At 46.8% G+C, this 288358-nt stretch overlaps 3 protein-coding genes and 3 long non-coding RNA genes across 12 annotated transcripts; 3 read left to right on the top strand and 3 right to left on the bottom strand.

Moving 5' to 3' along the window:
- The first annotated feature begins 29810 nt into the window (after positions 1–29810).
- LOC138433840 (uncharacterized) lies at positions 29811–36010 on the top strand. The gene is made up of 3 exons (XR_011254487.1): positions 29811–29907; positions 33274–34399; positions 35089–36010. It is a non-coding gene; the product is annotated as an uncharacterized lncRNA (long non-coding RNA).
- A 31608-nt stretch (positions 36011–67618) lies between these two features.
- Positions 67619–67831, top strand: SMIM42 (small integral membrane protein 42). Its single transcript, XM_069583819.1, has one exon. It carries the CDS (start codon positions 67619–67621, stop codon positions 67829–67831), a length of 213 nt encoding a protein of 70 aa, XP_069439920.1.
- Positions 67832–85092: 17261 nt separating this feature from the next.
- On the bottom strand, positions 85093–93030 carry LOC138433837 (uncharacterized). The gene is made up of 3 exons (XR_011254486.1): positions 92883–93030; positions 92149–92299; positions 85093–85355 (listed from the first exon to the last, which is right to left on the bottom strand). It is a non-coding gene; the product is annotated as an uncharacterized lncRNA (long non-coding RNA).
- A 2817-nt stretch (positions 93031–95847) lies between these two features.
- KIRREL1 (kirre like nephrin family adhesion molecule 1) lies at positions 95848–198061 on the bottom strand. 4 transcript variants are annotated; one of them, XM_069577104.1, is made up of 15 exons: positions 197626–198061; positions 116073–116222; positions 114145–114294; positions 108682–108839; positions 106755–106905; positions 105649–105754; positions 105341–105489; positions 105052–105179; positions 104059–104185; positions 103863–103963; positions 102057–102255; positions 100438–100545; positions 100166–100305; positions 99528–99605; positions 95848–99264 (listed from the first exon to the last, which is right to left on the bottom strand). In XM_069577104.1, the coding sequence occupies exons 1-15, from the start codon at positions 197675–197677 to the stop codon at positions 98788–98790; spliced, it is 2274 nt and encodes a 757-aa protein (XP_069433205.1). In that variant the 5' UTR covers positions 197678–198061; the 3' UTR covers positions 95848–98787. The 4 variants fall into 4 exon arrangements, with proteins under 4 accessions (XP_069433205.1, XP_069433194.1, XP_069433214.1 ...); XM_069577093.1 differs by having other exon boundaries at positions 104059–104233; positions 197626–198040; XM_069577113.1 differs by lacking the exon at positions 114145–114294 and having other exon boundaries at positions 104059–104233; positions 197626–198040.
- LOC138433834 (uncharacterized) lies at positions 197820–201552 on the top strand. Its single transcript, XR_011254481.1, has 3 exons — positions 197820–198197; positions 198520–198729; positions 200678–201552. It is a non-coding gene; the product is annotated as an uncharacterized lncRNA (long non-coding RNA).
- Positions 201553–256966: 55414 nt separating this feature from the next.
- On the bottom strand, positions 256967–274601 carry LOC138433802 (Fc receptor-like protein 2). 4 transcript variants are annotated; one of them, XM_069577063.1, is made up of 9 exons: positions 274423–274548; positions 272962–272982; positions 268465–268725; positions 267958–268239; positions 265855–266142; positions 265138–265416; positions 260323–260623; positions 258706–259077; positions 256967–258320 (listed from the first exon to the last, which is right to left on the bottom strand). In XM_069577063.1, the coding sequence occupies exons 1-7, from the start codon at positions 274451–274453 to the stop codon at positions 260385–260387; spliced, it is 1401 nt and encodes a 466-aa protein (XP_069433164.1). In that variant the 5' UTR covers positions 274454–274548; the 3' UTR covers positions 256967–258320; positions 258706–259077; positions 260323–260384. The 4 variants fall into 4 exon arrangements, with proteins under 4 accessions (XP_069433164.1, XP_069433182.1, XP_069433160.1 ...); XM_069577081.1 differs by having other exon boundaries at positions 258706–258795; XM_069577059.1 differs by lacking the exon at positions 256967–258320 and having other exon boundaries at positions 258523–259077; positions 274423–274601.
- Between the last annotated feature and the right edge of the window lie 13757 nt (positions 274602–288358).

The following is a 288358-nucleotide window of genomic DNA, read 5'->3' as shown; positions in this document are numbered from 1 at the left end:
GAATTTGATCACCATATTTGATTGGGAATCCTTGGGTGGTCAAGTGGCCCCTTTCTTTCCAAACAGCTCCATATCCATGTAGCACCAGACAGGCATACTTGGAGCTCGAGTCAGGGCTATGAGCTCAGCTAATTGGGCTGAAGTACTTTGTGGCAGAGGCTTAACCTCTATGGTCTCAAAATTGGAGACTACTGCATACCCGACTCTTCTTTTTCCATCTAAGACAAAGTTGCTTCCATCGGTGTACCAGATTTCCCCAGGATTGGTCAGAGGATCTTCCGACAATCTCTCTCAGGTTTTGTCCAGTGGTCCAATGTTTCTAGACAAGAGTGAAAGGGGAGAGAGCCCTCGGGGATAGGCAGGAGGGTGGCTGGGTTAAGAACCTCACAGGGGGATAGAGTGAGGCCTGGATTTTCCATCAGCATTACTTGATATCTGAGGCATCCATAAATGGCCTTTTCCATTTAGGAGTTGTTTTACTTGGTGCCTGGTAAAAATAGTTAGTTTGCCCCTGAAAGAGAGTTTTAAAGCTGATCTTCTATCATGACTGCAATAGCTGCAAGATTTCAAAGGCGGGGGGGTGGGGGCAGCCTTGGGTAGTTGGATCGAGCCTCTTGGATAAGTAAGCTACAGGCTGGGGCTCAGATCCCAACCTTTGAGTTAACACTCCCAATGCTATTCCCTCTCTTTCATGGACACAAAGTTGGAATGCTTTTTCTGGGTCTGGCAACCTCAAGGCAGGTGCCTGAGTTAAGGTTTTTTTTAGTGTAGGCTCTGCCTTCTTTTGAGGAGTTCCCCACATCAGTGGGATTGAATCATCCTGTCCCTTTAAGCTTTCATATAAGGGCTGGGCAATTAGACCATAGTTGAGTATCCAGATTCTACAATACCCAGTTAGCCCCAGGAAAGCTTGCAATTGTTTTCGAGTCATGGGGGAGGGCAACTGGAGGATTCCTTGTACACGATCAGAGGACAGCCTCCTGGACCAGTGTGTAATCTGAACTCCCAGGTAAGTGACCTTTGTCTCAACCATCTGTGCCTTAGCATGGGAGACTTTATATTCCCTTTCTCCCAAAAAGTTTAGAACCTGAATTGCATGTTTTTTGGCATTTTCCTCATCTGGAGAGCAGATTAGTAGGTCATCTATGTATTGTAATATTTTCCCATTAGGTCCCAGGTCCAGATATAGGAGATTCCGGCTAAGGGCCTGTCCAAACGGTGGGGGCTATCTCTGAACCCCTGAGGTAATACTGTACAAGTCATCTGTTAGTGTTTTTCTCTTGGGGCCTCCCACTCAAAAGCAAAAAGATATTGGGATTCTTTAGCCAGTGGTATGCAAAACAATGCATCTTGGAGATCCAGGACTGTAAACTTGGCACTGGGTGGGATTTCTCCCAAGAATACATAGGGATTGGGTACTGTAGAATGGAGGGGGACTACAGCTTCATTTATGATCTGGAGATCTTGAACCATTTGCCAGGTTCTGTCCTTTTTCTTTACTGAGAGGATTGGGATGTTACTTGGCAAATTAGTGGGGACCAATAGCCCACAAGCAAGGAATTTATTTATTAAAGGCTATAGTCCCTCCTGAGCCTCTCTTTTGAGGTGATATTGTTTCCGGTTGGGAAACCAAGTGGGATCTCGGAGGACAATAATGACCGGTTCAGCTTGGTGGGCTTGTCCAGGAATTCCCTGGTCCCACACCTGGGGGGTTAATTTTGTCCTCCCATAGTTTTGGGTTTCTCTCTATTGGAGAAGGTGTAATGGGTTCTTCAGTAGTAACCAGGAGCTGTAGGGCTCTAGGGGCTGAAAAGCTTCCCATCACTAGGGTGGTCCCCAGTTTAGTGAGTATGTCTCTTCCCATTAAGAGAGTAGGACACTTAGGGACCACCAGAAACTGGTGGGAAAATATTTGTCCATCCCAGCAACAAAGAAGTGCCTGGGTGAATCTTTTAATAGTTGTTTTTCCTGTAACACCCAAAACGGTACAGGTTTGGGAGGAGAAGGTTCCAGAGTAGGAGATCAAGACAGAGTAGGTAGTCAACCAAGAAATTCTCAGACCCTACATGCCACATCCAGTTGCACCCTTGGCTCCAGCCCCATGATGATTATCTGTGACAGGCGGGCTGGCTGGAGTGGACTGCCTCAGTTCTCTTGAACCATTATGAAGGAAGGCTTGGCACTTGACCTTGAGGCTCTTGGGTCCCAAGAGCAGAGTGCCACCCAGTGTCCCAGTTGATGGCATTTGTAGCAAACCCTTTTAGGAGATGTGTCATGGTTTGCACACTCTGTGGCCCAAAGCCTCGCCTGTCTACAGTAAGCATTTGCCTCGTGCCTTGTCCTTCAAGGAATCGGGGTGTGCCATAGGGCTTCCCTGGAGGGCAGTCAGCATCTGGGCGTGCCTTGTCTCTTTCCTTCTCTCCCTCTCCTGGGCCTTGGCCTCCTTCTCCCGTTCTCTGTTATAAAAGGTACTGATGGCTGTCTGGATCATCTCATCTAAAGAGGCAGCAGGGTCCTGCTGCTGTAGCTGTTGTAACTTAATTCTGATATCTGATGCACACTGGGACAGGAATTTGCCCTTTAAAATCACCTGCCCCTTGTAAGAGTCTAAGTCCAGATTGGTAAACTTTTGGAGGGCCTCTTTTAGCCTTTCCAGAAAGGCAATGGGGTTTTCACTGGGCTCCTGAGTTACTGTTGAGACTGGGGACAGTCACACAAGTAATAGGCTTCCTTCTGTTTCCATGGGTGGACTTCCGTAGGGGTGAGGGACTTTCTGAAGCTTATCCTACCCAGTACTGTTGCAACCTGAGAGCCAGGCATCCCCAGGTCAGGGTGCAGATCCCCAGGCAGGCTGAGGCATTACAGCCTCCTAGAGATCGGATCCCCAGGCAGGTCGAGGCATGATGGCCTCCTGGGACCCCTGGGACTGGTGGATCCCCAAGCAGGATGAGGCATGACAACTTTTCAAGGACCAGATCCCTAGGCATGTCAAGGCAGGTTGACCTCCTGGGACCCCCGGACTGGAGTTGAGTGTCCCCAAGATCTCCAGTGTGACCAGTGCTGGGTAGGATTAAGGGATTGGATATTTCCCTCCCAAGGCCTGCTATTTTCTGGTTGTCCCTCCAGAAGATTGTAGAGGCAACATTGTGGGCCCGGATGGAGCTGAGGAAATGAGCATGAAATGGTAGGGAAGGAGGCAGAGCACAACCTTTGAAAGAATGACATAGCACAAGCGCATAACATAAACAATTAAAATCAGTTGGGTCCAACATGACAAGTCAAATTCAAGCAAACCTTAATCCCCAATCTATAAGCCAACAGACACACCCAGAGGTGGCAAAACAGCTCTAAGGCACTGTCAAAAGGCAGAGGAGTGGGTGGTTTCCCAATGGCTTGGATGATCCACCCACTCATTAGCATATTAATTCACCCCACTGGCAAAAACCTAGCCAGGCCACATTCCATGGCCAGAGCCCACACCCTAAAGAGTGGCTTCTCTCTGAATCCTAACAAATCTACCTCTTACCACTTTGTCTCTCAATGAATTTTTGCAATGAGACATCAGGGCCCGAGCTTCATTAGGTCCTGAAGCCAGGCATCCTGGGTTTTGGCCAGGCTCAAGTCCTGGGAGAAAGCTGAAGGACAGGAGGAAAAAGCAGTGGGGAAAACGTGCCAAGGAATCCCCTTCATAGCCTGCTGGAAAACCTGCTAAATTCCTGACCTGTGCTCACAGTTTTCATTGGCATGATCCTTGGCACAGAGAAGAGTAAGGACAGAAGAACCCCCACCAGCTTGGGTAACAGCTACTGGGGCCCAGCAGACAGTGCCTTTGGGACATACCAAAGAGTAGCCTTTCCAGGGTCCCTCAGTTGAACCCACTGCCACCCGCCTGTTCATGGCGGGTTCAAGGAAACAAGAAACGAGAGATTGTAAAGGAATTAAGATTTTGTTAGGCATGTCCCTCCAGCCATAGGAGTGAGGACCTCCTACCTTAATCGGAGGTCTTCTGCAATCGGAGGCTGAGCTGCATGAGCTTTATTCTGAGTTTGTTTTTCACTGTCCTGGTTTCCAGCACTATAGGCCTCATCACTTCCCTTGTGCTGGGTTTTCTTTGCATTCTGCTTCTACCTTGGGAGCTTTCGCTGAGTTGGATTCCTGCTGTGCTTGGCCTCCTTGCGGGGCCATGCCGAAGTTGTTTCAGCCAGGTTAAATCTGAGTCATGGCACCGTAGATGCCAGTCGTGTGTATGCTCTTCAGTTCTGTCTCATCACAACAAAGATTTGAAGTGATGGACATTAAAGACCTTGGCGCGTCACAGCTCTTGGGTCTTGGACAAACCGTGTTATAGCTATTAGACAAATCAATATTACAACTCTATTTAGAAGATAACAGGAGAATCCATCCTCGAAGCATGACGGCAGTTCAGTTCAGTCGCTCAGTCGTGTCCCACTCTTTGAAACCCCATGAATTGCAGCACACCAGGCCTCCCTGTCCATCACCAGCTCCCGGAGTTCACTCAGACTCGCGTCCATTGAGTCAGTGATGCCATCCAGCCATCTCATCCTCTGTCGTCCCCTTCTCCTCCTGCCCCCAATCCCTCCCAGCATCAAAGTCTTTTCCAATGAGTCAACACTTCACATGAGGTGGCCAAAGTGCTGGAGTTTCAGCTTTAGCATCATTCCTTCCAAAGAAATCCCAGGGCTGATCTCCTTCAGAATGGAAAGATTGGATCTCCTTGCAGTCCAAGGGACTCTCAAGAGTCTTCTCCAACACCACAGTTCAAAAGCATCAATTCTTCGGCGCTCAGCCTTCTTCACAGTCCAACTCTCACATCCATACATGACTACTCGAAAAACCATAGCCTTAACTAGACGGACCTTTGTTGGCAAAGTAATGTCTCTGCTTTTGAATATGCTATCTAGTTGCTCATAACATTTCTTCCAAGGAGTAAGCGTCTTTTAATTTCATGGCTGCAGTCACAATCTGCAGTGATTTTGGAGCCCCCAAAAATAAAGTCTGACACTGTTTCCACTGTTTCCTCGTCTATTTCCCATGAAGTGATGGGACCAGATGCATGATCTTAGTTTTCTGAATGTTGAGCTTTAAGCCAACTTTTTCACTCTCCTCTTTCACTTTCGTCAAGAGGCTTTTTAATTCCTCTTCACTTTCTGCCATAAGAGTGGTGTCATCCGCATATCTGAGGTTATTGATATTTCTCCCAGCAATCTTTATTCCAGCTTGTGTTTCTTCCAGTCCAGTGTTTCTCATGATGTACTCTGCATAGAAGTTAAATAAGCAAGGTGACAATATACAGCCTTGACGTACTCCTTTTCCTATTTGGAACCAGTCTGTTGTTCCATGTCCAGTTCTAACTGTTGCTTCCTGACCTGCATAAAGATTTCTCAAGAAGCAGGTCAGGTGGTCTGGTATTCCCATCTCTTTCAGAATTTTCCATAGTTTCTTGTGATCCACACAGTCAAAGGCTTTGGCATAGTCAATAAAGCAGAAATAAATGTTTTTCTGGAACTCTCTTGCTTTTTCCATGATCCAGTGGATGTTGGCAATTTGATCTCTAGTTCCTCTGCCTTTTCTAAAACCAGCTTGAACATCTGGAAGTTCACGGTTCATGCATTGCTGAAGCTTCGCTGGGAGAATTTTGAGCATTACTTTGCTAGCGTGTGAGATGAGTGTAATTGTGCCGTAGTTTGAGCATTCTTTTGCATTGCCTTTCTTTGGAATTGGAATGAAAACTGACCTTTTTCAGTCCTGTGGCCACTGCTGAGTTTTCCACATTTGCTGGCATATTGAGTGCAGCACTGTCACAGCATCATCTTTCAGGATTTGAAATAGCTCTACTGGAATCCCATCACCTCCACTAGCTTTGTTCATAGTGATGCTTTCTAAGGCCCACTTGACTTCACATTCCAGGATGTCTGGCTCTAGGTGAGTGATCACACCATTGTGATTATCTGGGTCGTGAAGATCTTTTTTGTACAGTTCTTCTGTGTATTCTTGCCATCTCTTCATAATATCTTTTGCTTCTGTTAGGTCCATACCATTTCTGTCCTTTATCGAACCCATCTTTGCATGAAATGTTCCCTTGGTATCACTAATTTTCTTGAAGAGATCTCGAGTATTTCCCATTCTGTTGTTTTCCTCTATTTCTTTGTATTGATCACTGAAGAAGGCTTTCTTATCTCTTCTTGCTATTCTTTGGAACTCTGCATTCAGATGCTTATATCTTTCCTTTCCTCCTTGGCTTTTCACCTCTCTTCTTTTCACAGCTATTTGTAAGGCTTCCCCAGACAGCCATTTTGCTTTTTTGCATTTCTTTTCCATGGGGATGGTCTTGATCCCTGTCTCCTATACAATATCATGATCCTCATTCCATAGTTCATCAGGCACTCTATCTATCAGATCTAGGCCCTTCAATCTATTTCTCACTTCCACTGTATAATCATAAGGGATTTGATTTAGGTCATATCTGAATGGTCTAGAAGTTTTCCCTGCTTTCTTCAATTTCAGTCTGAATTTGGCAATAAGGAGTTCATGATCTGAGCCACAGTCAGCTCCTGGTCTTGTTTTTGCTGACTGTATAGAGCTTCTCCATCTTTGGCTGCAGAGAATATAATCAATCTGATTTCGGTGTTGACCATCTGGTGATGTCCATGTGTAGAGTCTTCTCTTGTGTCATTGGAAGAGGGTGTTTGCTATGACCAGTGCATTTTCTTGGCAAAACTCTATTAGTCTTTGCCCTGCTTCATTTCGCATTCCCAGGCCAAATTTGCCTGTTACTCCAAGTGTTTCTTGACTTCCTACTTTTGCATTCCAGTCCCCTATAATGAAAAGGACACCTTTTTTGGGTGTTAGTTCTAAAAGGTCTTGTAGGTCTTCATAGAACCGTTCAACTTCAGCTTCTTCAGCGTTACTGGTTGGGGCATAGACTTGGATTACCATTATATTGAATGGTTTGCCTTGGAAATGAACAGAGATCATTCTATCATTTTTGAGATTACAGCCAAGTACTGCATTTCGGACTCTTCTGTTGCCCATGATGGCTACTCCATTTCTTCTGAGGGATTCCTGCCTGCAGTAGTAGATATAATGGTCATCTGAGTTAAACTCACCCATTCCAGTCCATTTCAGTTCGCTGATTCCTAGAATGTCAATGTTCACTCTTGCCATCTCTTGTTTGACCACTTCCAATTTGCCTTGATTCATGGACCTGACATTCCAAGTTCCTATGCAATATTGCTCTTTACAGCATCGGACCTTGCTTCGATCACCAGTCACATCCACAGCTGGGTATTGTTTTTGCTTTGGCTCCATCCCTTCATTCTTTCTGGAGTTATTTCTCCACTGATCTCCAGTAGCATATTGGGCACCTACTGACCTGCAAAGTACCTCTTTCAGTATCCTATCATTTTGCCTTTTCATACTGTTCATGGGGTTTTCAAGGCAAAAATACTGAAGTGGTTTGCCACTCCCTTCTCCAGTGGACCGCATTCTGTCAGACCTCTCCACCATGACCCGCCCATCTTGGGTTGCCCAGCCACCATGGTTTAGTTTCATTGAGTTAGACAAGGCTGTGGTCCTAGTGTGATTAGATTGACTAGTTTTCTGTATGGTTTCAGTGAGTCTGCCCTCTGATGCCCTCTTACAACACCTACCATCTTCCTTGGGTTTCTCTTACCTTGGGCGTGTGGTATCTCTTCACAGCTGCTCCAGCAAAGCACAGCCGCTTCTTCTTACCTTGGATGAGGGGTATCTCCTCCCGCCGCCCTTCCTGACCTTCAGCTTGGGATGGCTCCTCCAGGCCCTCCTGCGCCTGCACAGCCATCACTCCTTGTACGTGGGGTTGCTCCTCCCGGTCGTCGCCCTGGCCTCGGCCACTGCCCCTGACCTCGGATGCGGGGTACCTCCATGCCAACCCAAAGACATGAAAAGAAGAGAGTGGAGGAGCATGCCAGCATGTGGGAGAGAGAAAGAGAAAGAGCACAGGCACGCAGGGGACAGAGAGAGAGAAAGTACTTTGGCTCCTCCTTTAAATGTTTTTTCCTCCCCCTAGGCCTCCCCTATGCAAATTGGGCTTAGCCAGCAGTGCTGTTTGTTCTACCTGAGGTCCTCAATCCGGTCCTCGGACCTTCCTTTGACCTTCCTTTGTTCTATTTTCATGGGCTTTTCCCTTCCTTGTCTTTTAGCCACCGCCATTTTTGACTCCTGTTTCCTATTCTAACTACCTAACAGCAGCAGCAGCAACATTCCCATTCTGCCAACATTAACGTTTCCATCTTCCCTCACTCTGCCATAGTAAGAGCCCTAGAGAGAACAGACTTCTGCTCCTGCTTCTGCTGGCATCTTGGAGCTAGCCTTTCCCAGCCTATCTTATGATGCTTAATGTTGCCAAAAAACTGTTTTCAATAAAGTGGGAAATTTATTTCTGTTATTTGAAGTAAGAGGACAAGTGATTAAACTGGAATACAAAATTGTCTAAATAGTGGATAGAAGCCTAGAGGGGAGGGAAGCTATGAAGCTGGAAGTAAAAGGAAAAATGGTTATATACGAATCATGGAACAATATCCAACTTTGCATTCTTGAAATTTCCAATCTCCCTTTTAGAATTGTCACAGTTCTATTTAGTTTATTTGTATCTTAAAATTTGCAAGTGCTATCATCCTTTCAGAAATAAATACAAGAACTGTTTTTATCAACAACAACAAAAGAAAAGCAGCATGGCATTAAGTACTTAGGGTTGGAAATAAATATATTTTTTCAAAAGTCAGTTGAGTCAGATAGATTTTAGCTATTCCAGGTTTCATGGCTTTCCTCTGGGAAGAGACTCATGGAATCATGGAAGAACCTTTTGGGGGCAAGATTTATGCTCACATACTAGAGATCAGAAAACCACAACATAGCGAGGTGGTGATTTACTCAGGTCTTCAAAATCAGTCCATGGTAGGGAGAAGTCAGCCATAGTAACTTTCATGTTGCCCAGGAACTGGCTGCAATCCACGCACCTAGATTAGTCATCTCTCTGATTTCTAGAGTGTTTCTGGCTCCCAAGAGCTTTCTATATTCGATAATACACTTGAACAACAGAAATGGTATCGACCTAACAGAAGCAGAAGATATTAAGAAGAGGTGGCAAGAATAAACAGAAGAACTGTACAAAAAAGATCTTCACGACCCAGATAATCACAATGGTGTGATCACTCACCTAGAGCCAGACATCCTGGAATCTGAAGTCAAGTGGGCCTTAGAAAGGATCACATGAACAAAGCTAGTGGAGGTGATGGGATTCCAGTAGAGCTATTTCAAATCCTGAAAGATGATGCTGTGACAGTGCTGCACTCAATATGCCAGCAAATGTGGAAAACTCAGCAGTGGCCACAGGACTGGAAAATGTCAGTTTTCATTCCAATCCCAAAGAAAGGCAATGCCAAAGAATGCTCAAACTATGGCACAATTGCACTCATCTCACACACTAGTAAAGCTATGCTCAAAATCCTCCCAGCCAGGCTTCAGCAATGCATGAACCGTGAACTTCCAGATGTTCAAGCTGGTTTTAGAAAAGGAACCAGAGATCAACTTGCCAACATCCACTGGATCATGGAAAAAGCAAGAGAGTTCCAGAAAAAATATCTGTTTCTGCTTTATTGACTATGCCAAAGTCTTTGACTGTGTGGATCACAATAAACTGTGGAAAATTCTGAAAGAGATGGGAATACCAGACCACTTGACCTGCCTCTTGAGAAACCTATATGCAGGTCAGGAAGCAACAGTTAGAACTGGACATGGAACAACAGACTGGTTCCAAATAGGAAAAGGAGTACGTCAAGGCTGTATATTGTCACCTTGCTTATTTAATTTACATGCAGAGTACATCATGAGAAACGCTGGGCAGGAAGAGCACAAGCTGGAATCAAGATTGCCAGGATATTTATATGATATATATATTGATATTTCTATCAATAACCTCAGATATGCAGCTGACACCACCCTTATGGCAAAAAAAGTGAAGAGGAACTAAAAAGCCTCTTGACGAAAGTGAAAGAGGAGAGTGAAAAAAGTTGGCTTAAAGCTCAACATTCAGAAAACTAAAATTGTGGCATCCAGTCCCATCACTTCATGGGAAATAGATGGGGAAACAGTGGAAGCAATGAGAGACTTTATTTTGCGGGGCTCCAAAATCACTGCAGATGGTGATTGCCGCCATGAAATTAAAAGACACTTACTCCTTGGAAGGAAAGTTATGACCAACTAGATAGCATATTCAAAAGCAGAGACATTACTTTGCCAACAAAGGTCCGTCTAGTTAAGGCTATGGTTTTTCGAGTAGTCATGTATGGATGTGAGAGTTGGACTGTGAAGAAAGCTGAGCGCTGAAGAATTGATGCTTTTGAACTGTGGTGTTGGAGAAGACTCTTGAGAGTCCCTTGGACTACAAGGAGATCCAACCAGTCCATTCTGAAGGAGATCAGCCCTGGGATTTCTTTGGAGGGAATGATGCTAAAGCTGAAACTCCAGTACTTTGGCCACCTCATGTGAAGAGTTGACTCATTGGAAAAGACTCTGATGCTGGGAGGGATTGGGGACAGGAGGAGAAGGGGACGACAGGGGATGAGATGGCTGGATGGCACCACTGACACAATAGACATGAGTTTGGATGAACTCCAGGAGTTGGTGATGGACAGGGAGGCCTGGTGTGCTGCAGCTCATGGGGTCGCAAAGAGTCGGACACGGCTGAGCAACTGAACTGAACTGAACTGAACTGAACTGAACTGAACTGAACTGAAAGAGCTTTTATGTATACCATTTTGTTTCATCCGGATAATAACTGTGAGAAATAGGGATCATTATTCTTATTTTGTAAATGAAGAAACCAGGTCAAAGAGGGAATCATGCGATCCACAACAATGATTCAGAATCTGCCCTAGAACTCAGTCCTCTAACTCCTGTTTCTTTGCTTTCTGAGGTTGCGTGTCCTACTCTAAGGATGTGGTTAAGTGATATGATGGATATGGTTTCTGCTAACCTTGAGAGTCTGTGATCCGAGGTCATCACAGCTAGAGAATGGAATAGGGATTTCTTGGATGGAAGTGAGGTTGGCCTAGAATTCAAAAATTAAAGATGATTTGACTGAAAATAGTCACAAATATAATGGGTTATGGACTAAGTAATCAGAAGCCAAAGTATCATGAAGGCTCTGTGAGATCCCTCTTTCACCTCCCCACCCCAACTCTCTTCCCAGTGAGATATATAATGGAAACTTTCTGTTTGCTCTTGATTTTACCACACTGTTTGCTTCAAGGTCACCTCTCTCTCTCTGATGTATCCTGATTGGTTCTGATCAGCACATGTTGATTTCCTTAGTTCTCTTTTTACCCCTGGAAGTACTTTTTGATTCTCTTTTTACTCTTAGCATTACTGTTCAGTAGGCTGGCGTGGTTCAAGTTTCTGAATAAAATTTCCCCACTGATCTTAATAGTACTTTCATTTACTCTTACTGATTTATCTGAATCATATGCACATATTACAACCTGAAACTAGCTCATTTATTTTGCTTATTTATTTTCAGGAACTGTTTCCCCTGTCTTTCTCAGTACTGTATCCCCACTGGGTACACCACAGACTAGAACACTGTAGATACTCAATAAATATTTGTTAAGTTAAAAAAAAAAATGTCAAGCACATTTTCTAGGTCTGCAGCTATTCTAAGTACTTTACAGTCATTGTCTTACTTAATCCTGGTATCCGCAAGATATCTTACTGGTTTCATTCACCTAGAATAGTCCCTGGGACAGTTTTTAAGCACTCAAGTATTTTTCCAAAAAAAAATGAAGGTAAGTAGTATTAACCCACATTTTATTTCTGTGGGAAAAATGAAGCACAGAGATTTCAAAGAACTTCTCATCAGCTTGTAAATATTGACTGTAGGAGTCTAACTTAAGTGTCTTCCCAAATGTCATGTTCCTTGCACTCATACTACCCCCAGGGTACTGTCATGTTCCTCACATTACCCCCAGGGATCATCTGAGTATGTTGGGGGTGGGAGAGTGGTTAAGGTGGAAAAGGTAATTTAGAGTGAGGGAGAGCCAGGAGCTTCAGGACTAAAGATACTTGGAAAACCTGCTCTCAAGACAGAATCAACCTAAAGTATATGTAGATAGAGTATTGCTGATTGAAGAAAAATGCACAACCTAACAGTTACATGTTTTATGGACTTTACTGAGAACTATAGCTCAGGAGACAGTCTCTCAAATAGCTCTGAGGAACTGCTTGGAAGAGGTAAGAAGTCAGGATATATATGAATTCTGCTCAAAAATAATTAATCAAACATCAAAGATAACTGCTAATCACAAAAAAAACAGACATCTAGTCAGTGATTTTAGTGCTTTCCCATGTGTGGGAAAATGCAAGAATCTAGACACACTGAAATTATTCATTAGCTATGCATCTTAACTATGTAGGGCCAGTATTGTTTTCTTTCATCCTGAATTCCCCTGAGGGTGCACCACTGGGGGATGGGGGGGGGTGGTCTGCAATAATCCATGGCTTAATGGCAGCAATATTATTGTTTATTGGAAAAGCAGACAACATTTTTTTGTTGCAGTTGAGGGTGATTGTGCACTATGTGTAGCTGAAAGACAGAGATGCAGGGATAGAGAATATTGTGAGGGAGGATGGAATGGAATATGAGAATGAAACTGCATCATCCATTACATAATATTCAAGCTAACATAGCAGCAGTGTATCCAGCAAGCATCACTAGAGAAGGCAGAAGCCTTGGGAGTTTCAGACACTGAATATACTCTATTTTCAGCAGAGAAGAATTGTGCACTATATGCTCTGGTCATGTAGCAGAGTCAAAGACTCTAAAAATTAGATTCAAAGATTTCCATACCAGGTGTGTAAATCGACAGCGCATGGATACTGTGCATAGTATCCTACTTGCACAGTAAATGGAAATAAGCATTATGTATATCAGACAGCAATTCAGAGCTAGGTCTGACCTAGCAGTTCCTCTCTGAGTGCCTATATAAATGAATGCCTGTGATCTCAGAAAGGCAGCAGTGAGCACTGACTTGAAACAAGATCTTAGTCCTCTGCCCAGGAATTAGACCTGAGCAGCCTGGGTGAAAATCAGAACTTCTAACTGCTAGTCTACCAGGGATGGAGGCTAGAAGCAGAGTTCCCCTGGTTCTTGCCCATTCAATTCACTGAAAAAATGAATTTCTCAAGAAGACAAAAACTGTAAAAACAGGTTCGTAGTTTATTATTAGAGGCACAGTACAACAAGTGGAAGAGCACACAGAGAAGCAATTTAAGACAGAAGCCAAGGCAGAGACACACAGCTGGAGAGAAAGGGTATGCAGTGTCTCCCTTGTCTCAAGGATGGGAAATAAGTCACTTATTGATCTTTTACTCAACAGGGTTTAGCCCCTCTCTATCTCTGCCATGCTGTTTGTTATCTTTAAGTGTCCACAGAAGACAATGCCCAGTTCCTGTTGTTATTTTCATCCCAAAGTGGGAACAGGAGGTTGATTGTAAATATCTAGCCTAGAGACCATTTGCCTCCTTACTCAAGAAATGTAAATAGGAGACTAGATGTGAATGCCAAGACTGGAGCTCATCTACCTCCTGCCTCACCTGGGTATACCACGAGACATGATCATAGCAGTGTTATTTGTAATGATCCCAAACTGAAAATGTGTTTGTTTAACAACTCAAGTGCATTTATACTTCTTTACATAGACCATAGCCCGCCAGGCTCCTCTGTCCATGAGATTCTCCAGGCAAGAATACTGGAGTCGGTTGCCATTTCCTTCTCCAAGGGATCTTCCCAACCATGGAATCGAACCTGGGTCTCCTGTTTGGCAGGCGGATTCTTTACCACTGCACCACCTGGGAAGCCCTTTGTAATGACCCCAAACTGAAAATGTGTTAATAACGCAGAGTGGTTGTACTTCTTTAGATGGAACCTTTAGACTTTTCTTTATTTTGGAATAATCTTTTTGATGGATCCTTCTCCATTATCTTTGCTGTTTTCTTCTAGACTTACAATTGGCTACGTGTTGGAGTTTCTTATTCTCACCTCTGTCATCTCTATGGCTCATTTTTATACTTTCCTCCTTTCTAATTTCTCTTAGAGCATTTTGGGTAATTTCTTTAGAGCTACCTTCTATTTCACTAAGTTTACTTTCAATCATCTCTGTTCTGCTATTTAATTTGTACATTGAATTATAAATAGTGGAGACTAATTTCTCAGTTCTCAGAGATTACTTTATTTATTTTAATCCTGTTCTTTTTATTGTGCTGTCCTATTTTTATTATAGTTTCTGTTCCTTCTTTTAGCTTATTAAACATTTTGATCAGACTTATTTTATTATCTTTCACATTATTTTATTATCTTTAATTACTGGGATGTAAGTTTTCTTTTATGTCTACTGATTCTTTTATTAATGCGATTTGTATTTATTGTGTCTTCATTGCCATGGAGGTTTTTTTTTTTTTAATTAATGTTTTATATGTTTTTCTCCACAGAAGTCCCATCTGACCTAGATTAGGGGAAAAATCCATATAGAACTATTTTGTATTTGCTCTGTCAAGGTCCCAGGAATGTTAATGGTCCCAGATCAGTTCTTGTGTTAATTCTTAGCACGTACTTCACACTCCATGCAGACAAGAAAATATCAAGGCCTCAAACCAGTGCGTATCACAAGCTTGGGGTTTTAATTACTCCAGGATTTTTTTTTATTATACCCACAGACCTAGTAAGTTTTTTCATCACTTCTCAGGACCAGTGGGCAGGGTTTTCTTGCCCATTAGTCATAAACTTTTCATCTGTTAAAGGATAGAGCTTTATTCAGGGGACCTCTTTTGTAGAGCCCCACCTCCCACTGGTCCAAAAGCAAAGTGTTTGATCCCCATATGAACAAGAGAAATGCAGCCCCCAGCACCTAGGAATAACAGTTCAGTTCAGTGGCTCAGTCGTGTCCGACTCTTTGCGACCCCATGAGCTGCAGCACACCAGGCCTCCCTATCCAACACCAATTCCGGGAGCCCACCCAAACTCATGTCCATTGACTCGGTAATGCCATCCAACCATCTCACCCTCTGTCGTCCCCTTCTCCTCCTGCCCTCAATCTTTCCCAGCATCAGGGTCTTTTCAAATGAGTCAGCTCTCCAAATCAGGTGGCCACAGTATTGGAGTTTCAGCTTTAGCATCAGTCCTTCCAATTAACAACCAGGACTGATCTCCTTTAGGATGGACTGGTTGGACCTCCTTGCAGTCCAAGGGACTCTCAAGAGTCTTCTCCAACACCACAGTTCAAAAGCATCAATTCTTTGGCACTCAGCTTTATTTATAGTCCAACTCTCACATCCATACATGACCACTGGAAAAACCATAGCCTTGACTAGATGGACCTTTTTTGGCAAAGTAATGTCTCTGCTTTTGAATATGCTATCTAAGTTGGTCATAACTTTCCTTCCAAGGAGTAAGCATCTTTTAATTTCATGGCTTCAGTCACCATCTGCAGTGATTTTGGAGCCCAAAGAAATAAAGTCTGACACTGTTTCCACTGTTTCCCCATCTATTTGCCATGATCAGGACATAAATGAGCTGCCACTCTGTCACTTCACTCTTCTATTATGGACTTAGCATTTCTCTTTGTTACAACCAGGCTTAAGCTTGACTGCATAGTCTATAATCTTTAGGTTACATTTCACTCAGCATTTAAAGTTTTTGACGTATGTATTGAGATGAGTGAGCAGTCTCTATTACCTTACTCTGCCTTGTTACCAGAAATGGCCCACTATGATGTTTGATATTCCTCTGAGCACCCTGACAGGAGAGGAGTTTTTACAATTGCATCTTGTCCAGAAGAGGTCATTCAAAATGGGAAGGGTCTGAAATTATCAAAATGAAAAACAATCTAGGGGACTGTGGGTCTCCAGCCAATGTTTAAAGCTCTGTCATAAGAACACGGAAATTCACTCAGTTCTCAGTGGCTTTGGGGGTGGCATTAGGTCCAGTGTGTGAAAGTTACCAGAAGAAAAAATTTAGATCAATGCAAGAATGAGCAAAGTTCATAGCTGTTAAAATTATCCAATAAGGATAGTCTGATTTTGAACTTGCTTTTGCCATAATTTACAGTCTGCATTTCATTTTTGCTGGAGGACTGAAAACTGTATATTAATATATTAAGAATAGTCTGAGTTTTTTGTTTTGTTTGTTTTGTTTTAATAAACTCTGCCAATAAAGATGTTAATACTGGACTTTCCTGGCCATCTGCCAAATACACTGAATATGTTGAAGATATTTTGAGCCTTTTGTTTTTCAGTCTCTCAGGCATGTCCAACTCTTTGTGACCCCATGGGCTGCAGCACACCAGGCTTCCCTGTCTTTCACCATCTCCCAGAGGTTGCTCAAACTCATGTCCATTGAGTCAGTGATACTATCCAACCATCTTGCCCTCTGTCACCTCCTTCTCCTGCTTTCAATCTTTCCCAGCATCAGGATCTTTTCCAGTGAGTCAGTTCTTCACATCAAGTGGCCAAAGTATTGGAACTTCATCTTCAGCATTCATCCTTCCCATGACTACTCAGGGTTCCTTTAGAATTGACTGGTTGGATCTCCTTGCAGTCCAAGGGACTCTCAAGAGTCTTCTCCAACACCATAGTTCAAAAGCATCAATTCTTTTGGCACTCAGCCTTCTTTATGGTCCAACTCTCACATCCATTAGGCTTCCCTTGTGGCTCAGCTGGTAAAGAATCTGCCTGCAATGAGGGAGACCTGGGTTCAGTCCCTGGGTTAGGAAGATCCCCACTAGAGATGGGTAGAGAAAATCTACCCACTCCAGTATTCTGGCCTGGAGAATTCCACGGACTGTACAGTCCATGGGGTCACAAAGAGTCAAACACGACTGAGCAACTTTCACTCACATCCATACGTGACTACTGGAAAAAAACATAGCTTTGACTAGGCGGACCTTAGTCAGCAAAGTAATGTCTCTTCTTTTTAATAAGCTGTCTAGGTTGCTCATAGCTTTTCTTCCAAGGAGCTTTTAATTTCATGGCTGCAGTCACCACCTGCAGTGATTTTGGAGCCCCTCAAAATAAAGTCTGTTGCCATTTCCATTGTTTCCCCATATATTTGCCATGAAGTGATGGGACTGGATGCTATGATCTTCGTTTTTTGAATGTTGAGTTTTAAGCCAGCTTTTTCACTCTCCTCTGGCACCTTCATCGAGAGGCTCTTTAGTTCCTCTTCTATTTCTGCCATAAAGATAGTGTCATCTGCATATCTGAGGTTATTGATATTTCTCCTGGCAATCTTGATTCCAATTTGTGCTTCATCCAGCCCAGCATTTCACATGATGTACTCTGAATGGAAGTTAAATAAGTAAGGTGACAATATGCAGACAGCCTTAAAGTATTCCTTTCCCAATTTGGAATCAGTCCATTGTTCCATGCCCCATTCTATCTGTTGCTTTTTGACCTGCATACAGGTTTCTCAGGAGGCAGGTAAGATGGTCTGGTATTCCCATCTCTTTAAGAATTTTCCAGTTTTTTTTTATCCACACAGTCAAAGGACTTAGCATAGTCAATGAAGAAGAAGCATTCATGGGATTCTCCAGGCAAAAATACTGAAGTGGGTAATCATTTCCTTCTCCAGGAGATCTTCCCGACCTAGGGATTGAACCTGAATCTCTGGCATTGCTGACAGATTCTTTACTGTCTGAGCCACTGGGGAACACTTTTGTGAGCATGGAGTCTTGTAATTATAAGGTCCTTTGGTTTTGTGACAAAATTCTAATCCTGTGACCTCAATTTTCATTGTCTGTGATTCAATTAGCCTGGATATCTAAGCTTATAGCTTAGACATATTAAGAAGTCATTAACCACCAGTAAAACTGAACAAGGCTCATAAAGTACCAGAAGATATCCTAAAACATGCTATTGACCAGAGAGCTATTAATATGTCTTTTGTTACCCAAACGTTATTGACTGGAGACATACAAATACGTTTTTAGAGAGTGATGCAATTAACATCACCATGAGAAGTTGTTAGAGCTTAAAATTGATTGCGGGTTCATTAAGAAATTTATGGTTGTCTTTATCACTCACATTTTGTTCCATTAAGCTTTTGTTTCAATCTTGTGCATATTATAAACACAAAATTTTTAAAAATGATGCATCGTGAAATTTTGAGTGAAGAATTTTTCAGGGAATATTATTCAGATACTTTTTTTGATCATTTGAGAGACATATATACTAGTGTCTCAGAAGGTGATAGTTTTTCAGAATATAGTTCTGATTCAGACAAATTAATATTAGACCAACAAAAAGACAAAAAAAGAAAAACCTTAGTGATAAATTCTGATGCAGAAAGTGAAAATGGAATGCTGCTGGACAATGCTGCTTGCTTCTATAAGAGTGGATTGAAGAAAATATTTCACAAAAATTAGATGACTTTACAGATATGTCAGGTGAAACTATTGAATGTAATAACCTGCAAAGTGCTTTAGGGAAAGTGACATGTCAACCAAGGTTCAAAGCAATGAGGGAAACGAATTTAGGGAAGTGAAATAACAGAATTAATTTTTGGCTGGACAATGTAAATATCCATAAATTCCAGACACTAGTTTCTGCAACAATCCACTGGTCAATAATGAGTTAATGGCTGCTTTCTCACAGTTCTCGACTTTGACTTCAAAGGAGCACCTACTCTTTTCTAATGGTCCCTCGGTTCAGTTCAGTTCAGGTACTCAATCGTGTCCGACTCTTTGCCACCCCATCGACTGCAGCACACCAGGCCTCCCTGTCCATCACCAATTCCCGGAGTCTACCCAAACTCATGTCCATCAAGTCGGTGATGCCATCCAGCCATCTCATCCTCTGTCATCCCCTTCTCCTCCTGCCCCCAATCCCTCGCAGCATCAGGGTCTTTTCAAATGAGTCAACTCTTCACAAGAGGTGGCCAAAGTATTGGAGTTTCAGCTTCAGCATCATTCCTTACAATGAACACCTAGGACTGACCTCCTTTAGTATGGACTGGTTGAACCTCCTTGCAGTCCAAGGCACTCTCAAGAGTCTTCTCCAACACCACAGTTCAAAAGCATCAATTATTTAGCGCTCAGCTTTCTTCACAGTCCAATTCTCACATCCATACATGACTACTGGAAAAACCATAGCCTTGACTAGATGGACCTTTGTTGGCAAAGTAATGTTTTTGCTTTTAAATATGCTATCTAGCTTGGTCATAACTTTTCTTCCAAGGAGTAAGCATCTTTTAATTTCATGGCTGCAGTCACCATAAGCAGTGATTTTGGAGCCCAAAAAAATAAAGTCTGAAGTGTTTCCACTGTTTCCCCATCTATTTCCCATGAAGTGATGGGACCAGATGCCATGATCCCTTGGTGACTCACAATTCACAAAGCAGATGCCTTTGAAAAGTAAGCATGATGTAACAGACACATAGCTACAAGTGACACGTGTTATTTCTTTTAACATATGTTGCCAATATCTCTTGAATCTTTCATTATTCTCATTTCCTTCTCGCCTACCCCATCTCTCTCCCTCTCCCATCTTTCCCCCTCTTCTCTCTTCCTGGCTGCTGTACAGCTTCACCCACACACAGCAGAATCATCTCCTTCCTCCTTCCTATCCTACTTCTTCTCCCTTCCTCTTTCCTATCCATCATTTCCTCCCCCCACCCCCCTTGTACTTCAGCTCCTGAGACAATTATTCTCCCACATTGCAAATGCAAACATGCCTGTAATGTTCTAGGGATTCAGAGCACTACCCAGGAGCATTTTTTAAAATGCTTTTTGTGCTTTTCCCACTACTGCTCTGGCCATACCCACTTTGATCAGTTTCTTTTTTATTCACAGTGTAGGCTTAAGGGAAGGTGACAAGTCAACCAAAGTTCAAGGCAATGAGTGAAACTAATTTAGGGAAGTGAAGTATCCTCTTCCTAATGCTTTAATTGCAAATATTTCTTGAGCAGTTTCTACACACCATCACTACAGTAAACATTTTACGTTGTTTTTTTTTTTTTTCTCTTTTGAATCTCACAACAGCCTGATATATTAGTTACTCTTTTTAATCACCTTGTACAGGTAGAAGTGCAGAGTAACTTGCTAAAAGTTATGCAGTTTGAGATGGCATAGATGGGATTTGAGCCCAGTAGTTCTTAACTACTCAAGAATTCAATCTTGACCAGAGATGGGGGAAGTGGCAAAGGGTCTTAATCCTTTGTCTTATCCACTGCTATGCTTGAAGTGGTTTGGTATATTCAAAGTAAGGCCAGATATCCCTGCATTCAATAATGTGCTTTTCAGCCCACTTTGTGTAATGACACTAAGAGAAATTAGGCAGCAAGATCTGATTAGTTTTCCCTATATCACCTTATGGCAGAAAGTGAAGAGGAACTAAAAACCTCATGATGAAAGTGAAAGAGGAGAATGAAAAAGTTGGCTTAAAGCTCAACATTCAGAAAACAAAGATCATGGAATCCGGTCCCATCACTTCATGAGAAATAGATGGGGAAACAGTGGAAATAGTGTCAGACTTTATTTTGGGGGGCTCCAAAATCACTGCAGATGGTGATTGCAGCCATGAAATTAAAAGATGCTTACTCCTTGGAAAAAAGTTATGACCAACCTAGATAGCATATTCAAAAGCAGAGACATTACTTTGTTGACTAAGGTCCATCTAGTCAAGGCTATGGTTTTTCCTGTGGTCATGTATGGATGTGAGAATTGGACTGTGAAGAAGGTTGAGCGCTGAAGATTTAATGCTTTTGAACTGTGGTGTTGGAGAAGACTCGAGAGTCCCTTGGACTACAAGGAGATCCAACCAGTCCATTCTGAAGGAGATCAGCCCTGGGATTTCTTTGGAGGGAATGATACTAAAGCTGAAACTCCAGTACTTTGGCCACCTCATGTGAAGAGTTGACTCATTGGAAAAGACTCTGATGCTGGGAGGGATTGGGGGCAGGAGGAGAAGGGGATGACAGAGGAGGAGATGGCTGGATGGCATCACTGACATGATGGACATGAGTCTGAGTGAACTCCGGGAGTTGGTGATGGACAGGGAGGCCTGGCGTGCTGATTCATGGGGTCACAAAGAGTCAGACACGACTGAGAGCCTGAACTGAACTGAACTGATATCACCTTTGGGCTTCCCTGGAAGCTCAACTCATAAAGAATTCACCTGCAATGCAGGAGACCTGGGTTCAATCCCTGGGTTTGGAAGATTCCCTGGAGGAGGGCATGGTAACTCACTCCATTATTCTTGCCTGGAGAATCCTCATTGACAGAGGAGCCTGGCAGGCTACAGTCTAGCAGGGTGGCAAAGAGTCGGACACCACTGAGCCACTAAGCACAGCACATATCACTTTTAAAAACAGAAACACAGAGAACTAAGAAAGTCTAAAAAGAAGAGTTAAAATCCAACTTCTCCATTTTATGGGAAAGTCATTTAACATCTCTAAATCTCAGGTTCCTCATTTATGAAGTGAATATTTTATGTGAGTTTATGTTGGAGATTAGATAAAGTGTCTACATTTCTGGCACATAGTAGATACTTGGTATATTTTAGTTGAATCTTAATCCAATTTCTTCTAGTAACAAACTCCCTTCCTCAACATGGGCAGACCCATTCCAGGTATTTCCAAATCATCCACCAATTCTAATGTTTAATTCAGAAATGCCTCTCACCACCACCTCTCATCCCCTCAATCTCAGTTAACTGGCAGTTGCTTTTCCTGTAGACCCTTGTGGGTGTGCCCTTTTTATGGCTCTCATCACACAAACACTGTCTACCTAGCAGGCTCCCAAACTAGTCTTGTGAATTCAAGTCTTCTCTTTCAAAACTGCCAAGTGTGAACTTAACACATTTTTCTTTTTGTTTTAGAATAAAGTATTTAGGTTTTAGGTTTAAAGCAAAACTGAGAGAAAGGTACAGCGATTTCCCATAACCTACTGCCCCGCATATATGCATAGCCATTATCAACATCCCCCATAAGAGTGATCCATTTCTTACAACTGATGAAACTACATCGACACATGATTATCACTCAAAGTCCATAGTTTACCTTGGGGGTTATTCCTGTTGTTACACATTCTATGGATTTGTACAAACATATAGAAACATAAATACATCATTATGTTATTGTACAGAGTATTTTCTAAAACTCTTCTGTGCTTCTGCCTATTCCTCCCTCTCCCCACTTCCAACCTCTAGTAATCACTGATCTTTTTACTGCCTGCTTAGTTTTGCCTTTTCTAGAATGTCACATGGTTGAAATCACACAGCATGTAACCTTTTCAAGGCTTCCTTCACTTAGTAATGTGCATTTAAGCCAAGTCTTTTCATAGCTTGATAATCCATTTCTTTTTAGCGGTATATAATATTCTGCCATTAGGATATACCACAGTTTACATATCCATTCACCTACTGAAGGACATCTTTATTGTTTTCAAGCTGTGGCAATTACAAATAAAGCTGCTATAATGATCTGTGTGCAGGGTTTTGTATGGGCATATGTTTTTAACTCCTTTGGGTAAATTCCAAGGAGCACAGCTGCTGGATCATAAGGTAAGAGTATGTCTAATTTTGGAAGGAACTGCCAAACTGTCCTCCAAAGTGGCTATACCATTTTGCATTCCCACCAGCAATGAACGAGGATATCTACTGTTCCCTACACTTGCCAGCACCTGGTATTATCAGTGTTCCAGATTTTGGCCATTCTATTGGGTATGTAGACATATTTTGTTTTCAGTGGTAATATGAAAGGAGTTGCTTGGATGAGTCCATTGCTATCACATGCTTCTCACCCAGTCTGCAAGAATTCAGAAGGCAAATATTTGTTTGCTCTTCCCAGATTTCCTCTAAAACAGTGTTTTGCAAGCCAGAATGAAAAGTTCATTAAATCCTATGAAATTAATTGAGTCACTGCAAGTATTTCTGTTTTAGTGAAATAGACTAGACTGGGGTGTATATATACAGAAACTATCAGAGTGAATCAAAAATAGCAAAAGCAAATCTTATCTTATGAAATAATTGTATGTACTAGGACAAGATGGAAAACTTTTTTTTAGTGAGAATCCCAGGCAAAAGTTTGAAAGTCATCTGCAGAAAAGCCTAGGTGTCAAGAGAAGGGACCATAATGGAGTAATGGAGCTTTCCTGGTGGGTCAGTGGTAAAGAATCTGCTTGCCTATGCAGGTGGTGTGGGTTTGATCCCTAGGTTGGGAAGATCCCCTAGAGAAGGAAATGGCAACCCACACTAGTACTCTTGTCTGAGAAATCCCATGGATAGATCTTATTATATATAAACTACAATTGTTAGTATTTGGCGGCAGTTTCTACATGCCAGGATTATACTAAGTTCTTTATATTAAGTTTTTTCATATGGATCCTTACAACAGTCCTATAAATTGGGCTTTGTCCCTTTTGCTTAATTGTCCCATTGCTACCAGTTTGCCACATACCTATACTTTGTTATAAAAGAATAAAATTAAAAAGCATAGAAGTCATGACTGTAAGACCTTTGTAAGATTCTGGATTCTTTGTAACTTTCCCATAGGTTCTTGTAGTGAACAAGAATAAACTCATGAAAATAAAAAACTAGAAGGCTCACTGTTCTTCTTTTTTGGAGTAGAAAGAAAAGGAGAAATTGCATTAATCTTACCCATTTGGGTAGCCGGACTTCCTGGGGAAAATGGTCATGGGATATACTAGTATATATGGTATATATCTAATACTAATCAGAGACAACTCCTCAGCGCAAGAAAAGTAGGCTGGATGGCTGCACCGAGGGGCTATTAAAGGAAGGAATACATCAGCCTGTTCCCCATCCTGAGAAAAAACTCTGAGGATTCTAGAAAGTCTCTTGTGACTCTCTATATTGACTCATATAATGACTCATTTCTATTTAAAGTAACACTGCCTCCTTCAGTGTCCTTTTCCTTTCCCAAATTACTTGAAAAATACCTCAACCTTACTCTGCTCACTGTTGTGGCAACCTGGATAGTAGCAGAGTTTGGAGGAGAATGGATACAAGTACATGTACGCTGAGCCCCTTCCCGGTTCACCTGAAATTATCACAACATTGTTAATCGGCTATATCCCAATACTGGAGTAGGCAATGACACCCCATTCCAGTATCCTTGCCTAGAAAATTCCATGAGCAGAGGAGCTTGTGGGCTACAGTCCATGGGGCTGCAGAGTCAGACACAACTGAGCAACTGAGCAAACATACCCTAAAACAAAATAAAAACCTTTTTAAAAAAATATCCGAAGCTTGGCTGGGATTCTTCTTGGTCTTAAACTTTAATCACTTGCGTCCCAATTTTTCTTAGTATCCCTCTTCAGAGACTGAAAAGTTATAATCTTACATGCAAATCCCGCTTCCCTTCTCTCCCTGGCTCTGCCATTCCCTGATCTGTTTAAGCAGGGTTTGCCCAAGACTAGAACTATGTTTATTATTTGGCTTTCAAGTTGTGGTATTCCTTATGATTCTTGGTACTGTTTCAGCTGCAGCAGCATAAAATCAAGCATTTTCAGAAAGTCAGCTATAATGAATCTGAAATCTGTTCATTTCCCTTTTATGTGGCTGGTCATTTTAAATATGATAACCAGTGAACCTCTGCATTCCTCCAACGCAAAAATTTTATGATTGTATAGATTATGGCTATAATCTTGTCTGTGTGTAATTAGCTTTGGGAGAATTTTTTTAATGTAGAGTTTTCTGTTCTTCAATTTTTATTAGTAGAACTTCAAATATCATTTTTGGGATGTCTGGTATTAGCAATAGTTTGCACTATTTTTTCCTAATTTTACCAATTTTATATTTGTCCACTGACAAATATACTGACAAGTTTGTCCACTGACAAATTTTACCACTTTTATATTTGTCCACTGACAAATATACTGACTCCCCCCCACCTTGACATCCTAACTCACCCTCAGAGCTCTCATTTTAACTCCCTCCTGTTCCTCACCATTTTTTTAAGCTCTCCACCATAGAATCCCCAACAACAATCAGACAAGCCCTCATCTAACCTAGATAGCCTTGCCTACTCTTGACCCTACAATTGTTTTCACTGAACACCTCTCTCCTCATTAGAAATTAAGCTCCATGAAGGCGTTATTTTTTTAATCTGTTTTTTTTTTCCACTGCTCTATATCCCAACATTCAAAACAGCATCTGGAATTTTGATTTGAAAAATTAGATGAAGGACTTCCCTAGTGGTCCAGCGGTTATAACTCTGTGTGTACTCTGTAGAGGGCATGGGTTATAAAACTTAGTTAGGGAACTAAGATTCCACATCCCACATGGTGTGGCCAAACAAGAAAATTAATTGAATGGAATTACTAGTTGGTATTTAAAAACAAGTGCACCTCATTGACCAAAATGTATATCCCCGGAAAATTTAGTAAAAAATGAGTTAAAGAATATCGAATGTTAGTTTCACACTGTCTCATGTTGCTATTATGAATTTCAGATTGATCTTGAGTTGCAAGGTTTCACTTTTGCTTTAGATTATGCTGCTTTATAGTTTCTCTACCAAGCTGCTAATGGTCTTGAAGCAAACATTCATATTTAGAGAATAAAATGTGTAAAAGAACTTAGTGGTTTATTCACTATAGGAAAAGTGGAGAATTATCACCTAATATAATTGTTTGGTAACAACCTGATATTTTAAGCTTTCTAATGTCTGGTTAAACTTATGAGAAGTTAAAATGATCATAACAAAGGAAGTCAACACTCCCATTCAAAGCACATTTGCAAATTAGATATATGGGCAAAATATGTAGAAAAAATCACCTTTTTTGCTTTTTTCAAAGCTACATATAAATATTAAAAACCAGATTTGCATTATACATGTAGATTGTAAAAATGGAGGCACATATTCCATATTAAAAAGAGCATTAAGCCTGTGTTTTAAAATTTCTGGTTACCAACAAAAAAGCTGCAGTAGATTTATAACACAGTCTATAAGAAGCTATGACAAGGTAAAAAAAAAAAAAATTATTGTCTAATTCAGGTCATGAGCCACAGGAGGACGTTAGCAGTGTGTCTGTTGTCTGGTTGTTTAGCTTTATTGTGCTACAAACTGTGAGGAGATGAGACAACCATGATGCTTAAGAGAACCTAGAAGACCACACTGGAAACCCTTGTCTTATTAGTACAAGTTGATGTGTCCAATGTACAGTGAGTCCAAAAAAACCTAAACTTTGGAGTTTAGAGAAGAGAAAGGTTTATTTCAGGGCCGTGCAAGGAGATGGGTGGCTCATCCTCTAAAAAGCCGCAAGCTCCCCTAACCGTTTTGGTAAAGCATATTTAAAACCCAGGTGAGGGAGGGAAGTTGCAGGGTATGTGATCAGCTCAAACACAATTCTTTGACTGGCTGAAGGTGAGGTAACAGGATGATGTCACAGGGGCTAACATTATCAGTCAGAAGTACTAGGAGGCCTGGGCCTGTGTGTTCGTGGTCATCAAGTAGTTAACATCTTCCATTTGTTGGGGTATGGGAGTCACATCTGTAAAACAATTCAAGAAATGTGCATCAAATAAAGTTATCTAGTTACTTCAGAGAAGAGCTAAAGCACAGGCTGTGGGGGAAGGCCTGTCCTGGGAAGGCCCCATAGGGTCCTGCTCGGTTACAATCTCAACACCAAGTCTAACTTGTTCTGGCTGTGTCAACTTGGACAAGGCTCTTCACTTCCTTGAATCCCAATTTCCTCATCTAAAAAGTGAGGACAATTAATATCTCCTCACAAAGTTGTGATGTTTCTTTGGTTTGACCATAATGTTGCATGTATTTGGCTCATTATCATCAGCTAGACGAAAGTACATAACATGCCCACAGCCAAGTTTCTGCTTCTTGCACCTCCCCAGACTCATCCTATGCCAGTTTTCTCATCTTAATCAATGTCACTTTGGTTATTATATTTAAAAAAAACAAACTTTGGAATCACCATTTGACATCCTTCTTTTTTCCAGCCCATCAGGAATACCATCAATTTAACCTTTAAATATATATCCAACATCCCACCACTTCTCATCACCACCACTACAACTACTCTGGTTCTTTTTTACAGAGACTGTTGCAGTAGTCTCTTCATTGGTCTCTCTCTGCCTCAATTTTGCAACCTATACTTCTTAATTTAGCCAGAAAGAAGCTTTTAAAGAATGTCAAATCACAGTGCTTATCTGCTCAGAACTATCCAATGGCTCTGTTTTCACTCAGAGTAGAATCCAGAGCCTGAACCCTACTAGGGCCTGAAGGATCTAGCCCCCTGCCATATTTCTCTCGCTCAATTTCTTTTCTTTTTTTTTTCCCCCCCTTAGTTTATGCATTGGGTTTAAAACAAAATTTTTTTTTTTTTACTTATTTGGCTGCATTAGGTCCTAGTTGTAGCATGTGAGATCAATTCCCTGACTAGGGATCAAACCTGGGCTCCCTACATTGGAAGCACAAAGTCTCAGCCATTGGACCACCCTTGCTCAACTTCCTGCCTCTTTTCTCCTCACTCACTTGGCAATAGTCACACTTGGGCCTCTTTGTTGTTCCACAAAACCACCAAATTCTCACTTCAGGACGTTTTGCACTGTGTTTCTCACTGCCTGGAATGCTCATCCCCTTGTTAGAACACCGAACGCACTGGAGTAAAAATGAAATTTAATTGACTTTATTCAATGGTTCATGAATCATGCAGCATCCCATCTAAAAAGCAGAAAGGTACTCCAAGGAGTTGTACAAAATGGAAGGTTTTCTACAGACAGAAAAAAAGGGAGGATAATGAAATTATTGGCAAAAGAAAAAACTGCTCCAGGTCAGGTCATCCTCTTTTGCGGGGAGGGGAAGTCAGGAGTTTTTTATGCAGATTACTTCATGTTGACTTACAGAAAAATGCACATGAGAATTGTGAGTTTCAGTTTTATTCAAGATCTTACTAAGGATGATAACCAAAAGCTAGGGAGACAGTATCTCAGTGGCTCTGAAGAAATTGCTCCCAAAAGGTAGGAGTTCAGCTCAGTTCAGTTGCTCAGTCGTATCCGACTCTTTGCGACTCCATGAATTGCAGCACACCAGGCCTCCCTGTTCATCACCAACTCCCGGAGTCTACCCAAACTCATGTCCATCAAGTCGGTGATGCCATCCAGCCATCTCATCCTCTGTCGTCCCCTTCTCCTCCTGCTCCCCAATCCCTCCCAGCATCAGAGTCTTTTCCAATAAGTCAACTCTTCACATGAGGTGGCCAAAGTACTGAAGTTTCAGCTTCAGCATCATTCCTTCCAAAGAAATCCCAGGGCTGATCTCCTTTAGAATGGACTGGTTGGATCTCCTTGCAGTCCAAGGGACTCTCAAGAGTCTTCTCGAACACCACAGTTCAAAAGCATCAATTCTTCGGTGCTCAGCCTTCTTCACAGTCCAACTCTCACATCCATGCATGACCACAAGAAAAACCATAGCCTTGACTAGATAGACCTTAGTCGGCAAAGAAATGTCTCTGCTTTTGAATTTGCTCTCTAGGTTGGTCATAACTTTTCTTCCAAGGAGTAAGCGTCTTTTAATTTCATGGCTGCAGTCACCATCTGCAGTGATTTTGGAGCCCAGGAAAAAGGTAGGAGAGGAGACAGTATATACATGTATATATGATTTTTGACTGGGCTTCCCAGGTCCCTCAAGTGGTAAAGAATCTGCTGGCCAATGAAGGAGACATGAGTTAGATTTCTGGGTTAGGAAGACCCTGGAAGTGGACATAGCAACTCACTCCAGTATTCTTGCCTGGGAAATCCCATGGACAGAGGAGTCTGATGGGCTACAGTCCATAGGGTTACAAAAAAGTGGGACACAACTTAGTGCACATACACACACACACACACACACACATGGTTTTTGACTAGAGAATATGTGTAGTCAGTCAAGCATCTTGGTAACAGACAAAATCTAGGCACAAAGACAAGCTATCCAAAGTTAATAATTCTAATAATTTTTCTATATATGTGTCAATAAAAATTCAATTATCAGGTTAAGAAGAAAAGAGGGAATCTTATTCAAGCCAAACTGAGGATCATAGCCTGGAAGACAGATGCTCAGAAGTTCTGAGGAACTGTTTCACCCATTAGAAGTCAAAGGCATGGTCATATACATTTTTGTGCACCAAAATGACACTCAGATATTTTACATAATATATACAGTCCAGGTAAGTGCATACAGAGCAAGCAGTAAGTCACTTCAACCCCCTACAGAGTTGGGAAATAATGTTATTCTTTTAAGTGCTTACATCGCTAGCATCATAGAGGGAAAAAATGATCTTTGCTGTTGAGCAGGCACTCTCATCTTGGAAGAGGTCTGGTTAATGTGTAAGGCAGATGCTCAGTGCACTTTAGAGAGGAAGGCAGAAGACACAAACACACACGGAGAGAATTTTATGTTTGAATTTTCTTGCTCTGTCTTAAAACACAGATTTTATTTCATCATACTGGAAAATGCAAGAATCTCGGTTCATTAAGTGCCAGGCTGCCATGGTACAGGAACTGTCGAGAGTAGCTACCCTGCGTCCAAGGTCAGGGGCGATGGCTGGGAGGAGACACCCCGCGTCCGAGGTCAGGGGCAGCCAGGAGAAGCCACGTCGCACCCTGATGAACCTCAGTGACCCTGAGGAACTACCCGGAGCCCGAGGCCAGGGGCAGCAGCTGGGAGGAACCACCCACGCCTGAGGCCAGGGCCAGCGGCGGGGAGGAGCATCCCGAAGAGCAGTGGCTGCGCAGGCGCAGGAGGGCCTAGAGGAGCTATCCCATGTTGAAGGTCAGGAACGGCGGGGGTAAGAGCAGCGGCTATGCTTTGCTGGAGCAGCCATGAAGAGATACCCCATGCCCAAGGTAAGAGAAACCCAAGTAAGATGGTAGGTGTTACAAGAGGGCATCAGAGGGCAGACACACTGAAACCATACTCACAGAAATCTAGTCAATCTAATCACACTAGGACCACAGCCTTGTCTAACTCAATGAAACCAAGCCATGCCTGCGGGGCAACCCAAGACAGGTGGGTCATGGTGGAGAGGTCTGACAGAGCCTGGTCCACTGGAGAAGGGAATGGCAAGCCACTTCAGTATTCTTGCCTTGAGAACCCCATGAACAGTATGAAAAGGCAAAATGATAGGATACCAAAAGAGGAACTCCCCAGGTCATTAGGTGCCCAATATGCTACTGGAGATCAGTGGAGAAATAACTCCAGAAAGAATGAAGGGATGGAGCCAAAGCAAAAGCAATAGGAATGATGCTGGAGCTGAAACTCCAGTACTTTGGCCACCTCATGAGAAGAGTTGACTCACTGGAAAAGACTCTGATGCTGGGAGGGATTGGGGGCAGGAGGAGAAGGGGATGACCAAGGATGAGATGGCTGGATGGCATCATGGACTCGATGGACGTGAGTCTGAGTGAACTCTGGGAGATGGTGATGAACAGGGAGGCCTGGCGTGCTGTGATTCATGGGGTCGCAAAGAGTCGGACACGACTGAGCGACTGAACTGAACTAAACTGAGCTGAAGGAGGTTGCTTGTCCAAAGCACAGAGGACCTCATCCTGTTATTGTCTTCATTTCCTTTCAAAGGAAAGAGGAAATTAAGTCACTGCACTGTTGGTCAGTGACTTAACAGGGTTACAACTAAATCCTTATAGAATTGGTGGTGAGCAACATTCTTTGCTATTCTTTGTTCATACTCACTAGTACTGATCAGGAAATTTCAGGTTGTATTTAAAGGTAGCATTCCTGGTAGAGGTTGAAGCTGCAATTAAGTCTTGGTTTGCTATCATGAGAACCAAGGACTTCATTTGAGGTCTGCTGTTTCTTTAACATGCCAGATATCAGCATTATTAACATCACATTACATGAAGCGCCATCTCCTTCCTGCCGCTCCTCCTCCCTGTAGGTTTTTCTCCCTACACTGCTTTATTTTTCTTCATAATATGTATAATTACCTGATGCCATGTTATAGATTTACTTACTCAGCTGTTCATTGTCTGCCACTCGGCAAAAGAATGTAAGCAAGCAACCTGAGCTCATGAAATGTCCTAATTTCACTCTCGTTCACCTAGCATGCAGAATATTACAAAGCATGTCTCAAGCAGTCAATAAAATATTTGTTGAATAAACTTATTGAATGAAATGTTAGATTTTTTTCCCTTGATCAGTCATAAATAATAGTTGAAGGTTGAAAATAAAGGCTTTCACTTTGTGAAATGTGAAATAAGATAGAGCCACTTATGTGAAGGGTTTTTAAAATGTAGCCAGGAGGTCATTAAGGTGGTGAACGTTATGCACATTCTCAGCAGGTAGGAGGAACTATAAACCATTGAACTGAGCCAAACCACAAATACTCCAAGGATTCTGCAAGAACACCTGCAACTTGTCACACAAATGAAATTTTACCTCCCTATAGTGATAATCTTGGCAATCAATCAAGTTTAGACAAGACTAACTTTTGCCTCCAACTCTTGTAAGGCAAACTTTCCTTCTCTGCCTTCAAAAACCTCTGGCTTTTATTCCTCAGCAGGACACTGTTTGGGTTGCTATCTGAGTCTATGTGTTCTGAATTGCAATTCTTTGTTCCCAAATAAATGTTCTCTGCTTGATTATTGCCCCCATCTTTATTTAGGTTCACAACTTTAATTAAGTGTGAAAAATTAACAAACAGATGCTTCAGTTAAATAGAGTCAGGAAACCAGAAGGGGAAGCTCTCAAGCCCCGCAAGGATAACAAGAATCCAACACAAAGAGGAAAGATCCCTCTTTTTCCTGGCAAGGACTCAGCCAATGAAAAGCCATTGACACTTTGTTTACTTTGGCTCTCCCAACTTTCTGTTCCCTCTATAAAAGCATTCTCTTTTCCTGTCTGCTCATGGGCTACAGACTCCAAACTGCAATTCTCTGCTGATCCCAAATAAACCCATTTCACCCGAGAAATATCTGGCAGTCTACTCATTCACATGCGTGCACACATAGTTGTGTCCAGCTGTTTGCAGCCCCATGAACTGTAGCCTGCCAGGCTCCTCTGTCCACGGGATTTCCAGGTAAGAATATTGGAGTGGATTGCCATTTCCTTCACCAAGGGATATTCCCGACCCAGGGATTGAATCCACATTTCTTGCATTGGCAAGTAGATTCTTTACCACTGAGCCACCTGCAATTCCCTCTAACTCCAGGTAATTAGTATCAGAACTGAACTGAATTATGGGCCACCTTGCTGGTAACAGAGCTGGAGATGTTGGAAAAACATCATGTATTTGATCAATATGAGAGAAAAACCACACACATACATTGTAATATAATGTATTATTGAATGCAAGAAATGCATGGTCATGAGGGTACATAAATCTGAGGGATTTAGGTATAGTTTCCAGACCTAGCCAGTGGTTCTTGGAAGATATCTATGTCCTAATCCCAAGAATGTGTGATTATATTAGGTTACATGGCAAAGAGGAATTAAAGTTGCAGATAAAATTAAAGTTGCTAATCAGTTTAGTTCAGTTTGGGCTCCTCTGTCCAGGCAAGAGTACTGGAGTGGGTTGCCATACCCTCTCCAGGGGATCTTCCCAACCCAGGGATCTAACCTAAAGCCTCTTATGTCTCCTGCATCGGCAAGTGGATTCTTTACCACTAACACCACCTAGGAAACCCTCTGAAGTCTAAAAGGTGTCATCTGATGGATGCTGTGGTAGATCTACTTTAGAGAATGAGTTAATAATATCTCATATTAAAGCCTCACTTCAGCCAAGCCTTTAGAAAACTTATGGTTGTAGAACATCTAGATTTGCTTATTATGTCCTTCAAAGCATGATGCGTGCTTTATGATACTTCTCTTAAAAAGAAAGTGAAGTTGCTCAGTCGTGTCCAACTCTTTGCAACCCTGTGGACTGTAGCCTACCAGGCTCCTCTCTCCATGGGCTTCTCCAGGTAAGAATACTGGAGTGGGTTGCGATTTCCTTCTCCAGTGGATCTTCCTAACCCAGGGATCAAACCTGGGTCTCCCACATTGCAGGCAGAGGCTTTAACCTCTGAGCTACCAGGGAAGCTCAAAATGGTTAATGAGACCTGAAGATAAACACTTGAACGTGAACAGGATAATTGAAAGTTAACCAGACAATCATTTTAGTTTTCTTCCTTTGTTCTGAATGCTTCAGAAGAGAAATGCTGGATTTTCCTAATAAGCAATATTTGAGACATGTTATTCTTTAATTTTTTTCTCAGGACTAGTTTCAAAGCATACTGAAACAGTATGACAAAGATCAATAAATGCTGCACAGCATCCAAACTGTAAAAATTCAGCAACAGGAAGATAGTGAACAATAATGAAAGTGAAAGAGGAGAGTGAAAAAGTTGGCTTAAAGCTCAACATTCAGAAAACAAAGATCATGGAATCCGGTCCCATCACTTCATGAGAAATAGATGGGGAAACAGTGGAAACAGTGTCAGACTTTCTTTTGGGGGGCTCCAAAATCACTGCAGATGGTGATTGCAGCCATGAAATTAAAAGATGCTTACTCCTTGGAAGAAAAGTTACGACCAACCTAGATAGCATGTTCAAAAGCAGAGACATTACTTTGCTGACTAAGGTCCATGTAGTCAAGGCTATGGTTTTTCATGTGGTCATGTATGGATGTGAGAGTTGGACTGTGAAGAAGGCTGAGCGCCGAAGAATTGATGCTTTTGAACTGTGGTGTTGGAGAAGACTCGAGAGTCCCTTGGACTGCAGGGAGATCCAACCAGTCCATTCTGAAGGAGATCAGCCCTGGGATTTCTTTGGAAGGAATGATGCTGAAGCTGAAACTCCAGTACTTTGGCCACCTCATGCGAAGAGTTGACTCATTGGAAAAGACTTTGATGCTGGGAGGGATTGGGGGCAGTAGGAGAAAGGGACGACAGAGGATGAGATGGCTGGATGGCATCACGGACTCGATGGACATGAGTCTGAGTGAACTCCGGGAGATGGTGATGAACAGGGAGGTCTGGTATGCTGTGATTCATGGGGTCGCAGAGTCGGACACAACTGAGCGACTGAACTGAACTGAACTGAACTGAAAGGCTTCTCAACAAGAAAAAAGTGTCAGTAATTTCCCCTAAGATGTTTCTTGTCCAGAAGAAACATTCTCAGAGGAATAGGTGTGAATATGCAGTGAGTTTGGGCATCCCAGGTGGCGCTAGTGGTAAAGCGCTCTCCTGCCAAAGCTGGATTCGCTGGAGGAGGGCATGGCAACCCACTCCAATATTCTTGCCTGGAGAATTCCATGGACGGAGCAACCTGACAGGCTACAGTCCCCGGGGTCACAAGGAGTCGGACACAATTAAAGCAATGCAGGCTGCACTCATACATGAGGTGAGCTTGGGAAGAACCTCATTTGGCATGCTATCCTTATAGAATGTACTGGAAGAGAAATCCCGTGTGTGTGTGTGTGTGTGTGTGTGTGTGTGTGTGTGCAAGCACGCACCCAGTATGGCAGTGCTTCCTTCAGAGCTTTCATTTCATCCAGCACTAGAGATCTCATTAGTGAAAAAGCCTATAAATGTACTGAGTTTGAGAAAAAGTGTAGCCGCATTCCACCTTGGTAAGTAGGAGAGACCTGTACTGTAAAAACAGACAGTTTTCATCTGAATCTCAGATCTCATTGTGTATCAGAGAACAAGGTTTTTGTGGGTTGTTTTTTTTTTTTTCTTTTCTTTCAGGGAGAAGGCAACCTGGCAGAAACACTAAAAAAAAGTACTGAAGAGAGAAAACACTTTCTTAGGCCACTGAGAAGGATAATTGCAAATTCTCTGCTGATGTCAGCTAGTTTGCCAAAAAAAAGGAGCGGGGGGCAGTTTGACCCAGGACTCTAGGTGTTGGTTCTGTTTGAGCCAAAGAAATTGGTCAACCATGGAAATCCTTCTGTCAGTATCTCCTCCCTCACACACCCTTACCACTGTTACTCACTCAGCTTCCACTACTTGGCCAAAACATTAGCCTTGTAACGTTTTCAGAGTTACACTCTCCTTTTTTTCTTTTCTTTCTTTTGGCCATGCTCATAGCTTGTGGGACCAGGGATCGATCCTCGACAGTGGAAGCATGGAGTCTTAACCACCAGACCACCAGGAAAGTCCCACACTCTCCATTACATGTTCTCATATCTGCGTGGACTATATTTGTGATTGCAGTACCATAACTGCCACTTGCTTCAACCTCCAGTTCTTTCTCCAAACTCTTTTGATCAGCTGGGCTTCCCTGGTGAATCAGATGGTAAAGAATCTATCTGCAATGCAGGAGACCTGGATTCCATCCCTGGGTAGGGAGGATCCCTTGGAGAAGGGAATGGCTATCCACTCCAGTATTTTTTTTTCGATTTCTTTCCTTTATTGTGGATGGCTTGTTAAACAACTTGACTTTTTACCAACAAGCAATAACTATTGAAACTTGACTGCAAACCCTAGGTATAATGCACATTTTCATAAGTAAAGATTGCTATTTACAATATTTGCCTTGCTACTATGTGCTAATGTTGTGGAATCAGAGGTGGCAGAAAGTATTAGAAAATGATAGCGTTTTTGTGTTCATCTTCAACTTTTTAAGATAAAGTAACTGAAATGCCAATACTTTGGCCACCTGATGCGAAGAGCTGACTCATTTGAAAAGACCCCGACGCTGGGAAAGATTGAGGACAGGAGGAGAAGGGGACGACAGAGGACGAAATGGCTGGATGGCATCACTGATTCAACAGACATGAGTCTGGGTAAACTCCAGGAGTTGGTGATGGACAGGGAGGCCCGGCGTGCTGCAGTCCCCAGGGTCACAAAGAGTCGGACATGACCGAGCGACCGAACTGAACTGAACTGAACTGAAAGTTAGTTTTCAGAGATTATGAAGTTAGCTCAACTGAAATGTTAAGTAGCTGGAAGGCAGCTGCAAACGTTACATTCATGTCTTGCTTTCTTTTGTACATAAAAATGAGAAAAAGATGAATAGTGAGCCATTTGATACCATTTACTATGCTTTTCACCACTAGACTAATAATTCTTCCAATTTTAACAGAAGTTATGTTGTGCATGACAGTAGTTGTCTTGCTTAGAAGAAATGTGCCAATTATTGAGCTGTTGAAAACGTGAGCATTGCAGTAGTGTGACATTTGCTTTGATGTTAGTAGGTTTTACTTTTCATGAAAGTGTTATTCATCACCAGAAAGATGGAAAAACATCATATACTTACAGGTGGGAAGTTTATTGGTGCATAATTGAACTTGTGATGCTCTTCTTTCAAGTCAGCTGTTAACAATGGTGTATCTTGGTGTTGAGGAAGGCATGACAACCCACTCCAGAATTCTTGCCTGGAGAATTCCATGAACAGAGGAGCCTGGTGGACTACAGTCCATGGGGTGACAATTGGACACAACTGAGTGACTAACATGTTTGATCAGCTCCTTTGTTCTCTTGTCTTGGATTCAGGAGCTAGAATTCAGATTCTTTATCACTATGTATAATGTTCCTCTCTATGCATTTCATTTTCACTTGAAAGTGAAAGGATTGGATTAGTTAAAGTTGAAGTCACCTCTCACAGTTTTGTAACTGGGGTTAAGCCTTGCTGACTCCCTCCTACTGGGAATTCTCTGAGGTTACACACTATCTTCCCAGGTAACTGATAAATCTAATTGAAGAAAGGGTTCCTGGGAAAAGACACTCTACAGTAGAAGGGAAAGCAAGAACAACTTTACTACAAATGGGAGATTCTGCTTCTTGAATTGTTGTTGTTCAGTCTCTCAGTCATGTCTGACTCTTTGGGACCCCATGGACTCAAATATGGCAGGCCTCCCTGTCCTTCACCATCTCCCAAAGCTTGCTGAAACTCATATCCATTGAGTTAACAATGCTATCCAATCATCTCATCCTCTGCTGCTCCTTTCTCCTCTTACCTTCAGTCTTTCCCAGCATCAGGGTCTTTTTCCAGTCAGTCGGCTCTTCACATCAAATGGCCAAAGTATCGGAGCTTCAGCTTCAGCATCAGTCCTTCCAATGAATATTCAGGGTTGACTTCCTTTAGGATTGACTGGTTTGATCACTGTGCTTTTGAAAGGTTGTTGCTGGCCCACAAAAAGACATTAGGATTCTTGGCCTCCAGAAGAGAAGAATTCAATCCAGGGCTAGAGACGAGGCTTGATCATTCAGAGCTTTTGTGCAATAGAGTTTTGTTAAAGTATAAAAGGGACAGAGAAAGCTTCTGACGTAGACATCAGAAGGGGGCAGAAAGAGTACCCCCCTGCTAGTGTTAGCAATGGAGTTATACACCTTTTAATTAGTTATTACAATGAATCAAAAGAATGTCTCAATTCTGAAAATTTTATCAAACCTACTCCCACAATTTACATTTTAGGATAACAAGATTAGAATTTAACAATAGATAGATCCTCCAGACTCACTCCCATAATATACATTCTAAGATATCAGAATTAGTCAGAAGGTTTGCAGGAAGGAGAAACTGTCCTCCAGCCGGATACATTGTTGTTGTATAATCCCTAGTACAGAATTTAAACTGAGTTGTGTAATTGACTGAGACAAAGGCATGCAGAGGGAAAAAAAAACCTTTGTCCTTTTAAATAATCACTAACCTTAAAATAATGAGGTTATCTTGGATTATCCAGGTGGGCCCAGTGTAATCACAAGGATGCTTAAAAGGAAGAGGAAGGCAGGAAACAGACAGGCGGCAGCACAAGGACACAGCCACCACTGTGGGCTCCGGGGCTGGAAGGAGTGGCCGTGAGCCAAGGCACGGAGATGGCCTCTAGATGCTGAAAAGGGAACCCGCCCTCTAGAAAGAACACGACCCTGCTGACAGCTTCCTGCAGTCTACCCAGTGAGACTCGTTTCAGACTTCTGACCTCTCAATCTACACGTTGATACAATGTGGTATTTTGAGCCACTCAGTCTGTGCCTACCTTCAACAAGGGCTTATATTGTCTATTCCTATAACTTATAACCCTTTAAAGTCATGCTGCTGCTGCTGCTGCTAAGTCACTTCAGTCATGCCCAACTCTGTGCCACCCCACAGACGGCAGCCCACCAGACTCCTCTGTCCCTGGGATTCTCCAGGCAAGTATACTGGAGTGGGTTACCATTTCCTTCCCCAATGCATGAAAGCAAAGAGTGAAAGTGAAGTCACTCAGTCATGTCTGACTCTTAGCGACCCCATGGACTGGTGGTCCGGTGGTTAAGACTCCATGCTTCCACTGTAGAGGATCGATCCCTGGTCCCACAAGCTATGGACATGGCCAAAAGAAAGAAAAGAAGAAAAGGAGGGTGTAAATGTGAAAAAGTGACAAGGCTGATGTTTTGGCCAAGTAGTGGAAGTTGAGTGAGTAACAGTGGTAAGGGTGTGTGGGGAGGAGATACTGACAGAAGGATTTCCATGGTTGACCAATTTCTTTAGCTCAAACAGAACCAACACCTAGAGTCCTGGGTCAAACTGCCCCCCACTCCTTTTTTTTTTTTTTTTGGCAAATTAGCTGACATCAGCAGAGAATTTGCTATTATCCTTCTCAATGGCCTAAGAAACTGTTTTCTCTCTTCAGTACTTTTTTTTAGTGTTTCTGCCAGGTTGCCTTCTCCCTGAAAGATTGCCAAAAAAAACACTTGTTCTCTGATACACAATGAGATCTGAGATTCAGATGAAAACTGTCTCTGTTTTTACAGTACAGGTCTCTCCTACTTATCAAGGTGGAATGCGGCTACACTTTCTCTTTGTGACCCCATGGACTGCAGCACCCCAGGCTTCCCCGTCTATCACCAACTCCCATAGCTTGCTCAAACTCATGTCCATTGAGTCGGTGATGCCATCCAACCATCTTATCCTCTGTCATCTCCTTCTCCTCCTGCCTTCAATCTTTCCCAGCATCAGGGTCTTTTCTAATTAGTCGGCTGTTCATATCAGGTGGCCAATGTATTGAAGCTTGAGCTTCAGCATCAGTCCTTCCAGTGAATATGCAGGGTTGATTTCCTTTAGGATTGACTGGTTTGATCTCCATGCTGTCCAAGGGACTCTCAAGAGTCTTCTCCAATACCACAGTTCAAAGGCATCAATTCTACAGCCCTCAGCCTTTTTTATTGTCCAGCTCTCACATCCGTACATGACTATTGAAAAAAACCTCACTTTGACTATATGGACCTTTGCAGGCAACGTCCTGAACCACTTACACTGCCCCTTTTCCCACTGCAAAACTCCAACTTTCTCTAGATCTGCACTGTTCAATATGGTGGATTATCTCCAGGTGACTACTGGGATATGAAATATGACCAGCTGAACTGAGATGTGTTGTAAGTATAAAATAAATATGAGACTTCAAAAATGTAAATATACAAAATAAGATAAAAATCTCCCTCCAATTTTTAAAATATTGATTGCACACTGAAATTTTCATATTTTGGATACATTGAGTTAAATATACTAAAATTAATTGTACCTGGTTCTTTTTACCTTTCAAATATGACTATTAGAAACTTCAATTCCATGCGTGGCTTCCTCTTCATTTTCATTAGACAGTGCTGTTCTGAACCCATTCTAACGTGTAAATTTGCAATTAATCACACTGTGTGAATCCTCACTTCCCCTCAGACCTGATATAATAATGCATTTCTTTGTTGTCTATTATGGGCCTGATTTTTGGCTTGGTTCGCCCTCCCATTAACCATGCAATGATGGGCACAGAAAACCTAACCATAGGCAAGAATACTGCTTCAAGGACATTGTTCTCAGCTTACTCAGATTTGTTTACTCGTAGTACGGTCTCACAATTCAGGCAACCCTGTTCTACCAGTTTCAGTTGGTATTTAGAGAGTCAATTCCTAGGCAGGTTGATAAGAAGTCCAGCGGTCCCCACGGAGAGAGGGACAATAAAAAAGGCTGTGGGCCATAGAATTGATGCCTTCGAACTGTAGTGTTGGAGAAGACTCTTGAGAGTCCCTTGGACAGCATGGAGATCAAACCAGTCAATCCTAAAGGAAATCAACCCTGAATATTCATTGGAAGGACTGATGCTGAAGCTGAAGCTCTGATACTTTGGCCACCTGGTGTGAATAGCTGACTAATTAGAAAAGACCCTGATGCTGGGAAAGATTGAAGGCAGGAGTAGAAAGGGATGACAGAGGATGAGATGGTTGGATGGTATCACCAACTCAATGGACATGAGTTTGAGCAAACTCCAGGAGATGGTGAAGGACAGGGAAGTCTGGCATGTTGCAGTCCATGAGGTTGCAAAGAGCTGGACACAACTGAGCGACTGAAAAACAAAAGTGAAGGTGTTGAAGGTCTATTTTAATGCACTATCAAACTATGAGGCTTGAGTTGGGTGCATGACTTTAAAGAGGCTATAAGTTATAGGAATAGACAATATGAGCCCATGTTGAAGGTAGGCACAGATTGAGTGGCTCAAAATACCACATTGTATCAACATGTAGATTGAGAGGTCAGAAGTCTGAAACGAGTCTCACTGGGTAGACTGCAGGAAGCTGTCAGCAGGGTCGTGTTCTTTCTAGAAGGCGGGTTCCCTTTTCAGCATCTAGAGGCCATCTCCATGCCTTGGCTCACAGCCACTCGTTCCGGCCCTGGAGCCCGCAGTGGTGGCTGTGTCCTTGTGCTGCAGTCTGTCTGTTTCCTGCCTTCCTCTTCCTTTTAAGCATTCTTGTGATTATACTGGGCCCACCTGGATAATCCAAGATAACCTCATTATTTTAAGGTTAGTGATTATTTAACTTATAGGTAGAGCACATCATGCAAAATGATGAAGCACAAGCTGGAATCAAGATTGCCAGAAGAAATATCAATAACCTCAGATATATCAACTATACAGATGGCAGAAAGCAAAGAGGAACTAGAGAGCCTCTTGAGAAGGTGCCAGAGGAGAGTGAAAAAGCTGGCTTAAAACTCAACATTCAGAAAACTAAGATCATGGCATCCAGTCCCATCACTTCATTGAAACTAGATGGGGAAACAATAGAAACAGTGACAGACTTTGAGGGCTCCAAAATCACTGCAGATGGTGACTGCAGCCATGAAATTAAAAGATGCTTGCTCCTTGGAAGAAAAGCTATGGCAAACCTAAGCAGCATATTAAAAAGTAGAGACAGTGGTTTGCCAACAAAGGTCCATCTAGTCAAGGTTATGGTTTTTCCAGTAGTCATGTATGGATATGAGAGTTGGACCATAAAGAAGGCTGAGTGCCAAAGAATTGATGCTTTTGACCTGTGGTGTTGGAGAAGAGTCTTGAGAGTCCCTTGGACAGCAAGGAGATCAAACCAGTCAATCCTAAAGGAAATCAACCCTGAATATTCATTGGAAGGACTGATCCTGAAGCTGAAGCGCCAATACTTCAGCCACTTGAAGAGCTGAATCACTGGGAAAAGACTCTGATCCCAGGAAAGATCGAGGGCAGGAGAATGGCATCACCGACTTAATGGACATAAGTTTGAGCAAGCTCTGGGAGATGGTGAAGGACAGGGAGGCCTGCCATATTGCAGTCCATGGGGTCCCAAAGAGTCAGACATAACTGAGAGACTGAACAGCAATCAAGAAGCACCATCTCCCATTTGTATAATTGTTCTTGCTTTCCCTTCTACTGTAGAGTGTCTTTTCCCGGGAACCCTTTCTTCAATTAGATTTATCAGTCACCTGGGAAGATAGTGTGTAACCTCAGGGATTTCCCAGTAGAAGGGAGTCAGTAAGGCTTAACCCCAGTTACAAAACAGTGAGAGGTGACTTCAACTTTAACTAATCCAACCCTTTCACTTTCAAGTGAAAATGAAACGCATAGAGAGGAACAGTATACATAGTGATAAAGAATCTAAATTCTAGCTCCTGAATCCAAGACAAGAGAATAAAGAAGCTGATCAAAAGTGTTAGTCACTAAATTGTGTCCAACTCTTTGTGATAGCAGGACTGTAGCCCACCAGGCTCCTCTGTCCATGGAATTCTCCAGACAAGAATACTGGAGCAGGTAGCCAGTCCCTTCTCCAAGGGATCCTCCCTACCCAGGGATGGAATCCAGGTCTCCTGCACTGCAGATGGATTCTCTACCATCTGACTCACCAGGGAAGCCCAGCTGATCAAAAGTGAAAGTCGCTCAGTCATGTCCGACTCTTTGCAACCTCATGGACTATACAGTCCATGGAATTATCCAGGCCAGAATACCGGAGCGGGTATCCTTTCCCTTTCCCAGGGGTTCTTCCCAACCCAGGGATCAAACCCAGGTCTCCCACATTGCAGGCAGATTCTTTACCAGCTGAGCCACAAAGGAAGCCCAAGACTACTGGAGCATAAAGAGATGGGTAGAAGGACTAGAGGCTGAAGCAAGTGGCGGTCATGGTACTGCAATCACAAATATAGTCCACACAGATATGAGAACACAGAAAGGAGAGCATGGGATTTTCCTGGTGGTCCAGTGTGGTTAAGACTCCATGCTTCCACTGCAGGGGATCAATCCCTCGTCCCACATGCTATGGACATTGCCAAAAGAAACAGAGGAGAGTGTAACTCTGAAAAAGTGATAGGCCTGATGTTGGGCCAAGTAATGGAACAGTGGTAACAGTGGCCAGGGTATGTGGACAGGAGATACTGAGGGATCTCCATGGCTGACCAATTTATTCAACTCAAATAGAACCTAAAGTCCTGGTTCAAACTGACCCCACCCCATTTTTTCCGTAGACTAACTGACATCAGCAGACAATTTGCAATTATCCTTCTCAGTGGCCCAAGAAAGTATTTTTCTCTCTTCAGTACTTTTTTCAGTATTTCTGCCAGGATGTCTTCTCCCTGAAAGATGGCAGGGAAAAAAAAAAAAAAGGTGTTCTCTGATAGACAATGAGATCTGAGACTCAAATGAAAACTGTCTCTGTTTTTACAGTACAGGCAAGTCTCTGCAGTACTCACTGAGGGTGTGATGTACTGAAACATTTTCTCAAACTCAGTACATTTATAGACTTTTTCACTAGTGAGAACTCTAGTGCTGGATGAAATGAAAGCTCTGAAGGAAGCACTGCCACCTTGCGTGCACATACACCCACACACACATACATATATATGGGATTTCTCCTCGAGTACATTCTCTAAGGACAGCATGCCAACTGAAGCTCTTCTCAAACTCACCACATGCGTGCATGCATGCTAAGTCACTTCAGTTGTGACCCTATGGACTGTAGCTTGTCAGGCTCCTCTGTCCATGGGATTCTCCAGGCAAGAATACTGGAGGGATTGCCATGCCTTCCTCCAGGGGATCTTCCTGACCCAGGGATCAAACTCACATCTCTTACATCCCTGCTTTGGCAGGAGGGTTCTTTACCACTAGACCCCAAGTGAAGTGAGTGAAAATCACTCAGTCATGCCCAGCTCTTTGTGACCCCATGGACTGTAGCCCACCAGGCTCCTCTGTCCATAGAATTCTCCAGGCCAGAATACTAGAGTAGGTTGTCAGGCCCTCCTCCAAGGAATCTTCTCAATCCAGGGATTGAATTCAGGTCTTCCAAATTGCAGTTGGATTCTTTACCATCTGAGCCACCAGGGAAGCCTTGGGAAGCCCAAACTCCCTGCATATTCACACCTATTCCCCTGAGAAAGTTTCTTCAGGACAAAAATAAATTAGGGGAAATTACTGACACATTTTTGTTGGTGAGAAGACTTATCGTTCACTATCCTCCTGTTGCTTAATTTTTTTCCAGTTTGGATGCTGTGCGTCATTTATTGTCTTTTCTCATACTGTTTCAGTACACTTGGATACCCTGGAAATATTCTACAACTACATGTCTGAAAAAAAAATTAAAAATAACATGCCTAAAATATTGGTTATTAGGAGAATATTCTACAACTACATGTCTGAAAAAAAAATTAAAAATAACATGCCTAAAATATTGGTTATTAGGAGAATATAATATTTCTCTTCTGAAGAATTCAGAATAAAGAAAGAAAACCAAAATGATATCTGGTCAACTTTCCTTTATATATATATATGCAAGAACGTTTTATTTTAACCCCAAGTGAGTGAATTTTTTGGAATCAAATAGTTACATGTCATCTGGTAGATATAGTTGCAATTATCTACAGACTGTCCAAGATCAACCTTCTCAACCATCTTTAAATGACAGTAAACTGTGTACCAAATTAAAAAGAGTAATACATAAATTTATGCTTACAAACATGTTTGCACATATCCCAGGGTCAAATGCATTTACCAGGAAGAACTACATGATGTTCAAGGTCATTCTAATGATTCATTTTTGTATTAGACTGCTAGGGCTGCAATAACAAAATACCACATATTGGGTGGCTTAAACAAATGACATTTATTTTCTTACTATTCTGGAGTCTAGAAGTCAAGCAAGATCAAGGTGCTGACAGGATGGGTTTCTAGAGAGACCTCTCATCCTGGCTTGCAGATGGCTGCCTTCTTGCTGTGTCCTTGAGTAGCCTTTTCTCTGTGTGTGTGCCTCTCTATGTCACTTCCTCTTCTAAAGAGAACATCAGTTATATTCGATTAAGACCCAACACTTAACAAACTCACTTAACCAAAATTACCTTTTTAAAAGCCCTTTCTCAAAACAAAGTCCCACATATGAATTGGATGGGTTGGGGGAGGGGTACAAAAATTCAGTTCCTGTGCTTTGGGGGAGGTAAAAGAAATACAGATGAATTTAGACCTCATTTCAAGTCTCATTGTATTTCTGGAGAATATTGCTAAAAAGATGTGAAGGATCTGCTATTTAATCCCTGAATGTAGGAGTGGTGGTGGGTTTAGGAGTATTGTTTTGGAGAAAAGGAGAACTCACCAAGATACAGGGAAAGTGAAATTCACTCAGTCATGTCTGACACTTTGAGACCCCATGGACTATACAGTCCATGGAATTCTCCAGGCCAGAATACTGGAGTGGGTAACTGTTCCCTTCTGCAGGGGATCTTCCCAACCCAAAGATCGAACCAGGGTCCCCTGCATTATAGGCAGATTCTTTACCAGCTGAGTCACCAGGGAAGCCCAAGAATACTGGAGTAGATAGCCTACCCTTTCTCTAGTGGATCTTCCCAACTCAGGAATCGAACTGGGGTCTCCTGCATTGCAGGAGGATTCTTTACCAGCTGAGTTACCAGGGAATCCCCTGAGAGTAAATCAGGGTCTGCTCTAGAGATAATATGAAATATTGCCAAGATTTTTATTTACTTTCTTAGGTTAGCTCAAGGGAACTTTATATGATATACATGAGAATCTTAATTATTGAATCCTATAGATTATACAAGGTTTACTAGGAAGACAAGTCATTACAACATGGAAATACTCACTAAAAACTAACCAGTTGAAGCATTAGTAAACACTCAAGGCTCACTTTCTATTTAATTATTGTTGTTCAGTCATCAAGTCATGTCCAACTCTTTGCCACCCATGGACTGCAACACTCCGGGCTTCCCTGTCTTTCACTATCTCTGGGAGTTTGCTCCCGGAGCTGGCTCATACAGGCTCTCAGAAATGGTGGACATGTGCCTTTCCAACTCCACATTCAGTGACATCACATTTGGTCACTTGGAATAGACCACAGTGGAGAATCTATATGAAGCAACTGGGAAACACTATAAACCAGATCTCTTTGTTTTTCTGACAAATGGTTGTTCAAGATTTACCAGCAAATCATTGAACTGATTCATGGCCTTTGAATCAATATCACTGCTGAGTCATTTGTTGTCTGTTGTTCAAAATAAAAATTCAATGCAAACAAAAGGCAGCATGAAACTCAATATCCTGCAAAGGATGTTAGATTTTATGACATTGCTGAAAGTGGTGCTGTGCTAATATCCATGGCATACACATCTGTTGTTGTTTAGTCACTAAGTTGTGTCTGACTCTTCTGCAACGCTATGGACTGTAGCCTGCCAGACTCCTCCATCCATGGGATTTCCTAGGTAAGAACACTAGAGTGAGTTGCCATTTCCTGCTCCATGGACAACTTTCAATTATCCATTATCACTGTCTACTTTTAACTGTTAAACTTCAGCTTCCGTTAACCATTTCTTTTTAAGAGAAAAAGCACACATCATGCTTTGAAGGACATAGTAAGCAGATTCTAGAAGTTCTACAACCACAAGTTTTTAAAAGCTTGGTTGAAGTCAGACTTTAATATGAGATATTATTAACTCATTCTCTAAAGCATATCTACCAGGTCATCCATCAAATGACACATTTTGGACTTTTGAGGGCTTCTCTGGTGGCTCAGATGGTAAAGAATCCATCTGCAATGCAGGAGACCTGGGTTCAACCCCTGGGTTGGATTGAACCCCTGGAGAAGGGCATGTCAACCGACTCCAGTATTCCTGCCTGGACAATCCCATGGACAGAGGAGCCTGGCAGGCTATAGTCACAAAGAGCTGGACACCACTGAGTGATTAAGCACAGACTTCTGAAGGGCTTCCCAGGTGGTGCTAGTGGTAAATAATCCACTTGCGAATGCAGGAGACATAAGAGATGTAGATTCAATCCCTGGGTCAGGAAGATCCCCTGGAGAGGGTATGGCAACCCACCCCAGTACTCTTGAGGAGAGTGGCAGAGGAGCCTGGCAGCCTATGGTCCATAGGATCACCAAGAGTCAGACATGACTGAAGTGATTCGGCACACAGACTTCTCAAATCTTTTTCTCACATTTTTTTTTCCTTTTGGGGTGTGAGGGGAGGGTGGCATACGAAATTACTTTATTTGAAGGAATGGTACTAAGGAAAGAAATTAAGTAGGTATAACCCAAACACAGATGCACTGCCTTGATGACCAGGGAAGTCATCCCTGTGACTACGGGAAGTCAGCATAAGGCTAAGCTCTCATTATCACGGTTTCCCAGTATGTGCTTGTCAAAGATACTCTGCCATGCCAGACTCAGGGGACCCCCGTCTTGCACAGGTTGGTTGCATGGTCACTCAGTTCTTTGTTGGATTTCACCTGCTCATTCAGGTAATGAGTCCCAATGAAGTCACACAAATGGGGGTCATTTCTGTCAGTGGCCAGTTTGTGCAGTTCCAGTAGTGACTGATTCACACTTTTTTCCAAATGTAGCACACATTTCATTGCATTCTGCCCATCCTCCCAGTCATCAAGGTCTAGTTCTTTAATATCCTAAGGGAAGATTCGGCCACTTTACTGGTTCTTCAGCTTCATTCATTTCTCAGCATGTTCCCTCTCATCACAAGATTGGTGAAGAAAGTACTTCAAAAAGTTCTTCAAAGCCATATCATCACAGTCAAAATAGTATGACATAGACATAGCAGGCAAACAGCTCCAGTGGGGTAGTTGATGGCATCCTCCGAGTCCTGGCAGTAGTCCAGGCAGCATCTGCAAGAGGATGCAGTCATCCTGGCAAGTGGCTGAGAGGTGGAGGTGGGGGCCTAGGGTGGGTAGAGAGCTCTGGTGGGTGGTGGTGAGGGCTGACTCTGAGCAGCTGGCCAAGGCAAGGGACGACCACCAAGCTCTGTCCAAGCACTATTGAAGCAGGAAATTGTGGCGATTCTCCAAGAAGATTGCCTCTCTCATGGTTTTTGGAAACAAGTAAATGACAAAGTAAATGACTAAGTTAAAGTTGCCATGCTCAGTCACTCAGTCGTGTCTGACTCTGGGGCCGCATGGATTGTAGCCCATCAGGCTCGTTTGTCCACGGAGTTTCGCAGGCAAGAATACTGGAGTGGGTTGCCATTTCCTTCTCTAAAAGTTTCCTTCAGTTCAGTTCAGTTCAGTTGCTCAGTCATAGCAGACTCTTTGCAACCCCATGGACTGCAGCACTCCAGGTCTCCCTGTCCATCACCAACCCCCAGAGCTTACTCAAACTCATGCCCATCGAGTCAATGATGCCATCCAACCATCTCATCCTCTGTCGTCCCCTTCTCCTCCCGCCTTCAATCTTTCCAGCATCAGGGTCTTTTCCAATGAGTTCTTCAAATCAGGTGGCCAAAGTATTGGAGTTTCAGCTTCAGCATCAGTCCTTTCAATGAATAAGCAGGACTGATTTCCTTTAGGATGGACTGGTTGGATCTCTTTGCTGTCCAAGGGACTCGCAAGAGTCTTCTCCAACACCACAGTTCAAAAGCATCAATTCTTTGGTGCTCAGTTTTCTTCACAGTCCAACTCTCACATCCATACATGACTACTGGAAAAAACCATAGCTTTGACTTGATGGACATTTGTTGGGAAAGTAATGTCTCTGCTTTTTGATATACTGTCTAGGTTGGTCATAACTTTTCTTCCAAGGAGTAAGCATCTTTTAATTTCATGGCTGCAGTCACCATCTGCAGTCATTTTGGAGCCCAAAGAAATAGTCCATCACTGTTTCCATTGTTTCCCCACCTATTTGCCAGGAAGTGATGGGACTAGATGTCATGATCTTAGTTTTCTGAATGTTGAGTTTTAAGCCAACTTTTTCACTCTCCTCTTTCACATTCATCAAGAGGCTCTTTAGTTCTTCACTGCTTTCTGCCATAAGCGTGGTATCATCTGCATATTTGAGGTTATTGATATTTCTCCCAGCAATCTTGATTCCAACTTGTGCTTTATCCAGCTCAGCATTTCTCATGATGTACTCAGGATATAAGTTAAATAAACAGGGTGACAATATGCAGCCTTGACATACTCCTTTACCGATTTGGAACCAGTCTGTTGTTCCATGTCCAGTTGTAACTGTTACTTCTTGACCTGCATACAGATTTCTCAGGAGGCAGGTCAGGTTTCCATACTATGAATCAAAATAAAAACCACCTTAAAGTTTAAGAGGTTAATTTAATTAACCATTCTCAAAGTTAGTTTGTTTTGTGGGTTTTAAACTGGAAATGCATAAAACGCAAGTATAAGTCATTTAAAAGTTAATTGTTTTCAGTGTTGTTTTGCTTAACAAATCTATTCTTCTTTCCTACTGTCACCACCTAACCTTAAGTAGATATACACTATCCACTTTAAACTCTTTAATAGAGCAAGACTGAGTGGGATATCACACATTAATATTCTCCTTCTTTGTCTCTCCTTCTCTCTCTCAGATACACAGAGATACAATCATTCATCACTCACTCAGCTCAGGTCTACTGTCCTTATAGCCAAGAGTCAGCATCTCAAACCTGTAGAAACAAGAGATGGGCAGAGAATGTAAAGAAATATACAGAGTGAGAACCAAGTTGAGTGCACTGAGCATGGATGGTATCAGAGGCTGGGGATATAAAGGCAAGTACAATTAGATTTTACTGAAAAGGAAATGGGCTCAATGAGTCATATGACTGGCCCAAAGACAGTTGGCCAACAAGAGGCAGAGCTGGAATTCAAATGCCTGGACTCTTAAAAGCAGACAGCCCTTCAAATGACCACCTTCAAAGGACAATCTAGTAGGTAAAAAAGATTGATCAATACTGAAATGTGTTTTGTTTTGAGGAAAGGAGTCGGGTAGAGAGGAGGAAACTCACCTATCCTGGATAGGAGAGAAGAGTTGCTAAAGCTTCTTGGAAGATGGCTGGTTCCTCTAAGTTGTGGAAGACCAGTAACTATAGTAAGGTAAGAATTAAGGGAAAGGGCATTCTGGGCAAAGAGAACAACACAGAGAAAAATCAAATAGGGAACTGCAAATTTCACATTTCTGAGTCATACGTTCAGGAAGAGTACTGAGGAAGATAAAAGATATTGAGGTAGGGTACTTCCCTGGTGGTCCAGTGGTTAAGATTCTGTGCTCCCAATGCAGGGAGCCCAGCTTCAATTCCTCATCAAGGAACTAGATCCCATATTTCATAGCTAAAGGTCCTGCATGCTACGACTAAGACCTGATGCAGCCAAATAAATAAACAATTTAAAAGAAAAAAATGATGCTGAGGTAAAAAGGAGTCAGAGTAGGAAGAAGGGAGAAGGGGATGTCTGGAATGCCAACTGAGGAATTGCCAATTGAAGGGTTTTAAGTGGGAGACATTGTGAGATATGTAGTTGATGACAGGCACACTGGTGGAAATGAACTGGATGCCCTGGAAAAGAAGTGAGACTGCCAGCTAGGAGGTCAGATAGAAGTAAAGCAATAGCTCCTTTTGTGTGATCCCTGATTGGTCAAGTTCATCCTACACAAGGACACAGTGGGAATCTGTCACAGAAATAATAGAGCAGCACAGAGGCCAGTTCAAAACTATGATATAAAGGACAAATGCTTCTACATACCAAATACACCACAGCTGACCCTGGCTCTTTAGACTTAAGACTTTTTTGCTCAGCTACAATTTAATGAAAGATCCTTAGATTATTCTATAGTCTTTCTACACTGCAGATTGTTCAACATTAAGGACTATATCTTATTTGTATCTGCAGATCCCTCATTATTCACTGTACACACAGTGACTTACACATAAGTGCTCTGTTCATACTTTTTTAAAAATCCCTTCATTTAAGACATACAGATGGCTAACAAATGAGCACTTTCTATACACCGTGTTTTAGGGACTAAGGAAACAGATTAGAACCATACTCTCATGGAGCTTACCTTCTAGTTTGAGAAATAGACAGTAAACAAATACATATTTTCAAGAAGTGATACTACTTAACATAGGGATAGAGTGATAAAGGCTCTAATTTTTCTTATAAAGGCTCTAGTTTAGATAAGGTGATAAGAGAAGGTCTCTCTGATGAGATGAATATTTGAGTAAAGCCCATAACAAAAGTACCTGAAACAAAGTATTCCAGGCAGGAGAGTGTACAGGGTGTTTATGAAACAGCAAGAAAGCCAGGGTAGCTACAGCAGAAGGACCATAAGGACAAGGGTAAGGTGATGAGATTAGAGAGGTGACTGGGGATCAAATCATGTAGGGACTTGGATATGAATTTCTTTAGGTATAATCAAAGATGAAATTTCACTTCTTCATGGTGAGTCCCATTCTCAAGAAACACAAAAGAAGTAGGATTAGTTGTAGAAAATCTTAGAGGTAAATCTACTGCTCAAGGGCACTGCAAAACATTCTTAAACTAAGTAAGCATGATTATTAGATTATTTATTACTTGGAAATCTATCCACTACCACCCTATACTAAGAATCTTATTGCCTCCAATAAGACCATTTAGAATAGACTGGCGGGGGGGGGGGGGTAGATTTCTGAAATAATGGTTCAAATATATCTTCCAAAAAGGTAATATTCCTGTTCTAGCCAAGGTAATATTCCTGTTCTATCCTAGTCAATTCACTAAGGTATGCTTTCTTTAAAAAAGACCAAGGCTTATCTTCTCCAGTCATGCAGGGTTCTACTTCTCATCACACATCAAGGGTCATTCCTGACTACTGTTTCCATGAGATTAACCTTCCAAACCTCAGATTCCTCCAATCACTCAACAGGTAGCATAAGAATTACATCAATTGTGAATTACATTCCATGATTCTGGCACAAGGGGTATAAAAGATCTGCAATTGATTCTACTACAAGCAGTGTGTATAAATGCTGAGATTGCCCTGGAATGAGATGGCAATTAATAGATATTTCTCACACAAAGATGAAGGTCAGGCATTCTGTGTTACTAAATCCCCTATGAGCATGACTTTCCCTGCAACACTTTCTGCTGTCAAAGTGGCAAAACAGCAAAATACAAAAGAAACAGCTTGGGTCAGAACAAGGGGAGAAGGGAGTTTGAGAATGGAAAGAGCCTGGAACAGAAGGAGATGTGAAAAGAGAAAGTACTTTGGAATGAACTGATGGAGGGAGGAGAATGAAAAAAGAAACACACAGGAAGGTAGGACACACACTAATATCATTCTGCACTGTTGTTTATTTGTGTGTCTCTGCCCTCCTGGATTGGATCCCCCAGGATCTAGGTGGTTTCTGGCGGTGCATTCCCATCATGGACCCCACTGAGCCCTGCTCACACTCAGCACTAAATTGTTTGTGGAGGTATGAGAATGAAAGGATTGCTCTCTCTTCCCCCTCTTTCACCACATATCTTCCTGACTTCTATAAAACCTAGTTCTGCTATTTATTCTTTCGTTTCATTCAGGTGTGTGTGTGTGTGTGTGTGTTGTTTTTTTTTCCATTTCCCTCTCTGTCCTGTAAGTCAACCCAAGTGGGCGCCCTCTGTCCTATTATCAAAATGTGGCAGCCAGAGCCCAACTGATAGGACCAAAGGGGAACCGTCTATGACCAAGGCTGCCCGCCAGACTTAGGCAGAGACTACACAGAAATGGCATCAGAAAAAAGGCAATTGCAATGATCATAAGAGAAACACAAAAGTGAGCTGCAAGGCTGCTGAAGGCGAAGGCTCAGATCTTTTCGTGCTTACAAACATTTGCTGTGACAGCCTTTTATTGGAGCCGTTGACATGCCTCATGGGTTAAGGGCAGAGTGTTAAGAGAGGTTCTGTCTAGGACAGAAACAAGAAAAGGTACTCACGGGAGAAAGAAGGACAGAGAAGAATTCCAGGGCCTGGATGTGCGGGAGATAGACGAGAAGAGGAACTCAAGACCAGCTTGGAATTGTAAGGGATAATTTGTAGGTGACTGGGGCTTATAAAGTAGCCTCAAGTATGGGATGAAGTGAAGGCCCCTGAAGGCGAGACAGAGTGAGGCCTCACCCGAAAGAGAAATAGCAGAACGAAGACACACCCCTGCAGCTACTCCACACCTGATGCCCCAGTGCAAGGCGCTTCGCTGACCAGCTTGGACTCACTAGCTTCCAAGATTCCTCGCCGCAAGCTGGACCGCGGAGCCCTGAACTACAATACCCATAGTGCCCCAGGCACAGGCCGAGTGAACCGCCCTCTTCTGATCCCACTAGCCAATGGGTTTCGCCATCTTCCTCCGCCCCTGGAAATACCAAGGGGAGTCAGCGCTTCCGGTCCCGTGTTCTCTTTGGCCCTCGGGGAATCCAAAGATGTAATGCTTACGGAGAAGCCGTAAGGCAGTGGTCGTGGGTGTAATGACGGGATCGTCCATGGCATGGGTTCCGCTAACAGAACATGGGCTGTTTAGGCTAACGGATAGCACCAAACCTCTGCTTTCAGGCCCCTTCCCCACCTCTTCCGGGCGGACCTCAGACCTTCAACACATGCGCACTGTCCTTCCTCCGCCCCTGCGATGGGGCGGGCCTAGGCCCTTCAGCACATGCGCACTTTACATTCTCTGGGACTGGCCTCGGACTTGCAACACTAGTACCCCTAGACAAACACCTGACAGGCTGTCTGGTGTCTCTGGTTGTTTCCGTTGCTATGCTCAGGACATTGTATTTGGGTAATGCTGTTTTTTTGTTGTAGTTTTAACTTTCTCTTGTTTAACATCGGGAAGCAGCAATGAAGTGTTATTGAAAAATCCCTAAAGCTGGATTTGAAATATGCACTTTGTAATGCACCAGCTTTGGGGTGTTGGGCAGGTCATTTATTTGCGCTGCTGGCAGGGCTGTATGCAAACTACTGGTGCCCACAGCCCTCCCAGGTCCCGTAGGACTGTAGTTTCCGGGCCACTGTAAACTTATAAGAGCAGTGCACCAGAAAACGAAATGACCGAGCTGAGCATTGGTGGAGCATCGTCGAATGCACTGAAAGAAAGGACTGGAAATGGGACGGCATTTGGGGGGCCAGCTGGAAGGAGAAATGGGGAAAGAAAAGTTTTGTTGGGTTTTCCCCTCTACCAGCAGTTGCTGATAATTCTCTATTTACGTATCATCCCATCTGACTTTTCTCCATCCCTACTGTCATTCACAGATCAAGATCATCTCTTGCTTAAATTCTGTCTCCAGTCCCCACCCCAACCCCTGTTGAACAATTCTAAACTGCAAACATGATTATTAAAATGTGTCATGACTTCTCTTTGCCCCTAAAATTAAGTGCCAACACAGTTCAGTTCAGTCGCTCAGTCGTGTCCGACTCTTTGCAACCCCATGAATTGCAGCAGGCCAGGCATCCCTGTCCATCACCAACTCCCAGAGTTCACTCAAACTCACATCCATCGGTGATGCCATCCAGCCATCTCATCCTCAGTCGTCCCCTTCTCCTCCTGCTCCCAATCCCTCCTAGCATCAGAGTCTTTTCCAATGAGTCAACTCTTCGCATGAGGTGGCCAAAGTATTGGAGTTTCAGCTTTAGCATCATTCCTTCCAAAGAACACCCAGGACTGATCTCCTTTAGGATGGACTGGTTGGATCTCCTTGTAGTCCAAGGGACTCTCAAGAGTCTTCTCCAACACCACTGTTCAAAAGCATCAATTCTTTGGTGCCCAGCTTTCTTCACAGTCCAATTTTCACATCCTTACATGACTACTGGAAAAACCATAGCCTTGACTAGATGGACCTTAGTTGGCAAAGTAATGTCTCTGCTTTTGAATCTGCTATCTAGGTTGGTCATAACTTTTCTTCCAAGGAGTAAGTGTCTTTAAATTTTATGGCTGCAATCACCATCTGCAGTGATTTTGGAGTCCAAAAAAATAAAGTCTGACACTGTTTCCACTGTTTCCCCATCTATTTCCCATGAAGTGATGGGACCAGATGCCATGATCTTAGTTTTCTGAATGTTGAGCTTTAAGTCAACTTTTTCGCTCTCCACTTTCACTTTCATCAAGAGGCTTTTTAGTTCCTCTTCACTTTCTGCCATAAGGGTGGTGTCATCTGCATATCTGAGGTTATTGATATTTCTCCCAGCAATCTTGATTCCAGCTTGTGCTTCTTCCAACCCAGGGTTTAAGAAGGCTCTTATTGTCTGGTCTCTTCCTTCTCCACCAGTCTTCTCTCACTCTTTGTTCGAATCACCTTCAAATACTTTTAACACAGGAGGCTGCTTCTTACCACATGGCCTTTTTATGTGTGGAAACAATGTAATAAACATTCTGAACTCTGCTGTACACAGTCCTGGCTTGGTTTCAAGCAGCGCCTTCCACCATTCTCTGTCAACTCTCCCTTTTCCTCTCTGAAAGATTCTGTAGCATTCTGTTTGTTTAGTTATTAGAAGTCCAGCCTAGTGTAATGAGTCCACTTTAAAGCTTCAGTCTCACATCAAGTTTACATAGCTTTCTTACCCTCAGCCCCAGCCAACCTTCAGCATGGAATGCCATTTGGGGAATTGGTACATCCTGTCCTTTAACAGAACTCTCTCTTTTGCTAACTAAAGCTATTTGATGTGTTGCAACCTGGAGGAAGGACTGGGGAGGGCCTAGGAGGAAGGGCAAAATGTCATTTTCCCTAACTGGGAAAGTCATGGTAATCATCTGTTTGTTGTTTGACTCTCAGGCTAAAGCTGACTGTGGATAACTTCCATTTAGAAGATGCCCAAATGCTAATGCTTATGGGCACATGAATTAGTTTCCTGGGAGCGCTCCCCATTGCACAGCCCCTGATGGGAAATCTGCTCCAGTCCAACTGCCTCCCATAAGGCCTCAGGTCCTGCCTTTGGCTGTATAATTAAGCTCCCCTGCTACTAGTCTTCTTGGGAGGAGGACCAGCAAGATGGCTCAAGCTCCATTGACTTTTCACACTGTTCTTTGGACTTACAGGAAATTCATACATCCTGCTAAACCACATTGTACAAGTGACAGCTCTTTTCCAGTCCACCCTCATTCTTTACTCCAGTGATCACAGAGAACAGATCAGCAAGCCCATCAGCAGATATCCAACCAGGGACTGAGATGCAGTCTCTCCTTGCCAAGCCACCAATTTCTAAGAGACCCCTCACTCTAAGGAGGTGAGGACAAAATGCACAGCACTTGATCCTCTGACTGGTGATGGACACGTGACTCCATCAATCCCTTTCCCCTTCCACCTCCACACCATCTTCCATTTATTTCCTGGGGAGGTAGAGGATGGGGTACTGGGGATATGGCAGAACTGACTTGCCACCGCTTGATGGTACCTTTTACTTTTGTGGCAAAACTGACAATTCCAGGGTATTGAATGAGTCTTGCTTAACATCCTAAAACAAAACAAAAACTGTCTCCTTTGCCCAGAATACTTGCCACATACTTCAACACCTTCTCTTTTTTTTCCCCCTTTATCTGTGATTAGCTCCTTCTCATCTTTTACTATCAATGTATCAATGTAACTATCATCACAAGAAGAAATCCTAACATTGCCAAGCCTAAGGCAGCACACTGATCTATCACCTCCAAAGGTCCTCTTGCCTCCTTCATCATAACATTTACATTATGTTCTAAATGACTCTCAACAGTACATCTTCCCCATGAGCCCAGGCACCACAACAGCTGGGACAGTGTCAGTTTTGTTCATCTTCGTGTCATCGCCACTCACACACAGAAAGCACTAAATACATAAACAAAGGATTCCCAGGCTTTGGGGAAGAGTCTGTGTGGTTTGAAAGAGCCTAGGGTTGTGGGACTTTCCTGGTGGTCCAGTGATTTAAAAAAAAAAAAAATGTGTGCTCAGTCGTGTCCTACCCTTTGGGACCCCATGGACTGTAGCCCACCAGGCCTTCTGTCCAAGGAATTTTCCAGGCAAGAATACTGGAGTGGGATGCCATTTCCCTCTCCATGCCCCATGGTTAAGAAGCCATCTTCCAATGTGGGGGATGCGATTCTATCCCTGGTCAGGGAACTAGGATCCCACATGCCAGAAAGCAGCTAAGCCCTCATTGAGCCCACACTCTCTGGAACTCAAGCTACACAACAAGAGAAGCCACCACAATGAGAAGCCCACACACCACAATGAAGATCCAGTGCAGCCAAAATAACAAGTTTTAAAAATATAAAAGAAAGAGCCCAGGTCCCGCTACAATGCCTCTGTCCCTGCTGCTTCTACCTCCCTGAAAGCTGCTGTGCTCTACGCCTACTTTGTATATCAAGTTGTGTTGCTGGAACATCTCTGAAACACCTAAAGTGCTGTATTAAAATCTGCACTTTCATAAATTAGTTTTATTCGATCGACCAGCTATATAAGCATCAGCAAAGTTTGTAAAAGAGGAAATTGTGAAGTAGTCAAGGGTGGAGTGTTAACCTACACTTTTGACTCCATTCCTTACATGCCCAGAATTCCCTTCGCAGTTGTTTAGAAGTTTGAGTCTGCCCAGTAGGCGCTCCCTTCCCACTATTTATCTGTGGTGGAAAGAAACGATGGCTTCTCCTATGACTACACTATAGTCTCTGGGTGCAACATTCCTTCATACAAAACATTTTTAACTGACCTAGAAGAGCTGAGGGAGCTTTAAGGTGTGTCCTACTAGGGCCCTTCAGACTACTGGCAACAGGATGAAGGATAAACAAATTCTCAAAATAAGCATATACCTATGCTAGGACCCTAGAGTTCTCAAGAGGCTGAGCCATTCCTTCCCTCTCCCCTTTCCCTTCCTGTCCATGCCCCTGCAATGGAGCAGAAAGGAAAAGTTGTGCCACAAGCCTATGAGAAAATGCCCCTTGGCTTTCAGAACCCTGACATGAAATATGATCTCATTTTTTAGGAAGTCAGTTCCAGACAAAAGATCCTCTTACTGTCCCACGCCCTGAATTGCCTACTCTCTCTTTTAAAATGGGGGCAGCATTTTGCCTGAAGCACCAAGTTCGTGGATTAACTAAAACATGAATTTATCCAGAATATCACATTCACCCCTTTATCCAACAAATATATGTGGAGCAGTATTTATATGCTTGTTTCTGGGTATACTACAGTAAAGACACAATTCCTGCTTTCAAGTTACAATCTAGTGAGGAGAAAACCAATTTCAGCACTAAGAACTATGATAGAGTTTTGCCTGGAGGTGGTGGAAGTCAGGGAAAGCTGCCCAATAGAAATAACACTGGTTTAGCCTTAAAGTAGAAATTAACCAAACAGGAAAAGGGAGGGAAGCGATGCAGGATACACACCAAGTACAGAGGCCGAGAAATAACATAAGAAAACCTGTGCTAAGCACTGTTGGACACCACCCTAAGTGTTCAACAAGTATTACCTCATTAGATTGTCACAACAACTCTTTGAAATAGATAGTAGGCCCACTTGATAGATGAAGGAGTTAAAGTATAAGCTACAGATGAGGCATGAAAAGGTGAAGTAAATATACTGAACAAGATCACAGTTTACTTAATAAGTGATGCAACCTCATGGATGACAGCCTGCCAGGTTCCTCTTGCCCTTTCCAGGCAAGAATACTGGAGTGGGTTGCCATTTCCTCCTCCAGAGGATCTTCCCGACCCAGGGATTGAACCTACATCTCTTGCACCTCCTGCATTGGCGGGCAGATTCTTTACCATTGTGTCATCTGGGAAGCCAATAAGTGATGAAGCCAAGACACAAACCAGGAAGTTTGAGTCCAGAACTGCTACCCTCTACCACCTTCTTACCTGGTATTTGGGTTTGACGAGTTGTCTTTCATAAACGGGTATCAGATTCATGGCAAAGCATACTTGAAAAATAAACTAGGTAGATAGGCAGGGAAGGGACTTCTCAGGTGGCTCTAGTGGTAAAAAAAAAAAAAAAAAAATCTCCCTGTAAATGCAGGAGATGCAGGAGACCTGGGTTCAGTCCCTGGGTTAGGAAGATTCCCTGGAGAAGGAAATGGCAACCCACTCCAATATTCTTGCCTGGGAAATCTTATGGACAGAGGAGACTGGTGGGCTACAGTCCATAAAGTTGCAAAGAGTTTGACATGACTGAGCACACACACCTACACAGGCAGGAAAAGACAACATGAATGAAGGGTTTATATACCACACTTAAGACTTTATCTTAAAGGTAACAGGGATCCAAATGATGGATTTCGAGGAGTAAAGTGGTCTGACTTATTTATATTTATTACTCTGTTAACATGGAGTAGGATAAGTTATAAGGGAATAAGAGTACTAGAAGTGAGAACATTGTAAATCAACTATGCTTCACTTTAAAAAAGAAGAAGCTCTTGCAGTGATGCAGGAAAGAATGAATAAGGACTAGGAAATAAAAGTTTGAACTAAGGTAGTAGCAATGACTATAAAGAGGAGTGAATGTGATTCTGAAGTGGAACTGACAGTATATTGATAATAAGTGCAGAAAGTCAGGGAGAAAGAGCATTCTCTCATTATCCCCAGATTTCTTATTTTATTTCAGAGACTAAGTATAGAGGAGAAGCAGGCTTGAAAGAAAAAATATTTAAAATGAATTTGGATATGAGAGTTTGAGATGTTTGTGTTACCGTTGAACAGTCAACTAAGCAAGACAATGAGCAGTTACATTTAGGAGTGTGAAGCAAGGAATGAGATCTGAGTAAAGACACAAATTGGAGAACCCTGGCATACAGGTTGTCACTGAAACTATGAGAATAGATGAGAACACTCAAAGAGGATTTCAGAAGATAACAAAGCTGAGGGTGAACCCTGAGGAAATACCAAGCATACACAAAGGTAATTGGATGCAAAGAGACTAAGGAGGAGCCAAAGTAGGAGGAAGACTGTGTAGGCATCTACCCAAACTGGGGCTTCCATGGAGGCTCAGATGGTAACAAATTTGCCTGCAATGTGGTTCAGGTCAGTTCAGTTGCTCAGTCGTGTCCGACTCTTTGCAACCCCATGAGTCACAGCACACCAGGCCTCCCTGTCCATCACCAACTCCCGGAGTTCACTCAGACTCACGTCCATCGAGTCAGTGATGCCATCCAGCCATCTCCTCCTCTGTCGTCCCCTTCTCCTCCTGCCCCCAATCCCTCCCAGCGTCAGAGTCTTTTCCAGTGAGTCAACTCTTCGCATGAGGTGGCCAAAGTACTGGAATTTCAACTTCAGCATCATTCCCTCCAAAGAAATCCCAGGGCTGATCTCCTTCAGAATGGACTGGTTGGATCTCCTTGCAGTCCAAGGGACTCTGAAGAGTCTTCTCCAACACCACAGTTCAAAACATCAATTCTTCGGTTCTCAGCTTTCTTCACAGTCCAACTCTCACATCCATACATGACTACTGGAAAAACCATAGCCTTGACTAGATGGACCTTTGTTGGCAAAGTAATGTCTCTGCTTTTAAATATGCTATCTAGGTTGGTCATAACTTTTCTTCCAAGGAGTAAGCTCAAAGTATTATTACTGATAATAATATTTAAATGTATCTGCTGAAGAGGTAGAGCCATCAGAAAGACATTACAAACATAGGAGAGGGAGAGAGACTCAGAGAGGGAGAGAGAGAAAGCAAGAACCCCTAGTCTTAAAAGGTTGTATCCAGAGCACAGATAGAGGAAGGAACGTTGTGGGTCCTGGATGTTAAGTGAATAATGACAAAAAATTTTAATATATCATTCAATTCATATTTGTTTTTCTCCTTTATTCCTTTAAGTGTGCCTACACCAGTGAAGGACCATTGTTTTGTCACTGCTTCAGCCTGACAAGCCCCCCGCCACATGCGGTCACATAAGCTCCCCAAAATTTCACTTCTGACTGATCACTGTTTCTCCCAGAGCTCCTGGCTTAGCCTCTTTTGCAAAATGGATGCTCAATAAATATTTGGGAATGAGAAAATAAATGAACTAATGAAAAAAGAAGTTAACAAATTTAAAGGATGGGAGAATATTTAGGGTGATCAACATGGTTGATAAGGCTTCACAACTCCCAACAATGAAGACTTCTGCACAAAGGCCTGAAAGGAGTGACTTAAAGAACAGAAAGGGAGAAATCCCACATGCCACAACTAAGACCCAGTGCAGCCAAATAAATCAAAATAAACACTAAAAAAAAAAACTTAAAAAAAAAAGAACAGAATAGGAAGTGTTGCAGGTGGAAAGGATTCTTCAGAGGTAGAAAAGAATATGGGAGTGCAAGGTGACATGTTGGGATCAAGTTTCCCTCCTTAAATACTGGCTGAGCTGATTGAGCAGATAATCAGGAGAGGATATTACAAGCCCCAAGAATGAGTTAGCACCGATACAAGATAAACTAAGAATTGCCCTAGGATTCTAAAAGATGTAATAACAGCACTACAATAGAAAGAGACTTGGAATTAAAAAAAAAGAAACACTATGTTGGGGTTTTGCTTTGTTTTTGTTTTTTTAGTTTAAATGCCTGGTTCTAGAATTAATTTCTGCATGACCTTGAGCAAATTACACAATCTCTTTGCGCTTCAGTTGCTTGAGAGAATGAAGCCAGCTGATACAGGTAAAGCACTTAGCCCAGAAGCTACGTAAAGAAATAATACAATAAATTATTGCTATTACTGTCTCTTAGAGTTATTGTTTTAAATAAAATAACACATCAAAGCACCAAGGATAGTGTCTTAACGGAGGCTCAGTGAACTTTAATTTCCTCTCTTTCATATTAGAAATTTAAACCAAATGCTCTGCATAAAAATTTAAACTAAATGCTCTCTGTTAACAGGGCAGGAGAGGCTCTGGAAGCTGGGAAGCTCTTGAGATTCTGTTACCATCATCTAGGTGAGAAGATTCCTATAGTAGTCAGGGGTGTCCAGAGAAACAGAACCAACAGGAGTGTGTGTGTGTGTGTGTGTGAGTGCGTGTGCTATAGGAATTGGATCGCTAGATGACCGAAGCCAAGAAGTCTGATGATCTTCCATCTGCAAGCTGGACGGGTTTCATCCAGGGAAGCTGCCTGTTTCATCCAGCCCAAGTCCAAAGACCCAAGAACTAGAAGCACTGATGTCCACAGACAGGTGAAGATTGATGCCCCAACTTAAACTGAGTAAATTCTCTCTTCCTTCACCCTTTTGTTCTTTCCAGACCCTCAGTGGATTGGATGCGTCCATCTGCACTGGTGAAGGCAATCTTCTTTATTTAGTCTACCCGGTTCAAATCTTAATCTTTTCTGGAAACACCCTCACAGACTTCCTCAGAAAAAATTGTTTATTTTTATCTAGGCATCCTAAGAGGCTTCCCTGATAGCTCAGTTGGTAAAGAATCTGCCTGCAATGCAGGAAACCCCGGTTTGATTCCTGGGTCGGGAAGATTCCCTGGAGAAGGGATAGGTTACCCACTCCAGTATTCATGGGCTTCCAGGATGGCTCAGCTGATAAAAAATCCACCCACAATTCGAGAGACCTGGATTTGATCCCTGAGTTGGGAAGATCACCTGGAGAAGGGAAAGGCTACCCACTCCAGTATTCTAGCCTGGAAAATTCCAGTCCATGGGGTCACAAAGAGTCGGACACAACTGTGTGACTTCCAGTTTCAGGCATCCTAAAGAATCCTCCAGCCAACTGCAAGTGCTGCAGGGGACACAGTTTGACCCCTGGGTTGGGAAGATCCCTTGGAATAGAAAATGGCAACTTGTTCCAGTATTCTTGTCTGATAAATTCCATGGACAGAGGCCTGGTGAGCTACAGTCCACGGGGTCGCCAAGAGTTAAACATGCCTGAGCCACTGAGCATGCACACACACATACAGGCATCCCTTAGCCTAGTCAAGCTGACACAGAAAATTCACCATCACAGCTCAGGACCTCCAGCATTCATGGAAGACACATGTGTTAGGATCTAAGTGGTCAACGCATAATGCTTCCCTTTTCCCCACCTGTGTACATAGCAGGCCTCTCTTCTCCACCCAAGTTCTGTACCAGTGGAGATAGAAAAATGAGGCAGATGGCAACGCTCACCTTTAAAACAGATAAAGACCATGCTGGAAGATATGGCTTAGGTGTGCAGCCACCGTGGGCTTCCTAACATGAAGTTGGGTTTTTTTATTTGTGCTACATGGTTTTTCGGATCTCAGTTCCCTGGGCAACATCATTGAAAACACGGAGTTCTAACCATCAGGCCTCCAGGAAACTCCCTTTATTAAAAAATTAGATGACTCACCACCCCATCATAATTATCCATGGAAAACTATAGATTTCTGACTTGTGGGGGTGTGCCTCTCTAAAATTATGGAAAGAAGCAGATCCAGGTGGCTGTTCCCTGCACCTGCGAGAAAGGGAGTGAAAGCTGAGTAGAGAGATGCCAGGAGTGTCAGTAAAAGGCTTCTTTCCTAGGAGAGAAAACATCAGGAATGTGGAGAAAACATTCCCCCAATACCATACTCTGCTTCTTTTTTCTCCTTAGGCTTCCACACATCACCATTCACGTCATCAGATGGTGGCCCAGCCAGTCTTCCTCAACACTATAGTGGGTGACACAATGGAATTTCCCATGGAGATCCTGGAAGGAGCTCAAACTGGCTGGCCTTTGTGACTCATTTCCGGGCTCTACCTCTCCAGAAATACATGAAGGACAATTCAACCTGCTTATCTTTGGCTGTCGGTTCAGAGAATGATGAATTGATCGGTCATTTCCTACAAGTCAGCAACATAACTGGGGAACATAAAAGAAACTGCCAAGTCCAGAGCTTCGCCAAAGACTCCTCAGCTCCTCATTTAAAGTGAGTTAGTGTCAGCAATCAAACCACAACCCCAATAAAGCATCAGCCTAGAGAAGGAGCAAAGGGCATAAAAGATAAGAGACGGAGAAATCTAGTCTGACTGGGGAGATAAGACCAATATACCTGAATCAAGGAAGGATAACAGACATAGGCAAGAATGCTAATGGATATAGAATTTCTTTCAGGAGGGATGACAATAGTCTCAAATTAAATTGTGATAATGTTTGAAGAATCCCATGAATCTACAAAAATATAAAATTGAACTATATGTTTATTTTTTTTGGCTGTGCCACACGACTTATGGGATCTCAGTTCCCCAACCAGGGATTGAACCTGGGCCACAGCAGTGAAATCCCAGAATCCTAACCACTAGGCCACCAGGGAACACCCCTGAACTATATACTTTAAATGGGTAAATTGTATGGTATGTGAATTATACATCAATAAAGACGATTAATTTCTTTTTAAAAAGACACAGACCACTAGCTGTATTGGACCAGGAGAAGAGAGACCAGAATTCCAGTCCTTTACTTATTGTGCCAATAACTGTGTGACCTTGTTTATAGTTGCTCAATTGCCCAGTCCTGTCCAACTCTTTGCAGCCCCATAGACTATTTCCTCTGGAGCTACTGAAAGGAGTTCAAACTGTCTGGCCTCCAGGCTCCTCTGCCCATGGAATTTTCCAGGCAAGAACACTGGAGTGGGTGTTGTTTTCTACTCCAGGATATCTTTCTGACCCAAGGATCCAACCCGCTGTCTTGCATCTCCTACATTTGCAGGCAGATTCTGTGTGACTTTGGTCACTTTCTTTTCTCCTGCCTCATTTTCCTCACCTGTTAGATGAAAGCATTGGAGTAGATGACCTGTAAGGTTCCTGTCTTAGTTTCCTGGAGTTGTAACAAATGACCACAAACTTAAAACAACAGAAAGTTATTCTCTCACAGTTCGGGAGGCTATAAGGCTGAAATCAAGGTATTGTCAATACCATGCTCCCTCCAAAGGCTCTAGGTGAGATCACATACCTTGTCTTTTCTGGGTTGGTTCTTAGGCTTGTGTCTGCATCTTTCTCTGCTCTGTCTTTCCACTTGGATAATCCAGTATAAACTCCTCTCAATATCCTTAATTAAATCAGATCTTTTGCCATATACAGTAGCATTCACGTGTTCCAAGTGATTGACATAGATATCTTGGAAGGGAGGTAATTCATATATAGATCTTTGCAAGTTTATAGGAGAGTTGAGAGAACGAACTTGAGAAAATTTGAACTGCTTTACATTCTCTAAACACCTCTTTCCTCACTTCCCTTCCTTCCTAGTTTGTATTTAAAATAACTTCCATCTGCATGGAATTTTATGGTTTGAAAAGTTATTATGCATTTGTCAGCTCATTGCAATCTCATAAAAACCTGTAGATTTGTTATTATCACTATAATTTCATTTCCAATGAGAAAATGGAGGGTGAGAAAAATTAAGTGATCTAACCAAGGTCACGACGCTGGAAGGTGCTAGGGTTGGACTCCGGCCTTTGTCTTTGCCCTCCACATCCTTTGGTTCCCATTCTACCATCACTTGCCTGAATCTTGGTATAGCATCAAAAGGTTCTAGACCAGGATAGGGTAGATGCACTTGGAGTAAATTCAGTTCTCCCTATTCTTCCTGCTAAGCACAGCTGGAAATCCTGGACACTTCATATAAAATCAACATAGGAAGATCTGAAAGGTGGGAAGAAGGCAGACTGGCGAGGGCTCTTGGAACCCAAAGATTGACATAACAAGAGCTCCTGGGTTTTCTTGCCTCGTATATATCCTGGACTGGATGCTAGAAAACCTAGAAATGTCAACAGGCACAGTCAAAATGAAGTCCGAAGCAAAGCCTGCTTGCCAAAGGACAAGAAAAAATGCAATTCAGCAAGACAGAAAACCTTTGGACAATCACTGCCTTACTCCAGCCAAACACCATGGAAAAAAATCATGGTCCCACCTCCAACCCTATAGGGACGTGGAGACCCTAGGCTCCAACCATAATGAGGTACCCTTCCCCACACCCCATCCATCATCAGAGCAGTTTAAGAGGAGAGTGGGGAGCCTGAGCTTTCATTCCTGCCCAGAGGTAGTGAGCTCCCCCTCCGGAGGTAATAAGACACCCTTCACCTTCTATGCCAGAGTGTCAGAGGAAGCCGCCTGGCAAGTGTGAAATCCCACGTCCACCCTGCAATAAGGAGTGACCTCTCCCCTCTCCCCTGGGTGAACAAACGGGCCTGAGTGGAGAATGTGGACATTCATTCCTGCCCGGTGTTTGTAAAGTGATGACCCTTACCCACAACTAGCATGATGTCAGAGGAACCCTGCTAAAACAGAAGATTTAAACACAAGTCGGAGTCTCATTACACCGCAAATGTCGAGCAGGCAATCGAGATCATAAATCACACCAAGAACCAAGAAAATCTCATCTTAAATTTTAAAAGACAATTGGCAGAAGCCCAAACCAAGATGATACTGAAATAATCCGACAAGGATTTTGAAGAATCACAAAAATGTCTCAACAAACAATTTTAAAATAGAAAATCTCAGTGAAATAACTGAAGATATAAAGAAGAACCAAATGGAGATTTTAGAACTAGAAAATATAATTACCAAAATTAAAAACTCAATGGATAAGCTCAACAACAGAATGGAAGGGAAGGAGGAAAAGAATCAGTGAACAATGAACTTGAAGATCGAACAATATAAATGACCTAAGTTGAGTCAATTATCCAAAAGGAGTAATTTGGGTGAAAATAATACTTTCCTTCTCCTCTTGTGTTTTCTAAATTACGTTTGAAAATTAAAGTGAAAAGTATCAGTTCAGTTAAGTTCAGTCGCTCAGCCGTGTCCGATTTTTTGCAATGCCATGAATTGCACGCCAGGCCTCCCTGTCCATCAGCAACTCCCAGAGCTCACTCAAACTCACGTCCATCGAGTCGGTGATGCCATCCAGCCATGTCATCCTCAGTCGTCCCCTTTTCCTCCTGCCCCCAATCCCTCCCAGCATCAGAGTCTTTTCCAATGAGTCAACTCTTCACATGAGGTGGCCAAAGTACTGGAGTTTCAGCTTGAGCATCATTCCTTCCAAAGAACACCCAGGGCAGATCTCCTTTAGAATGGACTGGTTGGATCTCCTTGCAGTCCAAGGGACTCTCAGGAGTCTTCTCCAATACCACAGTTCAAAAGCATAAATTCTTCAGTGCTCAGCCTTCTTCACAGTCCAACTCTCACATCCATACATGACTGCTGGAAAAACCATCACCTTGACTAGATGGACCTTTGTTGGAAAAGTAATGTCTCTGCTTTTCAGTATGCTATCTATGTTGGTCATAACTTTTCTTCCAAGGAGTAAACATCTTTTAATTTCTTGGCTGCAGTCACCATCCGCAGTGATTTTGGAGCCCAAAAAAATAAAGCCTGACACTGTTTCCACTGTTTCCCCATCTATTTCCCATGAAGTGATGGGATCAGACGCCATGATCTTCGTTACTATCTAAATGTTAATTTCAAAGAATGTAGAAGAAATATTTAATAAAATTATATTGTAAATGGAGGTGGTAAAGGGACTTAAAGGGAGGTGAGTTTTCTACACTTATCTCCAACTGACAATGTGAACACCAATGGATCTCCATGACGATGGAATCATTCCATACCTTGATTTAAGGGTTGAAACTACCTGCATGATAAAATACCTATTCATATACTATATGCACACATTTGTTTCTAAGTCCATTTACTGGTTTTGATTTTGTACTATAGTTACACAAGATTAGCCACTGGGGGACCCTGGGGAACACTGGGTGAAATAAACATGGAACCTCTCTATATTATCTTTGTAAATCCCTATATATCTAAAATAATTTCCAAACGAAAAATTTTTTAATGAAAGAGGATTGAAGGGGAAACTTCACAGGCACTTAGGGAGTTCCCATTTCACTCTGGAGGTCAGATATGAAGGAAGGTGGTGCCCAGAGGACGGAGTGTTCTGGACAGGAACCTTCAGTCAGACCCTCACCTTATCCTCAGGTGACATCACAAAGCCTCAGAAGCCCCACCTACCACTCAGAAGTCTTGCCAGTTGAACTACATATCAGGCCTGTGTTTGCTTTGGAAGCAGTTGTTCAATCTAGCTGAGCAAACTGATCTGCCTGTTCAGTTACATTGGAAGGAAAATGGCCCCATGTGAGCAACAAGTTCAACCATTTGACACTCGTTCCTAAGCTCTTACAGAGGGCAAGACCAATTCTCCTCGTGTTTTCTTGGTTGTGTGGGCAGTCTGCTTCTACCACATATCTCAGCTGTCTTTGAGAAACCTATGTCTTCCCCACAGCTTCCAGCCTTCTTATGGGACAAGCATACACTGACCACTACCATATCTGATCCTGCTTCCCTGGTCAAAGTCCTCTTCTTCTTTGCACTCTTGATGACTCTGGTCACTCTACTTATCCTAGTCTGGAAGGTAACTAAAGACAAAGGCAACAAGAGCAGAGAACCAGACCAAAGAAAGGAGGCGACACTGCTGGCGTGAAGACCTATGATTCTTGGTGGAGACTCCATTGAGGTGAAGACCTGGAGACCAAGAGGTGGACCACTTAGGAGCTGTCTTAATGGTAGAGCATGGGAAAGAACTGCTTCGGGCACTCCATCCCCCCTGCCAGATGCTCCCCTTGGCCTCCTCCTCTATGACCACTTCCGCTATAATTCACATGCATTCTGCTGCTCTTTGTCTTCTCCAACTCCTGAATTTAAATGTCTTCTCTCCGTGGATCTTTCCAGACTGAAATTATAAATGGCTTTTGATCTTTGCATTAACAAATGAAAGGGAAAAACACATGGAGGATAAAAAATCACTTACAAAGCCCAGATTTTTAAAATTGGATATATGTTGACTCTGGATATTGAAATTATTGGAAACTCATAGCATCTCAAACTCTACAATAAAACCATAGTGGAAGCTCAGTTCCAGAAGATCCTTGAAAGGGTCACCTACTCTGAATTCTAGGTAAAACTCCCCTCCTCCTCACGTAATTCTGGGAATAAACAGTATTTCCTCTCAGAAAACAATTTGAAGTACCAAGTACTTTTTCTCTTTTCTTCCCCATCCTCCAACTTTGTGGGCTGGCAAATTTTTAAAATAGCATATTCTAAAACCCTAATTTTGTTTGATTTTTAAGAATCTTTTCTGAATTTGGAACACATTAACTTTCTTTTCAAATGAAATCTAAATTAAAGCCACAATGTTTTGAAAATCCATACCCTCAGAAAATTAGGCTTGAGTACACAACACCCGCTATCTGGGTTGTGTACTTTGGGTCTCAACCCATGGTCATTCATTCCCTTTCACTTTAACCCATAGAAATGAAGAAGCTTGCTCACTCGTTGCTGGGGAGAGGCCCCTATGCTATCAGACCCAAGAGGAGCCCACATGCGCCTCCCTCACACCTTGCTTCCTCCAGTGCCTGGCAGTGGTGGTGCGTGTTTTGAGGGCTGACCAGCTTCAGCAGAGTCTGATTACAGGTGGCCCGCAAGAGGACTCAAGGCCTCATGGCCAAGGAAGCCCTATCCCTCTCCCCTCTGGTAGAGCGGACCCTATATAGAGGCGGCTAACCTTCCCTTCAAGACGACTGTCACACTTTTTCTCAGTCCACCTTGCCTGCTTGGGAAGTAGGTTGGGGGCGGGGGGTGAGGTAGGATGGAGTGGAGTGGGAAATGAGGTGCGTGGGGTTCTTACGCACCTCTTTTTGGGGAAGGGACGGTCCGCGAAAGGTCAGTCATGCCTCAGAGTTGGCAGAAAGAGCCTCACCACTCCTCACTGCCGCCAGATCTTTCTCCTATCCCACAATGCCTTTATCCATCCAGCAGAGGGTTACTAAGCTCTTGATGTGTATCCGGCTCCGGACCTGGGAGCTCAGGATAGGAGAGCCTCCACAGCAGTGCCGGATGGATGTTAACCAACGACTCACAGGGATGAACGCTTCATTATCAACTGAGAACAGTGCTCGGAAGAGAATGTGGCTTTGTGAGAGCGGGTATCAAAGGAAATTGTCGTTGCCTGGAGGAACGTTTACCTGAGGAAGTCACTCCCAGCTGAGCTAAGACCTGAGGAGCGAGCGGAAGTTAGACTCTGACGGGTGTGGGCGGAGGGGCACGGCCTTCTAGACGGAGGTCAGCGCGTGCAAAAGCCTGTATCAGCAGGCCTGTTGTAAGAACGGGCCAGAAAGACGGTGATTCTGGAGCACGGACACGGAACCTTATGGAGCTGGAGAAGTTTGTGGGACGGGATCTCACCACACCCCTGTGGGCAAAACTAGTCAGGATGATGGTGAGGGGGATGGCTCAGTCCCCTCAAGTTCCTTGAACTAACAGCGCTGTGCCTAATTACGAGACTCCTGGGCCAGGTCACTCCATGCTTCCCGGAGACTAGAAGTCACCCTCCTCCCATTTTCTTCTGCCCTCCAGGATCTTCTCCCCAAACTTCTCATTCACCCAAATCTCTTCCTCTTTATGCCGCTCAGTCGTGTCCGACCCTCAGCGACCCCATGGACTGCAGCCTTCCAGGCTCCGTCCATGGGATTTTCCAGGCGAGAGTTCTGGAGTGGGGTGCCACTGCCTTCTCCCCGAATTTGAATACGTGCAGACAAATCAATCGGACTGCATTGTGAGCTTATGGCCACCTGATGGCAGCAGAGAGTCAGCAAACCTGGCCCCTGTGGCAACCCCCTCCTAAGCTGGGGGAGCCTCTCTCCTTCACCCTATGAGAGCTGGAAAGTTAGTCCCTAAGAGACGATAATCAGGTTATTTACGATAATGGGAACCTCTTATCCAGATCTTCTGGGCTAGAAATTTCATAATTTTTTAGCATCAATTATGTGCTGGCTCTTAGCAGTATCTCTCTTCTGCTTAACTACACTATGAAAAGGACATTACGCCCACAGGTGGGAAGTTGAGTAAGGCTCAACTCCTAAACAGGCTAACTCTCTATCCAATGTCTCACAGCAGGGCCAGATTATCTTTCCTCTCCCTGCTGCCTCCTGCATTCATTGAGGATTAAGACATCTCCTGCTCAGAGGCATCTCTTCTTTTCCCTATCAGAAGTCTCTTTGCTCCACATTGCCACTAGCATGAGTTGATATCGTGCCCTGCATCTTCCTCTGTTGTCACCTCCTCTGGCTTCTCCCCAGCACCTTCAGAGAGGTCCGTCTGCAACTCCAGGTCCTGCACTTATAGCGATGAAGTCAACAAATACCAACCACCATAGTGCATACACCATAGCGTAGGAGGTGGTGTTGTTCTGTAGCTCAGTCATGTCCAACTCTTGACAACCCCATGGACTGCAGCATGCCAGGTTTCCCTATCATTCACTGTCTCCCAGAATTTGCTGAAACTCATGTCTATTGTCAATGATGCCATCCAACCATCTCAATTCTCTGTCACCCCCTTCTCCTCCTGCCCTCAGTCTTTCCTGGTGGGTAATAGGAACCAGAGGGGAAAGGTAGTGGAGAAAGATAAGACATTGCTCCCTTCTGCAGGGAGTTTCTGAGCCAGTTAGGACTGAGGGCTTTCTCAGTCACAGTGCCAGGCGGGTTCTGAGAAAGGCCAGGGATGGGGTACTAATGGAAAGCTTTAAGCATTCTGAAGCCTGGGGAACCCCTGTGGGCTAAATCAATCAGAGGTGAGGGGCTCCCTGAAGCAGGGGAATTGTTAAGAAAATATATGGCTTGGATTTAGGATTGGGAAGGAGCATGTGATAGACATAAGGGACAGTGTGTCAACCAAACAATGCATGAAGGGAAGCAATGGGAAATCAGGTCTAGAATAGAGTACCAGTCAGTGGGAAAGGGCCTTGAATGCCAGATGAGAGTGCTGGATTTCAACTAAGGGGGACCCAGTGAAGATTTTTGACAAGGGAAGTGGCAAGTGAAATAAACATTAAACAAGATTACTCTGACATAGTCAATGCGTCAGGCAAATGAGAGGAGAAACTGAATGGGAAGACCAGTAAAAATGCCAGCTGAGTAACAAAACTTTATGAAATTTCTGGTAATTTCCTGTTTTTGTGACTTTGCTCATTCTATTCCTTCCACTCGAAATGTCCTTTTGTAAACCTTTCTCTGCTCAATAGCTTTTAAGGGAGAGTGGAATCCAGAGAGGTACATCCTAGGACTTGGTCTAAAAGCAGGCAGTAGAGATGTGTCAGGGGCTAAAACAGATGATGCTACTAGCTGTTTCCTTGGAAAAGTTTAAACTCTGGGAGCTGTCTTTCCAGGAGGATGTGCAGGTCGGAGTAGAACCCGCCCCCCCGCCCCGCCCCCACCCTCCCACCCCCCCCGCACTGCTCTTTCTCCAGTCCGTTAGGTGCGCTGTTTCAGCCGACTGAAGCTCAAACACTGCGGATTCCCTAAACAAGCTACAGCCTGGGAATCAGCTGCCACCGTCTGGACTGCACCATGAAGTGTCAGCGTCAGAAGGGCCTTAGGCCATCCAGAACCCCACTCTCATTTTACAGAAGAGGCCCCTGATGCCCAGAGGGGAAGTGAGGGAAACAGTAAGTGTGGAAGAGAGACCAGAGCAGGTCAGATCAGACAAGCATAGGGTGAAATCTTAGCTCCACCACTTCACACTAGCTATGCATCCACAGCCAAATTATTTAAGCCAGTGGCTCTCAAAGTATGATCCTGGGATCCCTAGGGCTCCCCCAAGACCCTTTCAGGAAATCGAAAGATTGAAACTATTTTCATAGAAACAGTAAATTCTTATTTTCCTTTTTCATTCTCATTCCCTCATGAGTTTTTGAGATGGTACATGACATGTCTTCTAGTAAGTCAAGAGTTAGAGAGATTTGCAAAACTGTGAAACAATACTCTTCTTCCTCTTTTCTAAAATTTATCTATATTAACACGTTTGTTGTTATTTTATATGAATCAATAAGTTCTTGTTAAAGTTCAGTGTTAATTTCTAATATTGCAAACATAGGTAAATATAACCTACATAAAGAAAATTTCCTTGGGGTTCTCCATACTTCTTAAAAGTGTAAGAGGATAATGAAACTAAAAAGTTTGAGAAGTAGGACTTTAAACTCTCTAGGTCTTCATTTCCTTATCTACAAAATGGGCATATTATCTCACAAGATAGTTTGAGACTAAAAGAAAAGGTACTCCAGATAAAATGCAAAACATTTGTTCAAGGTCTCCTGGTATTGTGTTTCTTGAACAATGGCCTCTCCAACCTCACCTCAGATCTGTTCTTGGATTTCTCTGGGAAGGTAAAGAATCTGCCTGCAATGTGAGAGACCCACATTCGATCCCTGGGTCAGGAAGATCCCCTGGAGAAGGAAATGGCTACCCACTCAGTATTCTTCCTAGGAGAATTCCATGGACAGTGGAGCCTGGTGGGCTCCAGGAGGTCTCAAAGAGTTGGACATGACTAACACTTTCACACTTTCACTTCAGAGACCCAAGAGTCTGGGGGATGGAGCATAGTGGAGTATGAAGATGCTATGCTATTGGAAGCCACTGTCTGCAGGCACAAAGTCCTCTTGCGTGCCTGAGGCAGATCCCCTTACCAAGGTCAGCAAACAAAGAGTGACAATTCTACCAGACTGCCTTGTGCCACAGAGAGGGCCCAGAAACCTTTGTGCATCTGTAGTTTACCTCGGTCACCACCTGAGGGCAGCATGCCCCCACAAGTAGAACAGCAGAGCCCACTCAGGACGAAAAAAAAGCTTGGCGCTTTCAGAACAGAAAAAGTTACTTCAGAGAATGCCTCCTTTCAGAGAGTGTCTCCCTAAAACCTCTGTGACATTCCTCCAGCAACTAGTAAGGGGAGCTGACCTGCCAGAAAAATCATAGTTGCTCAGTCATGCCCAACTCTGGGACCCCATGGACTATACAGTCCATGCATGGAATTCTCCAAGTCAGAATACTGGAGTAGGTAGCCTTTCCCTTCTCCAGGGGATCTTCCCAACTCAGGGGTCGAACCCAGGTCTCCCGCACTGCATGTGGATTTTTCACCAGCTGAGCCACAAGGGAAGCCCCTGAAACCTCTGTCACATTCTTCAACAACCAGTAAGGGCAGCCAACCTGGCAACAGGGATGATAAACCCTGTGGATGAAATTTGAAACAACCCTGAAGAGTCCCAGTGATCTGTTTTCGAGTAAAGATTTCAAAAGTCGTATAACCTCCCCAGTCCCCACCCTCGTTATTTTTTTGTTTGTTTGTTTGTTTAGCGTTTTATTTATTTAACACCCAAAACATTTTATTCGGGTATACCCGATTAACAATGTTGAGACAGTTTCAAGTGAACAGGGAAGGGACTCAGCCACACATATGCATGTATCCATTCTCCCCCAAGTTCCCCTCCCATCCAGGCTGGCACATAACATTGAGCAGAGTTCCATGTTCTATACAGTAGCTCTTTGTTGGTTATAGATTTTAAATACAGCAATGTGTACATGACCTTCCCAAAGTCCCCAACTTGTCAGTGCTGGCTCCATAAGCCTGTCTTAATGTCAATGAAAGCGAATGCTAGGAGTCCTAAAATGGGTTGCTGGACCCACTTGGCCACTAATTCCCGGTATAAGTGAGCCCCAGTTTCCTCATCAGTAAAGAAGAAAAAAGCATAACCATCTCATAGGATTATGAGGCTCGAAGGAGAATGATGTAAAGAATCTTTGTGAAGTCTGAGGTGCTATATAAGCTTTTTAATAATTTTATACCTTAGTAAAAGCCAAATAGGTAAATCCAGGTGATGCTAGTTGTAAATAACCCTCCTGCCAATGCAGGTGACATAAGAGGCACAGGTTCCATCCCTGGGTTGGGAATATCCCCTGGAGAAAGGCATGGCAACCCACTCCAGTATTCTTTCCTGGAGAATCCCATGGACAGAGAATCTTGACAGGCTGTAGTCCATGGGGTTGTAAAGAGTCAAACACAACTGAAGTGACTTAACACACATGCATGATATAGATAGATAGATAGATAGATAGATAGATAGATAGATATGTATATAGATATGTAAGTCTTTTTGAATGTGTGCCTATATATATATACATACATATATATATATATACATATATATATATATATATATATATATATATATATATATATGCTTAACTTGGATGAGAAAGGCCCAGTGACTGAGCAAGATCAAGTTCCTTAGAGTTTTCTGGGTCTCTTGATTTAATGGCTTTAGAAGACAACCATACAAATGTGACCTGAGAAGAACCGCACTTTCCCGTTAATAAGAATTAATACCTATGTAACACTTTATAGCTTACAAAGTGGTTTTGCTCACATTCCCCCAACTCCTGAGAACAGAGAGGAAGACATTCTCATTCATCTTCTTTCATAGTTAGAAAACAGGCCCAAAGAAGTGAAGTCACTTGCTCAAGATCTCAAAGCAAGTCAGGGGTACAGCCAGACCCTCTGAGTCCAAGGTTTGCATTCTCTCCACTGTGCAGCCTCAGAAGGCTGGGGTGGTGAAGGAATCACCACCTGCATCTCACATCTCAGACATGGCATGTCGGCAGCTCCATCACCAACCACTTTGCAAGGCTGACTTTATCCAGCCTGAGGGCTCCTGGCCTCCACTTCCTCGACCTCTAGTAAATACAGGTGGCTTTTTCTTGAAATGCAAAATGGCCTTACTCTTCAGTTTTAAGGACCTGCCACCACTGTTCTGAGCTCGATTCCCTCCTAGCACCCAGCCCAAATCCTCCCAGGCAGTTTCCTCACAGCCCACAGCTGTGCAGCACTGAGCCGTGTGGAGCCACACCAGCCACGTGGCAGCTGAGGGCACAGGGCAGTGTGGAGGTGAGGGGGGAGCAGAGCCCAACAGAAGGCAGAGGGAAAAGGGGCCACAGTGAGGTGGAGACCACCTAGGACCAGAATCTGGGGCACTGAAGACTTTGAGCTAACTTCCATTTATTCCTCAGGGCTCTCAATCAGATCCCTGAACCACCCTACTCCTTGGTTGCTTCATTCATAGATACGCCTTGCATATTCCCAAATATACCTTTATTCTGTGTATAAACACAAGGCAAAGGAAGGCCCAAGTGCTGCCAGACCTCTCTGTCTCAAGGAAGGCTTCATTTGATCTCCCCCATTGTAAAGTGAAAGTTGCTCAGTCATGTCCAACTCTTTGAGGCCTCAAGGACTGTAACCTGCGCCTCAAGGACTGTAACCTGCCAAGTTCCTCTGTCCATGGAATTGTCCAGGCCAGAATACTGGAGTGGGTAGCCATTCCCTTCTCCAGGGGATCTTCCCAACCCAAGGGCTGAACCCAGGTCTCCCACTTTACAGGCAGATTCTTTACCATCTGAGCCACCAGAGAAGGCCGGTCTCCCCAGTTGTCTACTCTTAACTTGTACTTTGTAATTCACACTAACATGTATTTCAGCCCGTCATTTCTACTCTTAACCTGGATCCATGGATAGATTTTAGGGGGCAATGGGTTCTGGGAACAAACTGGAGAGGGTGATACATCTCACTAACCTCTAAGTGAATTTAGTATTTCTCCACTGTGAGCCCCAGTTGGATTAGCACTGTGCTCCTGTCACTAACTGAAATCAAGATGCTTTCACATTCTCTCAGTTGCTGCAGGTCTCTTGAAATATTATTTGCACTCATCACAACTTGGAAATTATGATAGTTATTAGATCTGCTGCTAGATCTGGTTATTGAATGCCTTGCTAAAGACAGTGGTAGATTACTCTGTCAGAAATTTGGGGTGTGTGTGTGTGTGTGTGTGTGTTTTAACTCTTTCAGTAACAGTATTTCAGTACAATTGGCTTCCCTCGTAACCTTGGGTGTTTCAGTGTATGCATTTGGGAACATCGGCTTCACCAGACTGCCAGTGGAGTCCTGCACACAGAAAGAATCAGGCCCCCTGACCCCAAATGCTCCTCTGAGTCCTCAGGGGTGTCTGTGTCCAACCAGGCTCATAGCGCCAAGCTCCCTGTATAGAGAGAGACAGTGGAGAGAGGGCAGAAGGGTGCGGTATCTCCTTTCTCCTACACTGACTTGCTATCTTGTTTAACTGTTACAAGAATTCAGAGAAGATGACCGTATTGTGCATATTTTAAAGAGGAAGAAACAGAAGCTCACACAAGAAATGCGCAACAGCCCATCTCCTGCCCTCTGCCTTCAAGGGCTAAAGCTCCGCGGAGCCCCACCCCATAATAGTGAAGAGCTTGGCCTCAAGTCAGGCACAACCAGCTGTGTGACTGAGGGCAGGTCACTCAACTTCTCTGAGTCTCCGAGTCCTCATCTCCGCAGGGGGGACAAAAAAACACCCATTCCACAGGGCTTCCTGGCGGAGCTCCATGAAACAACGTGTGTAAAGAGCTCAGCATGGGCCCCAGATCCGCTGACTGTACACTGGCCGCCATCACAGTCACAGAGAAGAGAGTCAGTCATTGCATTATAGTTGCCTTACAGTCTGTTTTAGAAATTATAGGCAACTTTCAGGCCATTCTCCCATCTCCAACTCCTCTTATCAGAAAGGGCTAAGAATTTGTTTTCCTTCCCTCTCAGCATCCATGACTTCTTAGCGGCCAAATGGCTCTTCCCCTTCTCTCCAGGCGAGGCACTCGGGCTGAAAAAGATGAAAGCAAACGTGTCAGGGCCGGGAGGAGGAAGGATGGGTGTCCGGCCGCAGTGCAGGTATCAGCAGTCCTGGGCTCGCCTGAGCAGCGCGTTCCTCCCAGAGATGAGCCCGCTGCGGGGTGCAGGGCAACGTCGTGCCATCCATGTCTCCAAGTGCATGTGTGTGATTTATTTTCTTGCAGGGTTGGGGGGAGGTGGCCGAGGCTTCACAAGCTGTACCTGACAGATAATTACACAGAGACAAATTGTGCTCAGCCTTACCCTTCTCCGAGTATGGCAACCTCCAGACGCTGCGTGTGGTGGAGGGGGGGCGGGGGAGGCGGGGGCAGGGGGCGTGGAAGAGCGGGAGGGCGCGATGCTGAGCGCGGCTGACCCATTACTCATCCACAGCTGGGCGGACAGTGGAGCCGGGAGGGACTGGGGCGGGCCCTGGCTGAAGCGCAAAGGCTTCTCTGGACTGTGTCGTGGCTCTCTTAGGCGATGACAGACGCAGGGACAGTCAGTGCGCTCCCCGCGCCTCGTCCAAAGCCAGTTCCTCTATGGGAGGCCACATGCCAGACCCCCAGGGACCGTGCGGACACGACACAAGGTGCTCTGCTGCGCCCTCTAGAGGAGAAGCTGCCCAGAGCCTGGAGGGGTCCCAGCTGGCGCCCCTCGTTCTGCTCCGGGAGCTGGTGGAAATTGCAGTTTCTCACCGATAGGGGGAGGGTCTCTCCATCTCCCAGACTCCTGCCTGCATTCTCCCCACACCCACTATCTTCGCCCTTTTCCTTCCCCTATCTTCCCCTTTTTTCTTCTTCTTTCGATTTAAACTTTTTCTGTTGCATGACAGGATTTTATTTTTTAATGTTCCCAGGAGAAAACGAGGAAGATAATGTATATAGCCTACAAACTTTCTAAACTTTAAATTAATTAATTAATTAAATGGTGGTGATTTTCACTGTATTCTTATAATTATTTTATGTTGACCAGCATGAAAGCTAATAAAAATAAATCAAACCTATGAACATACCTTTTTTTTTCTTTTTTTAAGAAAGAGAAAAACGGACTGTTTAAACCCAGAGAATCTACAAAGAATTTAGTTTTCAGTTCTTCCAAAGCTGAGGGACATCTTTGACTCCCTCATCAATAAAACTAAAAACAAACTATTGTCCTTGTTCGGTCATTTATTCGTGGGGCATCTATTGAGCATCAGTGGAAGGTCTGGCACCGAGTGTGACATAGACTGGGTCTGTATCACCAAAGAGCAGAGCAGAATATGTGCACCATATTGGGCAGCCCACCGAGACTGAGTGATTGATGTCCTCTATCGAGGGGTAGGGAGAGCTCCAGTGAGGAGGCTTCTGTGATCGATAGTTCTCTCTTGGACCACGTTCTTTAGCACAGAGCCTGCCGCACTCTTCCTCTTGCTGTATCTATATCATGTATCTCAATATGCTGCTCGTTCTTCCCTAGAACCTCCTCTGAAATCCCAGGTGAGGTTAGCAGCTTCCCCCTCCCCATCTCATAGTGGACTTACCTGTGGTTGCATCTTCCACCACTGGAAAGGCTGGAACCGCCTTTTCCCTCCCCAGCCTCACAGTGCCCAGGGCAGGTACAGGAGTATTACTGAGCTGAATGAGCCTCGCCTTCTCGGATCAGTCTCCAACAAGCTCTGCCCTTCTCCTCCTGCCCTCTCTCCCCCGTCCTCCTCCTCCATTTGGGTCCTCTCTCCCTCTGTGCTGTGCCTCCTCCCTGTTCCTTTGTTCTCTTTCCTAAGATCTGTAACTGAGGAAAGGTTCCTCCTCTTTGTCAGGCCCATTCATTCTCCTTCTGCCATGCAGCCTGGGCCTGCTGGGTTTATATCACTCCTCTCCGGTTCTCAACCTTCCCTTGGCCCCTCCCTCTTTTCCCAGAGCTGTGGCTGGGCTCTGGCAGGTGCTTTTAAGCCCCAAGCAGCCCCAGCAGCATCCCCATTCCTGTGGGCGCACGTGCACACACACACATCCACGCCCTGATCCAGGCACACCCCAGTCCATACGTGCATCCCCATTCCCTACACAGACCTTGCTGTACATACACCGGCCCCCACACAAACACACACACCCAGGGTCTTCCTGCCTTTCCACAAGAAACCACTTATCCTTTCCTGAGAAGGAGGAGGAGACCCCTTGGGCATAAACCACAAGTTCTTTGGAATAAGAAAGTCCAGTAAACCTCAGGGCACAGGGTCCTCAGATGACAGCAGGCTTGGAAGGGATTCAGCAGGAAGGTTCAGGTCCTCCACAACACAGTTCCTCCTGACTCTCCAAATCACATGTCCTTGAGGCTCATAGACCACTGTCCCTGCTCAACCCCTGGTCCAGGGTGTCTCTTGTTCTCTTCCTCCAGGCCTGCTGGGGCTCTTCTGGCTCCTCCTGCCACTCCCTCCTCGCTCCCTGAGAGCCCTTCAACTTCCTCCACACTGAAGACATCACCTAAGGTGTCCTCAAGCTCTGGGCTTCAACCCCCACCCCTTTACTTTCCAACCTTCCCAGTCCCCACACTCTCTTCCTGAGGCTACCCTTGCATCCCAGCCCAGCTCCTCATCCCCTGCTTCTTTCAGACACATCTGCCCCAAATGACTCCTGCTCCTTCTTCCCTGCCCCTCCTACCCTGACACTCCCTTCCATTCACAGGCTCCCCTTGTACAGAGAACCTTCCTGAATCTATGACCATAGAGGACAGTCTCCTACCTGGGATATTAGGGACAGTCTCTACCTCTAACAGAGAGTCATGGATTAGCACAGTTTGTGGATTGCCAAGCCCATCCAATGCAACCTTTTTATTTTTTACAGATGAGAGAACTGAGGTTCAGAGAGGAGGAGAGGATCAGGAGGACACAGCTCATCCACCTGAATGTAAACAGCAAGCACTCACAGCTCACTAAGCGCTCATATCCTGCTATGCAGATGCCCGCATAGACACAAGTTCCACTGCCTGAACTGGTGGTATTGATGGCGCAGTAAACAGGTCGGTGGTGATGAAATCTCAGGGAATAATTCTGAAAGAGACAGGCAACTTCCACCTTCTTTCTGAGACTTGTGAATGAAACTTACAGTTGAGAAGATGGTCAAGTGGCTGATTTAGTCAACCCTCACTGCGAGAAGATAATCCCAAGAGATGCCAGCGTGGCAGTCTCTGGATTTCAGTCTCTCTTTACTCTCTTTCTTTCTGTCCTAGAAGACTTTTGGCTTCAGGAAGGAAACACTTCAGGTGAATGAGGAGGAAATGCTCATTCTTGGAATCAGTCCTTTTTTTTTGAGGAGGGGGTTGCTGCATGGGGTCTTAGTTTGGGCACTCCGGATCTTTGCTCTGTCATTCGGAATCTTTAGTTGCACCGCACACATTTAGTTGCACCACGTGGGATCTAGTTCTCTGACCAGGGATTGAACCTGGGACCTCCTGCATTGGGAGCCCCAGTCTTAGCCACTGGAACACCAGGGAAGTTCCTTGGGATCAATCTTGATTTTTCACCCCCTGTAAATGATAGGCAGGGTACTGAGGGTGTCTTCCTGTGGGCATAGGGACAGAGATTAGAACTGACTACGAAACTGAAAAGGAATATGCCAAAGGGGAAAAGCGCGGCAGAGGTGGCCGAGACCAGGAAAGAAGGGAGCCAAATTCACCGGGCGAGGCTGAATTCAACGCGGGGAGAGATGACTGTTTTAATCATCCCTGTATCCCTCTTACCCCTCTCATCTCCGGTCCCAGCACACAGGAGAGTGATAGGGAGGAATCCAGGGAGAGGGAAGGAAACACTAAGTGAGGCTCAAAGAATATGAAGCCGAAAGACAGAGGAAAACGGGAGTAAAAGGAAACCGCATAAGAAGCAAAAAAGGCAGCAGAAAGAAGAGTAGAGAAAACGAGTTGGCTTCCTCCGCTCTGGCTTCGGGCTCCGAGCGGCCGCTGGGAGGCGCCCTGCGCTCCCCGCTCTCCTCTCCCTGCTCCCTGCTTCCTACTCCCGGCTCCCCGCCCGCCCGCTCGAACTTCCTGCTCCCGCCTCGCGCCTCGGCCCCGCCACACTCCAGCAGAAGCCATTACAGAGAACAAACTACCTTCTTGTCTCCGAGATGGGTCCCCGGGGCGAAAGGCAAATTGCCTGCCTCGTGCATAATAAACCAGGCGTGGAGAGGCGCACCGAGAGGCCCCGGCTGCCGGCGGGCAGAGGCAGCCCCGCGGTGCCCGCCGGGTCCGCAGCGCCGCCCGCCCGCACCGCTCCCGGAGCCTAGAGTCCCTATCCCGGCGTGGGTGGCTGCACCGGGTGCCCGGGTGGTCAAGGGCGCATGGGGATAGGTCTGGGAGAATCTCCAAACTCTAAACACCGGTTTGCACCCGTATGCCGATCTGCATCCAGTCCACAGACAAGTTTTTGACTGTTGGCTGATCCCAGGAAAAAACGACACCGAGAGCTTCTGTCTTTGTTGAGTCACTTGCTTCTGCCTGGAATGCCTTTCTGCTTTCGAAAAAGCAGGCTTTCTCATACTTCCAGTCCCTGTCGGAGGGCAGCAGTTCTCACTCTGAACCCCCAACAGTTACAAGCAATGGCTTTCTTCTTTTTGCTAAGGTGGCACTGTGTTCAGATTCCTGGTATCTAGCAGTTACATCACATATTACATTTACGTGCATACAGGTCTCTGCTGTTTGACTGCACATTTCTGAAGGGCTGAAAGCTTTACCTACTTATCTGTATACCCCAGAGACTTAGCACTGAGGCACTGAATGAAAAAATGAATGGGTGTAAAAAATGAAGCTAGAGATCCGAATCAATTCATCACAGGTTCTTTTCTTCCACTTACTATTGGCTTCCTGCAATTCCTGTTCTACCTTGAGATTCTATATAGGGCAGAGGAACTATACATAGATGTTACATATTGGGTGAACCTGAGACAGGAGGGAAGGCGGCAGGGCACAATCTTTGGGAGAATGACATAGCCACAGAACATGACAAAAACTGGTTGGAACCAACTAGGTCCAAGATGGTAGAAGATCTGACTTCCAGTGGACCTTGAGCCTCATCACATGCTCATTGTAATACATTAGCATGCTAAGTGATACACCCACCAGCACCATGACAATTACCAGGAGGACCATCAAAGATCAAAACATGAGCAGTGGCCCAATTCCTGGAAATCTCTGCCCCTTCCTCGAAATAGTTGGAATAACCCTCCCACCTATTATTAGCCTATGAAATTATGTGCATGCTAAGTCGTTTCAGTCATGTCTGACTCTTTGCAACCCTATGGACTGTAGCCCACCAGGCTCTTCTGTCCATGGGATTCTCCAGGCAAGAATATTGGACTGAGTTGTCATGCCCTCCTCCAGGAATCTTTTCAACACGGGGATCGAACCTGTAGCTCTTATGTCTCCTGCATTAGCAGGCAGTTTCTTTACCACTAGTGCCACCTGGAAAGCCCAGCTTATGAAATTACCCAGCTCATAAAAACTAACCACCCTGTATTTGGGAGCTTCTCACCTTTTGAAATGACTCTCTCTAAACAGATTGACTTCTTACCTATCACTTGTCTCTCACTGAACTCTTTCTGGGATGAGACATCAATAACCTAGTTTCAATAGGTCCTGAGATGAGGTGTGTGATCTCAGCTAAAAGACTGTGGATTCAAGTCCCAGTCTGAGTTACATGATTTCAAAACCTCCTCAGGGGAGATTAGCCATCCTCAGAAACTGTGTTGGAAGAAGGCATGAGTGGGGAAAGGGGGTACATATGGAGCCTAGTCCTTGCCTGCAAGGAGCTCCCAGTCTCATGAGGAAGCCACTCAAGTAAACAGTGACAAGCCAGTGTGCCGAGTGCATAGAAAGAAAAAAAGCAGGGGAGCCAGAGTTTTCCTGAGATAGGCCAACCATCACAAACCTGTCTGTGACTCTGCGTCCAGAGATAGGGGCACAGGAAAAGAGCACCCATGAGGAACCCATATCAAGACAGTGCAGGAGGTGAGAAAATCTCCAGGCAGGAGGCAAAGCCCAGGGGTTAGCTTAGAAAAGGTGAAGGGGGATGAACAAGAGAGTTCTCTCTCTCTTTCAAGGAGAGAACCCATTCAAAGGAGGCAGGAAATGGCACGCCCCACATGATGGGGAACTGTAAGTAGACTCACAAGTGTTCTCCTAAAATCCTAGAAATGGACTGAACCAGACATGAGGCTTGACAGACAGGGCCAGTTCATGGAGCCCTCGACTGACTTGTTAACAGGCTTAATTTTGTTCTGACCTTGACAGGGGGACATGCATGGGATGACTTCAGGGAAAAGAGTATCACATCAGATTTGCATTTTAGACGATTGTTTAGCAACCAAGTCAAATATGGATTAGACGGAATCAGGCTGGAGACAGAAAGATCAGATGGAAGTCTCCCGTATTAATCTAGACAAGTCAAGAAAGCCTGAACCAAGGCAAGCATAATGGGAATGGGGAGCAAGACTCAGTACCAGCAAGGAAGCAGGATCTGCAGGTCTTGGTGACTGACTGGATATGAGGCAGAAGGAAGGGGGAAAAGATAAGCTTGCTTCCCAAGGTTTTAGATTAAGTAAGTGGATAAAGGGTGACTTTATCCAAGGAAGAAAAGGTGGATTTGTAGGTAAAGCATGTTGTATTTGAGGTTCTGGGAAAGTATTTAAAAAATGTAGGGCCTGTGACTCTGAAGGAAGCTATGCTGGAGATAGAAAGTTGAGAGTCATCAGTGTAACTCTAGTGACTTGAAGACAAAAGAATAGATGAGATTAACTTCAAAAGCCCGAGTAGAGGGAGAAGAGGGTCCAAGACAATACACTGGATACTACCTGCATTTAACGGACAGATTGAGGGAGAGCCTACTTCTGCTGAGAAGTAGTAGGCAGGTATAGGAGAATCTGAGGTGACACTGCAGAGCAAAAGGGAGGGTTTTAGGCATGGTCGTTAGTAGACAGGTCAAGGAGGTACTGGGAAAGGCTTTAAAAGGGAGAAAAAAAGATGGATGGATGTCTTGCCTAACTTCCCCATCAAGGTTTTCTCTGTTCTTCACTGTCTATTTGCTGTTTTATACCCTCTAAGTTGTGGAAAACTAATAATGCAAATGATTCTTGTCCATAGAAAAGCAAACAAGTTGTGTATAGTAGAGTGCAACTGATTAGTGCCTCGTGGACAAAGATTCATTTCAGAAGTCCTGGTTGACCTATCTAAGTGTGATATTTTGAATTTTCCTTTAAACCAGTTGAAACATCTAACTGTATCTCTCTCATGAATGATTAAATACAGTTTTTGACACATTTATTTTGTATTTGTATGAAAATCATGATTAATTTTTGTTTTAAAAAAATGATTCTAGTGGGATGGCCCTGCTAGTCCAGTAGTTAAGGATCCCCCTTGCTATGCAGGAGTGGATCCAGTCCCTGGTTGGGGAACTAAGATCCCACATGCCTTGAAGCAACTGAGCCCAAGTGCTGCGACCACTGAGTCTGTAAGCCACAACTGGACAGTGGCATGAAAAACTCCCACATGACACAAGGAAGAACTCAGGAGCTGCAACTAGGATCCAAGGCAGCCACGTTGAAAAAAAATGATCCTAGGGACTGCCCTGATGGCCCAATTGCTAAGACTTTGCATTCTCAATGCAATGTGCTGGGGTTTGATCCCTAGTCAGAGAACTAGATCCCAAATGCTGCAGATAAGACCCAGGGCTCCCAAATAAATAAAACTTTTAAAGTGACACTGTAACAGAAGAGAAGAACTGAAAAGTGACCACTGGATCTGATGACTAGAGCAAGATCCATTTGGAAGGTTTGGCAGGATCAGAAGATAGACTGTAGTGTGTCCAGAAGGTGAAGTGATAAAAGCAGGAAAGTACAGGCCTTGGATTTCCAGGAACTTAGCTAGGAATGGAAGGAAAGTTTGGCTATTAGCTGGAGGGCACCATGTTATGGAAAGGAAGAAGGTTTTTTGTTTTTTTTTTTTTTAAATTTTACAGCTGGCACCACAATTCCTTTTTAAAGTGTCAATACTTTGGTAAGCTGTGCTGGGTATAATAACAATGACAGAGGCACAAATGGAGGGGAGTGTATTAGGGGGATGCTTCGGGATGACGAGCAAGTTATCACTTATCTGTCATAGGAGTGGAGGTCTTCCCAGAAGAGATAACTCCTGATTTGAGTCTTTAAATAGAAGTGAGTTGACTTTTTGTTTTTCGTTTTTCTTTCCGGTAATTATGGAGGCCCAGGAGTCAGAGATGTTGCACTTAAGTCCATGCCAAGCATGAAGGAAACAAGTTCTGGTGGGAAAGACTTAGGGTCAAAAAATTTCCATTCTTCCTCTTGCTACCAGTTTGCCATAAATATTACACAGAAGCCAAGTGTTCTGAATGAAAAATTGGCGAGGAGCATTTGGAAATGTACTGTCCCAAAAATCCATGTTGCTTCATTGCCACTAGGTTGGTATCCCTAGAAGATATCAGAATCATAGAATCCTAGTTGTTAGTGCTTAGAAGCAAACTCACAATTCAGTGGTCCAAATTCTCCCTGATTTTTGACAGATAAAAAGTGTGAAGATGTTTCCCTGTCCCCAGGGAGTTCATCATCATTGACAGATCCCAGTTCCCTGATTCAGAGCACAACCAGCCCACATGGTTGAACTCAAATATTAGACTTTTTGTCCTCAAACTACCAGAATTCCCAAAGTATCTACATTGGCCCTAAGGTTTTTCTACCTCCATGGATTTTCTTTTTTCTTTCTCTTTCTCTCTCTCTCTCTTTTTTTTTTTTTTTTTTTTTGGCCACATGGCTTGTGGGATCTTAGTTTCCTGACCAGGGATTGAACCCTGGGCTCTTGGCAGTGACAGTGAAGAGTCCTAACCTCTGGACCACCAGGGAATTCTCCTCCTCCCCATGGAGTTTCTAATCCAAGGCGAACCTGTGCCCAGCACTGGGGGGCTATGCCCTCCCATCAGAAAGGGACAATTCTTGGGACTTTCCTGGTGTTCCAGTGGCCACGACTCTGTGTTCCCAATGCAGGGGCGCAGGTTTGCTCCCTGGTCAGGGAATGATACCCCACACATTGCAACTAGGAGTTCCATTGCTTCAACTAAAAATTCAGTAAGCAACAGTGAAGATCAAAGATCCCTCACACTGCAGCTAAGACCTGGTACCGCCAAATAAATGAATTTTTTTTTTAAGAGAAAGAAAGGGGCAGTTTTGAACAATGAGGTCTGTCTCTCTTTTCCTACCCTAGGGAGGGGCTGCCCTTTTAAAGGAAGATCTGGCATTCCAGCTTCATTCTGTGACATGTGGTCAGACCAAAGGGACAGGCATCCAAAAAAAAAAAAAAAATTGCTTTAATAAGTGAAGAGATTGTTAATAGTACTTTAGGTTATTAGAAGGAGAGAGCTGGAGGCCTGGGGGCTCTGAAGCTGGAAGTTTCTTGGGTTTATTTGCTGAGCTTTTCTGAGCTGGCCCCGTGGGACCTGGGATGGAGAATGGGGAATTCCCTGTAAGGCTTGGCTTCCAAGGCCCATTCTTTTGAACGTTGCATGTAATCACATTTATGAAAGTGCTTGGCACATTTACTTAATAAATGTTAGCTTCTTCCCTATGCTGGTGGCTGAGACAATGAAGAATCTGCCTGCACCCCTTCCCCCATATAGCTAGAACGCTCCTCCCACTCATTAGCTTATGAAATTACCCATCCCTATGAAAACACAACCCCATGCCCTGGCGCTGCTCTCACCTTCTGGTCTGGCCCACACGCTGTCTGCGAGTGTTTCTAAATAAACCCACTTCTTACCTATCACTTTGCCTCTGAATTCTTTCTGTAAGGAGACATCAAGAATCTGTGCTTCATTAATTCCTGAGACCAGGTGTGTGATCTCAGTTAAGAGGCCATGGATTCAAGCCCCAATCTGAGTTGCACGGTTTCAAAACCAGACAGCTAACAGATCTTAAATCCTAGAAGCCAAGTCTGAAACACTGTGATGCTAGCCATTAAAAAATTCCAAGTAGGCCATTCCACACAGAGCATTCCAAGTCTTGGAGGACCCTGGAGAATCTAGGTTGAGGTGCCAGACCTGGGAACCCCTCTTATTCCATCTTCTAGGGATTATTGTCTGAGAATCTGGTATTCTCACTGCAGTGGAAGGGGTAGTACTCAGGGTTACTGGAAGGTTAAGGGGCCTCCACCTTCTTTTGGGGAAGAGTCAGAAGATACTGTCTGTACTTATTGACTGTAAGAAAGTGAAGGAACATAGAGAACCTTACTGTGTTGAGGTTGGGAATGGTCCTTCAGACTAGTGGGGTGAAATGGGTAAGGTTGTTTTCTAGCAGTTGTTCAAAACTCACTCAAAAGGGCAGATGTGGAAGAGTCAGAAAACCATATCATAAGAGAAAATGAAGAATCAGAAATATTTAACTCAGGAAAGAGGTATCTCAGAAGAAGCATGACATCTTGACAACTGCATTTCAATATCAAAAGAGTTGTTTGGGAAAAGGGGGTGGTGACTTTGGACAGCAGTGCCCTGAAGGCAGAATTACAGCTTTGGGAGAAAACTGCAAGGAGGCAGATTTGTGCTCAGTGGAAGGAAGAAATGTCTTTTAATTAATCCTGCTGAAATAATAGAAAAACTTGGTTTCTTAAAAAAGTAGTAATAATAAATTAACAATACTGCATGAGGAGCCTGGCAGGCTACAGTTCATGGGGTTGAAAAGAGCTGGACATGGCTTAGCAACTAAACGGCAACAGCAGTGTTTACATCTATTAGGTTGAACCATATAAAATTGCTGATGTTCGACCATTTCTGATCTGTGAAAACAGCAATCATATATGGCTTGATTTACTTCATTTTCCCATCTCAGAATAATTTCCAAAGTCCTTTCAATGGTCTACAAATTCTCATGGATCTGTTTGCCTCCATTTTTCTCTCTAATAGGAGCTCCTACCACCTCTTTCTACTTTCCCTGGACAGATTCCTTGTTGAGCCTTAAATCATTTAAAGTCATTTCTTGCCTCAGGATCTTCACAGCTGCTGTTCCCTCTGCCTGGAATATTCTTTTTCCAAGTTTACCTGTCCTCTTACAGAGGCTTTCTCTGACCACCCAACACAATCCATCCCTCATGATCCCCTGTACTCAGCTCTGTGTCTCTCCCAAGTACTTACCATTATCTGACACACACTTATCTGTTTATTGTCCCTCTCACATCATTATAACATAAGTGTCACAAGAGCAGGGACTTTGCAATGTTCCATGCTGTAGCCCCCAGGGTTTGAAATAACGCCAGACATATGGGGAATGTTCGATAAATATTTTTTGCATGAATGAAGGAATAGTTTTTATCAGCGAGAAAACCGAGGCCTAAAGAGGTCAAATGATTTTCCCAAAGGCATTGAGCTGGTGCCTGGGAAAGCTGGAGGGAAGCCCAAACATTCAGATTCCAAAGCCCAGACTCCATAAAAAGCCACCCTGTTTTCGAGTCTCCTGACGGCCTTGACGCAAAGCCTGCTTGTCTCTGAGGCAGAATAGTGCCTCCTCCTTTGGGTCAGTAGTTGGCTCCAGAGATGTCTTCAATTTTTGAGATTCTCTTCTCCACAGGTAAGCATGTATTTTTGTGAGGGCTCTGAGAAGAGCAAGGTTTTGGTCATCCCTCAGGCTACAATATCACTGAGCAGCCAGACTAGGAGGATTGACATGAGACTATTTGCAAAGAAGTCCCAACCGGTGTCTCTTCTGGGGAGATGGAGCATTTATCTGAGTCTCAAAATATGAAATATTCCCCAGTTTGCAAATGAATGCAGGATGTGTTTGCATAGAGACCACCAAGAGAGCAGTATTATGTGGAGAGGAACAAAAAGACAAAGCTCTTGGTTCAGTTCTGGGAGCTGATGGCGCTGCTCTCCCCAGGAGGTCGCCTCTGTGTAGTTAATTACAATGAGTAAAGGAAATGGGAAAGTGAGTGCCATGAAGTGATCTCGCTCCTCCCCCAGGTTTCTGCTTTGCAGAGTGGGTCTTTTGGTTTTAGAACCTTGGGGACCATAAAGTCGGTCTCTGTCATCCCAGCCGGATGGGAACATTGTATCAATACCAGGCCGCTGTTAGAGCTGCCAGGATCTTGGGTACAAGGGTAGGGGTTGGGGTGTGGTTGTAGGAGCAAGGTGTGTGGCATGCATGCTGCAGAGAGTGGTGATGGGTGGGAGTGGAATGCCAGACTGTTAATAGACCCAAGTAATCAACTCACATTTGAATAGCTTTTAGCAATTTACAAAGGGTTTTTGTGTACCTCATCTCATTGAGTGTTCACAACATGGTACAGATAAAAAAAGGCAGTTCAGAAAGATGTGCTGACTTGCCCTGAATCAGAGTTTCAGGAGACACTGCTGCTGCTGCTGCTGCTAAGTCGCTTCAGTCATGTCCGACTCTGCGACTGCGTAGACAGCAGCCCACCCGGCTCTCCCATCCCTGGGATTCTCCAGGCAAGAACACTGGAGTGGGTTGCCATTTCCTTCTCCATCAAGAGACACTGCTGGGATGTTAACCTAAATCTTCTCATTCCAGAAGCCATGGTCATTTACCCTTTGGCAATTGTTGACATCTTTTGTGATGTCTCAAGGAAAAGGGGCAGAGGAGAAAGGGGTGTATGCTCCCTGCTCCCCTTTCTCCAGGCTAATACAAGCTAACATTTACTGAATACTCACTTGCTGGGAACTCTGCTAAGTACTTTATATGGGAAAAGGAACTACTAGTCCATTTCACAGGGAGGAGAGTGAGATGCAGAGAGATAAGTAACTTACTGCAGGGGAACAGAATTTGCAACCCTAAAATATGTTTTTGGCCTATTGTTTTAATCTGGGTATTTTCTGTGAAACAGTAGACTTGGGACGGGCTCTAAAGGAAGTAGGAATTGCCCTGTTGTAAGAAACAGTCCATGGGGTCGCAAAGAGTCGGACATGATTGGGCAACTGAACAACAAGAAACATTTACACCTATAAGGGAAACCTCCACTTGCCAGAGAGTCTCCCTCCCTGTACTGGAAAGAGTGGGGTGACCAAATCTCTAGAAGTTCTTGCCAAGGAAGAAGACAAAAACTTAAACCTGTATCATAATCACCCTGGTTTGCTGGGTGACTATAACTTTCCATAACTGACTCTCCCCCCCCATCAACCTCCTCTTTTGTCTTTAGCTGAGGATGGTATTTAAGGAAAGGGCTTTAGTCAAGTCAGCTACTCAGTTTTCCTGGATCTTTACCCTGTATACGTGCTACTAATTTCTGGGTGATTTGCTGTTATTAACCTGCCTCATGTCAATTTAATTCTTAAACAAGTTTGAAGAACCTAGAAGGGTAGAAGAAAACTTCTTCATCCCCAACATTATCCAAGATGAAGCAGGAGCAAACAATGAAGCTGTGTATCAATCAGGATAGGGCACAACAACGTCACAGTGACAAACAGCTCCAAAACGTCAGTATCTTAACAAAACAAAGATTCACTTCTCCTTCAAACTGCATGTTCATCGTGGGTTGGCAAAAGGGTTCTGTTTCACATTACCACTCAGGGACCCAGGCTGAGAGGGACTTCCACTGAAGTTATACCATCTGGAATAAATGAGCTCCCGTTGCTATGGCAGGCAAAGAAAGAGCTGGAGGGTCTCACTAGCAATTAAGTGCTTTGGCCTGGAAGTGACATGTCACTTCTGTTTACAGAACACTGGCCAAAACTAGTCAGGCTGGCCTTGCCCAATAGCCAGGGGACTCAAATAGAGGACTCAATATTAGTGAGTACTGGTAATGTCTGTCAGCCTGGCAGACTGACTTGAGAGCCCATGTTTTAATCACCATGCTATCCCACTTCATCAAGGATAGACTCCTCCAGGGTAAGTTTCCTTTATGCATTATGTTGGTGGGCTTGATTCCCTTCTCTCCATCCCTGTATTCCTTTAGCACATATTGAGCAACTATATGCCAGGGACTCTGTTGGGTGATGAGCATACTAAACAAACAAACAAAAAGATATAGGATCCCTGCCTTCAAATGCCCTTATTTTAAGAGGAAAACACTGATGTGTTATACACAAAACCCTGTGATCAAAGCAATCAGTCACAAATGAAATCGGTGAGTTGTAGCCACCTGTCCTGACTTCCCAGGAGGGAGAGAAGGTGAGTATGTGATAAATCAGGCAGGGCTTCCTGGGAGAGATGGCCTTTGAGCTGGGCCATAAATATGGGTAAAATTTGCAATAAGAAAGTCAAAGGACATGGGCATTCCAGGCAAAAAAGGAGCCTGGACAAAAGCATAGAGGCAGCAAAGTGCAGGGGTTACTCCAAACAAGGCATGATTCCGTTAGACTGTGTTGAAATGTTGGGTGAGTGAAAGGGAGGGCTGAGTGATCTAAGGTGATCTTGGAGGACTTTGAAGTTCACACTTTCGGTGTGAAAGTACAGACAGGAGCAGGTTTGTACCAAGGACAAGAGCTCCTGTTGTGAGGCAGGAGAACTCTCAAGGAGAGAGTAGCTTGTTAAACTCTGCAGACAGTGGTGGTAAAACAGCTGTTGGTGACATTACTACTTGCCCTCAGGCTAGGAGTGACTTGAAGAAGGGCCTGGGCCCCTGCACAGGAATAGGTCTAATACAGGAGGCAGGCTCCTGTGGCCTAGATATGAATGGATTCTCTCTAAAACTGAGTCCCCCTGCCAAGCTTATCATTAATCTCACCATCTAAAACCTTATTTCATTTCTTGTCCCACCCACCCACCCCTGTTCCCTTAAGGATTGAGGAATATCAAAGAAAAGGGGGACTTGAAACTGAAGAGGACCCTGCAGGACCCTCCTAGGGGCCTGTGTTCCCCATTTCTTATTTGTCCTAGGCCTTCTCTGAGTTCCAAAGGGCAGACTCCAGCAGTTACTAATGAGGGAAGTGAGGGGATGTACAAACACGGGGAAAGCAGTCAAGAAACAATAGTTTAGTGATGAAACAGGAGTCCTAGTTCCTCTTGAGGGACATAGCTAATCGGACACACTTCTTTGAGTTGTTCTGTGGGAACTAAGACTCCCCACCCAGGTGGAGGAGGATGGCTACATGCTGACCACAAATCCACAGACCCCAGACTGGATGGAACCAGGAGGCTGATGATTAAGATTCCTGAAACACCACACTGTGATCTACCACCAACCAAAGAGAAGGTCATGTCCCCTACCACCCTCATTCCCCCCAAATCTTACGCCTCAGCCGGCTAGTAAGATGAACCTGAGACAAACCTACGTCTCCCATCTTCTTGGTTGGTGTCTTCTTTCTCTGCTCCAAACTCCAGTGTTTCAGTTTGGACCTAGAGCACACGAACTTTGGTGTGACAAGCAGCATGTGGCGCCCTATACAGCTCACAGACTTGTCCCCATGCGCCTGCTGACCCTGGGGATGCAGAGACAAATAAAGTATATCCCAAGCACATACACAGCACAGGAGATACCCTGCCTAACACTACTTGGCCTCACAGAATGCACTTGGGCCTTCACGATTGCATAAACTTGCTTCTGTTTTTTTTCAGTTCTTCTGTTTACTTCTGAATCTCAACTATCATGCCATATTTCACCTGTGCCAGTTCAACTTACCTGGCTGCAGACTCAAGATTCACACTGCATGGGACTCTCATCCTCATCCAGGCGTTCATCACTGAACGCCCCATGGACTACCTACAGGCTCATGGTCCAGGACACACTTACACTGCAGTCCCCACGGCATCCTGCCCCTCCCTCCACAGTAGCTCTTGGTCGTGCTCTACAGTCTTCTTGGAAATGGGCTGCATTCTCTCTCAAGTATTTTTTTCAGCTCCTATGTCCCTATCTGTCTATGACTGTCTCGTGTCCCTTGTGTACAAATAGGCTGCTGTGGATCATCTTTGGTTTGCTGAACTCTTAACCAGATGAGGGAAATGTGTATGTGTTAGCTGCTCAGTCATATTCGACTCTTTGAGACCCTATGGACTGCAACCCACCAGACTCCTCTGTCCATGGGATTCTCTAGGCAAGAAGATTGGAGTGGGTTCCCATGTCCTCCTCCAGGGTATCTTCACGACCCAGGGATCGAACCCAGGTCTCTCGCATTGCAGGCAGAGTCTCTACTGTCTGAGCCACCAGGGAAGCCTGGATGAAGGAAATAAACCCTTGTATTTCTTTTGTGATTTATAGTTTTCAAAAACATTATCTGAAAGCAGCTTTTTTTTTTTCTTCTTTTTTTGCCAGTTATCCTCTAACACTGCTGTGAAAAGAGGAAAGTAAAATCTCTGCAAATTCTACTAAACTTGGGGAATCCAGAATTTCTCAGCAGGATGGCCTGTGTGTGCGTACTGCTGCGCCATCTGCTTTTCCATTCTGTCTCACTTCAAGTTCAAAGGGCTGGTGACCCCGCAATTTTGAATTTTTACTCAAACCATTGCATTTTAAAATAAATGAAATCAGTCCTGTTCACCCTCACACTCCCAAATCCTTTGGGATTTGGATCCCAGATTCAGTCTCCCCTTCCTATCCCCATAATCAAATTTGGCACTGAACATTTGGATGCTGTGTTCCAAAAGCAGGGAGCCTCTGGCTGTTTGTCCCTGAACTGCCACAATTGGCCTTAGGCTTTTGCGACACTCACAAACTGGTGAATAAAACGTGTTTGCCCTGCGGCCTGGAGGTGACACAAATAGACAGTCTCTGCCATCTCAATCCCCAAATCAATCTTCTCCTCCAATTCAGATCATTTCACCCCAAATCAGCCAAGCTTTTAAGTAACTAGAGCTGCTTGTACATTAAACACCACAAAACATGGTACTTTTTAAAACATTTATATTTATATATATAAAAAATTAAATATATATAATATATAGTGTGTTTGAGACTAAAAATATAGTACATAATATTTAAAAAAAAGGAAAATGAAAAAAGGCAGAATAGGAAAAGGTGTGAGGGACAGAAATACACATTCCTAAAAATCTACGATGGTTTGTCCTAACAAAAATAATATTTTTTTCTCTTAATTATCATCATGGATCCATTTATTATCGGGGCTTGGGTGGGGAAAATTTCACTGGAGCCAGAAATGGAGGTTGTAATCCCAAGAAGAGTGGGGTTAGAAAATGTGACCATAGGGAGCCCTGGACCTCATTCTGGTGTGGTTGGAGGCAGCCAAATCTCCTGGGTCACTATTGCTAGCAAGACTGTGTCAGAGTTTGATTGTATTGGCAACTTGGCTGCTCTCTTCCCCAGAGTCAGGGGTACTCCCAGGAGACAGCATCTAAAAAATCTCTGGATGAAGAAGGACCCCACTGGCCCACCAACACTTGCAAAGGCCAGTGGTTGGGGACAGCAAAAAGCCAGGATTAGGGGACAGGAGATTGGTAGGAATGAGTGACAGACAGCTCTATGCAAACGGAGTTATTATCATTACTGTTATTATTTTTAAGGGCAAGCTTGTACCAGAATCGCCCAGTATGGCCTGTGACTTCTGCGCAGCAATTATTCCTCCAGGGACAGGGCCTGGAGCTCCCTCACAGTGATGCAAGAAAATGTGATCGTCCCTCCCCACCCCATCTCCTTAATTCTGAAACATCCTGAGCTACACATCCTTCCATCCTCTCCAGAAGCCCAGAGGTGGAGTGTCAGGACCCAGCTGATAAGTGAGGCCAGTACCTTTCAGAAAGAGGCTGGCCTCCAGGAAGGGAGCCGCAGTGGTAAGGGGAAGGCCAGGAGAAGGGGATGGGATATTTAAATGCTAATTTTATAGCGTCTTCACAAAAATAAATGCCTTTCCAATTACATCCCTTGGTCTGTGCACTTCAGTGGTCTGTTATCACCTCCTCAGTGGCCCCACCAGAGTCAGACGCTTCACTAATGCCTTTCAAGTGATTGCCCGCCATGCAGAAGGGCCTGGAGAGGCACAGAGCGGGTGACCTGGCTCATGACATGCAGCACCAAACTGGCAGAGAAGCCAGGGTTTCTGAGGCTTGGGCGCTTGGCATACAGTGGGGACAGAATCACTCTCTTAGCAAAGAGTGAGGAAGTGATGCCACTGAGCCAGTTCAGCACACCTGGGGGAGGTCTCGGCTTCAACACGGCTTTCTCCAAACCCGAGTGGCCTGTGTACAATGGCAGTGCACATGAGCCAAATACACTAAGATGCCATATGATTCCATCTGAGAAAGCCCAGGACCTGCGGCTCCTGACAGCCAGCCACCCATTTAATGAGAGGGTACTAGGGCAAAAGAGACTCCAGGGCAGTGTGCTCCATCTTGTCAAGCAGAAGAGGCTGCCCTCAAAATTACCAGAAAAGCAGTACCTGGACAAGGAGGACGTGCAGTGCTTGGAGAGGAGAAGGGTTGGGGTGAGATCAAACTAACCTCTTTCATCCCAAGCAGGCAAGGTATCTGTGCCAGCATAGCGCTGCTTTCCTTTCTGACTTACGTTGGACTTTGCTCCATGCAAATATTGTGGCTAGACTTTGGTGGGGGTTCTGGATTTAGGATGCAAGCTGGACCCTCCACAAGGAGACTGTGGGTCATCCAGAATTACAAGAACCTCTTCAAGACACAGAACTGAAGTCAGTAACTGCTGGACTCTCTCCTCACTACCACTGCTGAACTGCTTCTGAACTGCTCCTGAACAGACAGGTCAGCTGTTCTCACACCTTGCCCTCTAGTTCAAGACACCTTACCCGGCAGGCTTCCCCTTGCTCAGTGAGACCAGCTTTCTGGGCCATGCGAGTGCTCCAGAGGATGCGGGCAGAGTGTGGCTGCTTCCATTTTTCCCCACAGAGGTTACCTGGAACCTGGGGGCACAGTGAAGGAAACTCACAATGCCCTGCCTTGGCCGGAGACACCTTTGCAAACCCATCAGGCTTCTGAGTGGGGAACAGCACAATGTCCAAAGGATACTCCCACATCAATTTCACCGAGGTTTAGGATATTCTTTTCGCTGCTCTTTGAGATCAAGGGGTTTTTACTGGAAACTCATTCACAACACTTCTGACAAGAGGATGAAGTCCACAGTGAAAGCTGCTTTCAAGAGGAGAACCTTTCAACTTCCCCCCAACCCATGCACCTGTTGTTACCAAATCCTTGTCAGGAACGGCAGGCCCTTCCACCTCACCAAATGAAAATACGCAAGAGTCAGACAATCTGAGGTTTGTACAATTCTCCCTCTTCATCTTGAAGACTAGAAAATAGTGGGCAATGAACCTAGAGGTTAAGCCAAGGTCACTCAGTAAATGGCAGCTTCAGAACCGAGTCGCACGTCTCCGGATGCCTTGCTCTTCCCACCAACACTAGAATGTCTAAGGCAGTCAGGATCACCGAAGTGACCACATCAAGGGCCGAGGCCCCATGCTGGAGGATTCCAGCCTTGGGTAAAAACCGCCCAAGCTCAAGGGCATCTGCCACGCCCCAGGAAGGCAATTCCATTGGCTTAACAGGTCGGTCCCCACTCTGATCAGCCCAGAGTAAACACTGCACGGGGTAGAGGCAGTCCTGAAAGCTGACATTTCCCTGTGCCTTGCACAGTGTTCACAGGGAAGTAAGGGAACAGGGAAGTAACTCCATCTGGCTTCCAACACCCATGGTCCCTGCAGTATCAGCTGAGTTACTGTGACCTCAGGGCCTCCTCCTCTCCACCAACAGAATGGACCCAGTACTGTAACCAAAAAGGAGGAAACAAGAGAACATGGCCAAACCCCAAACAGAAATCATTTGGAATGCTTCTGTTTTAAAAGCCACCATCTTTAGATTTTAACTGTTTAGATTACCCCGTGGCTTCTGTGAAAATCATCAAAATATGCCGGAATTTGCACAGGGACCTGCATCCTTATGGGACCATGTCACCAAACTCACAGAAAAGGACTGTGCAGGAAGGAGTCAGCTTCCAGGGATAAGGATGGAATAACGCTGTGAACCTATGAGGCCTCTGAAAGGGCCAGTCCGTGGGACTTGCCCGTGCTGAAGTGGAGGAGGATGCAGACGCAGCCTGAGAGGCCAGAATTGGAGCTACAGGGTATGTGCTGTCCTTACTGCCAGGGGATAGCGAGGAATGTCACCCCACAGACCCATCTGCAAAGGTGGCGATGGCCCGTGGCTGATGAGCATGTAACTCATTAAAGCGAACATGACTAATGAATGGCGACCACGAGATAGGGCAAAACGCATTCTGGGAATTGTAAGAGGACCCTCCCGTTAGGGCTGAGCTAAGGGAAGAGCAGACCACGCTTCTTGGGAAGGGAAGGCCGGGGCAGAGGAGTGAGTTCTCTTTGGAGCGCCCGTTCTCTTTGGTCAGGAGGTGGCGGCTGGGAATGTGGAATGCGTATGTGGGCGTGGTGCGGTGTGTGTATGGAGGTGAGGGTGGGCTTGGGAGGCCTCGTGGGCCGCGGCTGCCTGCAGTGCCTTTCCGCATGACCTTCCCGGGTCAGCCCTTTCTCTTACTAGGTCCCCTCGCCCGTCTGTCCCCTAAACTCTGCAACACTTGGCAGTGAGTTTGCGCTGACCGTACCGGATCCCTGTGCAGCCACCCACACAGGGCCGGTCAACCAAAGCCGGACTCTCAAGGCACTGAAAGTGGAGGAAATAATCTGATTGGTCCAGGGTGGGCTGGGTGAGGGGGGAAGATACGTAACAAACGAAAACCCGTCTAAAGAGAACATCTCCCACAGACGTCCCCCAGAAGGCAGCCTCTCTAACCAGCTGGTCAGCTCTGGGGAAGGACAGCAGAGCCTGACAGCCAGGCCCTCTTCTGGTCCTATAGAGCCCATCGGGTGACAGGTCTCACCACCTGAATGTTTAAAAATGGATTCAAAGTGCTTCGAGATTGAAAGAGTAATGGAAGGTACTGGAAATCTGATAGAGAACAGGTTCCCCCTTTCCTTTCCACTAGGACTTGTATTTGGGTGGGGAGCTCCCTACAGCTTCTTTTTATTTTTTTACCCCAAGTGAGGGTTGTTTTTTTTTAATTGTGTTTTGTTGTCTTTGAAAAATAGCCTATAGCATGCCCACTTTCACCACCACTCCCCAGGCAGGCTCATTAAAGCAGGAAGTGGGGCCTGCTGGGGAGGAGAGGGGGCTTGGATGGGCTCCCTCTAGCGTGGGTTCTGGAAACTGCTATGTAGCACGCTGCTGTCTTGCTGGTGACTCAGGACGTGGTTCCTGACCTATCCTTCTCCATCACGACCCCCCTGACCTATCCGGCTGGCCCAGCACAGAGGAGAAGGAGGACAGGGCAGTGTTAGGGGAGATACCTGGATCCCTCTGCAGGCAGAGGGACAGGGGTCCACAGTGGGCAGCCAAGATGACTTGGCATTTTAATCCCAGCTGAATGAGGGCTGGATCTGAACTCGGTGCCAGGGATAAAAAAAACAAATCCAAGGTCCCTTCTGCAGTCCCAAGGAGGGAGAGACGCACCCAAGGTGTGACGCGGACAACAGATGGGACGGGCCAGGCAATCTATCTGTACCAGAGCCACCCACCCTGACACTCCGTGTCCCCTGGGCCAAAGCTTGCTCCTCTCCACAGGACGCCCCCTGTCCGCTTACGTGAGACCAGAGGGGCGGCATAGAAAGGGAATGCTAAAAAGTGGCCCCTCTGCTCTCCGCAACCTTCACTTTCCCAGTCCCCAGACTAGGGCCAGGCAAGAGTGCAGGTCAGAAGAGACACATCCTCCCGAAGAAGAGGGAAGGGCAGGCCCAGGAGGCTGGGGCATGCGCAGAGCACCATCCTCGGGACGGGGTGTTTCCGGGAGACCTGCTCCCTGCCTGCCGCGGTGGGAGGAGGAAGGCGGGTCCAGGACGGGAGCAACAACGGGCAATGCCCCTGAATATCAGGGAACAGCTGTGAGAGCCTTCTCCTCTGCCCCGCAGAGATGCCCCGGCCAGGCGCCGCCCTACACGTGCGTCTGCATGCGCTGCTGGAATCTCTGGCCGTAGTCCGAGTGCTGGGAGGTGTAGGAGAACCGCGTGGCGGTGGCGTACTTGCCGATGGGGTCGTATGCCTCGTATGGGGTCCGCTCCAGGCCGGACGGTGGGGCCTGGGGGTAGCCCAGCCGGTAGGTGGGGTACCCTGCTGCCCCGGGGAAGGGATGGGAATTGAACTTCTCATAGTTCTCGTAGGACAGCTGGCTGGCAGTGTCGTTGCCAGCGGGGACAGCAGGACCAGGGGGCGTGGGCTCAGGGCCGTAGTCGGGGGCCGGGGCCCGGCTGTACGTGTTGAGCTGGGCGTAGCCGCTGGAGTGGGAGAGGCGGGAGGAGGGGCGGCCGTCGAAGCGGGCAGGGCCGGGGGCACGGTAGTCAGCATAGAGCACTGCCCGGGAAGACGGGCGGTCTTCGTGGGCACGCACATTGTAGTAGCCATTGGTGGGGTCCTGGTGGCAATGAGAGAAGAGGATGAGAAGGCGGGTCCCTCTTGGGGAGGGGTGTGGAGTCTCATCGAGGCCTTCTGGGCCTCCTCTGGCTCTGCCCAGGTTCTCAGCCAATAAACTTCATCTCCTCCGTTCCCTCAGTAATCTCCTGACCCTTCCTCCGCACACCTGCCCTCACCTCCGCTCTGGCCACCCCTGGGGCCCGCGATCCATGTCCCACGCCCTTCCAGGGAACCCTTGTGTGCGGGCCCTCCCCCAGTCCGCACCTTCATCTCATACTCCTCCCGGGTGTCGATGGTGTCACAGCGCAGATCCTGCTTTAGGTCCACGTCATCCTTGAAGGACTGCAGAGGAGCAGGAGCTGGGCGTCAGGAGATGGACACCTGCTCTCGCCCGCCTTGCCCACCCCATCCCCACACCCAGAGGCCGCCTGTTAAGAGGAAGGGTCTGGGGCAGGGGCAGACTTGAACCCTGCGTCCTCTCCCCGCAGAGACTCTGGAGTGTAGTGGCCACAGATATGGGTTCTAGCACCAATTCTGTGATAATGTGCGGTGCTTGAGTATGTCCCTGCCTCTTTCTGGGGCTGTTCTTCATCCAAGCACTGAGGCAGTTGGGCCAGAGAACTTCCAGTTGGGTCAAAAAACTCTTGACACGCTGTTGCAGGGAGAATGGGGTGAAGGAAGCCTGTGTAGGTCCCACCTGCCTGTCCTCTGCTGGGAGAAAATTAGCCTGGGGAGCGTGTGCATGTTTACGTGTCTGTATGTATGAGAGTGTGTGGCAGGGAGGGGACAGGACCAAAGTAGGTCAACTGAGGGAGCAGAGAGTGGCAGTTTCAGTGACAAGGGGTGGGGCTGGTCCCAAAAGTGTGAAGAAGAGGGTAGGCCAGGCAGGAGCGGACGCTCACCGAGTAGATGGCCTTCATGACACGAGTCGCCGTGGAGACGCTGGCAGTATCGTCCTCCCGGTCAGAATGCATCGTGAGTGGCTCCCGGTTCACGGTCTCCACTTTGATGTCCAGCTTCCTCAGGGTCACGTCTTTGCGACCTGGGGACAAGGGCCACAACCTGGACCCACCTGGCCTGGAGAGTGCAGCTGCCAATCCCTCCTCGCCCCTCCCAAGCCCTGCCTGTCAGAGACCCCCAGGAGGGCTGTGGCCCCAGCAGGGCCCATACTCACTGCCTTTGCGGCGCCGGTAGAGAAAGAACACCAAGGCGATGAAGAAGAAGATGAGCAGGATGCCTGCACCGATGGTGGCCCCGGCGATGATGCCCACGGGTAACACCTCTTCAGATGTGGGAAAGAAGGGAGGAGGATGAGGATGAGGTCACACGGGGGATATGAGCTCAGCGATGGCTGAAGCTCACAACAGCCGAGCTCCAGGCCCCCTGGACTTTGCACAGGGTTACGTTTCAGCTGAGTTCAGTTAAAGTCAAGGTGGGATTTGAGAGGAAGTCTGCATTGTGTTTGGATTTAGACCTTCACTTCAACTTCATCAGAGTTGGGGTCGACCTGACCCTGGCCGTGGTGGTCTGTCTGTCCCTCTCTTGCAGCCCACCTGCCTGGGAGACTTCTCTCTCCTTCCTGGGCTGGGTCTTGTCTGAGGTTGGCTGTCCCCAGACTTCCCCCTCGGCACCTGTGTTTCTACCTCTTTCACTGCCTTCCTCATCCACACCATTGTGACTGCACCATCTGCACCTATCCTCCCAGGGCTCAGGCAGTTCTGGCTGGATCCCCCTGCTCCTTGGAGATGAGAAGGACCCAGAAATCCTGCCTCTAGTTTTCTCTCCCTGTCTATCCTGGATGGATCAGATCCATGCAGGGCTCTTCCCTTTCAGAAGTGTTTCCTGCAGAGTGGTCCTTACTCGTCTACTCTCTTCTTTCCCACCAACTCCTTGCTCTTGCTGGTGCCCTTAGCTAAGAAAGACCTCCTCCTCTGCCCCCCCTCCACTGCCCCCACCACGGTTACTTCTCCCCATCTCCCACATCAAATAGCTAGTTCTTACTAAAAAAACTCTTTTCCTCATCAGAGTTGGGAGCTTCCAAGAAACTCAAAAGCATTATGTCTCTTTTATCAGGCTAGAAATGCCTTAAGGGAGAGAATATGTGTCTCCTATCAGACTAAGGATTTATGAAAAGGTGCGTGCATGTGTGTGTGTGTGTGTGTGTGCGCGCGCGCGTGCGTGCATTCAGTTATGTCCAACTCTTGCAACCCCATGGCTGTAGCCTGCCAGGTTCTTCTGTCTGGGGAGTTTTCCAGGCAAGAATACTGGAGTGGGTTGCCATTTCCTTCTCCAGGGGATCTGCCCAATGCAAGGATCAAACCTGTGTCTCCTGCATTGGCAGGCAGATTTTTTTACCACTAGCACCTCCTGGGGAAGAGGTTGGGGAACCAAAGCTTCCTATTCTATGCCAAGTACTCCACGAATATCATCTCATTTAATCTTCATATCAACCTAGTGAAGTATGGAGTGTTACTGCCTTTACAGATCATTTCATTTTTCTGCATCTGAAGTCATTTCCTGCCACCCTCTAGGTCCTCCACTAAACTGAAAGTTCCCGGATGGCAAGGACTGTGTTCATTTACATCTGTCCCTGCGGCTCCTAGTGCGGGGACTGGCACATAGCAGATGCTCAATGAATGTTTAAAAAAGTGAGTCGGTTTCCCAGCTGAGCACAAGACCAGGCTGTGGTGGGCCCAAAAGAGAGCAGGGTCTCTGAGCCATGCCCCTGGAGAAGAGGGAGCGGAGTCCCCAGGCTGCCCTGTGCCCTGGAGACACAGCCAGCGCTGTGTTTACCTCTCTCTTCCAGCTGGATGATGGCTGTTCCCGGGCCGAAGCTGTTCCAGGCAGTGCAGTTGTAGTGGGTCTGAAAGTCGGCCTCCATGACGTTATTGATGGTGAGCGTCGACAGGACCCCACTGCCCGAGTTGGTCCTCTCCACCGTGTAGCGTTCCAGGGTCCCCACCTCCAGGAAGTTCTCCTTCCATGCCCAGGCCTGGGGTGGGAAGGGCAGGATGGGATGAGGAAGAGGCAAGTGGTGGAAACACCTGACCCACCACAAGGCATAGCCATATCCTCACCCCATGTGCCCTTCAGCCCAGACCCACACTCACCCTACAACAAGCCCAAGCCACACTTGCTGCCTCCAACCCTGGCATCAAACCTCCCATCTAAGAGGAGCAGCAGCTTCCAAACATGCTCGAGACACATGCTATGACCATTCAGATAAGCGTAGGGACACGCTTTAACATGAGGATTCCTGGGGCTTAGCTCCTAAATATGACTCTCTAGGGTACAGGCCCAGGAATATCTCTTATTTAGTGGTGGTTGTTGTTGAGGCAAGGGAGAGCAATTTGATTCAGGAAGCCAGCAGACCTGGAAGATGGTAGACCAGTGTCCCAAAGACACATCATTCCCAAGTTAGAATTCAGGCTTCTCTTATTGGGAATCTCTATTTTCGTAACAACCCCAGCTGATCCAATGAACTGACGTGTGGGAACAAGTCCTGGACGGACAGCCAAGAACTCTGGGCTCTTGGCCTGATCCTCCCTTTGAGCCCTGGCAGCCTCCCCCTCCCATCTCTGGGCCTCAGTTTCCTTCACCTATAAAAGGAGAGGACCAGGCTAGATAGAGTAGATAGTGCTCCAGCTTCCCTCCAGCTCTGATAGTCTGAGGCTCTTAACTAAACATATCTTCGGCCTCACCTTTAACCACCCCACAGCCAGCCCCGCATGAACCCACCCACCAGCTCTGGAGACCCATCCACAGACCCGTATAAATGAGCAGGAACTATCACTGGGCGGGGTCTCTCCCGGGCTCCTCCATCCCTCGTACTCCAGGCTGGGGCATGCCCCCTCCATTGTGTCCCTTCCCTCAGAGTAGAGCCCCAGGGAGAGGGAGCCTCCGAGAACTGGCTCTTTTCCAGGGATCAGTCCTCCTAGCTCTGAAAGCGAGGCCCCCCGGGAGCCGAGCCGCCCGCTGCCCAGGCGGCCGTGGTAATGAAGTGTCCCTGGGCAGCCCTGGAGTTAGCCAAATGGTCATTAAATGTGATGAGGGGTTTGACGGTTAATGGTCACGGAAGGAATTAATGGCTCGTGGTGTGGGGGAGAGGGAGGGGGTGGAGAGCGGCGGGCGGGGTGCTGGTAGGAGGAGGAAGGCGGGAGAAGCGAGGGGAGTAGGCAGCTGGGTGGGATGAACTGATGGGGCAGGGCTGGGGCGGAGGGCAGGGGAGGGGGCAAGGAAGAGATGGGAAGGCTGAGGAAGGAGGAGGAGATGAGGGAGAGGAGCGAGCAGGAGTGAAAGCCCAGGGGAATGAGCAGCGCATCCAAGGAGACTTCACCAGGCCGTTCACACTAAGGCAACAGCAACCCTTAATGGGGGGTTCACTGCCCCCATTTTATGGATGAGGAAACTGAGGTTCCAAAGACCAAGTAACTGGCTCAGGGTCACACAACAAGGAAGAGAGGAGGTGGTGTGTGAGCAGGGAGAGGGACAGAGTCAGGGGATGAGAAGCGCAGGGCATAGGAAGAGCCTGGGAAAGCCGGAGGGGAGGCTGAGGCAGGTAGGGAAATAAGCAGCTGGCCCGAGGCCTGGCCCACTCACAATGCGGTCTGGTGGTGGCGTACTCCCGATGAAACACTCCACCTTGCCGCCGTCGCCCCTGACGGCGTACTGCACGGCCTCGCTGGAGATGATGGGGGGCCCTGCAAGCAAGAGGACAGGGTCAGGGCCCAGATGGAACCTCCAGCAGCCCGCCCCTGGGCACCCCCCCACCCCCCGCCTTCCTCAGGCCCCTCACCATTCACGTAAAGTGGCACCTCCCGCTCGGCCACTCCGATCCGAGGCACAATGGCCCGGCAGGTATAGGTGCCGGCATCGGCCTGGGTCACCGACTTCAGCAGCAGCTGGTTGCTGTTACTCAGGACCTGGGCAGAGAGAGCAGCCTCGGGTGGGGAGCCAGGAGGCCTGGGCCCCTAGATCCGTGTGGGCCCCCACATTGGAGGCATTGGAAAGAAAGCAGGAAGGGCCACAAGTGAATTCCCAGAAGGGAAGCAGAGTCCCGAATCTTATCTGGTCCATCCCTTGACTCTAAAGAGGTTAGCATTTAGACACAGCATCTCTGTAAGAGCGGGCAGACCTGGGTGGAGGTGCATGAGGGCAGGTGAAGCTGCCGTGATTTTTAAAAGAGGATGCAGCCACTGCTGGTGGCCTCTCTTAGTGTTTCTCTTGCCAAATGAGGAAGTTTCCCTCTAAAATCCCTCCTTCTGCAACTCTGGCCCAAACTGTCCCATATAGGCCTCTGCTGCTGCTGCTAAGTTACTCAGTCGTGTCCCACTCTTTGCGACCTCGTGGACTGTAGCCTACCAGGCTCCTCCGTCCATGGGGATTTTCCCGGCAAGAGTACTGGAGTGGGGTGCCAGTGCCTTCTCCAGTAGGTCTCTGCAGAGCTGTAGAATTCAGCCTTCTCTAACGCATCACCCTGGCCACTCCACCCTCCTATGCAGCATTCACTGACCAGGTATCTTGCCAAAGCAGCAGCTCCAGTCCGGCCCCCTTTCCCCATCCCACCCACAGGTCACTGGCCCTCTCACTGCCACTGAAGCAGCCAGCTGTCTGCCAATGAAGGGTGGGGTTGACTGCAAGCACTGTCCTTCTCTTCCAAATCCAGAGAACTTGGAAATATCCCAGGTTCAACTTGAAAAAGAATGCTGTGCCCCCTGAGCCCCTCTCTTCCCAACCTGTGGCCAGGCTTCTACCGCCCAGGGTTCAGGAGAGGCGGAGAGCTTCTTACCATGTTTGAGTCCTTTTTGGTCCAGGTGAGGGTGAGGGGGGGATTCCCAACCCAGACACAGGTGAGGGTCACATCAGAGCCAATATCTGTGGTCGTGGGTTTAGGGTCAACTACAATCCGAGGGGCAACTGAGGTAGAAAGGGAGAAACAGATCATCAGGGTCCTGAGCTCATCGGGTAGGTGGGTGGGGGGGTGCAATTCCAATCCTCCTGCCTTGTCTCTCAGCCCCACAGAGCCTCCCCCACCCCAACCCAGGTCCCTTAAAGCCCTTGCCCCTGCAGCTACTCACAGTGGACATTGACTAGAGTGCTGACATTGGTGCTCCCCACTTTGTTGTGAACCTCACAGGACACGGGCTCCGTGAAGAAGGAATAATCGACATTGGTTTCATAGCGACTCTCATGGGCATCTTCAATCAGGAAGCCCCCCTTGGCCCACCTGGAGGAGGCAACACAGCAGGGTCAGGCCTTGGAGCCCTCTTGGAGCCCTCTCCCCGACATCCAGCGGCCTGTCTTCCCCAGTCCCCCACTCTGGACCTCAAGGGCCTCCCAGTATCCCTCCCCAGGGTATGCCCCCGCCCCGCCCCTCCCCTCCTACCTGTAGCCCAGGATCTCCGGGTTGGCCGTGGCCTGACACGTAAAGATGACACGCTCGCCCTCCTGCACCGTCTGGGGCTCAATAGACAGAGTCACCGTAGGAGGGTCTGCAAAGCAGAGGACGGCAGGTCAGGATCTTTTCTGTCCCTCAAATTTCTTCTCTCTCTCTAGCACATACACTGAGACCTCACCCGTGTGGTGATCTGGGAATTTGAGTTTGCAGTGTACCAGCTCCAGTAAATAAGCTTTCCTCACCTTTATTCCAGGAGCCTCTAGGGGCCGGCTAGGGTGAGGACCAAGGATGATACCAAAGGGACAAATTAGTCAGATGGTGTAGTGACCAACTGTGACCACTAGGCGTCAGTGTGGGTTCGCTAGGCTCACTAGCCAGGATGGGGGTGGGGCGTCTCTCCAGTTGCTGCCCACACTTCCACTCTTGGGCAGTGGGAATTTATTGAGCACTTACCCAGTAGCATACTCCATGTGAGATGCTCTTACACTATATCTCACTTAACGCTCACAACCCTGAGAAGCAGGTATAGGTCATCACAATCCCTTATCTGAAACCCCTGGAATGAGATGTGTTTCAGAATTTGGAATTTTTCAAATGCTAGAAAGGTTATGATGACCACAGACCATTTACTGTGTAAGACCCCCAGCAGAATCTGGGCAACATCCCATAGAAACACACATTAATAGTGAAATGTATGGCTATTCCTATTGAGTTATTAAATAAAAGACTACAAAGAGCTTCCGTTCGGGTTTTGCCACCCAATCACTTTTGGTTTGGAATTTCCGATAAGGAGCTGTAGGCCTGCGTTTTATTTTTTGCACATATTCAGAATTAGAAACTACGGCTCAGAGAGATTACGTCATTGCCCAAAGTCACACGGTCTAAACCCGGGAACTGCCTGGCTCACAGCTGATGCCTCTTGTGCCAGCTCTCAAAGCCTACGGTTCAAAGCAGGAACTCGAAGAGGTCAAAGGAACGGAGCATCTGTCCCGGGGCCCCTGGGGGATTCTTCTGTGCTTCCCAAAGGGTGCCACCCCCCAGGGTGCACGTTGACCCGCCCGGCCCCACCCTCCTCCCCCGGGGGCCCTACTCACGGTGCACGTTGAGCTCAATGGACGTCTCCTTGCCACTGGGGATGGCCTCGTTGACGCTGCGGCAGGTGAAGACACGCCCAATGTCCAGGTCTGTAGGGTTGATGAGCAGCTGGCTAACGGTGGTCTCTCTCTTCCCATCCTTCAGCAGTTCCTGGGGCGGGAGGATGAGGTGGGGAATAAGGGTGGGAGACACGGTCAAGCTAAAAGCCCCTTCCTCTGCTCTTGGAGTGACCCACACAGAGCTAGGTTTGCTGGAGGGGCATTTAACCTGAAGCTCTGCCCTTCCCCCAGCCCCTACCTCCTCCCCAACCCCAGTTTCCTCTATTATTAGCATGATGCACTAGTGTGATACATGTTACATCTGATACATAATACAAGTAATGACCCGACGTTGATACCCTATTCCTAACCGAGGCCACAGTTTACATTAGAGTTCACTCTGTGTGTTGTATAGTTTTCTCCATCGTTTTAAGTCTCGTTCCTGGAATTCCCTGAGTCCAACCCAAGCCCGTCCTTTCCTGGAAAGTCTTCCTTTGCTAATCCCAGCTCTCAGGACTCTCTCCAAGACCGAACGTGTGGCTCTCACAGGCAACCTGTCCGCCACACTGCTCTGGTCACATCCGCCTAACCTCTTAGGCACTGTGCTGTGCATGGCTCTCTCCTGCTAGACCATAAATTCCTTGAGGGCAGGGAAGGGACTCACAGGTTCAAAGCCTCATAATGGTTCCATGATACCCAACCTGAAGTCCCCAGACAAGATCATAGGACCCTTGGGCTGTTTTCCAAGGCTGTTTGCACACTGCCTAGGGGAAACCATAATATTAGGCAAAGTGGCAGCCCACAGTTTGACAGCAGTACAAGCATCTCACTAGGCCTGATGCGGTACTGGGGCAGCACCAGTCCAGGGCAGCAACACTGGCTTCCCCGGGCTGCTTCAAAGCTCCATCTTCAATAAATGTAAAAAAAGGAAGGGGCAGTAGATGACAAATGGCCATTGACCAATCGGCTTGTTTGGTTGCCGAAATATTTCAAAACATGTAACCATAGAGGGGAAAAATGACAGGGTTCTTGGTGGTAAGAAAGTTAAGCACCACCGGAGCCAAACTGCTTGTCAAATGGTGAACTGAAGGCCAGAGAGACGTGAATTGTCCGAGGTGACACAGAGTGTCGAGGGCAGAGCAAATCCAGGCAGTCCCTGGGGCCACACAGGTGGAAGGTCTCTTCCCTCAATGAGAAGTGTCTCCTGCAGCATCTAGCAAGTGGCTGGGTACACCTGTGCCTGTCCCCAGCTGGCAAGAGGAGCTCCAAAGAGGAGATCTGGGTTCTAACTCCAGCTGCACCTCAACTTCGCCGTGTGATCCTGGGCAAGTCATTTGATGTCCTTCTCGGCAACAGGTTACTCATCTATAAAACGTCTACATAATCTCTGCTTCCCCAAGCTCTTAGTTGTGCCGACTGGAAACATGCACCAACTAGAGGCTGGGGGAAGAGAGTCTGAGAGGCTCATTAGCAAAAGACTACATTCCAATCCAGACCCTGGGCAAGTCACCCAACCTCTCTAAACATCAGTTCACTCTTTCTGAGTTGGAAGTTAACAGCTAATTTATGAAACTCCTGTGAGGATTAAGAGAGACTGTCCATAGACCTTAGCATGCACAGTGCCTGCTACACTATAGGTGCTTAATTAATGTAGCTATTCCCATTATTATTCTTAGTCTCTGCTAACTACTGAATGGCCCTGAGAATTCTCTTGTCTAGACCTCAATTTGCCCAGCTATTTAATAAGAGGATTGGACCACATGACTTCTAAGGCCCCTTTCCACATCCCTAGACTGTCCCCCCTAGACTGTGGTCAGATTCATGTGGGAAAGGAAAGGTGACCTAGAGGGTGGCCTTCGAGGAGCTGGGGGAGCAGGCAGGGTCTCACCGTGCTGGCTACAGCACCCTCCTGCTGCGTCCCGTCCCGGAACCAGATGATGGTGGCGGCAGGCTTGGCGTTGAAAGCGCGGCATGTGAGGTTGTGGGGGGTGCCCGCCTGCAGCAGGATCACAGGACCGCCATCAATCCTGGTGTCCTCTGGGGGGACTGTGGGGAAGAGCAGAGCAGAGTCAGTGCAGGATGTGGCCAACAGTGCCCTGATGACCGAAAGCCCAGCCCTGGAGTCATCTCTCCTACCGCACATCCAGCCCTTGGTGGGGCAGTGCCATCCTTACGCCCTAACTCACCATCACTGAACCTGCTGCTCCTGTGGCCTGGGGGACCTGGCACAGAAAGCTGGCTACCTCCAGCGTAGCTGCTTAGATCCATTCCCTCCTGTCTGCTCCTCCACGCTGGCGCAGCTGGGTGAGTGGCTCTATCACAGCCACCTCCCAAACGGACTCCCTGCCTCCAGCCCCTGCTGGCCTCAACCCATCCATCATGGCTGGCAGGTTATTTTTTCTACAGACCAGCCAAGTTTGTACCACTTCCCTGTTCAACCACCTTCCATGTCTACCAGCTGCCACGGGCATGAGTTGCAAGCCTCTCGACCTGCAACCAGTGTTCCCCAGGTCAGGTCCTGCACTTCCCCACCTCCTCTTCTTGTTTCTGCTTCTTTCCCTCACAGCTTCTCTGTGTCCATCCTGTTCACATCCCAGCTGCTGCACAGGGCCTTCCATGCCACATTGCCCTCCTCAACCACCACCTCTTGTGCTTCCCAGCCAGTCACTCGAAGCTCCAAGCACCATCTATCAACAGCTTGTCTTTGGGTTACTTATGAGGGTTATCCATGTCCCCTCTCCAACAAAACCATTATCCCTGGAAAAGCAGGAACTCCATCACATTAATATCTATAGTCTCCGGTGCTTAGAACATGACCAAAGCAGGCTCTGGCTAAATGCCTAAGGAATCAAATCAGTCAGATGTCTGAAATATTAACAGGAAATAGTTCTCTGCCTATACCCACAGGCTTTGAAACACTCAGGTGAACCAGACTGCAAGTTCCCTGGGAGCAGGGGCTGCTCCTTTTTTCTCTTAAAGCCCTAAGATCTAGTGCAGAGGCTGGTTGATAACGCATCCTTAGGGCTACTAGCGGAATAAGTAGTTGATGGGATAAAGACGGAAGTGTTTTGATTATAATTTTGATATTTGGTCTACCTCATGTTCATCAGCCAGCAATGTGAAAGGGTTTCATTTGCTTTTTTGCCAGGAAGACCAGAGAAATGCAGAAGGTGCTTTCGAAGGGAGCCCTTGAGAGGAGACCCTGGGGTGCCCATGAAGGCCAGTCGTAGGCAGGGCTGTCCTGGAGTTTATGAGATGATGGTCTCCATTTTGGGGGTTTCCAGGGAGAGGAACCTCTTGCAGCCCATCCCAGCACTTTGCTCAACTGGCGCACGCGGAGTGGGAGGGTGGGGCCAGCCCAGGATCTAGAAGCAGGCTGCCCTGGTTTCCAGTCCTGGCGCCTTTATTCGTCTGTCAAGTGACCTCGGGTGAGGCTGTCAGGTCAGTTTATTCAACAGGGACATACGATGCCCATGCCCAGGGTCCTCGTGCAGGCTGGGCCAGGGCGGTAGAGGGGCCGTCACGTGTGACATGTGCAACGTGTCCATGTTAGTGCTCGGACAAGAGCCAGCAGCGCCTCCAGCTCCTGGCTGGCCAGTGATCTGCTTGCTGCATCCCGGGCTCTTCCTCTTTGCTCGCTAGTGTACATGGTTCCAATGGCAGAGGGACGCAGATTGGCAAATGGGGTGGGAAGGAGAGAAAGGGAGCTGCCACTCAGGCTCTCTTGGTCTGTGTGGGGGCCCTCTGAGGTCACACAGTGCTATCATATCCCAGGAGGACAGTCCTAGTTGGGCAGAAGAGGGGAAAGCTTCTTCTCCCATCAGCTTTCCCTTCCCTTGTAACACTGGTCCTCACCCTTTATTTAGGGAAAGACCGCCCACCTGCCACCTTCATCACTAGCCCATCTTAGTATCTGGGGAGGAGAAAATATGGCCATTGAGGTGTCTACTAAGCTTAGTTAGACGGCATGTGTCCAGGTGGTTCTTTCTTTTTTCTTTAATTTGGCTGTTGTTTTTCAGTCTGTATGTCATGTCTGACTCTTTGTGACCCCATGGACTGCAGCACACCAGGCTCCCCTGTCCTTCACTATCTCCTGGAGTTTGCTCCGGCTCATGTCCATTGACTGGGTGATGCCATTCACCTATCTGATCCTCTGCCACCCCCTTCTCCTTTGGCCTTCAGTCTTTTCCAGTGAGTGAGGCCTTAGTTGTGGCAGGCAGGATCTAGTTCCCTGACCAGGGATAGGACCCAGGGCCCCCTGCACTGGGAGTTTGGAGTCTTAGCCACTGAACCACCAGGGAAGTCCCCATGAGTGTGTTTGTGAGCACATTTTTAGGATTTGAAACTTATATTTGTATATCAATATTTACGTGGCTGAGGCCTCAGTTTCCCTGTTTGTAAAATTTCAAAAAGCATTGACATCTGTTACGTGACTGAGGCCTCAGTTTCCTTGTTTGTAAATTTTCAAAAAGCTTTGACATCTGTTCCCCAGAGTTCCTACTGGGAGAATGAAAGGAGAGATCAAGGGTGTGAAACTGACTGTAAATTGTAACATGATCGACAACATCTCCACCACTCACTGACTGCTCACCAGGTGTCAGCTCAAGCGCCTTGTGCATAGGATTTCATTGCATCCTCACCACAGAGTATATTTCATTAATCCTTTCATGGTAAATACCATTGACTGCCTCCTACCCCCCGTTTACAGACAAGGCGCTGAGGTCCAGACAGGTCAGGCCAGTGTGCTCAGAGCTCAGCGGCAGGGCTGGGACGAGGACTAGGACTGCCAACCCAGAGCTGTGCTCATCACCACTGCACTCGAGGTTATTGCTGTGAATAATGAGGGAGCCGTGGGTCTATATTATGTCTGTGTCTGTCTGCCAGGGAGTGGGAGGCAGCTGCTCAGGGTTCTGCAAGGCCATTCTGTGGCCTGGGCTGGTCTGGGGTGGGGGGTTGACCACCAAGAGGTATAGCTGCAGGAGAGGGGAGATGACAAGGCTGGCCATGTGCAGGGAGGCCAATTCCACACACCGAACACAGCACGCTCTCCACTCGGTCCTGCCCAGTCTCTGAGCCCTGAATGAACAAAAGCTGTGCACAGGCAGGTGAGCAGAGGAAGGTGCACAAACTGTCCTGCCTTCTCACTGCCTCCACGTGGCTGCAGGAGGGAGGGGGTGTGAGAGTTCCAGAGAGACGAGGAGGGGACAGAGTGAGGGGAAAGGAGTATACGGGTGCATCTTCCATCTCTTTCACTCTTGGGGCCTCAGCCACCTGAAACACCCAGATAGGCTACAGAGATCCACATCGTCAACACCCTCCAGATAAGCCAGCCAGCTCCCTGCTCGTGTACACCTACCTCCCTCATTGACTTGAAAGCATTTTAGACAAGACACTTCTCCACCAAGGGTTCCCATTGATATTCTCCTCTGCCAGGAAGCCTTCCTTGAATGAACCAAGTTGCAGGATGTCATTACTAAGTTCCTGTTATATATCTAGGGTCTTGGCTGGCCTTTACCCATCTTTCTCTATTTCTCCCTCTCTGTGCTGGGGCAGGAGAGGGAAGGAACAGTATCAGGACCCCCTCATTCAAATGGCAGTCTCCAGTCTGGAAGTAGCACCTTCCAGGACTTAAGCAGAGGCAGTTAGGGAGGAAAACAGAAGAGATGAGGCCTCGTAAGTATCTCGTGTTCCCTTGGAATGCCTGGTCCAGCATGGAGGCTCATACCCTCTCCAGTGAGGAGGGGAAGTTAATGCCTTAGCACTCCACGCCTACCCCTGGTGGTCAGCTAACTCCTGCCCCCTAACCTCCATCCTGCTCGATGCTACTTCTCCCCATGTGTCTTCACTAGAGAGGAAAAGTGAGTCATCTACCAGCCTGGAGTCCTGGTCCTTCAGGGCCTTTACATCCAGAGAAACAGACTGCCGGGTCCCTCTGGTGCTCACTTATTCTGACACCTCACATCTGCCCAGACCTTCACAGTTTACAACTCCCCACTCAGGGAGCAGCAAAGCGGCAGTTGCTAAGAAAAGGCCGGCATCATTATGCCATGTTACTGATGAGAAAACAGATGACCAGAGGTCATGACCTCTTCAGGGTCATGGTGCCAGAATGGCCCAGGTCTCCTGACTCCCAGCCCAGGCCTCTTCCCGCCATGCTCGGATGACTTGTTGCGTCCCCACCCTTCTCCCCCAGCTAAGAATCTTCCTTGTGTCCAGACTCACTTAGCTCAGCTCCCCGCTCCTTCCTCCCATCCCTCCTGGGGGGATCCCCCACTTCAACGATTTCGGGGTTGGGGAGAGAAAAGAGAGAGGGCAGGACAGATCAGATGGGAACAGAAAAGAGAAAGGGATGGAGCAGATGACAAAAGGGAAGGAAGAGGGTCACAGGCAGACAGAGCCAAGCGGGAGACCAGAGGAGCAGAGTCAGAGGCCCAGGCAGAGCACCAGAGCTTGAGGGAGACAGAGAGATGGATGGAGCTGGGGGTGCCGCCAGGAAGGGGAAGCGGAGTGGGGGGTGGGGGGTGAGGGCGTGTCGGAGCTGGCCTCATTCCCTACTGGGTCCTGCGTGCGTGCAGGAGAGGATCCCCTCATTATGCAAATTGCCCCGGGTGTTCCCACAGAGGGACATCTGCTCTGTGCCCTGTGGGCGGCAGCCAGCAGGCTTCAGAGACAAGCCACGCTCCAGCGGCTCCTGCAGACTCAGCCAGGACCCCTGCCCCACCCCCTCCCCGTTTCTCAGCCCTCAAGGCCTGATCCTTCCAGTTCTGCTCCCCAGTCCCCTGAGGAGGCCTGGAGGTGAAGTGGAGAAGGTTGGGTGAGTGCTGAGGGCAGGAACAGAGGCCGAGAAGGGAAGAGGGGCTGAGTGGAGGGAAAGGAGCGAAGGGAGCAGTTTCTGGGGCAGCTGCGAGGGAGAGGAAGGGAGAAGCTTCCAACAAGCCCATCTGCCAGGAGAGGCCTGGTCTCCATTGCCCCGCCATGCCCCCACTCTGGCAGGGGCAGTTTATGTCCTGAAGGCGGAGCCCAGTCCCCGGGAGGCCTGGGCACAGGCGGGGGCAGAGAGGATACCAGAGCTCACATAGCCCACGTGTCCAGAATGGGTGCCCACGTGCCCACTTTTTTTTCTTCTATCTGAACTTGGCTTTGGAAGGAGTTTAAAGGATTGAGGGAGGGAGCAAGGGAGATAGTCAGGACAGTACATGAGGCCAGGATCAGAGACAGAGAAGCTGGGAAATGCAAGAGGATGTTGGGGAACTGGGGGACAGCCAGGACACCAACAAAAAGAGACAGGAGGAGGTGGCAGGGCAGTGGCGGGTGGGGGCGGTGGTGCATGCAGGATGTTTGGGGTTATTACTGAGCACGGTGAGTTTTGCTCGCCGGGAGCGCAGGGCGGCCTCCGTGGCCTGGCACTCGTAAGAGGCATCATCAGAGAGCTCGGCGTCTGTGATCTCCAGGTTGTACTGCCCGGCCTCTGCAGAGCCCACGACGCGGTACCGTGGCCAGGCTGCAGGAAGAGAAAGGGCTAGCCTAGGTGAGCCCAGCCCAAGCCTGGGGCTCGCCTGGATCGCCCTGCCCCGAAGGGTGCATCCTCTCCCCACATCAGGGCCCAGGGATCCCACTGGGAGCCAGCATCCCTCCCTCCACCCTCTCCTGGGGCCCAGGGGGCCCTTGACGGGGATGAGGTCCCCGTGCAGACACTGCGATGTCACAGCCTCCTCCGCTGAGGCGGGGAGTCACAAAGCAGGAGATGGGGGAGAGCAGAAGGGGGAGCTTTGCAGGAGCAGATGAAATCTCCGAAGCTGTTTGCAGACAAATGTCTCTCATAATAATAGGAAAGAAAAGGCGAAAAAAAAAAAGGCAGACAGCAGGGAGAAAAGGAGAGGAAGAGGGGAGGGTGTGTGGGAGCTAGGAAATATAGGCCATTGCAGCTCAGACATGAGCTCACTGGGGCCAGAGGGAAGCCCAAGGCGGGCGAAGGTCTCACCCTCACTCACCAAGGGAGGGATGCAAGAAGCAGGGTCCTGCCTGCGCCCCAAGGAGCCCCTCACCTGCAGGAGCCTCGCCCGGCTGTGGCAGGCGCACCTCTGTGCTTCTCCAGTCCAGCCTTCTTCTCCCTCCTGCCTCCAGGCTCTTGTCCACCCCTCACATTCTGTCGGCTCTCGTGGTCCCTACCCTCAGCTCCCTCCCACTGCCTCCCTCTGTTCAGAGGCTATCGATTCTTCTCACTCCATATCTATTGATCTCTCTCTCCCAGTTTCTTTCTTTCCATCATCAATAGATCCGCCAGCCCCTCTCCTTCCTTCATTGAGATTGCTCCATACAGACAAATTTCTCTTACCTGCTCTAATGCACAGAACCTGCAGCAAATAGTCTCAAGCCCTGGATAACAATAAGAATAAAAAAATGCATAATCCCTCCCCATGCTTTTACCATTACACTGCTTGACAGCGAGCAGTGCGTTTTCACATATTCTCTCATTTGGTTCAAAACTCACAAACTCTTTTATAAAGCTGGCAGACCTGCAGCTACTATGCCTATTTTACACAGTGGTAAACTAAGGCCCAGAGAGGTGAAGTGGCTTTCCTGAGGTTACCTAGCTGGAAGGCAGCAGAGGCGCGTTCTGACTCCCCATCCACTCTGCCAGGTGGCCTTTCCAGAAGTATCTCTACTTGCTTTGGAATAAAGGAGGGTTCCCCCTGTCCCCACCTTGACACATTATGTTTGTTTCCGAAGTGGCTCCATAGTGCTTGTTAAATGAATAAATAAGCGCTTAGGCTGAAATTAAAATGAATCTGTGGCCACAGAACAGACACTGCCTGGGCAGGGGGCAAGAGAGACGCTGGAGCAAAGCCAAGCTGGCAGGAAGCACTTGCAGGGCCTAGAAACTGCTATGTCCTCTGTTGGCTCTTGCAGGGGGCTCTGGAGCCTCCCAGCCCCTCCTGCTTGGCCTGGCTGCCTGCAGCTCCTCTCGTGGTATCTGTCTGTCTAAAGCTGTCCTACGTAAATGTCTTTTGGTTTCCATTGATTCCTTGGGCTTCCCGTTGGCCCGTTGTGAGCCAGTCTGCAACCCAGGAGGAAAGGCAGAGCTGTGGAGCTTGGACAGCAGTAGAGAGCGATCTCAGGGCAGGCAGAGAGACCGACTCACACAGACGTGGGAGAGGGCAGGAGAGCCCAGAGAAGGAACGTGGCGGGGAACGAAAGGATGTTGAGTCCAGTACTCTTTGTTGGTGAGGGGAGGGAGGCCAAGATGGAGTAGGCTAGGCGCTGGGCTGCCCCACTCACCTTTGAGGCCCTGCCCCATGCCCAGTGCCAGCCCATCCTTGGTCCACTGCACGATCCCCGAGTAGTTGAGCAGCACGCAGGGGAGCACGGCCCGCTGTCCGGCCACCACGGTCTGGTCGGCTGGCTCCTGGCTGAAGCGGGTCTGGGTCCCTGTCAAAGCCAAAGTTGGCACAGGGTCAGGAGGTGAGTGAGGAGAGGGCTGCACAAGAAGCCGTGCCTCCCAGGCTTCCGCTCCCACCCTGCAGTGGCCCGAGAGAGAGCCGCAGGCCAGGAAGCTGGACCCTCTGGTCCCCACCCCATGTCAGCCCCAAACCCTTCCCTCCAAGAAGCCATGTGCCGGCCCTAGATTCTTCCTTCCCTCCACGACCGATGGGACTGGGTTTCAGAAGCTGAGGCGCTCAGCAAGCATAGAAAGTGGTGCAGTGTTATGTAAAGGCCTCAGAGACCAGGCTAGTCCAAGCCTCTCCTTGTTCAGACGAGGACACTGAGGAGGGAGGAGAGTCACTTTCCCAAGGGCACTCAGCGAGGTAAGGACAGAGCAGGACGCAAACCTGAGCCTAAGCCTGGGCTCCTCCTCAACCACCTCGACCAGGGCTCCCCCGTCCCCACACCCACATCACTGGGTGACGAATCCAGAGCACACGCCGCTGCTGATACCATGGTTGCCCGCAATCCCTGAGATGAATATCCTACCATATCCCCGCTTGGATCTGTGTACATGAGCCAATGTAAGGGGACACGCGTATGCAACTACGCCAGCCGCAATTCCCCCTTGGACGCACCCAGCGAGTACACACAGCACATCCTGTGGGATAGTCACATCCACCTGTATGTGTATAAATAAGCTTCCTGGGTGGCTGGTGGCAGATCCCAGACAAAGGAGCTCTGAACCCACTTCCTGTATGCTTGTCCGGTCCCCTGTGTTCACCCCTTACCCCCGAGCTCTGGAGGCATGAGTGCATACACACGATGGACACACCAGCACACGCCCAGCCTCCCGCCCCGTGGGAGCTGACAGGGCCACGTGACTTCGTTCCACTCTCCCTCTGGCTGCCGGAGCTACACATGGCTGCCCGGCTGGCAGCTCGGCCGGGAGCATTTGATTAGAGAACTGCAGAGTAATTGCCTTTAACTGCGGAGCCTAAATGGAGCAGGGAATTGGATTTCGGGTTTCTTCTCCCCTCTGCGCCCCCCCCCCACTGCTCCCACCCACCCACTCCAGCCACCGCTGGTCGGCAGTCCTGGGCACTGCGCTGTGACTGTCAGCTTCCCGCGCTGGGCCCCAGGAGACGGAAGGGCTGCGGGACAGCCCAGCGAGAGGTCTGGGGCTTCCCACACACGTCCCCGATCTGTCACACTCGGTAACCCAAATCAGTGTTCCCCCGGAGCTCTGGGGACTCCTCCCCCTCTTTCCCTCCCCAGCTTCCAAGTCTTTTAGAGACCACAGTCTTCAGATTCAACTCTTTCCTAACCCAGCTTTCCAAAATCTCTCTGATCCTCCATCACTCCTACTGAGTATGCAAAAGAATGGTCCCACGCCCATTCCAAGACCTCCCTGTTATTCACCAGGAACAGGACTCTCATCTTCTCATCCCTCCCTTCTCCTTTTTGCTCCTCCAGCTCCATTTCTCACCTTTCCAAAACTGCCTCACCTTCCTGCTTCTTCCAGGAAGTCCTCCTAGATTGATCTTTCAGTTCCCTGGGCAAACACAGCTTGTCCCACCTTTCAGCCCTGCTGTCACAGCTCTAGCCATGGAATTTTCTCTCCCAAGCTATCAGAGTCTAAGGCCATGCTTTTGTTTGTGGGTAGAGAGCGGCTGTGGGTGGCAGTCTTTGCCCTCCTACCTGTTCCATTAGAATGGGAACCTCTCCGCAAGGCCGAGGCCCACACTGTCTCTTCTCTCTGAATCTCCCTGGACATTTGGCATCCACATCGGTTGTTGCATATCAAGGAGACCAAGTGAGAAAGGGGCAGAGCTAGGAGTGGACTGATGGCCAGCATATGATTTATTATGACCGGGCAGCCTCTCTTGGTTAAGTGTGTAAATCCAGTTTTCTGGGTCTGCAGGGTGTCAGGAAGTTAGAAACAGCAGCTCCCCAACTCTCTTGATCTGACATCCCATCTATATCTTCTAAGGGGAAAGGAAAAGGCTCAACCATATCTCCTGGGATTAGGGTGGCAGGTGCTGATATCCTGGGGGAGAGGTGGGTCAGGTGAGCAGCCCATATTATTAATTCAGGCATTGCCCTCATTATTATTCAAATTTATTCATATCATTGCGCATTTCTCTAGTGCAGCTACAGGCTGCAAATTCTCCACACTCACGTTTCTCCTTCCCATGGCCCCTGGAGCCCAAGTCAAGGGCTCGCCTGTGCACCCTGGCTTAGAGATGGGCTTTATATTCACAGCTTTCCTGCATGGGGCCTGGACACCCTAGTCTCCTGTTGAACTCCCCTGGGGACAGTGAGAAGCTGGTTCCTTGTCCACTGGTAGGTCAAGGAGGCAGCAAGATGGAGGCGGGAGGCCCTGGGAGTGTGAGAGATGGGTGGGTGTCTCGCCAGAGGGAGTGGTGTGACCTTGGCCTTGTCACTGCCCCTTCCCGGCCTCCTCCGTGTGCTCACCTATACAGTGACAAGTCTGGACCAAGGACTGCAAAGTCCCTTTGAAGAGTAGAGGTGTCGGAAACACTTAGGTTTGTGTAGCACCTCTGCCACGCACTTCCTACCAGTGTGACTGTGGCCAAGTTATTCTGAGCCTCATTCTCTTTACTGGTGTACTGGGGAACAATGACACCTACCTCGGACTGCTGGAGAGTTAAATGGGAAGAGGTGGATGATTTGCCTGGTACCTTCCCTGGCGTGTGCTCTCTGAATGGTAGCTATGAGCTTATTTATCCTGGGCAGTTAGATAATCAGAGGGACGGATGGAAACCTGAGCTGTGACATGACAAAGACGACATCTGTCATTCTGGGGTTTTGAAATACAGTTCCCTCTTGGCATAGGCTTGGTTGAAGCAATTTAGTCTGGAGGCAGGGGGATGGAAATAATGACTCCCAAGAGAGTCGAGAGGAAGAGAAACAAAGGGTCTCAGGAGTTTAACTCAGTGGAAAGGTCCTGTGGATCCTGAGCCTGCAAAAGTGACAGGCAGTGTTGGCTGACCCCCACACAGCCTCTGCAGCCAAGACAGTATCTAAGCCACAGTCCAGATGCCCGTGGGTTGTCCTGACCTGGATCACGATTAGGAGAAAGCCCTAAGCCTGCTGTGCCATGGCCAAGGCCCACTCACTCTTCTTTGCACACCCCAGGCTTCTGTCCTTGTCTCCACATCCTTATACAGGCCTTTCCTGGGCAGAACACTGCTCCCTCCCCTTCCCTTGGAATTCGAATAATCACCTCCCCTGTGAAGTCCTCCCTGCTTGCCCAAATGGCCTCAGAGCCCTCTGTACCCACTCCCCACCTCTGCTAGTGGGCGAGTCCATGCTGCACTACCCACGCCTGCCCTGCCCAGGGAGAACTCCTTGCGTCTGGACTGTGTCACTCAGAGCATCTGCCCCATCACCCAGCACAGGGCCTGACTGCCAGGCACACAAAGGTGTTGTGAATAAGTCTGTTGATTGATGGAGTGAGAATGAGCAAATGCCTGAATAAACAGTCCTGCCCGTGCAACCCCATCAGGGAAGGAGGCAGATACCCCATTCTCCTGGTCAGGCTCATAGACTGCGGCAAAGGCAGACAGGGCAGGAGAGTGGGAGGGCAGGACAGGGTTCTCCCTGCAGGCAGAGAAGTAACAGTGCAGGGGGCAGGCCTGGGGGGCTCCCTGAAGCAGGGAATGTGGGGCAGAGCTGGGAAGGGAAGGGGAACAGAACTCTGGAAGGTTCTGGTGCAATGATGGGGGTGAGTGAAGAGGGGATATGGGACTGCTGAGAAAAAAGCCTAGAAAGTGAGCAGAGAGATAAAGGCATCAACAGGCACAATAGGAAGGGGAGAGGTCGCTTTACAACCGAAAAGGAGGTACTTGGGTATATGTCAAGAAGGCACCAGGAACTGGTACCAGCGGCCTCACAAGCATACACACAAATCAGAGAACACACACATGCCTTCGAAGTCCTGGTGGCCTGGGTCTTCCACCGGCTGTGACATGTGACACAGAACGGAGTCTGCATTGGGACTGGGAGTGGGCGTGGGGGTGAAATGCCAGCCCCATTGCCACACCTACACGCTACTTCCAGGAAATACTAAAAATGCAGGGGAATGGTCTCATGTGGGATGGGAGCCAGGTGGGAGGGGGATCAAGAAGGGCCTGAACACAAACAGAATGCTGACGACAGAATGCTGACGACAGCCTAGCCTCGGAAGCAAAAGCAGTGCCCTCGAATAAGCAGCCTCTCCTGCCTGGCAGCTCCAGTCTGGGGCAACTGCAAAGCCCCTTGTGTGTGTCCAAGTGAATTCCCTTCTGCTTTCAGTCTGCTGCGTCCCTGTCTTCAGACCCTGGCAGATGTTGGTGAGCTCTCAAGCAGCCGTTGTGAAGGCAGGCAGAGAAGAAGTGTGCTGCACACGGATGCACGGGAGCGCGCACACTCACAGACCAACGGGGCGCCTGGCAGGGGCACCGGTGACGCTGGGAAGCAGAGACAAAGACAGACACCCGCCCGGCGGAGGGAGAGAGAAAGGAGAATGGAGGAGAAGCAGGAAGAGAAGAAGAAGAGATCTTGGTTGGAAAAAGCCCAGGAAAAAAGAAGACACGCGTCCAGGGCAGAGTCACAGAGAGACAAGCACCAGCAAAGATCGAGTGATACAGAGACCCAGGGAGCCACAGAAACCCAAGGCAGGAGAGCAGGCAGGCTGAGGATGGCAGGCAGATGGGGACGCAGGGAAAGACAAGGACAGCACGGCAGGGAGGCGATGGTGAGTGTGGTCACAGGGGGCCAGGGCCTCATCTCCAGACTGGTTCCATCCTTTAGACATGTTCCCACGAGGCTGGGGCATCTCAGACTCCAGGTGCCCCTGCCCCAGCATTGTCACTAGGACAGGAGATTCCAAGGAGGCTCAGGCAGGGATTGCAGGCAGGTGAAGAGCTGAACAGTATGGGGAGGGCAAGGGGAGCGCAGAGGGACCTTGGGGAGAAATGAGAAGAGCAAAAGAGGGGTGCCAAAGGGCAGAGGCCGCTGGGCTCCTCCCTGATGTCCCCCCAGCCCTCCTTCCTTCTGAGTTAACCCTGGGCCTCACCACCCTACCCCACAGCTCAAAGCACCCCTGGCCTTCATCTTGGGATGATTCCTCCCCTCTTCTTCCTCCCCATTGTTTGAGCTTCTCGTTTTAGCACTTATCACAGCCTGCTTTGGATTAAAAGTTACTCATGTGTGTGCGTTTCTGCCTCTCCCACTCTCCTGGGAGCCCCTGGAGAACAGAGATGCTTGAATTTTCCTTTCTTGTGCCTTCAGAGCTAGCAACGTTCCTTAGTAATGCCAACTCCCGATTAGAAGACTCTATGTACTGGGCGCCGCTGCACATGCCTCAGAGACACTGTTCCCAGCACAATGAAGGTTATGGTCTCCATGTTAGAGTAAAGGGAAATAAGGAAGCAGCAGAGATGAGGATGAACTCAGGACTTTTAGGCAGTATACTCCCTGGGGCTTCCCTGGTGGTTCAGATGGTAAAGGATCTGCCTGCAATGTGCAGACCCTGGTTCAATCCCAGGGTCAGGAAGATCCCCTGGAGAAGAGAATGGCAACCTACTCCAGTACTCTTGCCTGGAGAATTCCATGGACAGAGGAGCCTGGTGGGCTACAGTCCATGGGATTGCAAAGAGTCGGACAAGACTGAATGACTAACACACATACACCCTGCTCTTGGTACCATGCTGTGCCACAAAAATATCCAAGAAGCATTTCCTGAATGTATGGGACTCATGCCACCCCCCCACCCACCCACCACAACCACCCCAGAGAAATTCTGGTGCCCCCGACCTCTACACTCATGTACTATTCTGATCTCCACTCTACACTCAGACCTGCATCTTAACTGTGTTTACCTCCCGGAAGGGCAATGCCCCCTCCTCAGATCTGGCCTGTACTCTGTAACCACTCAGGCTTTGCCCCACTTGCAGCCACCATCCATCAGAGAAGGCTTGGTGTAAGTGTTCCTACGTGAACAGAGAGTGGGTCCAAAGCCTGGCAGGCCCATTACCAGCACCTAGAGGTTTCAGTCGATCACAAAACTCCATCCGTTAAGCCGCCAACACCCTGCAGTAGGAGTCGTGGGGCTCGTACAGACCCTGCTTATGGCGTGCCAGTCACTGTACCAGGCACCACTCTGAGACTAGTTTACTCAATGCCCCTGACAACTTCATGTGGTAGGAACCATTATTAGCCTAACAAGGGCACAAGCTTCAAAGAGATAAGCAACTTCCTTCCAGGCACACAGCTGGGAAGAGTCTGGGCCAGCAAGCACAGTGAGGGGCCAGGACACCCGGCTCCCTTAGAATGCCGTCTTTCCAGCCTGGTCTCTCACTATCCCCTGGGCCTCTCAGCTCAGACTCTGGCCACTGTGCAGACTGGGGCCTCTCCGTCTCCCCTTGGCAGGGTCCCCTCACTAGGACACCCTCTCCTGTCTCTCAGCACCACGCCACCCCTCCATCCCCACCCTGAGCATCCTGGGGCGACACTGCTGTCCAGCCCAGCTGGCTCTCCACCTCCCTCCTCCGCACAGCACAGAAGAGGCCACGTGTCCCTACCTCTGCGTGTGAACACATTTGCTCCCACTGGGTGTGTTCCCAGGACTGGGGACCAGGCTTCCACAAAGGCCTGGAGAAGACAGTGAGATTTCTATCCCTTTAAAAAAATTTTTCTTTTTGGCCACCCCATGTGGCATGTGAGATCTCGGTTGCCTGGCCAAGGATCTAACTCTGTGCCCCCTGCCTTGGGAGCGAGGAGTCTGAACCACTGGAGAAGTCCTTGAATCCCATTTTAAAAATATCTATATTTGTTTGTCTGCACTGGTGAGATCTAGTTCCCTGACCAGGGGTCGAGCCCAGGCCCCCTGCACTGGGAGCTCGGGGTCTTAGCCACTGGATCACCAGGAAAGTCCCTGAATCCCATTTTTGACTGCAAACTAGGAAGTGACCTCTACATCTACTGCAGAGAGGCTGGAAATGCTGACAGATTCTCAGACACAGTTGTGTACTTCTTGTGCACACATGTACAAACAGGTACATATGTTCACTGGTGCTCACACACACACACACACACACACACCTTCTTGCACCTCTGCATTCAAGTACACTGCACGGGTGCCTTTCTGCACTCATGTCTTGGCACATGGACCTTGGTGGTCATGCTCCTGGAGCCTTGCCCGCCAGGCCAGCTGGGAACCAGAGAGGGAGTTGGGGCCAAGCACAGGAGCCTCCAAGGAAGCCGGGCTGCAGGAGATGGGGGTGGCGGAGGCCAAGCCCTGTCTCCCCGGATTTATCAAACGAGCAGTAATGAACCCCCTGGGCCGGAGCAGTCCCCATGCTCACCACTCCAGATCGCTGCTGGTTCAAAGGGAAGCCTTTGATTCGCACCGACAGCTTTCAGATGGAACTAAATCTCTCCACACTCCACTCTTCCTCCGGCCACCCTCCCTCTGCCCTCACATCTTTGCTCTCCCCTCCTCCCTCAGGTTCTCTCCCCCTCCCCAGCCATCCCCTCTCCCTCTCTATGAAAAATACAACAGCCAGAGAGGGCCCCTCCCCTTGGTTGGATTCTCTCATGGAGAAAAGAGGATTGCGATTCTCTGGGCTAGGCCAGCAAAAGGGAGAGGAGAGAAGAAAGAGAGATTTGCACTTTTGATAGAGGCGAGAAGGCAGGGGGGAGAAGGGAGGAAGGGGGGTTGCGGAGAGAGAAAATGCAAGCAAGAGCAAGCGCTGGCGGGGCAAAGACATGGAACCTAGCAGAAAAGACAGAGATCCTGGCTGCCCCACAGTGGAGACGTAGAGGCAGAGAGAGAAGCAGGTTCAGGACCCTTGGAAGAGAAGTTGCCAGGAGGGAAGTACCACGCCATCTAGCTGACTGGCATGAGGGGTGTGGGTCTGTAGACTCTGCCTTATACAGGGCCCAGCCTAGAATCCAAGTGTCCAAATGTGATGTGACCCAGTGACTATAAGCCCCTTCTTGGATAAGTCAGGGGTCAGGGGTCAGAAAGCTGCACTGACTTGCTTCCAGCAGATAATCTCGGGCTTGGCTGTGAGTAGAGGTCTGGTGATATAGATATCAGAAGGATGCCCCATGACAAGTTACCAAGCATTCAAAGACTATCATCGCCCTGACCCTGCTGCCCACCAGCATTTACCATACCAAAGTACTTTGCCTGCACTTCACGGTTTGGAGTGGAAAAGACCCAGTGGGCAGCACAGGCCTGAGGAACAGACGCCTCAACTCCAACTTCACCCTCTTCCCATGTTTGGTCCTTTCTCACCCCACAAGGTCAAAGCCAGAGGCAGAAGAACCAGTTTCCCTTCCCTCCCTTCAACCAGCTTGGCCAAGCCACCCTGATGTCTATCTCCAAGGCTGGGATTTGGTAGGGACAGCTGAAGGGGAATCTTTCCAGGGACCAGATGGGCTTTTACAAGTGGCCGCAATCTGGCCTGGTTTCCTTGCATTGAACAGACCAGAGAGACTGGCCGCAGGGCTGGTATTCATGGCGACAGGACACAGGAGTTTATTGGTCTGGGCCAGCATGTTAGTCACTGCAAGAGGCAAGAATAGAACCTTGAAAGAGGCCAGGGGAACTGGCCCAGCGCTGCCTGCCGGGAGGGACAGCGTACAATGGGCCACAAGTCAGGAGGCAGGGGCTTTCCGGGCTTGACTCCACCCCACCCAGCAGCAGGACTTTGCGGGGTGGGGAGGAGGGGTCGCTTCCCTTCTCTGGGTCTCAGCTCTTTGTAACGAGCAGGGGGTAAAGTACTAGGCTCTGAAGGACCTCTCTTGCTCTGAGGTTCTAAGATTCTACTGCATCCCCTGCTCTTCTGGGGCCTCAGGTGGACCTTGCTGACATTTCTAAGGACTCAGCCCAGTGCTCCGGACTGTGAGAGAGTCGGCACACCTGGGGCCATCCTGGCCTTTCCGTCCAGCAGGCATGTGGAAGGAAGGCTGCAAGTTTATGACATCAAGACAGCAGCTGAGAAAGGCCAGTCTTTGGTTCCCCTCCCTGCCAGCAGGTTCATGGTGGGAAAAGAAAAAGAAAGGATAAGAGGGCAGGCAATCCTGGGTCTCCAAAGTGACCTGCCAGCCCAGACCCACTCACAAGGATGTTGAGCTCCTGAACTAAAAAAGACGGGCAGGTGCGGCGGGGAACACTCCCCCAACCCTGCTGTATTTGGCTGACCAGCCCCCTCTGCCCTGCCAGCCTGAGGCACCTGGGCCAGACCTGATCTGACAACTTTATGCAAATACGCCCTGGCAGGAGACCCTGAGAATGTTCTATGGGAAGGACAACAGCGTTGCAAGCCCAAGTGGGGTTGGCTGGAGCAGGTATGACAGGCGGGAGGAGCAAGTGGGGAGGGTGGCAGGGGTGGTGGATGGTCTACTGAAAAACTGAATTTCAATCTGGCTTCAGTGGGCGAGGGAAGGGCAGTGCAGGAGAGAGGAGGCAGGTGGCCGACAAGGACTTCGCTCAGAGAGAAGACGGAGGGCAAGATGGAGAAAGACAGCAAAAGGCAGGGAGAGAGAGGGAAGCAGAAGAGAGAGCCGAAGAGGACAGTCACAAAGTCAGAGAAGGGACAGAGGACAAGACAAAGAGACAGAACAGAGAAAGAGAATGTTAAATTAGAAAGAGAATCTGAAGGCTGGTGCTGGAAAGGACCTTAATCACCAGTTCAGAACCTTTAGTTTGAAGAAGCTTGGGGTTGGTAAAAGGAAAAAGGTATCTGGGGGAAGCATGCCCCCCAAACTTTTGGTGGCAGCCTCCAAGTTACAGAGGGCTCCTCTCCCCAGGGTCAGGGTGCAGCCCCAAATCTCCTCATCCTGCGATGATGATGGGGGCAAGATGGCGGGGGGGGGGAGGGGGTGGTCAGGAATCTTTACCTGGGCACCCTGCCTTCCCTAAAGGAAGTTGGGGAAGCAGCAGGGGAGAAACTGGAGAAGCTGGGAAAACACCATTTGTAAGCGGGGAGTGAGAGTCAGGAAAGGTGGAATGGACCCTCTGGGAGAGGAAGTCGGGGATGGAGATAGGAAATCGGAGAAGGGGCGGGGGCAGCAGAGGCCCCTGGGGGCTGTGCAGGCAGATGGGCGGGGAGATCTGGGGCGGATTACCACCCTCTGGCCTCAACTGAAGGTCTTGAGCATTTAGGTCAAAGCAAAGGAGTGAAATCCTTGAGAAATGGAAGGGATTTTGGAAAGGATTAGCCAAGGTCGGGGAGGAGGAGAGGATGAGGTGGGCTGGATCTGAGGTAATTCCTAAGGCAGCTCACAGAAGGCCCTGGTGTCTACCCACAAACCAAAGGGGGCCCGAGTCAGTGCTCCCCCACCCATAGGAGCCCCCAGGGGGCTAGTGCATACTTGTCCTGGGCAGCAGTGTGCCCACCAGGAGGGAAGTCAGCGTGTCTCCTGTCAGCCACCTACCAACCCCGGGGAAACAAGAAGTCCATCCTGGGGTCTGACCCCATTCCCTCCTCCCACCATGAACCACTTCCCTCTGGCTCCCCTCTCAGGCAGGGAGGCACAGGGGCCCCTACAAGTTCTACTCTGAAAGCGCCCTGGCTTGCTTTAACATTTTTAGTTACCATGTTATGAATACGGCTTCAGAATACAATCTGAGAGTAGCGAGGATTGTGCCCCTGAGGCCCCCTGGCCAGCTTGAAGCCCAGGAAGAAATGCAGGCTAGCCCCCAGACAGACTCCATAGAAGTCTCCCGGCACTTGTAGGAACAGTCGCCAGAATGGAAGTGAAAGTGTTAGTCACTCAGTTGCGTCCGACTCGTTGCGACCACCATGGACTGTGACCACCATGGACTGTAGCATCCCAGGTTCCATGGGATTCTCCAGACAAGAATACTAGAATGAGCTGCCATGCTGTTCTTTAGGGGATCTTCCTGACCAAGGGATCAAACCCGGGTCTCCTGCATTGCAGGCAGATTCTTTACCATCTGAGCCAACAAGTTGCCAGAATAAATAGCCTTAACTCTGAGAAATCCAGAAACGTGAGGGCTGGGGCAGCAGAAAGGAGGGCATTCTCCTCTTTAACCGGAAACCAAAAGAGCCAGAAGGAAATATGGGTCTTCTGAGACCCAGTTCAATTCCTGGGTTGGAAAGATCTCCTGGAGAAGGGATAGGCTACCCACTCCAGTATTGATGGGTTCCCTTGTGGCTCGGATGGTAAAGAATCCGCCTGCAATGTGGGAGACCTGGGTTTGATCCCTGGGTAGGGAAGATCCCCTGGAGGAAGGAAGGCATGGCAACCCACTCCAGTATTCTTGCCTGGAGAAACCCTATGGACAGAGGAGCCTGGCGGGCTACAGGGGGTCGCAAAGACTGAGTGACTAAGCACAGCACAGACACCAGACAGGACCTCTTGCAGACACTTCTCCATTGCTAAGTTTAACGACCTTTGTTATATTTTTGCATCAACTCATACTCCACCCACCTCAAAATTAAAGAATGAAAAAGAAAGAAACAGCAGCAGGTCAGATCCAGGTGTTAGACCTTAATCAGGAACCCTTCAGCACAGGGGACTCTGCAGATTCTCCAGCACTTCCAGACGGACTACCTGACTCTGAGAGCCAGGTGAGCAACTAACCTGGGAGAGCATGGGGCTCTGATGAGTGGCCTTGACCTTGGCTCTGGCTCTGTACTAGTGCCTCTGAGAAAGGCTGCCTTGGCAGACATGCATTACACCCATAACAAAGGCGCACCCCCAGGCTCCATCACTGAACTTTCCTTACAAACCCCTAGAATGGACATTAATGACTGTGGCTCCCAGGGGAGCAGATTTTTTTAATTCACATAAGAACTTTCTAGTAGCACTTGGCAATGAGCTCCTTGTCACTAGAAGTATTCAAGATAAGGGTGGATGACTATCAGACAGCAATGTTCCAGAGGACTCTGGATAATATTTAAGATCCCTTTCAATTCTGGTTCTTTATGATTCTATTCACACACCTCATATCTTACCTTGGACACACACCTATCAAATACTCAATTTGTAACAGTTCAATCAAGGTGGACTTAAATGATTCGCAGAACTGAAGTTTAAAAGAAGGAATTCTAAACAGAGCCATTTGCAGGGGGATAAAAAAAAAAAAAAAACAGTTCAAAAAAACCATCTAGGCTGGCAGTCAAGGATTAAGCAAGACTTTGGTCCCATGGCAAATAACCATGAAACTTCAATGTTTCGTGTAGCTTGAGACCTGCAGTTTATTCTGTAACTAACTATATTGTATTTTACTCGCTCCTTTTTCACATGAAGAGATTGCAAACTCCTTAAAGTGACACATATGATGTTGGTTGTGTTTGTCCCAGAATGTGCTTTGCAAACAATAGGTGCTCAATAAATGTTTATCATATGATTACCTGAAGTAATGGATAAAGCACCTGCACCCAGAGGACGTCAACTCAACTTGACATTCATTCATTCATGTAGCAAGCATTTTAGGAGTGTCTACTACCAACCGGCCCTGGGCTCTGGGATGCAAAGGGAACAAGACGACAGGCCTGTTCCTGCCACCGCCTAGCTTCTACTCGAATATCCGGGCAAGATGGCACGATGAGGGCCCTGATGGAGGGACGTCAAGGAAAGAGCACTACATCAGTGAATGCTCCCCATGTCTGACTTCCACCCCGGTCTGCCCTTGGGCTGAGACCCCTGTCTTGTTGCCCTTTGTTAGTTCTCAGTCCTTTCTGCATCGTATTGGTTAAACATTGTAGACCTTGCTTGGCACACGGTAAGTATCCAGTAAACACTCATTTACTGATTAGAACTGCCTTAAGTCTTGAGGACAAGATGGATTTCAACAGCCAGAGAGCTGGGGCATTCCAGACAAAAGGAACAGCATGAGCCAAGTCATGGAGACATAAAAGACCAGCAAGCAGTTGGAAGTGGCGGGAATTTAAGCAGATAAAGAAATTAGAACCAAGGTCATATCTCTTTAAAAATTAAACAGTTTCTCCTTCTGGGCATTCCTGTCTCTGCCCTCCAGAAACTTCTAGGCTGTTGAGAAAGACTAGGGGCATGACATAGAAAGAGGTCTAGATTCAGGAAGACAGAAGTAGGAGTTGGGGCTGATCCAGGCTGCACAGACTCACCCTGTGTCTACCTGGTAAGATTTGGGGATGGGCTTAGAAGGATCCAAAGGACCAAGGTGGCTATTTGAAGGTGGATGGTGTGTGTGAGACTGTGTGCTCGGTGTGTCCTTGATTGCATTCACGTGTCTAGTGAGCTTGTGTGTGTTAGTGCACATCTACATACAAGTGTTGGTACGTAGCCACCCAAACGGAGAATGGGGCACTTTCTGCCTATAACTAGGACATTCGGGGCTTTTCCAATTAATCTCCATTAAAAAGATTTCCCGCAAAGGCGCTTCTAGAGGCCCCAAGTTGGGGTCATCTGAATCAATCCTGCATAAAGTAAAAGCAGCTCCAACCGGCAGCTCAATCGATCTATCTAACTTGGTTCATTCTACACGTGCAAGGGGCACAGAATGTTAATTTGCTGCAGGGAGCTGAGGGAGCCCAGCAGTGGAGGCTCTGTAATTAACAGCTGGAGGAGCAGGTCTCAATATGGCGGCATCCAATTGCAGCAGCCAGCACAGGGGAGGGAGCACCCGCAGGTAGGTCTTCAGTGCTGATGAACACTGGTCTCTCTGTCTGCTCCTGATCTTTCTTGTTCTGCCTGACTCAGTTTGCCTGCCAAAGGAAACACAAATGCCCCAAGAACAGAGAAACCCAGGAAAACCAAATCATTCATCCAACAACTGTTAGAAGTTTACAGTTGTTAGAAGTTTACAGAATGTTGATGGGAAGACCTGGTGCTGACGACCGAGGCAAGACTCCATGGAGAGATCTTCTCTTCTAGGCCATGATCACCGGGGACTGCTCCCCAAAGCATGTGGAAGCCAGAGCAGCTCTTTGGTCTTATTCCCATGAAGGAGGCAGGAATTTAGCAGAAAGGGGAGAGCACCCTACATGTGCAGCCACCCCAACATCTAGCAGGTCAACACCTGCTCCCATTCAGTGTCTGCTACAAATCTTTCAAATTCCTATTCTCCAGGCAGTCTTCCCAGAGGGGTTATGAAGAAAGTATTGATCTTCCGCTCTCATCCTTTCCAAACCAGCCCCTCTGGCCTGTGCCCTCATCAGCTTCTCCCATGTGCTCGTGCCCTTTTCAACTTTTCTGCTACAAAATTTCTACAAGAATTTCACTGACCTGGAGACACCCAGCCCTGCTCACTTGTCTCTCTGTCCTGCGTTCTGTGTTGGCCTCAGGACAGCCCAGATGCCAGAGGAGAAGCCAGGAACATGCCTGACAGATGCACAGACCTCCATTCAGATACAGGAGAAACCCTGGAGAAAGCAGCCTGCCTCTCCCTTCATGCTTTCTCTCTGCATCTCTGATTCTTTCTTTCCCTTTTTGATCTCCCTGTGTTGCCCCCCAGGGAAATGGAGAGTTGGAAGCGGGGGGAGTCCTCTCCTTCCTCCACCTCTGTTGTCCCCGGTCTCTGCAATAACCTAATGATTTCTCATTTAGCTGCCTAGCCCTCGATGGGGAGAGGCGCCCTTTGATTGCTTGTGACACCAATCTCACAACAAATTTAGCACCTCGTTTCCTGGACGAGCCAATATTCCTCCTCGATTATCTCCCTGTGAGGGGGACAGGGTGCCGTGCATTCCAACGAGTAGCTTATGCCTTGCCCGGGTATCAGAGTCAATCAAGCTCACAGCTCTGGAAAGAAGGATGGAAGGGTGGGGTGGGAGAAGGTTCCCATGGGAGCACAGGAGAGCTCCAAGAGCAAGAAAAAGACAAGGAGGATGATGGGGAATAAATAGAAGCCTCTGGAAACCTGGCTCTCAGCAGCTTATGTGCAGCTTCTCTGAGATGGGGATGGGAGTGGTGTGACCTTGACTCAGATGATTCTGGAACTTTCTTCCTAAGCCACGCCTGAGACCCTGGCATTTCATCCAGCCACCCTCTAGATCTTGGTGTGGGGCTAATGGAAGGAGGAAAAGGATGCCCTGGAGTCACTCTATTTCACCTTGGAATGAAACAAGGGACGAAGAATCACTTCTGGACCCCAGGCCCCCCACTCCAGCATTCCTCAACCCCTTGTGTCCCATGGAAATGACTTTCCTGAACAAAATAATTTGCTCCCGGCTGAGATCTGCCCCACATGACTGATGAGGGGAGATGAAAAGAAATTTCTCCAGCCCAAGAGGCAGTGAGTTGGAAGGATGGGGTGGGAGATTCTCTGAAAGGAATCTACGGAGAAGGAAGGGCAGGCTGAAATCAGAGCCGCAGGGGACTTCTGACAGGACCCCAGAAAATGGATCAAAAGAGAAGCGGGGAGGGGAGTCATGAGGAAATATTGCTTCAGGGTAAGAGGGGGAACGAGGGGAGGCCAGAGAACCAGGAGAACCCTGCTGGAGACAGAGGGCCCCAAACGTATGCCCACAGAAGTGAGGGAGCCTGAGCTAGGTGGGCCGTGTGCAGGGGAAAGGACTGGGGTGGGCGCATGTGGCGGGGAGATGGAGAAGGCAGGGCAAAGGACGAAGATGCCCAGGACATGAGCTGCGAGGGGACAGGAGTATCAGGCAGGATGCAGGACACCTGCCAGGAGAGGCAGAAGGAGGTGCCGAAGAGGAAGGAGGAAGGGGCTGATCGCCAGGAGGGAGAGCAGATGGTTGCTGTCATTAAACGGATTCCAGTAAGTCCAGGATGCCTTAGACAGCAGAGACAGGCTCGGGTAAGCAGTGGGAGGGGGGAATCAAGGAGCAGAGCCTTGGAGGAAGCCCCACACCGACTTGTACCGATTACACATCTACCCACATCAACCCTCCTGAGTCCTCCTTCCACACTAACCTCAAGCAGGAACCCCTACCCAGCATCAACCCGACCATTCATACCAATCTGAACCTGTCCTAACAATCATTCTAACCCCATATCTAAACTAGAACATGAGCTTTTAGAAGGTAACGCATCTCAGATTCCCTCAGGGTCTGGTCAGCAGAAGTGATCAACAGATGTTTATTGAATATAGGAACACAGAAACCAAATCTTTACCCTCGCCCTTAACAGTCGCCCCTGTTTCAAGCCTGACCCCTCCTGCCTACCCCAGTGCCCTGCTGTGCACTGGTCTACTCCAGGCCCCAGCTCTCACTCTCTTCCTACCACAATCCTAAAGGCCATGTTCTTAACTACAATTTCACTTCATTCATTAACTATAATCTGCTTTCTTTTTTTATCTCCCTCCACCTCTGGGTAGGTGGTTCAAATTCATCTGGGGAATCAAGGGTAGAGACAAATAAAAGACAACAACTCCACCTGGAGGCCAAAACAAGGCGGGAAGGTAGCCCTGAATTCTCAGGTTAATCGTGGATGTTTTCTTCTCTGCTTGGAACTTTCTGCCCCAGGGTCCTACAAAGTGGGATGGAACACAACTGTGAGGTTCTAGCCAAAGGAGCCTAATGCTTGAGACCCCAGGAAGAGTGAGTCAGATCTGAAGAGGCAGCGTGAGCAGAGAGAAATATGACAGAGAATAAGTGAATGGGCTCCAGGTTAGGAAGCAGAGACCCTACATCTATCTCCTGCTCACAGCTCCGACCCTGGGGTCACGTGCCAGGACACAGGGCACAGGAAGCCTTCATGGGGTGTCTATGGGAAGCCTCACAGCAGGGAAGGTGCTGGGAGGGTGCCAGGATGCTCCAGAGACTTTGCCTATTGGCCCCCTGACTCTGGAACAGGGAACAGGTCCCTCTGGTCTATCCTTCCTCCAAGGAGCAAGGCTTCCTCCATCTCTCAGGACCCGTGATCGCAGTGCCTGGGAGAGGAGCTGAGTACTCTGCTCTTGTTGCAGCCAAACCTGATTATGGGGAAGTGTGATGGATGAGCTGGGTTTGGACTCCCCAGCTCAGGGAGTGGGAGGATGCAGTTAGCCTGTCATTCTCCCCAGGGGATGAAGCATCAGTCCCTGATGTCGTCTGGGATGTGCACACCTCTGAGATGTCTCCCTAACCAAGATTCCTGGGAGATCGGTCTCCAACCACTTCTTGACAGAAAGACCTCTGACTGAAACACCTGCCCCAGCTCCCTGGGCTCTGCCGAAAGCCAGGTGGGGAACTCCGGTGCGAGAATCCCCGGCCCTGGGTGAGACTCAGCGCCTCCGGCCAGCTGCCGCCTCTGCGGGGGCCACTTTGAGGGAGGGAGTGGAAAAGCCTGGCTCTGCACGGCTGGGGCCTCCAGGCATTTCTCAGTGACAGCCATGGGCCTTGGAAGCCTGGGGCAGGGCAGGCAGGGAGGAGGGAGAGCGATGGTACAGAATAATAATGAAGGATTTTTAATAACTCGTCAGCTATGGTGTCAGCTCAACAGCAGTGGCAGCACAACCCGTTGGGAAAACTTTGTGAGGAATTGTGTTCCTGGGAAGTGGAGGAGTCACAAGGGCTGAGGGCGAGAAGCATCCTCCTCATCCCCGGCCGTACAGAGCTTTGAGTTAGCATCCAGCCAGTGCAGTGGTACAGGGTGAAGGGCAAACAGTCACAAAGCCCCAGGCCTGGCCCTCAGGGAGCTTCCACCCTGGGCCAGACCCATGGGTCACAGCCAGGGCTGAGGACAGGAGCAGTCTATGATGTCACTGCAGAGCGCAGGCAAGCCACCCTCCAGGAAAACACAGCCCCCAGCTTAATTTCTGAAGCCAATCAGCTGGAAGGCAATTACACACTTATCAAAGGGCTCCTTCTCTTTACCTAATAATTCACTAAGGAATTGTTTGAAGTAGGACTGCCATCAAAGACACTGCTGGTGAAAGCCCTGGTGACCCTCTTCCCCTCATTTTTCAGATGAGGACACGGAGGTCCAAAGAGGTTGCAGAGACAGTTGGTGGCTGGGCAGGACTCCTTGAAATGAGAGATCCGAGTCTCCAAAAAATAAATATGATTCTATAAAAATAGAATTTCCGTATACTTTTCCAGGGCCAACTGCTACAGAGAGGGCAGCACCCTGGGACTCCAGTGTGTCAAGGGAAAGGCTTTTGAGATGGGAGCCATGGGGGAACTTGGGGCAACCCATCATAATGATTATATGCCTCTCTTCTCCTCAGATCATTCTAGGAAGTCTTCCTGGAAGCAGTGGCTATGGGTGTGGGCTGGGAATCGGAGAGATTTCTCAAGCCCTTGCAGTGATAGGTACAAAAGGGTTTAGTGACATAGATAGAGGGGAATATTCGAGGTCCATAAAATGCCTTGGAAAGGAATGAAAAGATGAGCGTACTTAGACACATGTGAAAGGCACAGGCGCTGACGTATGAGAGCTCAGAACGGTTCCAGCCCTTAGGAGGTCAAGGACCCTGAAAGTTTATTGGCTCTGAGCAGACCACCAAAGACAAGGCAGGGTTTCCCCTCCAAGTCCATAGTGGTGAGCTAGCTGGGCTCCCCTGGAAGCTGGAAGCCCTGGCAGTCTGCAGAGAGCACCCCACACTTCCCTCAACCCTAAAATCCAGCAGAAGGGTGGGTGGGTGTCAAACCCTCAGTTGCCTTCACTGTAGGCCACAGTGCTGGGGTTGGGGGACTCACACGTCTATCCCATCCAATCCCAAGAGCCCTGGGGACTGCAACATCTCTTCATCCCCAGACAGGGCACACAACAGTCATTTAACCAGGGTTTGATGGATGAACAAAGAAGTGCTGGGGGCTTTTGATGAGAAGATAAACAAAGGTCTGGAAGCAGGGGGTGGGGTGTGGCAAGGCGAGGGCACCTCCACACCCTTGAAGAAGGCCAAGACTCTTTTAGAAAGAGAAACTAAGGCACCCAAGGAGTAGACATGCGTTCCAGATGAGAAGTCCTGAAATGAAAGCCAGCAGCCAGCCCCACAGCCCCAAGCCCAGGCTGCCAGCCCCCCCTGCCCAGCCAGCCGTTCTGCAAGATGTAAAGTGCTATCTAAACATGATGCATTATTAACACTTTAGAAATCATATTTCACAGTCGCCTGGCTGAAGCTGGGAAATGAATTCTTCTTCCTGGTCTCTGGCAGGGGAATGATCTTTGGAGTCAAATGTGACAGCAGTGACATGTGACTAGGGGCCAAGAGAGGGCAGTGGGGGGTCGAGGCCATGGGCGCCCATGCCCAGCAGGTCCTGGGGGCTCTTCTTCCACCTGGAGCCTCAAACTAAACACTCTACCCCAGGCAAGGCAATCAAGCTGACCCTTCCCTCTCCCACTTGATCAACCTTTCAGATCAACCACTCTGCCAGGAGTCCCTGGCAGAAGGCAGAGCCTGTGACCCAGCCCCTCACCCCAGGACATGCTGAGCACCTCCTCAGGTGCAGGAGGGGTTACAGAGGGTGGAGGATGCTCCAGTCCGATGATGAGGCAAGTACTCAGGATGGACACACAGGGGCAGATCTAGAAGGATGACGGGCCCTAAGTCACCACTGCAGGGGCTTCACGGAACAAGAGGGCTCAGGGCAGGTGGGGGAAGGAGTGGGAGGAGGAGTTTAGGACGAGTGTCCTGGGTGGGGTGAGAGGCCTCCCGGCAGTCCCAGAGGTGAAAAAGAGAGCCGTGATGACAAACAGGGAGGTGTTTCACCCAGTTGGGCTGGAAGGAAAGGAGTGGGCAGGATGGGGGGTGGGAGGAGTGTGTCCTGGGCAGAAGGGAGGAAGCAGGCAGGGAGCTGCATCCTGTCCTTATTGGAGAATCACGGGCCATGACATGGGGAGGGAGGAGGGGGAGAGGGGAATCCTGACTGCAAAGACCAGCACCTCCTCATCAGTAAGAAACCAGAGGACCTCCCAGAGTGAGTGTGGGAGGGCAGGAGATGTCAAAGTGACTGCCATTCCCCCATCCCAGGACCCACCCTGGTCTTCCTTGAGGGTGCTGGGCTCCTGCCCGTGTGCTCCATTAGCCATGCACGAGGCTCGGCATTAGGCACGGGGAACAGACAAACCGATTTTCAATTAAAACCTTATCTATGGGGTGCAAAGATATAAAGGCGGGTGGGGTTGATTCTTTTCTAAGGCAGCCTTCAATATTTGCAGTGCCTGGAAGGAGACAAAGGGAGGGTGCCCAGGCAGCCCTGGCGACATATAAATTCTGCTCATAATTACATGACTTTCAACACCATGATATGCCAATAAAGTCTTTGCAGGGCACACAAATTAATGGCATGTTGGCATTCCCAAGACAGTGCTTGGACGGCCAGGGCACCGGGAGGGGCTGCCGCTCCTGCCTAGGAGGTTGGAGGAGCTGAAGTTGCTGACACAGACCCCCTCCTCGGTCCTTCGTCAAAGTTGACCACTCTTCAGGTCCCCCAGACTGGCCAGTTTCTCTCTCTTGGACACCCCCCCTCCCCGCCCCCAGCTCTGTTAGGCCCGCAAACGTAAAGGATTTAAGTTGTGTTTCTTCCAGAAGGAAGTGGACAGTGCCTGAGGGGGGTGAGGCGAGAGGCGCTGCAGTGCTGTGAACAGCTGCTGGGGATGACAGCAAATGTCAGGCTCTCACAGTTCAGGAACGGTTCCCTCCCTCCCTGAGTGTGGTCCATTCCTCAGCTCCCTGCTTCTTCAGGTGGGCCAGCAAGAGACTCCCAGCCTCTTCCCCCTCCCTCCTTCTCATTCATCAGAGGGAAAGGCAGACGGCACGGTGGCAAGTCCTTGGGGCTTTGGTTGCACCAAGTGCCAGCTCAGAGCCCCTGTTTCATCAGTGGTCAAACAGGGATAGTGGATGGACCAGGAAAGGGGGCAGCAGGAAGCTCCCTCTGTATATCCGCCTCCCTCACACCCCACCTCCACCCACCGTTTAGGCAGTAAACTTGTCAGCACGAGGAACTTCATCTTCCCCATCGCTCTCTCTCTCTCTCTCTCTCTCGTTTCAATATTCCCTGGCACGGTCTGCTCTGCAGGAGTGGAAATTCAATAAAATAAATATTTGTTGAATTGAACAGAATGGAGGAAGATAGATGAATGAGGAACTCTCATAGCAGTTTGGTGGGAGCAGGTTTTAGTAGAGGGAGTAGCAAAAAGTGCATCAGCTGGAAATCAGAAGAACTGGCTTGAACTCCAGCTCTGCCGTTTACAACCAGGGAGATGGTGGTGGAGCCAGCACTCCTGTCCAGGCCCCCAAATCCTCATCTACAAAGAGCAGGTGTTGGACAGAAGATCCGTGAAAAGACCTCCAACCCTGAGATGGTAGGAGGATGGGGAGTGGGCTCGAGAGCCACCTTAAGGAAATGTCACGAGGAGCTCCTGGCATGGGCCTGGGTTGGCCATTGGCACATTGCTCAGCACTCAGCATGCAGTTTGGAATAAGCAAAAATTATATAATAGCAATAATGATGTTTCCAAAGGCATCCATGGTCAACTTGTTGGTGAGAAATCCTGCTGATAACTTCTGTGGAAGAATTTCTGTCAACTTGAAGCTGTCTGCCCCTGGTTTCACCCTCACTCACCCTCAGCTCCAATCCATTCCCAACACTTTGACAGTCCATGGGGTCACAAAGAGCTGGACATGACTGGATGAGGGGTGGAGGTTGGTGATCAGGAATACTATCAGAGGCGATATCACTTAGATAGATATCACTTAGATTTGAAAAATGGAAGGTGTTTACAAGATTTGAAAAATGGGACATGTTTACAAGGTTGGTGATCAGGAATACTATCAGAGGTGATATTACTTAGATATCACTTAGATTTGAAAAATGGGAGGTGTTTACAAGCAGATCCGAAAGATCCGCTGGAGAAGGGATAGGCTGCCCACTCCAGTATTCATGGGTTCTCTTGTGGCTCAGCTGGTAAAGAACCCACCTGCAGTGTGGGAGACCCGGGTTCGATCCATGGGTTGGGAAGATTCCTTGGAGAAGGGAAAGGCTACTCACTCCAGTATTCTGGGCCTGGAGAATTTCATGGACTGTATAGTGCACGGGGTCACAAAGAGTCGGACACAACTAAGTGACTTTCACTGAAAAGTAGATAAGAGGGGCACTAGGGTGAGGGTGGAGGAATTCCTCCAGGCAGAATGTAAAGGTGAGCAAGGGCTCAGAGGCAAGGATTTTTGGTGAACTCTGATCTGCAAGTGGTCCTTTTTTTCTTTTTGACCACACTGCATGACTGAAGGATCTTAGTTCCCTGACCAGGGATTGAACCCATGCCCCCCTGCAGTGGAAACATGGACTCTTAACCACTGGACCACTAGGGAAGTCCCTCTGCAAGTGGTTCTGATGAGGAAGGGAGACAAAGAGAGAAAGAGAAATGGGGCAAGGGAGGCAGGCTGGGGCCAGATCATAAAGAGATTTACCTGGGGGACCAAGACTTTGGATTTTAACACAGTGGTTGAGAGGAGCAAATGAAGAATTAGATAAAATACTCCGCCAGTCATAGGGGAGGGTGGCACAGCAGGGAGCTGCAGCCCTGTTCCTGGAGAGAAATTATAAGGATGTAAAACCAAGACAGTGGATAAAGAGAAATGGAATAGATTGGAAATACATGGAATACAGGGAGGAGCTAGCATCAACAGGACTTAATGGTTGGGAAAATGTGGTAACTAAGGAAGGGGAAGGGAAACCATGGTCAGCTTGGGGAACCAGACAGCAGGTGAGGGCAATTATGGGAATCCTGGTGGTGGTGGTGGGGATAGCCTGGCAGCCCTCCAAGGTCATTCTAAGGAGAATGAATCTGACCCTGTTGATGATGGGGAGCCACTGAAGGGTGGATTTTAGGGAAGTGACTCCTGTATCCACTCCAGGGGAAAAGTAAGCGAGAGAGGAGATTGAGTTAGGAGAAGGGATGGAGAAGAGAGTCAGCCTCTACTCTATGTCCCTTCAAAGAGGAGATGAGCAGAAGTCACGTGGAGCGACAGTCACCCTAGTTGTTGGCATTATTGCGGCTACGATTTGTTTATTGGTAGTGTCAATAGTTGTGAGGATTATACGAGGTATGCATGCGTGCTCAGTCGCTTCAGTCATGTCTGACTCTTTATGACCCTTTGGACTATAGCCCCCCAAGCTTTTCTGTCCTTGGGATTCTCTAGGCAAGAATACTGGAGCAGGTTGCCATGCCCTCCTCTAGGGGACCTTCCTGACCCAGATCAAACCTGTGTCTTCTGCACTGCAGGCAGATTCTTTACTGCTGATCCACCAGGGAAGCCCCTGTATGAAGTATACACACAGCAAATACTTTAAAATATTAGTCATTGTTGTTATTCCGTTAACATCAGCTCTGTCATCCATGGATATTTGTTGAGTGGCCATGAACGAATAATAGTAGAAGCTCATCGTCTGTGACCATAGATGACCAGAGCTGAAAACAGGAGCTGAAAGCCAGGTTCTCACATCTCCCCTGGCTTCAGGAAAGGCCGCGGGAAGGGGAGAAAACAGAATAAGCACAGGCACGGGTTGGAAGGATCGAGAAGGCACTTAGTGTGTGAGCGAACTTTACAGCTGCCAGGGGCTACCCACGTGCTCCTTGCTCTCCACTCACCAGAGCCTTCCATCAGCAGAATAGATGAGGACACTCTTCAGCCAACACTGAAGGCTGAGAGGAGGGAGCCTTTGTTCTGAGCAACAGCAAGAAGATGTTCATTCTCCCCAAAAAGGTTTATGCTGAAGCAGGAGAAACGGAGGGCAGACATGACGAAGGGCTTCCTGCTCTTGAGTTTTCAAGAATCAAGAAAAGGCAAGATTTTGGAAAAAGTGTAGCTAGTGAGACTGGGGAGGGATCAAATGGGCGCAGTTATCTGACTGCATTCTTCAGAATCACAGAATTTTAGAGCTGGAAAAAAACCCATATGAGCTGATCTAATCCAATCCTCTTATTTCACAGATGAAAAACCTAAGACCCGAAGAAGTGAAGTGAATCCTCCAAAGTCAACAGCAAAGCCAGGACATAAACTCCGGTCTCTCTAGACTCCTAATCAGGTGCCGTCTCCACCTCTACCCTCCCCAGTTCCCTGCCACCATAAAGATTCCTTGAGCACTGAACACTCTGTACTGCAGTGCTGAGTGGCCTCTCAAGATTTAAGTGAGTCCTTGCTTTCATAAGCAATATTCTTCTGTATTTCTGTGGGCCTCCAAGTCCTCTATCTGGTATTTCTGACCTCTGGCAAAAGCCTGGGACGGAGGGAGCTGGGACTGACCCTCCGTTCTCACCAGGAGGCTGCCAGTGCCTTGGAGGGCAGTGCTACAGCCTGAGGTGCAGAAACACATGAGCGGTGCAGAAGTCCTTAAAACTCAGGAATCCCTGGTCGAATGTTCTAGAAACACTCTCCAACCATTCACACACACAGACAGTCCCCCCACCCAATATCCACCTCCAGACACTGATTTGTGGCTTTAAACCTGAAAAACCGCCAAGCCCTTGGTCTTCATCCAGGGATTTCTAGGAATTATTCACCGGCACTTGAGACCGGTTCAGTCCACATAAGCCGTGGACTCCGACCCTGGGTCACGAGCGAGCAGTAAATGCTGTGATCTCGGCATCATCAGCCTCATCTCCTTAGGCCTTCTGCTCACCGACCCTGCAATTTCCCCAGGCACTCATCCCAGGCATTTTCTTCTCTCTTAGCTCATAACAGGTACCGTGAACACTCCACCTGCTTAGGTCTCAATCCGATCCCTCCCTCTCCATGCCAACTCCCTTGGTTGAAGTCTTTGTCTTTGCTCCCCAGGACTATTGCAATAACCTCCTAATTGGCTCCTCTGCTTCCAGCTTGCTCCCCTTAAATCCGTTCTCCACACAGTTGCTAGAATGATCTTTCCAGAAGACAAATCTGGTATCATCACCCTGTGTAAACCCCTTCAGTGACTCCCCAGTGACTTCAGATGAAGTTCAAATTAGGTTAGGTCCTGCCTGACCTAGCTGCTATTTACTTTAGCCTCATCTCCTGCTCTCTCCAATGTGCACTTTACTTTCTAGAAATCTCAGATGTCAGAGGTTTCTGCACATTGAGCTGCCTCCCACTCCAGCCCTCCACCTTTGCACACTCCCCTCCCCTACACCACTTGCCTCACTCTCCGGCAACCTTCAGGAGGCAGTTCAGGCTTCATGCCCCCAGGAACTTACTCTAACTCCTCAGCCTGGGCCTAGACCCCACCCCGAGCTCCCATATTGCTTGTGCATCATATGACTCCATGAAGCACTGAAGTATAAGCTCCTTGAGGATACTGTATTTTTATTTATTTTAATGAACTTTTATTCTTCAGTTATTAGGTATACTGTTTTATAATTGTCAGTTTCTTTGGGGTGGTTGATGTTATCTTTCAGATCTTCTCTGCTGTATTTATTTACTTTATTTTTGACTGTGCTGAGTCTTCGTTGCTGTGTGTGGGCTTTTTGCCAGCTTTGGAGAGTGGGGGCTACTCTCTAATTGTGGTGCATGGGCTTCTCATTGGGATGGCTTCTCTTGTTACAGAGCAGAGCCCTAGAGCCTGTGGGCTTGCTCCGCAGCATGTGAGATCTTCCCGGACCAGGGATCGAACCCATATCCCCTGCATCAGCCAGTAGATTCTTAACCACTTAACCACCAAGGAAGTCCAAGGATGCTGTGTTTTTTAGTTCATCCTAACTATGATCATGGAAGTCTGGCTTTCAGATGCTCAACTAACAGCTGTTAAATTCAAAAGGTAAGTTTCTTCTCCCTTTCCACTCCCCACACCACCCTGTCCTACAAATATTTTATTCATTCTTCCCCATCCCTTGCTAATCCAATTGTTTCTTCCTCTCAAGTGCAACCCGAAGGTCCCCTCCTCTAGGAAGCCTTTCTGGAGGAGTCCCACCTGACTGCTTTGCTTCTCTTGGTATCTCGGAACTCAGCTTGGGCCACACCCTTTAACATCTTTCCCTTACCTTCTACTTCTCCCTTAAAAGTAAGCTCTACCCCTTCCAAGCTGGACTGCTTGTTCTTCCTCACAGTTTAACACTTTACACGCTCTTGGCCAACATCATACTATTTCTTAGCCTTGCAACTCCCCTCCAGCTGAGGGTGGCAAGGACATTGAGCCCTGCCTGTGGCAGCACCTGGCCACAAATTTCTGACAACAGGTACTTGGCTGCAGTTGTCAAGGGCCTGTGTTGAACTGCCAACTTGTATGTTTTATGTTATTTCTGTATGTGGGCAAAGGTGCATGTTCCCTTTTCCTTCGGAGGTGTTTTACTTCACCTCCCCGTGTCCCAGTTTGGACAGCATCTCTGAGATCCTCCCCACTTTGAAGCTCTGTGATGCTGGAGCTGTGAGTTCACTGGAGGCAGGAACTAGATCTATTTCTTCCCCCATAGCTTCAGCACCATGAAGGCTCAAAAAAATCCTGCTGAATGAAAGCATCCTTGGGTCTTTGTTTTTCTCCTCCTTTTTCCTGTTAAGGGAGGCAGTATGGCACATTTGCTCAACATGTTGACTCAGTAATGGACTCTGCTGCTTAACCTGGGCAGCTGGCTTGCCTTCTCTGTGCCTCAGTTTCCCCACTTGTAAAACAGAGATAATATTAGTACTTCCTCATAGGTAGTAAGCCCAAGGTAAGCTGTTGTTATTATCATCATCATCACCGTTATTTCTATTATCCTTACCCTATCCTTCTTCCTTCCATCCCAACATTTTTTTGGATATCTCACCCTCTTTAATTGTTTGGATGCTATTGTTAGTGTTGTTCATTTGCTAAGTCGTGTCCAGCTCTTTGTGACCCCATGGACTGCAGCACAACAGTCCCTTACTACCTCCTGGAATTTGCCCAAGTTCAAGTCCATTGAGTTGGATGCTATAGGTCTCATCAACACCAGAGGAACCCAAAGACTGCTGATCCAGGAAGTCAAAAGAACCTTGCTTTAAGCCAAACTCTTGAGTTCCAGAGATCTCCTGGAAGTAAGAGAATGATGAAAAGGGGACGGGTCAGGGCCAGAGGGGAGCAGCAGGAGAGAAAGTCCTGGGCACAGGCCAGGACACTGGCGTAACCAGAGCAGATTATTTTCTGTGGGAAACAGGCTGTGGAAAGCTCCAAGAAATAAGGGGAGGAGACATGGATTATGAGACATTTCACAAGAGACCCAAACTCTGGCACCAGAGCCCTTCCCTGCGTGGGTCAGAGCAGGTTATAATCAGCATGGCTGAGCCTTTGGCAGCCCTGGGAAGGGTGTGCACACTGGACAGGGGACTTGTGAACTTGGTTCTGGCCCCAACTCCATTCTTAGAATAATTATGCAACCTGAGGCAAGGCTCACATCTCTGAGCCTCAGTCAGCCTGACGATAAAACAGGGATAACAGAACGATGTTGGCAGAGCTGTTTTGAGGATTAAATGTGCTCTGTAAATGATAAAGCACCACCCACCTATCAGCCATCATTTTTATTAAGGCTGTATCTACATGGCCTAGTCATCCAGAAAATGTACCTGATAACTGAGGCTCAAGTACCTTTTTAAGCCTCATTTATTTAGGCCAAATAGGTTCTCAGTTATCAGGAGACAGAAGATCCTCGGCGAACATTTACGACTCCTCTGCCCAGCCTGACCTTTCCCTGAACCCCCATTCCCTTCCCCAGACCCCTCCCCAGTCAGGTACAGGGGCCCTTGTCAGCACTTTCCACACATATTATTACAGCTGTCAGCCTGTGTTGTTCTCATCCACAGGCCAAAGGAGCTGAGTCTTCCTCATACCCTCCCTGGTGCCTACGCCAGGGCCTGTCACAAAGCAAGCATTCAACCCTGATTTTCTTCTTTCAGATTTTTTAATTTTTAAAATTTTTATTGGAGTATAGTTGCTTTACAATGTTACAAAGTAAAATGTTTACTTTGCTGTACAGCAAAGTAAATCAGCTATACCTATATCAGATATACGTATATCCTCTCTTTTTTGAATTTACTTCCCTTATAGGCTCAACATTGATTTCTTGAATGAGTAAATAAATGGGGACACAGAATTCTTATTGAGGCTATGCTACAATCCTCTCTGCAGCTTCTAACCCTCAGCTCTTCTCTCTGGAGTCACATAAAACGAATCTGATTCTCTTCCATATGACAGTCCTTTAAGCACGTGAAGAGTTATGACATGCTCCAGAGTCTCCTCTTCTCAGGACCAAACATCCCCAGTTTCTTAAACTGCTATTTCCTCTCCACGGGCATCAGCATACAAATGGGCTACATTTTCTGCCCTTTTAAAACTCTTTGGATCCCACACCCAGCTCCCTTTTTCTGCTCTCCTTTAGGGTACCTGTAATGCACACTTCTCCCACTCTGTCACGAACTCACATCAGAACTGTTCTGGTCAAGGTCACCAGCAACCTCCAAGTTGCTACATCCAACATTTATCTTCCTCTTAGCCCTTATCTTGCTTGATGGATCAGCAGCAATTATTACAGTCAGCAATCCCGCCCTTAGCTTGCAGAACCCCACACTCTCCTGGTTCCCTTCCTGTTCCCTGGCCCCATCCATAGCCTCCTTGGCTAGTAACTCCCCATCTCTCACTGGGAGTCACCAAAGGTCCCACGGGTGTGTCCTTGGCTGTCTTCCCACTCCATTCACCTCCCTCAGTGAATTCATCCAGTTATATAATTTAAAATACCATCTCTACACTGGTATTCTAGCAGTTCTGCCCAGCTCTGATCTCTCCTTCACACTCCAGCCACACCTGTCAAATCTGCTTATTTAACATCTCCAGCTGGATGTGTAATTGGCATCTCAGACTTCACATGTCCAAGACTGAGCTCCTGATCTTCCACTCCCAAACCCGATCCTCTCAGTAAATGACAACTTCATTCCTCTGGGTTCTCAAGACAAACTTCAGAGTCACCCTGCACTCTGCTCCTTCTCTCTCCCCCTGCACCCAATCCAGTCACGAATCCTGCTAATTCCAGAGAAGGGCCAGTCCACGAGGCCTCCGCTGGTACCACAGTTGCCCAAGCCATCATCTTGTGTCTGGATTACTGCGATAGCCTCCTGAAGGGTCTCCTGCCTCCACCCTTTCCTCACATAGTGAAGAAGTGAAGTCGCTCAGTCGTGTCCGACTCTTTGCGACCCCGCGGACTGTAGCCTTCCAGACTCCTCTGTCCATGGGATTTTCCAGGCAATATACTGGAGTGGATTGCCATTTCCTTCTCCACTCCTCACATAGTGACCCTGTTGAAACAGAAATTATGTCATGTCACTTCAGCCCAAAACCTGCCACTGACTTTCCATCTTATTCAAAGTAAGAACCCAAATCCTTGGGATTCCTTCAAGGTTCTTGTCCTGTAATAACCTGTCTGGTCTTTGTCTTGGGTTCCTGGGACAGGGATTCTAAATTCTTGGGATTTCCCCAAATGATAGGAGAGCCTTTGTTATTCATAGTGGGCATTTGGACCCTACCTGGCTTTATGCTGATGAAGTGACTGATTCTGGATGGGGCTGGTCTTGCTGGAAAGACCAACCATGTGGGGCTTTGGGCTGGGGCTTTGGGCCACTGATATCAGCCAGACCTGACCTGCTCACCTCCAAGGAGAGGGTGAGGCTGGAGGCTGGAGCAATAGTAAACAAACAAACAAACAAACAAACAACTCTGGGCACTGGGGAGCTTCCTGGTTGGGGAATACCTTGATGGGAGGGTGTCCTGTCTTCTGCCAGGAGGGGATGGCCTCATTCCACAGCTGGAAGACACAGGTCTGCACCTGGGACCCTCTCAGGCCTTGCCCAGTGTGTCTCTTCCTTTGGTTGGCCCTGATTTGTATCCTTTAAAAATAAAACTGGGGACTTCCCTGGTGGTCCAGTAGTTAAGACTCCACAGGTCCACTGCAGGGGGTGCAGGTTTGATCCCTTGTCTGGGAACTAAGCACCTACCTGCTGTGGCCAATAAACAAAACCCCAAACTCTAACTAAGTATGGCACTTTCTTGAATTCTGTGAGCTCTATCAAATTATTGAAACTGAAGGAGCTGTGGGAACCCCTGAATTTATAGCCAGTTGGTCAAAAGTATGGGTGTTCTATCACTTCTTTTAGATCTGTCTCAATTATCACCTTCTGAGTAAGTTCTTCCGTTAAAATTCCACTTAAATTTGCACCACTAGCCCAGCACATTCTGGATTCCCTTTCTCTTGCTTTATTATCCCCATAGCACATATCAATATCTAACTTACAATGTATTTTACCTACTAACTTATTTATTGTCTCTCTTCCTACATGAACCTTATAAAAGCCCTGAAGACAGGAATTTTTGCCTCTGCTGTGTTCATTGCTCACCCTTTAGAAAAAGTGCTTGGTACTTTAAAAAACACTGAATGGATAAATGAATCTGTTATGACTTCTAGCTTTACCACTGTCCCTTAGGGAAGGCCAGTATGTCCACTTCCTACTAAGTGGGTGTCCAGAAAGGATGGAAGCTCTTCTGGCATGGACTTTCCAGTGCATGCAGAGGACTGTCCCCTCCTCCACAGAAGATGTGACAGTAAGCCCTGAAGCAGTAGGCTGGGGTACTATCTCCCTGCCTTTCAAGGCAGGCAGAAGTGGGTTTACCTCCTATTCTGCCACTTTTTTTTTATATCTGCCTTTTACATCATGCTTCCTCTATACGGCACTTATCAGGCCTTGCAGACTTTGCTTGTTTCCAAAAAGCCAGGGTCCATGGCCACTGTGCTCACTTTTATAAGTCGAGCATGTAGCACATCCCTGGCATCAGACTGGCACCCAGTTCACATCTGCTAAATGAATGAATGAATATTCAAGACATCGAGCGTGTTATTTTGCGGGGATTGTCTCACTGAATCCTCAACGGCCACCATTATGAAACATATTATTAACCCCATTTTACAGACAGAAATGTGGAGTCTAAGAGAACTTGAGTAACTTGTCTAATTCCTAACTTGTCTAGGAATCTGCAGTGCTAGAATGGAAAAATAAACTTAAACACTGGCTCTTTTTGGCATCAAAGGGCAAGGAGCCCAACCTCAGTGCTATACTGCCTCAGTGATTGTGTAACTGTAAACAAGTGAAGCCACCCTCTGAATCTCAGTTTCTTTTATCTGCAAAATACGACTGCAAAGATTAGAGGAACTGAAAATATGTAAACAGCTTAACCATACAACTGCTATGTAGATGGTAGCTATGAGTAACAATTAGGACTCTACAGTGATGTGAAGTTGCCTTAGCCCTTTTGTCATCCACACCATGGCTCTCCATTCACCTTAAGCTAGTTAGTCATGGGCACCTTCCCTTACCTGGGAGTGACTACAAGGTGTCCTCACAGGAAGCCCCCACTGGCCAACAAGCATGGGCTGCCAGAAGCCCCAGCCCCCTAGGTGCCCCCAGAGCTGGTACTGGCAGAAGTATGGGCGGGGGGGGGGGGGGGGGTGCAGGGGGAGACGCCTCCGCTCCGTACTGTGGCTCCCAGCCCCAGCTCCTCAGTGCTCTCCAGAAGACACATTTTCTGCTCTGTTTCCCCCTCTCCCCCCTCCCTAAGCAGGGACCCAGGAAAGCGGAAGCCTCCTCCACAGCTTTGGGAACAGCACAGCCATGGGGTATCCAGGCCAGGCAAAGAGCATGAGGAGAAGGGGCAGTGGGTGGAGAGAGGAGGCGTGTATTTGGGGAGCCCCGTCTGACTTCCCAAAGCTGCCCCATCGGGCTCCCCTGAACTATCGGTGTTCCCAGATCGCAGACACAGAGGCCTTTATGCCCTGAAAGGGAGCAGCCAGGCAGAAAGACAAAGGCCATATCTGATCCCGGCTGGGGTGGAGGCCACAGGTTGGGGGAAGGGAGGAGTGCAGAAGGGGCCAAGCAAAGGGTGGAGGTAAACAGGAGCATGGAGTGGGGGAGTGCTGGCCTGGAGACAGTATTCCTCTTCCTCCTGCTACGAGAGGGTAGATGAGATGCCAGTTGATTACTAGGACACCTTGCAGTTGTGTCCCCATTTAATTGATTTATTTAGAAATCCTTTTGGAGTATAGTGTAATTGACTTACAATGTTGTTAGTTTCAGGTGTACCGCAAAATGAGTCACTTATACATATATCTGCTCTTCTTTAAGATTCTTTTCTCATACAGTCCATTACAGAGTACTGAGTAGAGTTCCCTGTGCTATTCAGTAGGTCCTTATCAGTTACCAGTTTTATATAGTGGGTATATGTCAATCTCGATCTCCCAATTTATCTCTCCCTACTCACTATTTTTATTTTTTCATGTTCACACACACACACACTTGTCCGTTAGGGAAGGGCCACACCATCACACATCCGCTCGCAGCCCTGGGCTTGCCTCTGGTCTCTGGTTTCTGAAGAGCTTTCTTCCTCTTCCTGGTCCTCATCCCACGCCACCCTGCTGGCAGCCGGAGCTCTGGGAGTGCTGGGTAGCACAGCAAATTCTCTGAGCTTCTGTGAAGGCCCTTGAACTTTGTTCTCACTTTCCTTCCCCTGAAAGAAGCTCTGAAACTGACTGCCTAAACCATCCCATCTCCAGCTCTCCAAACCCAATCCCTCCAACCATCCATTCAGCCTGCTGCCCACAAGGATGATGGCTAAAATCCTAACACCAGCCTAGGGCTTCATAACGTACAAAAAGCACAGTAGGAGGTTGACTTGTTGGCTGTCCTGCACATGGTTAGGCAATCTGGTTCTTCTGGGAGAGGATTAACATGAGGAATCTGAAGAGGAAGGAGAGGGAGGTAGAGAGCAGTCAGCCTCCATTCCCCGGGGTCAGCCCCGACACTGCAGCTCCTGCCCAAGGGGAGTCTCCTCTAGTCACTCCCACCAGGGGCTCTACCACCCTTCCTGCCCCTTAGATTGGAGCCTCGAGAGAGGCTAGAGAGGCTGGGTTCCTCCCTCTCCCTCAATCCTTACCTCAATTTGATGGTCAATTCCAACTCGAGAACACTGTTTTGGAGGTAAAGGCCTCCTTTCCTGAGCTGTTACTCCCTTGGTTCTAACTCATATTCTCGCTCTCGTGGACAAGCTCAACGCCAGGACCCCTGGTGTGGTTGTCTGTGTGCGTGACACCCCTGGGCACTGTGCCACGTGTGCGCATCCGTGCGGGTGAATGAGGGGCCGTGTCCACAGCCTTTCGGATTAGCTGTCCCTCCTTCAGGCCTCCACAGGGCCAGGGCTGCTCTCCAGTGAATCCCTCACCACAACTTACAACACAACACCACACCACACCACACAATGTGTGTTACCATCTACCTGTCACCTTCAGGAATCTCTCTACCTTTGTATCCCAGTGCTCATAGAATGCCTGGCACATAACAGCTGCTCAGGAAATGTTTGTTGAATGACTATTAATATATTCTGTATTCTCTCCCAGGCCCACACTCACCCCACTTCCATACTGCCCTCTAAAGTTTATTACCCTAGACACGAAATCGATTCATGTATTGCTTAAATACCTCCATCATGTCCCTGCTCTTTGCAACATAATCCAAAATCTTTTGCTGGACACCCAGGGCCATCCAAAACCAGATCCCTCTTCTCCTCCCCATCTTATCTCTGCCATGATCCCACAGCACACTCTGGCCCTCTGTCTTTGAAGAGGCCAGGCCTTTATTTGTTTGGGGGGCAGGGGGAGAAGGGGGTATGCCACACAACTCGTGGGATCTTAGCTCTCAGGCCAGGGCCTGAACGTGGGCCCTTGGCACTAAAAGCGCAGAATCCTAACCACTGGATGGCCAGGGAATTCCCCAGGCCTTTTCCTTACTAGGGTCGAGTTAAGGAAATGGCAGTTCCCACTTCTGGAATGTTCTTCCCCTCCATCTCCACCTGGGCAACTGCTCTCTGTGCTGTAAGATCAAGCTCAATAACCACCTCCTCTGTGAAGCTCTCCTAACTTCCCAGGCAAAGCGAGACACTCCTTTTATATTCTCCCCAGACATGGAAAAGAGGGGTCCCTAATGACAGGGTGCTGACTACATATTTGTTTGTTTGTTGTTTAGTTACTCAGCCATGCCCAGCTCTTTTGCTCCTCCATGGATTGTAGTCCGCTGGGCTCCTCCGTCCATGGGCTTCTCCAGGCAGGAATACTGGCGTGGGTTGCCGTTTTAGGAGATCTTCCCTTCCTTCTCCAGAAGATCGAACCCATGTCTCCTGCATTGGCAGGCAGATTCTTTATCCAGCTTAATTCTCCCTCACAACAATCTTAGAGAGTAGACATTATCACTTCACTGAACATGGGCTCAAGAAGGTCAGAAAACCAGCAAACGCTGGAGCCAAGGTCTGAGTCCCTGTCTCTGGTCCTCTCCATACCACCACCTCTGACTTCTGCTGCGGGGTCTCCGTCCTATGCTTTGTAGCATACTCTGCCTACAATTCTGTCTCTCCCTCTAGACATCCAGTTAGAGGTGGGGTCTTCCATTTACATTCACTCTCTGCCAGCCCAGGAGTGGTTTCCTAGATCTTCATTAACATGGCTAACGGAAGAAGTGAGTAAGTGAATGAATGAATGAGCTGAGGATTACATCACTCCCCCAGGCAGGAGTAGCCACGGAGGAACTGTCCAGGGTACGAGCAACACGAGGGACACCCATTCTCATGCTCTGAGCAGGAGAGCCCCTTGTGCATCACCTGCCTCCTCTCTTCGGAGTTCTGCTCTATGAGCGAGTCATCAGCTCTCAAGGAGATGGCATGGTTGCCAAAAAACAAAGCGCCAAACACATCAAAACAAACCAAAAAACATAACAACAACACCCAGAGGTGACAAGCACGGCTCCCTATAAAGGATAAAGACAGACACATCCATTGCCTTCTGGGACCTCCCTCTGAGACCAACACACCAACACAGGTAGCAACATCTAGGCCATTTGGAAAGGAGGCCTAGAAATAGAAAATCAGTACATAGCCAGACTGTATTTACATCACTGGCCCATTAGGAGACGTGAAGGAGCGGGGAGGCAGGGGAGCACGGCGCTCAGGCACAAGCACAAAGACGGCGGGCTCAGGAACAATCGGAGTGGTTGGAGGAAAAGCAGCTTGATGACTTGGTGTGGGCACAGGATGGACGGTTGTAGGCATATGGCGACGTGAGCGCACGCTCGTCCCACCCTCACCTCCCCAGCCTGGCTGGCTCCCGCAGCCCGCTCAGCACTGGCTGCTCTCCTGTCCTGCAGCCTGTGTCTCGGGCCAACGCCGCTAATTGTTTTCTCCACTGGCCAACTGGTGGCAATGAGAAGCCATAAAGGAAGCAAACAGCACATGCCGTGCGTCCAGCAATTTTACTGCTGGCAGTTTGATGCAGAAAAAATAAAACAGGGACCGAGCCGCAGGGTCAGGGAAGGGAAGTCTATTTTCAGGAGATTTTCCCTCGTCATGTGGAGCAGGCAGGGCTCCTCTTTGTGGGCAAATCCACTGCAAGCAAGGCACAGGCATTGTCACCACAGTCCAAACATTTACGATGCACGACAGGGCAGGCTGGGCCTGGAGAGAGGTGGTGACAGCATGGCAGAGTCTCGGTGCTGGGACAGTGGAGGTCGCTCTGCCCCCCCCCACCCCCCCAGCCCCCTCTTCTCAGTCCAAAGTTCCCAGTCTGGTGTGCCCAGCGTGTGGTCAGCCTGGCTCATCCTGAACCCTCCTGGGCTGTGGGGCTCTCTGCCTCCTGAAGCAGCCTGTTTTTTGTTTGCTGGACAGCTCTGGCCATAAACTCTTTTAAAAAAAAACAGTCTATGAAGCTCTTTCTAACTGTGGTGCTAGAGAAGACTCTTGAGAGTTCTTTGGACAGCAAGATCAAGCCAGTCAATCCTAAAGGAAGTCAACCCTGAATATTCATTGGAAGGACTGATGCTGAAGCTCCAACTGTTTGGCCACCTGATGCAAAGAGCTGACTCATTGGAAAAGCCCCTGATGCTGGGAAAGATTGAGGGCAGGAGGACAAGGGGATGACAGAGGACGAGATGGGCATCACTGACTCAATGGACGTGAGTTTGAGCAAACTCTGGGAGACAGTAAAGTGAAGCCTGGCTGCAGCTTACGGGGTCACAGAGTCAGACATGACATTGCAACTGAACATGAAGCTCTTCCTCCCTGTAATGTCCACTTCCATAAATCCCGGCTCAGCCCCCTGAAGCCAGACAGTGTTTCCTGAGAACCCCCTGCATCCTACGTCTCTAGACTGTGACGTTAAAGCAACGAAGGAAACAAAGTTCCTTGGAGTATTTAAATCAAGTGGGCCAGTTAACTGTTTGCTCCACGTGACACAGGATTTTTCCCTTCTCCTCAGACTCTGTGGAACCCTATCTGTGTTCAATTTTCAGTTTGTGAGTTCTCTGAGAGCTAAGAGCAATTTCTCCTGGGAATTCCTTGGGAGTCTGGCAGTTAGGCCTCCATGCTTCCACTAAAGGGCATGTGGTTCGATCCCTGGTCAGGGAACTAAGATCCTACAGGCCACTTACAGCCAAAAAAAAAAAAAAGAAAGAGAACAGAGTCTCCTATTACACAAGAAGCACTCCTTGAATGAGGAATGTCAGAAAAGGACTAGAAGATGTCAGCCTTTTTCATGTCACCCTATTAATTTTCTTCATCATGATGTTTATTATTAGTTGATATGTTCTTGTTAATTTACTTATTGGACTCACTCTCACAGCCATGAACCAGCTCATTCCAGACACACCAGGGCAGAGCCTCACTCACCTCATCACTGCTGATCACCAAGGCCCAGAACAGCACCAGGCACTCAGCAGAGACTCATGCCCAGATCTCTACCCCCTCAGGCAGCATCACCTTCCTGAGGAAGAAACAGCGGCCTCCCACCCAGTCAGCCAGGCAGAGGAGAGGCCAGCCCCAGGAGAGCCTCCCAGGAAGGTCTGCAGCCACAGAGTCAGCCCCCAATTCAAGCAGAGCTGCCAGCGGCTGGCTTGCTGGTCCAACCTGGCGTCTAGCTGACACAGAGCTTGGGATGATTTCCTGGAGAGGAAATGGGAGTGAGTCACAGGGGGCCAATCAGTCAGGCACCCCCAGGCTCAGCCCTGCATCCCACAGGCAGGAATCTGCTCTGGGCCTCGAAGAGAGGGGTGGGGAGAAGAGGAGCTAGGCCCTTGCTCTGGAGACCATGTTTCTAGGACACTTAGGACAACAAGCCAACAGCTACCTGGGAAGCCAAAGTTCCCAGGTTCAGCCTGCAAGAGCACATGAGTCCTGTGCACCTAGTCAGAGAGCCCTTCCTGGAGGAGGAGTACTGCAAACGAGGAAGGAGCAAAGGGGCTTGACAGCTAACAGTTTAAGCTAATGTCCAATTTAACACTGACGTATGCCGGGCACTCTGCTAACCACTTTATAGGCACCGATTCACTTAGGGCTCACACCACCCTGAGAAGGAGATACGATTAACTCCTTTCGCAAGTGGAGAAACAGAGCTTAGAGAGATGAAGTAACTTGGCTAAGGGCCAACCAGAATTTGAACCCAGGTGTCAGGGACTTCAAATGTGAATTCATTGCTTCTTGTCATCAGAAGACCTCACGTCACCAGAAGGGCCCAAGTCATTAGTAGGCTTCACGGGGGTCTCTTATGCTTCAGTGGCCCTGCAGCATCTTTTGGGACTTTTCTATCATAGGAAAGCCAACTCTCAAGGGCAGAACTGAGACTGTACCTCCCCAGGACACATTAATGTCCAGTGCTCACAGAGGTCCCCTGCAGACCTGCCAAGGCTCCTCAGACGCAAGACAGATCAAAGCCATACCATCTAGCCTGGGGGCCTTCACCACCCTCACCCCCGGCGTCCTTGCGCTTGTTTGACTCCTTCATGGGTCTGCTCTTCCAGTCTTTCTCGTCCAGTCAGCCTGCTCTCCACCTCAAATTGCCCTCTCTCTTCCCCTTTCAGCCTTAGACCAGGGCACATGTAAGCCATCAGGAAGGAGTCCTTGGCATCATGAGACAAAGCCCTCACTGGACCTGGAGGACATCTGCCCTTGCAGGCTGACCAAGTTTACACCAGGCTCCAGGAACTCATCTCCTTCACACAAGCTGCACTTCCTGTGGGAGAACTTACCATTTTCTGCTCCATGCACCCCCTTTCTTTCTTGCAAGTTTCCATTCTCTGTGCCCCTGTTATCGGCTGAATTATATCCCCCGAATTTCCCCACCTGATGGGAAGAGCCGACTCATTGGAAAAGACCCTGATGCTGGAAAAGACTGAGGGCAAGAAGGGAAGGAGGCGACAGGTGAGATGGTTGGATAGCACCACTGGCTCAATGGACATGAGTTTGAGCAAAGCCCGGCAGATGGTGAAGAACAGGGAAGCCTGGCGTGCTGCAGTCCATGGGGTTGCAAAGACTCAGACATGACTGAGCGACTGAACAACAGCAACGTTTCCTGTTGAAGCCCTAATAGGACCTCAGCATGTGACTGCTGCTGAAGACAGGGCCTTTAAAAGGGTAATGAAGTTAAAATGAGACCATGAAGGTGGGTTTTGATCCAATCTGAGTGGTGTCCCCATGAGAAGAGAGAATTTGGATATGCAAAAGCTATGCCAGGGATGTGCTCACAAGGAAGGACCATGTGAGGACATAGCAAGGAGGCAGCCTTCGGCAAGCCAGGCAGAGAAACCCACCCTGCTGACACCTTGACCTTGGACTCCCAGCCTCCACGACTGTGAGAAAATGAATTTCTCTTGTGAAAGCCACCCAGTCGGAGGTATTTTGTTACGGCATCTCTAGCACACTATTATACCCCTTCACCATTTTTAAGTACGGGTTACCCAACAGATGACCTTGTTACCTAAGCATGAAGCATGTTTCATCGTGCCCAGGTCTGCAAGGGAGCTGTGCGTTTTCCATCCTAACGCGACTCCTTAAACCGCCTAAACTATCTGCCACTGCCTCTCAACACCCCCAGCTGATATGTACACTCAGCACTACAAGTTCAACACTGCATCCGCCTCAATGAGTCAAACCAGAAAAGAAGTCTGGAACAATGATTCATGAGTGAATGAACACATATTTTGACATTCTGCACTCCAATTCTGTGCTCCAGGGGGAGCCCTTTGCATTGCAGTCTATGTTATTGGTGCCCCTTGTCTTGCAGTGTCAAGGCCCAAGATTTCTTCTCTATCAAACAAAAAAACCCAACAAACTTCGAATCTGAAAAAGAATATATAAATATATCTGAATTACTTTGCTATAATCCTGAAACTAATACACTATAAATCATCTGTATACTTCAATAAAAACAAACAAACCAACCACAACATTTTTGGATTATCCCAGTATCCCTTGGTTATACTTGGTTATACAGAGAAGGGGCTTCCCTGTTGGCTCCGAAGGTAAAGAATCCACCTGAAATGTAGGAGATCTGGGTTTGATCCCTGGGTCAGAAAGTTCCCTTAGAAAAGAGGAATGCCTACCCACTCCAGTATTCTTGGCCATTCCATGGACAGAGGAGCCTGGGGGGTTATAGTCCTGTTAGCTGTTACAGACATGACTGAGCAACTAACACTTTCAGGGAAGTACCTCCTGACACCTTGGGTCTCTGAAATTTTTGTGCAGGCTGGCAGTGTGTGTTTCTGCATGTGTACACTCTGTCAAAGCATAAATCTATCCCTGGAAACCAGATCTCCTTGGCGGTGTGTGGTTCTGTAGGGCTCTGTAGATTCCTGGGACACTGGGGTAGTAAAATGTCTTTTTGAGGGCTAGAAGTGTGTTCTTACCAAATTATTAGCACTATTGCTTCAGGATACAGATTGTGGCTAAAGGATCCAAATACCCCCATCCCAGTTATCAGCCAGTCTCCATCTAGCAGGGACAGGACCTGTCTCCTTCATCAGAGAAGCCCTGAGAGAGGATGGACCAGTTCAAAAGAACTAGGAACCCTGGGCTCAGATAGGTCTGGGTTTGAATTCCAGCTCCACTCTCACCTAACTGGGCCTTACCACCTCACCCAGAAAACAAAGTTACTTAACAGGGTTCCATGAGAATTAAATGAAATGGGTAAGCAGAATATTTAGCAGATTGTCTAGTGCAGAGTAGGTACTCATTATGTATTCATTCTCTCTTTCTGATTCCCTTGCTTCCTCTGTATCTACCCACCTAGGGTGAAGGTCAGGGTCTTCTGGTCTCCCTCCTGATATCCTTGGCCCTCCACTGATGGAAGAGGGATGTCAGAGGTGGGGGCCAAACCCCCTGCAGTTAAGCATGTGTGCGTGAAGTCACAAATGGGACATCGGCCACACAGACCTCCCTTCTCTGTGACACACATTGCCCGGGGCTCCTGGCTCAAGGGGGCTGCTCTAAACAGATTTCCTTCCATAAAAAAAAAGAAACTGCTGGATAGTAAGTAATTGATCCCTTACAAGAGGTAGGGAGGGCGCCTGAATAGCTACCTAGCCAAGAGGCAGGGGTGATGGCCACAGTTCATAGATTCTAAGAAGGGATAGAAGGAAAGGATGCAAGAAAAACAACACAAAGGCAAAATTAAATACAAAACACACACAGTTCAATATAAATGTTCGCTAGGTAGAAAACACAGAATCTAATGTTGACTTACCCTAACATGCCTCAATTTCTTCAATGAAAAATTATACTCATTTATATCTGATAGCATGAGAAACAAATGGGTGATCTGCAGTAATAACTAAGCAGCCCCACATTATCTAAAACATGTCTACTCTTTAACTACCCAACTTATGGATGATCCATAAAGGCCTCTAGTCTCTTGACCCCTATGGACTGGATAAGGGGCAATGGGACTAACATAAAGTTACCAAGAAATAAAAATCCATTCCATTTGATGAACAGCTTTATAATTCATAAATCACTTTCTTTTTACTTTTGAATCACAAAAACTCAGCCCTGGGAAGCTGAGGCTCAAGGTGATGCCCCGAGGTCTTACAGTTAGTAAGAGGAGACTATGAATTTGAACCCACATATCCTGACTCCCAAGACATGCACTCATAACACTTACATGCTTACACACACGTGTACCACAATGTAAAACATCCAAGTAGCTAGGTAACAGAGATCTGACAACAACTCTTCTATTTGAGGCATTGCTCAGGATCCTATTAGAGCCCCGGGGGTTCACGGACATGAAGAATGCCAACCACTTGGCTATGAAATAGAATGGAAATTGGGAGAGGAAAAACCTATGGGAATCTGAGGCTCCAAGAAACAGAGAAGAGAAGGATGAAGAAAAACTTTATATTCTGTCCCTGGAGCATCAGCTCCACAGTCCTAGTGACCATTTTTCAAGGGCCAAACAAGAGAAAATGGATTCTTTCTGCAACAGCAGGCTTTGAGACAACGATCAAACAACTTGCTGATTGGGGTGGTGGTAGGGATCAGCAATAAAGTGAGCTGCAAAGCAAGAAAGAGAAGGTACGGTGGAATAATGAGACCAAAAAGCTCACCATCTGACCTGGAACCGGGGGGTGATGTGAGAGAAGAAGGCAGGTGACCACTCAGAAAGAACCATGATGCTTCCTGTAAAGCGGAGTTATAGGAACAGGGATGGGGCACTCCAAAAAGGGAGCAGAGAACCCCCCTCCCCCAACCTCCTATCCTTGCCTGGGATGATTTGTAAAGAGATTGTGGACAACCAGTGAAAGGGTGCTTGGTCGGGGCTGGGGGGCCCTTGCACTTGGTAGAGCAGATGGATCTGGAGTTAAAGGGATATCCAGGGACTTCCCTGGTGGTCCAGTGGCTAAGACTGTGCTCCCAATGCAGGGGGCCTGGGTTCAACCTCTGGTCAGGGAACTAGATCTCATTGCCACAATTAAGAATTTGCATGCTGGACTTCCCTGGTGGCTCAGACACCTGCAATACAGGAAACCTGGGTTCAATCCCTGGGTCGGAAAGATCCCCCAAGAAGGGAATGGCAACCCACTCCAGTATTCTTGCCTGGAGAATTTCATGGACAGAGGAGCCTGGGGGCCTATAGGCCATGAGTTGCAAAGAGTCGGACAGGGCTAAGCAACGAACACTTTCACTTTCTTATTTTATGCTGCAACTACAGATCCCACACTAATACCCAGAGGAGCCAAATAAATAAATAAATATTGGGGGGAAAAAAGAGAAAGGGATAGCCAGAGTTCATCTCTCCTCAGACATGATGGGAAGGCTCTGAATGGACTTCCTTTTCCACACTCCATCCTTTGTATCCCATTCCTAAGGAAAGCAATTTAAAAATTCTGTCTTCAGTACCCTTCTGATTCCTACTGATCCCAGAGAATAATGGGTGGAGTCCTAATCCCCTAACAGTTCATCACACCAAATCCAACTTCATACACTCATTCGAGTACCTACTATTCATCAGGCACTGGGGTGCTAGGGGAAAGTCAATGGTGCCCTCAGAGAGCCTCCATTACACAACCAGCCCCCTGGCTATACCAACCTCATCTCGCTGTTCCTGGTCCCCACTTCCTTCTTCAGCCACACAGACCCAGCCTCCACCCCATCCTCTCCAGGCTTGTGTAATGGGCTTTCTTCCCATGACGAAAAAAACCTGCCCCCTCCCCTGACTTCTCCTTCCTACCCTAGTTCCCCAGCTGCCACTACAAGCCAAGTATTTAATACTCACTTTTACCCTGTCTTGTTCTCATTTGCATGTTCTTAAGACTTTTCAGGCTTCTCTAATCATTCTTCCAATCAAACAGTGTTAAGTCATTCAGTCATATTCGACTGTTTGTGACTCCGTGGACTGTAGCCTGCCAGGCTCCTCTGTCCATGGAATTCTCCATGCAAGAATAATGGAGTGGGTTGCCATTCCCTTCTCCAGGGGATCTTCCCAGCCGAGGGCTCGAACCCAGGTCTCCAGCATTTCAGGCAGATTCTTTACCATCTGAGATACCAGGGAGGCCCAATCAAACAGGAGCCCTCAAAATGGGACTCTCCCCTCCGGTTCTTTCCTCTCTGCCCACAGGGAGTAACCAATAACCAGTAACCACTGCAAGGCCACAAAATGCTTCCAGACGTTGAGTCCTTTCGACTCAACAGACTATTTATTGAGTACCTACTGCATACCCATGGGACTCAAATATTCTGTACTCTATCTTCTAATAAGAAAACTAATGGCTCTAAAAGATTTATCAACTAATCCACATTGAAACATGCTGAGTGACAGAAAGGATTAGGATTGGGGTCAGGCAGAGTCTCTTCTCATCCCCACCCTGGCCCCAAGCCTAAAGACTAGGCTACCTGGGAAGTACCACGGTCCACTGGGCAGTCCAGGACGGTGTGCGTGTGTGTGTGTGTGTGTGTGTGTGCACATCGAATGGAGGAGAAAGAAAGGAATAAAGAGGAAGGAATATGAAGGCAAAAGAAGCAGGAGGAAAAGTTTCTGCTGTCAAAGGCGTGGCGCTGGAAGCAAAGGGAACCTTCCTACATATTATATTACGGGAGACATCCTACTGTTTGTTTCCCATTACTGCCTTCAATTCCCTTTGCATTCAGGAGACCTGAAGCACAGAACTGGCTTGTTGATTGGTTTGAGTTTAATTCATTTGTGTAATATCCCTGTTCAGAATGATATCTAATTAACACTTTTGTTGGGGGGAATAAAACCTCCCGTAATCATTAATGAATGGGGGAGGGGAGGGGAAGCTTTCCTAGGCAGCAGCCTTGTGTCTACCAGGCTGTTTGCGGCTCCATCTTACAGATGTCTCAACAGTGGGATTATCACTCATTCTGGACCAGGACAAGCAGATGGAGCTGAAATTTGATGATGGGATGCTCAGAGCTACATGAGTCAGCACTCACACCTAGTTCTGAGGACCTGGATTCTGAGTGCCAACTCCAGAGAGGGCAGTATAGCTCTCCACCAAGCAGAACGGGCACTTTCCAAGTCAGTGGGTGAAGTTCCAAGTATGACTCTACTTTTTGGTTGTGGCAGTTCCTCCAGGCTTTGCGAGGAGAAATAATACTTACATTTGTGTATAATTTCACAGTTTTCAAAATGACTTTATAAGTGTTAGTAACCAACTCACTGGGAGCAGAGAATACCAACCTCATTTAATAGTTGAGGAGAGTGAGGCTCAGAGAAATTAACAAACTTGTCTAAGGTCATTAAGGCATACATGGCCAGGAGTTGAACCCAGATCTTCCAAGACCAGAACCCTGGGCTTCGTGGGGAGCAGTCTCTGCTTGCAGGTTACTGGGCATGTGCCATCGCTCTCCAGAGAAGTCCCATGAAGCTAACACCTTGTTGAGGATATAAGGAAGGCATTATGGGGAGGGCTTCTACAGAAATCACATAAAATTATATGGGAGAATCTGAATGGCATTGCAGGGGAAATCAACAACTTTCATAAGATTCTTGAAAGTCTCTGAGCCAAAATCACAAGGGTCAAGACCTTGCAAGGGCATCTCTGACCAAGCCTTCTGGTGTGACATACAGAGAACAGAGAACAACGAGCTGGGTTATTAACAGGAGGACCTGGGTTCTAATTCTACCGTTTTCAAACTGTTTAACCTCTCTGGGCTTCAGTTTCCATTCCTAAAAAATAGGGATAAAAAACCCTGTCCTGCCAACTATACAGAAATTTTGAGGATCAAACTACACAAGGAAAAGGGAAATGGTGGCTAGAAGGCAGCAATGGGAAAGAGATTTTCAGTTTACCTTCTCACACGAAAAAAATGTTGTGCCATGTGCATTATCTGCTAAAAACATATTAAAAAATTTAACAAAAATACGTTTGGCCTTCAGGTTATAGAGTGCTTTATACACACAATGTCACTTATTTCTCTCCACAGCCCTGCGAGGCAGAGATAATTTTCCCAATTGCACACAAGGCAACTGAGGCTCAGCCAGCTCAGATAAATTGCCCAGTGTCATGAATGTGACTAAATATTAGCAGGTTGAGGATTAAAATTCATATCTTTCTGATTTCAGTTTCCCTCCTTCCCTCCCTCTCTCTCTCTCTCTCTGTTCCCTACATTACAGGTGCTCACTCCATCTCATAAAAGCGCCCGTGTTAAGAGATAAACTTGATGTATATTGAAGGAGAGTAAATTTTACTATATTGCTACAGGAGGGCTAAAAGTTTCCCCATCATTATCTAAATATAGGATTCCCATAACTACTTGCCTTACAACCAACCCAAATTGTGCACTGGCAGCCTGAAGAATTATACATGTGCAGACACACAGACACAGACACACACACACACACACTTTGTTATAGCAAGAGGAGAGAGAATTAGGATGGGGATTGAAAAGGCACTCCCATGGTCTGGCACTGTGGAGTACTGCCCAGGCAGCTTGGCAAGAGTTGTTCATCCTGTCCCACCCCTAAAACGTACTCACCCTTGCCTCGCACAGTCTTTAAATACTTTGCTGTCGATTCATGTTAGGTTATTGTTTTTATTCTGCTGCCTACATGCCCTGTACAGGCTTATCCATGTCAGTGCCTTGGCTGAGACTGCAGGCCCCACAGGGCAGAGGCTGGGCCATACGTATCCCTTTGTACTGCATCCACTCCGAGCCAGACACAATTATGTGCTTCATAAAGGTTTGAGCAGATGACCACAGAGATAAAGGTCATTTATTCTAACTTAAGGAGAAATGAAGCCTCCAGGTAGGGTAATTTTTATGACACGGTGCTGTGCAGGGGAACATGTGCTAGTACCTGGAAAGAGAGCACCGTCTGCATCCTGGCTCTACCTGGCTCCGGAGAAGGTAAATATCCTCTCTTGGTAACAGTTTGTCCACCTATAAAATGGAGATGATACCTACTTCATGGGTCTGTAATGAAAACGGAAAGAAGGGTTTGTCAAACAGTAAACCAAAAGGTGTTATGTATCTGCTATTTAGGAAGAAAGAGAGAAAAATTAATGAAAAACATGTCATCTGAGCTGACCCTGAGGTTTCTCAGGGGAAAACGCCTCCCGTGCTTTCTGCCCCCCAGCGATGGAAACCCTCTTGTTCACTGGCTTCCCTGTGCTGGCTGAAGGCCTGGCACATTACTGGCAAATGGAATACACCAGAGATCTTTGTGATAGCTAGTTGCTAGAATGATAAGTTGGACTTTTATCCACCTTTGCAACAGCTAAAAGAAATAGCCCAAATTAACCCTCAATTCATTTAAGCTGCATTGGGCTATAGTCCATGGGGTGGGTCGCAAAAGCCGGACATGACTTAGAGACTAAACTACCAACAACAACCCATTTCTACTCATTCTGGATGGGACATACATACACACGGTTATCTACACATTCCCCAGTGTTAGGGAGGGATTGTTCAAGCAATAGACCAACTAGCGGACTTCGCTGGTGGTCCAGTGGCTGGGAACCCACCTTGCAATGCAGGGGATGCTGGTTCAATCCCTGGTCGGGGAACTAAGATCCCACATGCCTCAGAGCAACTGAGCCCAGGCACCCCAACTAAACAATCTGTTCACCACATGAAAGGTCTCACATGACGCAATGAAGAGTTGACACAGCCAAATAAATAAATAAATAATACAATACAATACAATAAACCGACTAGTGCAGACACTCTGAGGGGCCCAGGCGGGAGAGACTCCGATCAGCAGACAAATTAAGTCACAGTTCTTCCTGGAGTGCTGGGGCTGGTTTTGCACGCAGTGAAGGTCAAGGGTAGGCAGTAGAGTGAGGGAGGGCATTCCAGGTAGTGATAACGGTGGCTTGTTCCAAGCCTAGAGGCAAGAGTGAGCTGGCCTTCTGTTACGGACTTGGCAATGGTTGGGGGTGGGGTTGTGTAGGGGAGTCGGAAGAAATTGAATTCGTAAAACCAGCAAGGGGGTAGAGTGAGAAGGCAGGAGTATTGGCCCTTTTTGAAGCGGTCTCTGGATTATCATTTCTTCCCTGGGGGCTACCCCTGCCCTGCCCCTACAATTGAGCTCCTATTAATTCTCTTTGATGGTCAAGCTTTCCCAGAGCACCCTAAAATGAAGTCAGTTGTCCTTGCTCTGAGCTTTCTGGCTCTGCTACTCACAGGGCAATATAGCATCTACTGCCCTGCTCCAATAGGACACAAAGGTATCAAAAACCTAGTATGCGCTAGATGCTTCCAACTGATCCACTCCTCCCCACAGCCCTGCACTCAGTTCATCATCTCCATCTCAGAGAAAGGCCTTAGAGCAGGGCAGGTAGGCAGCAGGACCTTCAGGCCAGACAGACTGCAATCACAGCTGCTCTGTCATGTCTTAGCTGTGAGACTTTGGACAAGTCACTTAACTTCTCTGTGCCTCAGATTCCTCTTCAGTCCAATGGGGATGAAAAATACCTGGACAACCAAAGATCGTTAATGCATAAATGTACTAATGTTGCTCAGAAAGGTGCCTGGCACATGGTTCATGCACAAGGGAACGGATGCTCGGAAATTTGCTCAAGACCTTAAAAGCTACACAGCTGGAATTCCATAGAGTGCTTCACTCCCTTGGATTTCCCTAAGTATACTGTCCCCATCTCTCCCTGGTTTAGGTTATAAACCACTCATGGGACATTGGTAGGCCCCCATTTGCCCCTCATCCTCCACGGCACCTAGAGGGTGTATGATACACGAGTGCAGATAAGTGAGTCCAGGTGTTATTATGTGAAACTCGGCTCCTCTGATATCCAGCACAACAGTGTAGGGGGTACACTGGGGCAGCCTGAGGCTAGAGTTTCACCTGCCTCTGATTCACTTTAGTGCCTTTGAGATTTGAGGCAGAGCATCAGTACCAGCAGTGATCCTGGGCAGGGGAAAATATCCCATGCCGGGGAGAAGAAACCCCTGCCCACAGTTCCTTCCTACCCGCTTCTCATGAGCTCTTTGGCTTTCTTAGCACACTCCCAAGAGGACAGCAGTCCACAAGGCCAATTGAGATAGGTGTGCCTCCTCCTCCTACACCACCCGCATCTGGCAATGTGCCTGCCCACCACCAGCCCGGGGGAGGCCTGATTAATCCAGGGCAGGGGCGCCATCTGCCATCCTGCCCCTGACCCCAGCCTGGCCTCCTCCCACCCTTCACTCCACCAGCCATTCAGCTGGGTGAGGGCATTTCCAACCTCCTCCCGTCTGGGAGGATGGAGGCATAATTAGTGCACTTCTCCTGGGGAGTGGGAGAGGCAGAGTGGCTCATTAACCCAGTCAGGCGTGCCTCTTCGGTGACTCCACTCCCTCCCTGCCCTCTCCTCTCTGCTCCTGGTTCCCTCTTCGGTCCCCTCACCCCTCTGGCCTCCCCTCTTCATTAACCTTTTTGCTCCTTTTTCTCTTCTGCACCACTCTTGGCTGTACCTCTCCCTCCTCATCTCACTGTTTCTCTTCTTTCTTTGCCTATTTTGCCCCCGGACCTTTCCTTCCTCCCATCCCCCAAGACCATCTTCTCTTGATTCTGGCCTCCCAGCTTCCAGTCTCAGCCAATTTCTCTGGGCCATCTGCCCTTCCTGCTACAGGCTCAACCTCAGAAGCCTTATTTCCTTGCCTCTTTTGTTCTTTGGGGCTTCCCTGGTGGCTCAGCTGGTAAAGAATTCTCCTACAATGAGGGAGACCTGGGTTCGATCCCTGGGTTGAGAAGATCCCCTAGAGGAGGGAGGGCATAGCAACCCACTCCAGTATTCTGGCCTGGAGAATTCTATGGACTGGGTAGTCCATGGGGGTCACAAAGAGTTGGACACAACTGAGCGACTTTAACTTCACTTCACTTGTGCTTTTGCTCCATTTCTTTCTTCTGCTTTCTTTTCTTTTCTTTATCTGGCTGCCTCGGGTCTTAGCTGGGGTACTCGGAATCTTTGATCTTCATTGCAGCATGAGGGACCTAGTTCCCTGACCAGGGACCAAACCTGGGACCCCTGCTTTGGGAGTGCAGGGTCTTAGCCATTGAACCACCAAGGAAACCCATGTTTTATTTCTCGGTCCACTTCTCCTATTTCTCTCTTTCGCCTTTTCTTACTGTGTCCCCTCCATTCTGGCTCTCACTCTCTCCCACTCAGTGCATCCACCACACTGAAAGAAAGGTGCGTTTTGAGGAATTTGTATACGTTCTGTCCTTTTTCTGGTGGGCAGGAGAGAATGGGGGGATTCTTGGGGGAGGACACTCATGACCTGTCTCATCCTAAGTGCTCTGTTCCATTCACAACCCACTAGTGAGTTCCCAACATGAAACACAGTGGCAGGAAAGAGCTTGTGGAGTCAGGACCATGGAGAAGAAACCACGATGGCTTCTCCACCCAGAGGAGGCAGATACAAAGGGGCTTTCTGGAGCAGTTGCCATGGCCGCCTTGGTGACAGGGTATCGGCCAGCCACACCTGGGCTGCCCACAGCTGCTGGGAGGACCGCTTTTTCTTGGTCTTGTTTCCTCAGCTGAGGGCAAGCCATTCCAGCCTTTGAGGAATCACTGTCATAGTTTTCGCCACACCGCCCTCTCTCCTAAAAATACAGCTGGTGGTGAGCTGCCTTTATTCTGGGGTCAGGGCGGACCCTGCAGAGCCTTGGAGGGGATACTTGCTTAAGGAAAACATCCGGATTGCAACTGCTATGTCTGTTTCAAGTTTCTCTCTACAAACCCGTATGATCTAAGCACTGGGTCCAAAAGCCTTTCCACACCCATCCTCCAGATCTGCCAGTTCCCTTGCTACTTATTCACAGTATCTTTTCAAAACACGTTGTCTCAGGACTTGCCCGATGGTCCAGTGGCTCAGATTCTGCACTCCCAATGCAGGGGGACCAGGTTCAATCCCTGGCCAGGGAACTAGATCCCACATGCCTCAACTGAAGATCTTGCATGCCACAACTAAGTCTCTTGTGCAGCCAAATAAATAAATATTTTAAAAAGATATATTAAAAAAAAAAATCTGTTGTCTCCATTCTCTCCCCCCCTCCACCCTTTCCCATCTATTTTTTCCAGATGATACTACACAGCATGGATACCTTTTCCAGAACAGTAACTTAATATTCCTCCCCCCTCCCCCATTTTTCAAACAGAGACATTGCACTTCTTCCAGGAAGTCTTCCTGGATTGACTCTTAAAGATGGAAGCTATCTAAGAAATTATTTAATTGCCCTTCAGTTTAGAATTGGTAAAGAACTCACATGCCAATGCAGGAGACAAAAGACATGGGTTTGATCCCTGGATTGGGAAGATCCCCTGGAGGAGGAAATGGCAACCCACCCCAGTATTCTTGCCTGGAGAATCCAATGGACAGAGGAGCCTGGTGGGCTACAGCCCATAGGGTTGAACAGAATCTGATATGACTGAAGAGACTTAATACACACACACAATTTAGAATGAGGACACAGTGCCAGAGCAGTTACATGATTTGCTTGGTGCATACAGTATGGCAATGCAAGGAGAAGACGCCCACGTTTCCCAACTCCTCCTCTTGTGCTCTTCCACTGTCCTGAAGCTGCCGTCCCCTCAGAGAAGGCAGAATAGCTGGCCTGGTCTGCTAGCAGGGGATTTCCATAACTGTCCCTTGTTCTCTATCCCCAAATACCTTTCCCTGTAGTCAGTCTCTGCTCTGTCTGAGATATGTGTTGTTGCTGCTAAGCTGCTAAGTCACTTCAGTTGTGTCCGACTCTGTGCGACCCCATGGATGGCAGCCCACCAGGCTCCGCCGTCCCTGGCATTCTCCAGGCAAGAACACTGGAGGGGGTTGCCATTTCCTTCTCCAATGTATGAAAGTTAAAAGTGAAAGTGAAGTCGCTTAGCCGTGTCCGACTCTTCGCGACCCCATGGACTGCAGCCTACCAGGCTCCTCCGTCCATGGGATTTTCCAGGCAAGAGTACTGGAGTGGGGTGCCACTGCCTTCTCCGATGTGTTGTTGGTCTTAAATAAAAATTGACTCAACTGTGTGCCTTGAAGGCAAGCAACCATACTGTATTTATCTCTGTTTCCTCAGCACCAAACAGTGCCTGGCACTCAATAATTGCTTGACGAGCTGAAACTAACTGAAATGAAAACACACTATTGACCCTCTGAAGCAGCGGAGCCCTCACCCTCAGTAAGATGATGGAGGTTTTTGTTGACAAAGATGATAAAGCACAGCCATGTCCACTTGGGGTCAGCCCCCTCCTGTCACTCCCTATCACTCACAAAAGACAATGGGAATGTAAAACAATCACTTAGGGGTACAACTTGCACCTTCTACTGTTTTCTGAGGCCAAAAGAGAAAGGCGTGGACTTCCAGGCCAGGAACTTAGCAATTGCTCGGCCCACTTCATGGCTGCAGGCCAAAGCTGTGGAGAGGAAATTGTGGGAGCCACACAGGGCTCCAAAAAAGAACTCCAGAAGACACCTGTGGACCCTAGCATCATCTAGGGCGGTCACTGCTGGATCCTCCTGGACCAAGTCCTAGGTCTCCCCTCACTTGCACCCGCACTGGGCACACCCGGATTAGAATCCACAGAAGGAAGCAGCAGCCTGGAAACAGGGCCCGCGGCACTTCAGCAGAAGGCTCGCGGATGTTCTCACTTTCTTCAAAGGGTACAGATGTGGACAGGCAGGAGAGGAGCCCGGCGGAGCAGTACTTGCCTGAACACTTGGATCCCCTTCCTCCCTTCCGATCAAGTTATTGGGCAATCGGTGCTGGAAGCTGTGTGGGGAGTTTAAATCTCAGAGCCTGGGATTCTGGCAGCTGGCAAAGCATCTGGGGCAAGTCCTGACTTTTGACTGTTGGGGACAGCCCATCGTTTGCAGAGCTCCCCGGGTGTGTTAAGGTCACATAGTCTAAATTCAGAGGAACTCCTCAGAAGCTATCTCAAAGTTAACAGGGAAACTGAGTTCAAGGAATTTGGGTGGTACTTAGCTGTCATAGAAAGAGCACTGGAATGGGAATCAGCATGTGAGATTTCCAGCCCTGGTTTCAGCAGAATCAGCTTCGTGGCACTGGACTAGCCCCATCCCTTATCTGATCTTCAGTATCCTCATCCACGGACTAGGCACCTCCAGAACTGACACGCCAGAACACATGGAGGTGTTTACCACAAGCTAAATGACTGAACCGATATAATTCTGAGACTCCCTTCCTCCAGATCCTTACAAAGGTTTCCACACTGCTGGCATCCCACTGATCTCATTTGGATGATAATGGCCCCTTCAGCATCCTCCCTGCTTCTGACTTTCCCCACTTCCATTCGCCCAGAGATCTGACTGCAGCTTCTCAAACTTCATTATCTTGACCCACTTCTCAAGAACCCACAATAGCTGCCTATGAGAATCCAGGTGCACAAGGCCTTAATAGCTGCCCACCAAGACCCACCCCCAACGCCCCCGCCCACACACCTGGACTGGATTTCTTTCTTGCTTTGCAATCCGAGCCGTGTCTCTTCCTTCTGCGCCCTGCTCCAGACTTACCTTTTTAAGGAAGGTTGGCCAAACCACACCGTCTATAACCACAGCCAGCATTACGTGCAGTCCCTTCAGTATTTAACGCCTCAGGTTACGTTATATTTATCTGTAGTTTCTTATATATATATATCTCCTGGTGAGTAGAGGTATAATTTACCCCTGAAGCCTGACAACGGCACAGAAAGGACTAAAGAAAACTCCCTTCATAAAGACCCCTCTCTCAGTCTTCCCACAGGTAAGGGAAGAAAGTTAAAAACATAATAACTTTATATATAGACATGAAAGCAACAGCTAAAAAGAGCCTCTGCTTTCACCTAGCCCAGCTTCCTCACTAGGGGAGACTGAGACCCAGGGAGGTTAAGCAACTTGTTCAAAGTCACACAGCTCATTCAGTAATCAGGAAGGAGACCAAAACAATGTCTTGTGCACTGCGATCCTTTTGCCAGCTGAATGAAGTATCCAAATCAAGGGGTCATTTTGACACCATGCAGCCAGCTGAACTGTTTGGTGGAGAACCCACACTCAAGGGCAGTGAAAAGTCTGCACTTGCTGCCCAGGAAAGAGATCTGATAACAAAAGGGGACGTGTGGGTCTGAAGAACCAAAAAGGCTCCTTATTTCTGTCCCAAGAAAGACTGCAGCAGCCCTAGAATGAAATCCAGGGTACAACACTTTGGACTGAATTTTTGAGGTTTTGGTGGAGCTACTTCCTTGATGCCAGCCCACTCTGGCCATTTTTAGGTTGCTGCTGAGGGAAGAGCACCAACACTAATTGCCCTGGACAGATCCCAGAATGCACAGCCACTGAGAAGCAAGGCATACAGAGGCCGAGGGCCATGCCCCTGCCCCCTCCACCCCAGTGAGCGCCACTGCCCTCCGCTGGGGTCCCACCATCAGTGCTGGTATAAACACTCGCATCTCAGTTATTGGTACCACTGAGGAAGACCGGTGGTGTGGATAATGAAAAGTCATTTCTTTTTGGCTTTGGAAAGCATGATAATGAATTTTTAGTGGCACCTAATTATGTTCTACTGAAGATAATATTAAAAAAGTGTTTGCATTCTCTGAGCACATATTAAGTGATAGGGAGGAACAGAAGTGGTTAGCTGGAAGAGGAACCAGATTTTGAATTAAAATTTCATTATGGGGACCTGCCAATGACCAGAATATTCATTCAACAGCTGTGTGTGTGTGTGTGTGTGTGTGTGTGTGTGTGTGTGTGTGTGGACTTGTGCAGGAGGCACTCTGGTGCTGGGGAGAAGAGGGAAATTACAAATAGGAACAAGACACATTCTATCCTCCAGTCTGGTGAGACAGGCAGAGGTAAACAACTCACTATGATTAAGGCAGAATATAACTGCCAAATCAAGAAATTCAAGCAATTTGCTTTAGAAGCTCCCAGGAAAGAACAGATTTTTGGAGGGAGCAGAGAAGACTACTTAAGAGAGAGGCACTAAAAGTACATCTTGGAGGCAAATCCAGATTTCAGAGGGCCTGGGGTGGGAAGAGGGGTCACTGGTCTGAATGAGCATGGAGGCTGAGGAGATGTATGAGCAGTGCAGGGAACAGCGTGAGGAACAGCACTGGTTCTCCCCTCCCCACCCAGTGCTGTGGGAGACCTGACTGATCTCCTCCTTTGAGCAAAACAAAATTCTGCAAACCCCCAAGATCTCTTTCAATGTTCTCCCTGCTCCACCATCATTTATTTCAACAAGATAGTTCTTGCTCATGCCCTACTAAAGCAAGTTCCTTTCCACTAGTTACTCCTTAGAGCTTTAAAAAGAAAATTAAAAAAAAAAAATCACCCTGGGAAAAATTCCTCTCCCAGTCCACAGCAATCTATTTTCAACCTCAGACTTACTCAATCCAGGTCTAGCTTCTCTGGGACTCCCAGACCTGGAACTTTGCTTACAGGAGACTGTTATGTTTGGGACCTCTCTGTTAGCCATCAGCCCCGCTAAATCCTTCTAATTTGCTGCTGCTTTAAAACTGGGGAGGAAAAAAGATGGAGAGGACGCCCTCTCTGCCTCTCTGCCTCTTTCCCTCGCTCTGCGGTTACGCTCAGCAATGATCCTACAAGCCTGGAATTTGAGGAATTTCCTGCCCTGTGCTCCCTGGAAGAGCTGAGAGAGACCTAGCAATTAGGCCTGGAGTTTCCACTCCTGCCTTCCTCCACCCAGATGAAGTACCCTGATTGAAGAGCTTGCTCTAAGGGGGCCATGTGGAGCTCAGTCTGGGACGTCTCCGTACCACAGGAACGTCATCCCGAGAGTCACCCCCATTGCCACCGACTCCCTCAGTCCTTCCCAATCACCTAAAGAGTCCCTGCCAAGATGTTCCGCCTCCTTTCCTTGGCCCACCTTAAATTGTAGCCATAATAACACAGGACACATAGAGTTAATTCCTTCCTAAATCCATCCTATTCTTCGGCAACTGTCCCAGGGTAACTCTGCTCCTTTTTTTTTTTTTTTTGCTTTCCCCCATCACAGGAGAGGAGTCAGGAGCCACACTTTGCCTCAGCAATTTTTCCTTCCCCTTCCAATCTGCCCCTCCCTGCCCTCCTCTCTCCCTTTTCCCCTTTGCGTGTATGTCATTATGTACTGAATTATTTGATCTGTGCCCTTGTTCAATGTCCTTTTATAGGCTGAAGGTCTTAGCTCTGCTCCCAGGCAGCGTGTCTGTCTCTGGAACTTTCAGAAGGCAAGGGTGGAGGCTCTTGGGCCTCTACTTCTTTGTTCAAGTCAGAGACCTGGGAATGGGATGGGGAAGATGGTCTCAAGTCATTTATGTAAACCTTATGTAACTTCTTTGCTGCAGCAGCCAGAACTGCTGAAGCAAATTTCTCTTCCTAATCATGTTTTGTTCCGGCTAATATTAAAATGGGTTTATATTCCCTTGTCACACATCAATCGATGGCTGGATACCAGGTGCTGGGGCAAAAGCAGCCTGGGATTTAAACACTGGCTACAAATAGTTCTCAAGCTGCCCCATCTACCAGCATCAGCATGGCCTCCTGGGAAGGTAGGCATTTATATGGGATCCTGTCCTCTTTCTGCACTTCGTTTTTGTCTAGGTGTCCAGCTTTATGGTTTCTTCCTCATTCTAGTCTTCTCATTCGTGACACTCCTTCAGTAATGCCCCATGTCACCCTGCTTTCACTGTTCCTCAGTCCAAAGGACATTTCTGAATCTTTAATGCCTGTAAGTCCTGGAGAAGCTATGATCAGTTGGAACTTTGTTTCCCCACCTCCATCTCTTTCCATATAGCACACACCCTCTCAGGTTTCATTCCCAGGTGGGCAGCCGTCTCTCTCCATCCTAGCTGCAGAACAACCCTGCCCTGTGGCCGCCCCCCTGCCCACAGATCTCTCCTAGGGTTTCATGGTGTAAGTTCCCCTGGTCCCCCCCAGTGCCTATACCCTGCTTACTCCCTCCCTGTTCTCGCTCTCAGAAAGTATTAATCCAGGAACAGCAGTGTAGCCCTTTGGGGCCTGAGATTTCAAGGCCTGGATTTTCTTTCCATTCATCCCAACTCTGACTCTTGACAATTCTCAACCAGATGACATTAAAACGGTAGTTTCCATCTTCTCTTTCCTTCCCAATATGCTGAGTTCTTCTCAGCATATTCTAGTAGCCTCAGAAAGAGAAGACTCTCTGGTTAAAAAGGAAATCAAAGCTATTCCAATACTTCAGTGGGAATGCTCACTATCTCCAGATTCCCTTCAACCCTCAAGATATTTGCCTTTTGAGGTTGAGAGTTGCTAGTTGCCAGTTCCCTCCTCCCCCCCTTCACATTCCCTTCAAACAAAGCTTTTCTGTCAGGTTTTTGACCCTGACGAAGATTTTTAACTGGAATCCTTTTTTTTTTTCTTTCCCCCCTTTCTAATTCTGAAGGATCTTTTGTCTTTTGAGCAAAAGAACTGAGAGACTGGGAGGGCTGCTGGGGTTTTTTTTTTTTTTTTTTTTTTCCTCTTGTAAGTAATTGGGAAAGAGGTTTTTTTTTTTTTTAAAGAAGAGAAGGTAGAGGAAGAAAACAATACAAAGCTATTTTCTTTCTTAAAATAATTATTTTAATAGAAACAAAAGAGAAAGATCTTGAAAAGTGTGAAAAGAACTTTGAAGAGAAAAGGACCCTGGAACGGTAATAGAAAAGGAGGGAGGGCTGGAGAGGAACCTGAGAAAGAAGAGCTTAAAAGGGACTTAAGCAATGCACACGCAGAAGGGGGAAAGGAGGAATATGACGAGTGACTGGAGGTGCTCATTTCAGGACTGTGAACTCACTGGACAGTTTCTCCAACAGAAAGACCAGAAGCCCACCCTGAGGCCATAAAGAGAACTCTCCTCTCCTGGCATACCGCGTACTTTGCAATGCCCAGCATATAGTAAATGCTCAGTAAATGCAGGGCTGAACAAAACAAGCTGGTTATGGGTGACTGTTTTTTGTTGCTTGCGTCTGTGCTTTCTTCTTCCTCCAGGACTCAATGAAAGGTTGACTGGGAAAAAAAGGGCCAGCCTCACATGATAGAGATCAGGTCGCGCCAAGCTCGGAAGCAGAGGTCACGTTTTGTCAACCTCTCCTTGTCTCACCCTACTACCTTCCCTGGGCTTAGTTCTCACCTCTTCTGGCTGGGCATCACGCATCCAACGAAACGCTATCAGCTCTCCATTACTCACATATAGGCTTCGCACTCTGGGAATTATCCATGGAAAAATCTTAATCCCAGGCAGGTTGATTCCTTTTGCCACCCAGAATGTCTCGGTTGTCAGTCTTGGTGTGAGCAGGGAATTAGAAACTCATTTAAATAGCCATCCAAGTCAACTCTAATAAGCAAAGTAAATCTGATTATTATCATCATGAGCACCACCATGATGCATCCCAAAGTTAAAAAAATAAAAAAAGCTTAAAAAGAAACAGTGGCTGAGTGTTATCTCTGTCAAGGCTCTCCCGCTACTGGGTCAATTGGGAGTTAACTGTATTTACAGACGGACTTTAATCTGGGGGACTCAGCTCTCCACAGCCTCTGCTCCATCTTTATAGCACCTCTAAAAGGAAGATTACAGACAACTTATATTATTTGTTACTTAAAATAGTAGCTGACATTTCAGTAGCTGCTAGCTTATTGTGTGCCAGGCACTATGCTATACGTTTTATATATTTTAACTCATTTCATTTATTCATTACAAAAAAGACTCGAGGCAGCACACACAGGGTCAATTATGTAAACAATAAATTGGGACTTCCCCGGTGGTCCAGTGGCTAACACTCAGCATTCCCAATGCAGGGGCCCCAGGTTCGATCCCTGGTCAGGGAACTAGATCCCACATGCCGCAACTAAGAGTTCCCACTGATGTCTCTTTACATTTCCAAGTGCCCCCAACTGCAACTAAGATCCGGTGCAGCCAAATAATAAGTAAATATTTCTTTTAAAAAAACAGTAAAATGAAGAGATGACATGAGACACTGCGCAGATGGTGATGCTTAGGCAAATAGGGAAAGAGAGTAAGCACTGGAGAAATAAACTGAGGGACAGGTAAAGTTATATACTAAATATTTGCCACAAGATCCTCAGTCCCTCATCAGAGAGGACTGCAAGATTAGCCTTTAGCTTCCAAGCAGCATGTGCAGAGGAAAAAATTCAGAATTAGTGATGCAATTTACAGTACCCGTAAAATAAACACTAACCGGTACCTTAGGAAAAGTACCACTACAGAACTTTCTTCTGTGGATCCCCATACAAGGTTCACTGTGTTGTATAGAACCATGTCCTGGGTAATGTAACGTCCCTACCATAAATAAAATAAGGAATTGCACAGGGCTGCCCCTTAGAACATTCCTCAGTGCAGGCTGATGGCACAGTGCCAAAGGCTCAGCTCAGTAAAAGCAATTCTTCGAGGGGCCCAAACCATTCATTCTCGGTTTGCCACTCTCTGACCAGTTGGCTTAGTCTAAGGATAAAATTGAGAGTATCTGGAGGAATGGACTGGAGGTGGGTGATAACAGTGGGTGGCAGGGTGGGGGAAGGCTATAGATATAAAACAGGACTCTTGCAACTTAGCTATTTTGGCCTTCAGTTCAGAACTGCATCCCGAGATGAGAGGAAGGAAAGAACATCACAGCCTTCTCTGATATCCAGGATTTCTTGGGAGGCATCTGAAGGTAGGGGGAGGCAGAACTCAAAAGATTATTTCCCTGAGGAGACGGGGCAAGGGTCCAGCCAGTTGTTGTGATGTCTAGGGTGGGAGTGAGGTGACTGAGTGAGACTCATTTAAAATACAAAAAAGTACTTTGGCATTTTCTTTCTTTTTTATTTCTGCCGAGTATACCTAACCCTCAAAATATCAGCTTAGCTTTTGGCCATCTTGAAGCTTGGGGAGATTAAGCCTGCTGGGAAAAAAAATCCTAAGGAGCATTCAAAGAGGAATTAGAGTAGAATTAAACACAGTTAAACAGCCCCAGCAAAGCTCCCAGACTTCCACCTCTGAAGGAAGAGTCCAGGCGTCCCAGCATTTCAGAGACCCAGAGGGTGACAGTCAGCACAGAGGTCAGCCTGCTTGCGACATCTGCACCCCTTAACCTCGAAGTCCTCCAAGGGAAGAAAGTCCGCAACTTAACTGTCCATCTAGCAATTTAGCATCCACAAGTTCTTCTATCTGACCAAAGCGTTTTTTTCCCTACAAAGACTGTATTTTTCCTAATAGTGGAGGACAGAAAGCTTGTCCAGCCTTGGTCCAGGGAGCTGGCACTGGAGTGAGAGGGGCAGTCCCCAGTTAAAGGGAATAAGGTTGGAAGGAGGGTTGGGGCTCCCTAGCTGCTGCTTGGAAATCCTCTTGGTGAGTGAGGACAAGGATAAAGGCAGGGGAGAAGGAGAGGTAGAGCAAGCTGGCATCTCAGGCCAAGTCCCCTGACAATGGGCAGGAGTCTGGAACCTGCAGCCTGTTACTTAATTATCTCTGAATGGTTTTTGTTCCTGGCTTTAAACATTTACCCCTATTGGGTTTTCACGGCTTCACAAGCTCTCTATCTCCTTTTCTTTGCCGTTGCCATGGCAACGACTCCAGGCGTAAAACTGCTCTCTGATTTTAAATAAAAGTTGAGGTTTCTCTCTCTCTTCCCTCCCCGCCCCTCCCTCCTTCTCTCTCTTAGGATGGATGAGGTTTCTCTCATCCCCTCCCTTCCTTTCACCTTCCTCTCTGCCCTGCTCTCCCCCCACCCGACTCAGTTTCCTTATCATCACCTCATTCTCTCCTTTCCTCCTTTCACCTGCCTCTCCTCTAAGCCCTCTCCCCTGTCACTGGGCTTCCTAGATGGCCCTAATCCCCTGGTTGCCATGACAGCAAGACAAGGCCCTTTAGGAGAGACAGGGGCAGAGGTCGAAGGATAAGGGAAGTTGGTGGTGGGGGGGGGGGAGGTGGTGGCGGCGGGTGGCGGGGAGGTGATCTGTTGGTAATCCCAGGACCAGTGTTACCCAAGATTCTCTGGGGACCACCACCTTCCTCTATGGGCCTCAACTCTTCTAGCAATTAATGGGCAATAGATTCCTTATCTATTCCCCATCCCCTCACCCCCCAGGCACCAAGAAAGGACTTCTTAATCTGTGCAATTGGGAATGGTGGGGGAGGAAGACAGGGAGGTCTGTGGAGGTAAAGCAGTAGTTTTCCAAACTGCTGGGTGGCCTGTGTGTGTGTGTGTGTGTGTGTGTGTGTGTGTGTTGTGCATGGGGGGCAGGGCAGGGTGAAGGCGGAACTTCTAGTATCTGCTCTGGGGCAGTGAGTCACCTATACTCCTGAGTCTTGGTTTTCATTGGCAACTTTCAAGGGCTGGATTAAATCTTTGATTTTTCTGTACTTTAAGGTGCCCGAGGACATCAGAGAAGTCTCAGCAGCTATAGCTGTTGGGGGTAGGGGCCAGGTTGAGGAGGGGGGTATTTGAGGGAAGTGGGAGGTCAATCAGGTGCCTGAGACCCAAAAGAGCTAGTCCTATGGTCTGGCACCACAGGGGTCTGCTTTTATCTGCTCAAGGCAGAGGTGGGGTAGACCTCCCAGAAATCCTCATCACATGTTTCTAAAGAAAGTCAGGGCCTCCACTCACTCCCCATGAACGGACTGTCCAAGTGGCTGTCTTTGCCAGCTACCCGGTCATTCCCTGGCCCCTCTGTTGGTAAGTTATGGTCTAAGTGGAGACTTAATCATTCCTAAAATGGTCTAGAGATTGAAATATTCTACTTACTCCTCAACAACATAAACCATTCTCTCTTAATTGTATGATACAGGTCAAGGTTAAATACTTGCGTAAAGGGAGAAATAAACAACAATCTGACATTTTAGAGAAAGCTATGGATTGGGGGTCAGAAGACTTGATTTCCAGGGCTTCCCTGGTAGCTCAGCTGGCAAAGAATCTACCTGCAATGCAGGAGACCCCGGTTCAATTTCTGAGTTAGGAAGATCCCTTGGAGAAGGGATAGGCTACCCACTCCAGTATTCTTGGGTTTCCCCAGTGGCTGAGATGCTAAAGAATCTGCCTGCAATTCAGGAGACATGGGTTCAATCCATGGGTTGGGAAGAACCCCTGGAGAAGGGAACGGCTACCCATTCATCTTCTGGCCTGGAGAATTTCATGGACAGAGGAGCCTGGAAGGCTACAATCCATGGGGACACAAAGAGTCGGACATGACTGAGCAGCTTTCGCTTTCACTTTTTCTAGGGTGATTTTATCCCGGGGGCACTTGGAAATGTAAAGAGACATCTTTTATTGTCACACCAGTGAATGGAGAGTGTTGCTACTGGCTCTAGTGAGTAGAAGCCAGGGACGCTGCTAGACATCCCACAGTACACAACAGCACCCCCTCTCCCTGCATGCACTCACACATGCAAACACACCAAACATTAGCTGTATCTATCTCAATCAATTCATTTCCCCATTCAGAGCCTCAATGTCCTCGTTCATAGATTAGTATCTTATACTCAATGATTTAGGTCACACACATTTCCTGAGTGCCCATGTCAGGCATCTTTCTAGGCACAGAGGGTGGAGCAGGTGCAAGATCAAGAGAGAAGGTCCCCTTGTCCCCAGAGACTTTTCATTAACTTATCTTCACAACTTGAAATGAAATTGCACAAGGTCACACAGAAGATCGGGAAGGAAGCTGGAATCTGAACCCAGGTCTTCAGACTACAAATCCAAGGGCTCTTCTCATCACTCCATACCACAAAATATTAGGATTCAATTCAGCAATAGGAGCTATCACAAACCACTTAAAGTACCTCAGATACCTCTTCGAAGCATTCTACACGGATTATTTAATTCAATCTTTATCACCACTCTACGAAGCAGATGCTGTTATTCTTCTATACCAAAGTAGAGGGACCTGCACAGGGTCATGATGGCAGCAGGTTCTGGATCTGAACCCAAGCTAACTCCAGATCCTGCCCTTTTGCTCAGAAGCTCAAGCATACTTCCAGGGCATCATCTGTGAGTGCCAAGTCACTTCAGTCATGTCCAACTCTTTGCAACACTATGGGCTGTAACCTGCCAGGCTCCTCTGTCCATAGGGATTCTCCAGGCAAGAATACTGGAGTGGGTTGCCATGCCCTCCTCCAGGGGATCTTCCTGACCCAGGGATTGAACCCGTGTCTCTTATGTCTCCTGCACTGACAGGCGGGTTCTTTACCACTAGTACCACCTGGGAAGCTAGTGACTCCTTGTTTTATAGATGAAAAAACCAAGGCTCCAAAATAGCATATCACTTGCCCAAGAAGAGTCAGGATGAAAATCCAGGTCACTCAATCTAAGATCAGCTCAAATATACCCTCGAGCTCTCAATGTCTGTAGTCCTGTTGGGGGAAGACAGTGGGAGGTGCATTATAAGAAACAAAGTCGGAAAGGGAAAGGGAAAGAGGACGTGGAAAAGTGGGAGAAACACCTAGTGGTCAGGAGAAAGGAAAGAGCCGCCTCCAGATGGTGAAGGAGATAGCGGAGGAGGGGGAGGAGAGGGAGGGCGCTCAGAAAGAAGCAAGATGCTGAGCACACAGGGAGGGGCCAGGCTAGGAGAGGAGGAGGCCCTGGCGGCTCAGAGGGTGAAGAATCTGCCTACAGTGCAGGAGACCTGGGTTCAATCCCTGGGTCAGGAAGACTCCCTGGAGAAGGGAATGGGTACCCACTCCAGTATTCTTGCTTGGAAAATCCTATGGCCAGGGAAACCTGGCAGGCTACGATCCATGGGGTCGCAAAGAGTCAAACACTACTGAGCAACTAACACTTTTCTGAAACCTCGGGTGGGCTCCTCTCCATGCCTCGCCACCTATCAGCTGACTAGGCTGTCAAGATATCCAGACCTTTTAAACAACCCTGTCCCTCTGGCCAGGGAACGAGAAGAACTTAGAATCTGTGACCCACCCCCCAAATCCCCAACCCCAGTGTCCAGGGGCTTCACTTGCCGCTTTTCCTAACAACCAGCCCCAGCCTTAAGGGAGGGGGGCAAGAAGAAAGGACAGGCCTTGAGACCAAAGCAGCCAACACAGAACTCAGCACACAGGAGGTGCCGGGACCTGCCAGGCTCCCTCCCAGCTTCCCAATTCCACCTGGAGATTCTTCCAGGCTCAGCTCCTCTCTTCAAATCCATTTTACAAATGAGGAAAACAGGCCCAGAAGCTTCTCTGGGGGCCCTGACCCTCACTGAGAAGGCCCGGGCATGACTTATGAAAGAGGCTGGGGTTTGTTTGTTATTTTTGTTTTGTTTTGAACAAAACAGAATCCAGGGCCTTGGGGAACTTGCAATCTGGTAGAAAACTGAAAGGTCAGTGCTTTAAAACTGAGTATAAACTAAGCCTGTGAAATGAGATAAAGGGAAGGTTAGTCAGAAAAGGCCCTTGGAGGAGGTAACCCTTTTGAGAATCAGATGCGGGAGGTGGAGGGTGAGGATGGAGAAGCTTACATAGCGCAGGCCTTAGGTCTTTACAGACTGAAATTCCTGGGCTCTTGCTCCTAGGAGAGGGCCCTGGTTTTCATTTTTTCCCTTCCCCCCAACAGCTCAGCTCTGGTCGGCCTCTGAGATGATTAAAACCAAAAGAATTTTAAATGCCTGGAATTCACTTTTCACCACTGATGCCATTTGCTTATTTTCTCTCTCTCCCCTCCCTTCTTATAATTTCTTCTCTTGGGAGAGCTATCTGTTTGCCTCACTCTTTTCTTCTGGCTGAGTTTGCTCTGCGATGATCCCCAGTACCCACCAGATGACTTTGTTTTCATTGCGGGGAGGAGGAGAGAGGGGGTAGGGTGTCTCAGGCAGAAGGGAGGGAGGAGGGGAGGGTGGAGGGGCCTTGATCTTGCTGGCGAAAGTTCCCAGAAAAAGAAAGAAGAAATAGCTTTCAGGGAAAGAAATCTGCCAAATGTTTATGTTCCCACAAGACTCTGCGAAACCTTTTCACAGACCAAAGCTAAAGTTGAGGGTGAGATCAGAGCACGTTTCTTAAGGAACAAACTCTTATCAACAGGCATACACGAGCACCCACATCCTTGATTCAGGGTCCCCAACCTTCCCAGAGCAGGCTGGATCATCTCCATTCCCAGGACAGCAGACTCTGTGTGTGTGTGTCTGTGTGCCTGTGTGTGTGTGTTTGCAGGGAGAAGGGTACTTCTGCTGTCCTTACCCAGAGTCCAGATCAGATCTGAAAAATGTATAAAAACTTTGCTTCCACCCTGGTTCCTAAACAAACCATGCTTCTCCAGGGGCACCCCAACGCTGGCTCTCTGAAATCAATCCCTCTGGTTTTGGCTCAAAAACCAAATCAGAGAGATCCAGGGCCTCATTCAGGAAGAAGCAGTCCTTTATGTGAACTCCCCCCGGATGGCAAACAGTCAGAAAACGGTGCAGCCAGAATCTTGGAGATTATTACCCTTCTCATTTTATGATAAGAAAACAGGCTCAGGTCACTGCATAAGGCACACGTCCCGACAACCACAAATGGAGCTAAAATTCACCGCTAGACTCGCAACCCAGTGCTCCTTCCATATTGCCTCCTGAATGAGACTTTCCTACGGTAGAGCCTGGGAAACCAGGAGCCAAGACAGACGCTACAAACCGTCTGAGTGAGACTGGACACATTTAACCCTCTGGCACAGCTGCTGCAGGTCCAGTGGGCAGTCTGAGGCGTAGAGGTCAGCAAAGGGAGGATGTCAACCCTACCTGGAGCTGGATGCCAATAAGCTGTGAGCTGGAAGTAGCCCTGGTCGAAACAGACAACTTCTTTGTGAAAAGAAAAATTGCACTGGGACAGAGTGACCTGGGTTGTCACTGCTTAACAGTACATCCCAGAAGCGGCACAGTGTAGAAATTTTGTGCCCTCCCTTACTGAGGAAGGTGAACAAAGCACTCTCTCTCCTTCATCAGCTTTTTAAAAAATTAACTTGTTTGATGTGGTTTCTAAGGTCATGGGCTAGGTGCTTCCACGTGGTAATAACAATAGGAATAGCAATAGCAGTCACAGCTCCCATTTGTTAAGCACCTGTCACATGCCAGGAACTCTGTTTACATATACCGTCTGCAGTCTTTCCAAGGTTCCCATTGACCAACGGAGAACGTGAGACTCAGATATATGACAATTCCAAGGTCTCATGGCTAGTTAATGGCAAAAAGGTTGATAGGACCCAATTCTTTTCTTTCTCAAGACCAAGCACTGTGCTAGGGTGAAGAAAGAAAATTCCATACGGAGAGCGAAAGAATGGACACCCCCCATTCTCCACCACGTCCTGCAGACCAGGAGCCCTGCCCTCAGAGACGAGATGAACAGCAGTGGGGAACAGTGGTGAGTTGCCAGAACTTTGGGTTCCAGTCCCGCTCTGCGTCTAACCCTCTGAGTAAACTCTACTATCTCTCAGTCTTCTCAAATGCATCATCTGGACATCCTCCTTGCTGTTTATCTTCAGGTTGGAAGCCCAAGGAAAGCCCCAAGGTTTGTGGTTATGCCAGGGCTGAGGGCCCAGCAGGAACAGTGCTCTCTCCCTCCCTTACCTCTTCTTCCTGGGTCACAGTTTTCCTCATCTGTGAGATGGAGCATGTTGTCAGCTCCTGGCACAGCACCTGCAAGGTGTGAGTCTAAGAGCTAGGCCTTCCCTTTCTTCATCCAATCACCATTATGGAGTGGTTATTCCCTGAGTGGGCTTCCCAGGTGGCGCTATTGGTAAAGAACCCACGTGCTAGCCCGGGAGACTTAAGGGAGGCAGGTTCGATCCCTGGGTGGGGAAGATCCCCTGGGGGAGGGCATAGCAACCCACTCCAGTACTCTCGCCTGGAGAATCCCATGGACAGACGAGCCTCACGGGCTATGGCCCATAGGGCTGCAAAGAGCTGGACACAACTGAAGCAACTTAGCGCACATGGCCCTGGGATTCAGCCCCAGAATGTGTGTCCCGCTCTCCCCAGAAAATGTTCCCAGGCCAAGTCATGGGTCCTAACTGGGTGGTGGCCCTGCCCTGTCTTTCCCTGTCATCCTTTCTCACCACTGCAGACTTCACTTCCCCGCATAGGGTCGATGAACTTCACTGGGACCATCTCTTGCTCCTCATCGAGTGTTCTGGTCACCAGCCTACACCACCTCCTGCTGTATCCCACCCTACCTCATCCCCCCACACAACCAGGGAGGCCAAGGCAGCCAGCGATGTGCAGCTCTGGCTGCAGCAGCTCTGATGGACCAGGTGGAGCCTCCCCCAGGGAGCTTGACCATATCCCTGACCACCAGCAGCAGAGCCTCCACCAGCCTGCTGGGCTGACCAGGGGTTCTGGGCCGGTGCTCCGCTCAGCAATCCACGCGCCCACTCAGTGCTGCTGCCTGACGTCCCTTTCTTCCCCTCCCTTGGTCTCAGCACCCGCAGCCAGCTGCCCCCACCTCCCTCCAGCATCTCTGTTCCCACTCTCCCCTTCTCTCCCGCTTCCTCCCCTCCCCCCTCTGCTTCGGGCTTGGAGCAGGAGGTTATGAAAATGAGCTGCGTGCCCAGGAGACTGTAATTATCTGCTAAGTGTGAAAGCCAGAGTGATTAATTAAGAGATAATAAAAAGAAAAGGAGGGCGAGAGGGGGGCCTCACGGCTTTGCTTTGATGATAGAACCTGAGGTGAGCCAAGCAATTAGGGGAATCTTTATCGAGAGTTAGCTATAATCCACAAATTATCAAGCACCAAATGCTCTAGGAGTAGGGCACATTTCACTCCTGCCGAGTGACAGACCGACAGACAGGGAAGGACAGCGGGAGGAAGGGGTCCAGGGAGCATCCAGCTGGGGGCAGGGAGAGACCCGGCGCAGTGGAGCACGCGTCTGTGCTGGTGGACAGATTGTCCCGTGCCAGGCCACCGGGCAGCACTTCCAGGCCCTCGGGCTGTGGCTACCCTTGAAACAGGGTAGCAACCCCTGACAAAGACAGGCTGCCCCCCAGGCAGGCTCCACAGCAGAGCCAACTCGGAACACCCCCACTGTCTCCTCCAGAAGGACCAGAGGGTCAGGCGCCTGTCTCCCCACAGACGTGTCAGCTCCTCCTCTTCGAGGACTCACATTCTCCCCTGTCCTCAAGGGACCAGGAGCTGCTGTAACCCCATTCCTCTCCCCGCCTTGGCATGTGGGAGTATGTCAGGCGGCCGGTGCGAATGCTGCAGGGGCCACGACTTGACAAGGCGACACCGCAGCTCGTGGCTCCCGGAGCCAGCAGCCCACAGGGCCCTAGCTGGATAGCGCTCCCCGACCCGGCTCCCACTCTTCTCCCACCCAACCCTCCGGTAAGAACAGTCTCTTCTTTCCCACTGGGTCCTGCCCTACCAGTCCTTCCCACTGGGGTCCGTTTTCCTTTCTTGTCCCCTCCAGGAAACCTTCCCTGACCAATCCTACAGCTCCAGTATCTCTTTCCATCTTCTCCTGTGCAAATGTACAACAGGGTTCAAAATGCCCCCCTAATTTAGATGATCTGTGTGTGTTTAGACCCTGAGGAAGATGGCAACCTGTCTCCTCTATGACAGCTAACTATCTGACAGCAGAAACCAAGCCTCCGCCCTCAAGTTCAAGCTTAGGGCTAAGAGTTTGCACTGATCTAATACAGTCTGGTCGGAGAAGGCAATGGCACCCCACTCCAGTACTCTTGCCTGGAAAGTCCCATGGATGGAGGTGCCTGGAGGGCTGCAGTCCACGGGGTCGCAAAGAGTAGGACACGACTGAAGCGACTTAGCAGCAGCAGCAGCAATACAGTCTGGTATCCTAGTCCACACTCCATCAGATTAGTAGATCTCCAAAGGCAGACACCCTATCCCTTTCTTTCTCTGCCCACACTGATGCCACTTGGGATCCACCCTGTCCACCCAGGCATGGATGGCTTGGTTGAGGACATCCCTGTGTGGCTTTCCTGGCAGCTCAGTGGTAAAGAATCTGCCTGCAATGCAGGAGACACGAGTTCGATCCCCGAGTCAGGAAATGCCCTGGAGGAGGGCATGGCAACCCATTCCAGTGTTCTTTCCTGGAGAATCCCATGAACAGGGGAGCCTCATGGTTACAGTCCATAGTGTCGTAAAGAGTCGGACACGACTGAAGCAACTTAGCATGCACACACACACACAATATGGGATTCCAAAAGGAAGATATTCCTGCTCTGAAGCTAGATCAGGTCCTGACTGTGGCCTAGGCTCACCTCTGCCATCTCCCCTGCTGGCCCCACTCTCCTCCAGGTACCCGGTGCTGCCCCAGATGCCAGAGCTTCTCTCAGCCTGGCCCCCGAGGAGAGGGGAGGAGGGTCCCTCAAGCCATCCACCAGAGACAGTGGCTCAGTAAAGGACAACAGCCTCCAGCTGCTCTGAGCCACCGAGAATGGGAAACTGGACAAGGAATGGCATGGTGGCTCAGCCGGGTTCCTGGGAACACTACTGCTCTGGCCCTGACTGGGGACACTGGCAAGATAGAAAGCCTTGGCGGTTTTTTGGGAAGTAGACCTGCTCCCTAGAGACAAGCTGCTCAACCTCAACTGAGGCCTCAAAGACAGTGTCACCTCTGGCCTCTCTAGGCTTGCACTGAGAGAAAAAGGGGAAATGTTATTTTTCCAGGCATAAAGAATACTGGACTCTTACTCAATTATAGTCTCAAATAAGACAGCTTTTTTTTTTCCATGGAAGAGCAGGAAGGGTTGGGGTTAGACACAAAGAACTTTCTGCTTGCCAGGGATTAATTGATATGAAGGTGAGCAGGCAGAGAGAGCAAACGAAATTCCCTTCTCTTCAGAAAAAGGACAAACACGGATGCATCCAGGTTGATTCAGATTGGTCCTGCCTAAAGAGAGAGATCTTGAGAGTCCAGAGGTGTTCAGATTCTTGCAGAATCATCCCTCCACCTTCACTCCTGACCCTAGGATCTATGTTCTAGGAAGCCTGGTCTGACTGACCCTACCTCCTTCTTTGTTTACTCTGAAACTCCTCAGGATGGATGTGTGTAGTTTGCACTTGGAGGTGGCTGAAAGTATAGTCAGTTTTCTGGAGGTTCTTCTTTCCCCTAGTGGGCAGGATTCCCTAGATATACGGAGCAAACTTGTCCCATTATATCAGAAAACTCTGAGGGCAGAGGCGCTCTTCTCTGGCCCGTGGACCTGTCTCGACAGCCTGAGGCTCTGCACCCAGATCACCAAGGGAGGGAGTGAGTCAGCTCATCATGTTGCCTGAACAACCATTAGGCCTACATGAGTGTGAGAAAATGACCTGCCCAGGGGTGGTCCTCCATTCCTCCCTGAAAACCATGACCCCAAGTAGGTCTACAATCCACCTTCTTTCCCAGATCTCACTTTGCTCATGATCAAACCTTCAAGCCAAAGCCAACAAAGCCTAGGCCCTGGCTAGCAGCTCAGTCAAAATGTTTTTCCCCCTAAAACCGCACCAAATGAGAGCTGGGTTATTGAGGAGTCACTCTTCTCATTTAAAAAAAGAAGGGAGAAGGCTGACTGAGGACTGACTGGCTCGGGCATGGAGGAGGCATGTCTCCACCAACATACTGGCTAGTTGCTTTTCAACTTTGCAGCCAGCAGCTGGTGAACACTTGGAGGGGTGAAACAGAGGTAGCTGGGAGTGTGGGAGGTAGTGGGAATAAGGCTGGGTAGGTTAGGCTTGGGGCTGAAGATGGGCAGGCCAGCACGCACTGCCCCTTCTCCTATCGCACAGCTTGCCTCTCTAAAACAAACATATCGATGGTCCTGAATCAATGACCCATCCAGGCTCCGTTATACAACCAAAAGTGAATTCAGGTAAATGAGTTCTATTTTTCCTTGCTTCCCATTAGAAAGCTGAAGCTCTATTTCCCTAGAGGAAACACATCCTCTTAACACTTCAGAGTGTGGTCCAAGGACCAGCAGCATTGACATCACCTGGGAGCCTGGTGCCAACACAGAAATCCCGCCTGACCCCAGATCTTCCGAATCAGAATCTGCACTTTTTAACCAGATTCCCCAGGTGCTTCACAAGCATGTTCAAGTTTGAGAATCACTGTTCTAACATACTGAGTTGAAGCCTTGTGGAGAGATAGGGATTTAAACCTAAACCTTCTGGTCCTGCTTACTGTGCATTGCCCAAGGAGTGCTTTCCCAGGGCTTAAAGTAGAGGTAAATGGTTGCTATCACTCCATTTAACAGATGAGGAAACTAAGGTGCACAAAAATGAAGAGCCCACTGAAATTTCAGAGCCAGGATCAGACCTAATTCTAAAGCAAGGTGCTTTCTATTTGCTGCCATCTCAAAGCTCCCACTGCACGGCACTCCAGAGACCATAAATTCAGGGATTACCAACATCACTGGCTTGGTTCACATTGACTTATCTGTATTTGCACCATTATTTGTTCTTCACTCATCCTACCGATCTGCCTTGGACTATGAGCTATAAAAAAACAGGCACTGTGCAATATGATTTACTGAAAACTGACTGTGTTCCAAATACTGTTCCTTAACATCGATTCCTTCATTCAGTCCTTACAGCAACCTTCTAAGGTAGGTCTTATTGTCTCCATTTTATAGATGAGAAAACTGAGGCTCTAGTGAAATGACTTGGTCCTGCTCACGCGGGTGGCAGCCTCTCTGCCTTTCCCATAGGCCCTCTGGTCAGGAGGTCCCAGGGCACTTGAGGCGTTATCCAATTCCAAGGGTGTGTTGAAAGAGACCAGGCTTAGGACACGACCCTGGTATGAAACCAAAGGCAACATGCACAAACCAAATCCTTTAGATACGGGCTATACGGGCTTTACGGGCTCTATGGGCTCCTCTCTCAATTTTCTGCACAAATGGAGAGCAGCAGCAGTGCAGATAATCCAGAAGTCATTTCAACTTGCTTTGCAATGCATTAAATTTTTTTTTTTTTTGCCAAGTCATATTTTCCCTTCTAATTATATTTGGCTCAAACTGACATTAAAATGAATTTGTATTCTCACTTCACCAACGGCCTGGTAAGGGAAGAAGTCCCAGATGTGTGCAGGGTGATAGGCACATCAGTGTAGAATCAAACATCATCCAGGCAGTAGCCGACTGGGGATGGAGGCTGGAGAGCCGGCAGCGCTGGCAACAGGATTATGGGAGAGGTGGTGGACAAAGATGGAGCGGGCTTCAGGGGCTTCTGGGAGTCCCCTCAAACCATCCCCACAGTGCGGTCAAGCAGATAGATTTCCAAGGAGGTAGGGGCTGAGGCTCAGAGCAGCACACAGGGTTTGAGGTCAATTGCTCAGGGTCTGGGATTAAAACCCAGGAGTCCACTGGACGACTAGGGAATCACAATGAAGAAAACCCCAACTTCTCTCTGGGGCTTCACCTAACCAGTCTGCTTGCTCCCGCTCCCTTGTCTCTCTCTCTCTCTCTCTCTCTGCCCCCATCTGCCCATCTCAGCTTCTTTCCTTTTAATAACCTCCCAGTTAAGTGAATCGAATGGGAAGAAGCAGTTAAAAGCACCTCATGGCTTGACAATGCTGGGTAATGGAGCGAGCAGGGCCCCAGGCTGTTCCTGGGAGAATTCAGGAAAGGCGGGGGGGGGGGGGGGGGGGGACTCAACCAAGGACAAAGTTAATTTAGAAATCAGCTCAGTAGGGTGGGAGTAGGGATAGGGAAGAGGGAACTGGACACAAGAGGTTGGGAGATCTGGGGAAAGCACGCTTTATATAAACTGCCTTTGTTCCTGGAAATCATAATCCTCGGGAGGGACCTCGCTCACTCCTTCGGATTCCTCAGCTCCTTCCATCCGGAGCAGGGGGCACAATCAGGGATTGTCCGAGCCGGGATATCTTGAACAGCGCTGCATTCCAGAGGCTCCAGCCGCAGCCCCGGCCTCACATCTGTGGCTGTGCCCTCCCCCTGCCAGGCGGCCTCTTCCACTCCCCACTCTCCGATAGCTAGACTTCAGCATTTTTCACATACCTCTCTTCCAGCGTTTATCTTATAGTATTGTCAATATGTGTTTATACATCCATCTCCCACACCCGCCCCAGAGTAGCTCAAGGACAAGGACCAAATCTCACTTACCTTGGATTTCTGGTGCCTACGTGCATACCCAGCCCAGCCCAGCCATTAAAAACACACCAGTTTAGTGGGACACTGGCACTCACCCCTATAGCTCACTCCCATGGTGGGAATCTTCAAAGGATTCCATTTGAAAAGCCAGAGCCGGCTTCCTTGAAGAGGTTTGAAGAATCTCCTAGGCTCAGCCCCCAAATGCACACACATCTCTGGCCACTGACCAGAGGAAATGGCCCAGGATTGACCCTGCAGGGACTAAATAAATCCAGATTGGCCCTCTGATGAAACCAGCTGGTTCCCCTAGACTCTGGGCAGTGCAGACCCAGCCCAGGCTCCCAAAGAACATAGGACAAAGAACCTAGGTATCCACCAAGCTGCAGCGCTCACCACTGAACTCTGCCTCTTTATCTTATTAGACCTGAGGATTCGAAGAGAAAAAAGATCTCATCATTTCAAGCCTCCCCAACTCTGGTCACAGATCTGAGACTTCCCAAGGCAAACTGATTTTAAGTTTTTCTGCTCATTTCTACCCAGTCAAACCCGACCATCTGCCCATTTCATATTTTTTGCCAACTTTAGGGGCTGTAAATCTCAACAGTGGTCTTCCCAGGTGGCACTAGTGGTAAAGAATCCGCCTGCCCTTGCAGGAGACGCAAGTGATGGGTGTTTGAGCCCTGGATCGGGAAGAGCCCCTGAAGGAGGGCATGGCAACTCACTCCAGTATTCTTGCCTGGAGAATTCCATGGACAGAGGAGCCTGGCGGGCTACAGTCCATGGGGGTCACAAAGAGTTGGACATCACTGAGGGACTGAGCATACAGGCACACAAACCTCTATAGTGGCTCTAACAGATGAGGAGTTTAAGAGGAGAGGAGGGTTGGGTGAAGAATGAAGTAGGGCTCACAAAGTTTTTAACACTTCCTTTGCTTTAAAAGGGCTTCCCTGATGGCTCAGATGGTAAAGCGTCTGCCTGCAATTCCGGAGACCTGGGTTCAATCCCTGGGTCAGGAAGTTCCCCTGGAGAAGGAAATGGTAACCCACTCCAGTATTCATGCCTGGAAAATCCCATGGACCAAGGAGCCTGGTGGGCAACAGTCCATGGGGTTGCAAAGAGTTGGACACGATTGAGCAACTTCTCTTTCTCTTTGCTTTAAAAACAGAAATCCCTGTCTCTTCCTTCTTACAGGAGGGTCTCAGGCCTGGCATTTCCAGGCTTTTTTTGGGTCAGACCCCAGACTACTGTTCTGGATCACCTTCATTATTTCTCCCTAACCCAAATCCTCAGCTGCCACCAGCCTCCATGGACCTTGCGCATTCCGGCAGCCACACCTTGATTCGGGAAGTTCAGCGGCCTGGTAATGCTCTCCCTCTTCCTGCCACATCCACATCCTGTCCATCCTTAGACCGGCTTCCTCCATGAAGCCTTTCCTGGCCTCTTCAGCCCACAGCAAGCTCCCCAGCTCTGACTGCGCACACTGCTCTCCTGGCACCAAATGCACCCAGCCTAGCATTACCTTGGGAAGACCCCCTGGAGAAGAAAATGGCAAACCACTCCAGTACTCTTGCCTGGAAAATCCCATGGACAGAGGAGCCTAGTAGGCTACAGTCCATGGGGTCGCAAAGAGTCAGACACGACTGAGCGACTTCACTTAGCATTACCTGGAACCTTTGCATATATTTGTACATCTTAGTTTCTTAAAGGGAAGGGACCATATGATATTGTGGGTTTTTTTTTTTTAAATTCCCCATAATGCTTACATAATGTAGGTTTCATATATAGTAATATACATTTGCTGACTTGGAAAAAAACTAATTCTCCCCATTTTATGGAAGAGTAAACTGACACCTCTGGAAGCTAAGTAATTTGCATCTAAATCACAAAGTGAGACCCTTAAAGGCAAAGGTAGTATTTTATTCTTTTGGCAACACTAGTGCCTGGAACACAGTATAAGCACAAAACACATTTCTGTGGGATAAAGGAACCAAGTCCAGACTCTCTTCCCACACAGTGAGGATAGACTCCTGCAACTGCTTCAGAAGGAAAGAAGAGGCAGAGAAGAAAAGCATCACATGGCCAGTTGGGAAGAGGGATGTGTGACTCCTAATCTGGCCTGGAGCGGGGCAGGCTACGGGAACAGCCCTGCCAGCACAGAGCACTGATACCTGCTGTCCCTTGCTGCCTCAAACCCACTCCCCATGGCCTTCTGGGAGATTCTTCCATCACCTTCCCAGAGTCAGGCCCCTGGAGGAATGAAGCAGCAGCAGCATCTCCTGGGAAACTAATGGGATTTGCTAGGGAGTACTACAGAGTTCCACCCTGGATTTAAGACCCTGAATCCTGAGGAAGCTGGCTGGCTACAAGGCCCATTTATTTCAATATGATCCCAATTTTGTTAAATGGACTCAAGGAGGGCAGAGAGGAATGAGGCTTCAGCTCCCTGAGACTACAGAGGTTAATAAAAGTTGCTGGAGAAATTAAATGTGGAGGGGGAGAAATTGGGAGCTTGGAGAGAGTTGATACAGGGTGGGGGAGAGCAGGATAGAAAAAGAAAAATGCGATCTTCAGCAAAAAAGAAAGTCAGCTTTCATCCCGGGAGCTCAAAGAACTCGGTCAGGTTGCACTGTCTGTGAATCAGTGGGTGGGAAGGTGTAAGAGCTGGGGCTGTAGGATAGAGAGAGACCAGAATCACACAATGGGGAACCTGAGGTTTCTAACTTTCTTAACCTTGTAGTGTGTGCATCTTCAGAGCAAGACAAGACACAAGCTGGTGCCTTCAAAGACTCTTCAAAGGATGGCTGGCATGGCTGGCAAGGGAATGGGACACAGAACACGGCTGTATTCTCTGGAGAATGGATGGGCAGGGGGAAAGGGAGAGAGACCTGTTCATAGGTGTATGGGGGTGAGAAGCGGCTGTGTATGCAAGTGTACAGGAGACCACGAGGGAATCTACACGTGTGCATGTGGACACACACACTGCAGAGTGAGAGCTGCGTGCGGCGGCAGTGTGGAACGGGTGGGTGTGCCCATCGGTCTTCAGGGGCTTCTCTCTGGAATCATTCCTGCCTCCCACTCCAACTTCCCTGCTTGGGATCTGGTCCTGGCTCTGTCACTACTTAAATAGATCTCGTTGGCCAATCTGCTTAACTTCTTTCTTTGTTTTCCTTTGTCCACTCACAAAATGGGGATAACTCCTAACAGGTTACTGTTGGTAGTTGAAAGAAATTTTTAAAATTATTTTTTATTTTTGGCTGGGAGGCATGTGGGATCCCAGTTCCCCGATCAGGGATTGAACTCATGCCCCCTGTATTGGGAGCACAGTGTCTTAACCCCTAGACTGCCTGGCAAGTCCTTACTGTTGGTATTAAATGAGTTACTAATGCAAGCAAAATACAAAGCAGGCTCTCCACAGAAGAGAACCACCTTCTCTCTCACTTAGAATGGACTCATTTTCTTTCCTGACTCCTGAGACAGCTTCTCTTTGACATTACATTTCAGAATTGAGGACATGGCAGCCTCTTTCTTCTTTCCTGCTGACCACTGCCTGCTGCTCCCCTGCCCCCAATCCCAGCCCTTTCCAGGTCAAAGCATCTTCCAGGACAGGGCCAAGTAAAGTGGCCTGGAGGCCTTGAGAAGAAACCAGGCAGGAGCTGGTAGGTGGGGAGGGGACATAGCCTTCCCAGTTCTGGATGCATGGACAGGAATGTCCCTATCCTTGGTTGGAAATCATCCCCAAAATTGGGATGATGGAGGCATTTGCCCCCTATCCCCTCCCTTCAGCCCAACCTCCCCTTAGCAAGTCATTTCAACTCTCTAAGACTGTTTTATTATGTATTAAATGGGGGAAATAATAACTACACTGCCCATATCATAGGACAGTTGTAATATATCTACCAAATGAGATTGTACATGTGAAAAAGTTGCTAAAATTGAAACGCACTATATAAATACAGGACTTCCCTGGTGGCTCAGTGGCTAAAAAAAAAAAAAAAAAATCTGCCTGCCAACGCAGTAGATGCAGCTTTGAACCCTGGGTGGGGAAGATCCCCTGGAGAAGGAAATGGCTGCCCACTCCAGGATTCTTGCTTGGGAAATCCCATGGACAGAGGAGCCTGGCAGCTCACAGTCCATGGAGTCACAAAAGTATCCAATGCAACCCAGTGACTAAACAATACAAAGTTAAAAAGACTCTACAAGTGGGAAGAAGAGATCTGCAGCCTTGTAAACCTCCTGCTCCTAACAGACAAGGAGTTCCCTTCCCCACTAAATAAGACAGATGGTCATCCAAGCAAGACAGCAAGATGCAGGTGGGCTAGGCGTCCCGGCTGAGCCCTGGGGGAGCAGGCTGAGCCAGGCACCAGGAGGAGCACGGGGTCACCGTGGGGAAGAAGAGCAGGAAGACGCCCTCTTTTCCCCTCCAGAGCCACCTCAACCGAAGGGAGGCCACTGCACAGGTGCCTCTGCCGTGGAGGGTGCCCAGGGGACCATGGGCTTTGTAGTAAAACAAAGAGTTTGAATCTGAGATCTAATACTCCAGGGATGGCCCTGAGCAAGTTAATTAAAATTGGCTTTGGCTTCCTCATCCTTAAAATGGGGGTAACATTTCCTTCACAAGGGTGTTGTTATAAGGAATAAACAACAACGAGTGTGAAGAGCGCACAGTAGGGATTCGACAAGAAGTCACTTGGAGGCTTTGGTTGGGAGACCACCTCTCCTACAGTCCCTTTTCCCTACCCTAGGGCAGGCAGGGCCTGCCAAAGCAGATGAGAACACCAGACCCCAGCCTCTGCGTCTGCCAGGGACTGGGCTGAGTTAGAAGCTGACTGTCTTGGTTTTCTCCCCAGGCCCCTACTCAGCACCCCACCCCCTGCATGACTGTCCACAAGTCAATCTTGCATGTTGCAGGGATAGTTCCCAAGTTTGCAGCTCATGGACCTGTAAAGGCTGTATGTAATTCGCAACTGCAAACCTTTCCATTGGCCAAGTAAAGCCCTTTATACGGGACTTCCCTGGCGGTCCAGTGACTAAGGCTTCATGCTCCCAATGAAAGGGACCCAAGTTCAATCCCAGATCAAGGAACTAGACCCTACTTGTTGCAACTAAGACCCTGCAGCAATCAAATAAATACAAAAATATAAGCAAACAAAAAATTAAAAGACATTTATGGGCACTGTTATATTACCAAAGAAAAACCTGTTCAACACCCAAAAATGTAGGACAGAATCTCAGAACAGAGGATGGTTTTAGGAATTTGAATGAATTTCCATTTATGAGCACTCTCTCCTTTTCCCTCTGAGTTCTCCTTCAGCTCTGGATCAGGAAGGACCCTGTCCTGGCTCAGCATCTGTCCCTGCTGGCATGTGGGATCCCAGTCAAAGAAAGGTGGGGGCAGTACTTGAGGGGAGCTGGTTCCCCAACCATTAATACCGTCAAGATACCCAACCTGTCTAAACCTCGATTTCTCAGCCATGAAATGGGGATAATTACAGAGCCGATCTCAGGGGCCTGTTGTACAGATTAAATTAGATAATGCAAATAAAGTAGTTAGCACAAGGGCTCCATAAATGATCCGTATGATTTCCAGACTCTGAAATGCTGCCACCTCGGGGCTAGTGTTCCTCATTTCTCATAAGAGCTTTGGCTCCTTCTCACTAGAATGCCAACCTCTTCCATTTGGTCCTCTTCTTCCCCAAACCCTTCCTGAGGTTGCCAATCAAGCAACGCTGGTTAGCCTCCCCTTCTGGGTCCTCCACAACCCAGTTCTCTCCACAAGAGATACAAAGCAGAGATGCTGGAGCCCAGGACCAAGAATCTGGGCAGCTGGAGAGAGAAAACAAAAAGAGGAGGAGGAGCTGGAAAGGCAGCAAGCAACTGGGCTGCCCGTGTCCAGCCACAAAGTCCTAACAGAAGCACTGGCAGGGCATGTCTTTCTAGACCCTGCTCCAAGCCCCTTATGTGGATTAACACGCCATTGCCACCCTATGAAATGTTATTTCTATCCTGACTGTATAGACGAGCAAACTGAGTCACAGAGAAAGCACACAGCTTGTTCACACTGACACAACTATCCAGTGGCCTGGGAGGAAAGGGGTTTAGCCAGGGAGCTGGACAGGAGTCTGTGATTTAACCACCGTTTAATACTGCCACCTTCCAACATCGTAGCGCTCTCACCGAGTCAATCAATTGATCAGATATTTAAGGGCACTTATTGCACACTTAGCATTGTGTCAGAAAGTGAAAGGATAAAAGAGAAATGAAGACTTAGTTCCCAAGAATATAAAGCTCTACAGGAGCTTCCATCAGAGCACTTGGTTCTCAGGTCAAGATGGGGCGAGAGCCAGGGACAAAGCTGGGCTGCTTCATTCCTACCCACCAGAGAGCCAAGGGCAGAGGAGACAACCAACCATGAAACCATGGGAGCCAGCAGAAGGTGGGAGGCCGAGACACGTTCTCCTCCTCTTCCTGATCCAGGATCTTCTGGGGTCCAGAGCAATAGCTGGAGGTAATGCTAGGCCCTGAAAACTGGGTTTACACCCTTCTCTCGGGGTCTGAGCAGAAGTCCAATCAAGGTCAAGGAGAGGGACCAGGTATCCTGATTTCTGCCATGTCTCCCCCTGCTCTTTCCCAGCCTCAAGATCCTGCTTTGGGTTAGAAATGTGGGCCATCTGAAGTGTGTGTGGGGTGGGGGGGGCAGGGCGGGGGGGGGGGCAGGGCGGTGGGGAGGAGGGGGCACGGTGAGAAGGGAGTCCATTCCCAGCTACTCTTCTTTCCAGACTCTTGTTCTCTGTCTGGGTGTAGCTGTACTCAGGCAGTTGATTACTGGGAATTTAGGAGGCCCTGGGGCCTCTTCCCTTTACTCCTCGCCACCTTGCCAAGTGGTGGCAGGGATGCCCAGGGGACATCTAGGAGCTGGAGGGACACATTTTCCCCCTACCCCCACCTCCACCCTCCCCTGGAGGCAGCTCCCACCCCGAGCCGGCCTGTCATCCCACATTGCTCTGATTAGCTATAATCTTTCTTTTTCAATTTCTCCTCCCTGAGACTGGGGAGCGAGAAAATCTCCCAGAAAATGAATAAATATTTCAATTTTCAGCGCAATCAGTCTGAGGAGCCAGCGCATGATGGAAACGGGGGGAAGGATAATGGTTTTCATTTAGATAAGATACAGAAAATTATTTAGTGAAAAATGAAGATTGATGAAGCCCATTGAAATTCTTTAAAACGCGATTTTTATTTCTCTGCCTAGGCCGAACGTTCCTTTCCTCTCTCCTCTCCGCTCCCCTCGATTCAACTGCCTTCTCCTCCCACCTTCTCAACACTTGCCCATCACCCTCCCCCAAATGTCTGGTGACCCCCCTCAGTTTCTCCCCTCACTGCCCCAGTCCCTGCCTACAACTCCTTCTTTCTAAGGATGAAGGCTGAGGAGAGAGGTCCTGTCACCACCTCCCTCCTCTCCCGCCCTGTCCCGTGAGCATCCCTGTCTCCCCAGGTCCCTACTCCTTCCAACCTTGCCTCCCCTCCAGTCTCTGCTCAGTCTCCCAGGAACACTCAGGAGTGACTTCCTCTCCCCTCTGCTCTATCCTCTCCCTTTCGCTCCCTTTGGTATCCCCCCTCCTACCCCCAACTACTTTTGTACACTTTCATCAGGTCTTGCTTTCACCCCTGCAGGAGGATGGGTGATGGAAGCTCAGCTAACCTCTGACCCCTCCCCCGCCAAGACAGAAAGGCAACCAACACTCTTCTCTCTCGGACCCTTCCATCCTGCCTCAGTCCACATGACTCTCCTGTTTGCGAACTGCAGCTTTTGTTCCTTGAAGCTTGTTCGTATCCATGTTGCTGACACATTAAGGCTGCAGGAAAGGGGCAGACAGACGCTGGCCCCCAGCACATACCAGTACTGACCCAGCTGACCCCTCCCCCACCGCGGTGGGCCCTCCTCCCCTCCCCCTCCACTAGCAGCCTGGCTGAACAAAGTCAGAACTTAAGTCATCCTCCCAACTTTCTGCCAAGTGGCTGGCTTGGCCTGCCAACCCCAGGACCAGGCCTCCTTTTCCCCCAGCACCACTTGCAGCCTACTCACACTATGAACGTGGGCCCTACCCAAATGCTAAGTATGCATGTGTGTGTCGCAGGGAGGTGGGAGCCTTAGGGGACATGATTGGAGGCCCGCCCCCACCAACTCAGCCAGGATCAGCCTTCAGAGCCAGGGAGGGCCCGCCAGGGTGAGAGGGGAGGGGTCCAATACAACATCCCACCCCTTAACACACACCCACCAGGCCAGGAAGGGAACCGATAGCAGGGCCGCGCCTGAGGGTGCTCTGTGCCCATAACTTTCCTCTTCCCAGATCCACCCTCCCAAAACCACCCAAGAGGAGACCACCTCCTCCATTTTGTTGCCTGAACATCTCCATAGGTATCTGCCTATAGGAATGCCTGTTCAAGTTTCTTTGTTTCCTGGAGGGTTGGGATTCACAGAAGGGTTTCTGTGTGTGGGTATATGTCGTGTCCTCGCAAATGCCCGACTGCATACATGTACTGTGTCTGTGAGTTGTGGTGTGTTTGGGTGCATGAATACGCCGATACGGGGGAGGAATCTGTCTTCCTCCGATGTGTCAGTGTCTTTGTGTATATGTGTCTGTCTCCGTGTGGGGAATGCTCGCGGGTATGTCTGTCTCAGTAGGTGAATAGTCTGTCTCAGTGTCTAGGGCTGGTTTTTGGTGTTTGTATGTCAATCTCTGTGTGTCAGCTCCATCTTGGGGGTGGGGGTGGGGGTGGAGTTGGGGGGGGGGGCGGCTAGTTCAGCAGGGTTAAGTCTTCCTTAGAGTCAGATCCAAGAGACAAGAAACAGACCCCAGTAGGGGCTGAAGTCTGGACCCTCGGTTTCTTCAGTTCCCCTGCCGCCCCCCAGCCCAGCCTTGGAAACACTAACATCCTCATCTCTTTCAACCTCTCCCGCATCTCTCAACCTCTCCTCCATCTCCCAGGCTCTTCCCAGCCGGTCCCAAATAAACCCCGACATCGGTACTTTTCTGACCCAAGGGTGTTAGCCGCCCCCAGTCCCGCCGCCCCCGCGAATGGCCACTTCCATACCCAGCGGGCCCGAAGCTGCCTTTGGAACTCCACTCCCGACTGGGAGCCTCCGCGGGCAAGGGTTCAAATCCCCACCAGAGGCCCCGAGGCACCCCTCCCTTCCTCTGGAGGGGGCAGCCCCAGGCAGTCTGGAGCCGCGGCTCAGACTCAGCCACGCCAGGGGCTGGGCTGAAGGAGGGCCGGGATTCCCTCAGCTACATCTTCGGGAGCCTGGGTCCCCCGCTTTCCGCGCACCTCGGCCCCCCGATTCTGAGATCCCACCCTCTTCCCAGCCTTCCCCCCGCCGGGACCCAGGCGTCCGGACTCCGGGTCTCGGAGGGTGGAGGTGAGTAGAGCTGCCAGAGGCTCCGGAAGAGACTTTGAGCGGTCGGATCCCTTTTTCACCCCGACCCCCGGCCCTTGCGGCCCCGATTCTCCGTTCTCCCGCGCAGCCAGAGGAAACAACTTGGGCAAATCAACGGAAAACTCCTCCTCGCCAGCCCCCGTTACTCCGCGCGGGGACCCAGCCCCCACCTCGTGGCGTCCCGACCCCCGGGGACCCGCCGCCGGCGGCCGAGCCCCTCGGCGTTCCCCGGGTCGGGGCGCACACTCCGGCCCCCGGGGGGGAAGCGCGAGGGGGAGCAAGGGCAGGAGCGGGCGGAGCAGGGGGGTGGGGAGCTTACCTTGGGAGAAAGTGTCGGAGAGAGTGAGGATCCAGACGAGGAGGCTCAGCATGCTGTCCTTCCGCCGTGCGCCCGCCCGCGGCTGGGGCCCGGAGTTGGCGAGGGAGCGAGAGGAGCGGGCTGGGGAGGAGGGGAGCCCGGGAGCCCGCCCCCCGCCCGCCCGCGCCCGCCCGCGCCCGCCCCTGCACACTCACACGCACACTCACTCGCGCGCACAAACTCACTTCCCTTCCCTCCGCTTCTCTTTTATCTCTCCTTCCTCGCGGTCCCGTCTCTCTCTCCCTCTCCCTCGCCCCCCTTTCTTCCCCCTCGCCCTTATATTATTTCTCGCCTCGAGCTTTATCTCTCCGGGTCTCTTTCGCTCTCTGCTCTCCCTTTCTCCCCCCTTGTCTTCCTTCCCTCTCTCCCTCCGTCCCTCCTCCTGACGTCTACTCTCCCTCCGACGGCGCCTCCCTCCACAGCCCTCCCCTTGCCCCCCCAGTGCGCGCGCACTCACACTCACACCCCTTGCTGCAACTGAGATGGACAGAGCGCCAAGAGAGAAAGCGGTGGAGGGCAAAGCGGGTAACAACGTGAGAGTCGCAGGCGCTGGGGCAGAGACGGGGGGACCCCGGCCCACCCGCACCTCCCTCCCATCTATATACACAGCCCTGGTCCCAGGCTACCGAACTAGGCAGTGGATTGGGGAGGCGGGGCATGGGCTGAGGACCAGCTTTAGCCCAGGGGATGACTGTGGTGGGGAAGGGTGTGTGAGTGTTTGTCTGTGTTTGGGTGTGTGTAAGCGTGTTTGGGAGAGGAGGGGGTGGGCAGGCGGTGGTTCATGGAATCAAAAAGCTTAAAATCCTTTTTTCTTTTTTTTTTTCCCCCCCTCTCTCTTGTTAATTCCACACCCAGAATCTAACCTCTGGATTCTCAAATTGGGAATTCTCAACTGACTAATGAATGCTGGAGGTGGGGAAGGAATCACTCCACTTCCCACCTACTAAAGGCAAAGCTGGAGAATTCCAGCTGTTTCCTGTACTGGCCTGAGGCCCCCGCCAGGGGGCCTCACCCAGCACACAGTGGGGCCAGGCTGTGTTGGAGTCCTCAGCTGGTGGACAGGAGGTAATGACTCCTTCCTTCGTTCATCTTCTCTTCCCCTCCGGAAAGAGAAGTACTCAACTGGAGGGCTTCAAATAGCGAAGAGGAGGGCAGCCACAGGAGGATCACCAAGCACAGAGTTTGAGATCCTTTGGGGTTGAGGGTTCTGGGTGCTGGGGAGAAGGAATTCCTGGTGAGATTGATGAAGGCATTCAATGGGGGTCTCCTCTTTCTTAAAGAGACCAGCTTAACAACCAGCCTCTCTCCCAACCCCTACCTAGATGTTTCTGCTCACAGGACTGGGGGTGCCTGAACCTCTGGGTCCTAGGCAATGAGTTGAGGATACATAACAGAAATCGCACATGAATTGCACAACTTTACAAAATTGGTCTAGAGAGGTCTCCACTTCTTTCCTCCCAGATTTTAAGTCTCCTGGGTCCCTCATTACCCGCCAAGATTCCCGATTTCAGCCCCCGGAGTCAAGGTTCATGGCTCTTTGGTGCCCTCTGCTGGTTTGAGGCAGTTATGATGCCTCTTTCTTCCACAGATAACTGACACTAGGCTGAATGGTCCAGGCACATCCACATAGGAGGACACAGAAACACCAACTCACATTCAGAAGCATTCTATGCCCAGACCAGAGGGTCCTTCATATGTTCTAAAACACATGTGTACGGCCAAACACACAGTTTAAAAATAAAGAGTATACCTAACCCAGAGAAATAGGAATAAATATAATCACAAATACATACAAACAGCCACACACCACCATGCAGACACATAAGGGCTTTTAATTTACTCATTAATCTTGCATTTTGCAGATATTCTTCCATCTTGCATTCTTCAATGTTTGCTTATGTTCCAGTCATAATTTTAGGCCCTGGAGCCATAACAATGAAAAAACAAACAAAAAAAAATTTTTTTTTTCTTAACAAAGTCCCTCCTTCAGAGTATTCTATACTGGAGAGCAGGAAGAGGCAGTAGAAAAATAATAGAAAACACAAGGTTGTAGTAAATGCTATGATACAGGATACAATGACTAGGGAGTGGAAGGAAAGGAGAAATTGCTACTCTTTCCAGAGTGAGGGAAAGTTGCTCTGCTAAAATAACATTTAAGCAGATACCTGAAGAAATTGAGAGACACAGGTAAGGTCTAAGGGGAGACTGTAGCAGGTAGGTAGAAACAGCAAGTTAATAGAAGGGCCCTGAGGAAAGGATGTTCTTGGAATATCGGTGAGATGGCCTTTTCTCCTTTTTATTCTGCATGGAAAGGAGGCCCGTGGTGATACGATTTAGGAAAAATTTTGAAGAAAAAAATCCAGGCTCAAGGAAGAGAATATTCTTAGCTTAGTGAGTGCTTCCTGTCTACCTTCTGCTATTCAAGTTTGATGGTGATTCTCAATGTGACGAGGGACTGGGTTATCAGAGCTTTCCCTTTCCCTTGGCCTTTTATCTCACCTCGAAACCCCAGCAACAGAGAAGCCAAATTTCTCTAGATTCTTAACAGCCAAAGTAGTGATCTTACTCCCCTCTCCTGGTCCCTTAACTTCCCACCCTGCCTGCTCCCTTTAATCTCCGATTCTTACCAGCTCTGTTCACAGCAAACACAATTCTCCAGACTCCCCTCTACAAAAGCCAGTCAACATTCCAGATGCCAGAGTTTAAGACCCTATCTCCAGCCAGGGGTCCTCAACACCAGCTGTGTATTAGATCTCCTGAGGGGCCTTTAAAAAACACCAGTGCTTTGGCCTCACTCCCCAAAATTAATTGTTCTATAGTGAATCCCCAAGCATCGGGATTTAACCTCCCTAGGTAATTCTGATGGGCAGCCAGGGTTGAGAACCAGGAAGCAAACCCCTGCTTTCCAGGCGTTGACCTCAGCAAGACCACACACCATGGGGTGCTGTGCCCTCTTCCCTCCACCAGCAGTTCTGCTTCCTGCTAATCCTGCTTCTTCCTCCCCTCCTTGTAGGGAGGACCCCAGTCAAGCTCTCACAACTTTCCTCCATTCAACTGTGGTGTTGGAGAAGACTCTTGAGAGCCCTTTGGACTGCGAGGAGATCCAACCAGTCTATTCTAAAGGAGATCAGCCCTGGGTGTTCTTTGGAAGGAATGATGCTAAAGCTAAACTCCAGTACTTTGGCCACCTCATGTGAAGAGTTGACGCATTGGAAAAGACTCTGATGTGGGAGGGATTGATGACAGGAGGAAAGGGGGATGACAGAGGATGAGATGACTGGATGGCATCACTGACTTGATGGACATGAGTCTGAGTGAACTCCAGGAGTTGGTGATAGACAGGGAGGCCTGGCGTGCTGCAATTCATAGAATCGCAAAGAGTCAGACACGACTGAGCGACTGAACTGAACTGAACTGAATCTCTCTCACGGTCTCACATGGTAATGTTCACAATTCTAATTGGATTAACTGAGTCTACTGGAATTTAATCACATAACTTTTGTCAAGCTGGGGACATCATGGGGCTGCCAGTATCTGATGGATGGTCCTGGAAGCAAAGCCTGTGTCTTTTCCATCAGACTAGACATAACCTCCCCAGGTCAGGATATCTGCCTCCTCATCAAACTTGGGGCCTTTGGGGCAAGACCTAAGCATGTCCTCTCAGTCTGGAGCTCCCCGGGGGCAAGGAAGAGGCTGGGAACCCCTCTCCACAGCAGATGCAGCAGAATATTTGAAAGCAAGACACATGAGCATAGAAACCACCCAACGTGATCCTAATCCAGGTTCTGCCCCTTACTTTCCGCGTTACCTTGGGTAGCTTATTTACCTCCCCTTTCTAATCCTTGATTTCTTCATCTGAAAGCAGAGATAATAATAGTACTTACTTTATGGAGTGGTTAGGAGGATTAAATGGGTCAATATCCACATAGCTCTTACAACAGTACAGAGCACCCAGTGAGAAGTAAGTGCTCAGTTCAGTTCCGTTCAGTCGCTCAGTCATGTCCGACTCTTTGCGACCCCATGAATCGCAGCATGCTAGCTGTGATTAATTTCAGTTTGGGAGGTCCCCAAAGCAGGGACCTTTCCAGTCTTTCTCCTGCTGGATTAGTCTTGATCCCCATGCCCAGGGCCCTGCCCACAGAGAAGTGTGCTGGTGTGGAGGTAGAGGAAGTAATCCCTAAGGATGCTCCTTCACCCTGAAAAAAAAGGAGAGAAGCAGCCAGAGGTTGTATATGGTGTTAAGTGAAATGTTAATAATTTTTTGAGCGCAAAAGCAAAGAGATCAAGAGGTCAGGGAGTGAGAGGAAGGCAAATTATGACCATCAGCAGCAGAAGCCACCCTGAGAGACAGAAATGAATTCTTTGTCTCAATGAGGGCTAAGAACAGCAGAACAATTCTATAAATTGTGTTCTTTCCCCCCAGAGGGGGTGGAGGATTGTGTTCCTGCTGCTCACCAGAAACTCAAAAGGGAAAGGCCAAGATTCTGATTTTCAGCCTGGAAAATAATCCTGACCATAAAGGAAACCCTGAGTCCCCGAGAGTGAGGAGCTGCTGGAGGTCACCGTGTCTCTCCCACTGCTATAGCGACTGCAGCCCAGAAGAGTGAGAGGAGCACCCCTTCTGCCAAAGCACCTCCAGCAAAGGGGCTCGCTTTCATTCCTGCTCCAGTTCTGTGTCTTAGAACCCAGGTAATAGTGTAAGTTCTTCCAGATGTCAGGCCTTGGGCTTTCCTGCTGCTATACCAGTCTTTCTCTTGTTCTCCTTTTCCTTAAGACGCCCAGCCTTGTTCAGTTCAGTCTCTCAGTCGTGTCCGACTCTGCAACTCCATGGACTGCAGCATGCCAGGCTTCCCTGTCCATCACCATCTCCCAGAGCTTGCTCAAACTCACGTCTATCGAGTCGATGATGCCATCCAATCATCTCATGTTCTGTTGTCCCCTTCTGCTCCTGCCTTCAGTCTTTCCCAGCATCGGGGTTTTTTCCAATGAGTTGGCTCTTTGCATAAGGTGGCCAAAGTATTAAAGCTTCAGCTTCAGCATCAGGCCTTCCAATGAATATTCAGAACTTATTTCCTTTAGGATGGACTGGTTGTTTCTCCTTGAAATCCAAGGGACTCTCAAGAGTCTTCTCCAACACAAGAGTTCAAAAGCATCAATTTTTCGGTGCTCAGCTTTCTTTATGGTCCAACTCTCGCATCCATCCATGACTACTGGAGAAACCATAGCTTTGACTAGATGGACCTTTGTCTGCAAAGTAATGTCTCTGCTTTTTAAAATACTGTCTAGATTGGTCATAGCTTTTCTTCCAAGGAGCAAGCGTCTTTTAATTTCATGGCTGCAGTCACCCGGCTTTGAGATGTTTGAAAATTGGAGCAGAGATAGAGGACAGGCTTAATGGTGATGGGGAGAGATTCAGATCTGCACTGTGAGGGATGGGGGAGGGGGCCGGGGGGTGTGAGGAAGAGCAACAGCAGCTGAAGTGCTCTGACCAACCCTTAGCGGTCCCTTGGGGGAGGGTGCACCAAGGAATCGGGCTCCTTGGATGAGGCATGGGTGTCAGAGGTTATCGGAGGGGGCACTGCTGCTATGGAAGCAAAGGGCTAAAGACTAGCCTTCAGAAAGGACCACCTACTGAGGAGTGTCCAAAATATTTAAGGAGAGATTTGGATAGGCTGAAGCTGCTCTCAGGCAGGGACATAGAAAGAATGACCTTGGCAAAGACAGGCTCCCAGGGTGTGTTTACCACGCACCAGCCTTGCCTGTGAGCAACTGTGATCCGTTCCTTCCCACCCATTTCAGCCCCCTCTTTCTCACTGCATCACATCCCAGCTCCAACATGGGGAGACAATTTGTGCTAAATGGACCAGTTATCTCTTATTAGGTTTAATGAGGATTTCATTGCCTCAGCTCACAGGGATTGGAAGATTCCTGCTTCAAATGAGCAGCCCAGTTGAGGAGATCAGCTCAGAGAAAGAGGAGAGAGCCAGGGCTCAGGGGCCCTGGGCAGGAGCACAGAGGCGGGGCGTGGGTGGGGGTGTGGGTTTGAGGAGGGGAGAGTGGGGAATAGATTTAATTAGGAAAAAATGGAAAGAAATGTCAACTAATGACTCAGATGTCAAGCTCCAGAACTATATGAAGCCTCAAAACACATGAGGCCCCTTCTCCCTTGAAATGGTGAAATGACAAAGCAAATTATAGTAGAGTAAGGTAAGACGGATCAGAACCCAAGCCTCTTGCCTCTCAGGCCAGGATTCACTTGCATGCATATCTTGTTAACTTCAGCTCCCCATCCCTGCACTCCAGACCCATTGCAAGTGCTTTTATCAGCAAAGTCAACCCATAACTCCAAAGAGCTCTGATCATAGCTCCGTAGCTCTGGTCTCCTGTAGGTATCTGAAAATTAGGGACTCAACTAAGCAGAAGGGGGAGTTATGAAGGAGAAAGGAAGTGTCTCTCTCATCTACCTTTGGCCCTTGCTTTTAGTTCCTTGGATCCTGTCCCCTAGTTCACAGTCTCCAGATTTTTAGCATTCCTTGGTGCTTCTTCAAAGACCTAAAACTTCTCATCATTAGATCTATTTAGTATCAAGCCTGGCTGTGAGAATTATGGTTTATGTTTACATTCAAGCTAGACATGAGATCAAGCTGGCAGCTAAGATTATGGTCAGAAGTTATATTAAGGTCACTGAACAATATAGTAGGTTTAAGAGTGAAGTTGAACCTTTTCACACGAGTGGAAATATACAGTTAGGCTTACTTAACTCTCATTATGTGCTTAGTCACTCAGTCATATCCAACTCTTTGTGACGCCATGGACGGTAGCCCGCAGGAATCTAACCCAGGTCTCCCGCATTGTAGGTGGATTCTTTACCATCTGAGTCACAGGGAAGCCCCGGCCCTTATTATGTGTGTGTGAATGTCACTCAGTCATGTCTGACTATTTGCAACCCCAGGGCTATACAGTCCACGGAATTCTTTAGGCCAGAATACTGGAATGGGTAGCTTTTCCCTTCTCCAGGGGATCTTCCCAACCCAGGGATCGAACCCAGCATTGCAGGCAGAGTCTTTACCAACTGAGCTATCAGGAAAGCCCTACCTTTATTACAAGAGGAGTTATTACTTTTAAGCACAACCCTTAACTATGTCACTCTAGGAAGGAAGGATTAGGAGTTGGAGATTAGCTGACTCAAACTATTACATATAGAATGGATAAACAACAAGATCCTACTGTGTGGCACAGGGAACTGTATTCAATACCCTGTAATAAAGCAGAATGGAAAAGAATATGAAAAAGAGTGTGTGTATATATATATATATATATATATATAATATGTATAACTGAATCACTTTGCTGTATAGCAGAAATTGACACAACATGGTGTATAAACTATACTTCAATTAAAAAAGAAAACAAAGTTGGACTTTCCTGGTAGCATAGTGGGTAAGAAGCCATCTGGTAATGTAGGGGACATCCCTGGTCAGGGAAGATTCCACCTGCCTTGGAGCAACTAAGTCCATACACTACAACTACTGAGCCCGAGCTCTAGAACCCACGAGCTGAAAATGATGAGCCTGTGTGCCACAACCTCTGAAGCCCGAGTGCCCTGGAACCTGTGTTCCATAACAAGAGAAACCACCACACTGACAAGCCCGCTCACCACAATGAGGACCCACTTGCTGCAACTAGAGAAAACCTGAGCAAAGCAACAAAGACCAAACACAGCCAAAAAAAAAAACAAACAACCTTACAGGATGTAGCCAAAGCTGTGCGTAAAGGGAAAATTAATAGCACTAAACAATTTAACCTTAACTAATACAAATTTTAAAACACTAAAAAAAAAAAAAAGTCACTCCAGCCCTCCTCATAACCCCAGTAGAGGCTTGCAAAGGGTTTGGGTTAAGATTAATTATTTAGTAATTAGTTTGTTCACCCATTCATCCATCTCTTCATCTCACAAACATGTATTAAAAGCTTACTCTATGCCCAGGTACTAGGCTAAACACTTAGGACACAAAGATGAGTAAAATGCACCCCTTGTTGGAGCCACAGTCTAGTGAGAAAGACCAACAGATAACTACAACTGAGTTGGGAGATGCAGAGATAGAAATATGCCCATTTCCTTAAGAGTGCAAAGCATGAATTATTGAACTTAGCTTGGAGATGTCAAGTAAAGTTTCCTAGAGTTGAGAATTAGGATCTTCAAAGTCTGAAACAGGGCCTTAAATAAGATAGATCCCCTCTCTGGGCCTCATGTCCTGTAGCTCTGAGAGCCCTGCAGTACAGTTAAATGTTTGTTTATACTAAGGAGGCAAAGGCTGTTCCCTAGAGGTGCCTGCTCAGAGGTTCCATCGGGATATCTATAAAGTTGTTCTAGAAATGCTCCCTGTTTGAGAACTGCTTCTATTCCTCCTGAGATCCAGGGTCAGGGACCCATCTCCTAACTCCCTGCATACAGCACAGTGTGCCTTCCTAGGTGAGACAGCCATGCTCCAGGCCAAAGTATTCCTCCCTGATCCCACTAGCTTCCCAGCTTCTATGCCAATGAACAGGCCTAGCAGTGACTGCCAGGCAGCGTCTGGCTGCTGGTTTTGGTGGTATTTCCTAAACGGACAGATGGAGAATGTTGATTTAATGTCCCTCCAGTGCCTCTATTCCCGCTTCCCAGACACAGCCAGCAATAAGGCCTTGGCACCTAGTCCTCCTCTGGCAGGCATGGCAGTGCCCCTCCTCCAACAGCCTTCATCCCTGGGCCTCCAGCTTCCTCCAGCCCCATCCCCAAGTCCTCTCAACACAGAGCCTGAGTCCAGGCTCTGGGAATAGGTCTTTTGTTGTTGCTGTTGAGTTGCTAAATTGTGGCTGACTCTTTTGTGATCCTTTGCACTGTAGCCTGCAAGGCTCCTCTGTCCATGGGATTTCCCAGGCAAAGATATTGGAATGGGTTGCTATTTCCACCTCCAGGGGATGTTCCCGACCTAAGGATCAAACCTGAGTCTCCCGCATTGCAGGCAGATTCTTCACCACTGACCCACCCGGGAAGCCCCACGGTCTAGGGGAAAGCAAATCCCCGTGAAAAGTTTGCCACCGATGAAAAAGAACAAAGCAACAGAAACCTGGCTCTTCCGTTAGTGGTGCTTCAAGAGGTACCACCTGAGAGCAGGATGCTGTTTTCAGGGGATGAGGATGGGGAAAGGAGAGGCATTAGTCAAAAGGTACAAAGCTTCAGATACAAGAGGAGGTGATCCTAAAGAGCTGCTGTACAGCTTAGTACCTAGAGCTAACAATGCTAACACTGTACTCAAGCATTTGCTAGGAGAGTAAATCTTATGTTAAGTGTTCTTATCTCAAAACAATAATAATACATAAAAAGAGGCAGAAGGGAACTTCCCCGGTGGTCCAGTGGCTGAGAGTCTGCACTCCCAATGCAGGCAGCCTGGGTTCATACCACAGTCAGGGAACTAGATCCCGCAGAACAACTGAGGGTTCACATGCCGTGACTAAAGATCCTGAATGTCGCTATGAAGACTGAAGATCCCCGGACCACAGCTAAGACCTGGCATAGTCAAATTAGTTAATGTTTTTTAAAAGACAGAGGCAGAAGGAAATTTTGGAGGTGATGGATATGTTTATGGTGCAGACACAGTGATGGTTTCCTGGGTGTATACTTATTTGCAAACTCAATAAGTTGTATGCATTAAATGTGTGTAGCTTTTGGTATGTTAATCATCCTTCAATAATGTGATTAAAAAAGGAAAAGGACGGGCACCAGCTTCCATCCGTTTTTTGTTTTTTTTTTTCATCCTGTTGTTTAAACCAAAGACCTGCTGCACTTGACTGTTTCTTCTTTCTCCCCATCCACCCCCGCTCAGTCTCCAGTTCCCGCGGGCTGCTATAAGTTATACCCAGTTCCTTCCACCTCCACTGTCACTGCCTTGGTCCTCTCCTGCCTGGACCACTAGCAACAGCCTCTCGGTGTCTGCTCAGTTCTATTCTCTGCAGTTCTGTATGTCTGCAGCCCCAGTGGTCTTACTCAAGCTTAAACTGGATCACCTCATTCTCCTGCTTAAAACTCACTGGTGACTCTACAGCACCATGGATCAGACCCAGAATCTTCTCATCAGCTACCAGATCCTGCCTAGGATGGCTCTGCCTTGCCTCCCAGCCTCACTGCTTCTGACACTCCCTCTTACCCCTTATACTGACAGGCTTCTCCGAGTTTTGGAAACTGGTCACATACGGGTCATCATCAGGGCCTCCACACGCCCTGTTCCCTTGCCTGCAATGTTTTGTCCACCCTGGCCCTTGCCCCTACCTCATCCCCTAGACTAAGTCCTGCTCATCTCTCAGACCTCACACTGAATGTCACTTCTCCATGGAAGCCTCTCTAATTCCTCCAAACAGGTTAGATCAGCTCATTATTGCCCTCAAGCACCCTCTATTTTCACTGGCAGCATTAATCACACTTGTAATTAGGTATTCAGAGTCTGTTTCCCCTGTTGGATCCTAAGCCCTGTACAGGTGGAGCCTGCCAAGGACCGTTCACTGCTGCCACCATAGTGCCTGGCACATAGTAGGCTGTTAGGACTGAGAAAGAGATATGTTCCCTATTTTGAATACTGGAAAGGATTTTTTGGAGTAGAGAGGAGGCTAGTGTCCACATAACAAAGTAGAGCCAGAGGGCTAGCAGTTAGACTCCAGGAGGAACTTCCCCACTAAGTAGGCATTTAGCAAGTTCCAGGAAATCATCCATGCAAGGTACCAGAAGAAGAGCAAAAATGGCATGTTAGTTTATCTTCTCTTGTTCAGAGTGAGTGTGTGTGTGGGAGACACATATTACCTCGGATGTGCAAAAAAAGAAAAACAACCCAGGGAGCAGTGAACAAAGCTATAAATACAGCCGAGCGTCGAGTGACATCACCTGAGCACAGTGCGGCGATTTATGGGCAAGTCACACGGCCCTAAAGTGTATTTATAACGGTGTAACTCACTAGTACTTCTCCCTGCCTGCCTGCCCTCCCTCGTCCTCCTGTTCAATGGTGGCCAAAGTCCTGTTCTTCTCATGAAACAGGATGGCTGGGCCAGGCCCCTGCTTTGGGGGTCCTGGAGGCACTGAGGCATGGAGAGTTCTCTCTAAAACCATGCATTCAAAAATCTGCTGCAGTTCCCCATTTACTGATGAACTGTGGACACTTAAGACATGCAAAGCTGCCTTGGCCTTTGCTTATCTTTGGGATCCATATATGGCCCTGGGTGGGGAAAAACCCATGGAGGAGGGCATGGCAACCCACTCTAGTATTCTTGCCTGGAGAATCCCATGGACAGAGAAGCCTGGCGGACTATAGTCCATGGGGTCACAAAGAGTTGAACGCGACTGAGCACAGCACAGCTTTATTCACATTTGCCATGTGGTCCCCAGTCTTCATTGAGTTTCCCCAAATAGCTCCTAGGTGTTCATCTCTCCATATATTTGCTCATGCTTTCCCCTCCATGTGTTGTTTTTCTACTATAAATCTCCAGTCAAAACTGTGCCTTTATTAGGCCCAGCGTAGATGCACCATTTTCACTGAGATGCCCAGTGCAAGATTCTTTTCATTCGGTTCTCTCCTCCCAACACCGCTCACTCTGCATCCTCTGCTCCTTGAGGTCACCTGTTCACCATGATAAACGTGCACCCTGACACGTCTTGTTTCCAACTCCAATGGTGAATCCCTGCCCCACACATCTTAGTTCCTTTCTCAAGGTCTGCTCCAGGTCCTGCCACATGGCAGAAACAGAGAATGTTTGTTCTATCAAGTATCTATTCCTTCTGTGAACCTAGTCCCCCTTGAACATCTACAGCCATGTCCAGTTAGAAGCTCTACTGGCACAATTTTCAATCCTCACATGACTAGGAAGGTGTTAGCATCCCCTCTTCTGTGTAAGATGGTTGAGGCAGAGAGAGGTAAAGTAGCTTACCCAAGGTATACAGCAAGTAAGCGTGACCATAGGATTCTCAATCAGTATGTCAAAATCTACCATGTTTTTCCTATTCCTGGAGACCTTGGGCTGTCTGGTCTATAGTCTGGTTTCTATCTACTATTCCAGGATATGCATTCTCTTCTTAAAAGCACTGCACACAGCCAGCTAATAACCTGCATCTTCACAACTGGTTACAGGATCGCTTACTCAAGTGCTGGAGTCATCAGAATGAAGTTTGTGTTTTGGGGGGCTGCATTGAGTCTTCATTTCCACACACAGGCTTTCTCTAGTTGAGACTTGTTGCTTATGGCCTCTCTAGTTGCTGTACTGGGGCTTAGTTGCCTCTTGGCATGTGGGATCTTAGTTCCTATAGCAGGGATCGAAGCTGTGTCCCCTGCGTTGGGAGGCAGATTCTTAACTACTGGACCACCAAATGAAGTGTTCTTTTGAGGGGGCTTGCCAGGAAATCACTGCTTTGAAAGAAGAAGCCCCAGGGCCTTTTTGTGTCCTGGGGACCTACCCCTCCCCTACCTCATTTACGTGGGGGAAGGAAAACTAAGAGTCAGGGAGAGACTGTGAGATAAGCAGTCACCTGGCAGCCAAACCACCCACTGCCCAGGACCCTGGCTTTCCTCTGCATCTCCCCTCCTCTGCTTCTGGATCTTCTTGGATGATTTTACCACCACCTCTATTCAGAGTCTAAATGGAAAGAGGGACATTCCTGGGGGTCCAGAGGTTAAGACTATGCTTCCAATGCAGGGGTCATGGGCTTGATCTCAGAGTGGGAATTAAGATCCCGCATTCTGAGCAGAAGGGCCAAAATAAATAAATAAATAAATAAATAAAGGAAAGAAAAGCAATGGTGAACTGAGATTCTCTTTCTCCCAAACAAACCATCAAATGTTTACCTCAGGGAAAGTAGGAACTAGAAGTTACGCAAGGTAGGTGGGGAGTAGGGTGTTGGCGGTGTAGTTCAGATAGGCTGGGATCTGAGTCATGACCTCAGGCAAGCAGAGACCAGGAAGTGTGGGCAGGTGATCGTGGGGGAAGCAAGCCAGAGCAGATCAGAAAAAGTATGTGTCTTCCCAACTCATGCTCAGCTAGGTCACCAGCATATGGCTTAAGGCACTGAACAAAATAAAAAATATTTACCAAGCAAAGTGATTTTGCTAAAAAATTTCTATTAATATTACAAATAATTCTTATCCTTCTATCATTGCTCAGAATTGAAAAGTGATTACAAATGATGCTGAGTTCCTATAAGTGTTTCCCCCAGCTCCACCTTCTCACATAGGCTATTTGCAATCCCATATTTGGCTGCAGAATCCAGCACATTCATTCCTCACACAAAGTGTGAAGTGAAAGAAGTTTGTCTTTGATGATCCAGTATCTTTCTTGAAGCATTATTTCACAATCTTGAGAGTTCTCTTTCTGCTCTAAACTTTCCCTGGTGAATGAGCTTATGCTAAAATGTGAAGGACTCCATATCCTCCCCCTGATACCCCAGATATTATATAATATATATAAATTGTAACCACTGGACCACCAGGGCAGTTCCTGGGGCAATGTTTTAACCAAGAAAAGGTATGTCTGACAGTGTATACTTGGTAAAGACGCATTTGGGGGGTACTACAGAGAAACCTTCTAGAGCCCATGAAATGACAACTTACTCAATAGCCTACAAGCAGAGGGAAAATTCCCGTGAAGTTAATGAAGCTCAGGACCTTCCAAGGCCCTGGGTGGCATCCTGTCTATGCTCCAGTGCTTTCATGTGGTTCTGCATAAAAAATGGAAGAGTAAGATACTGTAATCACAGTTGATTAAGTCTGCTGTTTTCTTTTCATTACTTTCCTCCACCCTTTCCATTCCCTGGTGGCTCAGACAGTAAAGCGTCTGCCTACAACACGGGAGACCTGGGTTCGATCCCTGGGTTGGGAAGATCCCCTGGAGAAGGAAATGGCAACCCACTCCAGTATTCTTGCCTGGAGAATCCCATGGATGGAGGAGCCTGGTGGGCTACAGTCTATGGGGTCGCAGAGAGACGGACACGACTGAGCGACTACACTTTCACTTTTCCTCCACTCCACTTTCCCTCAGGTCAGGAGGTGGAGGAGTCATGGACATTCTGTGGGCCTGGCTAAGGGGAGATTGAGTAGGAAGTCCATTTGGGTTGGATGAAAGTGTTTACACAATACAGCTCATAATCACTTGCATGTATGGTTATCCCCCTCTCTGTTATAAGGGGGGATTCTAGGAATGCTCCTTCGGTCACCAAGCTGACTCAGGCAGCATTGGGACGTGTAGCTGCAGAACAAGAGGGTCGTGGTGGCAAGAACGTGTTCTCTAGTACCCAGACCTGGAGGCGCAGAAAGCAGAAGCTAGTCCACGGAAAATTTTTCTAATCACCTGACACGTAACGTGGCAAATGAGGGGTTCGGTTCTCACTGACACTCTGTCAAAATGGAAATTCTTTCCTGTCAGGAATATGCCTAACGATGTAGCGTATAAATTATAAATGTGCCATACAAAACTGTTTCCTGTGTATTTTATATGAAATGATCAGATAGAAATTATTCTGACATTAGGAAGAGAATTGTAACACAAAACTCAGTTTATCCCCAAAGAGATATTGCACTAAGAGGAAGAGAATAGTTTTCTAAAGGCTCTGGGATTCTTCAATATCCCAATTAATAAAGAGGGTAACACATACGACTACAGTGGAGAAAGTTTTCAATTTCTTGGTGATTTGATAAAGATAACATAACAGATCACTACAGTGAGGACAAGCTGGTTAATAATGACTGGTGTACTTTATAACAAATACTTAAGATTAGTTACAATACTTTGGCGACTTGATGTGAAGAGCTGACTTACTGGAAAAGATCCTGATGCTAGGAAAGATTGAGGGCAAGAGGAGAAGGGTGAGACATGAGATGGTTGGATGGCATTGCTGACTCAATGGTCATGTGTTTCAGCAAACTCCCGGAGATAGTGAAGGACAGAAAAGCCTGGCGTGCTGCAGTCCATGGGTTGCAAAGCACTGGACAGGAGATAGTCCACTGAACAACAACATTAAAAAACTCAAACTGTCCTTATATCTTACAGCTCAATTATTTTTTTAAAAAGTGTACAGATTTTTTGTCTTCCAAAAATAACAATTCTAAAATTATAAATGGTATTATCAATATAATGGTCTTCCCAGGGGCTGCTAGTGGTAAAGAACCCACCTGCCAGTGTAGGAGACTTAAGAGATGTGGGTTTAGTCCCTGGGTGGGGAAGATCTTCTGGAGGAGGGCATGGAAACCCACTCCAGTATTCCTGTCTGGAGAATCCTATGGACAGAGGAGGCTAGTAGGTACAGTTCATGAAGTGGAAAAGAGTTGGACATGACTGAAGCAACTTAGCATGCATGCATACATTAATACAGCAATTTTAAAGTTGAAAGACGTTTTTAAAGACTATTGATAATAAAAAGATAAATTTTGATCAACCATGCCAGAAGAAAACCAAATTATCCTTCTGCTCTCTCTATAAAAACATTACAGAATCATTATGGGGAATCAATCAAAGGGTATGCAGCCAAAAAAGTAGCAAAAACTATTAATGGGTGTGTCAGGCAGTTAATGAATAAAAATGATTATGTTTTTTTCTGGATTTTAATGATTTTGATTTGCCAACTTTTTAAAAGTTGTAACGTTATGAATCCTTTATTCATTTTTAAAGCAAATGTTCACTTCTTACCTACTTTTGCATTTATAATTTTGTATTCTTCTCCTTTATTAATGAAGCCCCCACCCCCCAAAAAAAGCAAAACAGCATCAACCTCCGGACCCCATAAAATAGGATCCATCTATTTCTACAGCATTGTTATTTTATTAAGACAATGCTGAATGGCGACACTTTTCCTAAAGTTTATTATGTGCCCGAATTATTCTAAGTGCTTTACTGTGAAATTATCTCATTTACTCCTCTCAGTAACAACTTGTTTCCCCCATTGGAAACTACTTGTTTTCTCCATTTTACAGATGAAGGAACTAAAGTCCCAGAGATGTAAAGCAACCTGCCCCAAGTTGCTCAGTTGGGAGGCTGCAAAGCCTGGGTCCAACACAGAAACTTATTTCCTGTATTCGCTGATCTGAGCTCTGGTTCCCTCACCTCTCCTGGCCCCAGAGTGGAGAATTAAGTTCCCAGACTCCACCGCTCGCCTTACACTCAGAGCGGCTGAGTATAAAGCTGGAAGACACACAGCCGACCGAAGGCAGGAGAGATCGGCTTTGGCCGCATGCTTCTCCCTACGCTCCGACAGCCCGCGACACCGGCCTTGGCCAAGGCCTTGGCCCCGGGTGGGCGGGGTGAGGCCGCGGGCGGCGGACGCTCGGCAGGTGGGACCCGCAGGCCGCCTGGGGCGGGGGCGGGGGCGGGCGCGGAGGGGGTGGGGGCGCAGGCTGCAGCCGCGGGGAAGAGATGCCTTCAGAACTCCGGCGTCTCCAGGGGCAGCAGCCAGCACGCAGCCTCCTCCCCACTTCATTAACTGGAAAATAAACTGGAGCCACAAAGACCTGGAGAAAGGAGAGGGCGCGCGCCCAGCTGCCGCGGGGCGAGGGGCGGAGGTGGCGGGAGGGGACCGCGCCAGCTGAGGCTGCAATCAATCCCTGGCTGCCCAGCCCCCGCCCGCCGTCCCCGCCCCATCCCGCCAGCCGGTCCCCTCTGCTCCCAACGGCACCGGGGGAGCCCTGGGAGCCAGAGACCTTCCCGGGCCGGGGGAAGGTGCCCCTCAGAGTCACCCCTTCAAGCTGCGTGGGCACAATGGGCAGTCAGATGGCGGGGAGGGGCGGGCGGCTCTGCACTGGGCCCTCCTCGGAGCCAAACCTTCTGCTCCCCGAGCAGAACAGAGGGACATTGAGAGTGTGGCCCTGGGGAAGGGCTGGCTCCGGGGAAAATGGGATTTTAAAAGAGAGAAATGAGAGACTGTGCCTTCCGCTCACTGCCCACCACCCCGCAAACACACACAGAATCGCAGGGCTTCTCCTTCCTCTCCTCAGTGCTCTGCCCCTCTTGCTTCTCTCCCAGGACCCCCTCTCCCAGGACCCCCCAGAGTTGTGACGCCCTCAGCACCATCCCCCCTCACCCCCTTGCCCCTGCTTCTCTTCTGAGCTCACCCCTTAGCAAAGCTGTCCTCCCTGCCCGCAGGCCAGTTCCCTTCTGTACCAGTTTGCAGTGGCTGCCACAGACCGGGTGGTGTAAACATTTCTTCCTAGCTCTGGAGGCTAGAAGTCCCAAATCAGTGTGTCAGCAAGACTGGTTTCTTCTGAGGCAGCTCTCCTTTTTGTTCCCGGGGCCATCCTAGGGTTTTCCTTAGTGCTTGTGTGTGTTCTAATCTCTTCAAATAAGGACACCGGCCGTGTTGGATTAGGGCCAACCATAAGGATCTTCCCTGGTGGCTCAGATGGTAAGTAAGTAAAGTCACGCAGTCGTGTCCGACTCTTTGTGACCCCGTGGACTGCAGCCCACCAGGCTCCTCAGTCCATGGGATTCTCCAGGCGAGAATACTGGAGTGGGTTGCCATTTCCTTCTCCAGGGGATCTTCCTGACCCAGGGATCACACCCGGGTCTCCCGCATTGGAGGCAGATGCTTTAACCTCTGAGCCACCAGAGAAGCAAAGAGTTGGACACGACTGAGCAACTTCACTTTCACATAAAGATCTTGTTTAAATTTAATTACATATTTACTAGAATATATTTTTGGCTACACGGGGTCTTCCTGGCTCTCTGTGGTTACATCCAGGACTACTGTGTAGTCGCAGGGCTCTGGCTTCTCATTGCAGAGGCTTCTCTTGCTGCATAGCTTGGGCACTAGGGGCAGGCTTAAGTAGCTGCCCTGAAGCACGTGGACTCTTCCTGGACTAGGGATTGAACCTGTGTCTCCTGCACTGGCAAGTGGACTCTTAACCACTGGATAACCAGGGCAGTCCTATTTGCTTCTTCAAAGACCTAATTTCCATATATAGTCACATTCTGAGGACCCTCAAACATGGATTTTGGAGAACACAATCTAGCTCTTACCACCCTCCTTGTCCAGCCCAGTCTACCACCAAATCTTGCCAAATTAGGGTTATCTAGGTTGCCCTAGACTGGACCCTGTAACATTCCCACACACAGCCCCACAAACACATCCTAACACCTCCCTCACTTTACTCTGACACATTCAGGACCTCACAGAAGTACCTGGTCACACAGATCCTAGTTAATATAACCTAGCACACAGGAATATCACCTTCCTGGTTGCAAAATCATATCTGGCTAGTCTTTCTGTTCAGTTTGGAGGCACCTGTCACAGAATCACAGCTCTTCAGTTTGTTTGGTCCTCTAGGAATCTCTTCCCCTCAAAATGATTCAGTACCTTTATTTATTCATTTGTTTCACAGTTTTGTTGAGATATAATTGACGTACAGAGCTGTATAAGTTTAAGGTGTACAGCATAATGATTTGACTTATGTACATGGCGAAATGGTTACCACAAGAGTTCCAGTGAACATCCATCGTCTCATATAGATACAGCATTAAGGAAGTAGAAAAAAATATTTTTTCCTTCCTCAGTACCTTTAAATAATTTATTTTAAATAGATTCAAAGGTTTAAAGAATGAAACACAAAGGAATGTATAGAGGAGTCTCATTTTTACCATCTTCATCATCCCTGCTCTCCACCCCGCCCCCCATTCCATCTCTTACAGGGAACTGGATTAGTTTGCTTTCCAGTGCCTTCACAAGCCCATACAAATGCATGCGTTTACAGTCTTCTTTTCTTAGACAGCTTCCCTTGTGGCTCAGCTGGTAAAGAACCCGCCTGTAATGTGGGAGACCTGGGTTTGATCCCTCCGTTGGGAAGATCCCCTGGAGAAGGGATAGGCTACCCACTCCAGTATTCTGGCCTGGAGAATTCCATGGACTATATAGTCCATGGGGTCTCAAAGAGTCGGACATGACTGAGCGACTCTCACTTTTTCTTAGACACTGGTGTTTACTGTTCTACCCCTCTCTTTTTTCACCTAACAATGTAGCCAGAAGATCTTCCCCATAGCTCTAAAGATAGCTTCCTCCCCCACCCCACTTTAATAGCTTCATAGTACTTCCTTATGTGGATATAACATAATTTATTTAACAAATCCTCTAAAGAGAGACCCTTGGGTTGTTTCCAGTGCCTGTTCTCTTGAGAGGAGAGCCTTGAAAACCTCCACCAATTGACAGTTTTGTAATACCTGAGAAATGTAGGGCCCTGGAGGTAAGGCAGTGGGGTTCACAGAAAGGATCTACGGGTGGCAGGAGACGTGGTCTCTGCCCTTGGGGATGTTTTGAACTAGGAGAGCTGTAGTTATTCTTCTCTGTGGAGTCTTCTTTATGAAAAAGACTCTATAGAAGCTCACCCTGCACACATTTCTTTGATGCTACATTGCTGACTCAAGATCCCTTAGATCAGTGATATATTGCTGTGTAATCAAATACCACAAACTTAGCAGTTCTAAACAACATGCATTTATTTGCTTACAGTTGTGTAGGTCAGAAGTCTGGGCAGGAAGAAAAGGATGAAGCTGGAATAGGGTAATAGGAGTAGGTAATTACTAGCCCAGGGGGGTCTAGAGTCTAGGATGTAGGGAAACTGTCCTGGGAAGTCTGTGAAAGTGAAAGCTGACTCTTTGCCACTGCATGAATTATACAGTCCATGGAATTCTCTAGGCCAGAATACTGAAGTGGATAGCCTTTCCCTTCTTCCAGGGGATCTTCCTTACCCAAGAATAGAACCAGGGTCTCCTGCATTGCAGGAGGATTCTTTACTAACAGTAGGGAAGTCTGTAGGGCTTTGTCATGGAGACTGTGAAGAGGTTCTCTGCTCAATTCCTTGTGGTTGTGGGACTGAGGCAGTCAGCTCCTAGAAGCCAACTCTCTCTATAGGCTAGTCACACTATGAATGTCCTCTTCTTTAAGGCCAGCAGGAGATTGTTTCTGCTGTTTGAATCTCTTTTTTCCAGTGAGGGCCCAATTCCTTTATTAAGGGTTTTTTTCTGATTAAGCAGGCTCAGGATAATCTCCCTTTTAATTAACTCAAAGTCAACTGATCTGGGACCTTAATTATATCCACAAAATCTCTTCACTAAGTTTGTGTCCAACCTGCCCTCATCACTGCCAAATCTGGTACCAACCAAGTCTCTTCTCCAGATACCCTTCCTGCACACAGGCCAGGCACCCAGGTCCCATCTCTTCTCTCCTTAAATTTCTCAGAATACTGCTGCCTTGGGGCTTCCCTGGTGAGTACCAGTGGTTTAAGAATCCACCTTGCAATGCAAGGGACATTGGTTCAATCCCAAGAAGCTCCCACATGCCTCGGAACAACTAAGCCCAACTGCTGAAGTCTGTGCGCTGCAGCCAGAGAGCCCGCTGCAGTGAGGAGCCCACACAGCTCAATGAAGAGCAGCCCCACTCACCGCAACTAGAGAAAGCCTGTGTGCAGCAGCGAAGCCTCGGCAGAGCTATAATAAATAAATCAAATTTAGTTATTTGCATTTATCAAAATAAAATTTTAAAAAAGCATAGCGTGTATCAGTTCGCCTTACCAAAAAAAAAAAAAAAAAAAAGAATAGTGCTGCCTTGTCAGGCCCACGTTAAATCCTATGGGATCAGGTTCAACATTCACAGCATGCGTGACCAGCACTCTCATGCCTCCCAGTCCTATTTCTTAATCATCCCTTAGAGCCGAGGCTCCGGACCCACTTGCCTGCCTATTCCTCTTCCACTTCACCCCATCAGCCCATTCCAGCTTGCACATCTTTATTTCTCCTGACCGCACTGCTTGGAATACCTTTTCTATGTCTCTCCACTGATTCTGCTCTTTTCCATTGCTAATATTTTCACTTAGTAATTTTTTTTTTTTTAAAGAGACTTCTGAGTGCTCTGGGGATTCAGAGGTGTAAGTCATCTTCCAGGTCCTCAAGAAGTTTGCAGAGGAGCAAGTAATAACAAAGCACCATGGTAAGTGCTGAGCTACCAGCAGATGTCAGCCTAGGGCACAGTGGGATAACAGAGGTGGAGTGCAGAACTCAACTTGGGGTCAGGAAAGGCTTTCTGCAGGAGGTGGCTCTTGAGCCATGTCTTGAAAGTTGACTAGATGTGAGATGGGTGAAGAGAGCAGTTGGCTGGGCTTCATCTGGAGAGGAGCATGGGCTGACCTAGGTCTGTGAGCAAGGGGCATCTTGAGAAAGGCAGAATGCAGATACAAGGACAGCTTTGGCAGGAACTGAGACTGGAGAGGGTTTACCCAGCATCACAGAAGTCATTGGAGGTGTTTGGATTTTCTTGATGGTGAAGGGGAGTTAGAAGGCTAGAAGCAGGGGAGTGATCTGTGTTGTAATAAGGATATTTCTAAAATTAAATAATTTATTTATATTTGGCTGCTCTGGATCTTTGTTGTTGCCCACAGGCTTTCCCTAGTTGTGACAAGTGGGAACTGCTCTCTAGTTTCAGTACACGGGCTTATCACTGCAGAGGCTTCTCGTGTTGTGGAGGACAGGCTCTAGGGCTCATGGGCTTCAGAAGTTGTGGCTTACTGGCTTAGTGGTGTCTTCCCCGACCAGGGATCAAACCATGTCCCCAGCATTGGCAGGCAGATTCTTAACCTCTGGACCACCAGGGAAGTACATAATACGGATATTAAACAGCAGGCTTGTGGTTAGAGAGCTTACTGCCTGCAGTGGGGAGAGGTCAGTTTGTAGATAGGAATGGTTAAGCTGAGATGGCAACAGACCAGGTTCCAAGCTCTACCTCCCCCAGGAAGCCTTCCTGGGGAACCCTTCCCAGAATAATGATTGTGTCTGGGAGCAGCAGCAGTTGTACTAGAAGCAATAGCAATTTAAATAATGACACATCCATCCTTGTAAATGATAGCCCTGTGAAGTAGGCAGTAGAGTTATTATTTCTATTTTGCAGATGAGGAAAACAAGGAAACTTATCCATAGCATAGAAATAGCAGTGATGGACCCTGAACCCAGATTGTTAGAATCCCAATGACATGTTATTGCCATTACAGCAAACTGCCTCTTGGCTTGTTTTGCATTTAAAGCCTTTTCTTAGTATCTAATCTGTTTAATAAATATATGCATTGTGTCTGCTGACTTGTACACAGTTCTTGGCTCTGTGGCTGCAATTAATCAGTGTGAGTTAATGATGAATATGGTGGTTCTTGAAGGATCCTATGATATAGCTTCTCCAAGTTTAATTCATGAAATGATGGAACATTCATTCTGTCTTCATACCTTCTCCCAGTACCTAGTACAGTGCAAGGTGAAAAACAGGCATTAGTAAATTTGTGTGGAATTTAAATGGGTAATGAGGAATATCAGCCATTTAAAAGAGAAGTCAGGACTGTTTGTAGTGATTCTGGGAGGGAGGAGGGGCTGGGAGCCAGACTGGTCTATAGGGATGGGTTAGTGGGACTGAGAGCCACCCACCAATGGTCCCCCAGCCTGAGCAGACTTGGCAGCCAAGTTGAGTCTAAGTAGCACTTTTCTGTTAAGTGCTCTGTGGGGAGGTGTAATGTGTCTCTATTTAAAATTAATTTTTCAGAATTGGAAGCCCCATTCTGAAAGGCAGTGTTCCCTTGGTGGCTTCTGGCAGGATTGGAAAGCCATAACTTTGGAGAGAAACACAATAAACCAGAAATTTCCTCCCAGGTGAGCAAGAAACTGCCTCTCTCCTTTTGAAGAGAGCATTTTCCAGAACTTTACTCATCAAGTAGCTAGTTTTCAAGTCATTTCTTCTCCGTGTAAGTGAACTACATTCCAGTCAACTGTCTGTTCTCCTCTCTGATAGATGGGACAGAGGCATAGGCAATCCACACATACAGGAGAACACAAAAGTAATTTCTCTTTGGCTTGAGGCTGTGTTTCTGTATTTACATGTGAATGGAGTGGCAGCTGATGCTTTGAAAATGTGCGGTGCTTGCTGCCAATGGAGAAGCGCCGCTATAATAGTGGTCCCACAAATGTTTGTCTAGGTGCTAGAGTTACAAAGATTTGTTCATTTAGTCATCCAGTATTTATGGAGTACCTACTATGTCCTAAGTATTGAACTAGCCTTGGAGAAACAACAGTGATTCAAACAAAAGTGAAAGAAAGTGAAAGTTGCTCAGTCGTGTCCAGCTCTTTGTGACTCCATGGACTATACAGTTCATGGAATTCTCTAGGCCAGAACACTGGAGTAGGCCCCCTTTCTCTTCTCCAGGGGATCTTCCCAACCCAGGAATCGAATTGGGATCTCCTGCATTGCAGGCGGATTCTTTACCAACTGAGCTATTAGGGAAGCAAACCAGCTAACTAGCCAATCAAGCCCCTCCCCACAAAAGCCTCTGCATTTATCTTGGGGTAAATAGACAATATTACAAATAAGTTATAGATAGGGACTCCCCTGGTAGCCCAATGGTTGAAAATCTGCCTTCCAATGCAGGGGACGTGGATTGGATCCCAGGCTGGTGAACTGATATCCCACAGGCTGTGTTGCGCTGCATGTGTGTGTGCTTGGTTGTGTCCAACTCTTTGAGGCCCCATGGACTGTAGCCCACCAGTCTCTTCTGTCTATGGGATTTTTCAGGCAAGAATTAGTGGAGTGGGTTGCCATTTCCTTCTCTAGGGAATATTCCAAACGCTGAGATTGAACCCACATGCCATGAGGCAACTAAGCAACTGCTAGAGAGAAACCCAGAAGATCCCGAGTGCTACAACTAAGACTGGGCACAGCCAAAAATGAATAAGAAAACAAACATCATATTTAACAAAATAAGTTACAGACAAATCATTAAATGTAGCTAAGGAGAAGGAAATGGCAACCCACTCCAGTATTCTCGCCTGGAAAATCCCATGGACGGAGGAGCCTGGTAGGTTATAGTCCATGGGGTCGCAAAGAGTTGGACACGACTGAGCGACTTATGACTAAGGAGATAAATGGGCTTCCCAGGTGGCGCTAGTGGTAAAGAACCCTCCTGCCAGTGCAGGAGACGTAAGAGATGCGGGCGGATTCAATCCCAGGATCTGGATAATCCCCTGGAGGAGGGCATGGCAACCCACTCCAGTGTTCTTGCCTGGAGAATCCCATGAACAGAGGAGATTGGCAGTCTACAGCCCATAGGGTTGCAAAGAGTCAGGCATGACTGAAGTGACTTAGCATGCACGCAAGGAGATAAAGTAAAAAGAGGGAATAGAAAATGTTAGGGGAGGTTGCCCCGGCAAAGATGCATGGAAAAGATGCCACATAATGAAGAACTATAGGAGGTGAGGAAGTTAGATGTGCAGAAATCTGGGGTAGAACATTCTAGAGAGGGCATAGCAAGTGCTCAGGCCATAAGGTGGGCACATGTCTACTGTGTCGGACAAACAGTATAGAGAGAAGAGTATCACTTGAGCCCAGAGGGTGAAGAGACTCATCAAGGAACAGAAAGGAAAAGGTCAGAAATGCCTCAGCGATCATTGCAAAGACTCCAAGTTTTAATATTGATATGATATTGATATTTAACATTGCTATGATGTGTTGTGCTGCCAATGGAAGGTAGTGAGCAGAGGAATGATGATGATACTGCCTGACATATTTTCACAGGCACATTTTGGCAGCTATGGGGAAACAGGCAGAAACAGGCAGGCTCGGTGGTGGGCGGGGTGCGGCTCAGCAATCACATAAGAGTGATTTGGACCAAGGTGAGAGCTGGGAAGAGGGGTGAGAGTAGTCTAGATTTACTTGGACGTGATTCATTTGCAGATTACAAGTGGGGTGTGGGAGAAACAGCAGCGTCAAGGATGACTCTCAGGATCTGGTGGCTGCAAGGAGGAGGCGCTGTCATTTGCTGCGACAGGGAAGAAGGCAGAAGGGGCAGGTCTCCATGGGGGAGAGGGAAGGGCATGAGGGATGATCAGGAGCTTGGTTTTAAACAGGCTAAGTTTGAGGTTTGTTTCAGATACCCAAGTAGAGCTAGCCAGTAAATAGTTGGCTAATGGAATCTAGAATTCAGGAGAGAATATTCTAAGCAGAAGATATAAATTTGGGAGTCATTAGCATATAGATGGTATTTAAAGTCATGAGACCGGATGAGATCACCTAAGATGTGAGTGAGTATGGATAAGAGAAGAGATCCAAAGATAGAACTGGAGGACACTCCAATGTTTAGAGGTCAAGGAGAGAAGAGGGAATGAGCAGAGGAGACTTGGAAGGAGAGTGGAGAGAAACACAAGGCAGTGAGTTGTGCTGGAAGCAGCGGAAGAAGGAATTTCTAGCAGGAACGAGTGGTCAGCTGTGTCAAGGGCTGCTGGTAGGTCAAGATAACAGTGAAAATAAGGAAATCCTGGGTGACCTTGATATCAGCCTTTTCTGGTGGAGTCAGGAGGGCTGAGGCCTGGCTGAAGTCAGTTCTAGAAAGAAGGTGAGGAGAGACCTATAAGAAACAGTGAGTCCAGACAACTGTTTGAGAAGTTTCACTGTAAAGAAAAGGAAGAATTCAGTGGTATCTGGAGGGGGAAGTAGGATCAAGCTTTTTCCTTCAGACTGGGGAAATAAAGGTGGATATATGGTAGAGTCTGTCTTCAAGTTGCTTTAATTCTAAAAGGGGAGATAGACATATCAGCAGAAGTCATCATGTAGAGATGCTCATCTGGTTCCATAGCAATACTCTGTAGAAAGCTCTAACCTAATGTAGGGGGGGAAATTACTTTAAAAAGAAGTCCTACATCAGGACTTAAATAGTAAGTGATCTTTATCTAGGGAAGAAAGAAGAAAATGATATTTTAGATAAAAAAAGGAAGAAAGAATATAAGTCAAATCATGGAAACCTGAATTGGCGGTGGGGATCACAAAGAGATCGGCATTTCTGTCCTAGAAGTGAACTCCCTGGGTGTGACTCCCAGACTCTGCAAGATATGTGACCTTGGGCAAATTACTAAGCCATTCTATGAATCTGTTTCCTTACCCATAAAGTGCGGCTGCAGTGGTATTTGCCTCAGGGGGTTGTCATGAGGATGAAACAACAGTGTATGTGAAATGTTTGTTGAGTGTCTGGTACATCATGTGAGTGTGTGTACGCTCAGCCTTGTCTCACTCTTTGCAGTCCCAGGCTCCTCTGTCCATGGGATTTCCTGACCTAGGGGTCAAACCTGCATCCCCTGTGTCTCCTGCACTGCAGGCAGATTCTTTACCACGGAGCCATGGAGGAAACATTGGTTTGTAGCGGATGCTCCATAAATACTAGCTCTTGCAATACGGGTGCAGATAACTATAACTGAGATTGATACGACAGAAGACGGAAGACATCCCCAGCCAGACGCGGAGGGACTTGTATGTCACGCTAAAGGTTCTGACTTTATTCTGGGGATGGCTGCCACTGAAGGCTTTTAGGCTGAGAAACAACACAATCTGATGAGCGTTTTAAGAGGTTCACTGGGGCTCCGGAAGACGGTTGTAAGGGGAACAGCAAAACCCTGGAGGCAGGATTCTCACGACCAGATTGTGTATCCTGGCTCCACACTCATCAGTGTGTGAGCCAGTTCTTTCCTTGAGCCTCATTTTGTTCATCTGGGAAGCAAACTTTACAAAATGCAAGCAAAGGGCTGCTTTGAGGAGTAAATATATCATAGAATGAAAGTATCTAACCCAGGTTCATGAAACATAGTAGATACACAGCAAAAATTTGTTTTGATTTTGCTCTGAGATGTATTACGTGTGAGGAGCAGAAGCTTTGTCAATATCCTCGTCCTTATGCCCTGTCCCACCAGGCCTAGTCTCTTTTGCTTCTGGAAACACAGCATCTTTCTCACACTCTCCTGTCCCACTCTTCCCACCTCTCTAGCTGTCTGGTTCACCTCTACTCAATGATCAGACCCTGATGGCCCTAAAGTGGCTGGCAAGCCCAAGGCCAAGGCCATGTCCTCAGGGCTGGGAGGTGGGTAAGGAGAACCTCCAAGGTACAGCTTTTCCTTTACCTGTTGCCTGTTATCAGAGGACTGTTCTTCCACTGACCCTTGACGCCTGTAGCACATTTTGTCATCATTTCCCAGCAGACATGTCTCATCTCCCCCAGTAGCTGGCATGTTTCCAGGAGGCCCAGAAGGTACCGGTAGAGACATCTGAGGCCCGACCTCTCCCAGCACAGCCCCTCACTCAGGGCAGGGACGTGGTGTGGGATGAACTGAGTAAAGAGTTGACTGATGCTCCTGTGCAGCCTGCCAGGCGAGTAAGTGTGAGCTGGCTGGATTATGAAAGATGGGAAATCATGTCTTCAGTTTCAGAGTAGAAGGTAAAACCTCGAGGCGGCCCTGGACTTACTCAGGCAGGGTGGACAGGGCTATGACCTGTGGGCCGAGAGTGGCCACCTTGATAAGCTAAACAGGCAGCTCATGAGCCTCATGATCCCCATGAAAGTTGAAGAAGGCACGGAGCCTTGATCAATGACGGTTCAGGGCCCTCCTTCCAGCAACGGGTTTGGGTCTCTACCAGTCAGCTTGAAGCATTCAGAGAAAACATGCTGATTTACAGGATCTTTTCCTCCTGTTCGCTTGGCACCTGCTTGGGCTGCTGTGAGAGCCACAGGGGCAGATGCTTCTCCAGTCTCTGGGAAGGCAGAGGAAGTCTGCGCCACACCTGGTGCTCCTCCCCTTCTTCCTGGGCCACTGGGAACCCATTCACTCTTCAGTATTCAGCTTCTACTAGGATGTTACTGATGCTGAAGCTGACGCGCCAATACTTTGGCCACCTGATGCGAAGAGCCGACTCATTGGAAAAGATCCTGATGCTGAGAAAGATTGAGGGCAGGAGGAGAAGCGGGTGGCAGGAGATGAGATGGTTGGATGGCATCACTGACTCGATGGACATGAATCTGAGCAAACTCCGGGAGATGGTGAAGGACAGGTAAGCCCGGCGTGCCTTAGTCCATGGGGTCGCAAAGTCGCACACAACTTAGCGACTCAATAGCAGGATATTACTACTACTTCTAGTGATGATGGAAGCTGCACTAACATTAGCAAGCAAGCTTCTGAGCACTCACCACGTGGCAGGCACAGAGCTAAGTGTGTAACATGGGTGATCTCACTCAACCCTCCAAAAACTAGTAGTTATCACTATTTCTGGTCACACTGTGCAGCGTGTGGGATCTAGTTCCCTGGCCAGGGGCTGAACCTGTGCCCCCTGCAGTGAAGTGTGGCGTCTTCACCACTGAAACAGCCGGGAGTCCCCAGTAGTTATTATTAATATCCCCATTTTTAAAGTTGAAGAAATGAAAAGATAAAAAAAAGTTCAGGAACTTGCCCATGGCTGCACAGCTAATTAAGTTCATAGAGTCAGAATTTGCACTTAGGGTAAGCCTTGGGGCTGTTCACAAATATTTCTGTCTCTCAATCTGTCCCCGTCTCTTTCATTTTCTCCAGGTTGTCTCTGTCACACTCGAGCACGACTACATGACTTCTCTGGCCAGTGAAATGGGAGAAGCGACCCTCCTGGTCAGCAACTCTGGGGGCCAGGGTGTGCCGTGCTCCATTCTCTTCTTCCTCGGCCACAGTGTCCCTGGGTTGGCTGCGTCCCCGGGGGTGCTGTCCCACCAGCCTGGGTCCTGGCAGGAGGATGGGGTCGAGGGGTGGAGTAGAGCCCTCAGCTGAGCTGCAGTAAGTCTTTGTGATTAACACTAAGACTGCAGGGCTGTTTGTTATCACAGCAACACTGTGCAGCCCGTCTTGACTAAGTTGGAGCCAGGCCTCTGTAAACAGTGAACACTCTTAAACCCCACGCTCAGGAGTCGTCCCCAGTTTCTCCAGCTGAGATAGCTATCTCTCCAATGGGATCAAGTAGCCCTCTAGCGTGACTTTGATCACATCGTGTGTCCATTCTTGTCTCCATCATTAGATTGAGCTTGCAGGGCACACTTCTGCATTTTTGGTTTCCTGGCACATAGCCTGGGACATGGTGGGTGTTAAGGACATTTCTTGCTGGGCGAAAGTTTGTAGGAAAAGAACCCTGGGCACCGCAGTTATCCTGAAACTCCAGGTAGCCAAGAAGTCTAGCCTACCTCTGACCCCACATTCCTGTGAGGTGATACCGGAAGATGTCCTCATCTCTGGGGACTCTGCCAGGTGGCCTGGCACCTGGGGATCTACCCAGCTGGCTAGCAGAATTTGTCCCATCCAGTCCAGGCTGCAGCAGTAAATCAGCATGTGTGAGGAATTTACCCCACAGAGTGATCCCGCAATGGCATGAATGAGTAATTTACAAAGCCCATTAAAGCTGCACAGAATTACTTATTTATGAGAACTTTTTGACAGATCTGCGGCTTAATCATTTATCCCTCTGAACATTTAGCCAGGGTCATTGGTAAATAATTCACTTATTATACACTCTGGAGTGGTTTATGGTACTGTGACTTATGATCTCACGCGAGTACACAGACGGGGAAGCTGGGATGGGAAAGCTGGGGAAGCGAAGGGCAGCTGAGTGTCCTCCCCGCACATCCATGCTGGACCTTCTGGACCCAAGAGGAAGGCGTGCAGTTTCTCTAGCTGAGATAGCTCATGCGCAGTTTCTCTAGCTGAGATAGCTCTCTCTCCAATGGGCTTGAGTAGCCCTCTAGCATGGCTTCAGTCACATCATATGTTCATTGTTGTCTCCATCACTAGACTGAATTTGCAGGGCACACGTCTGCGTTTTTGATTTCCTGGCAGAGATGCTGGGACATAGAGGGCTTGAAATTTGCTCTAAGTCACACTGATGTTACATGCAAAAGGATGTGAGTCCCTGGTCTAGTCTCTGGGGAGACAGTGAGGTAGGAAATACGTGTGTAGAGACTGGTCTAAAAATGTTAGGTCTTAGCTCCAGGCAGAGAGTGGAGCTCTCCAGGGCTTCATGAGGGAAATCTAAATGCCCACTTGACATTCAAGACCCTCCAAGAACTGTTCCCGGAGAAATCACTCATTTCTCCTTCTCTTGTCTCAGCACTAGCTGCTGGGGCTCCTGAATAAGGCGAGTCTTGTCCTTCCCCTATGCGTTTGCGCACAGCGTCCCACCTGCCCGCATTGTCCTTTCACTCTCCTGTGTAATGGCTACTTTTCATTCCGTTTTCAGCTCAAAGCCACCTCCTGGGTGAAGCCTTCCCATACTACCTTGAGCCATGCTTACCACCTCCGTGATGTTTTAAAAAACCTACAAAGTGCCAGGCATACATTGAGTACCCCTCACGTGACACTGATTGGCCTATCTCCCTGGCTATGCCAGGTGTCCCCACAGCACCAGGACTACTCAGCATTAACTGAACAGGGCCCCCTCTCTAGCTGGTCCAGACCCTGCCTCCTTCCTCCCCACCCCAGAGGAGTTAAACAATGTGGGCTGTTGTTGATGATGATAATAACGAGGATGATAATACAAATGACTGTGATGTTGACTTCCTAGCATCCCACCTCTGCTCCCCTTCTCTCTCTCACATCTCCCACCGTCCCCGATGACAGTGGAAGCATGCGGCCAATCTTTAAGATTCGTCGTTTCCAGCTGGCGCCGTAAGTGGAGAAAGTGCCTGTCGGGCTGGAGAAGTGTGTTTGGATGGAGTCACTGGAAAGGAAGCAAGTGGAGGAAGATCCAAGTGCAAGTGTCATGCTATACACTTTTTTGGTTTGTTTTTTTTTTTTGGCTATCCCGCCTAGCATGCAGGGTCTTAGTTCCCCTCCCAGGGATGGGACCTAGGACCCCCTGCAGTGGAAATGTGGAGTCTTAACCACTGGGACGCTGCAGAACGCCCCCATGCTATACACTTTTATTGAAGATCCTTCCGAAGCCACACCTGTCCCACCTATCACCTTCTTCAAGACCCCACAGGTTCCAAATAGGTTTCCCACCATCCTGACCTTGAGGGGGTTAGCTGTCTTCGCAGGTTGAGGCCGCCTGAATGAGGACTGCTCCCTTTACCTCAATACCATCTTGCCCAGATAGATGACAAAGACTTCAGCAAGACACTTTCCCCTAGTCATCGATCTCCAGTGGGAAAAGAAAGGAGAGAATTCACTCTGCCTAATGCCTCTCTTGGAGAAGGAAATGGCAACCCACTCCAGTATTCTTGCCTGGAGAATCCCATGGACCGAGGAGCCTGGTGGGCTGCAGTCCATGGGGTCGCACAGAGTCGGACACGACTGAAGCGACTTAGCAGCAATGCCTCTCTTGGAGAAGGAAATGGCAACCCACTCCAGTACTCTTGCCTGGAGAGTCCCATGGACAGAGGAACCTGGTGGGCTAACAGTCCATGGGGTCACGAAGAGTCGGACACGAGTAAGTGACTGCACTGCGCTAATGCCTCTTGGGCACCAGGAAGTCCTTCCTAAAGTCTTGTCTTAGGCAGTCTTGCTATCATGTTCAAGAAGTAAGTGTATGATATTAAACAGCTCATCTTTCAGGGAAGGAAACCTGGGCCTGCCTGAGATGAGTTAAAAGGATACCATCATTCCTGAACACAGAGTTCTCCTTCCTTTCTGAAACCCCTCTGGGCTTAGGGAATTATAAATTGGTCTCTAGTCACTCCGCATTGTAGGCAGATGCTTTACCGTCTGAGCTACCAGGGAAGCCAGTCACTGACTAGAGGGGACAGAATCCTCTAGTTTGTCTTCTATTTATTTTTATGGATGCCCATAACACTCATGTCCAATAGGTATTGTTGTTATTAACAGCTTCTGTTAGGGACCGAATTGTGTTCTCCCCAGATCTGTATGTTGGAACCCTAACTGTATTTGGAGATAGGGCCTATAAGCAGGAAAGTAAGATTAAATGAAGTCGTAAGGATGGGGCCCTAATCTGATAAGTCAAGAGACATAAGAGAGTTTTCCTCTGTCTTTCACCGGTGGCTCCCCACACCTGCCCCCATCCCAGAGGATATGTGAGCACAAAGCAAAAGGCCAAGAAAGGAGGTCTCGTCAGAAACCAACTCTGAGGCACCTCGTCTTCGATTTCCCGCCTTCAGGACTGTGAGAAAATAAATGCCTGCTGTTTAAGACACCCAGTCCGTGTTCTGCTGTTATGGCCAGCCTGAGTGGACTGTGGCAGCTTCCTTTTACAGGCTGAGAGAAGGGAGATGACTTGCTGAAAATCACCCAAAGCCTAGGTGACTGTGAGGTCTTGAAATTAGGATCGGGTCCCAGTGGATGTCCTGGATCCTGCTGAAGCCATCCCAGGAGTGACACTCCAGAGCGGAGGCTCCATGTCTAAAGTCTCCCTGCTGACCCTCCGCTCGTAGCGGGTCCCTCTCTGCTCCCTGCTCCAAACCCATCCCATGCTTCCTGTTCTTCCTGTCTTCAAGTTCTGGACCCTTTGGCGTCCATTTAGAAGGCTCACATCAGATTCTGTGGTGCAATGCTGCCATCTGCTGGCCAGAGCCAACAGTCACTCCAGCCACCAGGACAGTAGTTTTCTCTTTTGTTTTTGCTGAACACTTAACATGAGATCTGCTGTCTTAAAAAAAAAAATTCAAGTGCACAATACAGTGTTGCTAACTCTAGGTATTATGTTCTAGATATATAGAACTTATCTTGTGTGACTGAAGCTTTCTTTACTACTCTGTATCTCTCTTACCCCATGATCCCACCCAGCTCTCCCTCCTAATTCCAATCCGTCTAATTTTCTCCTGAAGGCAAGTAACTAACATGATAGGAGCCCGTTCAAAAATGGAAAAAAAAAAAAAAAAGGCAGACACAGAAAACTGTCCTCTTGGGTCTGAGGAGAAAACTGACTGCAAAAGGGAAAAGACAGCTAATTCCTAAGGGTAAGGTCCCCACAGTGTCAAGAAGCCCCCCAAGTCCAGGCCAGGAAGCTGGGGGGGGGGTGTCTTGGTGCTGTGGGTGTGGTGCCCCTTGACAGGAGCACTGAAAACCTCCCATGTGTCCAGAGGAAGTGTGTGTGTGTGTGGGGGGGGGGGCGGGGTGGGGAGGTGGAGAGCTTCTGAAAAGGTTATAGGAAGAGGCTATCAGGAACTGAACACCATCCTTTTCTTCCGCGGAATGAGAGCATCCTGTTTGCTGGTTTCTCTTAGGCAGGTTTTCATAACAACCTGTAGGGTGAGTAATCTCACACTCATTTGACAAATGAGGAAACTGAGGCTCAGAGAGTTTGTAACCCAGGAAATTGTGTGCATGAATGATATCAAACTATTTATCACAAGGTGAGTGCTGGGCCTGGGATGTAGTTACAGGTATCTGACAGCTCTGATCCATCCATCCATGAGTGTAAAGTGTTAACATCAGTGTTTATGGGGATCTCACAGTCTCTGCTTCACAGAATCCCAGCCCGAGCATCTCTCTGTGTGGTCACCCAGAGTCTACTTTACATGCACAAGAGGGGCGTACTACAGCTGGTTGCTGCTCTTCTGTGTCCCCCGAGAATCAGGAGGGGTAAGTGTGAGCCCAGAGAAGGGTGCAGAGAGGAGAAATGATCAGGAGAGCCAGAGGAGAAAGGAGAGGGAGGGCAGAGGGTGTATAGAAGGAACACAACCCTGAGGCAAAACACAGAGACTTTGAGTGTGAAGTCACCAAGCAAGCTGGGTCTTTGGGAAAATGTCTTCATCCATGAAGTGGAGATAATACCATTGTACCTATCTCACAGGACTGTTTTTGAAAGTTTATTGAAATAACAGAGTGAAACCCTTAGCTCCCATATTCAACTCAAACAGAGTGAACCACAAGCCCCCATGATCCGCTCATAGTCAGGCCCTAGTAAGTGTTTGTTGAATGTGAAGCCACACGGAGTAGGGGGCTGACAGTACCGCGTGTCTCCTGTGACTGTTGACTTAACGTTAAGCCACTCACCACCAAGAAGCACGACATCTGATGAGCAGAGGCTCTGTACCTGTCCCAGCCCATTTCAGGAGCCGAGAGGTGGTCTTGCTCCCTCCAACTTTGCAGATGTAGGTTTTGCTTCATCCCCCTAGACTCATCAGCATTCACAGAAGCGATGGCTTATACACTAGACTGAAACAGGTCCTAATTAGTAGTTCCAGGAAATCACATGTTTTCCAGTGGGAGGAGGTAATTTTGGTAGTTTCGGATTCTAGAGAAGGACAGCATGTCTTTGTGGATTTGCAACATGATGGAAGAGCCCTCAATGTGAAGTTAGGAAAGTCTAGGATTGGCTACAACCTGTGTTATCCTGGGCACACCTCTTTCTTCCTTTGGGCTGAGCACTTTTGTCTATGAACTGATGGTATGTCTAAGTAGGATGATCAGGTATTCTTGTTTACCTGACGTCGAGTTCCAGGGTGTGGGACTTTCAATGCCCAAACCAAGAAAATCCAAGGCAAATCAAGACAAGTCGGTCACGCTGTTTATTAGCCCTGTCTTCTCTAATATTTTATGTCTGAATTGCTGGCTTACTTGATTCTACCTGTTTGCTCTCGTTTCTGTTTTGGAGAAAATGCTTTTGTTTACAGGAAATAGAATACTCAACTAACACTGGCTTTTGATCCGAGGGTGCTTATGGTTTACAAACAAGCATTCTGGGTGTAGGCAGCTCAGTAGCATCAGTAAGGATCTGGGCTCTTTCACTGTCTTTGGCATCTTAGCTTTTCATCCTCGTGTCTGTCATCCTGAGGTCACAGGAGAGCTACCCCAGCTTTGAGTATGACACAACTACTCAAGGGAGAAAGGGGGAAAATCAGTGGCACCAACTGCCTCTGTTACTTGAGGAAGCAAAAGATTTTCCAGAAAACTCCTAGCAGATGTCTCCTTAGATTTTGCCAGCCACTTCTAGCTGCGGGAGAAGCTTTCCAACCTCCATAAGTGGAAGCCAGCAAGGAAGAAGCCATGGAGAACGCCACCCTGATGGACATACGTTCCCTAGTGTTGCTTTCCTTTCTTTAAAAAAAATTTTTTTTGGCCACACCATGAAGCATGTGGGGTATTATTTCTCTATCCAGGGACTGAACCCATTCCCCCTGCATTGAGAGCACGAAGTCTTAACCACTAGACCACTGGGAAAGTCCCTAGTGTTGCCTTTTGGAGAGCAGGAATGAGGTACTAATGAGTAACTTTATATATATATATACATATACATATTTGGAGAGAGAGACAGAGCTCTGAAAAGCAGGAGGCTTTCCCTTGGAATTTAGACAGAGGTGGGAATAACATGAACATTGTGAAGTTCAGAGGTCTGGGGCCAAGGGTGCAGAACAGAGGTGTGGGAAGGCCCTGAAATCAGCAATATATTTTGCTGGATTTGCTATCCTCAAAGCTTGGAGGTGTGTCAAGGGGAGATTCCCCAGCTGGCCAAAGCTGCAGAATCAGGGGCTGTCATCTCTACAAAACTCAGTTAAACGTGGCAGTGGTATCCACTTCTTTCTTCATCCTCCCCAGAGGCTCTGCACCTTCAGGCACCCAGATCTATTGGGGCACGTAGATATTGCTGAGTCATGAAAAGTAATACCTCTGTGCCTCCTCTCAGAAGCTCAACTACTTCCTTACTCCATCGAAATAGTCTTGCGGGTTCTGCCCATTCCTGAACAACTGTGCGTGTGGGATCCCAATAATGTACTGTTTCTATATCATCAGCATGCTGCTTGTGCTGATGTTCAGCTGCGTCTGACTCTTTGCAACCCCATGGACTGTAGCCCGCCAGGCTCCTCTGTCCATGGGATTTTTCAGGCAAGAATACTAGAATGGGTTGCCATTTCCTTCTCCAGGGGATCTTCCAGACCCAGGGATGGAACCCATGTCTCCTCTGTCTCTTGCACTGCAGGCGGATTCTTTACCTGCTGAGCCATCAAGGAAGCCTCTATCATCAGTATAGCTTTCGTTTATTGAGGGTCCACTCATGCTTGAGTCTGCACTAAGTTCTTGATTTAGAGGATCTCAATCTTATTTAGGGAAGGGAATTTGCCACTATCCGTGAATTAAAGAGTTTCCCTGGTGGCTCAGATGGTAAAGAATCCGCCCGCAACGTGGGAGACCTGGGTTCGATCCCTGGGTCAGGAAGATACCCTGGAAAATGGCATGGCCACCCCCTCCAGTATTCTTGCCTGGAGAATCCCATGGACAGAGGAGCCTGGCGGGCTACAGTCTGAGGGGCTGCAAAGAGTTGGATATGACTGAGTGAGTAACACACACTGAATCAAAGATAGAAACAGCGGTTTGGACATGGCCTGCCCCAGGCCGTATAATTCCACAGGTCAGCCTGACTCCACTGGCCTTCCCTTTCTTGTTGTAATAATCTGACTTTTAAGTGGGTTCCCCAGACCTTGTGAAATGTCCAGCGCTCAGTACATGCATGAGTGAAATTGCTAATTTCCTTGACCAGTTCATCTCTCTTTTCTGATTTCTGAAGACCTCAACTTTTTCTTAGAAAAGAGCATATCCTCAGTGTCCGTCAGAATGATGCCTGACCCATAATGACACATATTTGTGGAATGACTATTACATAAAGTAGATACTCATTTCCCCAGGCTTCCTGGTATTTCCACTGATAGAGAAAATGGATGTGTCAACAAGGATCTCTCATTCTTAGAGATTATTCGATTCAATTCTCTACTTTTACAAGTGATAGACTGAGACCAGGAGAGATGAAACGACATGCTCAAAGCCCCTTCATGCTTGTGTGAGTGCTAAGTCACTTCAGTCGTGTCTGACTCTTTGTGACCCTGTGGACTGTTGCCCACCAGGCTCCTCTGTCCATGGCATTCTCCAGGCAAGAATACCTGAGTGGGTTGCTATGCCCTCCTCCAGGGAATCTTATCAACCGGGGGAATGAACCCATGTCTTTTATGTCTCCTGCTTTGGCAGGCTGGTTCTTTACCACTAGGGCCTCCTGGGAAGCCCCAAAGCTCCCATAGCAATTAGAAAGCACCTGGATTAGACTGTATTCCCAAGCAGCAGCGGTAGCCAGATGCAGCAGTCCTGTCCTGGTGGGAGACAAGGAAGGGGCGCCTGGACTTGGACACTTTCAGGTCAGATATTAGCATCTGCTACTGGCTCCTGGTTTACGGTGGGGCATTCTGCTTCACTCTGAGATGCTTAATGCAGCTGTGCAGAAATCTAGCTTTGCTTTGGACTGAAATGTTGGTTTGAATCTCAGTTTTACCAGGAATGAACCTGAAGGTCTTGAGTAAGTTGTTTAATCTAAGTCTCAGTTCCCTGCCCTGGAAGCTGGACATGATAACAGCTATTTAAAAAAAAATTAATTATTTATTTGGCTGTGTCAGGCCTTAGTTGCAGTATGCAGGGTCTTTAGTTGCTGCATGTGGGATCTAGTTCGCTGACCAGGGATCACGTCTGGGCTCCCTGCATTAGAAGCAGAGAGTCTTAGCCACTGGAACACCAGGGAAGCCCCAGCTCTCTGTCTTCTGACACAGCCTTCTGCCTATCGCCCTCCCAGCTCTCCTAGAATCTTCCACTTGGCTCAAATGTTATAGGGGGCAGTAGGCTGACTCACTGAGGTGCCCTGACATTTTGCGTTTGAAACTGGTGACCCTTATGACTCCTGGGCAGAAGCTGGCCTGCTAATCCGATAGTAATTAACAGCGCCTAGAGATAAACTGCCAGGGGCCAGGGGCCAGGGGAAAGGCATTGGCTATTGCCTCCCTTGCAGTGCTCTTCTGGTGTGCTGGAGCTGGGTTAAGTTGATGGTTAAATAGCCAGGAATTTGGTAACAGTTAGTGGTTAAACTGTTGGTAGTTTGAAATCAACTGTTGCTGCTGTGTTTACACCGTGCATGCTAAGCTGCTTCAGTCTTGTCTGACTCTTTGCGACACTGTAGACTGCAAGGCTCCTCCATGGATTCTGGGACTCTCCAGACAAGAATACTGGAATTGGCTCCATTTCCTCCTCCAGGGGCTCTTCCTGATCTAGGGATCAAACCCGCGTCTCTTATGTCTCCTGCATAGGCAGGCAGGTTCTTTACCTTTAGCCCCACCTGGGAAGCCTGTTTACACCATGGGAATCAGCAAACACTACAAATAAAGATGTTATTTTCTCCTGCGGCCATTGGGCTACCATTGCATCACCAAACAAACCCTTCTCCTCCTAAAACCCACCAGCTGGCGGAGGGACTAGAGGATTCTGGGCTAGACACCTTGGTTACTACACTCACATTTTAGACAATTAATTCTTCAAATTATAGAGGTAATACAAAGTTGTTATGAAGCATCTGAATAACAGAGGACAAGTACAACTGAGAAGTCAAGGCCTCGCTCCATTTATCCCTTCTGTTTGCAGAGGTATCCACTTTCATTTTCTTTTGTGTTTCTCTAGAATTCTTTTGGGGTTGTAGAAGAATAGCTATATATAGAGTTTTATTGAATGGGCTGAACTTGAAGCAAGAAACAGCTTCATTTTTCTTTTAGCTCTGCTGCTGCTATCCATCACATTATATAGAAGCTCTCTGACTTGCCCCTGAAGCTGACACAATAGCTTTCTGACCACTTTCAGGCGTTGAAAAGATAGTCTAGTTTAGCTCAATTTAAAACTTAAGTGTCACATCCAGTTCAAAGCTTCTCCTTTCCCCAATCATTGGCTTGACCTGTGGCTTGGAAACCTGCAGTGAAAAAGGGGGCCATTCATTCTCCTTCCGTCTCTTCCTCCTCCTCGGGCCAGAGGAAGAGCGATAAAGTTCTTTTTACCCAGTGACTACTCTTTGTCCTTCTCTCTTGGCTGTTGACGGTTGCTATACCTTCTCTACTATGGCAGAAAGTTCCTGGGAGGCCTGTCCCAGGGGCCTCCTCACTGTCCAGTCTCCTGCTGGCTGACCCCTTGTGAGCCTCACTCAGGTCATGCTCCTATAGGTATAAACCAGAGCTTCTTACTGGTGGACTCCCTTCACCCCAGTGGGCAATCGTCTTGGATGGAATCGCCCCAAAGTGGTTCTAGTATGGCTACTGTTCACAGCTTCCACTAGGCTCATTGGAAATTCATCAAAACCAGCCTTGACTCATTGAATGGTGGAAGTGCAGCTCGCCAAGCCACTGACCCCCTCTCCTCTTCCTTCTCTCATGTCCGTCCAGCTCCAGCCAGTGGTTCCTAGGCAGCAGTCATTTGCCCCGAACTCTCACACGACCTAGGTAACTCTCTTACCTTGGTCCTGCTGTGGTGCACCTAGGCAAGCGTATGAGAAACTGCAATTCAGCAGGTTTTCAGTGAGGCAGTGAGCAACCAGCCTCCCTTTCCTGTAGGCACTTCTGATCTTGTGAATTATTCTTCCAGGGTTCCACCTATTGGCTTGTTTGAGAGGAAAAGAAAAGCACCCTAAAACTCTACTCATACGAGCAACCTAAACTTCCCTTTACGTTTCTAGTCCTTTCTCTGGCTGGAGTGGGGGGTGGGTGGGGGAGAAGGCGAAGGCGGGTGGTCAGCAGCTGGGTGAGGGTTCAGGACAAGTTTTGCCATCCTTTCACAAGTTCAGCAAGTTGTGTTTGGCACTTCCTTTTAGAATGTAATCTTCAGCTGTGGGACTTGAGATGAAATTTGAAAACAGTCCATATAATTTCATTAATCAGAGGGGATTATTCTACGCATGTTATTCTACTGTTTGCTTTTCTTGCTAAGCAGTACACTGTATCCTGAGCTTGCTTTCAGTCATTCATGTAGATCTGCTTCTTTTTTCTTTTCATTGTACTTTATTTTCCCTCCCACATTTCTCTTCTTCTCTTCTGTCGTGTGTGCAACCATTTCATAAACCCGTATTTTTAGAACTGCCTAGTGTAGCAAACAATATTTCTTCATTTTTAATAAAGGTTTTGCATTTTTAAACTGTCGTGGAGGGGCTTAAGAAAAGTTGGAGAATTTGAATATGCCTGTATTCCTTAGGGATATTTGATTTTATCCAAAGTAGCACAGATCTTTAGAAACAGTTTAATATGTCATTGTCATGATGTACAATAATATATTTAATTGGTTCTCTGCTGGTGCACTTTTAACTGTTTCTAGTTCTTCCCTAATGTAGGCAATGTTAAACTGAACTTCTATCTGTCTTACAATCTCATGCACTAACTCATTGGCTTTAAGTAAGACATCATAATCCTTTTCCACAGAACACTTTTTAAGAAGCTACTTTGTAGCCAGAAGGCAGAGAGAAAGGGTAGAATCAGGACTCATGGGTTCCTGGAAAAGGACCCTTAAATGATGTTAATCCTGTTAATTTTCCTTTCAGCAAGAATTCTGCAAGAATGGGCTCTGTATCCAGCCCATTGACCACTGATCTGAAGTCCAAATGAGAAATGTGCCATTGAGCACTCAGTGCCTGGCATTCAGCAGGAGCTCACTAAATGTCCGTTTACCCTGGAGCATATGAATCGTGCATGCATGCTAAGTCGCTTTAGTCGTGTCTGACTGTTTGCAACTCTGTGGGCTGTAGCCCACCAGGCTCCTCTGTCCATGGGATTCTCCAGGCAAGAATACTGGAGTGGGTTGCCATTTCCTTCTCCAGGGTATCTTCCTGACCCAGGGATTGAAACTGAGTCTCCTGCAGCTCCTGAATTGCAGGTGGATTCTTTGCCACCGACCCACCAGGGAAACCCAACATATGAACCATCTCTGTGTAATGACAGGCAGCTCAAGAACAGCTGTGCACATAAACACAGCTCAGACAGATTGACTTCATTGTACCTTGTAAATCAGGCTTAGTTCCAGCATCATACTGGTCCCTGAGTCAGGTCTTCACAGCTCAGCACCTCTGGTAGGGTCATCGGACATCATGAAGAACCATTGGCCCAGAGTGTAAATCCTTAGGGCACATGGGAGGAGATGCCCACACAAAATGTGACCAGACTATTACTTTTGGGGACAAGCCCTAGACTAAGTCACATTTAAAGAAACAGCATCGGGTAGAAAAATGCAATTGAAAGTATCTCAAACGTTTCACCAGAAGATGCATGTTCATACAACACCGTCTTCTTTAGACGTTCCCCTTAGCTTCAGTCCCTCTCCCTCACCAGGCAGTGGGTCTAGAACCAACTCTTTCCTCTCTTTTCCACTCTCCGTATCTCAGAGTTCCCTGTGCACTTCTCTGCCCTTCTAGGCATCTCCATATTACGGAGTTTTCCCTTCCTGACCATACACACACACACACACACACACACTCACACCCTCCAGACCCGCAGACATTTTTGCTACACCCTATTCCCTGGGAAATATAACTCTTTCTGCTCGCACAGACAATTGCGGCTTTCCTCCCAGCCATCAGCACCTTTGGGGATCCCAGAGAATACAAGTTTCCACTGCTTTACACGATGAAGTATGCATAGTAAAGATGCTCCCCCTGGCTGTCTGGACCCTCACATCCTCACCTCATCCTCTGTCTAGGTGGCAGACACTCTCATTCGACCTTTCCTCCAAATCCTGTTGAGAAAGAAGCAGAGACACATCCAGGGAAATATTTCTGAGCATGTTGAAATCAGAGCACAAGTGCTCTGATTTCTGGAGGCTTGGGAACATGCATTAGTGTCTCTGTCTCAGGATCAACAGCACCCCTGCAGTGCTCATGGCTGGAGCCACCTGTGGAGAGGATAGCACTGGCTCAAAAGCGGTAGTGCATCCTAAAGGTGTACACTTTGGGGCAGGCGCTCTCGTAAAGGGAGATCTAAGCAGTGTATCTTTGAGGCTGTCACGGGGCTCCTGTCAATACTTTCCAGGAGGGCTAGGAATACTGCCCATCCCAGGAGCATATGATGTGCAGAAGAGCATAGCTCCTGAGGCTGGCAGCAGACTGAGCAGGTCCAATCACAGGAGACCCCGGAAGCTCTTCTTTGGCAGAACTGAGTGGGCAAGCCTGAGCAGGTCCTCTCCAGGGACAGAGATACCCAACTTCAGGCGATCTGACCTGTATGCTTGGGTGGGCTCTCGTGGTAGCCCAGAGAAGAGGCAGCTTATTACAGTATCATTTTTTTAAATTATGTATTTAGAGCTGTGCTGGGGTCTCTATTGCTGCACGTGGACTTTCTCTACTTGTGGTGAGCGGGGGCCACTCTGCCTTGTGGTGCTCAGGCTGATTCTTGCAGGGGCTTCTCTTGTTGCAAAGCATGGGGTCCAGGGCGTGGGGGCTCAGTAGTTGAGGCACATGCACTTAGTTGCCCCACAGCATGTGGAATCTTCCCGTGTCCCCTGCAATCGCAGGTGGATTCCTGACCAGTTCTGACCATGCATATTGGAGGGCTGTGGGAAAGTAATTCATGACACATAAGAGTTGAGTGGATGATATCTAATGTTTTCCATAAATCTCTCAGTTGATTTCATTTCCTTCTACTGAATCCCTATCCAGGATAGAGTAAAAAAAAAAAAACCAACCAACCAAACAAAAAAAAACCCCAAAAAACAAACCACACACACACACACAAAACAAAAAACAACAAACCGGATGCTGGAAATCCAAGGGGCAACTTATCTTTTGAGCAAATGTTTCATCTCTTCTACCATTAGTTATTGAATAGCAATGAAGCAACCTTTATGTTAGTTACAGGTAATGGAGCAGAGAATAATTTGCCTACAGTTTAACGAGGCGAAAATAACTAATTAATTATATTTTACTTGGAGTATTAACTACAGTTAAAGATCTTGATAAGCACAACCAGGATTTGTGAACAGTATATGGATCAGATATTACAGGAAAGTGGAAAGAAGAGAGATGTTTTCTCATACGGGCTTCATTTGCTCCCTCTTTGGAAATGAAGTCAGGAAAGTGGAAGTTGTAGAGTCTTGGAGGCTCCAGAGGAGAGACATCCAGGACACAACCTCTGGTCCGGCCCACTGATGCCCATAAGTGTGGAATTTGGGAAGGGAGCATTGTGACGGGCAGATGGAACAGGGGTGCCAGATGCTTTTTTTTTTCACTCTATGCTGGATAGGGATTCAGTAGAAGGAAATGAAATCAACTGAGAGATTTACGGAAAACATTAGATATCATCCACCCATCTCTTCTGTGTCATGAAGTTACTGAACTACTTTCCCACAGTTCTCCAATATGGATGGTCAGAACTTGGATCACTCAGAGTCCATGTATCCAGTGCTTTTTCAGGGAGTCTATCCCTCTGGTGTCCAAAAGTCTCCCTTACCTGCTCTTATCTGTATGGCCAATGGTTTGCCTTGCTGTATCTGGACCATGGCTGTTGGGTAGATGCTTATCTATGTTTGTCAATTTCTCTCCCAGTGTCCCTTGGATTCCTTTTTTATATTATTATTTAAAAATTGACAAAGGAAAAATATAAAATGAATGACAATAATATCACTTGTCATTCTTCTTGTCCTTAGGACCTCAGCAGGGGCTGGACTGGCTAGGAGATCCCCCCAGTCCTCACCCAGTGGTGACACTTCACCACATCTCTCCTCCCTGTTAGGTTCAGTTCTGGAGTTTAAGTCCAGAGGAGATCATCCTCATTGCCACACACTGGATGTAGCCCCACTGGAGCAAGGGGATTGGAACAGGCAAGGCTCCCCAGGGAGCGATTCCAGGCTGAATGTGGGTCTCTGTGGCAGCAAGGAAATCACAGGATTCACTGAGACCCTATGTGAAAACAGGAGAGGAGCTGGTAAGAAAATAGGAATCAGAGAGAGAATCTCAGAAAATCAACCATTAGGAAAATCAGGGGCCCTACATTAGTAACAAAGTGATGCAATTTGTGTGGGATTTTTCAACGAGGACTCTATAGTCGGGGAGGGGCAGGAAGGGACAGAAGATGGCCAAGGGGAGCCTCAGCAGGAGGAGCGGACAAGCAACCAGATGCAGGGCTAAAGCACGCTCATTATTCAGTAAATAACCTCGATTCTCCATCTGGCTTCGTCTTAAGATTAATCTGAATGTAGCAGCAGGAGGTGATGTGTCGGGGGCTGGGTCTGGAACCGGCTTCATCTTTCTCACAGCTCACAGAGTAACACCGAAGGGACAGACGCAGCAAGAGCTCGTTCGTGTCAGCAGAGGGCGCCCTTTCCTAACAGACGGGCCTGACTCTGGAAGACCGCTCTGAAGGAGGAAGGCTCAGCCAGAGTAAGAAGACAATTAGCCCTTTCTGTCAGCCAGAGGGGATCCCGGGTGCCTTATTCAGAGCCGGGACAGTGGCCACCTGTGTGGTGCAACCGGCGGGACTACCCGATGCTGGAATAGCCATAGACTTGGGCTCTTGTCTGTTGCTGTGGCATTTATTTTATAAACAGGTGTTGAGTGCCATCCATGTGTTAGCTGTGAATATAGAAGAGATGGATAAAGAGGTGGTATTTTATGGTGAATAAAAGAGTGGGGTCTGAAATACGGTGCTTGGCTTAGAGACACAGGTCTGCCACTTCCTGTGTGATCCTGAGTAACGTACTTCATCTCTCTGGGCTGAGTTGTCTTCTCTAAGATGGCAAAGCTGAGAAGAGCGCTGACTCAGGGCTATTCTGGGGGTTAAATAAACGAACACAAATAAATTCTTTGAACACTGCCTGGCACACATAAGCTCCTGTTAAATGCTGGCTATTCGTCTTGTTCTCGTGAGGCTCACACTATAGTGAGTCTGTCAAAAAATATTTATAGAGCACTCTACCATATTTCAGGGACGCTGTCAGATGCTGGGGATGGTGTGGAGAAGACAAATGTGATAGTACCTATACAGAACTTATAATCTAAATGGTAAAACAAAACAAAACAAAACAACACCTCATACATAAAACGGTTGAAATAGTTGGAAGGATTCTAAATGCTAGAAAGAAGTATGGGGCATTGCAGAGGTGCTGCCACTCATGAGCTTGGGCAGGTCACCTCCTCTCTCTAGCCCTCAGTTTTCTTCATCTAGAAAGGGAAGGGATCAGCTGGATCAAAGGGCCTGGCTGGTGGTAGACTGGCTGCCATCATGGTGATAGTGTCCTCAAGTCCACCTGGCAGCTCAAAGCGTCCATCGTGGGGAGGCTCCACTGACTCCTTGCACATACCAGCAGCCGCTATGGTCTCCCATGATGCTTTTAGGCTGAGCATTGTCTTTCCACCCACATAGATGGGAATCCGTGACCAAGATGATCTCTAAGATTTGTTCTTTTCTTTAAAAAATTTTTATTGGAGTATAGTTGCTTTATAATGTTGTGGGTTGCTGCTGTACAGGAACGTGAATCAGCTATATGTACACACATGTATCCTCTCTTGTCTGAATTTCCTTCCCATTTTAGCGCAACACAGAACACTGAGTGGTTCCCTGTTCTATGCGTACGGTATTAGTTCTCTCTTTTATACATAGCACCAAGAGTGTGTATATGTCAATCCCAATCTCCCAGTTCACCCCACCACCACCCCACCCCCTTGGTATCCATATGTTTGCTCTCTACCTCTGTGTCTCTTTTTCTGCTTTGCATGGAAAGATTCTAACTTCAATATTCAGAGTCTATGAAAACATCTTCCCTTTGGACTTCGCTAGCAGATCTGGAATCCCTTTGTTCTTTCTCTGTCAAAATGCAGTTGTTACTCATGCAGGGTGTTATCTTTTGCTGTGATTTCAGGTGTGATGTGAGGCGCCCGTAGCCACAGGTTTTGTGGACATAGGCACTGTGAGTAGTGATGTCCTGGAGGACATCATAATAGAGGGCCTCTGAGTCCTGGCTGTTAGAGCTCAGCTGAAAGGGACACTGGCTGTCTGCTTCCGAGTGACAGCTGAAAAATCAGCTGGGGTAGAAAGCCTTGAATGGACAAGGGCAGCTCTGGTTGTGATTTTCAGAGTTTCTGGTTGATCTGTCCCTTGTCTTAAAAACACTGTTGCCTGTATTGTCTGAACCGTCCTCACGAAGCAGCACAAAGCTCTGCAATGACATTTGTGTGAACAGAAGTTGGGCAGGATGATGGCCTTTTTGGAGTGCTGGCAGTTACAGAGGACACCTAGTGTCCCCCTTTCACTCATGCAGGCTATGTATGAGCTTCTTGGAGGGGCCAGTTCTCTCCAAGATGTCTCATACGTCTGATAGATTAATTGCTTTGATCAAGTACAGGATACACGGGTAAAATCTGCTGGGGTTGCTGGTTGTTCTTAGTTATGAAAAGGAGACCATGGTGCCCACTTTTTGTTGACCCATCTCAAAGCAGCCTTGATGTTCAGATTAGATGCCCAACTGCCTAGCAAATCAGCAAATCTTCTGTTTTTTAAAAATTGAAGTACAGTTGCTTTACAATGTTGTGCCAGCGTAAACCAGTGAAGCTTCTGAGTGTGCACCGTGCTGGTGCCTTCTGCCCATGGTGAAAGGTGGGTTAAGGTATAATGACAGCGATCAGGGCCAATGGACTCAACAGTTCTGGCCTGAGCTTGGGAAAAGTGTGTCTTCCATGTTCTCAAGAGCCTCATCAGCCTATCTGCTCTTCAGACTCTCCATATACCTACCAAGGGGTATTGGTAAACTAGGACTCACAGGGCTTCTTCCTTTTTTAAAAGATACTTTATCTTTTAATTTTTAATTAATTTTTATTGGAGTGTAATTGCTTTACAATGTTGTGTTAGTTTCTACTGTACAGCAAAATGAATCAGCCAAATATATATATATACACATCCCCTCCCTTTTGGACTTCTGTAATAATGCAGGGAATTCTGCTTAATGAACTGTGGTAACCTGAATGGGAACAAACATTGTTTCCTATCGTCTTATCAACCTTCAGAGGTTTCACCAACAAAGAGTCCCTTACTGGAGCATTCGGTGCCTTTTATAAAGTCAAGTTCAAACTTGCCTGTCCAACGTGTCTGTGTCATTTTGCTAGTTGACCTCTGTATTTGTCAGCTCAGGATGTCATGTAGAATACCACAGACTGGGTGGCTTAAACAATAGAAATTAATTTTGTCACAGTTCTGGAGGCTGGAAGTCCAGCAGGGTGGGTTTCTTCTGAGGTCTTTCTTCCTGACTTGAAGGTGTCACCTTCTCACGCATCCTCACAAGGCCTTTCATCTGTGCAAACACACTCCTGGTGCCTATGCTTCTAAGGACACCAGTCATACTGGATTCAGGTCTCACACTTATGACTTCATTTAACCTAAATTACCTCCTTAAAGACCCAGTCTCCAAATACAATCACACTGGGGTTAGGGCTTCAGTATATGAATGGGGAGGGACACACAATTCCGTCCATAACAGCCATAAGCACTCTGGGACTTTTTATATTTCTTTTTTTTTTTTTCTCTTGCTAATCCAAAGTGGTACTATCCTTTTCCTTATTTCCCACCAATTGAACTTTTACTTGCCCAGTTTATTTTTAGAAAGAAAACATTTAAAAATTTTTATTCTTTCTTTATTTTTTGACTATACCACACAGCATGCAAGATCTTAGTTCCCTGACCAGAGATCAAACCCACATCTGCTGCCGTGACGCACCAAGTCTTAACCACTGGGCCACGAGGGAAGCCCCTTATTTACCCAGTTTAAAGCTCCTCTACCAGCTGGGGAGACAGATCTTAGTGTGATCCCTAGCCCACCATCTCTAGCTAAAAGATTTTGAACAGTATATCTATGTCTTGCTTTATATAATAGAACGTAATCTTCTTTACAGGGTTGTTCTGATGGTTAAAAGTCATAATGTTGGTAAAGTTACTCACTCAACAGGAGCATTCAGTAGGCCTCTAAGAGAACTAGTCTTAGTAATTTTATACAACTTTAATAAAATGCACCATCTGTAATGAAAGATTCTACTTATGTCAGAATACTGGCCTTAAGGAGGCATCTTTACATGGATGCGTCTGATTGTAGATTGTGAAATTCCCTCAGAGGGAAGAACTATGTCTGACTCATCTTTCTCTGTCTATACCTCAGGCCATGCATATTGTACTATTAATGCTATGATAGACATTTCATAACGACAGCTCCAAAGAGTTTGCAGTTGGTAAGTCAGTTCTGAACACTATAGTAGAAGTTTAGCACTGAAAACATTATTTTCCCTTTGAGTGTCTATTCAGCTCAATTTGCTTGCAAAGTCATAAGGAACAGGGATCTACTGAAGAATGTCTTTCGCATTCTCTCCTTTTGATAGGGAGAAGGTAGGTCTGTTCAGCGCAGCTCCAGCATCTGAGAACAGAAGCCACTGGTGGTTATGGCCAGCCTGACATACATGGGCAGCTTAAGTTAATATGACCTCTGCAAAAACTGAGAAAAAAGGTGCCTTTGCAGGGGAAGTTTCCTCTACTCAGCCTCTGGTTGCTTATTTTGTCATCCATGCTAGGAAAAAGAAAGAGAGAGGGGTGTTTTGAGATTGATTTTTCTTGGCTTGCTCACTGAAACCAACTCTGTGAGAGAGTAGAAGTTCTCAGGAAGATTGAGGGGTGTGGGTTAGATATCTGATCACTTGGAAGGCAGAGTTTCAATCAGCTTCCACCTTAACACACCGAAGTGTCCTTTTGTGCAGAGTGGAAGTGTCAGTGATCAGTTATGTGAGTCAAGGGTGGAGGTCCATGTCCCCCATAGGGACTGTGTTCTGTGGGTTGAAGGGGTTCAATAGCCCGCTCTACAGTTTCCATGGAGCTTGGAGCTCACAGGTCTGAGCTAGTAGGGACTACACACAGACTCCCTGATATAAGAGAGAACCTCAGCCTCTGTGCTGATGGGAAAACTTTTCTAGGAGCGACAATGATATAGGAAATAGGGGATAACTGTGATGAAGAGAAACTGACAAGAGCCTAGACTCAAAGATAATGACAAATGCTGTCCTTATTGATTGGAGGCAAGGAACAGGGAAGGGAAGGAAAGGATTGAAGAGAAGGCCCCAGATCAAGTGAGAGAACATTGAAATCTACGACAGAAATAGGACATGAGGAAGGGAACTAATTCTGCAGAAGAGACTTTTGATTCTAGATGTCTTCAGTTGGTGGTGCTAAGTGGTAAAGAGGGCTTCCCTGGTGGCTCAGACGGTAAACAATCTGCCCACAATGAGGGAGACCTGGGTTCGATCCCTGGGTTGGGAAGATCCCCTGGAGGAGGGCATGGCAACCCACTCCCGTATTCTTGCCTAGAGAATCTCCATGGACAGAAGAGCCTGCTGGGCTATAGCCCATGGGGTCACAAAGAGTCAGACATGACTGAGTGACTAAGCACAGCACAGCACAGCATAGTGGTAAAGAACCCTCCTGCCAACGCAGGAGACTTAAGAGATGTGGGTTCTATCCCCGGGTTGGGAGGATCTCCTGGAGAAGGGCAACTCAATCCAGTATTCGAGCCTGGAGAATCCCATGGACAGAGGAGTCTGGCGGGCTATACGCCATAGAGTGGCACAGAGTTGGACACACCTGAAGTGACTTAACATGCCTGAGGCTGAGATGACTGAGATGCCTGAACAAAATTTCTGGTGGTGGAACAGTCCTGTAAACATGGAGCTCAGGAGAGAAGTTAGGGCATATAGATTTTTTTAATTCTTTGCATAGAAGCTGTAGTTAAAGCTCTGATAGTGATGGGATTCTTGAGAGCAGAAAGGCTAGAGGGAAGAAGTAGCCCCTAAGAAACAACCCGTCAAAAGGACACAGAAGTCCACAAAGAAGACAGAAAACTCAAGGCTGGGGTAAGACTGAGCCTGGAGAGGCTTTAAGGGAGCTGGGGAGAGATTGGCTAGAAAGATGAAGTCACAAACCAAGTCAGTCACTGCAGAGAAGGAAAGAATGGGGAGTACTTTCAGCCTATTGTGGGCTTTCCTGGTATCTCAGCTGGTAAAGAATCTGCCTGCAATGCAGGAGACCCTGGTTTGATTCCTGGGTTGGGAAGATCCCCTGGAGAAGGGATAGGCTACCCACTCCAGTATTCTTGGGCTTCCCTGGTGGCGCTGATGCAATGCGGGAGACTTGGGTTCAGTCCCTGGGTTGGGAAGATCCCCTGGAGGAGGGCATGGCAATCCCCTCCAGTATTCTTGCCTGGAGAATCCCCATGGACAGAGGAGTCTGGCAGGCATGTCCATGGGGTCACAAAGAGTCAGACATGACTGAGTGACTAAGCACAGCACAGCACATCAGCCTACTGTGGTTAGATATGAGGTGGTTATGAGTAAGCTTTAAATTGAATGAATAGGAAATTAAGTTGAGAGGAGACTTTTCATAGGTTGAGTCATACACTCTAGAAATTCATGTGTTGAAGTCCTAGCTCCTATATCTCAGAATGTGACTGTATTTAGAGGTAGGACCTTTACAGAGGCAATTAAGTTAAAATGAGACTATTAGGGTGGGCTGCAATCCCAATGTGACTGGTGTCATAGTGGACACTTGGACACAGACACAAACAGAGACGACTATATGAAGACACATGAGGACCATGGCCCTCTGAAAACCAAGGAGAGGAGCCGCAGAAGAGCCTGCCAACACTTCGATCTTGGACTTCCCGCCTCCAGAATTGTGAGGAAGTACATTCCTATTGTTTAAGCCACCCAATCTGCGGTACTTTGTTATGGCAGTCGTAGTAAATGAGTACAAGACCAAATATAATTTACCCATCACTATCTTTTCTGGATCCAAAGAAAATCAGAATATCAGCAGCATGGAAGTTGATCACAGTGAATGCAGGCACAGTCCCTCTCGGGGCCAGAAGTTAATGTGGGAACCTATAAGATCTCAAAGGAGTAGTTTTCAGTTTGCCTGAATATTAGAATCACCTGGAGAATAAAGTGAATTTAAAAAAATCTTAATTCCCAGACATCATGTCAGACTCTTAAAGAACTTGGATGGGAGATCCAGGCATCCATTCCTTTTAAAGCTCCTCAGAGATTCCAAAGTGCAGTCAAGATGGCACCAATGATCTTGTGAGATATGCGTCCACCACAGGTCAGGGAAACAGACAGTGTGTCTGAAACTCCCTCAGGCAGAGGAGGCCCAGCCATGCTGGGAAGTCCACAGGGCCCAGGAACTCTGTGAGACAGAAGACTCTTGGGTGGGCCTGAGGACTGTACGTGGAAGACCCAAGGTGTGAGTAACAGTTTTAGGTGATACAGGACATACAACTTCTTTGTTCTCCAGAAAGTAGTGAACTGCTTTTTTTTTTTGTTTGTTTTCAAAGAAATATTTATTTATTTGGCTGCACCAGGTCTTAGTTGCAGCATCCGAGATCTGTTTTTTTTTCAGGACTTGGGACTGCTGATTTTTAGTTGCGGCATGATGTGGGATCTAGTTCCCTGACCAGAGATCGAACCAAGACCCCCTACCTTGGGAGCTCAGAGTCAGCCACTGGACCACCACAGAAGTCCCAGTGTTGAGAAGTTATCAGGAGGAAAAGCTGACAGGTGTGGATTGAGCAATAAATATATTATTTAATCTTTCCTCCAGCCTCTAGGAGAATCAATAATTGGCGGAAAAGAAGGAGAACCAATGCTTACTTAGGTCAGTTTGCATCGTCACATTCACGTTCAACTCATTTAACAAAATAGGAATTGACATGTCTACGTTACAGAAAATGAAGTTGAAAGGCTCTGCAGTTAGATAATTTTCCTAAAAAACACATAACTGATAGAGTTGGATTTTGATTCCAAGTCTATCTGACTAAAAAATTTTATGATATTGCCATCATATTATGCTTCCTTCTCAGTTAGGAGGAGTGGGCTAGGACGGGAAGTGTGGTATAGACTTGTATTGTGTTCTTGAGCAGGAATTACATTTCCCAGAATTGCCCTCCCCCTGGAGACCATACTTTGCCAACAAAGGTCCGTCTAGTCAAGGCTATGGTTTTTCCAGTGGTCATGTGTGGATGTGAGAGCTGGACTGTGAAGAAAGCTGAGCGCCAAAGAATTGATGCTTTTGTTGGACTGCAAGGAGGTCCAACCAGTCCATTCTAAAGGAGATCAGCCCTGGGTGTTCTTTGGAAGGAATGATGCTAAAGCTGAAGCTCCAGTACTTTGCCCACCTCATGTGAAGAGTTGACTCATTGGAAAAGACTGTGATGCTGGGAGGGATTGGGGGCAGGAGGAGAAGGGGACGACGGAGGATGAGATGGCTGGATGGCATCACCGACTCGATGGACGTGAGTTTGAGTGAACTCTGGGAGTTGGTGATGGACAGGGAGGCCTGGCGTGTTGTGATTCATGGGGTCGCAGAGAGTTGGACACGACTGAGTGACGGAACTGAACTGGGGACCATATGAGATATTTTGCAAGGTTTGCAAGGTTTGCAATGTGGAAGGAAAGCAGTAGCTCTATTTTTTTCTTTGAAAAAATTTTAAAACAAATAAATAAATTTTTAAAATTAACTTTATTGAAGTATAGCTGCTTTGCAATTTCGTGTTAGTGGTAGCTGTATTCTTTGCTCTCTTGGCAGGACACGGCAGCATATGAGGCCCTGTGTGGTTCTCTCTTTAGTAGCTCACTTTGCTGCTGTGGGGCAGCTGCCTGCAGCACAGCTCCTACCAGATCTCCTCCTCCTGTTCTCTGACTCCTGGGCCTCGTTCATGTTTACCTTGGTAATGAAGGGTGCGGACTTCTCCTGAAGGGTCCCTTCATCATCAAAGTGAGTGGCTTGAGATTCTGAGAGACTAATGCACAGCCCAGCTCATCCTTATAGGTTTCACTCACTTGAGCAGTTTCAGGATTGTCCTTACTGCTCCTAAAATGCCTGCTCTGTGGACTTCAGGTTGCCACACCAGACACAGAAGGCTGTTTAACCCAACCATAGATAGTTTGACCAGATCCCCAGATTTGTGTAATCCCAAATCCCTACAATAAAATTCTTTTTAAGTTACTTACTTTTCATTATGAAAAATTTCAAACATACAAGATATACGGTTAATACTCATATTTTCATCACTTTGATTTAATTAATTAAAATTTTTTATTCTGTGTAGTGCCTAGTGGTTTTGTTTCTTTAATTGAGGCTGAATGATGCAGGAACCAAGTTGCCTAAAGCTTTTTGAGAGCTCAAAGTAGAATTACTACACTGAGAAATCTTGTCCTGGGATATCCCTTCCCTGGGCAACCTGTCAGAGGTACTGCCACATGCTCTCAAATCAGACAGTAGCTTTGGGCCACAACGGTAGAAATTACATATCAGATCAGTGGCCTGTGGCTCATGGCCCAGAAACAGCTAACCAGTGGCAAAAAAGTGTCTCTGCCTCACTGCACTGGGTCCTGGGGCCTTTGTCAGCCCCACAGCTATATTCCCTGATGCTGTGGGTCAGAGAGAGGTTGAAGGACAGTCCTTCTCCAAAATGGGCTGAGATGTTCCCCAGGGTGACATCGTCATGATAAAACTGATACAAGATTGTGGGAGAACCTCTTCCTTTAGGCCTGGCAGTGAAGCTCCAGCGTGTCTCCTGTGTTATCCTGACTCCCAGGAGCTCTGATGGTTATCACAGAGTGAGACTCTGGAGATGACAGAGACAAAGGAGAGAAAAGGCCTCGCTGTTTCCACAAATACCCCCTCCAATCTCTCCATCTACTTGAGGAGGTTAGAGTAGGTAAACAGTTCATTCTTTTTTTTTGCCGCCTTAGATATTTATTTGTCTTGGCTGTACCCAGTCTTAGCTGCAGCATATGGGCATGTGGGATCTAGTTCTCTGACCAGAGATCGAACCATGGCCCCCTGCTTTGGGAATGAGGAGTCTTAGCCACTGGACCATCAGGGAAGTCTTAACAATTCATTCTTAATATCCGACAACCCCAGAGTCCTGATCTTACATTCAGAGGAATCACCCCTAGAGCTCTTACGAGGAATTTCGGACAGCATTCTTCTGTGCAACGATTCTAATGTCGCATTTCCATGAATTCCACCTGGTGATCTTCCCGGTGTTCTTCAGTACTTTATCTCCATCACCACAAGTAACATCAGTAGCACCTAGGAGCTAGCTAGATATCTCATAGGCTCTGCCATGTAAACTAGCTACGTGTGTTCTGTAGTTTTTGGTTCTTCCTTGAAACGTTCTCATGACCCCTCTAGCGACAATAACCTTAGTTTGGAAAGTATTGGTTGATGTGAATTAATGGAAATGTACTTCTCATAGTGACATTTACCCACCCCTTAAAAACATGGTCATGACCATTCCCAGCTGCAGAGAATCACTGTCTCTCACAACATTTCACTCCCTGGAAGTATTGAGTGCTCCTTCTCAGACCATTGCTGCCTGATGTGCACCAGGAGAATTCAGTGTTCTCTTACACTGAGAAGATATGAACAAGCATCTCTCAAGCCCTTACCCCTGCTCTGGGTAAAGGATGGAATGGGACTCAGTGATCACTCTAGACTTGGGGCTCAGTAGGTGAACACAAGGTGTTACAGATTGATTTTCCAGGGAAGCAGACCCTGATACGGAAATTAACATATAGGAAACTTATAAGGGAGTGATCTCAGGATCAAAAATTACCAGAGGGAGCAAGCTTGTACAAAGGGAGAAGCTGAAGCTGGCTCCCCCTTTTAAAAAATTGGGATATAGTTGCTTTACAATATTGTGCTAGTTTCTGCTGTACAATGAAGTGAATCAGCTATTTATATACACTTATCCCCTCCCTCTCCACCTTCCATTCCACTGATTTAGGTTATCACCTGAGCTCTCTGTGCTAAACCACAGCTTCCCACTAGCTATCCATTTTTTAAAAATATATTTTTAATTGAAGGATAATTGTTTTACAATGTTGTGTTGGTTTCTGTCAAATAACAATACAAATAAGTCATAACTATATATATCCCCTCCCTTTTGAACCTCCCCACATCCCACCCCTCTGAGTCATCAGAGTGCCAGGCTGGGCTCCGTGTGTTGTATAGCAACTTCCCACTAGCTATCTATTTTCCACATGGTAGTGTATATATGTCAATCTCAATCTCTCAGTTCATCTCACCCCTTCCTTTTGAAGCAACCTCCATAGAGGTCTCTGGCAACTCCCTTAAATAGCGTGGACTATGGTGTTCTCTCAAAGTGGCCTTCAGCTGGAGTGAAGGGGCCTTGCTTCTATACCCGTGTTGACTGGCCATTGGATACCTTACTAGGGCAAAGAAAAGTGATCTTGAATACAGTGGCCGAGGCACTTTCCCAAGAGGGCTGATGACTGCAGGCTATCTGCCAGTGGCAGTCTCAGCAACTGAGGGAGTGAGTCCTCCATTCCTGACAGAGGATCTAGGCAGCACATCACAGCATCCGTCACACAAAATCAGAGTCGATTTTAAACATGTATCTATTACCTCCTTGCTTGATCTCCTGATACAAGAATTCATTCCAGGAACTCTGATATCCCTAGGAGGTCAGGGTGGGCAGTGACAGTGACATTGCTGGGCATGTGTCTGCGGGCTTATTGGGTAGACCTGGGGGGGGGTGGATACTGAAGGACATTGATCTTCATTTGAAGGACTTTCCCAAAGATCATAAATCCCTCTTTCTTCTCACACTTCCACACTTACCTCAGGCCCAAGTGTCTCAGTGTCTCCATGATCTCACTTTCCCTCTGCTCCAGTCTGTACTCTCTCTTCTGTAATGTTCCAGTTTTGTGAGCGATAGCTCTCAGTTGTGTTCCAGCTGAGTGTTGAAAGGGTTCACTCTTCATTACCCCCACAACCTTTGTGGCCAGCTGATGGGTACCCCAACCTCATAATTACAGTAAACACACGGTGCTTTGATTGGAAGGAGCAAGGATACAGGGATATGGAGGAATTATAAACTTTGAGATTACTGGAATATCATGATAACTTTCCCAACTTCATGCATCAATGGGAAACAGAGGACACCAGGAGGGCTGACAGGATCTATCTGCCTTCTTTTTGTTTTTTAAATTTAATTTATTTTTGGCTGTGCTGGCTTTGGTTGCTGCATGTGCTTTTCTCTAGTTGTGGTGAGTAGGGGCTACTTGTCATTGCCATGCATCAGCTTCTAGGGGATATATACATATCCTCTCCCTTTTGAGGCTCCCTCCCGCCCATCCCTCCCACCCTTCTGGGTCATCACAGAGTGCCAGGTTGGCACTTTCATCAAGAGGCTCTTTAGTTCCTCTTTGCTTTCTGCCATAAGGGCAGTATCATCTGCATATCTGAGGTTATTGATATTTCTCCTGGCAATCTTGATTCCAGCTTGTGCTTCATCCAGTCCAGTGTTTCTCATGGTGTACTCTGCATAGAAGTTAAATAAGCAGGGTGACAATATACAGCCTTGACATATTCCTTTCTCAATTTGGAACCAGTCTGTTATTCATGTCCGGTTCTAATTGTTGCTTCTTGACCTGCATACAGATTTCTCAGGAGGCAGGTCAGGTGGTCTGGTTTCCTCATCTTTTTAAGAATTTTCCACAGTTTGTTGTGATTCACACAATCAAAGGCTTTGGTGTAGTCAATGAAGCAGATGTTCTTCTGGAATTCTCTTGTTTTTTCTATGATCCAGGGGATGTTGGCAATTTGATCTCAGGTTCTTCTGGCTTTTCTAAACCCAGCTTGAACATCTGAAAGTTCTCAGTTCATATACTGTTGAAGCCTTGCTTGGAGAATTTTGAGCATTACTTTGCTAGTGTGAGATGAGTGCAATTGTACAGTACTTTGAGAATTCTTTGGCATTGCCTTTATTTGGGATTGGAATGAAAACTGACCTTTTCCAGTCCTGTGGCCACTGCTGAGTTTTCCAAATTTTCTGGGATATTGAGTGTAGTACTTTAACAGCATCTTTTAGGACTTGAGGTAGCTCAACTGGAATTCCATCACCTCCACTAGCTTTGCTCGTAGTGATGCTTTCTAAGGCCCACTTGACTTCACATTCTAGGATGTCTGGCTCTAGTGAGTGATCACACCATTGTGGTTATCTGGGTCATGAAGATCTTTTTTTGTACAGTTCTTCTGTGTACTCTTGCCACGTCTTCATATATGTATGTCAGTCCTCATCTCCCAGTTTATCTCACCTCCTCCTTTAGATGCAATCTCCACAGAGGTCTCAGTCAACTCCCCTAGGTAACTTGGACTGGGGTGTTCTCTCAAAGTGGTCCTGAGCTGGAGTGAAGGGCCCCTGCTTCTATGCCCTAGTAGTGATCAGCCACTGGATACCTTACTATGGGAAAGGAAAGCGATCTTGAACACAATGGAGCGTGGGCTCTAGAGTCTGCAGATGGGCTGTAGGGTGCATGGGCTTCAGTGGTTGCAGGACTCAGGCTCGGTAGCTGTAGCCCCTGGGCTCTAGAGCATAGGCTCAAGTTGCTCTGTGGCATGTGGGATCTTCCTGGATTAGGGGCATCTCCTGGACTGTCAGGCAGATTCTTTACCGCTGAGCCACCAGGGAAGCCCAGGACCTACCTACTTTCAAGCAGAACCCTAATTCCAAGATCGAAACAGAAAAAGAATAAACAGATATATTAGCTTCCATCTTCTCAGCTCCAGTCTGGCAGACTGGTCCCTCTGACACTGATTACATGAGTCTGGAATTATTGGTTTTCTTCCTATAGCCTGTTTTTTTCCCCTCTATCCCCTGAATGTGAAGCTCCTGGGGCTTACTTCAGCCTTTTGCCAGAAGCTCTGCCATTTTTGCAGAAGCTGGAGTGAAGTTGGGTTTCTTACAGCCAGAAGAATCTGTTGCTTTAACTACTCCATAGACTGTGTGTGTACGTGTGTGCGTGCACATGTACACGCTCAGTTGCTTCCAAATCTTTGGGACCCCATGGACTGTAGTCTGTCAGGCTCCTTTGTCCATGGAATTTTCTGGGCAAGAATACTGGAGTGAGTTGCCATTTCCTTCTCCAAGGGATCTTCCTGACCCAGGGATCAAACCCACGTCTCTTGCGTCTCCTGCATTGATTGGCAGGCAGTTTCTTTACCACTGAGCCTGGGAAGTGGCTTTACCTGGGAAGCCGATAGATAACTAGTATCTGAATATATATCTATACCTATATAACTGCACCACTTTGCTGTACACCTGAAACAAACACAATACCATAAATCAACTCTACTTCAATTAAAAAATGGGCAAGCAGCTATTTCTTAGGGCTTCCTTGGTGGCTCAGAGGGTAAAGCGTCTGCCTGCAATGCAGGAGACCTGGGTTCGATCCCTGGGTTGGGAATATCCCTGGAGAAGGAAATGGCAACCCACTCCAGTATTCTTGCCTGGAGAATCCCATGGACAGAGGAGCCTGGTGGGCTACAGTCCACGAGGTCGCAAAAAGTCGGAGACGACTGAGCAACTTCACAAAAGGCTAACAAGAGCATGATAATTAGAAAAATGGAAACAAAAGTGTCAGTAAGATCTCTCTTTATGCCCACTTGATTGGCAAGATTTAAAGGGTTAATTAATTAATTGGCTAATTAATTTACTTATGCCAAAGATTGCTTAGTTGCAGGGTGGCTCAGTTAATAAAGCATCTGCCTGCAATGCAGGAGACCCAGTTTCAATCCCTGGGTCATGAAAATACCCTGGAAAAGGGAATGGCAACCCACTGCAGTATTCTTGCCTGGAGAATTCCAAAGACAGAGGAGCCTGGCAGGATACAGTCCATGAGGTTGCAAGGAGTCGGACATGACTGAGCAACTAACACTTTCACTTTTCAAAGGTTGCTTGGGATGTCAGATTAGGGAATGGTCTTGCACTTCTGGGAGCAGGAGCAATTTGGGGGACCACCTGGCATTACTTGTATTAATCTCACTCTCAGATATATATTCAGAGAAATTCTCACACATGTCCTTGGTGGAACATGACAAAGGAAGTTAGTCAGTGTCTGCAGTAGAGACAAGATGGGGATAATCTATGTGCCCGTCACTGGGGGATTAGACACGGACAGTGTAGTGGAATAATGTGCAGAAATTAGCAGCAATGAATTACACAGTAACGTGCATAAGTTAAAAAAAAATAGCACCAAAAGAAAAATGGAGCAACAGCATAGGCAAACAAAAAAATTAGGCTCACCACAAATAATGCATGTAAGTGAAGGTAACACATCAAATGCATCAGAATGGTTGGAGACCAAGGAATGAGAAGAGCACCTAAAGATACAAGGCTATGAGTAAAGAAAGCTAGAGAAAATAGGTACGGTCCCACTATGGGAGTGAGCCATGAGCTGAGGAGTGTGATTAACTCAGCATCCGAGGTTACAAAACAAAGAGGAAGGAAAACAAAAAGGAACCAAAAAATGAAGAAAGTAATAAGAGAAAATGTAGAGTGAAAAGGCAAATAGTTAATAAAATAAAATTTGTATCCAGTACAAAACCAAAACTCAACTATATGTTACATTAACACAACACTGTAAATCAACTGTACTTGAATAAGATAAATTTAAAGCAAAAAAACAAACAAAAAGCCCTGTATGCTATATATAAGGGATATATCTAAAGGAAAGTCACTCAGAAAGTTAGAAGTGCAAGACTGGACAAAGACATATCAAGGCAGAAAACACTGAAGGAAAGTGGAAAAGGCTAAGATGTATGAGAAAGCTCTAAGCCTCATAAATCTTTGGAAGTAAATATCATGTCATCAAAATATCAATACTTGACACATGGACTGCAGGAAATGGAAGGAGAAATAAATTTAATGACAATGACAATAACAAATGACACCTGTAGACCCGCAGTAGATCAAGCAGATTAAAAAGTAAGGGTGCATATGAATCAAATAATATGATTAATAAGAAATTCATAATAAATATACATTGACTCCAGTAACAGGGAATTCACTTTCTTTTAAGTACTCACAGATGATCTACCAAAGGTAGATCACAAAGAAAACCTTAAAAAATTATAAATGCAATCAATTATTTTTAAAAATCACAAAATTAAGGGAAAATCCTTTCACCAGGCAACTAAAAAATTTCCTATTTTAAAACATTTTTGAGGTCAAAGGAGAAAATAAAACTGATATTACAGACTTGATAACAATTATAACCAAAACACTACCTATCAAAACTTAAGAGACATGATTAAAACAGGTCTTTAAACAATCGGAAAAAGTACCAACAAGGAAAAATAAAAATAAATCAACTAGGCACAAATTAACTAAGAACTTAGAAAAATATCACCAAAACCAATGAAGACTAAAGCAGACATTAATGAATATATCAAACAGAAAACCCCAGTAGAATATATGAATAAACTTAAAAGCTTTTATATTAAAAAATAGATAAACCACTGAATAGGCTACTCAAGAAAGAAGGGACAATGAATTAAACATACATCTTTTGAAAACCTATATTAAATGGATGACTTTCTAGGAAAATATAAATTATCATTTTTTTTCAAGAAGAGAAGGTTAAATAAATAGATCAATAATAGTGAAGAAAATTGAGAACATTATTGGAGAGCCACATCTCCAAACATATCAAGTCAGATGGTTTCACCCACTAATATTTTTTAGTCTTCAAGAAGATAAATTTAGTAGTATTTACATTTTTTTTAGCAGTCACAGAGAAAGAAATCTTTCAAATTAATAAGAAACCAACACAGCATTCATTCAAGCTTTTCAAAGAAAGTATAAAAAACTACAGACAAATCTTCATTATGAATACCTATGCAAAAATCTTATGTAAGATACTATCAAATGGAATTCAGCAGGATATTAATATATATTACAACCAGGTAAGGCTGTGATAATTATTCATTATAAGGAGAACTGTTGACAAAGAAACATATCTTTTCAGTTTTCTTCTTCCCATATCCACTCAGATTCAAAATTTAGTTATTAATTTCTAAGAGAAATCTCTCAAATATTTTTTGAGATCTAGGCAACCAACTCTAGTGTTCTTGCCTGGAGAATCCCGTGGATAGAGCCTGCCAGGCTACAGTCCATGCAGTCGCAAAGAGTCAGACATGACTGAGTGACTAACACTCTCACTTTCAGCTTTTGTGAAAACACACACACACGTATAGTTTCTGTGAAAACACACATACAGGAGATTAGTGTTAATGGAATGTTACTATTGCATTTTAAAATTTAATGAACAGTATAAAATAATAGGTAGCTTGCAGTAAAATAAAATAAAATATACATATTCATTCATATATATTTATAAAACATTTTAGAATTATCAGAATATTAACAGGAGTTACTTCTGAGTGTTAAAATTTTGGCTGATTTTTATTTTCCTTTTTCTATACTCTTCTTTTTATAATGTGTTTTATATTTGTAATTTAAAAAATATTTTAAAAAGAAATAAGAGCTACTTTCTTCCCAAGTCACTTGGAAACACAATCAAATACCCACATTTTCTTTTGTCTGTTTCACATGCACATATTTTGTACAAGATGTAGGGCCCACCTCAATCAGTTCCTTGCTTGTTTCATCCCAGGAGCTGCTACATCTGCTCAAGGAGACAGTATTGGGATCCCCAGGCAGTTCTGAAAGAGACTGGAAAAGCCAGGACCGGGCCAAGGTGTCAGTATAGAGGGAGACATTCTCTGAGCTTGGCTTCTTTGGGAGCTGGGTTTTGCCCCAGATGCAGGCACAGTTGATGCTTTGGCTCAGAAGAACAATTTAGAATCCTGCTGAGGGGTCAAGTGAGCCACAGGTAAAGCATTAAGGTCTGTCCAGAGCCATTGGGTCACCCAGGGCTGGGAGGTCAAAAAGCAGAGATTCTGAGGTCTGCAGGCCTCCAGTCTCCATATCTTCAAAAAGAACTAGGCTAGAATGCTGTAGAGAAAAGGGAATAGGTGGTAAGGAGAGGAAGAGACAAAAAGGGATTGTCCGGACAAACTCATGGGGTCTTCCTGGAGAGGTGAGGTCCAGGATATGGAAGAGGGCCAACCCTGAGTTCCAGACCTCCCCTTTCATGGAGACCATTCAAAATCAGCAAGCGGTAGCAGGCCCTGGATACTTCTTCCCAGATTTTGCTCTTCATCACAGATCTTTATAAATGATGAGTGTTTGATCTCGTCCCAGCTCTGTGACTGGACCGGATGTTATTCCACTTTTCTGACAGAGATTATGAGCTTCAGAGAAGTTTGATGCTTATAGGGCTGGTAAGTGGGGGAGACAGGACTCAAGCTCTGTATAGTTGATACCAAATCCTGGATCCTTTCCAGTTTCCAAAGCTGATTCCATTTCCCTGAATGAGCCACAGGCCTTTAGATATTCCTAAAACTGGACTTTGGCTCAATAGTTCTAAAAGCTTCTTCTCACCACCTCTGGAAGGATGCCCCAGAAGTTGGGGTGCTCCTCCAGAGACATGATTTGGGGCTGGGCCTGAGGTAGCAGTCCCACTGGCTTCTGCTCTAGTCACAGGCTCAATAGAATCTATGGGAAATGCAGTGGACTTTTTTTACTTCTACCATCAATTTGTGGCCTGGTTTCCTTGAAGACCCAGAGTCTTTTCGACATGCCTTGCATTCCCCACTCCCTGTCTCATTAGAACCTAGGGAAGGAAAAAGCACTTGCATCTTCCCTACCAAGCACTCCTCTTATTTGGGGATTTGTTTCCATGAGTAGAGGCATTTCAGGGAGAGAGTACAGTAGAGCTGATGGGATTAGGTTAGAACATAGAACAATCTAATCCCATCAGCTCTAATCAATCTATATTGATTAGAACAATATAAGCAGTGTGACCTCCATTAAAATCAAACTGTGTAATTTTATGGTTTCAGAATTATTTCCCTGGCATTATAGTCAAACTCATGGCCCTGAAAATGCCAATATCTTGTCTTTTGAAGTGGCAGATACAGCCTACAAACAGAATGTGTAGGAGAGTCCCTTACAACTCTTGACTGCCTAATATGAACTAATGGTGTTTTCCTGACCACATGCTAATGTAGAATGAGTGAGTGGTCCTGAAGGCAGCCGGAGCAACAGTGACTAGCAAGGTGAGTTGGAGGTAGCATAGAGAAGGGCCTTGAAGTAGAGTAAGCTGGTTCCCATTCACCAGGCCCCGCCATGACCTACCTTCACACACTGCGCCTGCATCCTCATCGTGCCCACAGTCAAAGGTCTCAACCTGCTCACACTCAGCCAGTGCCGCTTCTGTCCCATTGCACAGGCTGGTCCTCTTCTGCCACTGGCAGATACAACATGCCTGCAGGTGTGTGCTTGGCTGCTCCACAGCCCAGCTCCCGGCACACCACGGCCACATCCTTCATGTCCCAGCCGTCATCACACACGGTGCCCCAGTGACCTTCCTTTTCCACCTCCACTCGCCCTTCACAACGGTGGGGACCATTCATTAAGCGTATTTTAGGTGGAAATTCTGTGAACAGAAGGGGTCAGAGCACACTCAGAAATGTCCTCTTAGGGCAGCTTCCAGTGTTAAGAGAGGTTGTTTGATAGTGGTGGTGGTATGTGGTATGAAGCAGAGGACCTGCTAAATCAGGAATCACCAAGGTTTGCTCTATCCCATGCCATTACCATCTCCTAAAACATCCCACCCCACCTAAGGCCTCCACTCAAAGTCACCTGGGAAAAGGCCTTTCTTTCTGAAAACAAAGGAATACAGGTACATAGAGACTTATGGTTTGATTCTTATGAGCTCAAAAAGATCTTAGAAAAAGAAGGGTCTAGAATCAGGTCTTTCCTAAAAGTGGACAATGAGACTTGGAACAAAGAAAGGCCTAAAATAGGTCAATTGAGTTACTCAGTTTTCTTTTGCTCTACTCTGTTGCTGACTTCACCAGTCACAGGCCCATATTCTCTGTAGAGGAAAAGGATGAACACATCACATGGACTGGTTAATCTCTATTTATTTATTTTATTTTTTTGCTTCTTAAACTGGAGTAATTGTTTTTAATTTATTTATTTAAATTGAAAGATAATTATAATATTGTGTTGGTTTCTGCTATACATCAATATGGATCAGCCATAGGTATACAAATGTCCCCTCCCTCTTACGTCTGCCTCCTACCTCTCACTCTATCCCCCCCCCCCCAGGTTGTCACAGAACCCCGGTTTGCGTTCCCTGAGTCATACAGCAAATTCCCATCGGCTATCTATTTCACATACATTAGTGTACATGTTTCCATGCTACTCTCTCCATTTGTCCCGCCTTCTCCTTCTTACCTGCCCCTGCCCCGTGTCCATAAGTCTGTTCTAGTCTGTGTCTAAACTGGAGTAATGTCTAAAGAGACTCTTGTCTCAGGTACATGAACACCAACGTTCATTGCAGCATTATTTACAAAAGCCAAGACAGAGAAGCAACCTAAATGTCCATTGACAGATGAATGGATAAAGAAGACGTGGTACACACATACAATGGAATATCACTCAGCCATAACAAAGGATGGAATAATGTCATTTGCAGCAACATGGATGGACTTAGAGATTATCATGCTAAGAAATGTTAGAGAGAGACGGATATCACATAGTGTCACTTATACATGGAATCTAAAAAGAAGGCTACAAATGAACTTATCTACAAAACAGAAATAGAATCATAGACATAGTAAACAAAGTTATGGTTACCAAATGGGAAAGTGGTGGAGGCATAAATTAGGAGGTGGGAATTAGCATATTCACACTACTGTACATAAAATAGATAACCAACAAGGGCCTACTGTAAAGCACAGAGAACTCTACTCAATATTTTGTAATAACGTGTAACGGAAAAGAATCTTAAAAGGAATATAAAACAGAATCACTGTGTTGTAAGCCTGAAATTAAAATGACATTGTAAATCAACAACGCTGCAATTAAAAAAAATTAGGGACTTCCCTTACAGAGTTAAGACTCTGTGCTTCCACTGCCGGGGGTGTGGGTTCAATCTCTGGTGAAGTAACTAAGATCCTGCACATCACGTGGCTCAGCCAAATTTCTTTTTTTACTTAAAAATTTTTTTAAATAATTAAAAAGAAACTTTTTTCTTTGGGATATCTAGCAGAGAGGAGGGATATAAAACTGAAGATGTCAGTGGTCAGCTCTGCCTGTCTGAGAAGTTAATGGAGAAATGCAGAGGAAAGAGGGGAGGCAGAGACAGAACCCTTTGCTAGTCACACATTAAGCCATGTCCATTCCTGACCCGTCCCATCAACTTTACTATTTTTTTTCTGGCCCAAGCCTGTTTGTATGAGATTCCTGTCATTTGAAACAAAAATGCACCATTTTACACAGTCAATTACCAAGTTCATGACAAAGCCCCTATAAAAAGCTAAGTTTCTAAGAATTATAAGTAATAATGTGAATATGATGCTCAAAAATTAATAGCTTGAAAAGAGCATATGACTCTATAGAAACTGAATACATCAAACAACTTGCTTAATTTAATAGAGAAATAAAAACTGAACTTTGCATATCCTAAATAGAAAATTCGCATTCTTTTCAAATTCCATTTATAGCATTTAGAAAAAATGTTAACTGTATGTTATTTCAAAAGATATTATTATAAATCACCAAATGATACAGGTCATATTCTTTGATAAAATTTAATATAGGGATAATAAAAAGTTTTTAGAAATAAATTTATAAGAATCTAAAAAAGTATATAAATGAACTTATCTACAAAACAGAAATAGAGTCACAAATGTAGAAAACAAGTTTATGGTTACCATGGGGTAAGTGAGGGAGGAATACATTTTAAGATTGGGATTGACATATACACACTGCTGTTGCTGCTGCTCCTGCTAAGTCGCTTCAGTTGTGTCCGGCTCCATGCGACTCCAGAGACAGCAGCCCACCAGGCTCCCCTGTCCCTGGGATTCTCCAGGCAAGGACACTGGAGTGGGTTGCCATTTCCTTCTCCAATGCATGAAAGTGAAAAGTGAAAGGGAAGTCGCTCAGTCGCGTCCGACTCCTAGCGACCCCATGGACTGCAGCCTACCAGGCTCCTCCGTCCATGGGGTTTTCACTACTATATATAAAATAGATAACTAATAAGATCCATTGTATATCACAAGGAATTTGACTCAATACTCTGTAATGACCTATATGGGAAAATAATCTAAAACAGAGTGGATATATGTACATGTATAACTGGTTGGGGCTTCCCAGATGGCAAAGTGGTAAAGAACCTGCCTGCCAATGCAGGAGATGCAAGGGACACGGGTTCAATCTCTCAGTCGGGAAGATGCCCTGGAGGAGGAAATAGCAACCCATTCTGGTATTCTTGCCTGGAGAATCCCCATGGACAGAGGAGCCTGGTGAGCTACAGTCCATCGGGTGGCAAAGAGTAGGACACAACTGAAGTGACTTAGCACGCATGCATGCACAATTGGTGTGCCTTGCCATACACCTGAAACTAACATGACACTGCATATCAAATATACTCCAATAAAAATTTAAAAAAGAAACTAATAAAAGAGGATAAAAACCTATTCATAAAGAATTATTAAGTTTCAGGCTATAAAATTAAGTGAAACACAAATTTTACATACTTTGTAAATTAAACAAATGAAAATATTATACATCAAAATCTGTAGGATGAGATGAAAGTGGTACTTAGAAGAAACTATACAGTTTTAAATTCATTTACTAGGAAACAAAGATGAAAAATGAATAAGCATTTGCTTAAGAAATTAAAGAACCACATAAACTGAAACGGAAGAAAGAAATATTGAAGATAAAGGAGAAACAAATGAATCAGAAAACCAAAACTCAAATATATTTGAATAAGAAAACTAAGCCTGGTTCTTTAAAAAGAGCAATAAAATTGACAAGCATATGGCAAATATGATTAAGAAAAAGAGATCACACAAACTAGAAATGAGAAGACAGCATAAATGCATATATAAAGGCTATTTCAAAATTAGATGAGAATACTATGGACAACATTCTGTGATAAGTTTAGGTATAATCGCCCAAATTATTTTAACAAGGAATAGAAAATTTGAAGACTAATAAAAAAGATTTGACAGTGGAGGTAAGGATTTAAGACGCTCAGAATGTCATTTAGGCTAGTTCCAAAGACTTTGCAAATAGATAATTCCAATACAGTATTAAACTGCTGCAGAGCATAGAAAATATGGAAAACTTCTGAAAACATTCTTATGAGGCAAACCTATCCCTGAAACCAAAATTAGTTCAAAATAGAAAACTCATAAATAAAGATGCACACATTTGAAATAAATATTAAGTTGTACGTAGCTGCTACCTATGATATAATGACTGAGAAGGGTTTATACAGGAATTCAATGATTATTCCATATTAAGAAACTTATTAAGGCACTTCTCCACAATAATAAATTAAAGGGAAAATATTATATATACAGCCATCATTTTAAAATAGTGGCAAGGAGCAGTTTTTCAATTCTGTAGTTCTTGCCGAGAGTTTCATCTTTGCACCTACTCGCTGTGTGACGGTGGGTAAGTTACTTATTTTAAATATCATTTCCTCATTAGTAACATGAGAGTTGTCAATGGAGATTAAATGAGATAATCCTAGAAAAGTTTTGAATCCTAGAATCTGGCTTGTTCATGGGGTTTTCACGGTTTCCTTAAGTATTGACAAGGTTTGGTTGTAGCTCCTTGCTCGCTGAGAGCTCTGAATATGCAATCATCTTTGTCTCCTCTCTCCATGCCTCACTTACCCCACTCCCAGGGCTGATTTGATCCTAGTGAAGTATCTATTTCACACCTATCTGATGGTGAAAGGGAAACCGGAAGGCCAGTGATGATGATGTTCAGACCAGCGAGAAGGAGAGACAGGGAGAGCTGACAGCTTCTTTTGTCGAACTCCGATTCCTCGAGGGAGAGGAAAACCCATGGAAAGGACACACAAGCCACTGTTTGGAATGACGGCAACCAGTGTTCTGGAAGGAGGCTTTGGACTTTTCCTACCTGTCACGTAGAGTAGCGCCACGTCACTGCGCTGGGCCCCCAGGCCGTTGTCGGCCTCGCAAGCATAGGTCCCAGAATGCCTTGCGGTCACAGATAGGTTGAAGGAAGCTCCTCCTCCAAAAGGCGCCTCGGTGTTCCCCAGGGGAACATTTTCATGGTAAAACCGGTACAAAATGGGGGGAGATGCGCCCTTGTCCTCACAGCGAAGCTCCACCACGTCCCCAGTCAAGGCCTGGGCCCCAGGAACACTGAAGGTGAGGACGGGACGTGACACTGGAACTGATAAAGGGCAGTTCATCAGAGAGGGTCTCTTGTGCGGGCCCAGACTTATAACCCACTCTCTCTATTCTCACGGTATCCACACAGTACCTCTCAAGCCCTGGGGTTTCTTCCCATTAGCGCACCTTCTGATCTAACGCTGCAGAGACGGTTCCCTGTGGAGCTTTGACAATTTCTGGGGAGGAATTCTGGAGGTCATATGTCTGACCGAGCCTCATAGCCTGCTTCCTGTCTCCCCTTGTCATCGTCCTTCAGCTCTCCTGACCCTGTTGTCACTGCTACCGCTGCCACCACCGTTGCAATAACAATCCTAGCATGTTAATGGTTTCCTAACCTCTTCACAGCCCTGATTCTTATCCTTGAAACACCCTCACTGTCACAGAAGGAAACCAATTGCAGTTGGGACTCTCCAGCTAATTAGGAGAATTAGCTACTTACTTCTCACAGTGACGATCACTGCCTGGCTCTGGATGAGGCCGTAGCCGTTGTCAGCTGTGCAGTAGTAGCGTCCGGCATGGCTCTCTCGGATAACCGGGATCTCCAGCTCTGCTCTCTGGGAGCGCTGACTTTTCTGCCCCAGACTCTCTCTTGTGTCCTCTCTGTGCCAAAAGAACTTGGTTTTCCCGGTGCCTTTGGCCACAGAGCAGACAAGGACCAGCGTCTCCCCTTTAACCACCTGGTCCCTCTGGGGCTGTGTCTCCAGGAACACTCCAGACACAGGGATTCCTGTGTGAACACAGGACGACAGGTGAGGGCATGATGGGAGGAGGATGGGGCTGGGATGTTGGACAGGGGCACTTTTTATGGGACTTGAAGATACACTCTTCTGCGGGTGCAGAAAGGTGAGGGCCTGGAGTGGAGGTTGGTACCACCTGCTGACCATTATGGCAGGTGGAGCTGGTGGGATGTTTAGGCAGAGAAGTATTTTTTTATCAGGGAGGGTACATGCTGAGGGCCCTCAGGTAGGCTCACCCTGCTCCTGAATGCTCTAAAAATTCCAACTTGCGCTTCCTCCACACTCATTAGCCTTTGCTAATGACCACAGCCCTTAGTGATCTTGCTCCTTCCTGATCTCCAGATAAACTCAGGACAGCAGGAATAATGGGAAGGGGACTGACAGGGGAGTCCTCACCCACTTCCATTACTTATTCATTGCATGATCTTCATAGATTAGTTAATCTCTCTGATCTTCAGTTTTCTCAAAGGTAAAGTGTGGATAATCATATTAACTTCATAGTGTTCTCATGAAGATGAAACAGCATGCATGTACAAAGAACCTGTTACACTGAAGATGTCCAGCAAATGGTGGCTGTTACTGGTACTACTCTCCACTGGTGTGGCTGAGATAGGAAATGTAACTGACACCAGAGTGCCTGGATTCAGATTCCAGCTGTGCCACTTATTTGCTGGGTTCCCTTGGTGGAGGCCACCAAACAGCTCTGTGCTTTCAGTTCCTCATGTGTAAAGTGAGGATGACATAATATCCACTTTACAGATAATTTTCACCTACGTCACAGGGTTACTCTGAGGACTAAATATAAAACTGCTCTGATCAGTGCCTTCCTAGTACTTGATAAACTTTCTACAAGTCTTCCCCTCTGCAAATATTTGAGCATCAGAGGGGTTCTGAATTGAATATAACAGCTTGGTTTCAGGTTAACATTTAGTAAACTTTTAGTAAGTGGTGAGGATTCTTATTGATATTTCTCACATCATCATTATCACCATCATCACCATCATCACTTTGTTCCTTCGTTGCTCTAGCTGGGTTAAATGTGCCTCCCAGTTGGGGGTCATTCTCTGTAGACAGAGACCGTGATTTATCTCTTGGTTCACTGAGCATTCCTCAGTGCTAAGCATACATAAATGCTCCAGAGAGATTATTATGTTTTTTAAAAATACTTCTTTACTTTTTTAAAAAAAATTATTTTTTGAACTATTTTAAAATACATATGTAAATTATACATATGTATTTTAAAATTTATTTATTTGGCTGCACTGGATCTTGTTGCAGCTTGTGAGATCTTTTGATTGTGGGGTGGCTCAGATGATAAAGCATCTACCTCCAATGCAGAAGACCTGAGTTTGATCCCTGAGTCAGGAAGATCCCCTGGAGAAGGGAATGCCAACCCACTCCAGTATTCTTGCCTGGAGAATTCCATGGACAGAGGAGCCAAGTGGGATACAGTTTATGGGGTCGCAAAGAGTTGGACACGACTGATCGACTAACACTTCCACTTTCTATGGGATCTAGTTCTCTGACCAGGGATTGAACCTGGACCCTCTGCATTGGGATCATGGAGTCTTAACTGCTGGACCACCAGGGAAATCCTTTTTTTTTTTTTTTTTCTGGTAGGGAGAGCAGAACTATTGGGAGATGATGCCATGGTAGCAGTTAATAAAGCAGAGTCTGGTTAAGTCATTGTAGCCCCCCAACCACAGGCATAGAGGCAGCACAGTTGAAATGAAGAACACAGGTCTGAATGGGAACTACAGTTCTTCTCTGCCCGCCCAACCTAGCAGCCCAGTACCAATGCTCACTTTGCACTTGTATATAGGACTGGTGACTCTGCTTTGAGACACTGTGAGATACTGTCCTTGCCTCACACCAGTAATATCCTGAGTCTTCTTTCCATATTTCTGAGATCCAAAACTCTGGTGAGTCCCAGTCTGACCTCAGGGTGTAGCCACCCCTGTAGAAGGAGTAGCGAAGTTGGGTCTCTGATCTGTCTGCAGGGAGCTGGGTACCACAGAACAGGGTTACTGAGGCTCCCTCAGTGGGTTGCGAGGGTCTGGTTGTCAGTTGAGGTGTTGGAAACAGCTCTGGAGGGAAGAATTAAACAGAGGCCACCAGTCAGTGAGGTATAGAGTTCCTGTAGAGAAGTGCCTTTTCAGCCCCAGTGAGCAGGAAACAGGCCCAGACTCCAGGACACACAGCCGCCCACCGTTTCTCCCTTCCTGGGTGGTCTTCTCTGCTCTGCACCCTGCTCCTTCCACACAGGCCCTACTCCTTCCCAGTCTCATCCACTTAAAAAGTGAGACCCTCACCTTGGACAGTGAGCCATACAGATCTTGTTTGTTCCGTGTCATCTATAAATAAGAACACTCTCCTTTTTGCCTTACAATAATAGGAGCCACTGTCACTGGGTCTTGCATTTGAAATGATATAGGTGTTATAATAAGCGGGTAGCCAAGCTCCATCTTTGTAGAACGTCAGTCTCTTTATTTTATTATTGTCTCTGCCAGAGCACCTCACCACCACCTGGTCTCCTTCATAGGCATAGTATGGCATATCGATACTCAGCCAGTCTGCAAAAGATGCAAAAATATCTATGATTCCAAGGCTTCCCACTCCCATCCCAGCCTTCTAGATTCTGTTCATAAGGCAGAGGGATAATGCAAACTCATATACAGGAAGCTGGGCAGCCATAGGTCCCTTGAGACCTACTGGCTCTCTTGGCTTCTTTGCTCAGCAAAGGTGAGCTCTGTTTCACTTAGTGACATATTTTGTCTTCCACACATCCTAATAGCTTTATGTCTATTAAAAATATTTAATCCTTTTTTTTTTCCTGGGTGCCAATACTTTTCTGGAAAATACGGATTTAAAACAGTTCCACTTAACATCCCCTAATATCCATTCAAGGTGACCTCATATCCCTGTGGCAGCCATAAATAACCTTTGCTTTTGTCATTCCTTAGAGGCTCAGCCCAGGAGTACAATTCAAAAAGCTTCCCTTTGTCATTCTCCTTGGATGAAACAATCTGGGTCACTGAGATATCAGCCCTGGGATCTACAGCTTCAATATTCATAATTCCTCACTTGGATGCTTTTTTCAGAGGCATCTGGATGATCCCTAAGAAGAGAAATGGGCTCCTCTTCTGTTCAGGTCATTGCCTCCTCATAAAAGAGAGTGGTCACTAGAGAGTGCACGAACAGCTCAGTGTTTTGGATCTGCCCCAGGAGGGAAAGAAAACAGTACAGTGGAGAGGAGCAAGAGACTATTGCCTGAAAGTTTGTGCAGAAAGAAGGGGGAGTCAACCACCACAGTGCTCTGTGACTCAACCCTGCAGCCTTGGGCCTCTTTGGGGGAAAATTTTTTGGTTGACAGTGGAACTAGAAATTCAGGTTTAAAAATCAATTTGGAATTGTAGTTCAGTTCAGTTGCTCAGTCGTGTCCAACTCTGTGAGCCCATGGATTGCAGCACTCCGGGCCTCCCTGTTCATCACCAACTCCTGGAGTTTATTCAAATTCATGTCCATTGAGTTGGTGATGCCATCCAACCATCTCATCCTCTGTCATCCCTTTCTCCTCCTGCCTTCAATCTTTCCCAGCATCAGGGTCTTTTCAAATGAGTCGGTTCTTCACATCAGGTGGCCAAAGTACTGGAATTTCAGCTTCAACATCAAGCCTTCCAATGAATATTCAGGACTGATTTTCTTTAGGATGGACTGGTTGGATCTCCTTGCTGTCCAAGGGACTCTCAAGAGTCTTCTCCAGCACCACGGTTCAAAAGCATCAATTCTTCGGCATAGTACATTGGGATATTGTAGTACATTGGGATAAACTGCAGGGAAAATATTTGTTGTTCTGATGTAAAATCTAATCCCTGGTCTGAACTTTGGATCATTCTCCTTCAGTGTCAAGAGAGGCAGTGCCAGAGATGAAGGAACAGAGTGGGAAAAGAGACTGCCCTTGAGAGGGGCTGTCTGCCCAGCTCACCCCTTCAGCCATGAGTTTACGGTGGAGGGAAGGAGTGCTAGGTCTCAGTGTCTTGTCTCGTGATGTCAAGATCGAGTCTTCAAAGTGGGATCAATGAAAACTCCAAAAAGACCCTTGCACCCCAATGTTTACAGTAGCACTGTTTGCAATGGAAGCGGCCTAGATGTTCATTGACAGATGAATGGATAAGGAACATGTATATGTATATTAATATGGATGTACACGCACGATGGAATACTGTAGCTGTTGTTGTTCAGTCGCTAAGCTGTGTCTGACTCTTTGCAACCCCATGGAATGTAGCACACCAGACTTCCCTGTCCTCCACTAATAAGTGGAATACTACTCAGTCATACAAGAGTGAAATAATGCCATTTGCAGCAATGTGGATGGACCCAGAGATTATCATACCAAGTGAAATAAGTCAGAGAAAGGCAAATACTATATCCCACCTATATGTGGACTCTAAAATATGTTACAAATGTACTTATTTATAAAACAGAAACAGACAGACATAGAAAGCAAATTTATGGTTATCAAAGGCAAAAGGGGAAAAAGGATAAATTAGGAGTTTGGGATTAGTAGATACAAACTATTATATATAAAATAAACAACAAGTGTTTATAGCACAGGGAAACATATTCAATATTTTGTAATAACTTATAATGAAAAAGAATGTATATATATATAACTGAATCACTCTGCTGAAAACCAGAATCTAACAAATATGTAAGCCAGCTATACTTCAATTAAAAAAATGCAAAGTGGGATTCATAAGGAGGTGGAGAGAAAGCTTTCATATTATGATAAACATTTTCTCATCTTTTAAATTTTCTGTTTTTGTTGTATTTTACAACATTCACACTCAATATAGGGATCTATACTTATATAATTGGAGAAGTAAAAGGTGACCCATCCCAGTATTCTTGCCTGGGAAATCCCATGGACAGAGGAGCCTGGTGGACTACAGTCCATGGGGCTGCAAGAGTAGGACAAAACTTAGGGACTAAACCACCACCACCACCATATATATAATACATTAAAGGTACATGCTCAAATTTTTTTCCTGATAGAACAAAATGATCAAATAATTTCAGAGATGACTACTCCATATTTTTTTAGCTACTTCAAAAGCCCCACCATTAGGCTAGGAGGTTGGAGTGGATGGTGGGAGTCATAAGTATTGATAAAGAAAAAGAAGTCTTAAGTCCTTCTGGAGACCTAAAGTTTTCTTCCTCAACATTGGGCAAGGTTTTGCTTCCCTGATAGCTCAGTTGGTAAAGAATCCACCTGCAATGCAGGAGACTTCGCTTTGATTCCTGGATCTTCCTGGGTCGGGAAGATCCACTGGAGAAGGATAGGCTACCCACTCCAGTATTCTTGGGCTTCCCCTGTGGCGCAGCTGGTAAAGAATCCATCTGCAATTCTAGAGACTTCAGTTCGATCCCTGGGTTGGAAAGATCCCCTGGAGGAGGGAAAGGCTACCCACTCCAGTATTCTGGCCTGGAGAATTCCATGAACTGTATAGTCAATGGGGTTGCAAAGAGTCGAACATGAGCAACTTTTACTTTCACTTCACTTTCAGTGAAGATTACAGAAATTAAAACTTAATTAAAGAAATATTTGAAAAATAAGATTTATATGACCAACTCGGTAATATTGACAAGGGCTGGAGTTAGATAAGAAATGTGACTACAGGTTACACAGAGTCTGGAACAAAGATTGGACCCTTTTCCCTGTGTACTTACAGATCCATTCCTTTGAGGGCTTCCCAGATGGTGCTGGTGGTAAAGAACCAGCCTGCCAGTGCAGGAGACATAAGCAACTTGGGTTCAGTCCCTGGGTCAGGAAGATCCCCTGGAGGAGGGCATGGCAACCCACTCCAATATTCTTGCCTGGAGAATCCCATGGACAAAGGAGCTTGATGGGCTACAGTCCATAGGGTCACACAGAGTCAGACACAACTGAAGTGACTTAGCATGCATGCATGCCATTCCCTTGAGGAACGTACAATTGTACATATGTACACATTATACTACAATTTCAGGGAGTTCACTGGATCCTATGAAGCTGATTCAGAGACTGTCTAATGTGTTAAGAACATTTTTGCTTAAAATAACAAAATGTAATGTAATTTATATCACCAGATATAAAAGTACTAGATTTATAAGTATCACTTTCCATGCCTATAGCAGGATAAATACTCTCTCCAAGGAATCATTAAAGAAGAAAGTGTAACTTTCCAGGTTAATATAAAAGCAAACTTTCTTTTTCATTACATTAGAATTTTAATTAAAAAAAAGAAAGAAAAGTTAGACATGGGTAGTTTGCAATCCAAATATAAGATTGAGGGAAGTTCTTGTTTTTTACACAGCCTCTCCCTAGCCCACTGGTTTTCTATTATAAATATTTTCCATCACTGTCTCTAGTGCTTCTGGTGGAGGCAACTGAGCTCCTGTGGATGAAACCAGGAGAACATTTTCCTGATACTACATTGCATGATTTTCTTTCTCTTCATAAGTTAAATTCTTTCCTGTCCCAGGGCTTAGTAGTAAAGGTGGAGGAATTCATTGCCTTGGAGTGTCAGGGTAGGATCTTTTGCCCATCAAGCAGGCAGGTAGCAAAGATGAATGTGACATCAGAGCATTCCTGCCCCGGCTATGACCAAGGTGAGACACTGGCCTCCTGCTCTCTTCACCCCAGTCCAAGCCCTGATCTCCAAAACCCTCACCTAAGAGGCTGGGGGAAGTGGTATCTTCCTTGCATAGCAGAATAACTATGGTTCCTAGAGGTCTAAAAGAACAACACCACCAAAAGAGTAACTCACCTGACTGCACGCTGATAGGAGCTGTAGGGGAACAGAGTCAGAGAGGTTACTACAAGACTAGAATAAATATCTTTTTTAAAAAGGTTATAACTCTCTAAAAATATTTCCAACAATTCTCTTTTCCCCTTTCCTCTACCCCTTCTTCCCTCTACCCCTACCCTCCCTTCCCTTCCATCCTCCTTCCCTCAGTTCCTCTATTTTCCCTCCTATCTCCCCTTCCTACCTTCACAACATTCCTGTAGAACTGAATGTTTGTTTTGTAAGACAAAACACTCTGTAAACATAAACCATCTCCTTTACCAGAAGTTGGTTATTTTGCAAGTAAATTCTCAGAAGTTTCATGACTTACTATCTCCTCTCCCACCTTCTCTTTTTAAGACTGATTTTTGTTTGTTTTGTTTTATTTTGAGATACATTGCCTGCCTGGTGGCAACACACAAACCAGGAAGGGTCGGGAAGGAAATGGAGGTGTCCTCTTGACACTGTTTCTTCTTTTCCCCCTATTTAGATCTAGTATTATATTTGCATCCATATACAAGAGCCATGGCTTGGCTCAGAGGTAAATGCCTGCAATGCAAGAGACAGGAAATGGTGGTTTAGTCCCTGGGTGGGAAAGATCCCCTGGAGAAGGGCATGGCAACCCACTCCCAGTATTCTTGCCTGGAGAATCACGTGGACAGAGGAGCCTGTGGGCTACAGTCCATGGGTTCTCAAAGAGTCGGACATGACTGAGTGAGCATGCATGCATACGCACAAGAGTCATATTAATCAGCAAAAAACACAGTCTCATCTCTGGGTAGCAAGTATTGAAGCCTCTCCAAAACCTAAGTCTAGGAAAGTTGGAGTTTAACCAAAAATGTGGTAATTTGAAGTGGAAGTGGGGTTGGTGGCAGAGGAGGATTTAAATGGGTTAGAAATAAAATTTATCCTAACAAAATTCCTTTGATGTCCTTTTAAGAAGCTTTCCAATTTTGTTAGAGATCAAAGTAGAAATGGTTATTAAACAAAGGGAGAAGGCAGTAGTATTTAGAAAAGAAACTCACAGTCCTTTGTTTTTCCTGGGAACCCTGCTCATCAGTACTCATTTGCATATTACCTATTATTGGTCCTGAGTTATTAGAAACTGAAGCCCATTGCTACTAATCCTAGCAGAAAAAGAAGAGATTCTGGGTGCCCAGGTATAGGTGATTCTGCCGTGTGTGTGTGTGTGTTAGTCACTCAGTTAGTCACCCAGCTCTTTGCTACCCCATGAACTGTAGCCCATAGACTCCTCTGTCCATGGGATTCTTCAGGCAAGAATACTGGAGTGGGTAGCCATTCCCTTCTCCAGGGAATCTTCCTGACCCAGGGATCGAACCCAGGTCTCCTGCATTGGCAAGCAGATTCTTTACCCTCTGAGCCATGAGGGAAGCCCGGTTCTGCCCCGGCTGTCCCCAAATCCTGCTGTAGCATCCTACCCACCAAGGACCAGAAGGAAAGGCCACAGGAACATGAGGCTGGAGGTGAGAAGTTCTCCCAGTGACTGGTGCAGCTCAGGTCCCAAAGCAGAATCCACAGTCTATCTCCATGGACTGTGAAGCCAGGATTGGGCACTGTGTGGTTCAGGTTTTATTTTATAGAAATTAAAAAAAAAGGAAGTAGGAAATCTCTCTGTTTGACAATCAGCATTGTCCTCACCCCCAGCCCCACATATGCTGAGAAAGTAAATGTTGTTCTTCTGTTTTTTTTTTTTTTTGAGAGGAGTGGAGGCTGTGCTGAGTCTTGGTTGTGGTGTGTGGGCTCTAGAACACTCAGGCTCAATAGTTTCTGTGTGCAGGCTGAGTTGCCCTGCAATATGGGGGATCTTAGTTCCCTGACCAGGGATCAAACCCATGTCTCCCGCACTGAAAGGCAGATTCTTAACCACTGGGCCACCAGGGAAGTCTCTAAATATTCTTCTTTACAGACTTGCTCAGATATGTGTGTTTTGATTAGAAATGCTCCTTAAAATGTAAGATGCCGTCTCCATGTAGCTAAGGTCCCTCTAGAGAAGCTGTCTAACTTGTTTTGACTCTGTAGTGACTGTTGATTTAATTCTGGGCCTGCTAAAATTCATATTACCTTCATGGTCTTTTTGAAAGAGAAATCCCTTTTACCACTCAGAATGCATGGTCTGTTATGGAATTCCTAATATTGTGACACCATGCTAACACCACATGGATGCTGCTCTTTGGAGATCTGCTTTACCATATGAAGAAATAATAAGCATTTGTTAAAAATGATGGTGGATTAGAATGGTATTAGATGGTATTATGTAGTCCAGGAACTCAGGAGGATACAAATTCAGCCCAACCCAAGTCATCTCTGCCCCTGAGATGTTCCAGACAGATACAAGCAGAATGGAAAAAGTAATACACTCTGTGGCATTAACCTTGAGGTATTAGCCCCAAATTACTTTACAGTGATCTGAAGGGCTTTAACACCCATAGGACAGGTCACATCTGTCTCCTCACATTCCAAAGGTCAAGAATCAATTTTGGAAGAGAGCTCTTGTATCAGGCTGGAAATAGACTCAAACTAGTCTTGAAAGAAAAGGCTTTAATGAAAGGACTGACTTATAGAGATGTGGACAGGGTTGAAATAACAAACTAAAGATGATGAGTCACCTCAAGGCCAATCACAGTGGGACACTGTTTCAGCCCCTGTACTGAAGAAGCAAGGGGAGGAAGGAGAGTTACAAAAGCCCAATGTGAACTGGAGTCACCAAGGAGGGGCCACCAGGCAGAGCTGTGACTGTGGAGGATGCAGCTACTGCTGGAGATGAGGCACTGAGGCTGAGAGGGAGAGGGGATGCCCTGACCGCTCCCTGCTGCCCTGTCTTACTTAGCATTCTCTCTTCTACTGATGGAGTCCAACTGCAAGTTGGTGGGGCTGACTGATGTAGTGTGCAGGGGTCAGCAAGCCAGGGTGCAGAGCAGCCAAGAAAGGCAGAGAACGAATCAGGGTGGGATAAAAGTGGTTCAAGTGGAGAATAACTTGTAGAGACCTAAATGGTGGGTGGGATTATACAAGCATTAGAAGCTCCCTCTCAGTAAAAACCTTTCTTTTTCCATGTTCCCCACTTGATGCTATCAGTGTGTGCATTGTTGAGATGAGACCAAAAACACATTTAGGTGGGGGCAAAACCTAAATATTATTATCTTGTAAGCCATACCAGGAAGGAATATTGACAATGGAATAAACATGGCGAATGAACACTTCACTAGGAATTTGTTGGTTCCTCCAAATGGCCCTCACACATAGAAGGCAAGGATAGATGAAGACCACTCCAGATTGGTATGTGGCAGGTTTAATAAGCAAGGGAACTTATGAGGTTTGTCTTGAGTGGCCACAAGTAAGTGATTTTTGCACTCACCTATGACCTGCCTTTTGAGAAACCTACAGCTCAGGAAGCAACAGTTAGAACTGGACATGGAACAACAGACTGGTTCCAAATAGGAAAAGGAGTATGTCAAGTCTGTATATTGCCACCCTGCTTATTTAACTTATATGCAGAGTACATAATGAGAAACGCTGGGCTGGAAGTAGCACAAGCTGGAATCAAGATTGCTGGGAGAAGTATCAATAACCTCAGATATGCAGATGACACCACCCTTATGGCAGAAAGTGAAGAGGAACTAAAAAACCTCTTGATGAAAGTGAAATAGGAGAGTGAAAAAGTTGGCTTAAAGCTCAACATTCAGAAAACGAAGATCATGACATCTGGTCCCATCACTTCATGGAAAATAGATGGAGAGATAGTGGAAACAGTGCCAGATTTTATTTTTGGGGCTCTAAAATCACTGTAAATGGTGATTGCAGCCATGAAATTAAAGGATGCTTACTCCTTGGAAAGAAAGTTATGACCAACCTAGAGAGCATATTGAAAAGCAGAGACATTACTTTACCAACAAATGTCTGCCTAGTCAAGGCTATGGTTTTTTCAGTGGTCATGTATGGATGTGAGAGTTGGACTGTGAAGAAAGCTGAGCACCGAAGAATTGATGATGTTGAACTGTGGTGTTGGAGAGGACTCTTTGAGAGTCCCTTGGACTGCAAGGAGATCCAACCAGTCCATCCTAAAGGAGACCAGTCCTGGGTGTTCATTGGAAGGACTGATGCTGAAACTCCAATAATTTGGCCACCTTGTGCGAAGAGTTGACTCATTGGAAAAGACCCTGATGCTGGGAGGGATTGCGGGCAGGAGGAGAAGGGGACAACAGAGGATGAGATGGCTGGATGGCATCACTGACTCGATGTACATGAGTTTGAGTGAACTCCGGGAACTGGTGATGGACAGGGAGGCCTGCTGTGGTGCGATTCATGGGGTTGCAAAGAGTCGGACACGACTGAGTGACTGAACTGAACTGAACCACATTTTAAGAGTTTATTTAGAGGCTTTAGCTGGGTTCAGACATGTACCCTGTCCATATGATCTCAGTAATGCACTTCTATCTCAAGGCTGTGTCCTTGAAAGTGGCTCCCACTGTGGGAACACAGAGGAGTGATGAGCCTATAATTGTCTGAGTCCAGTTCTTGGGTCATTGACAGTCATGTGCTCTGATTACTTCCATTAACACTTTACCTTTGGAGATTGACTCTTACAATCTCATACAGCCTTTCTTGCACAGTGTGCCCTGAGTAGTCAGCAAGGGGTCTCACCAGCCTGGAGGTGGTTTGTTTGGCCGTCATCTAGCTGCACCAGAGTCAGATACCATGGCAGTAATAGAGGTACCTGTAAGAGAAAACACAAATCAAGATAATGACTACTAACATAAGTAACAGTTTTTTCCACTAACAAGTCTATGATCCAAGTCATGGATTTACTAAGTCCCCCAGGGTAGGGTCAGATCACTCAGAGTGTTTACTTGTGTTTTTATATGGTTTAAAGATGATCACATTAGCATATCAGCTATGAACATACAACACTGTGGATCATGGCACAACTTTCGCCTTGTGAGGCAATAATGATGTCCAAGACCATTTTATCTTGGAGGGCAGCTTTTCTCTTCTATTGAGAGCATTTCAGGGTTCTGTAAGGACAGGCTTTGCTGGCTGTCATTTAAGACTTGCTGGGTGACGTTTGTAAGGAGTTATATATATGCTGTAATGTCCTCCAGACCAATGGAGGGAACAGACAGTGCCCACATGATTACAAAATGGAAAACAGAACCTGGCCACCCGACCTTGAGGAGAATGAAATTGGTATCTAGGAACTTGACTTGGTTGTGCGCTGGGGGAGGTGGTAGTCAGGCCTGAGGAGATGGTCTGAGGGAAAAATACGCCGGAACAGAACTCTTGCCTTCTCTCCTTTCTCAATAGGGTGTATCCCATTCCAGGTATAATGTGTTTCAACAAGTCCTGTTTGTAGTGGGGCAATAGGATCCCAGTGGAGACTGAGTAGGTCCCCCTCACCCAAGACTGCAAAGTAACTCACTCATTCTGGTGGGACTGAGACAGAAAGACAGGAGTACAGCCATTTTGGAAAAAGACCAGGGAATGCCTTGATCCAAACAGACCTTATAAACTAAAGAACAAAGGCCCTGGGGACCCAAGTCCTAGAGACAAAAACTAGGTTTGCAGGAATAAAAAAAAAATTAGCTTTATCTCTGTTGCACTAATAAGTATACTTAGCTGCCATAAAACAGGAAGTTCAACTATAGATTTTAACCTTATCTGTTCCTGTACTCTTGCAGTAAAGTCTCATGTATTTCTTTCCCCTCATAGAAGTGTTGCTCCCTATTCCTGAAAGCCACCCTGGCATCACCTGCTTCAGATCAAAGAAATCCGATGATTTCTGGAAAGCGCCAGTGTTCATGAGACAGATTCTCCCTTTTGTTATAAAAGGAGCTTGCCCTTTCTACTGGGGGAGCTGGTTCTCTTATCTTTCTTCTGCCTTCTCTATTCTGCTTAAGTTATTTCTCTTAAGAAAAAGCTTTGCATGCCTAGGAATCTTGTGGAGACCATATTCATTTCTATGATATTGCTGTCCAAGATTCTGGAAAGGGCCCAGTAACAGATGTCCCATGGAAAATTCCAGAAGACAATTCCTTGCCCAGGTGTCATGGGGCTTGGTGTTCTCAGCAGCATAGCTCATTGATCCGGTGTCTGTTTCCCATGATTTCCATACCTTCAGAGTATTTGGTGCCTCAGCAGGGCTCCTCAGTCTAGTGTATGGGGGCAGCAGGCCCTGCTGGTTGAGCATTCAAATGTATTAAAGCCTGGGACATGACTTTAGTCTTCCTGGCTGAGGTGGTTTTACCTGTTAGTAATTTAATCTGCTGTTTTAATATCCTCTCTCTCTCTTTTAAAATTAACCTGCAACTTGCAGGTGATAGGGGAGATGGAACCTCCATTTAATGTCAAATTCTTTTTCTCAATCTTCCATACCATGATTTTTGAAATGTACCCTAAAGGTCTGTTTGACAAGTGTGCCTGTATATGGTGCTGTTTCTTCAGTCTTCTAATGGTAGCCTGGTTTGCTTGGCAATAGAAAAGAGCTTGAGTTAAGCCAGACACAGTTGCCAAACAAACCAAGGCATATTTAGAATCTTTGCTCAGAGGGAGGAGGGCAACATGACCAGTTTGTCAGTCCATTACCAGTTGGGAACTCTGGGGGATGGCTCCAGACTGCTTTGGCAGTTGTCTTGGATACTTTTCAGAGCACACAAAAAATGCTGTATTAGCCAAGTTGCTGTATTTTAAAGGCAACCTGGCATCTTTGGCACTATGCCACCCTACCCAGACATTGTGGTGGGCACCCTTTTTTATGCACTAAATCTGCTGTATCTACTGAAGGGGCAGTTGCTAGGGCTTGTACCTAAGCTAGGGCATCAGCTTCCTAATCATCAGGGGGTGTCAGCCTCTTATGAGTTGGGATGTGGAAGACAGTGAGGATGGCCTAGGCTCTTGCGAACCCAAACGTCTTTCCCTTTCCAAATCCCCTGACCAACAAGGGCATATTTATGATCATCCATCCCTGAGCTCTCTGTTGTTCAAACCAAGGGTTAATCCCTATAGAAAAGCCTAACTGTCAGTAATAGGGGTTAACAGCCTGGGTTCATGAGTGATCATCAACCAAACTGCTCAAGGCTGGCCCATTGGCTGCTGTGGTCTGTGTCTGTTTCCAGGCATCTGAGTAACAGGCATGGCGGGAATTTTTTTCATTCTCTCTTTATAGGCTGCAGGGGCTACCACAGACATAGACAGTGTGGTATTTGGAGAATCTATAGTCACTAGTTTTTATTTCAGTCCCAAAGAAGGGCAATGCCAAAGAATGTTCAAACTACCACACAATTGTAGTCATCTCACACATGCAAAGTAATGCTCAAAATTCTCCAAGCCAGACTTCAACAATATGTGAACTGTGAACTTCCAGATGTTCAAGCTTGATTTAGAAAAGCCAGAGGAACCAGCGATCAAATTGCCAACATCCATTGGATCCAAGAAAAAGCGCGAGAATTCCAGAAAATTATCTACTTCTGCTTCATTGACTACACCAAAGCCTTTAACTGTGCGAATCCCAAAACTAGAAAATTCTTCAAGAGATGGGAATACCAGACCATGTCACCTGCCTCCTGAGAAATCTGTATTCAGGTCAGGAAGCAAAAGTTGGAACTGGACATGGAACAACAGACTGGTTCCTAATTGGAAAAGGAGTACATCAAGGATGTATATTGTCACCCTGCTTATTTAACTTCTATGCAGAGTACATCATGAGAAACACCAGGCTGGATGAAGCACAAGCTGGAATCAAGACTGCCAAGAGAAATATCAATAACCTCAGATATGCAGATGACACCACCCTTATGGCAAAAAGAAAAGGGGAACTAAAAATTCTCTTGATGAAGGTGAAAGAGGAGAGTGAAAAAGTTAACTTGAAACTCAACATTCAAAAAACAAAGATCATGGCATCTGGTCCCATCATTTCATGGCAAATAGATGGGGAAACAATGGAAACAGTGACAGACTTTATTTTCTTGGGTTCCAAAATCACTGCAGATGGTTACTGCACTCATAAAATTAAAAGACGCTTGCTCCTTGGAAGAAAAGTTATGACAGACCTAGACAGCATATTAAAAAGCAGAGGCATTACTTTACCAACAAAAGTCCATCTAGTCAAGGCTATGGTTTTTCTAGTAGTCATGTATGGATGTGAGAGTTGGACCATAAAGAAAGCTGAGTGTCAAAGAATTGATGCTTTTGAACTGTGGTGTTGCAAAAGACTCTTGAGAGTCCCTTGGACTGCAAGGAGATCCAACCAGTCAATCATAAAGGAAATCAGTCCTGAATATTCATTGGAAGGACTGATGTTGAAGGTGAAACTCCAATACTTTGGCCACCTGATGTGAAGAACCGACTCATTTGAAAAGACCCTGATGCTGGGAGGGATTGAGGGCTGGAGGAGAAGGGGACGACAGAGGATGAGATGGTTGGATGGCACCACTGACTCGATGGACTTGAGTAAGCTCTGGAAGTTGGTGATGGACAGGGAGGCCTGGTGTGCTGCAGTCCATGGGGTCACAAAGAGTCAGACATGACTGAGAGACTGAAATGAACTGAACTGAATATCCACCACAAGGCCTGGTATCACTTGCGTTTTTAGAGACAGTGGACTGGCAGGTAGGGTGCTTCTTGGCTGAAAATAGGCTCCGTGTGTGTGTGTGCAAGTGCTTAGTTGTGTCCGACTCTGTGCTACCTTGCCAGAGCTCTGTAGCCAGCCAGGCTCCTCTGTCCATGGAATTATCCAAGCAAGAGTACTGAAGAGTGTTGCCATTTACTACTCCAGAGGTTCTTCCTGAACCAGGGATTGAACTTATGTCTCTTGCGTCTCCTGCATTGGCAGGCAAATTATTTGCCATTGCACCATCCAGAAAATAGGCTGCTGTTTAGTTGAAGTGCAGGTTTGAGTCATGGCAGAGGTGGGTTGATGAAACATGTTTTTAATCCACCCCTTGATAGGAAGGGAAGTTCTTACTGTGTTCCTTTGTGAGCTGCTGTACCTTGAAGATTGCTGTGTACACTGCTAGGAGCTGTTGCTCTGTGGGAGTCAGTCTGGTTCTTGTTCCCTTCCAGAGTCCTAGGGGCACTCTCTCCTGTTGTCTCCGCTGCAGCTTCCAGAGTCAGAGATACATCTGTTTCAGTAGCCTTGTTTGGGAGATGCCCAGAGCTTTAATTTGTTTCAGTGAGTATTTTTGCCTTCTCAAAAATGGCTTGCTGGGACTTGCATGGTGGTCCAGTGGCTAGGACTCCAAGCTCCCAATGCAGGGGGCCTGGGTTGGATCCCTGGTCAGAGAACTAGATCCCACATGCTGCAACTAAAGATCCCTTGTGCCACAACTAAGACCCAGTGCGGCCAAATAAATAACTGAAAATTTTTTTTAGAAAGGTAGCTTACTGTTCTGACCTCCAGCTCCCCATGTGTTTCTCTTTACTATGCAGTATAAGTGACAGAGACACTGGCCAGAGGGGAGTAAAAACTTTCCCCAAACCCCAAATCTCTGCAAAAATTTGCATTTCTTTTGTATTCGTAGAGGTTTGATAGGCTTGCATCTTATCAATAATAGCCCCCGGACAGTATGCATGTTAACAGAGCAAACAACTCCTCAGAACATCATGGTAGTGCCTGGGCAATGAATTTTTTGCAGCTTTACTGCTAGTCTCTGTCTTGCAGGTGTTTCAGCAAAATTTTCAGGGTGTCCTGCAGCATATGTTTGTCTTCACATGTGTTAACATTGCATCATTAATATAATGGGCCGATTTTATTGACATGAGGAAGAAAAGGAGGGACTGATCTAGGGTTATCGGTCCATGACATGTTATGGGGAAGTGCAGGTAACCTTGGGGAAGTACTTGAAAAGTCTGTTGTTGTCCCTTACACGTTAAGGCAAATTGGTTGCACTGTACATGACATGTGGGGTCTTACCTCCCCTACCAGGAATCAAACCGGCACCCTCTGCCGGAGTGGAGTCACTGGAAGCGCAGAATCTTAACCACTGGACCCACCAGGGAAGTCCTGTATAAAATAATTTTCGCATTATTCTTCAGAGATAGAAAAATATCACATATACATAACATATAGTCACATATAAATGTAACCATACACAGAAATTTAAACATAGACCCCACATTTTTTATTCAGAAACTTTAGCCATGAATCAGATACCCACTTATATGACAAATGCTTTTTATTAGTATTTTGGGGAAAGACTTTTAAGATTGATGAATAGTCTTATGGAGTCTGTGAATTATATTTTGGGCAAGGGAGCTTCTGTAGCAGTCTGTATTTCAAAAATTCTGTCCGCCTCTTTTTTTTCAGTCTTTGGATTGTGTTGGGCAGTGTTTTAGTTATCTCCTGAGATATTTATATTAATATTCAAAAGACAAGATAATGTTTACAACTTCAAGTGGATAGAGAAAGAATGCAAGTTTTCCTCCTACATATTTTGGACTATATTTGTTTATTATCAGAAGTCTAGGGTACTTGTTATTTAAAATTTTCCTTTGTATGAAGGCTCAGATGGCAAGAGGAGCTCCATCCATTTTATTGTCAATCATCATAATATCCTCCCCTTTGTTCTGATCACTTTCACAGAGATTTTTACCTCTTAGCGTCCTAATCAGGCTTTGTCATGAGCACTCGGACCTTAATCTGTGGCAACGTGTGCCCTTTTAGCTTTGTAAAGCAGCATGCTAAGGTCTCCAGCTGATTATGCTTTTCTTCTGCCCTGTCTGCCAGCCCCAGGTTAGTGGGGCAGTGAACAGGAGCACATCTTTTCCTAACTTCAGCTCGCATCCCAGCTTCCTAACTCAGGCTTCCTAACTGTAGTTGGGCATTGGTGGGCATAGAACTGCCCAAGTAGAGCCCATTCTACAGCAGCAGCCATTCATTTCTCTTCTTTGCCACAGTGTACTCACTACGTGTAGTTTCTCACATGTGTTAAAGCAGCTGGCATTTTCTGGGGACCCCTCTACTCTGTTTGCAGTCCACACAACACCTAACACAGGAGCCACCCTTCCACACATAGAGGTCGTTGGCCAACTCAGGGTTTCCCCCATGGATGTCTATTTCCCAAGGCCACTTACTTTGATGTCCTGGCTGGCTCATCAACTGCTGGTACACAAACTGGCCCCCATACACAGAAGGCAAGGAGAGACAGAGGAAAGAGGCAGATCACTCCAGATTGGTAGGCAGCAGGTTTAACAAGCAAGAGAACTTACTTATAAGGCTTGTCTTGGGTGGCTACAAGATGAGTAAATTTCTGCACCCTTCCCCCAAATCTTTTTTTTTTTTTTTTAATAAACACACCATAACTGGGTTTAGTTTCTATACTGTCCAGATGCTCTCAACAACACATTGTTCTGTCAAGGCTACGTCCTTGAAAACAGCTCTCACTCTAAGGACAATGGGGAGGAGGGACACTTCAAACACAGAGGAGGGCGTGAAGAGCTTCTGATTGCCCAGGGCCAGGTCCTTGGCTCAACTGCTGGTCACGTTCTTTTGATTACTTCCTTCAATACAATTTCAGATCCAGAAGAAATTCCTTCCCTATAGATACATATACATTCTACTTTATGTGTCTTTGACATTTCAGCCTCCAGGAGGCTGGCAAATAATTGTTCTGGGTAAGCTTTCATTCAGAAGTAGATATATGAAGGTGGGTTGAAGTGAAGTGAAGTCACTCAGTCGTGTCCAACTCTTTGCAACCCTGTGGACTGTATCCCTCCAGGCTCCTCTGTCCATGGGATTCTCCAGGCAAGAATACCGGAGTGGGTTGCCATTTCCTTCTCCAGGGGATCTTCCTGACCCAGAGATCGAACCCAGGCCTCCCACATTGTAGGCAGACGCTTTAACATCTGAGCCACCAGGGAAGCCCTAAGGTAGGTTAAGTCAAAGCAATGTTTGAGAAAGAACAAGATTATGTGACAAAGATAGGAATAAATGACAGAATCAGAGTCAGAGAAGAAATGTGCCACTGGAATATTCCAACCATGAATCAAGGATTTAATAATAAGACATGACAGTTAAGCAGCAGATGAACTGCAAACTTGATGGATATTCATTATTACATATACTTCTTTGAGATCTTGCTATAATATACATGCAACTTATCCTCTCAAATGTACAAAGACACAAAGGTACAAGCTTTTTCAGACAATTTGGGAGCCTCAAAACTTTCATAAAAGATCCAGGAACATCAGATTAAGAGCCACTAGCCTACTGCTATGCAGCACAAAGGCTTGGGAAAAGAAAGATGGACTATTATACAAAGGATTAGTTCCTGAAAAATACAGTTTTTATAGTGGGTGGTAAAAGCTGCTCTTCTCTTTGTGAATTAGAATTTTGAGACATGAAAGGAAACCTGGTTTGCTTTTGCCAGGTTTGCTTTACCCAAATAAGAGAACATAGGACTTCTAAGGTTTCAGAGTTGCCATGGTTCCTGTTCTCCAGAGCATCCTTCATCCTTCCTGTTGAGGATGCCCAGATGGGAAAAAGAGATTTTTAAGCATATCTTAGCTGCATATCCTCCAGCTCCACATGCATCCTTTTCTCTATGGATGTCTTGATCCTCCCAGGTTGGATGAGGAAAGCCTCACTTAAAACCAGGAGAATAGGCAAAGGTCAGAGGCAGTGACTAGTATGACCTTACAACAGTCATAATTAGAGAACAGGAGAGCTCATGTCTGTAACCTTTGGCAAAAGGTACTGGACAGTCAATGGCCACGGAAAGAGGCATCTGATAGCTCTCTGTCTTATGGTACCACAGTACCCAGAGGTTTATAAGAACCAAGAGGAGGGGAACTCATGAAACTGTATGAACACTGGGAGTTGAAGCTTGTGCAATTGGTATGAAAGTGTTAATATTTCAGTCATGTCTGACTCTGAGATCCCATGGACTGTAGCCCACCAGGCCCCTCTGTCTATGGGATTCTCAAGGCATGAAAACTGGAGTGGGCTGCCCTTTCCTTCTCCAGAGGATCTTCCCAATCCAGGGATCGAACCTAGGTCTCCTGCATTGTAGGCTGATTTGTTACTGCCTGAGCCACCATGACAATTAGTGCAGGCAGGACTTTTCAAAAGTTAAATCTTGCAACACTCTGAGAAATTTTGTAAATGTTTACTTGTCTTGCCTCTACATCTCTAGTATGCCAGGAAAATGAAGAGTCATGAAGGCAGTGAGTCAATTCTCGTGACAGGGAACCTTATTTGGCAGGTCTGTCATACCTACTATAGCAGAGAGACTGTGGATCTTCAGGGAGAAGATCCAATTAAATGTGAAATAATCTGCTCTCATGTTCTAGGGAAATTTGAGTGGGAAGTAATCTTTCCCAGAATCTTTAGGAATACCGTAGGCAACAAACTTTATGTCTGATATGTGTAGTCTCTAATGGTCCATTCCCTACAATGGTCTCCTGTCTTCCACCTAACCCATATCCCTGATGCTAATATAGAAATATTTTCAAAGTCTTTCTTTTTCCTTTGGAGTGGTGTCTGAAGGTCTAGTCCAGTCTGTAAAGGGTCAGCTTGGACTCTGTAGTACATTTGACTGGTAGTTGACTGCCATGATGTATTCTAGGTTATAGTCTAGATTTGACCATTAGCCTGAAATAAACATGGAGAGAGACGTGTGCTCAGTGACTACGACAGGGTCATATTTATAGTAATATTCAATTTCTTCAACATTCTGATGTTCTTGCACTAATAGAAATTCCTGTCTTTCTCCAGGACTGAGGATGATCAGAAAAGGGTGCAGGGACAAAGACAAATGCTCTGAGTCAGGTTCCAGAAGCAGGTGTCATATTCATGCTGTCCAAGAAGATGAGACCATGTTGAACTATGGGATAGCAAAGCCCCAATTCTAAGAGTAGAGATACCAAAATCAAATTTAAACTAATGTTCAGGCCCCAACTAGAAATGAAAAAATTATGAAAGAAAAAAATCTCATTGGTTAAGGCAAAACGTATAGTAAAAATAGTAAATTAATCACATATAAATCTAGTAGGAAGATGAAAAAAGTCATAAAATCATCTATATCCATAATAAGTGGTTAAGAGATACACAAAATAAAAAGATATAGAATGTGATGTCAAAAACAATAAGTGTGTGTGTGTCAGGAAGTAAAAATGCAGGGTTGTTAAAATGCATTTGAACTTAAGAGAACAGCAACTTAAAATAATTATATTTGCTATATATAAACTTCATGGTAACCACAAACCAAAGATCTATAATGATACTCAAATAAACAAGAGGAAGGAAGCCAAATAGAACACTAAAGACAGTCATTAAACCACAAACAAACAAACAAAAATCCACAAAAACAATCCCCAAACATTAACGGAGTAGCAATAGGTGCATAGCATGTGTTTTAAATTTTTATTTCTACCTGTTTGCTGTCAGTATATAGAAATGCGCTTGGCTTTTACACATTGACCTTGTATCCATTGACTGTACAGAACTCATTTATTAAATGTAGGAGGTTTTTTTGTTTGCTTGTTTTTGCTTTTTTTGTTTTGGTATATTCTTGGGGTTTTCCTTCCCAGATGGCTTCCCAGGCAGCTCAGTGGTAAAGAATCTGCCTGCCAAGTAGGAGACCTGGGTTTGATCCCTGGTTTGGGAAGATCCCATGGAGAAGGGAAAGGCTACCCACTCCAGTATTCTGGCCTGGAGAATTCCATGGACTACATAGCCCATGGGTCGCAAAGAGTTGGACACGATTGAGCGACTTTCACTTGGGGATTTTCTATGTGGACAATCATATCATTCATAAATAGAGACAGGTTTTTTTTTTTTTTTTCCTTTCCAATTTGCATGTTCTTCCACCTTGTCTTATTGCAGTGGTTAGAGCTTCCGGTATTCTTGAATGAGAGTGATGTTTTTGTTCCCAGTCTTGGGAGAGAAATACTGTTTTTTACTGTAGGGATTTGTAGATGCTCTTTATGAGGCCAAGTCAAATATGTTGTTTAATTTCAATTTGTTTATAAAGATTGTGGTCTTTCTTTTCTGTTATTGACTTCTAGTTTTATTCTATTATGGTTAGAAAACCTATCATGTGTGATTTAGTCATTTCTGATTTGTTATGGGTTGTTTAATAACCCAGGAAATGGGCTATATGGTGAATGTTACATGAGTGTTTGGGAAATCTGTGCATTCTGTTGTTGGATGGAGAATTCTATAAATGCTACTGAGATCCTATTTGTTGGTGGTGTCAACCAGTTCTTCTTTATCTTTGTTTGTTTTCTGTCTAATAGTTCTATCAGTTGCTGAGAGTAGATTTTTCAATTCTTCAAGTTATTGTGGATTAATTCTTATTAAAAAAAACAAATTTATTTACTTTTCACTGTGCCAGGTCTGCGCTGCTGTGCACAGGCTTTCTCTAGT

Source organism: Ovis canadensis, chromosome 1 (genome assembly GCF_042477335.2).
Source record: "Ovis canadensis isolate MfBH-ARS-UI-01 breed Bighorn chromosome 1, ARS-UI_OviCan_v2, whole genome shotgun sequence".
NCBI classification, from domain to species: domain Eukaryota; kingdom Metazoa; phylum Chordata; class Mammalia; order Artiodactyla; family Bovidae; genus Ovis; species Ovis canadensis.
Note: the sequence above shows the minus strand (reverse complement) of the source record. Positions and strands in the feature narration are given on the sequence as shown.

Excerpts from the sequence above, each read along its gene's own strand:
- SMIM42 (XM_069583819.1), top strand. The coding sequence starts at position 67,619 with ATGTCTTCCCCACAGCTTCCAGCCTTCTTATGGGACAAGCATACACTG.
- KIRREL1 (XM_069577093.1), bottom strand. The coding sequence starts at position 197,677 with ATGCTGAGCCTCCTCGTCTGGATCCTCACTCTCTCCGACACTTTCTCC. Across the intron at positions 116,223-197,625 it reads CTCCGACACTTTCTCCCAAG|GGACCCAGACCCGCTTCAGC; the intron begins GTAAGCTCCCCA and ends TGGCTTTGACAG. Across the intron at positions 106,906-108,681 it reads AGGGTGCTGTAGCCAGCACG|GAACTGCTGAAGGATGGGAA; the intron begins GTGAGACCCTGC and ends CTCCCGCCCCAG.
- LOC138433802 (XM_069577059.1), bottom strand. The coding sequence starts at position 274,453 with ATGTTCCTGTGGCCTTTCCTTCTGGTCCTTG. Across the intron at positions 272,983-274,422 it reads GCCTTTCCTTCTGGTCCTTG|CTCCTATCAGCGTGCAGTCA; the intron begins GTGGGTAGGATG and ends GTTCCCCTACAG. Across the intron at positions 265,417-265,854 it reads AGTGATCGTCACTGTGAGAA|TTCCAGTGTCACGTCCCGTC; the intron begins GTAAGTAGCTAA and ends GCCCTTTATCAG.